This window comes from Hippoglossus hippoglossus, chromosome 13 (genome assembly GCF_009819705.1).
Source record: "Hippoglossus hippoglossus isolate fHipHip1 chromosome 13, fHipHip1.pri, whole genome shotgun sequence".
NCBI lineage: Eukaryota > Metazoa > Chordata > Actinopteri > Pleuronectiformes > Pleuronectidae > Hippoglossus > Hippoglossus hippoglossus.
Window position 1 is genome coordinate 8426488 of NC_047163.1, and position 267577 is coordinate 8694064.

At 40.7% G+C, this 267577-nt stretch overlaps 7 protein-coding genes and 2 long non-coding RNA genes across 25 annotated transcripts; 4 read left to right on the forward strand and 5 right to left on the reverse strand.

The window, feature by feature from the left end:
- Window positions 1-2731: 2731 nt before the first annotated feature.
- Window positions 2732-104135, forward strand: lrfn1 (leucine rich repeat and fibronectin type III domain containing 1). Of its 2 annotated transcripts, XM_034604702.1 has the most exons (5): window positions 2732-4039; window positions 54634-54685; window positions 79141-79257; window positions 98731-100126; window positions 102801-104135. In XM_034604702.1, exons 4-5 carry the CDS (start codon window positions 98751-98753, stop codon window positions 103699-103701), a joined length of 2277 nt encoding a protein of 758 aa, XP_034460593.1. In that variant the 5' UTR covers window positions 2732-4039; window positions 54634-54685; window positions 79141-79257; window positions 98731-98750; the 3' UTR covers window positions 103702-104135. The 2 variants fall into 2 exon arrangements, with proteins under 2 accessions (XP_034460593.1, XP_034460594.1); XM_034604703.1 differs by lacking the exon at window positions 54634-54685.
- Window positions 104136-108115: 3980 nt separating this feature from the next.
- Window positions 108116-111957, reverse strand: nkapd1 (NKAP domain containing 1). Of its 2 annotated transcripts, XM_034604917.1 has the most exons (7): window positions 111494-111957; window positions 111424-111457; window positions 111239-111337; window positions 109901-109989; window positions 109590-109745; window positions 109445-109498; window positions 108126-109085 (listed from the first exon to the last, which is right to left on the reverse strand). In XM_034604917.1, exons 3-7 carry the CDS (start codon window positions 111305-111307, stop codon window positions 108632-108634), a joined length of 822 nt encoding a protein of 273 aa, XP_034460808.1. In that variant the 5' UTR covers window positions 111308-111337; window positions 111424-111457; window positions 111494-111957; the 3' UTR covers window positions 108126-108631. The 2 variants fall into 2 exon arrangements, with proteins under 2 accessions (XP_034460807.1, XP_034460808.1); XM_034604916.1 differs by having other exon boundaries at window positions 108116-109085; window positions 111424-111956.
- A 5164-nt stretch (window positions 111958-117121) lies between these two features.
- On the forward strand, window positions 117122-127899 carry dixdc1a (DIX domain containing 1a). Of its 2 annotated transcripts, XM_034604621.1 has the most exons (16): window positions 117122-117262; window positions 117536-117720; window positions 121440-121597; window positions 121703-121848; window positions 123573-123662; window positions 123940-123993; window positions 124093-124143; window positions 124397-124501; window positions 124625-124678; window positions 124772-124864; window positions 125595-125672; window positions 126202-126363; window positions 126471-126537; window positions 126711-126819; window positions 126985-127093; window positions 127341-127899. In XM_034604621.1, exons 2-16 carry the CDS (start codon window positions 117698-117700, stop codon window positions 127422-127424), a joined length of 1383 nt encoding a protein of 460 aa, XP_034460512.1. In that variant the 5' UTR covers window positions 117122-117262; window positions 117536-117697; the 3' UTR covers window positions 127425-127899. The 2 variants fall into 2 exon arrangements, with proteins under 2 accessions (XP_034460512.1, XP_034460513.1); XM_034604622.1 differs by having other exon boundaries at window positions 117126-117720; window positions 124775-124864.
- On the reverse strand, window positions 127893-130535 carry pih1d2 (PIH1 domain containing 2). The gene is made up of 5 exons (XM_034604624.1): window positions 130329-130535; window positions 129329-129455; window positions 128985-129218; window positions 128589-128863; window positions 127893-128442 (listed from the first exon to the last, which is right to left on the reverse strand). Exons 1-5 carry the CDS (start codon window positions 130509-130511, stop codon window positions 128308-128310), a joined length of 954 nt encoding a protein of 317 aa, XP_034460515.1. The 5' UTR covers window positions 130512-130535; the 3' UTR covers window positions 127893-128307.
- Window positions 130536-132077: 1542 nt separating this feature from the next.
- Window positions 132078-170864, forward strand: LOC117773461. The gene is made up of 3 exons (XR_004615920.1): window positions 132078-132140; window positions 133497-133641; window positions 170678-170864. It is a non-coding gene; the product is annotated as an uncharacterized LOC117773461 (long non-coding RNA).
- tmprss5 (transmembrane serine protease 5) lies at window positions 132562-140042 on the reverse strand. Of its 3 annotated transcripts, none has more exons than XR_004615919.1 (13): window positions 139567-140039; window positions 138581-138719; window positions 138110-138190; window positions 137177-137290; window positions 136649-136784; window positions 136309-136422; window positions 136159-136202; window positions 135831-135993; window positions 135503-135687; window positions 134004-134102; window positions 133761-133910; window positions 133481-133633; window positions 132562-132625 (listed from the first exon to the last, which is right to left on the reverse strand). XR_004615919.1 is itself a non-coding variant. In XM_034605454.1 (13 exons), the coding sequence occupies exons 1-13, from the start codon at window positions 139567-139569 to the stop codon at window positions 132617-132619; spliced, it is 1377 nt and encodes a 458-aa protein (XP_034461345.1). In that variant the 5' UTR covers window positions 139570-140042; the 3' UTR covers window positions 132562-132616. The 3 variants fall into 3 exon arrangements, 2 of the variants coding, with proteins under 2 accessions (XP_034461345.1, XP_034461344.1); XM_034605454.1 differs by having other exon boundaries at window positions 133768-133910; window positions 135503-135681; window positions 139567-140042; XM_034605453.1 differs by having other exon boundaries at window positions 133768-133910; window positions 139567-140037.
- Window positions 147988-167952, reverse strand: zbtb16b (zinc finger and BTB domain containing 16b). The gene is made up of 7 exons (XM_034605451.1): window positions 167797-167952; window positions 165373-166627; window positions 162699-162796; window positions 160341-160427; window positions 152784-152954; window positions 151513-151680; window positions 147988-150497 (listed from the first exon to the last, which is right to left on the reverse strand). The coding sequence occupies exons 2-7, from the start codon at window positions 166530-166532 to the stop codon at window positions 150268-150270; spliced, it is 1914 nt and encodes a 637-aa protein (XP_034461342.1). The 5' UTR covers window positions 166533-166627; window positions 167797-167952; the 3' UTR covers window positions 147988-150267.
- Window positions 170865-171375: 511 nt separating the features above from the next.
- ncam1b (neural cell adhesion molecule 1b) lies at window positions 171376-242473 on the reverse strand. 12 transcript variants are annotated; one of them, XM_034605437.1, is made up of 23 exons: window positions 242155-242472; window positions 209400-209474; window positions 207942-208151; window positions 207047-207190; window positions 205505-205642; window positions 205024-205141; window positions 202822-202982; window positions 200682-200824; window positions 199518-199541; window positions 192852-192881; window positions 189573-189723; window positions 189176-189363; window positions 188730-188826; window positions 186413-186583; window positions 185298-185426; window positions 183871-183903; window positions 182729-182731; window positions 181625-181749; window positions 180935-181115; window positions 178593-178791; window positions 177428-177544; window positions 175543-176652; window positions 171376-173514 (listed from the first exon to the last, which is right to left on the reverse strand). In XM_034605437.1, the coding sequence occupies exons 1-23, from the start codon at window positions 242204-242206 to the stop codon at window positions 173394-173396; spliced, it is 3720 nt and encodes a 1239-aa protein (XP_034461328.1). In that variant the 5' UTR covers window positions 242207-242472; the 3' UTR covers window positions 171376-173393. The 12 variants fall into 12 exon arrangements, with proteins under 12 accessions (XP_034461328.1, XP_034461329.1, XP_034461330.1 ...); XM_034605438.1 differs by lacking the exon at window positions 199518-199541; XM_034605439.1 differs by lacking the exon at window positions 183871-183903.
- Window positions 181047-184659, forward strand: LOC117773462. The gene is made up of 2 exons (XR_004615921.1): window positions 181047-181138; window positions 183864-184659. It is a non-coding gene; the product is annotated as an uncharacterized LOC117773462 (long non-coding RNA).
- Window positions 242474-267577: the final 25104 nt, after the last annotated feature.

Genomic DNA, 267577 nt, shown 5'->3' on the forward strand with positions numbered 1-267577 from the left:
TCTAGTGTTCTCTGTCAGTAGAGCTATATTTTAACTAGTCTATTTCCCCTGCAGGTGATGTGAAAACTTAAAGTAATAAAATATGAAGCTATTCTTCTGATCCTGACAAAAAAAAACTCATATATATACTGCTAGCATTATATTATAGAAATAACTCTATTCACTCTTATTAACTATTGATGGTTTATCTCACCAACACTGTCAGTAACTGTCAAAACTTGACCATAGCAACCACCAGCCTCCTTGTTTCCTCACCTCAGACTGCATCCTTCAACTCTGAAGGGATTTACTATTACAAATATATATTGTTGAGGTATTGGCGGGGCCCATTTGGACTGCAGGGGCTGCAGGGGAATACTTTACGACCCAGTATTGCTTTTATAGTTAATTTAATTTCGGGGATTTGTTAAAGCTGAACCAAAACACATTGTGCTATTCGATGCAGTTGCTGAGAAGGAGCGATGCTTCTCATTCCAAATCACAAATGCTGTTATTTTGGATTTTGATTAAGGGAATTGTTTGGATTATTTTGAGCCGTCCATTTTGTTGAAGTGCACAAAATGCATTTTAATTTAAAGTCTGAAAATGTACAAATATTGATGCAAACTTAAATTTTTGCATTCCCCCCCCCCCCCTCTTTTTATTATGTATTGTTTTTTTTAACAGGGGTTAGGGCCTCATATTAACTTTTAACACAGGGCCCCATAAACTTAAGCCCTCTGCTCTCAGGGCTCAACCAGGGAGTCACTGTCCTTAATAGAAATTGATCCGAGCAATTTATAAAACCAGTCACAAGGGCTGTGTTATTTCAGAAATGTCATTTCTAGGTGGACATGTACAGTCACTGTGTACATGTCCCCCTAAATTGAGCCGCCTCTGTGTGTGATATGTTCCAGGTCATTAAGCAGCACCTCTGAGGGTATTAGTGCTGGGTGTGGATCTGAGTGCTGAGACCCCCCCACCCCGCTCTCTCTGCTTGTGTTTTGCAATGGGCCATAGGCAAGAGTGAGATTCTTTATTAGAGTGGCTGGGTCAGACTGACCTAATATGCTGTTATGCTTTCAAAGACTAGTGTGCACTGTGCAGTAATTTCATCACTTTTGCCAGTGAAGACAGTTAAGATTGACAATATCCCTCAATATCACACTAATCAATCTCTTTTACAGCACATTACTATGAGAGGGAGCTTCGCCCCATGGAGTGCAGTCAGATATAAATAGCAGATTGGCTTCTTTCACAGCCCTTTTTCAATTCCCATCAGTATTCGCTGCATGCATCCTATGCGCTCACCCATCTCATGAACACACATGCTCATTCACATCGGGCCCAGTGCGATCACATAATGAAACTTAAGCTCTACACACCAGGTTCTGTGGCACAATGACATTTTGGAGGATCGGCATCAATTCGAAAAAGCACAAAACTAGTTTTCAGGCAGCATTTGAACAACCTAAACTCAGCCGGTTTCAACCCATTTGGAGATAACTGTGCAGTGAGTATTTGCTGAGTAACAGTGAAGTGGTAAGGTTTTGGTGGAACTGCTGCTCCTCGAAAGAGAAGAGAGAGTCTTTGTGAGTGGCCCCCGAAAGGAGTTTGTGTCACGTTTCCCTGGTCCATTTAAAATGCCCTGGCCGTGCTCCGCCTATTATGATGTGCCCTTTAATTACAACAGGCTGCTGCTCTTGTAGTGAGAGTTAAACATCAGATAATTGTGCCACCTGTCATGTTGTAGCTGTGAAACTAAAGGATTATATGAAAACCTGCAGCTACGGAAGTTAGATATCAGGAAACAATGCAGAAGAAAAAGAAATAGTCATATCAACTTTTGCCATTTCTATAATAATTTCCTGAAACAGACATTAAGGTAATGAGCAGCATCCTTGTTAGTTATGGTACTTGTATCTCCTAACATTTCCACATTATTATCGTCTTACACTTGGGAACTGTTTTGTGTGATATTTTTATTGTATCTTAAAATCTCTTTATTAGACAAGGAACCTGATTAATTCAGCTCACAGCAGACCTATTCCATTTAAATCAATTGCACTTTAAAGGTGAAACTTTCTGCACGTCTCAGGTCTGTAATACATCCATTTCATATGCAACGCGGTTGCAAGTGTGTGCAATGTGTGTGATGCTGCTGCAGTGAAATCAATTGGATTTGACAGGATTTGTCAAGTCCACCAGAATTCCTCCTCTCGTCACATGCGCCTGTGGCCTCCGTGCAGGCGGGCAGACAATACAGTTGGGGATGAATATGCAGAAAAAAACCCACAGACATTCAAAACACGTTATCCTCTTCTTAGAGGCATATTGCGTATGTGCACATTATGATGAAGGATGGGCTGTCTGCGGCTTTTCTTCTGCAACTGTGAGAGGATTACCCTTTCATTTTTTTTCATTTTTTCTTTATCTTTCTGGTGGGTTGATATTCATGTTCATTTTTCTGTGTATATATACGCTGGATCCCTGTTTTGACTGATCTGGATCAAGATGAGTGCTTGTCCCAAAGTCACAGACATGTGGGTGGTCAGGTTGTTGTGATGGCCATTCAAGACTGAGCCGGGCAAGGAAATAGGAGTAGAGCAAAGCAGTGGACAGCTCTGATCCCCATGTAGAGGGGTGAATGGGATTTCTTGTCAGTGCAGCAATGACCCACAACCCCCTCCATCCCCTCACCCTCCCTCCACACCCTTGCAGTGCCTTGTTGTGCTGGACTGAGCCACCAGCCCATCCGGAGTATCACAAACACCCCATAGCGCCTCCTCTCTGCACGAGCCCACTGATCATGTTCAACCTTTTCTCTCCTTCTTCTTCTCCTCCTCCTCCTCCTCCTCATCCAAACCCTCGATGTGCCTTGTCGCCCTAAATGTGTTTTAAATGCAGCCTAAGTGACATCACATTGCTGCAGTGCTGCAGTCCATGAAAGGTGTCAGTCGTCTTCTCTGATAACCAAGAATTTGTCCACTGGCCACTTGGCTCTGCTCTGCTCTGCTCCAGACATCATGGCGTGACTGCGTGTATTCATTTGCTCTTATTACGCAGGTGGACGCCCGCATGAGGAAGCAGATAGAGGCGCAGCTTGGGGGGGGGGGGAAGCTCTGCCTGTTCTCCGGGACTGAGCAACAACACCATCGCCCTGCCGCCACATCCCACCACCGCGTCGCTTCGCTGGAGGAGCGGACAGTCAGGAGTCATGTACGAGAACTGAACTGCTGGGAGGATCGCGCACGGTGCCGGAGGAGAACGCGTGTGATCGGGTGCATGGGTGGGATTCCTTCATTGCGCCTCGGACAGGGGAAGTTATCACAACAAATGGCCTCAGCAAAGGCAAACAGCTGCCGGTGAACCAGGCGTGTTGGGGATCGAAACCCGGCGTGGACGCACAGTTTTCGACCTTCGTGGGGTTTTTTTTTTTACCCTGACGGACTGGAAGCCTTGATTTCACCGTGAAGCGGCTTTTTTTTTTGGTATCCTCCAGGAGCGCAAATCATCCTGGAGCTTTCCCTCCTCTCTCCATCAATTCACAACACGCGTGAGGTTTTTTTTATGATCGGATATGTAATCCAGCGTTACAAACCCTGTAGTCTACGCAGGGGACTTGAAACGACCACGTACTGACGCTTTAACCCATTTTTTCCTTCTTAGCCCGGCTCCGGTCGCGAGCGTCACACTCTCTCGGATTTGGGGGATTTCAGCTTCACACGTTCTGCCTCCGAAAGCCTCAATCGGATCGTACACTGGGATTTAAAGGTGGGGTTTGATTCCACACGCAGGTAACTGGAGGAAGACACCCCGCGGTCCCTGCTCGGTGACACTTCGGCAGCAGATTGTCCCCTCGTCGCGTCCTTTTTGGATTTTTTTCTCCTGCACAGCCGCCACGGTTTTTTCTTTTTTTACGCGTGAATTTGGGAATAAATGAACTCTCGTCAGCACCTGAGATTCGCCGTGTTTACCCGGGGAGACGAGTGCGTGGACGGTGGGAATCATGTGCAATAGGATCAACCCTCCAGAATCTGCGGTAACGGTCCCACTTTTGGTAAGTCACTTATAGACTTGGTGAGAAACGTGCAATGGACTTTGGCACCTTTTGGATGAAATGTACGTCCCGCTGAACAGTCTCTGATGTACCGCATTGATTGGGCAAACTAGTAAATGTAGCATAGAATAATAGGCCCTATGTCTATCTATCTATCTATCTATCTATCTATCTATCCATCCATCTATCCATCTATCCATCTATCTGGTTCTGTGGGACGTTTGCAAAATCTTATTTCCCTGCTCCACTTTAAATGCAGCCATTCACAGCAGTCTCCTGGTAATGCTGATGTGATGTTGGGTCTGATGTGCTCAGGTTACTTGAGAGAGAGAGAGAGATCCAGCCCACACGTGGTGGAGCAGATATTGATAGTATTAGTGCTGCTCCACAGTCTGTTATAGGGCAGAGTCCAGCGGGCCCCCAGAAATAGCCCTGTCATACCGTGTGGCCGTGCTGTGGCTCCTGTAACTGTAAGAGGAAGATGGTTAAGATTGGAGTTGAATTCCCAGAGACTGGAGCCGCATGTGGAAATGGCCCGGGCGTGTCTGCATCAGCACGACGCATGCAGAGCCCGAGACTTTTCATAAATTAGCAGCAGCACTGAAATCCTCCCATCCTCCCATCTTGGGCCAAGTGCACTGACTGGTGAGAGAGTGGACACTTTCACTGTGATTATGAGGGGGGGGACTTGCTAATGTCCTGTGACTTGAAATGAATACAGCTAGGTGATTGTTTTTAGTTTGGTAGTGAGGCCTGGTCCCAGCAGGATGCAAGTGTGTGTAGAGTTATAGAGGGATGCACACCTTTTGTTTATTATAATCAGCCGAGCACGTTTAGAGATGACAAAGAGATCCAGAAGCACTGATGCTGCATGATAATGATCTCATGGGTGCTGTGAGTAAATGCTGGTGATTATGTTTGCAGCTGGGATTTTTAGCCCCCTCATCATTTTCCAGTTACCCAAATAAGCTCAGCCTCCTCAAGTCCAACTCAGCATTTGTAGGAAGTTTGTGGCACTCCAGCTTTTTCTAATTTGGTGCTTAGTGCCAAAAAGGTCAGTGTCTGGTCTGTGGACACGCTGTTCATCACTTTAGAGGACACAGGCAACAAAACATGGGAGAAGCGAGTGTCCAGGATGGCTGCGTTGGACACGGCGAGGTTGTAAATCTATTAAATTGAGGTGGGGTTAGATGTCAATATACTTACACTAAAGTCAAGTGAACATCCCTCATACAGCTCCGCTTTATCCACATAATGCCATCCAAGACATCCCCTGGGGAAGATGTCGGCACTGGCCAGCTGTGTTGCCACATCAGGGCGTGCAATGACTGCTGCTGCAGCTTGCATTGCCTTTGGGAAACACTGACTAGCAGATGCATCTTTTGTATGCACCGTTATTTACCCCGACTGAGCCTTAGGACTCTATGTATGTTACTACATGGCAGAGCACCACCTCTTCACAGCTGTCGACTGAAATTACACAGCGAGATGAAATATGAAAGTTGTCACAGGGTCTTGGCTTTGTTCCATATTCTGACAGATGCCTCTAATGTCTAAGAGCAATAAAACACACTGTAAACATCAGAACAGGCCTTTATGGTAAATCACAAAAACAAAGGAGCAGCCAACTCTGGGACTCGGCTCACTGTTATTGTTAAGTGTTTAAGTAAAGGTTGAGCCCAGTGTTTTTGACTGACTGTATGAATAGAACAAATTGAAATTGTTTTAAGCCGTGCATCACAGGTTTTAATGCAGGGGACTTGAAATGACTCCTAAAAACAGGGGTTAATGAGGTTTCTTCTTAGGAGGGTTGATACCCTTGAGCCTTATTGGATTTGTAATTTGAATTAGCAGTGCATGCAGAAGGGTGCCTACGTATTTTAGATGTCTTTCTCTACTAGCTTTGTGTGCTACAGTAAGTGGTGGCGTTCACGTCTTGGGCTTGTCAATGAGTTGCAGACTGTTACAACAGAGGCTCGGAGCGCTTGCTGTCATGCGTTGGCCTAATGCAATCAGGCAGGACGGTCATTATCATGCATTATTGCCAACACTTCTATGTTTAGCAGTGCAAGTGCAGGCGGGGAAGCACTGCAGAACAAATTCATATCTCAGCAGGTAATGCAGAGAAATAACATGACAGGGTGAATGAAAGGGACAATGTGTGTAGAGGTTTCCCCCCCCCCCCCTTCTTCCTAGGTTGCCATATATGGGCCGTGGGGTGAGATTAATGGGGTCTCTCTGCCCCTGCCATTCTGTTGCATTGTATTACAGCAGCCGCTCATGTTGCTGGGGCCATGTGTTAGCATTATGAAATTGGTACCAGTAGAGGGTTATCAGCCACTGCAGGAATGAGAGAATTACAGCAAGCACAAGCTATTGATCCGTGTTTGGAAGAATGAAAGACTAAGGAGAATATGTGGACCTGTTTTTGTTCTTTGTACAAGACATAAGAAAGTAGCCATTTACAGTGAGTCATGCTCGCCGCTTGAAATTTGCAAAATACATTTGCTGAAAAGATAGAACGTTTACCAGGCTACTCTAAGATATTATTATAAATGTCAAAATGTCAAAAGTGATATTCATGGAGTTTTTTCCTATCTTTATTCTTCGAGAGCATTATTTAATCATTTCACGTTCAGATTCTGTAACGTTTTCCCACAAAAGCCTGTGCTCGCTCTCAAATAGCTTCTGCTGAAGCGCAGATTTTATCTGCTTAGGCTCAAAACTGTCTACACACAGATTTACTCTTGCTGCACAAATGTCCTGTACTTGAATTTGAGTCCTTTTCCTCGCGCTCAGGCTGCCTCTGTGCGCACACGAAAATAGTTTCGCGAGCGGATTTTTGTGAAATGACCCTGTCCAAAATTCCCCAACCACTAGAATGTCAGGTATGATGTTGACTAATGACATTGCCAGTGCATTATTGTGGGCGTGTTCGCTTTACTTCTCCCAAGAGGAGAAAAAACTGCACCGAGGCGGGGGCTATTTAAGAGAGAGGGCAGGGTTGAGCAAAAGAATCTGAAAAATCTGAACGTGAAACAAAGAACTTATGCTCTTAAAAAATAAAGACACCACTTTTGAATAATGTTGAAACTCTATAGCTATTGACTCCATGGACATACATTAATATGGATGAACAGTATCACAGTACCAGACCCCAGAAGGTTTGTCTCTATATGAAGGAATGTGCAATTTTACTTTTAAAATCCAAGCCGCGCTTGTACTCAGGCATTATCTGGAAATAAACAACAAAGGATATTATGATGCAAACCATGACAGACTTAAAATAAGGGTTTTCAGTAAATAAAATAAAAAATCTTTATATCCTTGTTAAAATTTTTTGAAGTCTGGACTCAGAAAAGCACAATTAAAGAGTAGAAAAATAAGTAGCACTACCAATTAAGTTGTTATCAGTCGACAGAAGGAGATGGATGTTCCTCCCAAGGCAAGTCAAGTTGTTTAGTGCTCAACTTGAAGAAATGCCATAATTACCACTAGCCCAAAAGATCAGAAGAGTAGCCAGCAGAGCGCTGAAGCAATTAAACCAGCGCTACCCTTGGAATTTCTTTCTTAAGAGTAGCGAGCTACAAAGTGACAGGAAAAAGGCAGCGCTGCAACAAAAGTACCGAACACAGGTGGAACAGGTAAATAACACACAGGACTCAAGAGGCATAAAACACTTTCCACTTTTCAACTTTGCTGCATCATGAATTTCACAAGGAGCAAAGCGTTACAGCACTAAAATATTATACTAAACGGTTACTGCAGGGATATTTCACAAGTCGTAAACCCAGCTGCTGGTCACATATGTGAGATATTTGATAGCATATGTATAGATTAGCCTGTTTTCCTTCTTCAGTGCAGAATCAATTATTTGACAGGGGTTGAGGATTCAGAAAATGTGTTTTTGTCGATCATATTGTCTCACATGAAGAGGGTCTGAATGCATGGATTAGCTCCGATTGTTTGCATGAGAGAAAAACCATGAGGTAAAAGAAATCCAAAGACATTCGTGTGAGGAGGATTTTAAATGTTGTTTTGCCTGTCTGAAGGTGAATGTGACTTTATTAGCCCTGTGGCAGACTTGTGGCCTGTCTAGACTGTACCTTGCATCTCCCTCAATGCATGCTGGGAGAGGCTGCCATTCCCCGTGACTGTGCACAGTTTTGAAAATGGACGAGTGATCTGCATTATTTGCTCGAAGTGACTTGCTCTGTTGCCAATGCCACAACAAATACGTTAACAGTCAATCAAACGCTCCGGCTAACATTTGTTCGCAGGGCTCCAGTCAATATGTTGGGATGAAACAAACTGTCCTCGCCTGCAGTACAACAAAGCAGCAGGAATCGAACTCCAATAGAATTTAAAATTGCCTAAACTAGAGTAGATGGACTTTATAATTGTTTGCACTTGGTTGTGTTTTTGCATGTCTGGAGAGCATTTTAACCTTTGGAAAAGATGGTTCCTTTTTATCCCGGAGGCTTTTAGCCCCTCACATCTGAGCAGTACGTCTGAATAAGGGAAACTGTCATTTACTGTCGCAGAGCGTGAACGTGTGCCTGTGGCGTGCCTGTTCGCCATGGCTAAGGTGCTGTTTGTTTCTGACAATGACTGATAAAACAGGTGAGCTCAAAGAACTACTAGTGCTTAAGGACTGACCTTCTCAGCGCTACACGACGAGTGTCTCATGTAAAATGGAGCAATATGGTGTGACCAGAATGTTCAATGGGAGCGGGCGTAGGGGGCAGTGCAGAGTTATTTTCAGAGACTAGCTGTCTGAAGCAGGTGTAGAGATTCACATAAAGATCTATAGAGGGTCAGGGAGCTAATTCTTTCAGGGATACTGTGCAGGATGTGGTATGATATTGAACACCCAGCTGAGCCCGGGGATGAGCAGCAGCAGTTACAATCCAAACGTTCCATATTCTGCCTATTCAGAGCAGCTAGTGTCCTCACACAAATATTAAATGGGGAAAACATGTCACCTGCTGCAGAGCATATGGTATTTAAACTGCAGAGGAGCATCACATTTTATACCCTGGAGGCCTACTGTACTGCACGGCCCCAGACACTCCCCCATTCCCTCTGTTGACTCGGATAAGAAAATTATTGGTGGCATCTGTCTTCCACAAGAACCACTGTTGTGCTGTCATCCTGCCACTATGGCGGCATTAAACAGTTGATCCTGACACGGTGTGTCAGAGCCTTTATATGGTCATTTAAATAAAGCGACATGATACTATTATGTAAAGGGGAGGCGATGTGGTACAGTGCAACGGCAAAATTGCCGCTGACGTCTTACACCGCTGCTTCTTGCCTTCTCCTGTTTACCTGAAGGTGACATTGATTTAGATCATGCTTTCAGTAGCCGCATCTGGTCATATTGATCAATATCTTCTACCAGAGCAGCATTTCCCTTTTGCTCTCTTGAGAAAGCCAATTAAGTGAGCTACAGTACAGGCTCTCATACAGAACTTGAAATGCACACAAACACTATCTTCCCCACAGTCCCATTAAATAATGCATAAGAACAATATATTATTGTGCAGCGCTTATTATTACCATAGCTCTTACCAGTTCTATTTCTCGTCTGAACTCGGTAGCATCGGACAAAACATGGAGCATTTAATGCCCTGTTTGTTCTTGACTGAGACATTAGGAGGAAGATAATGCCTCGGTGAATTATGCCTCCTGAATATGCCACTGTGATGAGAGATCATTCTGTCCTTACATATTGATTTGTTTGTCAGAGAGTCGTACGGCGTGCTCCTCATCAGACTGCACCAGTCTCATTGGAGAGGTGCAACTCCTCCGCCTATTAAAGTCTGAGCTCACAGAGGCATTCACTTTTCTAGTCAAGCAAACCGTTAAGAGCCTCAGCCTTCACATTCTGTTGTCTATGTTTGGATGAATGTCTGGCTTTAATAGACGCATGCATTACATTGCACCACAGAGATAAAACAAGGAGCCTGTGAATAACATCTTATCACTGCCTTTGTTTGTATGTTGTTTTATTTTGAAAGTGTCTGTGCATGTTGTTCCAGGACAGCTTCAGGGACTGGATATATTTTCACATCATGCTGTTTGATGCTGTGCAACCACAATAGGCTATTGTTTTTTACATTTAGATGAATCATAGACGATCATTACAATAGTTTTGTTGTGCCTAAATTTTTTATTTTTTTGTATTTTAAAACTTAATCAAAGGGAATGTTGAATTCTGAGAGATCTCTGCTTGGCATCTTGATTTATTGACTCGACAAACAATAGTGAGGAGAACAACTCTTCTGTCCTTGATAAAATCTCTCCAAAGTCTGAGAGGAGACATTTTACATTACATTACATTACATTTCATTTAGCTGACGCTTTTATCCAAAGCGACTTACAATAAGTGCATTCAACCATGAGGGTACAAACCCAGAACAACAAGAATCAAGAAAGTACAGAGAGAGACATCACCGGTCTCACTACTAAAAACGCAGAGCAGCTGGATATCTGTACATTTGGCTCAGATCCATGAATTCAGATCTACTCTGTTGCAGGCTTTGTTGAATGTGTCATTTGATATTTATCTAAAAGAGTCACAAACTGATAATTTACTGCTTTGGGCTATTTTAAAGCAACAGCCACCTATAGAATGTTTAATCTCGGTGTGTGTGTGTGATGTGTTATATTTGTGTAAAGCTGCAAATGAGCCATTTAAATCCTTTGAGACCACTAAAGGCTTTAAAGCTGTGAAATACTGACCAAATTATTCTCAGAATAGATTTAAGGTGTAGTATTAGAAGAAATGTAGCTCAGGTAATTGCTGATTAACAGTATTGATGGATTTAGCATGTTCAAGTTATCGCCACTGCAGATAAAATGTGTTTTACAAACCTAATCTGATTGTATGTTTGATTATCCTCTTAAACACTGCATGCTAAACTGTGAATAATTGCAAAACAGGCAAATTAAGTGACAACCACATGAAATGCTTATGCAGTGGGGCCCATTTCTTTGGCTTGAACTCCTTTAAGTAAGCAGAACACATTGATCAGCACATTATTGCACATACATGAGCAGAAGGTCACTAAAGCCGGGTGGATTTCATGCTGACGAAGAGGTTGGACTGTGGCTCAGAAAATCTATTCCCCACATCAACATCTATCAGATATTTAAATCCTTGTTTCCAAACGTGTTCACTCGAGTTTCAGCTATTAATTACACGAGTTGTTGCTGATGCACTGTTTCTAACTGTGAATTCATTTTAGTAATACCTCAGTTTGGTGCACTATGTATGGGAGTAGGGTTTGGCGCAGGTGGTGGAGCAGGTTGGTGGTTCGATCCCCAGCTCCCCCGCCAGGAAGGGCATCCAGTGTAAAAAAATAAAATAAAAATAAACAAGAAAAGCCAAATCAAAAACGCAGATGGTGATCGGCTGTGGCAACCCCTCGCGGGAGCTGCAGGAAGACGACAACAACAACTTCATTTTAGAGATATGTAAAGTCTTGTTTCTTTTGGTTGGTTTTTGTGCCACTGGAATGTGCCCAGCGACTCCCAGGATGACTTGCTGCTCAGTAGACTGTATAAATCCTGCAGAACCTGAAATGTTCATGTGTTGCATGTATTCAGTGCTTGACCATGCAGAGTGTTGCATAGATTAGCATAATATAATTTACATGATTATAGCTATAGCCTTTTTTCAGGGCTAGTCAGCACACATTGTCAGTCCTTTCACGGACATCCACCCATCTATCTACATTCTGTTGCCAGTTGCCTGTAATGTTGGACTCTTTTGGGACTTTTGTTTTCTGTCCTTTTTATTTTGGCATAATATTTCAATTCATAGAGCCTAATGGGGCCTCCTAATCCACCGAAATCTGTGTGTGAATGTCTATGTATCCATTTTGTCCAGCGGCCAATTCGTCTGTCCTTGGTGTCACCGTCTCTGAGAGCTCCCCTGGTTATTTGGCAAATACAAACATATTACCAGCGCCTGCTTCAGCCAGTCATGGGACGAACCAAGGAGAGAGTCCACATAAAAACAACTAAGAGACTAATGAATGGCAGTACATTGGGTGTGTAATTGTGTTTGACACTACACTGAGTTGTGATTAAAACTAACGCCATTTTCCAGATACTGAACAGCAACATTGTTGAAAACGGGGAGAAAACACACGCACACACTGTGGCCTAAAGACGATTTCTGTCAAAACCTTTTTGAGGATGCTTCTGTCCTTTTATTGGAGCACTGACAATATCCCCAAAATCTTTATTTCTTTTGGAACCGAGCCTCATGTGAAGTGGATCAAGTGCACACTCTGCTCTGCTCTGCCAAGTCACAATGCTGCTTCAGCCAAATATAGCCTATAAAAGGCTATAATTGTACATTCTCTGTACCTTACCTGTGCTTAAAGCTTGTGAAATACCTACAGTGGTTACTGTTGGGATACAGAGCGGCGGAAAATGCAGTTTTACCATTTAGTGCAGAGAAATGGCCACGCTAACAATGTCACCAGCATTTTTTAAGAATAAAGACTGTATCCTATATTGCAGTTGGTGAAGTGTGACCGCATATCGTGTCCTACATAAATGGAAATCTGTACAAGGGAACGAGCTAAAGCTTGTTAGTCCTGCACACTAGTTTGCTCTCTATAGGACACCGGCGTTCAGCTGGGGCGGTCAGGTCGCTGCCAAATGTCTGCAGTTGATGCGATGCTGTTGAAATAATTATGAATAATGAAGCATGTATAAGCTCCTCTGACAAATGGCACAAATGTAAATGGTAATGTGGTGGTTGGGATTTTAAAGAAAGAATTAGGAATCTATATCTTATGTCCAATTAACCCAGTAGTAAAGGACATTTGAGAGGGTTTTTGTTCTTAGCTACTCAATTTCTAAACTGACGTGCTTACATAAGACAAACCAGTCAGAGGGTGGGGGGGGGGGGGGGGTTTGAAATGCCATGTTCTCGATGAAATCTCTTGTGATCTGGGGAATCATCCGGAAGGGCCCGTATTGAGGGTTGCTGCCTGACGTGCATGAGATGTGAATTGGCAAAACAAAATCAGACCTCACGATTTGAAAGAAAAAGCGTCAGTGGCGTAACAGTGTCGGCCTTCAGCGTACCTGTCTGTCAGGACGCATTGAGACATGCCAACCAAACTCTGCGTCACGGAGAACAGTCCCCAGCAGAAGGTCAGATGTGGATCTCGTTCATACGGGCGGCGCTGTGATGTTAAACAATACAAAAGCATTAACGTTTGATACCATCATCTCATACCGTCATATTATCAATACACCCTGTGGCAAACTACCAAATATTATCTTCCAACAGGCGGTGGCTCCGTGCTTTTGGTTTTTTAGAGCCATGTAATGCATCCAGTTATTGACGAGGCACTTTGACAGGCTTCAGCAAGACCGGTTCATTAGATCGGTCTGACAAACTACTTTCGCCATCGAGATGCTTGATAGATGATGACTGGATGCGTTCGTTGTGGGCTGGGTGTCTATTGACTCAAAGGGCCTCATTAATGGTGGCCAGGATTAGTGATGTAGGACATTCATAAAGCGTGTCGGCCTCCTCCTGCAGGTTTGGATGGATGGTTGAAGGCACCAGGTTTATTCTGCAGAGATGGGAGAAAAAAAGTATGTTTACAGATTTGCTGTTCTGTAGAGATATTAGTACTTAACCCCCGCTTTTCCATTCTGCATGAGTGTGTACTTCACCACAATTCAAAGGGGAATATTGAACCTTTTTTCCGCACCACATTTATCTGATAGCTGTTGGTACGAGCCTTTTAAAATGGACAATCTTAAACCAATGCTCCAAAGGGTTTATTCTCCAGAGTGAGTGTTTTGCATGATGATACTTAATGGCTTATTTGAGGTGTACTGAGGTAAATTCATTATCACTGGGAGGTTTTTCTTTTCATGGAATATCTTTACACTTTCACATCGCCTCTGTTACTAAGCAAAGGATCTGAACACTTCCGGTGCCATCGGGTTTCACTTAGTTTCATACTTGACACTGAAGTCAAACTGCAACTGTCACTTTTGTTTTATGTCTTTTTATTGCTCGTTCTTTTAGAATGCGAAAAAGATATTACATTTAGAGACGCTCATGTTTTTTTCCCATTATCGATACATTTTTCTCATTATTTTTCACTGATTTGTTCAGTTCAGATCTTTATTATCCCACCAGGGGATTTATGTTTTCCAGCAAGATGAAACTGTGAAAGCAGAAAGCACAAACACAGTAAACACACAAGATGACAAGCAAAGATTAATCAGTGAATGAGATGGAATAATATTCAGTTTACATTGATATATGGCAGAGAGAGAGAAAACACAGAATCCTCTAATTTGCCAAGATGAAACCAGGGAATATTTACAGTTCTTCATTATTCTTGCTTGAAAGAACGACTTATAAGATGAATCACTTATTAGGAGTTTCAGCGTGTTTTTTCATATTAATCAACTTTAAGATTAATCGACTAATCATTTTAACCCTAATTTGCTTTAATGTCACACAAGAGAAGAAAGCAGCAAATCCTCACAACTGAGACGCTGCAAAAGAGAATGTTTGGTATTTTTGCATGAAAAAAAACCAACCTACACAATGAATAATTTATCAGAAGAGTTCATTTTCTGTGTTAGACAAATAATTCTCATTCTACGCAATAATATCACCTCTAGTATTTAAACAGTATTGGAAATTGGATGTATTTTCATATAGTGTCATTGTATCGCACATATCACAGTCATAGATTCACATTTATCTTGAGTCCTGAGTCGTATTGCCCCGTTTTTTCACAAAATTAGTTAACGATGGAAGAAACATGTCGCTTAAAAGATTATTGAGCTTCGTCTCCAGTGTTTGGAGCTGCAGGAAAATCTTTTTCATGTACACAAATCTCCACGAAAGTGTCTGAGATCCTGCTGCAGAGATGACGTGACGTTAATTTAGGGCACATATCACATATGTCACTTTCTGTAATTATTAATCCTCCTAACCAAAGGCAGCTTAGATCTGTCAGCTTGAGCTCAGCAGGTAAGAATGAATCCCAATTATTGATCATTAATTGACTAAAGTAGGCCTCTACAAATGACACAAATACATTATCTAATTGGAAAAGTGCTGCGTGTTAATTCGACAAACGGGGAAATCTACAACTTTAAACAGTTGCCCTTTCCCTGATGCCTCATACGTTGTTTTGCCAGATGATTGGGAGCTGCTTTGTGAATGCATGTCTCGGAGGAAATAAAGCTCCAGTTCAGGATGACAAGGAGATAACGTCTGAGAAATCCAGAACGAGCGCATGTCACCAGCGCAGTAATGGCAGATGGATGCCGCTTTGATCCATGGTTGGGGAGGAGAAGTCGATTGAGTGACTGCGATAAGGCGTTCAGCAGTTAAGCACTTCCATTGTATCCTGACGTGACTGTATTAAGACGCCACTGACATTTTAATAACGCTATTATTTAAAGAGGGGATTGAAATTGAATTACAACATATGTATAATACGACTTCAACAATCTTGACAGTATTTTTTAAAAGTGGTTTGAAGTTTTGAATCACATGTTAACATGTGTCCTATTCAATCGTGCAATTAGAGAATTCCACGTGAACGTCTTTACAGTTGCAAACGTCTTTGAATTTTGACATGTCAGTAAATTTTAGATTAGAGAGCCGAGCATGCAGGACTCTTGGCAGCTGGCTGTCACTTGAGCAGCTTTGGGGGAAGAGACTTCATCGTATTAGACAGTGAAATGCGTTGTGCATTTTACGCTCTTCAGTGATGTCCCCAGTGATCGTTACACGTCGCCAGAGGAAAATTCCATTTTAAATCACACATTTAAAGAAATGATTGGGATTAGAATGCTAATGTTGACGTGCGTCTCTCTTAAAGCTTTATATAAAACACACGGAGACCAGATTCACTGGTAATGCATAGTAAGGTTGTATACTACTAAATACTTTTTCAATTAAGGTAACATTTATTGGAATAGGATTAATGCATTGCCATGGCAGCGAACATCCCTCAAAGCTGTGTTTGTGGCATCCCGATGGCTCAGCTGGATGAAGTGTGTGCCATGTAATTGTGATGTGCTGTGTTTGAATCCAGCAGGGACACTCTGTTACAAATCACTCTTTTCTCTTTGTCCTGTCTCCTCTCTCTTCTGTATTCAACCATAAAAATAACCTTTTAGAATGGATCGCAAAGGAAACTCTCACCTGGGAAAAAAAAAACGGAAGGAAAGATATTTGAGCCGGATGCTCAGAATGATTCTCTTCATCTTATCCTATGACAGACGGTCATGAATGTTTGTTTGGGAATATGTTGATGGACGCTGATTTAAAAAAGTCACTCCGCGCCCTTTCAAAGCAGTTTATGTGCTGGTGAGCGGTGAAACTTTAAATCAACCGTCCTTTTCAATTAGATACGCAATAAAGAGACTTGAAGGTCTAAAGCAAGCCTCATCCTAAACAGATGCACCTCCATGTTTGACTTGAGGGGTAGTGTTTCTCTCAGCATGGCTGCGGTCTAATCGGTAGTGTAACATATGGCTGATGAGCCTACAGCTCTATCATTCTGGTCCAAGCACACTTAATAGACTCCAAATGATTTGGCTCCTGGTGAAATAGTTTTTGTGTGATAGAGAGGGGCCTATAACAATGAAGTTCATCTGATGCAAGCGTGAACACAACTGTGCAGTAGCTGTCATAAGATGTTAATACGATGCCCTCATGTTCATACATTATTTGGTTGCTTTGACATTGAAGAAAAACCTCATTATAAATACAGTTCTCCAGGTTCTTTTGCGTGGAGTCGCACGTTCTCATGTTTCTCTGTGTATTTCTGCTTCCTCCCACAGTGGAAAGACATGCAGACTGGGGTCAGGTCCATCGGGGACTGACTTTTCCATTGGTGTGGAATGTGAGATTGAGTAGTTTTTGTGTCTGTATGTCGGCCCTGTGATTTACGCTCGTCCAATGTCAGCTGGAATTGGTTGTTTCAACCTTTTAACATGACATTTAAAGCAAGTGTCTTTAGTTTTTAGCAAAGGTTAAATTAGGGTTAGGTTGCAATGCTGTTTTTTTTGCAATTTATATTATGAACATAATCTGCCAAAGTATATAGTTTCACCAGATACACATATACCTAAATTTGTCTTATTTCTACGTGTCTTCTTTTTGTCTTTTAACAATTGGATAAAAAAATCTGCCTTTATCCGAGGACAGATGTGTCTTTTAGTTAAATGACCTTGGTGAAGTGCTATAAGAAAAATCAAAGGGTCACTAAAGTTGAAGGGATTTAATGTCCGGGGATCGTAAATATCTGAATGTCATTATACGGCATTATGAGTCATCCTGTGGAATTCATGAATGTCTCTACATGAATGTTTCATGGCAACACATCCAGTAGTTTCACCTGAACGTCAACCTAAGTGGTCGACCTTAACATTTGTGTTTGAAGAAAATGTGTTTCCCTCTGCATTCATCACTATTTAAACAAGTTCTTGCAGTTTTACCTTCAGCTAGTTTGACTCTGGCTTTTCACATAATGTCCTGTTCTTTCATATTTTGCATATAAAATTGGCCTTTGATTTCACTGTAGCATTACAACTCCTCGAATCAGCCGGTACCTTGTTGCTACTAGTTTCTATTCACCAGTTTCCCAGTGCCCACTTCATTGTAATGCAAGTAGGTGCAAGCAATTAAGTTCATTATGGTTGCTCGACTATTATTCAAATGTTCAGAGTAATATGTTTGACTTGGAGTTTGTTGGAACTCCCTCTTAATCATGTTGGATCAGATTACTGTGGATTCTTACAATGACAATTATGTTTACTTTCCGCAGTGATGCTCAGGTGATCCAATTGTGTCTCTCATAAATTAGTTTTTAGGTAATACACTGATAACCAGAAAGAAGTTATACATCTGTGTGATGGCTTATGAAGTTCCCGCAGCAACCAATTTGCATGCAAGGGGTGGATCAATGTCCACATGCAAAGATAAAGCAGGATTTATAATGCAAATGTGATTAAGTATCTGCTAATGGTATGTAATTAATAATACTTGTGTCATTCTGGGATCTGAGATGCAGCTGTAAATGTATTTTTTTGTTTTGATCGACAATTTTAATTTCTTGGCATATAAACATGAAACACTAATGGGAAAATATTAGGAAAGATGATTGTGACATCTTTCCACGTGAAAAATGCTCGAATGTACAGTGTTCAGATGTATAATTTATCAGCGGGTGACTAACTTTCAGAAGTGACATTTACAGCGGACTTCTATTTTAACAGCAGTCAGGAAATGGAGATTTAGTTTTGAATCTAGACAAACGACAGATTTTTTTTCTCTCTTAATCTGATTTGTAAAATGTTCCCATCTCTGGTGACAGCAAGCGACATCACAGAAAAGCGCCATGAAAGAGACTTTGGACTTTGAAGTAGCTGAATTTAAATGACAAAGTCACATGGGAAAACCATATCAAGATGAATAACAATTAACCGTATGAGTCAGCTTTTAATTCTTTGGGGGACAAAAGCTCGCCTTGAATTTGAAAACATTAGAGAAATCGTAGCCACAATGGTCTCACTGTTTTCATTTGAATTATTAAGATAGCTGCACAACAGATTTAGCTCAACAGGCCAAGGCAGAACCAAAGGATTGTGGGTCACAAAAACCTGATATGAGGATATCTCTCAGAATATGCTCAGAACAGAGCAGTGTTTAGTTTTATAGTGTGTAAAACAAGCATTGGAGTTTTTTAAATAGGTAATTAAGGAGTTTCCATACATTGCAGTGCAGAATTCAGGATGTTAGGTGCTCAGCCGTGGCTGTGTTCCCTGAGACGGAGGCTGTCCATGAATAATTAGCTCAGTTTTGGGCTTACTCGTTAAGAAGCTTAGAAGTGCTATGAGCTAAAGTATAAGCCGGCTTAGTGAGGTAAGTCTTGTACACCAACTATTGACCACATGTTCCAGCATCTCTCAATAGGTGGGTTGCTGGAGCCCGATTCCCCCCCCATCGGATTTCTGTGCTCAACCTGGGGTCATAGAGACGTAAAGGTGCTACAGCACATTAAGGGCTGAGCTGTCACCGATGCTACCACAGAGATCCCACATCCTGTAAGTGCTTGAAATGGTTATGATAGGAGCAGTGTTTGGGATTGACACTGACTCAGTCCGCCATGTGCAGGTTTCACCGGCAGAATCTCTAAATGAAGTATTTTTGTTTGCTCTTTCCTTCATTTGGACTGTACCACTTACGAGTGAGTAATTCGGCAGCGACCCTTTATGCCAGCCTGTCTAAGCTGTGATGGCAGTGTCAGCGGGATAAGAAATGTATAATGGCCTTGTAGTCCCAGTTGCCTTTTTAAGACACCCAGATTTTCCAAGCCATTACCCTTTGAGAGATGAGCACCAGTAAAGAGTGAAATGTCCTGTTTGAGCAGCACTTCGCACCAGCATTGACTAACACCGAAGGGGACCTTGTTTTTGTCAGTAAATCAACATGGCCTGTGAGTCTTGTGTCTGCACGCGAGGTGGAATCATTGGCAGGTCGTATCGTTCAGGTTTCCCTTTGTCCTCTGAACACTCGGCTTCGTTTATACGCACTGGATACCAGGACCTGCAAAGAGCTGCAGTATAAACAAATTTTCTCTCCATAAAAGCAACATCTGCAATATTATGACACACTTTAAATGTCTAGCGTGATTACAAAGCTAATTTGACCACTACTACAGACTAAACAGGGCCAGAATAGTAAACATTTCTATTTCCGGGAGGTAGAGAATTAAGACTTTACCACCATTAGAGCAAATGGTGCATATCACTTCAGTGTGGGGCATATAGCAACCGAGTAAGTGCCAATAAATGTATCCTTTCTTCAGGCGAGAATTTCTTCATCCACCATTTCCCCTTGACATCTTTTATTTCTCAGAATTACAATAAAGCTCCATCTGTCCATCCACTTTAAGATACAGCACAAACAACTTTTGAGTCTATTCTCAAAGACAGGTGGATGAGATGTGAGGAATATGAAAAGTGGAGGGTGGTCTCGTGCACTTCACACACCTCAAAAGAGCAATTAAAGAGGATCTCTGGATCTGGAAGACAATGTACTGTACCATTCATATGCATTTAAGTGTGTACTGACATTTAAACATCTCCATCTACACAAAAACATACTCGAGTGTCGTCTTTGGCCCTGATACAGTATCATCTCTGCTAGATTTTAAGTGAGTGTTTAATATTTTCCTAAATTATGAATGTTAAACTTGTTTGTTTTCTGTTTTAACTTTAAGAGTCATGCAAATGGCCCCTGGCAAATGACTCTGTAGCCGGATAAAGTATTTGTTCTACATGTGGTGCACTCTGTATACAGTATTTACATGTTAACTAACATTGATCTGCAGACTTCTCTCAGATCTGGCTAGAATAAAAAAATCTCATGTTTTTATGATAACTGTCTTGACCAACTACCGTCAGCAGATTTCCTTCTGCATGTATCTGAATTTGTAGCAGAGCCGTGTAATATTAGTTTGAAAGAGAGAACTGGATTTTGGGCTGAACTTAACTTAGCTGTTTCTTCGTATTATGAGAGGATAACAAATGTGAGAAATCCTTTGACACTCTTGGAGTCCAGTGTTGTTATTCCACTGTATTCCTGTGAAAACATCCTTTATAACACCCTAAACAATTCTGACTTTTTTACTCTTTTATACAATGAATTGTAGCCCATATTTTCTTACATGGATTTCGTGCATATTCTTTAGGTGAAGAGTTGTTTGCAGGACCGGCTTTGATATTTTCCTGGTTTCCTGTATCCTTTCGCTGCACAACCACAAGAGAGAACCAATTTAAAGTGGCAAAATATAGCTCTTAATTGCCTCGGTTGATTTAAAGACTATTTTTGAGATGTGGAGATGGAAAGAGGCACATTTTCAAACCCAGTGTTGCAGTTCGCTGCTCTACAGCTCGCTCCTGCTATTGGCATACAGTCACACTGCATCCATTATTAATCGCATGGTCTTCAAGGGCGACGTCTGTGCAAATTAGCATGCAGAGAGCACGGAGATCACTTACCAGCAGTGACTTTAAAATTAAGTGTTGAAAAAATAAAATTCTGGCCCTTCCTTTAATATGCGGAGGCTGCATCTTTCTGCTGCACAAAACGGCCATGGGCACCTAACTGGGAATTTCAAGCTTCACAGTGTTTGCTGTGAAATTCTCTGTGCGTGACAGATGAAGATGTTGCTATATTATTACCATTTTTACCTCCATCTTCTAAACTTGGTCTATGAGGGCTCTGCAAATGAAAAGAAGGGAGTCACTGAATCTCTCGCTTAACCCATTTACAACATACGAGCAGTTGTGTTATGATCATTGGTAACAAAGCAAATCTCCTGACATTATTTCCGTTTGCATTCAGACGACAGTGATGTCAGTGGGAGTATTTTAGATAAGTCGAGTTTGGAATTAGCCTTTGAACATATCTCATGATCCTCGTCAGCGGAAGGATTTTGCGTAGTTATTATTGATTTGTAGATATTTAGATTTCCTTTTATTAATTTATTCACTCATTTAATCCGCCATAATCAAAGTCCTTTAAGTGTCTGCATGGGGGAAATAGAAAATTCATGCAGTTTCTGCGGTTAAACTCCATCTGCTGATGAAGATAAAGTTGGACCAGCTGTTAGTCATTTCAAACTTAGCCTTGTTATAATGTAAGATATTTTATGCATCACTGAATTAATACAAGTTTCAACGTTTAAAGTGGTTCTTTCGTCTCACTAAATATTAAACCTGTAAATGCTGCATAGCTGACCAAACAAACTGGCTTATTGAAATATTTGAAAGAGGTTTGACCTGACCTGAATCAAAGTACTTTTTAATTTAAAAAGGAACATTTTATTTACATTTCACTAAAGACACAGTATACCTCAGTTTCCATATTGTTCCGTCAATAATGTTAAACCAAAAGTCTGTTTCTCATCCATTTTGAAACGCAACAAAGCTGGTAATGGCTCATTTTTCCAGATGTATATCGAATAAAGTTATTTACAATGATTTGCAGATACGTGTGATATATTGAGGGCTCTCCTAAAATAGTTTTTTGAATTGGGTTACAGCTTTTGCTGTCCCTGTGAATTCAGTTTTCAGTAGTACTTTTTTTGAATAGACATTACTCATGACTTAATGCTTCACTAACTAAGACTAACTATGCGAGCGTGGCTGTTCATAAACCCACATTCACTCATATTCTGTCTAGAAAGAAGAGAATGTCTACAATAAAGAAAGAAAAAATTACTTTGTAGAGGTTCACAGATGAAGTTTCAGCCAAAATCCCTTATGGAAATACAGAAAGCTATTATGGTTGGTTATTAAATTATCGTGTGGATGATTCAAGACTTACTAAAGGTCTTCTTTCATGTCGGGAACTGGTTGAAAGGCAAGGCACTGTCAGTGCACACTTAGAGCCTGACATTCAGCTAATGAATCGTCATGGCGTGATATATTCATCCCCCTGCTGTTTTCTGAGAACAGGCTGGATTTGGATACAGAGGGATTTGTCACTTTGCTCGCGACTCTACACACTTTGAGCGTATCAGTGGGTGAGCAGCCCCCCTGAGTAGGGACCGGTCACGCAACTGCTCGGAGGCATCGGCCTCAATACTTTGCCACTTCTCCATCAACAGCAGCGTGACATGGCCTCGCCTCTGTCTCGGAAAACGAGGAGTCAATTGGCCGGTGGCCGGAAAAGGTATTTGGGGAGTTCAAGGAACGAAAGTAAAGCTCTGAAGTTCCCTTTCGAGTGGAACTTCGCCTTTCTGAAAACCTAATGTGGCACTTAAAGTTAGCAATGGATCCTAAAGGAATTGCACAAGAACAACAGCATCTAATGGTGAGAGCATCCTTTCCTCCGTGTGGAATTACTCTGCCAAACCTTTACTGTGCATCCGGAAGAATGAGAGGGGACTCTGGAGGCACTCTGCCCTCTCACCTGTAAATGCAGTGCACTCTGCCGACTCCGGTGGTCTAAAGTCTTTTTTAAGCCCTCAGAGTGCACACTCCTTCTTTGTGTGTTGTGACACATTCATACAAGTTACAGAGAGGAAAAGTCAAGAAGCCTAGCTCATTACACATCACCACAGTCTGGAGTTAAGATAAAAAACTACCTCATGTGTGTGTGTTATGGGCCTTGAAGACTAATAAAGGAGAATCCACGATGCAGAGAGAGAAATCCCCAGTGCCAGCTCACTCAGGTTCACCGTCAACCACTGACTGAGATGTCTTTGAACTCAAGATTCCGAATTGATTTTCTTTAAGTTGCTTTAATGGGCTGAGGCTGCCACCCTATTACCACCACCTCAACTCCTCTATGACTTTTTCCCAACACGCTCTCATTAAATTCGAATGCGAGACGGGCATGCTTCAGTCCAGGTGGAATCATCACCGCTCCCCTCAGTTGCACTGTTGTGACACCTTTCCCCCCCCCCACTGCCTGCTGACGTTGGTTCACATGCTCGCAGCTTCTCACATTCAGTCGCGGAGCCACAAACACAGTCACCTATTATGTACGATGTGTCACTCACACCAGAGCCGGGCATGTTAGTGAGCTGATTTGGGGGATGAGATGATTGGCTCTTCAGGTCACTTGATCCCTAGAGGCAGTTAGTATCATTAGGCCCTCGAGTGCAAGACACCTAACCTGGCCAGTTAATCACCCATGCTAATGAAGTCTGCTGTGAGTCCATATGCTGAACTTCAGAGGCCAGCGATGAGCAGCCTTCATCACCGCCACATTACTGTGTGTTATGTGTGTTGCCAGTTCAGGTAAATATTGTGTTAGGTGACACGCTGCATATCTGACAAAGGTCATGGCTTCAAAGTAACAACAGCTGCTGAAGTATTGACATTATGGCATTCTATTCTTTAATACCCCATGTTTTAGGGTATCTATCTACAAATGAAGCTTAAATATCCCATATATTCCATCTTGCACTGATACATTTAGAGAAAAATGCAAACTTGAATACACCAGTGCGATAACGACTTCCTAAAATAGCAGAAACTATCTTTGAGAAAAATGTATTAGAAGCATATTTAGATTATTTTGTTGGGGTCCATGTCCAATCCACTAACATTGAGGAGGAGGGGTTTATGATGTATACTGCAGACATACTGAGACTTACAGACTTTTACTTTCAAGTATAGGCCAAGCTTCAAAACCACAGGATCCTACACTTCCTATAATGTAACCATTCATCCACCCATTATCTACACCACTTATTCATAATGTTACCACTTACGTTTTTTTTCAGACCCCCCCCAGGTCGACCAACATCTTTGGAGCTATTCAAAAAGTCTCCAAGCTCAAGATGAATGGCTCAGGCAACAGTATTTTCAGATTAAAATTAGTGGAGCGCTACTTTAAATTATTTTTAGATACACAACCTTTTTTTCCTGCAGAAACAGGGATTTCTTTTTTTACAGATGGTTGATTCCAAAATAATGAAGATTTTCCCTCATGTGAAGCTGATGAATCCTTAACTTTCTATTGGATTTTCTGCAAAGTCATTTCAAAGGCACATCTGTAAAGTAGAAAATCTACATTGTTTGCCTTGTCCATTTGAGCCTACCCACCAAGTCTCATTTAAATTCCTGCTAACTTTCCAATGGAGTCGTCCAATTACCTTTAATCATCTCTCCAGGCCTGCCATTACAGGGGTTATATCAGCCCTAATTGATTCTCCTGCTTGTTTGCTCTCTTACTCTGTGATCGGGGGAGAAACTGAATCAACACTTGAAATAAGAAGCTACATATAACGGCATATTGTCAAGTAATAACATCTAACTGCAAATGTCATCCCATAATACAAAATATGCTTGACAAAATATTTTTGCATTTGGATGAGGATTGTCACACTGTTGTGTATATATATGTTTTTTTTCTTTTTTTGTGATACCTGCTCAAGAAACACCCACACACACATTTACACAGTTCATACGGATGATGTACCTTCTGGTACTGAAGTGTTGTTTAATAAAAGAAAAACTGTTGTTTCAATAAACTTAAATTAAAAAATCTATTTCTTCACTCTGCAGTAAGGCACAACACATTCATAGCAAGTGGCAGGTGTTGTTTTTTCTTAAATTGGTTTATTATAATTCACTCATTGTGTTCATTCATTGCGAAGGTAAACAATGAACATGTATACGTTTTAAAAAATTCACATTGCTCCTGCAAACACACCTTTCAGCCATAACACTTCTATAACCTGTGTGCTCTTCCTTTTAGCTGTGCTCTCAAAGACCACTTAGAAAGACCGCAGTTGTCTCGTGCCACACTGCTCACACTCAATAGATTTCCAGCTCTGTAACATGATGCCGCCCGGCCCTAACTGCAGAGGCCTGCCTCAGCCCCATCCAGCAGCGTGGGCTTTTATGCCACTGCCATTCAAATTACCATTAAACACAAAAACAGTTGTGTGCAACCCTGCGCTTACCCAATGTCTCATTATGGGATACTGCTGCTCGATGCACAAAACATACGTCCAGAAAATGTGTCTAATTTGCCAACACATTTGTTTAATCATTTGCTTGTTTGGTGCTGAATGCCTGATTGGCTATTGCAATAATAGAGGAGTAGACCATTTAAAAGGTTTTAAAAGTGAATGGACTATAAGTGCAATGACCTGCTGTGCTGTATAGCACAACAGCCATTTCCCCCTTTTTTTCAGCTGAAGCATAAGAAGACAGTTAGAGAACCATAGGTTAAAATCCACACACTGTCTGTAAACGTGGGTGAATCTGGAGCCTCTCCCTCTCGCCCTCTGCAGCAACTAAAGGTGGTGGTGAGGAAAACATAGCAGCAGGGAGGCACGGTGCAAAGAGAGACCACCGACTCAGAATATGTATCAGCTATAAGGGGGCTTTTGTAATGCTGCCCTTTGTTCTGGCCTCCTACACAGGGGAGCAGGAGAGGAGGAGAGGAAACCATATCTCCATGGAGATTTGTAGAGATGAAGTCATCCACATGAGATATGATCTGGCTGATTGATTAATCATTTAAGTCATCTCTCAAGCAGCGATCCAACACAACCTATAAGTTTGTGCCGTTGAGGAATATACCGTCTTTACGAAACTGCAATTATTTCAGTCTTCTGACATTTTATAACCCAAATAAACAAGAAAACATGCAGATTATACATTAATAAAATAATTGTTAGTTGCAGACTTAAAAATATAATATGTAACAATTCCTAATAAAAATGTGTAAATACCCTCTAGAAAGAGAAATCCCAAATTTTTATTCAAGGTAACGGGACATTTCATTTTGGTCTTTTAATTGCGTTATATCAGCTTGTGGATTTGAACGTCTCTGCTCCATGTCGTCCATGGTAATCAACGTATGATGAAGGAAAATCACATTGCTGGCCGGTCGTTTTTTTCCTTCCACTGTTTGTTGTTGTGACTCGTAATGGATGAGTGCTTATTTATTACCGTTTGCTGCGTAACGTGAATAAAACGATCACATTACCTCATCCGTGAACATAATTTGTGCCTGAGTTGCGTCAGGAAGATGGTGGTGAAGACAACTCCCATGATCCCACACTGCTTCATGACATCATTAAACTAGGTCTAGTGGCCAAAATTACATATTGTACATTTAAATCTATGACACTATTCTAATTAGTCACTAGAGTATTGGTTAGAATTATGGCTGCAACTAATGGTCATTTTAACATCTCCCTTTCAAGAAACTGTATGTAAGGGCTGTGTAAACTAACAGGCAAACACTACAGTCACACCACACCACAGTGTTTCACACCAACCATGAGAATAACACGATATTCCAGCTGTTAAGAAGAAGCAACATGTACAAATATCTTGTTAATATGAAATAAAAGACAAAATCTATTTAAGATGCAGAAAAAGAAGCAATCTATTTATCAGTGAAATATCAAACAATATTGTTAAATGCACGTCAAATCTTTCCACAGCTCAAGGTGACATCATCATTCAGTTTAAACTCCTAAAACATTCAAATTAAATGTTTGACACAAAATGATTTAGTTGTCGATTTACTATCAGTTGATTGACAGTAGGCAGCACTGCAGGGGTCAAAAACAGTAAAAGAGGCATTGAACTTGTAATCAATGGATTAATATGCTGCATATCTTTCCTGACCGTTGACTGTGTGAAACATAAGCATATTAGTATTGTGTGTTTGCAGCGTGGCATTAGACCAGATAGATCTATAGACCACATCCTGCACTGCAAGAACAGATGTTAAAAGGTATTGGAACCTCTTGAAACCCACTTTTGCTGCAGTATGTATATAAAACAGAGGGCGTACAAACTTTCTATAATATAAAATGTTGCCATTGAGCCCAGAAGCAACCATGTTGGGCTCGTTAAAGGATTTATCATTGGAAATATATTCAGCTGTCGCCCCATTTGTCTTCTGCTTGCCTTATTGGAATTTTGTTTTCCTTTATATGTGCTGACTGCAAATGTTCTTTTTATGTAGAACCTGTTACTGATATCATTTTTCTGTAAACGCGGTATATAGTCCAACCACGAACCACAAAATTGAATTGCGGCAGCAGTAATTCCTTTAAAGCGCGAGGACTTTAGAGATCAGTTGTGACTTGTTGGCTTGATAGATGTGGGAGCCTGCACGTGTTTATGGGGCCCGCCGCCCAAATGTAGCCTCCGTTGTACATATGATATTGTCACATAAATCATCTAGGCTGTTCCTCTACAAAGCTCACACTCTAGGCCTTGTGTTGTGTCTTATCTCTAGGTCATCAGGTGCTCAGTGCCACCATAATGTTATTCACTGCAAATAATATGAAATCATACATGTGTGGTGTTCTTCCCTGTAAGGACACTTGTGGGAACCATCGAGTGGTGATAAAAGGCTGGTGAAGATGCAGAGGCTTTATCATGTTCACTAGAATAAAGCCTGGCTGCAATATAATGGGCTGCTCCTGACCTATTTGGACACTGTAATGATGTCCCTGTGGAACTGAGCACACAGGGTAAAATTACTTAACCTGGTGCAATGGCTGGACATTTTACAGTTGATAAGTTTATAATCAAGAATTAATCCCTCGGATTTTTGACTTGTGGCCCCCGATACCAGCTCCTCCTAAAGATGTCATAGATTCTTAGGCAGCCGGATGCTTCTTATTGAATTTAATGTAATCTCTGTCTGAATTTTTATAGCGAGACGAATAGTGATGTCTAAAACCGATGCTGTTTGATGCAGTGCAGCACCTCACATTATATAACTTTTTAATAAAAGCATTGCCACACTATTCCTGAAAAAAAAAAAGAGAAAGAAACTGTGTCACATCAGCCTTTATCTTGGGAAAGGTCTCAGCAGAAGTAGAACTTCATATATTTCCAATGCGATCAGTTGCTGTCTGGTCCAGTTTAGCTATGGCCGGCCTTGCAGCGGTACTTTATGCTGGTGTCACTGTAAATTCACTCTCCCTCGAGAGCCTTTGGCATCGTCACTCGCATGCAGGCATATACCTCACCATCCTTTTCACACCCCTGCCTCTGTCCCCTTTGTCTCCTTCCAAAAAGCACCTGGTCCCTGCCTATGCCTCATTCATGGTCTAACTCTTTGTTTCAGCCTGTTATATCACCTGTACGCTGAAAAATTTGACTGGGAAGACACTAAACACCAACCTCCCAGTGTTTTTCTGGGTCAAGTGCAAAATGAGATACAGTAGGACTAGTCAGGGATGCACCAGTGCTGGTTTCTATGGTAACTGCAGGGCTGTATTTAGTGCAGTTGTTTCACTGCGCCTGGCTCTCTGTTTTCAACCAGGCGAGGAGGAAAGAGTGAGGACTGTTCCCAAGGGGGCTGAGCAGAAAGTGGGGCAACATCTCCAATCACCGTCAAACAAAATCTCTCAGCTTGAGAAGGGATCATGTCATGAATTCCCCACCTTGTTTTAGGAAGAGAGGAGGCACAGTGAAGGCACATTCAGTCACAGATGTAACAGACATCACTCATCTGTTGACACAAACTCAAACTTCTGATCTTTCAAGGTTGCATCTTTCTATTGTGTGTCGTGCGGAACAAATAGCTGAAAGCATGGATTTTGTGAGCATATGCGGCAGAAATGAAACACTACTGCTGCTGTAGTTAATACAATTACTAAGTAAAAAGTAATATCAGTTTATTTACAGAGTTTTGAGTCAGTAAATGTCCGAATTTTAAGCTGCAAGGTATTAATATCTACCTAATTTATTATGGCACAAGGAGAATCAAGTAATATTAGATTTGAAATGATTGTCCAATATTTACCTTAGCAGTTATTTGTGTCGTGTATTGTGAAATAGCAGTTGCAGTAGCTGAATTGCTCTTATATATTTCTGATGTAAATCAAAGTAAGTGAAAAACTGATTTATAAACATTAATCCATCATTAAAATATTTCATCCCTACATTAACTACAATGACTTGGCCTAACGGTGTTCAAATTGCTGTAGGATTTGAATGGGTTAAGGTTATGAATCAACATAAACTATTCATGTGTTGCAATAATAATAATGACTATGGTTACAACTAAATGTATCTGTTTTGTTAGGTGTGTGCAAAGCACAGATAATGAGAGTGAAATAAACATATTTAGTAAAGATGCAGCACTCTTACATAATTTCCCCCCCAAAAAGCAGACCTTTGTTTACTTACTAATTAATTAAATCTTGCTTTATATGAATGGTGCTTATAAGCACATGGGTGAAAACATTTACCGTAACCATGTTTTTCTCATTGAAAAATATGTTATTGAAGATCTGGACAGAAGACATGCGATTATTGTACTTTTTCTCAAAACAATGCAACAGGGACACTGTTCAAATATCTAAAAGTCCCAAAAATTGAAATAGAGACTCACGTATGCAGGCAATCAGGTTGCTTACTTTCAAAAATTATTTAATCCTACATAAATGAATGATGCAAAGAACATCTGGCCAGATGTGTCGTGTTTTCCAAGCTCAAACCTCCGGCATACGCAGTGCATTTTCCCTTTAATATTGCAGAGACCTGCTGCTCGTGACTTGGAACAAAATTAATATGTGTCGAAACACAAAGGCACATCTCGGTGCCAGGTGACTTCAAGATATGAGAAAACAAACGGGGGAAAGTTCAAAGCCGGAGCACTCTGGGATGTAGTACTGAAATGAGGCTGGATTGAAGGTTTGACTGGGGAAGGTCTACAGCTGTTTGAAGTTTGACAGTATGTCACTGCCTACACTTTGCTTCTAGCAACTCATTCCAGGTTCAAGAGGATCACTCCAGACCTGCACCTGCCACACACACACGCACATGGGTGTTCACTATTTGAGCACATAATGATTAATTACTCACCAGGAAATGAGTCACAGCAATGGATTCAGTCAGAGCATTTTTTCTTTGATATTTCATAGATGACATGGTTTAGCTTCGACCCGAATACCTCGAGATACAATTTTGTATTATTTACCATTTTCTTTGTAACTTTAGAGCCTTTTTGGGTGTTTTATTGCACATTACATGCAGCAGTAAAGCACTGCAGTTGACATATTGACATTTATAATGTTCATAATTTGAGCAGCAAACGAGTTATGTAAATGAATAGATGATTGACAGGCTCTGTCCCATAAAAGCAAAGAATCAAACATGATCACAAAATGTAAAGTGTTCTATGAATAATGCAAATTGAAGGTGGAATGAGCCAAAAAACACCTATAATGTTCATATTTACGGAGCAAAGTGTGACTCAACCATTCACAGTGTGCGTTTGTCTCGCCAAAGATAATTTCCGCTGCCTTGCAGAGCTGTGTTAAAAACAGGGCTGTGAGCGCAGCATGTGTTGCACATAAAGAACTATGTATATATATTTATATAAATGCCCCTCTTGACTTTTTGTTCCTTATTTTGTGTTTTCAGTTGATTTTCCAACTGGAACCAATTGGTATGTTTCCGTCTGAAAACAACATCAAGTAGCAGTTTTACATTTATAAAAAGGAAAATGTTTCCTGCTGGTCTGATGATGTTAGTTTCTGCGCGCCATCCATTGACTCATGGCTATATGCCACACCTGAATTTTCAATGATTCTCAAGTCCACTGTGTATAATATTACTGCATTTATCATTATTTGCCAGAAGTCGTTCTGTCACACAAATGGCATTGTCAATGACATTGTTTCCCGTGCTCTGCTCTCTTCATTTGCTGCAGTACGCTAATATTCCTAAAAGCTACCACTGAGATCAGCTTCAGATTTCCTGCATGTGCTTCACAATACATTTGTTTGAAAGCAGTGGGCGTCACGATTCGTGGTAAGAGCTCAGGCAGGGAGGACCCATGCACTGACACAGGCTGGTGCAGTGAAGGAAATTAAAGAGATTGAATAATGAAGACCAGCCTCAGACACTGATAGTGGGGGCAGATAGACAGGTTACAAACAGGCTGGTTGTGAGAAGGGACAGTGTTGGCAGGGACGGTGGCCTCAGGCTTGAGGCCTTGGATGACCAATGCAGGCACAGGCTCAGGAACATGCTTGACGTCAGCTGGGATTCAGACATAGATGAGATATCGGCTGAGTCAAGGTTCAACTCGGGGTGCTGGGCAGTGGAGGCTCTAATGAGAAGCAAAGGTGACCAACAGCTTCAGGGCACATACTGCCTTCTAGATACTTCAACATATACCTCTTGGAAAAACAAGACCAGTACCCAGGAAGGGTGACTGCTAAAGGTCTCCAGGTGCAGAATGGTGGCTGGCAGGCCCAGGACTAGCTGAGTCTTAAACTCCAGCCATCTGTGGCGTAGGGCAGGGTGTAGCCCACTGGTAGTCAACCAGCAGTCCAGTACAACCAGTGCGCCTCATGTGGTTTGTAGTGATGCATTTTGTTTTGCTTTAATTTTTACCTTAGCTAAGAAGGTTATGTTTTCATTGTGTGTTTATTGGACTTTGGTGGAACGATGGGGTTTGGGCTAAGGAAGAAGTCATTAGTTATTGGTCCTGGTCTGGACAAAGGGGCTGATCCAGGATTTTTTTTTTTTGCTTTCTTGAAAATTGAAAGATACATTTTTTGACATTTCTCCCCATTTGCCAGAGAATAATAAATGCATGTTGATGAGTAAAATAGTCACATTAAGGAGCCTGATATCGGAGTGTGTGTAATTTGGTGCAGATCCAAGTAAATCTAGTGGATTTAAACGTGGTTTCATCGGGGGACTGGTGTCATATGCGCTCTACTGAGTGCTATCTTAGCAAACCTCCACTAAACCTCTGCTACTGCTGCTCACAGCGGCACAACGTTGTTTGCAAGATGTATATCTGCAGATTATACCAATAATCCTGCGTGAGGAAATGTGTGTCTGTTACACAGTAAAATATAATAATTTTACTGAAGACGAAGTGAGGATCCTCAGCAGGTGTTTGCAGTGGCTCTATTTACATGCAGCCCATCAGCCTGTTTATTCATTTATTATGATCCATGCTTTGCAGAGTGGAGGCATGATCGACATTAATTACTGAATTAAATAGAAAAAAGTCCTACTGTTGCACAGTTAACATTCTCCCCATATGATTTACTAGCGAATGGCTTATTACTATAATTGAATTAATTTCACTTCGAACATACTCTGAAAATTATACTGAACTACAGTATGTGTGAGTGAAACACATTCTGCACAGTGTTGGTGTTTATCCACAAAACAAGAACACATTTTTTTTTGTATGAAAGACAAAACAGTTTCTGACTTACCAATTACAGCCGAAGGACAAAGTGTGAAAAACGATAAACAAACGTTGAAGAATCTCTGCCAATAATCGTGCTTTTTGAATAAGTCAACCGAGGGCAGGAATGCATTCAGAAAGTCTTTAGTCATTTACTTTGAGTGCATCACAGCCAAATTTTACACCAAGCTTTCCAATCAGATCACGAACACAGGCATTAACGGAGACAGCTGCACTGTAGCAAAACAAATGATTGTGATTCTCGTGTTAAATACCAGCGTGTAGCTCTGAGGTTGGTCATTTAACAGACTTCTACAAATTCAGCATTCATACGGGATTAATATTGTATAACAGACAACAGTATCCAGGATTAAAAATGCACCCTGTCATCCAAGATTCTGTCACAGCCGCCTTTTTCAACTGAGGCAATTTGTTGTCCCTGGATGTGCGTGACAGACTGCTCTCTCTCACTCTTCAGCATTCTGGAGAGATTGATCAATATACACCAGTCACCACAGTCTGCCTTCTGTGTTACTATTTTTATCTTCATAATTTCTATTCCATTATATATCAACTCTTTTTTTGCGTGGTATATATTACATGCACATATACCTTTTGTAAATTAATACTTGTTATAGAATAAGCTCGATAATCACATCTGAATAGTTAAATTTGCTATGTTAAGATCCAACGTATGCATCAGAAGTAATTATCTGTTATAATATGATAACCCTGATTGGCCATTTTTCTGCATGGCCAGTATTTTTCATTTGCATTACTGAGAGTAAATTTAGCAAATGACTCGTGGACAGTAGCCAATCAAGTTTGTCATGAACAGTTTAACTTTACTTCTTAGAGAATGATTTCTGCAGGTTTATACACGTGTGTCTATAGACGACCGATGATATTCCTGGAGATAATGTCTCCTGTATGATTTATAATGAGTGAATCTGCCGCGGAGTAATCCACTTTTGAGGCGCTCGGAGCTGAGTAGAGAGCCGTATGATGGCGAATAAAATTACCTACAGACCAGAGAGCTGCCATTAATCAGACCCTTGGACTCCGAATGCCTGCTGCTACGTTCTCCTCAGACCCTGTTGTGGGATATTTATGTTGATTGTCTGTACAGTCGCTCTTACCCCCCGTCCTTTTCCATCCTCTTGCTTCTTGTCATTAATTAAAAGCAGTAATCATTTTCAACTCAGAGCCCCCCCCCTAAAAAAAAAATGCAGGCTAATTTTCCCAGCGGGCTTTTTTCTGCATGTCGTCTTGTGTCTCGGAAACTCTCTCTCTCTGTCGGTGACATGGGCCAATGTGCCTCAGCTTACTGTAGTCTTATTTCAGCTTGACACTTGACGGCATGACCACGTCTTTAGGATTAAAAAAAGGGTCTGTTTAGTGATGGTTTCAGGGCTAATTGGCTTGTTGTGTTCCTTATGTGAGCTGCATTCAACACACATAGTCATCACTGGTAAGCTTTAGGGAAACTGTGACTTACTACGCTGAGATGAGCACTATCTAACTGTGACAGTGTGTGGTGTTGGGCAAGCGACGGCCCAGTGTCATTTGCAAACTAGCCACAAGAGACTGTTTCAGCAGCTACTCCTTATGTATGTAGATTATATACAGTTTGAAACTGTTTAGTTATGGAGGAAATTTTAAAAAATGAATTCCAGGAGCTATGCAACAGAGAGCAAGACACTGTACGTAGGCAACCGGCAAAACACAGAGGAGTAATCCTAGGAATAAAAGTGTTCTGCAAACATAGCACCGTGTTCCCGCTGTCGAAGACGCAGGCTGCTTTCATAAGACGACTGAAAGAGCCGCCTGTCAGAGGAGTGCTCCATTAGTGCTACACCAAAGCTGCTCTTTTCTCAGACACACAAGGTGTATCATTAATGGAGTCTGCCATTGTTTGCATATTTAGCAGCTCCTGCGGAAGCTGCGGCTGAGGGTGATCGTTTCATTCTCGTCTTTTTTTAATGCTGCTGCTGGGGTGCGGCGGTGAATCTTGATTCCATGACAGACAGATGCCAACTTTCATCTCTTTTTAAAAAAAATTTCCTTCATTTTACAAGCAGAATATCCAAGGTGCCCGAACCATCTTTTGATCAACCCGATGCGTTAATATTAAGATTGACATTTTCTTAAAAGTCCCATATTAAATATAAACGTATACTCTGAAAGTGCTCAATACATGGAGGAATGCATATAGACCATATTCAAGAAACCATGCCATAATGTAAACGGTCAGGACTTCCGCAACTCTGTGATGTCATTACACAACCGTCACCGCCATCAGCTATGAGGCCAAACTGGACCCACCTTCCAACTTTACAGGATTTGGGTTCTTGGAAAAAAAAATCTGTCAAAAATTTATATCTATCAATGAATCTTAACATTTTCTGTGGTGTCTTCAACCTTCATTTCAGCCTTTTTATCTTTTTAACACTATTCTTCTACCAATCGTTGGATAACCTTTATCTTGTCATTTGAAGTTTCCTGTTTCATAAATCATGTTGTTTTATGAGTTACCCTTGGAAAACCAGATATTATTATGGCTGTTTGTGTGGATCGCAAACTTGCTTACTCACAGTTGGAGAATGAAATCCACGGCCTGGAGCAGGAGCTCCAAAAAAAAGGATAAGCTGCTTGACAGCTCTGTCCTCGTAGCTGCCGCTCAGGCAAAGCATATTTCCGCCATAATTTCCCCATATATGGTGCCATCCCGCCGCCAGCAGTAGACTGTTCTCCATGCGCTTGCATCTACATCCGCATGAGTATGGTAGTCTGCTCCTTCTCATGGTAATCCCTCTCGCCAGACGTGCCCGCTAGTCTCAGATTCTGCCGCCGTGCACGCTCCACTGGCACTTCACCGGTCCACCTGGAGGGTCTAGCAGCAGAGGAGAGTGAGCTGGAGGCAGCGACAGTGAGCTCCTTCACTCAACCACAGGACCTGGACACCGCATTATCTTAGACTGTCACAGGAACCAGGCCCAAGGCTCCGGTGTACAGCTCCAAGTCAAATTTAGTCTGAAGTTGATCGTCTGTTTGGCTCATTTCATTCTCCAATCATTATCTGTTGTCAGCAGCCTCTCTTCAGTACTTATGGATATCTAAACTACGAATAAAACACCAGAAAAGTGGAAAATATGGGATCTTTCAAGTTAATGAGGCTTCTCCTACAGTTACAAGGAAAGTGACGTGATCTGGTTTTCTTAAGTGCTTTAGTTGATTTTAATTAGCATATGGATGTGTTGTATTTTAAGCTACACTTCACACAGGAGCTGCGCAGAGTCAGTAAGGCATTCTTCATGTGAAATGTTATTGTTCGTTGGGATGTGTGCCCTCGGGCCGAGCATTAAAATAATCAAACGAAACACACAATATAGTCGAAGCCGGCCATTCTCCTGCAGTGTGGATGTCGTTGTGTTAAAAGATGTTTATGGTCTAGTGAAACCGCTCAGATTTCAAGGAAAATGGTTAAGATTTATTAGGTATCGAGTCCATTCAAACTACAAAGCCATTTATCAGGCAGGGAAAGTGCTACAGCAGCAGCGGCAGCAGCTCAGCTGTGGAGTAAATAAAGTAAACTTAGCCTGTTGTTCAGGTCACCTCACAGGTCGGACAAAGGGGTTTCCACAGCTTTGCATCACTCGCACATTTTGTATTGTATTGTATTTATTTTCTCATTTGAATCAGAACTTTTCCCGTCAATACACAGAATAGGCTTTCTCATTTCAGGATGGATTTTTTTCAACGTGACACTCAGAGATAGTAAGACGTCACTCAAGTCATGTCCTCAACAGGCTGCTAAGATCGTGGTTTTTGGGGTATTTCGTAGAGTACAGTACAAGTGTGAAATAGGGAGAGTCGTATCTGAACCCTCAATCACTGCCCCCGTATGCTATGATTATTTTAATGTGAACTTGAAAGTGCCCTAGACTTACTTTATGTCTGGGTTTTTCCCTGAGTAGCCTGAAGTGAGCCGCAAGTGTCAGCAGATTTAAATTATGCAAACATTGGATGAAGCATTCACTTTGAGTCTTAAAAAGACCAGTGTTATGCATAATAGAAACCTGTAATATTCTGAAAGTCAAACACTGGCGTCTTATTTATTACACCAATATATTTGTCAATGGTAACAAAATATATAATTGATTTATGTGGTAAAGCACTCGGTCCTTCCTCCAAAACATTTGCACATAGTTTGTAACAGTCACTCACTTTATTTGAATAGTATTGCTCTTCATTTTCATTGGTAGTGCTGCCGAGGGCTCGATTTGATTGTTAACGATCTGACAGAAGTTTCTCAGTTACTCCGAGTTGGCAACAAGTCCGACCTCTTTGAATTAATTTACTTAGGACAGAACACTATGTTGTTACAATTAAATTAAAACAAATTCTCAACAAAATATGTACTGAGAATGTCACAATGCAAACAAAAAATCATTGTGGCATTAAAATGCTGTGGGTGTTTAGTATTCAGTGTGGTTACTATTGATTCCAAAGTTTCACAGTGAGAAAAAACAACTAAATGTCAAATGAGATGTATCTAAACTCTGCTGCAGCATAATGCACCTCTGTATTTTATGCATGTTGAGAGATGTTATATTTTCATTGACATATGGTGACACATATCCCTCACATGAAATGGTTTATATTAATTAAAGCAATTAGAACTTGTTATTTTACTCCTCAGCTGAGATTCAATATCTGGTGCTGCATCACCATTTGATATTATACAAAACCATAAATCAGTCATAAGCATTACATCACATGTCTCATGTTATAGTAGGACCGGAGTCTTTATTTCAACTGTGATTCCATATATACTGATATAGGACACACGTCAATAACTAAGTGATTTGAGAATACAATACTAATGTGATTAAATCCAACCTGTGTGCTTTAAAAGCTTTCTGGTGTTATTGTTGCACAACTAAATAACATAATACTCCTTTTTAAATTTATTATAACTTTTTTTCCTAGCACTTTTCAAAACAAAGTTACAAAGTGCTGTACATAAAACAGATCAAAACAATGAAAGACATAGGAGAAGAAATGACATGAATAAAATCAATGGGGCCAATTTTGGAATATAGATCAAATGAATAAAACACACTGACAAAAGTGAGATGAATCATCACAACCACCATAAAATAAATAAAACCAAATAAAAGTGTCAGAATCAAGAACTAAAACGAGGTTTGTACAAATGTGTTTTAAGGAGTGAAAATGGGTGAAAGATTCAGAGTGTCAGTTCTCCTCGGGCAAGGCGTTCCAAAATCCTGGGGCTCTGACAGAAAAAGCACAGTCACCTTTTGTTTTTAGCCTCAACTTGGGTATGGATAACAGAGATTTGCCCGAGGATCTCAGGTAGCGTGTTTGGTTACAGGGGTAGATCAGCTCGGAGATAAAGTGGGGTGCCAAACCGGACAGGGCCTTTAAAAGTGTTTAATAGTATTTTAAAATCAATTCTAAAAGACACGGGTAGCCTATGTAAAGAAGATAATATCGGTGCGATATGGTCCAATTTTTTGGAAACTGTTAAAAGCCGAGCTGCAGCATTTTGCACGAGTTGTAGGGAATGGAGAGACTTCTGGGAAAGACAAGTGTACAGGGAGTTGCAGTCGTCAAGACGACATGAGATAAAAGGCATAAACAACTTCCTCCAGATCAATAAAAGACACAAAGGATTTCCTTTTTGTAAGGTTCCATAGCTGATGAAAACAGGATTGAACAAACTTTTTTACATGCAGGTTCAATTTAAGGTCCAAGTCAAATATGACGCCAATATTTCTTGCAGAGGACTTTAAGTTAAATTGGAAGCCAGTGGCCCAGGGAGGTTGTCTTTGATCTGAGCCTTAACATTGCAGAAAGTTGAAAGACACTAGTTATTGCTTTTTTTGTTTTGTTTTCAGGAAGTACCCACTATTGTTTTTTACAGTGAGCAAGCGGCTTTATATGTTAGAAAACCATTTATGTCACTGTGGGATTTTTAATCCACTCCTGAACGCAGTATATTGGTGTTGACTGTCGATTGTAATATTGTAGGATCACCTGTTGTCCCTGTGAACTGCCATGTTCAGGTCAGGCAGCTAAAGGCCTGTTCAAAGCCTGCACAACAACACTACAGCAGCAAATGACTAATGGAGCCTTTAATGGACCAGACTGCTGTTTCTGCACGTTTAAGCCCATTTGTTATAAATCAGAATATGACAAAACTCTGCCTCTGTGGTACATTGATGTGCTTGTAGGAAGACAAAGCCGTCTGAGACGTGAGAGTCGTCTGCCAAACATCTTTTAAATGCAACAAGTTTTCCTTCCATCATCATCTCTAAACACCCATTCCTGCCTTTTTGTTTTTACCCTTATAGTTACATCTCCTGTTAGCTTGTAAATGAATGTTGTCTCAAGTGATCGAGTTTTGGATGTGGTACCAGTGTGAAAGCAAGGTGTTGAGAACATACAGTAAGTGTCTATATATAGATATACAGAGGCATATTTACAGAGCACAATGTGGAGCTCTCAAAGATTCAACAATTCTTTTTGTAGTTATATAGTGTGGTGATACAAAGGTTTACCCTCAGTATTCTGATGGACGGTGTGCCAAATATCAAAGTATCGAGCATTGAAGTGTTCTTGTACTTGGCTAAGAGTGCTTGGTGTGTCTGGAGGAGTAAATCAATGCAGAGAGGCTCTTGCTCTTTCTCTCCATTGACCGTGAAAGAGGTGAGACCACTGACCTGAACTAAGTCACTCACAAACAAAATGCAAAGATGAAACTTAAGTTTTTTATTTCACACATGATAACTTTTGTGTTTTTTGCCCAAACCTCTTCAGGGACGGGAGTTCCTACAAGACTGTGTTTCATAGCTCACGAGCTTGGAACATCAATACAGCAACAGCTTGTGGCTGAGTTTTAATTATGGATAGCTGCAAGAATTGTTTATGAGAAGAGTGATGGAAAATGGAAATGGACTTTTCAAAAAATGTATATACCTTTCCTACAACTTAGCAGATGTCTGTTCAGAATATAGGCCCGTTCCTGCTCGCTAATTAGCCTCACCGGTCATGGATGGTGATCGTTAGCACAAGAATACTAGAACTCATTCAAAACAACCTCCATCTGTTTAGAGTTAGCCATTCCTCGTGAATACTGTACGTAAAATAAAAAAGGTGCAGTCGTTTGGCTGCCTGCTCTTCAAGTTGACAAGGAGTGCTAGCTTTGACACTGATGTGCTTGTTTCTCATTTGTGCAGAGGATCGCAAAGTGAGGATTCACAAGTGTTTTACTCCATTTTGACTTGCATCTGAGAGTAGACACTATTTTGGCTCCAAATAGAAACAAGAGCTAATTTATTCAGAAATGAAGACATGCAATATACCCTGTCAACATTTTAAAGAGGCCAGTATTATGGCCCAGAGTAAGTATTAAAATGCTTGTGTATCTTCAGCCTTTCTGAACCGTGGACAAGGCCCAGTGGGGTTAGGTGGTAACCTCCTCCTGTCTGGATTATCAGTCCCTGACAGCACACTGCTCTCTGATGGCTGCTGCCGTCACAGGAGCATGCATCACACACTTGTCAAAGCGCCTCTCCTCCACCCACCCCCTTTCCGCTGAAAGTCAACACCATCGTCTCACCACACGTATACTTACGTGCTCACACACTCTCTCTCTCGCAAGGCGAGCGGGCACACGAGAACATGCGCACACATACAGTACACATATACAGACACCGTTCCCATTATGGTGACAAATCCTGCCTGAGCTAGCTCCCATCTGTGAGTCATGGTGTGGCGTGTTGTACGAGTCAAACTCCCCCGTCATCTGCCTTTCACAGATGAATGTGCGGGGTATCAAAAGGCCTTGTCTGGTGGCCATGGCTGCAGGATGGTTCAGATTCCAAACTCCCGTGGTCACAAATGGAGGACAGATACAAATTTCCCAAGCTTTGAGGTATAAAGGGGCAACTTTCCAACATTGGGGTCAGCTTAATCATCACGGCTTGACTCGGTTTAATCCATTAAACCATGAGATCACCCCTACATAGCTTGAGTTGGCTGAATCTCTGCACTGATCCCATTTCCTCTGTATACATATCCATTCTTTCACGCTGGCTCCTATTTGACCCCATAATGGGATTAACTCCAATGACACCAATCTGGAATCTAGCTTTAAACTCTGCAGGGTGAGTCTTATTTCGCTGGTTATTCCCACGCGGGATAAAACATGCTTTGGATTACATAATTAGATTTCTCTCTCCCACCTAAATATAAATGATGACACACATTAATGATAAGTAGCTCAGTGTTTGTACTTCCTGTTTTATGCAGGCCTGGTTAAGACGCTTCCAGTAACATAGCACATAACCTAAACATCATGTTAATCAACATGTCTTTTAGAGTAATTAGAGGGCACATTCATTAATAATGAATCCTGTCAAATGGCCTCGGTGCCTGAACGACTTCGGTCCTGCGGCAAATAATGCCTTGTCAATGCTATTACTTTTAGCAATAAAGATAAAATAGGTTTACTCCACGCCTTCTCTTTAAACATAATACATTCTCCGTTGTAATAGTTGTGCCCACCAATAACTTTTGAAACACAGCTATTAAGAAAGCTTATTATCGAGCTCTTTCCCCCCTTCCATAATAAAATTAACATGGAACTATTGACCTTGGCAGAACAAGAACCCTTTCACTCCTCTCTGCCTCGTTCTCATGGTGTAACAAGACATTAGAAAGCAGTTTCATTTCTTTGTCTCTCGTCATTCCCAGAGCCATTAACAATCAACAATTTCCTTTTTTTTTTCTCAACACCCTCATCTCTGGTTTTTTTATTGCAGCACAATACAAGGCCCTCTGGATTGTGTTTCTGCAACTGAAATGTGGAGGAAATATGGCATATGGTTGTTGGTGATTACTTGTGGGGATGCATTGAACTGTTATCCACCACATTTGACCTCATTTATCTGAATCTCCTGGAGGGTTTTTCATGAGGCTGAAAGCGTTTTTTTTCTTAGAAGGAGCTCTGATCTGTAATTTGCTTTGTCATTGTGGATTAAATTGATCCACACACAGCACTTAATGTGCACATGGATTAAAAAATTCTGCATCACTGCTTGATATTTCTTAGCACACATTTTTCTAGTAACAATCTAATGCTCAATTGGACTTGATTTCACTGATGTTTTACAGCCATTCTGCGTCGTCCATCTAATTTTAGTCACCATTCCCTTATGCTTGCATGATATTTGCATTAAAATATAGAAATTGTGCAAGACCTGTATATACAGGACTGTATGGGACAATGCAGCTAAATTGAGAGATAATCCACTGCAAGGTTTCACAAGTCTTATCTTACATTGCAACAGTAGCAAAGCAAAGATATTGCATAGGAGCTTCACAAAGGGCACAGTGAGTGGTACTGTGTATCTTAATGCTACACATGCAGCTATTGAAAATAGAAACTCAAACTCAACTGCTCTGGAAAAGGGTTTAAAGTAAAGCTCTTTGTGAAGTTATATATTTGAAATGCAGGTAGAGCTCGGTGGTTGAGCCCAGAGAACACAGGAATGGTTTCAATCATTGCCCAGCATCAGTCTTTTATCACAGAACTGTATGGAATATATTAAGAAGCTCAGTGGTGCAGCATTAATGTTCGCAGCCATTCATTCACATTTAAAAGGATCATTGTGAATCTACTGATGTCAAAGAAAGCTTTTAATACCCCTTTAAGTGTTTAATGTCCTTTTAGACCGAGCTTATTTTTAGCATCCTTTTGTTTGAATGTAAAGCTGCAAATGTTTGAGGACCAGCATTTGTTGCAGACTTTTATTTGTCTTCACAATAATTTGAACTCTTTGATAGATATTTAGAAAGATAACTGTAGTGAAGATGAGCAAAAATTCACTAAAATGGCCAATAGCTGTAAGGAGAACTACAGAAAAGGATATTTCTTTGTTGCTTTGCCTCTGTGTGTGATCACTTTCATATACAAGCACACAGCTCTGTAAACATTTCTTTATATACTGAAAGAATATTGACAATCGCAGCTTTAAGTGTTAAGAATAAATGGAATCTTTTTCAGTGTCGGTATTCTCCACGACTTTTATTACATCCAACAAGGAGATTATCTGTTCACCCCCCTGTCCCTTGGTGGTATAGTTTCAGCAGGATTACACGAAAACTACTGGACATATATCCACCAAACCTGGGTGAAGGATTGGACATGAGCCGAGTAAAAGCCCCTAAAATGTTGGAGTAGATGTGGATCATTTTCACTTTCATTTCATTGCGAGATAAGGTTGTTTTTTGCCATTTTCTCAAATTTACCAGAAAATAATGTATAGATTGTGATGGGAAAAAAAACTGGCCTATAAGGTGACTGGTATCTATGTGTGTTTGTGTGTAATTTGGTGCGGAGCTGACTATATATATCTATCTATATATATCTATATATTTTATATTTTATCAATGCACAGTATTCGCTTTGAGCTAAATACTATTGAATTTTTCTTTTCTTTCATCTGTGCAGACGAGGTGACTTTAGGGCATAAAAAGTTGTTGATATTTCTTTCCAATTTCTTAGCAAACAATGTGTTTGACTGCAGTGTGAGCTCCCTGCCTCTCACTCTCCCTCCTCAGAGTCTGCTGGATGTATCCAGAGAATTTTTCCAGTAATATAATTTACTCATGCAGACGCATGCCCGTATTTCTTCAGTCGTCTTTCATCTTTATCAGACACAGATTTCCTTGAATTGGATCCAGCTTTACATTTTATGGAGGACAACACAAACATGCGACATGAATATGAAAGGGTTCAGTATCACAAAGCAGAGTCAACATAACTAGGTGGCAGGAGGTGCGTTAATGCATATATCATTTGGAAACAGGGGAAACAAGATTACTGTCAAATAAGAAATCAGTGATTGTCTTTCATGAAACCCTGCGATTTTCGTGGCCTTTCTATCAATTCATTTTTCAATTTATCATAATGGAAATTTCTGCTGTTTTTTTTTTTTGCCCTGAAGACCAAGAGAGGCCAGGGCTGGAAATGTATTGAAGCCAGAAAACAAATTAGATGGTAGAACACATCCATACTGTGAAGAGGGGGAGGTTTAGGTTGCTTTCTTTGGATAGCAGCAACAAACGAAAGCCTACATGTGCCTTGTGTGTGCGTCACATTCACTTACATATGACATATCAGTGATGCCTCTCTATCCCAATCGCTTAGAGTCTGATTCACGCTCATGACACATCTATACAGTGACATGTGGAAAAAGTCCAGGGTGAGGCACAAAAACGGATTGGGCGTCCATGGCGGCTAATTCTGATTCAAGGAATAGAGGGAGCTGTGTTAAGGATGTTAGGCATTAAAGAGTTGTCTTTTTCATGGGATTATCTGCGAAGGAGGAAGTCAGTATTCAGACGGAGCTGACTGGCAAGGCAAGATCAGCCCTCATCCAAGTAGAACACTTCTTCAGGCATGCTGAACATGCAGACTTAAGTCACATAATCCCTTTCAATATCAGCGGGGATGTCAATACTCTGACATGAATGGATAGGATAGCACGGTTTTGCAGGCTTACTGTTGTTCCCGATCACACTGTTGTGCAGTGGTAGCTGGCAGGTTGCTATTATTAGCCACTGCAGTGATATAAATGTTACTGTGGATCCGCTGACGCTGTGATGACAAAACATATTTGAAGCATTGGTGAAATGCTGTCCGTCCAATAAAATATCATCAGGAGTATTCCAGGTTTATTCGTTGCACCCCAACACAGCGGCAGTAACGGGGCCTGCAGATATTGAAGTAAATAATTGAGCACACAAAGCAAACACTGACGCACATCTCAGGGGATAAACAAACAATGGCACACTCTGCACGTTCGGTGCCCGAGTTCAAATGAGGCTGTGGCTGTGTATCACAACAGGGCTTTGCTGGTGTTTTGTGGAAGCACAGTTCTGTCAGCGTGACTAAGCAAGGCTGTCCAACGCAAGCTAACCATGACTGTTTGAGAGCGTCAAACAATGGCCTTTCAAAACAAAGTGGATCCAGGCGAATTGTTGACGTTACACGTTCAGATGTTGAAAATGGCTTCATCTCTGCGCCTGTGTCGTCCTGCCAAACATCTGAAATCCTATTGTTAACACATTGGAAATGGCCGTCAGGGCTGAACACAACATATTTCTGGTTGTTCTTATTATAACTTATCAATATATATGCCGCTGCCGCCTGCTGTTTCTTCATTGAACTCATTAAAGTTTCATTGTATCTCATCTGATCTCATCTCATCTTATAGATTTAGGGACAAGTAAATAGATTTCAGTGTTTGGTCACATCTAGAACCTGAGAACAGGGACATCATGTACCTATGTGTATTCGTTCATTTTGGATATTTGTATGTGTATCCAAAGCCAGGAAAAACATCCTCATTGTTCTCTGTATCATTAAAATCTTAAAATTTCTGTCCTTCTGCCTTTTCTTCGATTTTTTTTTTTGACAGCCGCTCATCAGATCGACTTCAAACCGAACCAGCTGCGACGCGTTTTGAATGATCAATCGAGCGTGAACAATGCTCACCACAGACAGACATTTTGATCAGGCATAAAACACAGTTTAAAATAGCAAACAGAAAAGAGATTGTAATTACAATCTGAATTGAACTTCAGATTTGAATAAAGTTTTGTATGATTTTTCGGATAGTTTGGAAAATGGAAGCTTGACATCATCTTTAACTTCATTAGATAGCTGGTTATAAGCTGTGGGCTCTTAGTGACACATTTGGGTTTAACCAGCAGACTTGAAAGGAAATCTTTTCACTTTCCATTTCCAACCATGACAGTGCAGTCTCTCATCAGACTTCCCCACTCCTTTTTTTTTTGTGAATGGGCACATCTAAAATAAAAAAGGTTGTTTGATCAGTAAAATGACAGCCTGTATGTAGCAAGATATATATATATTTTTTTATCGTGTCTCCCGTTCTTCATGTTTTGAAACCTTGACTGCAGCAAAGCTCCATTTCCAAGCAGGTGCAAATGCAGGTTGCAAAATGCTAATTCAAATATTTTGGCAGCAATCAAATATCAATGCGCCAAGGAAGGTGAAGAGACAATAGTTTCCCCAAACAGCTGTTTTGACTTGTTGGTGCCAAGCAGACAGAATGATACAACAATCTTTTGAGAAGGTGCTGAGGTTTTGTTTATGCAGATCATCGTGTGCAGCAGGTTTGTTATTCATTTTAGCAGAAAAGTGTGGAGGCATTTCCTCAGACCATCCCTAAGTTTAAGGTGCCAGAGGAATATTTCATGGGTTTAGTTGGTCAGGGCACAAACATGCAATCGGCTCCAAAGTCATCTAAAGTGTATGTTATTAAATGATCGTGGTAGATTCTTACTAATAATACTATGCACAACTTCAGCTGTTTAGTCGCTGTTATTTAAATCAGTGTTTGTCCCTTACTTACCTTCGCCAAGGTTTTGCACTCCTGTTCATTTGTATGTTGGTTGTTTGTACGTTTTTTTTTATATAAGCAAAATTATGAAAAAACTGTTGGATGGATTTCCACAAAGCTTAGTGGAAGGATTGCGTTCTGGTTCAAGCAAAATGGAACATTACATTTTGTTCACTTTCTTTATTGTAGCGAGATCGGGTGTTCTTCAACATTTTGGTTGATTTCATTGATCTTGATGTATAATTCAGTCATGTTTAGAGGACTGATATAATGAGTGTGTGCAATATGGTGCAGATCTAGTGGATTTCAATGCGGTTTCATTAGGAGACTGTTTGGCATTGGTCGGAGGTAGATGCAGTCAATGAATTGAATTTCTGACATGCTTCCCCAATACCTACATGAATGCGTTCGCCAACTCCTGGTTGGTAAATTAACATATATGTTAAGTTCCCTGAGCTTCTTGTATGTAGCTGAATGAAGGCGGAGGTAAATGAATACATATACATAATGTACACATTGAACAAATTATGTCTCAGGAAACACAAGTTTAATTTAAACTCTATGGCCTTTTCAGAATATTTGCACTGCAGTATAATCGTGTTTTGGGTAATGCATTGTGTTTGTGCTCTGGGCCTTTGGCACCTCCTGCACAGGACTTGTTCCAAGACTGGATTCTCCTTGTTCCCCTTTAGGAGACAATCTGACTTTATCTGCCATTACAGAAGCTTATCCCAGCCCAGCCAGCTGATCATTGTGTTTACTGCTCCTTCTCCTTCCATTTCTGTGAAACTGACTGCAAACAAATGCGTAAAATGTAAACTAGTGGGGTGGGATTATGCACTCTTGGCAACCAGATGCTCAATCTGATTGCATGGGATTTGTTTACACCTTTTGTTTGCAATAATGCAGAAAACCGAACCCAGTTTCACAATAATAAAACCCCATGTGTGTCAGTCTCAGTGCAAGTATCAGTTCTACTAATGCAAGAACTGGAAGTCTTATCAATGGGATCCATATAAAAAAGAAAAACACGATTTAGATCGAACTAATCTAAACATTTATGTTATTGAAAAGGAAAAGCATAGGTTTTAGAACCTAGCAGAGAACAGCAAAAATAAATGTGAAAATGTGGTAAATTAATTCAGTGGTAGTTTCAAACATTAACCTCATAAATCATGACAAATGGCTCTTTTCCCACATGATGGTACATTAGTTATTTTTTATAATAAAAGTGTCAGAGTTTTGGGAGAATTATTTGGTAATATAAAACCAAATGTCATGGTCTCGCCCACCTCTAGTCGACACAGAAAAGAGTGTATGCAGCAGAAATTTGAAATGTTGCTGACATGGGATTTTCTTCTCTCTGAGACCTTATCAGTAATGTTCAGTCCTATCAATATGACCATTAAAGCCATCGTAGCCATTAATACAGTCAGTCACTTGTTTATGACTGCATTAATAATAAAAAACTCTGTTTTCGTTCAGAGATGAGTATCTCTGCACAGACTGAAATATCGTGTCACAACCGTAGACTGTATATATAGATGAACAACATGGCCGCTCCCCAAATGGGAAGCCAAAGGGTGCTGGCTGCAGTATAGGAAATAAACCCCACCTCCTCCCTGTTAGTGTAAAGGACATGAACCAAACACTGATATGTAAGTGTTGTTTTTTTAATTAGTGGTACCCTTTGATAACCTTTATATCTATCCTCCAATCGCGTGCTGTGCATACTCCAAATAACGTCTTCAGTGCAAGATGGCAACGTTCATATCCAATGTGCATATTTGTGGATAATGGAAGGAAGTGGAAATGCATCGACCGTCTTATATACACTCTAAAGTCCCTGGGATGGTGCGAACACTGTGCTTTGCTCTGTGAAAGTAGGAAGCAAGAATTGCTACATTAAAACGAGCCTTTGCCTCTCACGCACTCGCTCCCATGCCTACTGATTATTTATGTTGTGCTGGTGAATGTGCTGAGCATGGGTAGGTGTATAAATAGTGGTACGGACATCATCAGAGTCTTGGGTCACAAGAGGGATAGGGGAGGGGAAAGAGCTTACTACTAGAGCATCGGATCATGAGCATCAGAGACGATCCTCCCTGACTCATCAAGACCGGAGCCACGCTCTGATCCCTCGCATGCTCCCATTCTGCTTGTTGGAGGCTCATGGGTAACCCTGATGACCTCTGTGACCACTGGTGCACTACTTTGTTTTTTGCTTATTGCATAATTATTCATATGAGATGACAAGTGCATTATTCTATCACATTGTTTCCCTTGGTTCACTGACTTATGGGGGACATGTTTTCGGAGGATACAGATATGCAATAGAAACCCTTTTTTTATTATTAAAAATAGCTGCATAACCAGACCATTTATTGGAGCGTATATGATGTGATGTTATTCTCTCAGGCAACTTGTACAATTGCTCAGTGTCACCACGGTCAGTGTCTGCACCACGACAATGTTTCTTTGCTCACATATGAGTCACAGCATCCAAGTAATTGTAAATATCAGCAAAACATCCGCGCAACATTTTTCCCTCATCTTTTTTTACACCTCCGCTACAGCCATTATCTCTGTGTGCTCACGTGTTCCAGCGCTCCGCAGTGCAGCCCACAATACAGGCCTCTGCGATGCCTTGGGTTGTTGCCTTTGTCTGGAGCTCTCTCATCTCTGGAGGTCACATTTGCCGCCCTGGAGGTACTCAGGAGGTAATGGTCAGTGTGCCAACTGTGTGGGCATGCTAAGAGAGCCATATGCTGTCTGTTAAATCTCTCAGCGGAGGCAGCAGAGTAACAGGGCTGCTTGGTATCTCATGAAAATCACAACATGCTGAACATGCACGACGGAGGCGAGCGCTGCAGCGTATTAGAGCAGGTATTTCTCACATCCGTTCCTTTTCTTACCTTGTCACTCCTCGTTTCGTATTCCGCACTGATCTCTTCAAGAGCCGGGGATTAAACAGGTGGAATAACCAGGCTTTTCTCAGAGTCCATAGGATGGCCTCTGCTCACCATTCACTATTCATCCAACTGGTTAGGTTAATCATGGCCAAACGTCAAATACATGTTTCTTTATTTGATTTGTATTGGGGCTTTGTAATAGCAGTGTGGGTCTCGGCCTCCAAATATTTATTTTAGCCTTGTGGCAAGTCGAGCAGAGAAATAGAGAAGTGGATGTGCTGTGTGCGCAGCATTTTCACACATGGTTCAGACGCTGCTTTAGAGAGCGTTTTCACTCTTCATTAAAAATTCTAGAGGGTGTTTTTCGACTGCGAGGCGATAATGTTTCTATGGACATAGCTGGCCTTGACTCACACACACCAGGTTCTGCAAAACACAGGCAGTAGCATGTTTCCGTTTGAAAGCTGTTGGATCTGAAAGGAAATAAAAAAAACACTCTGCAAAATGTGTCGGGGAAAAAAAATGTCAAAAGGAACGTCCATTTTGTCACTGTGCGGAGGCATAATCCGAGCCTTCAGTTATCCAAACGCCTGCCTCACCCTGTGTGAAGACGCTCTGAGACACTGAACAAATAGCTGCTTGTCCTTGATGACGGCCACAGATGTTTAAATAGAGAGGAAAAGCCAAACCACCACCCTGACAGCTGCAGTTTAGTGTGTAATGAATCACAGATCATAAATCATTAAAATATTAAGCTTTAATCTTTAGTCAAATTAAATGGTTTATTGCTTATATATACAGTATATACAGCTAAAACTATACATTGAGTATAGTATTTTAATTATCCCAGTCATTTTCCAAACATAAACGGCAAGTACTTTCTGCTGCCTGCTTCTCTTGTTCTTTATATACTTTAACATTAATTTTCTTTCACAGTGACTCATATTAACAGTGCACAGCAGTACGTAACATAGCTGCTGAGGGCGGACATAGCTGCAGTATAGTACACAGTTGAATGTATTATTTAGTTAGTTATGTGTAATTATAATCATTAGGTCCACTTGACCTGTGTGAGAGAACAAGGATTTAAAATCCGCTCACACAAGGCTCCACAGTGAGACCATAGTAATCATTCAATTGCACACTTATATTCGAATCACTAATCATATCGGCTGTTCCTTCCGTACTGAGATGATTTTTGAAATGTAAGTGACCAGAATTTAGTCGAAAAACTGTTCCAGATAAAAGATAATTTCCGTCGCTGCCAACAAAAGCCTGTTATAGTTCTGTTCTCTTCTTAACTGTGCAACCTCAGAGCTGGACAAACCAGACGATCATGAGGAGGGACGGCACGGTGTTGCAGTGGTTAGCACTGTCGTGTCACCGCAACAAGGGTCTTGGTTCACACGCATGTTCGGCTGTGGCCTTTCTGAGTGTTTGCTCTCCCGGGTCTGTGTGGGTTTACCTTCCAAGACGTTCAGATTGGGGTTAGGCTAATTGGAGACTGAATGCGAGTGTGAATGGCTGTTTGTCTCTATGTCGGCTCGACCTGTCCACTGTGTACCCTGCCTCTTGCCCATTGTCAGCTGGCTCCATCACCCCCCCCCCCCCCCCCCCCGCAACCCTCAAAGGATAAGCATCTTAGATAATGGATGGATGGGTGTATGTAAGGATGGACGGATGGATGTCCAGGGGGACTTGAGTGTGTAGCAGTGCCACAGCGTACGGATCAAAGCATTTACTTCTCCGCCACCGTGCCGTCACAGATCAGAGAAGCTTGGGTCCATTTATTTTTGTAAGTCTGAAGGAAGTGATATAAGCTCTGTGTAAGTTTTTCACTTGTGTAACTTTGAGTCTTACGGACTTGAATGTCACTGAAGCGTCTCCCCCCCCCCCCCCCAATATTCCTTCGCTCTCTGCAGAGGTGAGTGAAACCCATAAGTCTTGTTCCCGTTGGGACTCAGTGTGAATGCTGAGGTTAGAGGAGGAGTAAATCATCAACATACACAGACCTGACACAGAACCTCTGTCTGGAACACTACAAATGTTTGTCAATTTATTGTGAAATTTAGAGGAAATTAATCTGTATAATAATTATTGTTTGATTATAATTTGTGAAATGTGTGTGTAGTCTGACAGCGGATTGTTCCCTGCTTCTTAAATGTGAGAATCAGAATTGTTTGTCTCATATGATAGCACATTAAATGTATTTGGATTTGTAATGGATGGTTTGATAAATCAAGTAGTTTAAATATGTAATATTGGGCCCTGGGAATTTATAATCAGCATGTATCACCATTTTCTTTCAAATAAATGCTTTTTTGACTAAATAAGGATGATGAAAATAGTCATATGGAGATGCAGCCATATGTATATATTATATCAAAGCTGCGAGTTACACATTTCAGTAATGCTGTTGCATTAGCAGAAGTGAAGATATTCCTGGAGGCAGTGTGTGAGCCTGATGACATCCGATCTTTGAAAGATGTTTAGACACTGGTTATGTTTTCGAGCTTTTACCCTCTGCTCTGCGAGTCACGTGTCCCACTACCGGTGTTTTTCATCAGGAAAACAACAACAGTAAGTAACAATGAAATGTAGAGGAAAAAAAATCTCTCTCACAAAGCTAATCACCGTGTCGCTCGGTCGAAATCCATGTGCGTGCAGTGTATGCGTCTAATGTATCTGTGTGGGAGTTTGATGAGTAAATGGAGGGGCAGTTAGCATACAGTCACAACATGTAGGTCTGCAGCTAAAGTGGCATGAAAGGCTTGTGTGTGTCTGTGTGCACATTGTGTATTAATCAATTCCTCTGTTGGATCCTTCAGGGGACATGAATATAGGATGGACGCTTCAGTAAAGTGAAGCATGCGTGAAATTGTACTTCTCACATCACTGTCTTAGGTTTGTCAGAGATCTGGTCATTGGATGTTACATAATGTATTAAACACTGTACAAACTGCACATCCTGTCACAGAATCCTTAATAAGACCTTGAAGATTTTTGCTCAACATTTTAACCTGCCTGTTAACGGAGTTCTTAGTAGATGGGAGGTGAGGTCCAAACACGAGAAGGGGCGCGTCTCTGCTGGATGTAATGGACAGCTACTCACTGTTGAAGGTTACGTTAATGTCAGGGTCTTTTGTCGAGGCCTCGCTTGGTTACACATTGGTAGAAGTCGCAGGTGGGTTTGGTAAATACGCCTTGCTTCGACAAACATCTTGTGTTGCTGTGGCTGGGGCCGATAAAGAGGACGGCTGAGATTCTAATCAAGATTGACGCTTCGACTCAGAGAATCCGAACCTCCTCTTTGCTTTTTTGCTATTTTAGGATAATAATTTGAATTTTTTTTTTTTTCTTCATCTACAAAAGTTTCAATTAATTGTGATTGCTCAGTGTATGTCTTTAGCTGTGCACTGGGGAGGCGGAGAAGAAATTGTGACTCCCTTGAACCGTTTTAGTCCTTTTACATCACAGCAGCAATTTAAACTACAATGGCACTCAGTGGAGCGCATATCACTGCCAGGGCCCAACAGTCCCCTTAAAGTCAATCAAGCTGCACCAAATTGCACTCATAGATATCAGTCCTCTAAATATGCCTAATTTTTTTCATTAAGATACATAAGTTATTCCCTGGGAAATCAGTGAAAATGTCAAAAACTTTTTTTTTTTTTTTTTAAATCGCAATTCTAAAGTAAGAGATAAAAAAAAATCACTGGATCCGTGTCAAAATGTAATGAGCTCTTTCTTGGCCAATGTCCAATCCTTCCGCCAAGTTTTGTAGAAACCCCGTTGAGTTGATTTTGCATAATCCTGCTGACAAACAAATAACGGAAAGGACAGAACAGAACCTCCTTGGTAAAGATAAGGAATTCCAGTATTTATTTCTTTGTGTGTGTGTCTTCTGAAAGCTGTTAAAACTAGTTTCTTTGTGTCACCACAGTCCTGCAGAGTTTAGTTCTGTGCGTGTGGGATTGTTGTCATGAAGCCCAGGTGTGCATGAAAACACCTGAAGCGCTTGAAAATGCTTATATTGTACAGAATTTATTCGCGCTCAGCAGGTGAAATCACCAGGGTATAAAGAAAGTCTGTAGATGCTGTTAAGTGCAGTTTGTTTATCTGTAGTCAGTCAATAGAATACAGTTTGTAGATGTTTCCTTTTTTTGCCAGAAAAGTGTTTCAAAGGCTCTGCAGTACTTAATTTTTAAGAGTTTGGAGGACGTTGTGTTTCCTTTGTCATTCTAAAACGTGTAATGAAGGAATTACAGTGTGTTGATCTGCTCTAACATGAGCTGCAGTTGAAAGCACTGCTCAATAACCAGCAAGCCTATACAGTAGCAACCACACAAACGAAGCACATACCTAACTAGCTTATATAAATTTATTGGGTTACATGTTGACCCTAAAAAAAATAAGCCTCAGTTGTGACCGGTCTATCTGCTGTGCTGAATTTCTCCATTGCAGAGAATCTGGTCCTTCATGCTTTCAGATTTTATGCTAACTTTAGCTCTGTCCTCTATATTGGATTTAAGGGAAGTTTACAGTCCTGCATTGCCTTCCAAAGCATGAAATCAAAGTTTTTGCAGCCCTGTCTGCCACAAGGATCCTAGTCTCAGCCAATATGATGGTTGCGGAGAGCCACTGGAGCACGGTCACCTCTCATGAACTGTACTATACTATATTATATACTATTGACATTGTTTTATACATTTAGATTTGATCCATCCATGGATTGTTCAGGGATTCATGGCATCCCAATATATCACCATACGTGGTATATGTCAAAGTTAAATTGAAGTTCCCTGTAAAGCTCATTATAGTGTTTATATTGAGACACTTCACTGTGGAACTTGTGGCTAGAGAGCCAAGTATCGTGCAGTTTTCCCAGTAACCATTCTTGCTGTTTTTATTTGTTGCTGTTGTTATTTCCTGGTAATCCTCTATGAGATTTGTTTTCGGGGAGAAAACACGACTGCTTATGTTGGGTCAACACAATAGACAGGCTGCTTATAAATTTCTTATCATGGGTTCCAGTGTGTTTGTGCTTTTCTGTTTCGGCTGCTCGCTGCTCAGGGAGTCTATCTATCCATCTACCCATCCATCTTTTATTGGCGATACAGTAATAAGTATATAATGCAAGGTTAATCATAACAGTGGCTATGGACGAATTATTATTTATGCGTATAAGTCAGACAATAATCTACAAAGACGGAAGCAGGTGAAGTGATATTTTTGCCTGAATTTCTCCTTCTTTAAGTTTCACCTGGCTGAGAGGCTCTGGGCATAAAGTAACCGTTCCCCCCACGATAGACATATCAAATCATTTGTATTGAGTCTGAGATGGAGTCAAAGATTGATCTATAAATTGAACCTTTTTATGATTCTGACACTATTACAACTGGTGCTGTGTGGCCCCCAATGTTATTTGTGCTTGCACATTAAGGTGTGATCGTTTGTTTCTCTCTGCAGACTGCTCTGAAGTGAACCTCGTGCGGAGCATCCAAAACAACACAGTATTCTGGTGAGTTCCCAAGCTGAAATTAAAACCCTCTTCATATTTACATAATATACTGCCACTCATTATCCACCCAGACTGTGAGCACGAGCAGAACGTGATGAGGGTAGAGGGGGGAGGGTTTGGTAACAATAAACTAGGAGGATGTGTCCATCCTGTGAGTCGATCGATCACTCAGTTTTTACCCCACAGGGTGAGAATATCCGACTCACCGGGCCTGCATATCCTCCCCACGTTATACACAAAGGCAAACCCACATTATTTCCCTTTTCTCATGCATACATTAAATATAATGCAGGCAGAGGAATATAGAAAAGTCTCCTCCTCTTCTTCACCTCGTTCTGAAGGTGTCACATGCAGATTTAACCACATGTTCACACAGACAGACAGACAGAGAGAGAGAGAGAGAGAGAGAGAGAGAGAGAGAGAGAGAGAGAGAGAGAGACTTCAGAGTGACACCGTTCGCTGTCCTCTCGCAGGGGCAGGGTTGGGCTGGTGCCACGGCTGTTTGCCTCATAGCTTGCGCAATGGGAGTCGGCTCCATTATCAGAGCTGCTGCTTCGCCACCCTGCAGCAAACCCAGCATCCTCTGCTCCTGCAGATTTAATTTCTTATCTCAATAGGGAAAACAGCCCCTCTGATGAACAGCAGAAATCACCTAGGGCTGCTGTGAACACGGATTGAGACTACATACGATAGATGGTCTGATTAACTCATGAACGTGCACAGCACTTTTATACCTCATAGGAATTTGTGGCTGGTCGTGGACATTCAAAGGGATTTGTTTTGTACCGTAAACATTGATTCAGAAAAATGCAGCTCCCACCATTATACAGCAATCAAACAATTATTTGTACCATAAGCACATTTCAAACAATTTGCTGCCTCTGTTATTCTTGTCTTCATTTTACCATTTGCAGATAAATGAAGGCATCATGTAGACTGTTGTACCATCACATGACAAACCCAGCATGAACCGGTGCCACACGTGTGCCGCTTTTGTCGCATTATCACCTCACAGAGAAGCAGCTGGTTATAAAAATGATGTAAGCTTTGTACATACATTTTTTTTTCTTTCTTATAATTCTCTCCCATTTGCTTTATTTTTGATAACCAGCAAAATGTCTCCTTTGCTCCATTTGGTAAGAAGTCAAAATCCATAATGGAACTGAATGATTTGACTTGTTGTGGCTTTTCCAGCCTCTTACTAACAGCTTCATCAATGTCTCCAAAAGCCACTACAGTGGTAATTGTGTGTCAGCTTTCCCAGGCACTAAAACAAGAGTTATTATGTGAACACAAAGAAGTTACGTAACACGATATACCCTGGCTAAATTAGTTTCCTTGTGCTTTACTCTAATCACCTTGTAGAGCTGTACATACTGGCTCTAGTGCTATCTTATCTGTGGTGTAACACATCGAGAATAACTTATTACAACCATGAATATTTCAAGATCTTTTCTTGTAAGAGTTTAAGCGGCGGCGGAGGAAGATGCTTTAAGCAGAGGAATACGGCAATATAAAGTACAAGTAAAATGCGTGCATTCAAAATTGCACAACTATGAGAATACGTGTACTGTATGTACTTACTTGTATTGTTATATTATTTAATTATGCTTCTGTGAAAAAATGATTAAGTAATAGTCATAAGCTAAATATTAAATACTGTCCACTGGTGGTTTTAGCTTTTGCTGAAAATAACTAATCCCCACATTAAAACATTAAAAAAATATCCTTTTGAACATTCCTTACAAACAGGCACATGTACTGTTGTAGTAGAACATTATGTGTGCTTGTGCACAGACGCCATTTCAAAGGGTTTATGACGGACATGAAGAAACGGCAGATGTGGCAGCCAAACGTTGCCGATATTGAAACGGATGGTTTTCAGGTGGCTGGAGTTTACACAATGTGGCAGCGTGAGAAGACATTGATTTTTCCTGCTTCAAACTATTAGTCCTGCAAGATGCTTCTGTGCACAAGGCGATATGTCTGGCTGCAGTATTGCAAGAGGAGGCAGGAATCGGCCGTATGAGATAATTTATCAATTTGGGTAGAAATAGAAAGTTAATAATCCATAGTATGAGCAACAAAACATCTAAAGATTGTGTACGTGCATTAGTTATTATTTTTTTCCACTGAGAGATACAAGGAAAGAGAGAAAAAGCTTCTTATGTTTTAAAGAAGCCAGCAGGATACTATTAGTGAAGATGAGGCTGTGTTGAATAGCTGATTGTTAAGATTCTTTGAAGCAGATTAATTTAGGTGTTTTCGATTAAGCCTTCAGAACCTCAGGCACAGAGAATATTTTTGGTGGGTGAAGTTAAATCAAACACAAGTCGATGACGTGAACATGAGATCATTAATCTTATTCGTTATATACAAGAAGGGGACACTGGTCTTTTTCTTGCTGGGAAATTGAGTGCAGGTAATAAGTTTGACAGCTTTGACATTTTAGTACCAGGTCCGGGTGACAGTATTCTTTCATGAGTGTGTCCTGGAAGAGCAGCTTCACATAGAGAGCCTGTACAGAAGGGAGGGTAGACTGGTTAAAGTGTTTGTTGTTTTCATCGTTTGTCTGTCTAAGTGGGAAGGTGTTGAATTTATATGGAGTTGTTTTAGGTCTGTAAAAACTGTGTAGAAAGCTCAATAGGAGCTGAGCAACAAGGAAACTACTATAGACAGGAAGCGTGTGAGAACAGGGGATGAAGAAGATTTCAATTTAACGCTTCCTCTGTATTCGGAGAGAAAAGTGAAAGGGAAGAAAGGAAGTGATTTGCACATTCAGATGCGCCGACGCTCGTGTTGACAAGTATTTTCATTAGATGTCTTCCTGCTCCAACTAAACAGATGTAAAATGAGCGTATTTGTTATTTCTTTTGTGCAGAATCAAAGATGTCAATGCAGATCAGGCAAAACAAATCCCGTCTATCTGTGTGACCCTCTCATCACAGATAGACCTCAGAATGAACACGGTAAACAAACAAAAAAAACTAAAATGCATTTGATGATGGTCGTGTAAGATTGCAGCAGGTAAATAAATAGTTATGTAATTTAATTAGCGCTGCTACTTTGCGATGCTGCTGAAATGCTTATTTAACAGTTCTCCTTCCCTGAAGTTGGACAAAGGCTTCATTTGCATTACCTCAGGTTGTGAAAATACTCAGTGTTTTCTATATAGAATGAAATCATTACCATAATGCTTAATACAAGTTAACGAGCCCTAAGGAAGGTATTTAATAAATGATTAATCATAATGAGCAATGCAGAGGATATGTGTGAAAGTATTTCACTTCAACATTTAATACTTTTTATTCAACTCGCTAAGATTTCAGTCCTTCAGTGTTTTTCATTTAACTTTCATGTCCTGAAGTAAATATTTTCCTCATGTTATCTTACGGCAGGAAGAAGTCCAATCAATTGACATGAGTCTAATATCTCACAAAAATTGGAAACACTCACAGATTAGCCAATTTTCCTGCCGGCGCACCAAAATATAGATTTTTGACTCATTCCGAAACAAGACTCTCTTCATCCAAAATAGCTGTGTTGATGTTTTTTGTCTGCATCTGTTGCTTTTCTCAGGGCGCTATAATTAAACAGGAGGAGGCCGCAACACTTCTTTATTCTGTGTCAGTTTGAGGAATGGCTGCCGCGCGACGCACTGTGTCAAAGCAGAGCGAGTCGAACAACAGCTAGATTTCACACAGCGGAATCCCATTTTTTCGGAGAGTGTGTATGTGAGGATGCTTGAATTAATTCCCATTGTGGCAGCGTGCACGTCTGAGAATGCACAAAAAATACAGTTTGTGGAAAATTTGCTCAACAGCATCACACTGTGATTTCCATTCATCTAAGATGCATCAAACCTGAAAATCAAAACTTATTAAGGCACATTACAGCTGAAAAACCCTTTTGAAATGCTCAGATCCCTCCTCACAGTAACAGCTTAATCCCTGACACCCACAATTACAGATAAACGCATTACAAACTAGGAGTTAATAGTCAATGTTGTGAAACATTTAACAGAATTAAAGCACCTTGAACTTAATTCAATTGTTTCCCAACATTTTCGGAGCTGCACTCCATCACAAGATAAGTAATCATTTTGAATTATGGAATAAACTGACATATTTTTTATTTACTCTCTACGTGTCACCGCCCAGGTTTACACCCACAGTACATCCCCTTAATCTGACAACATCCTCGGGATGACTCTCATATATCATCATTACAGGCTCAGGCACTTTGTCAGAGTTTGCAGTCCAGTGAAAAGGTACAAAGGGGGCAGAAAATAGATCTATTTGATGAACAAGAGATTATGATGGAGAGGTGAGCAAACATTTCTCCTCATTCGCTGCCCACATGTGCAGAGCAGCAAGACTTACCGTCTCACACACAGCAGCAAATTGCTGCCTGATCCCAAAGACAAGCTGCAAATGGGACATAATCCTCATGGATCTTTGTTAAAAACTACACTGAAATGTGAATCAAGCCTCCATTTAGAATACAAGCCTGAGACCCGTGTTTCCAGAAATAATCACATGAATATAATGGAAATGAATCAGCATATGCCATTTACATATATTCATTATTTATAGTTTCATCATATGTACTTTAGAGGCTGTTCACGTACACGTACATTCCAAAGAGAGGCTTTCTTTCACGGTCCTGTGTGTCTGAATTATCAGAGCATCAGCAGCCTCTTTCAGCTTGACTGCCATTGTTGTAATAAGATATGTGAAAGTCTGACATAAAAATGTCCACTGTGCTCTGTGACTCGAGAGCTCACCCTGGATGGTTCTGCTTCAGCTGCATCTGTTTCACAGGTTGTGGTTGTTGTTGTTGTTGTTGTTGTTTTTTCCAAAGTTAGAATCGTTACTGATGACTCTCAAGTGCAATAACACACAGTAGATCACAGACAATGGTTTTATTATAATATACCTGAACTGATTGAAAAACCAGAGAGTGCATAGCTCTGCCAAGGTTATCTCATCATGTTAAACTCTCATTTGGGTTCCTGTCTTCAATTTGGGTTATTACTTGAAAAGGTTTACATCCTCTAATGTTCACAAAACTAATCAACTTCTTCATACTGTCTATTGCTGCAACTCAAAATAATAATTAGTTTTAGCCCTACAGTTGAAACAATGCAGATAGACACAGTGTAAAGTTTTTTATTCATTTATTTTTCATCAATGCAAAGCGTCTATATATGTGTACATACATATTTCATAAATAACCCTTTTATGTGTATGTATCTGTATGTAAGTAGGACAGTAAGAAGCTGTTTGAAATGTCCCAAGGCGACCTGCAGCTTAATTGTTTTCTACTATAAATATTCCATACGTTTGAGTTTAGCTGCTGAGGAAATATGATCATGTACCTAAATTTATCAAAAGGAAAAACTTAATTTTCTTAGTTTAATCCAATTAGAGTCTGTGTAACTCTAGGCACAGATGTACAGATATAAATTACTGGGGTTACTTTTGATTATTTGTTAGATATGGATTTATTATTTACAGAATGTATAAATTTCATGACTATGAAACATTGGAATTGACCTTTATCCTGGACGGACATCGTAAATACGATGATGATAACCTCAGTGTGAGAAGGATGTCTGTGCTCAGTGTAGTGGCTTATCTTTTGTAAGAAGATTTAAGACTGTCAGGTTGTAAGTGGGTGACAGTTAAACAAAGTGCAAAAACAAGGACATACTGTTTATATCCTTGATGTTTTCACTTACATCCATATTCTCATTAGCCTCATATCAAATTCGAACAATCCATTATCACACGACTGCTCCGGTAAACATAGTAATTACATAGAAATTACATGGAAACAGATATTTCAGCGTTGTATAAATTCCTTGTCTCATTGCTGAGTGTAACAGCGGCTGAGAAACATGAACCTTAGCAAACTACGTCTCCGACCTGCAGAGTCTATAGTGATTTTTCAGTATCTGTGGAAGATTATTGTTTGTACATGTGAAGAAAGGAGGAGGCAGGATGCTGCGTTTTCACAGTAACCTGCACTTGGCATGTTGTTGTTTTTTTTCCTGTGGCTCACAAGAACTTGCTTTAATTAACATGAGTTTGATGTAAATATGTCAGGTTCAGTGAAAAGGCTAATTATCCTCTCTATAGTCGCTGATCACGTGGCTGTTGCACACAAACGAGCCGATAAAACACGATCAAGGACACAGATAGAACCTATTAAATCCATCAGAGACCCACACGAGCACATGCACCAATCAGACTGTCACAACAAGCGATGATATTACTCACCACACAGGACTGTAGTATTTTGTGAATGACGCGACCGACACAGTAATGGCAGAAAAAGGCACTTTAAGGTTCCCTGTGCTGTTTTTATCTGGGCTGTTAATAGCTACTCTGTCTCTGTTTTGTTCAGTTTGTCCAACAAGGCCAACTTAAATAGTCATTTGAGCCTGCAGCCATTGACTCACACAGAAATGCAATATGTTGTCATACACAGAGGAAGGTGTGGCAGCAGCAGCAGGGGAAAAAAACTAACTGTACGAGGCATTTACATTTTGCTTTCCTTTACTTATACGGGCTATTTTTTGTACTGTGTTATCTTTTTTTCCCCCAGTGTGTTGGCCTTCCTGCAGAAGAGATAATAAATGTGTTCTGCCGTGCTGGTGGAGTTTCAGTAAGAAAAGGCGAACAGCCTCTCAGTATGAAGTCTTACACGAGTGCCATGTTTTAACGGTTCACGCTGTGAGTTTCTCTGGAGAATTGTGTCAGTGAGACCTGGCATCTCCGGAGACAGACGTAGTGGGACGTCCCGGGCTGCAGGAAGATGAGAGTCATCAGATTAAGAGTGCACTAAAATGCAGCTTTTCCTGCTGTCTCATTCCAACACCCACAACTGCTGTTTTTTTTATTTATTTATTATTTATATCTAAGCAGCTCAGGAGGCAGTCAGCTACATCAATAAGGGCTACATGTCAGCAGTTTGATACATCAGATAAGATAAATCTAATACAGATGAAAACGCGGGGAGCACAGGAACGACGACGTGAGACAGAGCAAAACTGAAGTTCACAACTGACATCATGTTCCCTTTGTTCGAAATAAATCTCCCCTGATTGTGCAGCACAACAAGAGGGGCTATAAATTATTCAGGTGCTCCCCAATGGCTGCGCGTTTACAGCCGCTCACGAGCTTCTGACTGGACGTATTCTCCTGCCATATTCCTCAGTGATCTGCCCGTTTTTTAAAATGGCAGCAAAATGCATGTGACCTCCGAGTAGGACTTTGCCTTCACTCTAATGCTTAATTTATTCATTACCCTGCCGCCTCTATTGGGTACGTGCTGCAAACACCCCCCTCAGCCGTAAATACTGTAGGATATCAAAATGAATGTGAAGGGGAGGAAACACAGAGGATTATTACGGCTATATGTAAATAACAAGGTGAAATATGGCTCCGTCCTCATCGCAGTGCAAGAGCAGCAAGGAAATGGGCGAGAGAGGAATGAGAGAACGCAGTAGTCAGATAATAACACCATTTGCTGTATCGCAGCCCATGAAGGACATTTCTCTCTCCCGACACCCCGACTTGTCATCTTTCCTTTGCTGCTGTTCCTTCACTCAGGCTGATGTGGGGTTTGCTGTAGCATGTGGCGGAGAGGGGAGATGGTTGAGTGACCGCTCTGTGGAGCGTCGCTGCTTATATCTCCACATCAAGCTGTCGATACTGTTCAAGGGCTCAGTCAAGTTTTTGCAAATATATGTTCATGACATTGGAGAGTGGCACACAACGGTAAATTCTTGCAGGGTATCAGTCTGTCTCTGGAGATCGTGCCGTTTGTTTTCGGTTTCCAACAGGCAGTCAGTGTTGTTTCATGTTTCTCATGATCATTCCATATCTTAAACTAGAATAGTTCCGTCAAGGCCCCACTGTCCCCTAATGGAACCATATTTAAATTCACAAGATTCTTATTTTTACATTACATTACATATCATTTAGCTGTAAGTCGCTTTTATCCAAAGTGAATTACAATAAGTGCATTGAACGATGAGGGCACAAACCCAGAACAACAAGAATCAATTTGGATCTGCACCAACTTGCACACACTCATAAACATCAGTCGCCTAAAATGCCTGATTTTTTTCCGTCAAGATCCATAAATTATCCTCTGAGAAATCAACGAAAATGTTGAAAAACATTCATCTGATCTCGCAATGTTAAACAAAAGGGAAAATAAATCCTGAATCCTGCCCCCTGATCCAGATCTGCACCGAAATTGAAAAGGTTATTTCTTGAAACCAAACCACTTCCTTCCTCCAAGGTTTGTGGTAATGCCTCCAGATGTGTTTGCGTAATCCTGTTAACTAACAACCACAGATGAAAACTTAATCATGTAATGACAAAGTTATTGATGACAAACGTCCCCTCAACTTAATGAAATGCTAATTCTAACCCAAACCCTTATTTTCCCCCTAAACCCAACCCATCTTTTTTTGTGCCTAAACCAAATGTAAACCAGAGCCAGTGTTGTCACATCATAAAAACAGATTTATTTTTTCGACAGAGATTTGTGACAGATTCGGAAGATTAATGTTGATGCCCGCTGATCGAGGCGTTGCATCAGAGAAACACTTCTTTATGTTTGTCTCTCGAGGGCACGGACAAGTGACACACTTTGTCATTTAATTTGAACGACTTGTTTCGAATTGCCTTCGGACGCACAAGAGATTCGCAGGAGACGATGCAGCCTGTTCTCCGGCTTAATGTCAGTGATAAGTGATTTCTGATTACACTGTGTTATAGCTGTATAAGTTACTGCCGATTCAAACAGAATATCTTACTGCTGCCGCACGGCCTGGCTTTTGTTGTGAAGAAGCCAAAGGAAACACACACATTAGCTCTAAGATTCTTCATTAAAAAAATGCATCTAGATAAGAACAGTCATTTTCATAATTATTGACAGCGGACAATTTAAAAAAAAACATATTTTAGAGTCATGGAACGAGAAGATAACAAACCCTGCTGTGATCTGCTGTTGTCTGGAGGAAAAAACTACCATCGACATCTGCAGCAAGAAATTAGATCAGGTTTCTGTTGATGGAGAACGTCTGATTATTCTCTGACTTCTTCATTAACATGGAGCGAGATTGTTTCGGCTGCAACTTCAGATAAAACTGAACTTCTTCAGCTCGCAAATCTTTAAAAATGTTGCACAGTGAAATGTCGTAAATCTCTTTAAGATGCTGTTCGTCCTCGGTGACACAAAAAAAAGTCTTTTTAAACACAAAACTTTCCTCATTTAAATTCGCCCATTTTTTATCAGCATCGCAATATCACAGCGAGACACAGACTCGGGAATATGATCTCTAATGAAACAAAAATGAGATCCCCCCTCCTACTATAAACATAATGTGCCGCAGTATAAGTCATTTAGTCGTTCACATATTCTGCACTTGACAGTTATGTGCACACCATTCAAAGGCAGACGAGAGAATAGTTTTTTTAACGTCGATTGTCGATTTGATCATTCCCCGAGTGTGAGGTCATCGAGGGACTTAAAGACATAAATTGAGGTCAAGTCCGCTCAGTTTGAACAGAGACGCTGCCCAAACACATTTATCAATAACTCCTTTAATCGCTTTCTCACTTTGATTCTGGTTAAGTCTCTCTCTTGAATCCCTAATGAGAAATTGACCCTTACTTTATTTTTTTCACACGGACCTTTTGTATGAGAAGATTTGAGCAGGACAATCGGAACATCTCATCTCCAAGTTGACAGTGAAACATGTTTTGAAATGGCGCTGAAATTGAAATGACCTTATCTGTTTAATATTAATCAACATTGTCTTTCCTAACTAAGTGTTTGTCAACAAAACTTGTCAGCACGTTATGATTGGAGTTTGTCTCAGTCATTGATCATTAGTCACAGACCATTTCCCGTTTCAGGACGTGCATGTCATGGCGAAGCGAGCGGCTGCTGCTTACAGAGCAGAACCAGTTTTCAGCATCAGGGTGGCACTGTGATTAAATTCCCAGCCTGCGCTCGTTCCCTTGTGTCCTCTCCTTTTTGCCAAATAAATTGGAGTGAGCTGACCTTTAATCAGATATGCACAGCAAACTTGAGTGTTTAAGCTCGGAGAACCAGACATGTTAACTTCAATTAATCAAGTGAATGCCATTACAGCAGGTTACGTGTACGTGACGGTTCACTGCACCGTCTACATATTTTACTCATCATCACTCCGAGGCATTACTTTCCGACGGTTTCCGAGCGGACGGGGCTGATCACTGGCCCCTGCGCCGCTGTCACGCTCTGCTCTGCAACACTCGTGTGTACGTGTGGACTTCTCTGCTACTCTGCCGTCATGTGTTATCTTCAGTTAGGGTTTTGCATACAACAACAGTATGGTTGGCCAATATTGATTTACAAGACTCCACAAATGCAAAAAGCCAGAATCATATTGCTGCATATATATTTTCAAACAGTACATCTCAAAATCCAAAAATACAGAACCCTGTCCTTCTTTTGAAGGCTTTGAAACAAATGTACTTCAATTTTTGATGGTCTGTGCACCAGTGCATTTCAGGATTCGGTCGAGCATTTCACGGAAACATAACTCCCCGAACTCCACGAACTGATAATAATTTGAACAGTACTAAAGGAAATAGGAAATTCCACTTCACCTGGATCACAGGGCTCAGACAATGTTTTTTATTCCTGAATATTTTTCTACCAACCTCAAAGAGTAGAAGAGGAGCCAGCCCTCAACTGTACAACTTTCTGTTGCCTCCATAAGCAAGATGTAACAAACGATTCAGGCTCAATCCTCTGTTTGAATCTTATAAGTTTTTTCTTGAAACTTGAAAAAGCTGTAAGTTTTTAAAGATGAGTGATTGAGGCTTCATTAGCGTATTAAATCATTGTGAGACAAAAGCAAATATACAAAGTTGTGAAAATGTTTCTACAAATGTTCTCCATCTGCTGTAATCTGCAAGAAGGGGATACCCATACAATTCTATAAATCAATACTAAAAGGTGTCGTCTGGCAGCTAACAAACAGAAAATGTATCCGCAACAGTTTTGTTAGTCAATAAATCATTTTAGAAATTTAAGAAAAGATGCCAAATATCATCTTGGTTCATTTACAATAAGATGATTTTCGACATTATTGTTTTAATGTTGTTTGATAATCGGGCAAAACAAGACATTATTAGATGTCATCGTGGTTTATGTGAGATTGCGATGTGATACTTTTTTTTTTCTGACATCATATATACTTGAACAATTCTGAATTAGTGCAGACGGCTTGATTTAAAAATGAAAATAGTTTTCAGCCCTCTATTGAACACAGTGACAAGTGATGTTATAACGAGGTTTTGTGGCAGGAATTACGGAAGCTAAACCGTAATTCCAATGGGGCATAATTAAAAAAATACAAAAAGAAAACATGATCAGTGCAAGTCAATAAAGTCCCCAGACAAGGTCAATAAAAGTAATTAGGCAAACAGTAAATAAGCAGGAATTATTGTATATAATGTCAAGTAAGACGGCCAAGATAATGTAGAAGCTTTTTTTTTTTTTAGGAGCTGATATTTTTACCCACCAAAGCTCCTCACAGTCTTGAGGGGAAAAGTTAAAAATATGTATCATCAGTGGAAAAACTAAGGAAGCTCTACTGTAACATCACTTAATTGGGGCAACTGTGATCCTGGCTCTCAGTTGGCTCGACTGCAGATGTGTATCTGGTGTTATGAGATGTGGTGATGAAAATGAGATGTAATAAAAGCACGAAGAACTTCTTTTTTAACGGTTGGACGAGACCATATTTTCTCGGTACTTATAGCAGACGGAACAGCTCCTTACATCATGAGACACTTATGAACAGACATAACAGGAATAACCAGAAAGGCTGCAGATGTTTTGGTTTTTTTTTTATAGTCAGATTAATAGAGCTGAGTAGATGGAAGTCAGCGATCATAGATTCATTATCATTAGCTCGCAGCTTAGTGATGTATCTCAGTTTGGAGATGTGACTCTATTTCTGGAAGCAAATCATTGAGGTGAACCTCCTGCTGTAATTGAACAGAGGATTCACGTGTACTCGTTTCCTTACAGATGAGATATGAACCTCTTTTTATTTTTAACGTTCTATCAGTGCATTGTAAAGGTTTCAACTCGTGGGTGCTCACCGGGGAAATAGATATCTTGTTTTGCAAATAATTTCTCATGCATGCAGAGTAAAGTGTACCTGAGAGTGTAGATAGAGGAGGTGTTCAGGGGGTGGAGGGAATTCACTTGTTGCTGAATGGTTTGATCTGTTTGTTGCAAATGTTATTGAGCAATTTGTATCGGCCTACATCGTGTATCGACAGAACATTTCCTCTGAATAATTCAATTACAGCAAGACCCTTATTGCCGACGTGTTTTTCACATTGATTTAAAGGCTCTTTTGTAATGAGCATTTAATCAAGAAAGAAGCTAAAATCAATCCACGGAAAACTAAATCCATGAAATACAGTGGAGAGGAAGCACCGCCTCTAACGGCAGGAAATTATCCATCAGTAAGTTATGGTCTGAGACATCTGAAGCGCAGTAACTGTGACATAAGCCCTTTTTTCGTGGAGCTCAAGCACGATGGCCTGGTCTGTGGTGTCAACTGCCTCACGGAGATCAAAAAGAAACAGAGCAATCACAAGCACAGGCGGCGACGACGGGAGCTCAAGGGAAAAAACAACTTTGGGCCTTGGAATGTCTCAAAACCTCATTTAACCTCCTCTACACATTTTTATTCAAAGCACGCAGCAGTTTGGAGAAACTGCCTTTCTCAGAACATTGGCGAAATAAACATTTGAAGTATGTAAAAAGAAGACTGCTGTATTGTAATCAATAACAAACTGCACATCTTGAGATTGAGAAGAAGATTTACTTCAGGTTATTAAATACTGATTGGCTGCCGTACGCCAGGGGGAAGAGCTCCATATTGACTTACATTTAAGATGGACATATTTCCTGATTGCACTCTGAAATCTCTGAAGGCCTGACAGTGAACGATTGACATGTTCGTACTTTACGCTCTGGATATTATTCATGGGAATTGCAGAGTATGTTTGGAGATGTCCATTTTAACATTTCATAAAGTCCCAGCATCTCACTTGAGGTGACTTGTTCCACCCCACACGGCTCCATATCCATTATAGATGGGCGGCTCAGCCCGGGCCAGCAGTATACATATGTTTACAGATGTGAAATGCAACATGTCACTGAGAGGCCTTCAAAAATACCCATCTGAATTGGATGGATCCCGAACACTTTGTTTGTAACATTATTCTCAGGAATATATCAATAATACATAGAGATGCATGTATAGAGTCAAAAACAGGACCAGGAATCGTATACTGTTTGTTAAAGAGGTTGGTGGAAAATCGTTCAATTAACTTCTTAACAAAAAACACACTTTTTCCAAATCATTGTACTAACTGTAATTACTTATTGTAATTAGTTTATATGTGAAAAACTTTGCAATTGATGAGAATTCACATTTCAAATTAAATGGATGAACAACGAAGGGTGGATGGAGGGAAGAGATGATACGGCTGTCAGGTATTTGAAAGAAAACCGAAAATGCCTAATTCCCTATATTTGCTGAGGAGGATGAATAAAACTTGTTTTTCTGAAGACAGCTCCGCCTGAGTGTGAGATAGTGTTGTTGTAAGAGGTGAAACAGAATTTAAGATGACCGTGGAGTACATGAAAGTTGTCCCCCACTTAAACCCTGTTTAAAGCGAAAGTTGCCTTTGATTGTGGGGTTCAAGACCCTGCCGGGCTCCGAGGTGTTGCTGGTTTTTCACTTTTGGGCACACGGCTTCAAATGTGATTAATAGTTTATGTTTTGAGGCTGGTGGTTCTCAGTATTTGCTTTAAGGAGCTGGGGAGGATTTTTACACTTCCAAGATATTCAGTGAGACTTTGTAGACTAAAGGTCTTTGTCATTCATTGAAAAGTTTGAGCTCATGCATTTATGAGGAACCAACGAGTCAGGCAGGAGTTTATTTACCTACATTTAATATGAACACATTTAAAAAACAGCAGGTGAATGTAATGGAGTTCTTTCTGTCCTCTTATGAACTGAAAAATTGAGGTTCAGGCAAGCACTGATGAAAAAACATAACCCTGTCTCTTAATACTATGAAACTGTTTGTGGTCAGGGTGGATGGTGGGGTCGACTCTGTGAGGATTTAAGAGCCTGTGGTGCTTTATTTGGCATCAAATGCTCTTATTTTGTATAAAGATTGTGTTTCTAGTTAAAGTTACTACTGCAAGTGCCTAAAAAAGAAGATGAATAGTGCTGGAGTTGCTACATGAAGAAACATAAAGGGGGGAGGTTTGTATGAAAAAAATAGGCACATCAGAAGACACCAGATTAAACCAGATTAAAGATGACATGACGATAGTTTCTCAGATTAATTTACAAAATTACTTAAGAGTTTGCAGCCATGCTAGTGGTTCTGTGAGGCTATGCATAGCAGTGCTTTGAGCTCAAGGCTAACCCCAGCAGGCTAACGATAACAATGATGATGTTAACGTGCTAATGATAAGCAGGTGATGTGTCGGTGTCGTAGTCGAGTTTACAGTGTGTTAATCTATGTTAATTGACTTTAAATACAAACTACACCTGAGGCGGATGGGAATGAGATTACTTCGGCAGGTGTTTCGACTCTGACAGAATGAATACCTCTCTTCACCCACCCCTTCCAAACATGAAAGAGAAGGACCTGCTCCTGATATTAATATAAAGTATTTTAATATAAAGGGCCCATTCTAGGGTAAAGAAAACAGCAATTTGTATAATTTAGATGAAACACACTTGCGAAAACATCACTAGTATTATTTTATATTCAATTTCTGCCAATAAATCCCTTTCACCTAAATCTTACACACTGGACCTTTAATGTCATTTCAGGATACAGGAAACAAACAGGAGGAAGATCTCAACTCATAAGTAATGACAACGCTCCAATGTCACTGTTGCACAGTCTGAATCTCTTTCCCTTTTCAGTGCAATGATAAAGTAAAACACCCGGGTTGTGTTAGTAAGAGGGAAGCTTTTGTTATTTTCTGATCGAGTCGAAATCATGTTGGTTTTGAAGCCTCTCAAATCCCAGAGTTCTCTCCATCGAGTGAATTTCTCCTTCACCTCCTTAACCTCCTCCGACAACAGGGCTCTCTCCACAGTAACTCTGTTTGTTCCATCGTCTGCCACTTCCACTACCTGGGGAAACGAAATCTCTTCTCTTCTCTTCCTGTTTTAGTTTAGCACTCTAAATTGAGGTTTCGTTTCCCCAGGAGATTTCGTACCCGGTGGCATCAAGGTTTATAGCGAACTAATCCAAACGCAGATGGTGTCATTTGTAGTGTCAACTGTCAACGGGAATTCAATTCTGCAACTTAAACATTTACCTCTTGATAATAAGAAGTTGTCTTTTGCCACTTTAAGGTGTCGACGACGACAGCAAACATCACCGAATGAAAAATGGAGGCAAAAAAAAGCACATCTCAACTTCTGTAGCTAATGTGTTTCACAGTGTTCTTGTAGTGCTGCTATGTTAATTTAATTTCTGTTACAAGAAAGCGACTAAGGAAAAATAAACTAAATACATTTTTGGGGATTCTGCACCAGCGAGAGCGAACCGAGGAAATCAGATCTCCTCCCTGTAATCTTCTTTTGACATATTGCAAACGATATTATCAACGCTCTCCCTTCCTGTTTGGTCTCTTCATCCCGACTTGCCTTGACAGACAAATCCTGCCACGGTTGGCAATAAATTCAAGAACGAAACACGAATTACAAAAAGCGCGAGTATTTACCAGCCTGGAGAGAATTGGGATGTTTTCATGAGGGGAAGGAAATGAAGAGTTCTTGTTTTTTAACCTGTTTTGTTGATGACTGCTGCACCGCCACCTCCACAACCTGTCAAAGTGACAGCTCTGGCAGCGCTCGGGCCCAACGCTGACATTATTTGGAGATGGTAAATAAGGAAGAAATATCTGGCGACTAAGAATGATTCATAGTTAGTCCCAGCTCCTGTTTCCAGACGAGTTGTCACATTCATTTAGCAAATTACGCTCGTGCTCGGGGCTCCGTAAAATGGTTTGGCCCTCCCACTTTATTGGAGGAGAGGGCATAGTAAAAATAATAAAAGCTTTTTTCTCTCCCCAGCTTTAAAATCTGTTGACTGAGAATCCCCCAGAATCATTGATCTCTATGAAGGGATTATGCAGCAAAGGTGCCAATACTTTTATTGCACATTTTTCTGGGGTATATAATTAATTGTAAAAAATTTCAACCAGCTCAAGGCAGCTCCATTACTCTCTCATAACCCCTGCTTAGAGGCTTGTATGTAACAGGATATGCTAATACTTGTCGTACTAAGCCCTTGTAATCTTCATGCTTGAATTTGTGAACAGAGGACCAAGTCTTTTCCATATACTGTAAATAGTGATGGCGTCATATAGCTGTGTGTGTGTGTCGGGGGGGGGGGGGTAAAGTCATTTTGAATTCCCCAGAGTTTTTAAATGTTCCAAGAAAGAGCAAGAAAGTGTGATGGTGCAGCACAGATGTGCAAGATGAATGCGACTGAATTATTAGGGATTAAGGTAAGATTCATATGCATACCCCCCCCCCCCCCCTGTATATTACGTTTTCCTCGCGACTGCAGTCCATATGCTTATGTGTTTGTCAGTGAACCATGAAATCACTTGGTTTTCATGAAGTCGATTTGCATTTTCAGGTTAAAGCTCAGTGGGGCAGTGGAGGCAGCTGTAAAACCTCCATTCGGTGCATCAAACCAGTCTTTTCTTATTATAGCGGCACAAAATCATTAAAATGTCATTATTAATGATGTGATGCAACGTGCTAATGGCATTAGACATGCAGACGGCAACACCACCTCACACTGTTTTTTAACAACTACAGGGTGATCTAAATTTGGAGCGTTCTTCGTCGTGAGCTGTTTTGTATTCTCTGTTTGCAACATTTAATGAAGTTGGATATATTCACCCAAGCAGGTCACGAACACAGCACAGCGAAAATAATAGAAGAAAACTTTAGATTAATTATTGTTTTAGGTTTTTAATAATAGCTGCTTGAGTGGTGGGAGCCCTTGTGTGCCATTCATATTAATCTTGTCATGTCAGCTCACAGCCACATGAAGATTCTGCTACTATTCATTCATCTAAACCCTGGTAATAAATCCTCCTGACCTGACATGAACATGTCAAACCCCCCCCCGAAGATTTCCATAAACTGCACCGTGCAGACTGGTGCCAGTGCCAAAACCCGTGCACATCGCATGAAGATGTACAGACCTGCCTGTGGAAGGATTATGTGTGTAATTGGCGGAACCACATTGCAAAACAGTCCTTTGGGAATTAGGGGAATGTAAAAATCTAATCCCAGTGAGCAATTTGTTCTCCTGGGAAAATATAGCTTGAGTTTGATCCAACAACACTGAGACTCACAGGAGATACTGGCACATGAGCTTGTCTTTAAAAGAGTATTTCACACTCCACAATAATGCTTCATACTACTTTTTACACATTAGAGGTATTTCCTCTTTAACATTTGGCAAACATAGCCAATGAAAATGATATGATGTGTTTAAAAACCATAACAAATGCAAGTAAGTGAGCTTTTTGTTGGTGTTGTTGTGTTTAACAACTATTTAAATGGTTAAAAATAAAGTTAGTGTTTTTTGAGTTAGTGTAGAATTTGTACCTTAAAGGAGCAAAAAAGGCATATTACACTTTATAACCTGAATGAAAAACTTCACGTTAACATTTATATCGACTCGCTGCAATCTGTGGTTAAATGATTCATAACTCACCAGTTGCTTTGGATTAATATCATATTAGGATGTTTGATGTGTAGTAAAGCTATGACCTACTATGAAGTTTTACAAGCTTTTGGCTGATCATATCTCTAAATCATGTCCACTACTTCCCCCAAAGTATTTGAGTGTAACTGGAGCCAAAAACGATCTTAGAGACATTTCACAGAGCAGTTTGCACAAAACCACTGAGATCTTTCTACTTTTACCCAAATCACACTGCTTTATATCTCGTGTTATGTCCTTTTTTATAACTTTGATGGCAGAGTTTTTTCTCCATTATGTCCCACGGATTCTTTCAGAACTGAAAACATTAATCAATTAGACGATTAGTCAATTCAAACACTTATCCTGGCAGCATGGCTGTGGCGATGGCAGTATTAGTCTGTTGGCTCCGTAATTTTGAACCAGACTGAAATGTGTAACCAAACTATTGGTTGGATTGACATGAATATTTGTGCAATCTTTTTTTGTCAATCCAGACAACGAAGCCTCACGATTTTTGATGATCTCTGATTATTCTTTGAGCCACACAAACAAAAACTATTGTGTAGATTGCCATGATATTTGGTGCACGTGTTCATGATCCTTCTGAATTTGAGTGATCATTACCTCTAGCACCATCTTCAAGTGAAGATGTCACTTTGTATAATACTTTGCTTTATGACCAAGTAACATGCTGTTATTCTATGCATTATTTGAACTCCTGTAATGTTAGACATAAAGATAAGGACATTCTAATTCTGTAATTCCTGCGAAGAATAAATATATGTTTAATAAATGACAATTCAATGTATCATAGCTATAGTCATGTATGTTGTATGTAGTACAAATACTTATTTAATGGGACACATGTCTATAAATAGTAGATAATGTATCAACGTATTATCTTTATTTAAAATAAAATATTTCCAGTCAATAACCTCAAGTGTAACCTGTGCTGGTATTTGACTAATGTTAGTGCTGTTGTTAGAAAGGACTGATCAGGACATAAATAATTAATCGGGTGAATAATTGATTAGGAAGTGGTACAAAAATAGCAGAATCAATGATTATTATTTTATTTAATCAGGCAGCCTCTCAAAGATTAAAATCTCTTTTCTAAAATAGATCTGAGAACAAGAGACAATCGCAAAAACACAATCAACGAAACAAAGGGAGCACAATTACACAACGCAAGGAACTAAGAGGAGAGGAATGAAGAAAAAAAACATACTTTCATAATCAAAAAACATCAGTTAATACAGCTTTAAAACCTCCAGGGAAAGTGGAAGACTCTAGTTCGAGTGCAGTTCGCAGTTCATTCCATTTTAATGGTGCATAGCCTGAAACCAGCTCTGCCAACATTAGTGCGTGCATGAGGGATATGTAAGGTTAAGTAGTTACTGGATCATTTTCTGTAGATATGAGATTTAAATGAGAGCAGCGATATGAGGAAGTCTGGAAGCTTCAACGGGAGAGATGGTGATTTCATCCTGACTGTAGGGAGATCCAACCCACTGTGTGATACAGAGAGCAGTGATGAGTTATGGGTTTTAAGTTGAATATTCTTGAAGATTCTTAAGCAATATGGATACCATTAACATTTTTTAATGCCACCTCACTTGAGGAGGTGGAAAAAGCCTATTTTGTATTTTGTATTTGTTACATGTTAATTGGTTATTAGAGGAAGAGCAAAGTTATAAATAATTTCCATAAATAATGGAAAGGGAACATTGGAGTGGAATAGTCTTTATTTGCTCATTATATTGAATGTTATTGTAAAATTGGACCGTTTTATAATTTCAAAGGTGGAGCAGTGGAGTGACATGCTTCTTTTTCACTGACATTTAAACACAGTATTTCATATATACTGATTATGGACTCGGTAGGAGCGTGTGTTGTCTGTGCGCATGTTTTACCCTTCGCTGCTTCTATCTTGTGATGTTATGAGTAATGTTTTAATAGTTGCATTATTACCAAGCTAAGTCGGTTTTAAGGACCTTGGGGAGAGAAGCTGCCTCAAGGCTGTAGCTGATGGGGATCCTGATAAAGTGAAATGATAAAAAATGCTGAACTAAATTTCCTCACCTCTCCATGACAACGGAGTAAACTCTATTCACATGTGAAGGCCACATGAAGCGGCTGCAAGTGCACCTTCAGTCAGGTTATTTTGTCAGATAAAATTTGCCAAGGTTTAGAATGAACCTTGAAGTTCATCATGTTTTTTTATGATTGTAGATCATCGAACGCTGCCTGTGAATGATTAGTATGTGTGTAAACAGTTAATGGGATATTAACAGGATTTGTTTTTATGTGTAATCATAAATCACCATTAAGTAGGGCTACAGCTGTGTTATCATCCGTTCATACATAGATTAATAAAGGAGAAGTTATAAATGTTGACAGAAGATATAATAATGATAACATAATGGATTATATTACAATGGGATCATTTGTAGTACAAACAGCTTATTAAGTGTTTATATACTACTTTTAAATGCTAGATTAGGGACGGGATTAAAGTTAAGTGTGACTATTTGTATTATATCTTTGTAAATTGAATATCTTTGTATACTGGTATATTGTTGGTCATTGTGAATACATATCTTTGGGCATTTTCCTCTATTTTCTGACATTTTACAGACTGAAATATTGATGTATAAATTAAGATAATTGGCAGATGAGTCACAAGCTGCAGAATTAGCTGTCAGTGAACTGCACTTTAAATCTCTAATCACAATGTAAAAAGAAAAACTTCTCCATCTGGATTCGAGGATCTGCCAACGTAGGCAAAAAACTAACTCTATGTCCAGACCTTAAATCTAACCCATGCTGGTGTTATTGGATGAAGAATATCCCGTGTGCGCCTCAGTGCATTACAGATGACCTGAACATGTGATCCTGATCCATCGCTCTTGTCTGCTGGACCCAGCCTTAATTAACGCTGAGAGAGAGGTTTTTTGTGATCCTGACCTGCTTCTTTAGTTCCTTCCCTCGGTAACCTTGCCCTCTATAGCAGCAGCACATTCTTGAGTATTGATCGGCTGAGGGACACAGACGTAAGCACACACACACACACACACACACACACACACACACACACACACACACACACACACACACACACACACACACACACACACACACACACACACACACACACACACACACACACACACACACACCCTGCATCTGTTCTTGACCTCTAAAGCCGAAGGTTTGTAGAAGTTAATAAAAAGCTAATTATTCAATCAAACTGCTCCTACGAGCAGTTTTCTTTGAGACAGTTTTATCTCATTTCAAGTACAGCGCTCGGTTCAGTCGGAGTCAGGCCGGTGGGATGGCAGCGTTCATTAGAGTCTGATGGTGTTTCAGATTAGCAGAAATGGCCCAAGACAGAAACAGCTGCTCGTCCTTGATAATCATCTCACTTCTGTGGGTTTGTCCCCAGTCGAGTCTGAGAATTTCTGCAAAAAACAGGAATATATCAGAGGAATTTAAACACACTGGGTCTGCGCATACAGTGTCTTCAATATGTTGGCAGTCTGGGGCCTTTGCTGTTCATGCACACCTAGTTAGATTTAATTAGGCTTTGACTGTGGCAACACAGTTTCTGAAAGTCCGTGAATGCGTGAAATACTATGATTGATATCTGGCCATATAGTGTTTGTGATCCTGTGTGTAAATAAAGTCATTAATCAAAGTGCTGACGTGATGAGGAAATTACAGTAAAGCCAGGGAAATGGGGGGAAAAGCTCTGGTGTTCAGTTTCACGGATCTGCTGAGGATGAGTTTGACCTCACAGTTATGACAAGTATCAGGCTACTCTACACCTCTGAACAGCATCGACGTTTCCTCAACGAGTGGCTCTGTCAGTCCACTGCTGAGTCATGATGACATTGAGAATGTCCTTTTAATAAGGGTGTTACAGCTGCGGCCGCTTTATTACTCGTCTTCAACTCAGGCACTGCAGTCGCTATAGATACGGAAAAGAGGAACTCGTTAAAGAAAAAATGAAATTCTGACCCAAACCTTTACTGCAGTCGGGTCATTTGAAAATAATGAAAGTGTGTATTAAATACACCAAACCCTCTTCACACGGCTGTGGTTGAATTAATTTCCCACACTGCTGTCGTCTTTACACCCTAAGGCTCCTTGCTTACCTGCCAGTAAGCTCAGGAAATCCCATCACTTCTGTCGATATCTGGGAAATGGTGCACAAAGAAAGGCGACTTTCTTTCAATATGAATGCATTCACTCAAATCTATAATTGATTGGCGCTCTGAGGCATGCTTTTGTCTCCCTAGATGGTCAGCAGGATCAGATGTAATGAGATGCCTGAAGGTTTTTGCAGAGATTTCCTGAACTGCTTTTACAGAGCTACTGCATGCAAAGAAAAATATCCTCCCTCTCCTTATGCCAGCAGGGAGACAAATCTGACAACCTTTTCTTAATGTGTAATTTGTATTTTAAATGCGAAGAGAAAAAGTACAAATTATATTACAATTTTCAAAAATCACTCTATTCCGCTTATCCTGTTACTTGCTGTAGGCAGAGGAAATCTTCATTCTCATAAAAGCATATATATTCACTCAGCAATCTCATTTATTTATATATATATATATATATATATATATATGAAGATGATGCTTTCACTGCAGATGCATTCGACTATTTGTGTTCAAAGTCTGTTTGTAGGTCCATGAAATATATATCGAGCGTCGTTCATTTCAAGAAAATGTGTTCATTATAAAGGTGAAAATCGAGGTTAAGGTTGTTTTGTCATGAAAGAGCTTAAAAAGGAAAAGTTTTTCATCATTCCCGCACCTGTCTGGCCTAATGTTTCTTTATGCCGCACATACCAAGACGTCTCTGTGTGAATTGACAGACAGAATATAACTTTGGTGAGTTAAAAAAGAGAATTCTCAGCCGCCCCCGTTGTCATACCGGAGTATTCCAAGTAACAAAGCCGGCAGCAGTGGAGGCTGTCTGTCTCCCTAACAACTGTCTTTGTCTTGCTCAGATAGGAAGGAATCACAGTGATAGATAATGACTTGACGGAGAATGTCCTTCGGCCAAGGTTGCCTGGCACTGAGGATTTTAGTTTCTGTCTTTTCACTTCATATAAGGACCAGGAGGGGAAAGCAAAACGGAGAAATGGAGAGGTAGAGTCTTGTGGCTGGGAGAAGAAAATGGAGCAGGATAGTAAGAGTGTTTGATAGAGTGAACAGGAGCCATGTTGGAGATTAAGTGAGACCGGCTTGTCCTGGGCTGACACCCGACGTATCACACAAGGCCAGGTGACGATCCGATGCGTGGAAATGAAGATAAGAATGAAAAATCCGTTGTTGGACCAGTCGGGTCGCGTAAAGGGCTTTTTGTTTGAAACAAATTCAAACGTCGTGCACCTCCCTCCCAGTGGCTGCTCACTATCACATCACAGTCCCACCGCTCACTGTCACTCCGACTGCCGCACACACACACGAGTGGAGGCCGTGGAATGATCAACCCTGGAATTTGTGACACTTACAATCTTACTTTGTTTCTCTCCCTCATTTCTTAAACTCTGACATGACAGCAACCGACTCAGCCCGGGATGATTGAGATGACGTATGAAAAAAGCAAAAGCTTGCATCATAAATACTTCATTGGCTGGATGAAAAGCTGAAGGTGACAAGCCTGAAGTCCCTCTCTGAATACAAATTGATGTACAGTCGAGCTGGAGGAGGAACCTGAGTGGAGAATTCAGTTTTTTAATGCATGAAGGCTCTCTGCAGACAAATGCGAGTGATATGGTAATCTCTCTCTCTCTCTCTCTCTCTCTCTCTCTCTCTCTCTCTCTCTCGGATTGTGTGCTGCTGCACTGCAGGCAGAGCTGAGACATGTCAATGAGCTTGTTTTGGATTTTCGGGGACAAGTCAGATACTGAGGGTCTGTGACCTTGGCAGTCACCTCTGTCCGGGGGGGGGGGGGGGACGTTTGCAGTCAAAATAGTCAAGTGATCCTCATCTTCATCTGTCTTCATCAGTTGGTGCAAAAAAACGCATGTTAAAGTGTGCTGTAATTATTTGGCTGCATTAATCACCTTATTTTCTCCCACACAAACTCCCATCGCGAGCAGAAGTTCTTTGTTTTGCACGGATAAATTCCAAAGCTGTGTCAAAACATGATTAATTTTTCATTATGCTCCCCTTTACACTTTGTTCTTCTTCTTTAGCTACAATGATGCAGTGAAATATTAATGACAGGACACACATTCATAGTCATGGTATCTCCAGCGCTGTTTTTCTGGGGCCTCTCCTGCTGCTTATGCTTCTTTCCTGTTGTTTCATAATCAGATCAGCGTACATATCTCACCCAAAGCTGCCAAGTGGAAATGAGATTATGAATGTATGACTGCTTCTCCATCGGCTGAGGAATGTTGCCGGCATCCTCCTAGAATCCTGACTAGAAGCAGATGATAAACATCCAGAAATGTGTTTGAAGCAGCCACACTCCTGGCAGCTTTTTCAGCGCAGTATGCTAACTTGCCTCCGCTGTAACAGGGTCCCAGGCCTTATGAAAGAGCTAAACATGTTTTTATCCTTACAGGTGCTGTATTTCCTGTGACACCCACGGGAGTCACCTGCCTCAGCATTGAACCTCTCGCCGCCAGCTGAACAGTATGCTGATGTGAAACCAGCAATGGAGACCAGGGCTTGATATCCGGTGAGTGTGTTGTATTTTCCCAGGCGCTGCACAGTGAGCGTGAGCGGCTGCAGCTCCGCCTTCAGCTGGGGCGACTCTAACTGTGCTGAAAATGTTGCGTTAGCAGTGGTGCATCAGCAGATTGAAGACGCAGTACCGTGCAGATCACCGGTGGGAATTCATTACAGAAAAGACAATGAAACTACAGGTGCAGAACAGAACTGGGTCAAATTCTTTTTCAATTTCTTCTTTTCAGCAGCGTTTGTTTTTCGCACACAGTTTAAACAGCCATATGGGTGGAGTTTGTTTAATCCTAATCAGTTTTGTTGGCCAGGTATGTTCAGACATCGAGGGAAGTTGGCACAGGTTGTGAGTGGCTGCTTTCACACACTTCTGTCAACAAACGTATAGAAAGGTGGAAAAATACATGCATCTACACAAAGCATAAATCAAAACAGAGATAAGCAAACGTTAACATATGGCTGTCGAACACGTTGAACACACACAGGCAGCTTCTGTCGGAAATAATAGAGATAAATACAGAAACAACAATGCACAACAGCATATAATGTCTGCAGGGTTATAGAGTGTGTGGGAGTATGTCTCTTTATTCAAACAGTATGTTGATTTTCGACAGAACATTGAGCCTGCTTTGACAATTAGAGATTATCAGAACAAATTGTACATTAAACAGTCTTATAGTCTATATAGATCTTTTAGAATTACAGAGTCTGGTCCTGGGACTGTTTTAGATTCTGATAAAACATTTACGCTCACACCATAGACTGTATATAAAGATGGACGACACCTCCTCCCACTATTCAGAAATCAAGCTAAAATATTCTGGATGAAAACGCTGTCATCTTGCACATTTGGACCCTGAGTAGGCGCAGTCGCGATCAAGGGATGGAGCCGTGCTATCGAGGTCCCGTTGATATACACGCTTGATCAATCGTGAGTCAGCCTCAGCTGTCAATCATGAAGTTTCACCCTGTTTTTATAGCATCAAATAACTAATTAAAACCAACTTGAACATGTATAAGTGTGATTTAAAAACTACCTCAAATGACAGAAACAGAAAAATGTCTTCAACGTGTTCAACACGTCTTAGTTTGCTTCATGTCTAAAAAGTGGCAGGGTTTATGTTCCATACTGCAGCCAGCCACCAGGTAGCGATCAATATTCTGGCTTCACTTTTGGGGAGCTGCCGTCTCGTGCAGCAGACAGAGGCAGGAAGTGACGTATTAACTCCACTGCCGAGATAATGTGATTTTCTTTACAGCACACAGACACCTTTGTCAGCTCATATCACCACAAACCCTCTTGACATTTTCGGCGGTGACCTCTACGTGTGTGACACCACTTTTTCCCCCGTGAGATATTTCTTTTCTTTTTGTTGTTTTCTTTTTCATTTTTACGTCTGTCACGCATTACAAGCGTCATTAACCTGAAAGCAGCTATAGTGCACAGCCTCCGTCTGGGTAACAAACTGCTGCTCTGCCTCTCTGCCACTCACTGAACACAGTAGAAGCACAGAGAGGTGTGCCTCTCGCCCGCAGGGCAGTAGAGAGAGCAGCTAAGGGTTTGTCCACAAAGTCACCAGATTTGTCTTTAGGTGCTTTTAGAGAATAGGAGTCACTAAAGGAGTCTGACCATGAAAACTGTTTGTTCAGATTCATTGTGAAAGAGAGATGGCTAATGGGGACAATCCCAAAACTATCCTGGTAGTCCAGTCATGCAGTACTCAGCCAACCAATGACGATGAATTAAACTCAACTCAACCCAGTGGATCACTCTGGGATGTATAATTAACTATATGTAGATGAAATGGCCCTGCAGACTACATCAAACCTCCACCAGTGACTTAAGGGAACATATATCTGTCTAGACTGAAAGGGAAGACTCAGGGCAAAATAAGGCCACAATGCTCTCTCCTCCACCACTCGTTACTGCACGTTAAAGTTATTGCTTTGAGCCTGTCGACATTTTCATCATCTCTTCTACTTTGTCATCATTACAGTGAGAAGATACTGTTGAGAGATTTCAGCAAGTAAAATGCCTAATGACGCACTTCTGTGCTTTGAGGGCTCACAGCGCTCTGTAGTACCTACCAGTGTAGAGCTGGGTCCGAGGTGTAATTTCACTGGCTCACTTTCCTGAAATTGGGAGGTGCACAAGTCCTGATCTTCTCGGTTCTCGTCCTGTTTGGTGATTCGTATTTAACTGTCGGATATGTTGGCCTCTCTATGATTAATTACTCTCTTTCCTAGACCACTTAACAAATTTTGCCAAGTGTTTCCGATGATGTGACCCATGTGTGATACAAAAAGCTTCTCTCTACCGACTGCGTCTCTAACTAACCTGAAAGGAGCCATAAACTCTCCCCAAAACGCTGCAGCAATACATAAACACAGTTTCATGTTTCAATTGTACATCATATAGCACAAAACTATTAATTAAAAACCCAGTACACGAGAGGACAGAGTTAATGATCTGTGCTCTGTCTTCAGAGAGCAGTCAGCCGAGAATAATTGTGTGCATCTGAAGTGCAGTAGGTACCTGTATCCCCCAAACATCTGTCTTGTGTGCTCAGAGTAGGTTTGAATCCCAGAAAATGTCACCGCTCCGCATCTAAGCACTATATCGGATTCAGCATGCCGCCTGTAAGTGTACATTGCTGAGGGCGTAGTTTTCGGGAAAGGGCTGGATAATTCCCCTGGGCAGGGTTCAGTAAGGAAGGGTGTGGGAGGTGGGGTTATTTTGCCCACCTCTGACCCTCTGTGGTCCGACCCCTGTGGTTTCTGCAGCCAGGGGGGAATCACCCAGTTCTGAGAACAAAGAAATATGATGGCTCCCACTTGTCCTCTGCTGGTTCAAAGGGAATGGCAGGGCAATGCTAATTAGCCAGCTTGCGCTACTGCGTGGAACGTAACTGCTGTTCCCTTCTGTGCCCCCCCCCCCCCCCCTCATCGTGCGTCTAACAAGCAGCATCTACACCAGTCATGGACCCTGCATAACTCTGCATATCTTCTGCACTGTGAGTCACCCCGTTCCATTTCTGTCCTAAAAAAGACAAATAATTCCCATAGTTAAATGAATCCGTTCTAAGAGAACTGAATTCACCAATCTCATCAAATAGGAGCAATTTGAGTTGGGAAAGTACGGCAATTTTGGCCCATATGTATTCATCCTGCAGCCTTGCCCAGCTGTTCTTTTGAGTGTAGTTTAATCCTGGTTGTCAAGTTTGAGGGCGATAAGAGGCGTAACAACAGGATTCCCCACTAGTTCATCTGGGGATCGCACAAAATTATGGTACTACAAGTGAAAAAATGGCCGTCAGTAAGTACGCAGTGAATACATGCTTCTAATCAGGGATCGAGGGGAGAGTGAGGAGGAGGTCAAGCTATTACCCTCGCATATTCCGAATTCCAGTGGCGGCGCTGTGCTCGTATGCCTCCCCTCCGCTGTCTCGTGTTCTGCTCCTCTTGTCAAAGTGATTGTAAGGAGTCTTGCAGTCAGTGTTTCCTGGAATACCAAGTGTTGGAGGCAGTGACGGGTGGCGTGGAGCAGCGGCTCAGGGCTTTCTTGAGGTTCACATCACATGTTGCCCTGTTCAGATCTCCGTGCCCGATTCTGTCGCTCTAATCAGCCACACAAATAACACGCCACATCATCTGCACGTCTGTGACTAACAGTTGTTGGGGTTTTTTTTGTGAATTTGAAATGGCGTAACTGAAGCTATTTCAAATAATAGTGGTAAAATCAAAAACACACCTGCGTGCACAAGTCAGATACAATAGATGCGTTGCTTCAGGGGAGTCGTGCTCTGCGTCTGGCTGCCTTCTCTCTCTCTCTCTCTCTCTCTCTCTCTCTCTCTCTCTCTCTCTCTCTCTCTCTCTCTCTCTCTTTCTTTCTTTCCCTCAGTCAGATCTCTTTTTGTTAGTGCAGATGCTCTCAGCGTTGGCAAGACATTGAAGACTGAGTCACTTAAACAGCCACATCTTGACACACAGCTGACTCACACTCAGTTATTTTCCTCATAAATCATATTCTTTTGTGCTGTTTGTTGTCGTTGTGTGTACGCGAGGAGGGAGGGTGATGTTTGAACTTCTCTGAGCCACATATGTTTCACTGGGAGCCGCCTGATTTGCAGCATCGCATGATTAAAAATGCACAGGTATGCCTAATGACACATGGAGGTGGAGCCTTGTTTCATAAGCATCCTCATTAGTTACAAGGAACAAAACTGAGTTTAAGAATCCATTTACATTAATGGGCAAGGGTTGCACTGTTTGTGAGCGTAAATAAAGCTTCTCTCCCACAGCAGCAAAACAGAGAACCTCTGATCTGTGTTGTCATGCATTTGTAGAGCCTGGAGCTCACTCATTCAAAAATAAAAGGTGCATTACATTTCCGTGTAACTTTTACCGCAGTGCTGAGAGGCTCTTAACCTAAAAAGGGATCCGTAACCACAGACAAGTCTTTTTTTTCTGCTCATACATTTCTTCTCTATAAATTTATCATTTCATTCACTTTCGCAGAAGTCAGCAGGGCATTGGAAATTACAGAGCAGGACAAACGTGTCTGTCTCGTTTGTGGCAAACAGAGACAGAAGACAGTGAACCGAAGAGACGGAGGATAAAAGTTCATCAACACAGACGGATGCATGCTCAACTAATTCAGCACTGAAATTAAATCGTTCTCCCTGAGGCGACACCAAACCCACAGTATATTTACACTAGGCTTACACTAATTATACATTGTTATGTATACTGTATGAATATTGTATGGCTGTTGTATGTTTGGACTCATGAGTATCATTTGAGAAGCAATGCTGGACTCACTGGAGTTTCATTAATGAATAATATATGGTGCTTTTTCAAGAGAATCAAAGCTTTTCTCTCAATGTGGTAAATACAATTCCCATTGAATTATGATATGATCTTTAATGCAAATAAAAAAGGGCGTTTATTTAAAGTGATATTTTTAAATATATACCATAGCTCAGGGGTAAGGGCTTTACCTCCTGCTGTGCAGGGAAACATGCAGAAGCGCACCTACTGTGCTTCCCTTCCCTCTACTTCATCTCACTACATGTGAACGTCTGAGCATCCTTCCTCAAGTCTCATGATATAAAGTGGCCATCTGTGCATTGGTCTTAACAAGGCCGTGACAGGAGCCCCCTTCCCTTCATATCATTTACCAAACACAGAGCATGGGAGGAGGCTGCATGATAGTGGTAGACGAGGAGCTGGTTATGAGCCACAGCTCATCCATTGTCTAGCGTGCTGGAGAAAGAGTGGGAGCCCCTAAAGAGGCCTGGCAGAGTCCCTGCTTCCATCTGCCCGCATGCCTCACCATGGAGCCCAGCTCGCACCACTTGAGATTATACTCACGTCCAAGCTGTTACTGTAATTTGCACTGGCTCATAGTCAGAGAAGAGTGAGGAGTAGGAGGAGCTGCACATGAGGCTGGGATGTAATAAGTGGTCCTGGCAACACAATGAGCTTGCCTGGGTCTAATGGACAAGCGACATGGGCAGAGCTATATTAAAGTGCAATAATGTCAGTGAGCCGGTTCCCCAGCTGTCCAAGATTATGGTCTGTGTTAGTGTCTGGACTATATTATAGAAAGGTAGTGTTTGAATCGTGTGTGCTTTATAGCTGCATTATTCTCAGGCCTTTCACCATAACTGTCAGTTACAATACATGAAATAAAATCAAATATTTGCCGTTCCAAAAAACCATACTATTTGTTTGGTATTACACTCATTAGCCAGGGATCTATTCATTTCTTTGAATCCATTTCATGAATGACTGCTCACCTGGAGGAAACCTATGCAAACACTGAGAAAATAAACAAAGTCTACAGAAATGGGCCGGGGCTGAGGATGAAACCAAAAGACATAAACGCATGAGCTCCAGCGCTGCCCTCTCTTTTTCAGATCAAACATCAAACCTGGGAACTGATTCTAAAATCTCTAAGAATGTATTGATATGCAAAGCAGCAGTTTTATTTACAAACAATTTTCTGCACTGAACAGACGTCTGCAGTGAATATGGCCGCCGCCGCCGCAGCAGCCGCTTTGGGAGAAGCTGAAAATGTGGAAACTGCTTGATCTGGGATTCTGAGTTAAATTCGCATTTTACACATTGAAATGGAAAAAACAAACAAAAAAAGCTTTTTCAACTCAATCCCACAGAATTTTCTCTGGTGTCATTTTTCAGGCATTATTTTTTTTCCCTGACTTGATTGCATTTGGCCAGTAATTTGGTTCAGCGCCGAATTCATCAAATTTACTAATTAACTATGTCCGGAAACTAAATAAGCACAATGGACCCATGGTCTTCTTCTTCCTTCTGTCCATTAACACTGGCCGGTATGATTCTTCATAGTTTAAATCGATTTGCCAAGTTTGACAGACATCAAACAACTTAACACTGACTTTCCATAGTTAAGTAAAGGTTTTACGGTTTATTCATAGGATAGAATTCAGTTGTATTAACTTTGTGCACAGCGCAGCTCCGAAAATTACAGATAATAAGTATATGACTGATAAGACAGAGCTAAATGTGTCTTTCTCAAATAACAGGCCTGACAGGTTTGTGATTAGAGACTCGCAAAGTGCGGCATGAGCTTATCTGCAGTCGTTCTAAACATTTCATTGATATAATTACTAATTATACAGATATGTCATGGTTTAAAGCCATTGACCTCATTTCTCTAAACAACTGTGACTGGAGGTAGAAATGGCAAATAAAGATCTAATTCACCAGGGGAATCATTCATATCAGTGCTTTTTAAACACGACTTCTATTTAAACACAGTAGGTTAAACGTGTCCACTTTGAGATATAAAATAGAGGCCTGGGTCTTTCATTTTTATTTTCCTAACATGATGAGATATTTAATGATGAATTGTTATCATGGTTATACAGACCTATTTGTTTGATTAAGCCGCAAACTTTACAAAAAGGTTGAGTAAACTTTGAAGTCCCCCTCCAGTGAGTGTTTTATGGTCACATGTCCCCCTTGTATCTTTAATGATGAATTCTATATTTAATGTGAAATAAGCTGTCAGAGCCATGGTTGAGTATTTCCACGTTAACACTGCAGTAAACAAATGGCGCTGTGAACAGATTAGGGCAGCCGGGGTTTGTGATGTCACAAACCCACGACACCAATCCGAAGGCTCCTCAGCTGCAGGCGAGCTGTGAGGGTGTGGAGACGGGGAACAGGGGCGTGGCTATAGTAGCATACTCATGTGCTCTCAGTGATTTTAAAATCTCTATGCTTTGATTTATGTAATGTATTAAATGTAGTTATTATCACACAGCTTTAACTTGAATTGCAGACTATAGTCCAAGTGGGCCGCAGACCCTCCAGGGGCCACAACCCCAACAGACCATGTGTGTGGTAGTTACTTCGATTATTATCTTTTGACTTTTTGATACTTTGATAATTTGATAATTAGTGGGATAAAAACCTCAAAAGTGCAGTAAAAACTGGAACGTAAAGCGGCTCCTAACATATCACAAGGCCCTACTGCAGATGGTACTGTGCTTTCATGTGGGATTTAATCAAATCATCCTAAACTATCGGAACCACAGAAAACTCTGAGGCTGGTCAGTCTTCTGTTTTCTTCCATCTCACAGGCAGGGTCCTGTGGGATGGACGTTTTCTGGGAGCTGGTGAAAGGCGGCCTCAGGCAGCAGCTGATGTCTTAGGCAGAAGAGTTTAATGTAGACTTGATGCATCAAGGAGACCAGAAGGTGAAAGAATATATCAACGTTAACAGAGTGACATGTCTGAAGATGTCTCACACAGCACTCCAATTTAACTCCCCACCCTGCATCACCCTTTACAACAACACGTCAATGAAAGGTTGGAATTGCTGTCACTCTTCTATTGCCGCTCTCAGACATCACCTACGGGGTAAAATCTGGAGAATTGGCTCCTGACTTTACCCGCGGTTTGCCTTTCACACATGCACAACACAGCGGGAGGTTCTCAGCACAGACGAGTTCACAACAGCTTCAAATCCTCTGCATTATTCAGGTGAGAGGTGGCGCAGCTGGGTGCAGCAGACAGAGGCAGGAAGTGACGGATTTACTCCGCTGCCGAGAAAACGTGATGATGTTTACAGCACCCCGACACCGTCATCGGCTCTTACCACCACAAACTCTCTTGACATCTCAGACGTGGTCTTCTACGTGTATGACGCCACTTATTTCCCCCTGAGTAATTTGTTTCCTTTCTGTTTTCTTCATCTTGCGTTTGTCCCGAATAAGAAGTGTCATCATTAAATGAGACATGCTTTGTCCTCCTAATGGTGCTGCACAGATGTGATGTGTGAGGATGGTCAAAAATTCCTTCACAGCCTGTAGGGGCCCGCAGTGGGTTGTCCTCGCACTCCAGTTAAGGATTATATTTAAAAAATGACAACATGACACCACATCACCCACTACTAAAGTAAAACAAGATCCAGATGATACAGACAACATTTGGTTTGTTTTGTTTTTTCAGTCGCCACAGAAAACAAATAAAGGAACTTGGTAAAAACCGCGACTGTAGATAAATCCACACCTTAATGTGTATTTGCTGCTCCACTGCCACTGGGAATGCATTTCCATTGCGAGGTGCTTTTTTTTTGACCCAGAGACCAGATTAGTGCGGCTCAGACAACCTGTAGTGCATATATGAATATAATACCTGACAAAAGTTCTGCCTAAACCGTCTTTTTGCAGGCTTTCCTGCGAAGTGTGTCAAATTGAAGTCGTGTGGGTCCATTATTCCAGTGAATCGCACACAGTCGTCGCTGCCTCATCCCGCGGTTGTTACACTCTCTTGTAAGCATCACAGCCTTGAGTGAATTTGGACCGGTGTCTTCTATATCAATTAGAGCTGTACAAAGTTTTCATTATTTCTACGGCAGATTTATTTATGTGGAGACCGTAAAGGTGATAAATCTCAATTGATTTTGTTAATTAAATGATACTTTAGTCACAAAGGAGAAGGTGCACATTGGATATGTACTTTGTATTTGACTTACAAAATGATGAATGGGGTCATGTATACATTCAGTAGGTTATATGCTATGTTTAACAACACTTAAAGGGCCAGTGTTGTCTCTCAGGTAGTGAAATTATACCACCCAACCCTTTCAAGATCCCAAACTTGATTGTCCAATAATTCAGGCATCAGTGGGAATTTGTCTTTTACTGGTGAATGGCACACAACACAGACAGTAAGACATAATACATAACCTGGAACAACATTTCAGGAAAATACAAAATACCGCATAGTATTTAAAATAAAGTAAAAAGTCTGATCATCTCTTTAACTTTCTGAAACCGACGACACCCACGTCACTCTCTCTCTTCTACCTTTATCTCTCTGGACACAACCATTTCCTACTTTTCATGCGAACAATCAAATGCAACACAATAAATGTCTTATAGCAGCGACTGTCTGGAAATGTAGGCCACGTCTCCCTCCTCTCTATGACAACAGGCTCTTCACTCCGCCTTCAAGTGCAGCCGTTCATAACAACTATAAACGGGTTTGACATCACATGGTATGAACTAGTTGTGCTTGAGTACAAAATAACCTTTAAGGAGTATATACTGTAGCCATGCTTGGAACAGCATAGCTTTAAGCTTAAATGCTAATGTCACCCAATCAGTAAAATAACAAAATCCCATTCTCAATTCATCCTGTAAAACTCTGAGATTTATGTTGCTGAATGGGAGAAGAAATATTGACCTGCTGGTAGCTCTAGATTTAATGTCAGGGAATCACCAGAGACATTAAGATTCATGCTCTGGATGGATTCCCATGAAGTTGCACAGACAATTCAGTAAAACCCCAAAATGTCAACTTGACGGTGGCACCAGAGGAGGAGAAGCAGGACTAAAGTCATTACCATGCATCCCCTGGGGATCCTGAATGCCTGCAGAACATTCCAGGCCAATCCCTCCAAGTAGCTGTTGAGATATTTAAGGGTTTAGAGAGTGCGTTTATATTTGTTTTTAGAAAATCTAAATTTGCCTTGTTTTGTTATAGTTGATTTAAATGAATTAATAGTTTGTAATTTGATTATATTAGTTTAAAGTCTCCATTGTTTGTCTCAGATATGGTTCCTTTCCATAAGCCGGTCAGTAATCCATCTCCAGTGGTTTTAAGTTCAGCCATTTGATACATATGCTCTCCACAGTGGATCTGCTCTTCACAAGAGTCCGCTGTGGCAGTGCGGCACATAACAGGAATACATAATACCTTCCAAGGGTACATCCAGAGTGGGATCAATGCTGTATTGGAGCCCAGGGAGGGGGATTTGAAACGTGAAAGTGTGGATTCTTTAGCATAACTGTAACACAAAGTGGCACCACAAGGCACAGATTCAGGAATCTATTCAGCTCGTCCTCACGGAGCAAGGACGGCCAGGAGCTGCAATGCCAAGGAAACAGAGGACAAGAATAAAATAAAAGAAGTCAGTGGATAAAATGATATGCCTATGGAGGACAAACAAGCATGAGGGAATAACAGAAGTGTCACCACATGGGAACACATAGACAAGACAGTCGTGCAGCCACAGTGTTTATAATGACCAGTTCCTGTCACTGACCCTTGCTGGATTTCAAAAATATCTAAGACTAGGAATAGAAATCATTGAGAATCACTGAGTCATTGAGAATCACTGTCCGACCTAATACTGTTTGCTCAAGCACCTCCTGCTTTTATCGCAGCTTGTTTAGCCGTGTGTGTGTGTGTGTGTGTGTGTGTGTGTGTGTGTGTGTGTGTGTGTGTGTGTGTGTGTGTGTGTGTGTGTGTGTGTGTGTGTGTGTGTGTGTGTGTGTGTGTGTGTGTGTGTGTGTGTGTGTTCTTCTTTTTTTGACGAATATGCCAACTGTACTTCAGCAGTCTCTTGGAAGGTGTCAGAGAAACAGCTACACGGAGAAAAGAGTAACAGCCCCACCGTGTATTGTCGAGGTATTTGTTGATGTCAGGACATGCTGCCTTCTAGAAGAACTAATTTAGGCTGAGCCCTGAGTTATCTCTATTGTCACTTATAAGCACACATATGTTGGTATATTGTACCACATTAGCAGGCTATAATAGTAGAAAGTGTATTTTAATTACCTCTGGCTATGAGGTTATGTTTCCAGCCCTGAGGTCGGATCCAGGACATTTTGTTCACTTTCTTTAACATCGCATTTTTCTCCATTTTAAAAAGGGGAATGTCATTTATGAGTGCTGTAACTTTGGTGCACATTCAAATAAAAGATCTGGATCGAGTGAATTTAAATGTGGTTTCATTAGGGAACTGGCCTTGGCGGAGGTATGCGTTCTTCTAAGTGCCCTTCTAGTTTTATACCATTGTGTACTTCCTCTACTCCACCACATTTCAAGGTGAAATATTTTCCTTCAACTTTTCTACATTTATTTGGCATCTGCAGTTAAAGTTTATTATGCAAATGGAAATATTTAAGGTTAAGAAAGAGCATATAAAATACTATGCATGTTTTTACAGTATATAAATGCCTGTTACTACATCCATAATAATCTAATAGTGTAATATATAGTACAGTTATACTGACAGAGCCCATTTTGAAGGCATTGCAGGTACTTTTACTTTTAAACTTTTATATTACATTTTGAATGTATCATTTGTCTCATTTATTATTTGTTTTTAATTCAGTCACTGTTGCCTGTTGTGTATTTATCTTGCTATTAGATATTATTGCCTATTTGTTGCTTCAGTTACCGTTAACAAATTACTTCAGTTGTTTGGTTTTTGAACTGGTTCATATTGTCTATGCTGAATAAGCTAGTGAACACCTTCATTTCCTATCTCTCTATCTATCCAGCACCTTTTGCCAAAAGATTGAACTGATTGTTGCTCATTTATTTTCTTCTCTATTGTGGTGAAACTAGTGGGTTTTTGGTATTTTGCCCTGACAAAGAAATCATTCGATCAATAAAAAGTCAGAAAATTGTGAAGCATTTTCATAAAAAGTGGATAAAACCGAGCCTCTCTTAATTTCTTGTTTTGTGTAAAACCCCAAAATGCTGGAGCAGCAATGATAAGATATAAAAAATATGTGGTAAAGTAACACTGACGGAGCCCATTTTGACTTTTGTAGAATTGTATAATTCATTTTATTTTTTTTATTCAGTCACTATTGCCTGTTATTATTAGTTGTTTGCCGGCTTGCAATTAGATGTTATTGCCTCTTGGTTGCTCGTAACAACTGGTGTTAGAACTGGTTCGTATCGTCTGTGCTGAATAAGTAAGTGAATGCCCTAAACTCCCCTTCTTCTATAATTTATCTAACACTAATTTCACTGTAGTAAAATTTTGAATCCGTGACGGAGTATTCTAAAATGTGGTTTTGGCTAATTTAATAGTCAAAGATACTTTAATACCTGATGTCATTAAAGATGAAGCAGCTGCAGAGTCCTCCATCCAGAGTGAACATCAAACCGGCCCAGAATCCTCTCTGAATGTGAAGCTCTGCAAAAGCCTGTCACTGCACATCTGAAACAGACAAGTGGCCGTTGTAAATCAGAGGCCGGTGCGTTCGGCTCTTTATTCTATTAATCATGACGGCTAACAGATGCTGGCAGAGGGTGTTTTTTTTATTTATTTTTTGGCACAGTTACGGAGGCAATTTGTGGATAAAATGGATTGACTGGAACAACAGCATATCAAATAATTCCATTATGCATCATATGGCCCTTGTGATGGAGTCTGTTACACCGAATACGTCAGTGAAGGGATGTGCAGTAATCAGGAGTCTGTGCAGGAATGTGAGACTTTAAAAGAAACAATCACTTCACATGGAAAGGCGCTGCTGTGTCATTCATGTGAATCACAATCATTTCCACTGTAATTATGTGTGCGTTCTGACGGGAGCTTTACATTACATTATTATATTTATATTAGTGAAGATTGTCTGGTGTGGACAATATCTTTAAAATATGATGTAGATAATGTATCTATTATCTATGATTAACTATTAATCTATTATTTAATATTTCAGGATTTTCTTGGTCATCTATGATAGTAAATTTGATTTATGTTCTGGGACATTATAATCAGGTAATAGTTGATAATTATTATTAATATGATTATTTTTCACTATATTTAGTCATTTTATAAACGGAGCAATTAATTAATAATAAAAAGTAAATGGCAGATTAACTAGAGCCCTACAATCAGGTAGATTTGTACACAAGTACTTAACTGGTGCATATTAACTACAGGTATTTTTGTGTGAATAATTGTAACTTTTAGCAGATAATATCCAAGGGTGTACTTATGGAAAAGCAGAAAAAGACATTTGCAGATCCTGCATAATTATCATTAGTTTTAATTACAGCAGCTATTTAGGCTTGATTGTATCTGTAAGATGAGTTATTTAAAAAGGGAGCTGGTAAAGAATAAATGTTCAATCGACAAGTGACGTGCACGACTGTACTAACACAGTGCCAGTGTAATCCTAACGCTCTCAGTCTTGTTTAGACTCTTACAATTAAAGTTTATGGAGCTGCAATAGTTTGTGCTTCTCATTTCTTCTTCATTGAAAGTTTTAAATGGGATGTAATTGAGAAGACAGTCTTTGCATGCAGACATAATTATAATATGCAAATGCTCCCCCTGTTTACGACGATACCCCCCACCCCTCTTGATGATATGCAACCAGAGATCCCCCAGGGCTGCGGATCCTCCGTATAGGCGTCCGCTGGTGGAGACTGAGCTGACTCCGATGAACTGTGCCTGTCAATAATTATGCCTGCATTTTGACAAGAGTCACACAAGGGCAGCTCGCAGTTCATCTCCGGCACCGTCTAATTGGCATTTTACGGCTTCCTTGACAATGTCATGTCCAGAAAATATTCCTACAGCACACCTGCCCTGGGCAGATGTTTTTGTTTATATTGTTTGTATTTTGCTACAAACTATTTTCAATGTCACATTCAAAATATGCATGAGCCTCAACTCCTGTAATTGTGATCATGGGCTCCCACTAAGCATTATTTTCATTATTTTCCCAAAATCGCTAGATTTCTTCAAAATATTATTAAACAGTAGAACATTTTCATTATTTCCCAGAATTTAATTTAACTGTGTAAAACAAAGAAAACCAGAAAACACATTTAGCTGCTGAAACTGTCATGTTTCTCTTTTTGTCTGTCATTTCAATTTCGATTTCTAGCAGTAGACCTTTGTTATTCCCACCCTCCCATTCCTGTCATTGCGTTTCACCAAAAAATACAGAAATAATTAACTGAGTAAGAAACCGCTTTGCAAATTTTCTGATTTGAGAAGGTGAAACTAGTGAATTTGAGGCATTTTCGCAATAAAAAGTCAGAACATTGTGAATAATGTTCAGGGCAAGTGCATAAAATCTGAGTGACATTTTCACGTCTAAAATATTTCAAGGATAGTTTGTCAAAGGGTTGCACGGCTCACGGCTGCGAAGCTGGAATTATAAAGTATCAGTGAATCTATCAGGTTGATACATTTTCTACTGATTGACTCATAGTTTCACCTCTAGTATAATCTCACACAAGGCCAGTGGTGGCTCTAATCAGAAAAAAAGCACAGACTCTTCTGAGTCACGCTGTCCTTGTAACAAGAAGCTATTGTCACCACATTATTGTCCAAACATTACATCAAGTGAAGCCATTTTTCATTCGGAGTGAATAAGCTGCAGGTAATGGCTCATTCCTCTACAGTTTAATGATGCTAGTTAAGACACATACACATTATTCTGAGAGAGGACAATAATTAAGGAGACATTGTTTGAGCTGTGTATTGATTTATTTATAAATTTTTGGTGAAACTCTGATGTGTTGCTCTCCTCGTTTGACATCTCTGTGATTTATGAGATATCCTGAGTTGTCTTCAGTTGTTCACTTTGTAAAAAACATTACTTCTCTCCGGTTATTTAATCATGAGAATATCCTGGAGAATCCACGGGTGCCCTAATTAAAAATGTCCAAGGTTGTTAATGCCGCACTTGCACCGCAGTATCTGGGTGTAACTGAGCAGGTGAGGGGGGAAAAGCAAAACGTTTTTTCATTTAGCTGTTAAAAGGAAAATGTACCTTCTCTGAAGTTGTGGAGATGCGTTATCGTCCCCACAGCTGCTCGCCCTGTTTAATATGTAAACTGGATCCTGTGTGTTGGGAGTGCCGCGGCAGAAAGGTGTTGCACATTCAGATCGGGGATGAGCGTCTATCAGTTTTCATTTGAATCACGCTGCATTATTCAGGGCTCTCTCTAAGTTCGTGTTTAAGTGAGCATCTGATTGTTTAAGGATTTGCACAAGCACCTGCTGCCGTGTACTATTTGAACAGAGCCTTATTGTGAGCGTGTGAACCAATAAGAACATCACCGTTATGTGTAAGAACACAGGTATAAAAACACAGTCCGTCTCAGCCAAGACACGTGAAGGGCAAATTTATTCTCCTTTTTCTTTGTTTGTTTGTATGTTGCTGAGATGTAGAGCTTCCTGTGTTTGTGTGTGGGCGGCTGGGTAATGTTCCCAAGTGTACTGCACATGCCTTGTACTGCAGAATTACGCTTCCATGTAAATATGGAGAGTACATTCTCTTATGTCCTCTAAAAGATAATATATATACTGTTAGGCTGGCACAGTATGTGTCATGGGTATCACTGTATATCTTGGGTGTATGCAAATGTGTGATTTTGCTGTAACTATTTTTCTTTCTAAATACAACACAATGTAAATAGAAGCTTTTCTTAATTAGAAATGCAGGTGTCTATATAATCCCTCTTTGGTTGGCCTTTGTGCTCCTGCATCACTGGGCGCAAAAACAAACCTTGACTCCGGTTCCCCTTGTGCTCCCTCTCCTGTTGTCTACGTATCGATTTGGCAGCCGGCACTAATACTAAGCAATAAAACCGAAATAGAAATGTGAGGTGGAGCTGCCCTTTTCTTTTTAATTTACTTGCCCATTCAGACATCCGTTCACGTCCCTCCTTGCCTCCTCAGCAGCCCATTAAGGTTGACGCTCCGCTTTGAAGGCAGCTCGACATCATCTTAATGAAATTCAAAGGCCCATATTCTACACCAGAGTTGCCGTGGCAACAAAGTTCCCCCCTTCACTCCCTGAGATGCTGAAAGATCAATAAAGTTTTCTCGATGGTGTGGCCTGGACATGCTCTGGCACAGATGGCCCTCTTGAGAAACCATGAACTGTGTGGCGTAGTCACTTTGTGAATACTAATAAAACAACCCAGCAAGGTCACTATTGTGTTGTAATTTAACAAGGTCGGGTAAAGAAATTAGATCAAATCTGAACCAAAGATCTTGGCACTGTTAAAATTCACCTATTCTCCTGTATAGTAGATCCAAAGGAACCTATTTTTGAGGAAGCATGACCTGCAGTGCAACACACTGTGCTCAGCCTTAACTTTGACTTAAGTTACTTTAAAACAAAATACCCTACAAAGAATTATCTTTCTATTTTGTAGCTAAAATCCAAAAGACATTTTTGGCTAAAAGATTTTTGGAAATGATGAACTGACGATGAAACAAGTTGCTTATAAACCTTGTTTTCATGGAATAATCAGTAAATAATTGAAGATATTAAAATAATGAACTGTTTTATTTGGTTATTGTATCAATCTATTGTCTTGTCCAGATTCAAGGCCATCATAGCTGCTGGTTTACTCTTTATCCATTTCTACTTTGGCCACAATGATTGTGAAACAGGTATTAAAGGTTCAGTATGTAGAATTTAGTGACATCTAGTGGTGAAGTTGCATGTTGCAGCTGAACCCCTCACCTCACCTCACCCTCCTCTTCCAAACATGAAAGAGAACCTGTGGTAGCCTTCAGTTGCCATAAAAACTCAAAAGGTCTAAGTTTTTCCAGTTTGGACTACTGTAAAAAACATGGCGGCCTCCGTAGAGAGGACCCCCCCCCCCCCCATTTTTATATAAAGGGTTTATTCTAGGGCAATTAATATATACAATTTGTACAATCGGGTGATCATACACTTGTGAAGACATCATGAGGATTATTTTATATTCCATTTCTGCCAATAGATTCCTTTCACCTAAATCTATACACACTGGATCTTTAAGTTACATTCAGAGTGGAATAATAAAGAGAATCTTAACTTTAACTCGTTGAACACTGCAGAAACCCTGTTGTAATTTTTACTTTCTTAATAAAGGAAATTTGGAGGATTAAGCACGCTGTGCTGCCAACATTAAAGGAGTGTTGTTAAATAAATAAATTAACTCTCTCTGGGGGTTTGGAAATTTCCTCACTCGGTGTACCACCTAGTGTGTGGCTTTGTACGAGTAAATGGTTTAACCTCACTATAAATGACTGAACACAGACAATAACTATGTGTGCGTGTTGTATCTTTATCTTGTTTGTATGTTCTTTGTTGAATAAATTGCACGGCACAAGTCCTTTATTTATTTTTTCTGATTTCAAACAGTTAAGGTGGTTCTGCCTCAGAAACGGAGGTTAAAGCCGAGCCTGCCGAGTCACAACAAAGAGGGAGGGGAATGAAAACACAAACCCAGCAAAGGTTGAAATTTGCGAATGGTCGTGGGAAATGTAGAATAAAGTGGAAGTAATTCTGTCACTGTCGATTAAATCTCTGACAAACTATCCCACTGGTTTGAACTCGTGTTTCAAGCTGTTCTACTTCCTTCAGAAAATGACATCATACAATCCCAAGATTTTTAATGAGCGCCCTGATTGGACAGCAGCATCTATCGCTAACGAGGGGCCCTGTGGTCTGTCAGACAGTGGCCTGTGTGTGTGTGTGTGTGTGTGTGTGTGTGTGTGTGTGTGTGTGTGTGTGTGTGTGTGTGTGTGTGTGTGTGTGTGTGTGTGTGTGTGTGTGTGTGTGTGTGTGTGAGAGAGAGAGAGAGAACGAGTGAAAAAGAGGAAATAAACCACTGAGAATTTCCTTTGCTGGCTGGCGAATGCAACACGGGTTGTAAAACGACAGCAGTGCACCGACCATTTCTCACTTCTCTCACTATCTTGAACATGCATAACAACAGCATCAGGCCAAGTGTATTAGGTTTAAGAAGTGTGAAAACAGTCTCTGTGCACAGCGTACAAATATACGTTCAAGTCTGAGGAGGGAGGAGGAGAGCTTGGTTTACACTTTTCTATGAAATTGGACACGTGACATTGGAAATATTCTGTAAATTAAATAGAGTTTCATTAAGGGGATATTGGTACTCTGAGCATTAGATGCTTTTCCATTGGGCACCATGGGGGACGGAGTCGGTGTCATTAAGGATGTCAGCACCCCCCCAGTGTGGTGGAACATAGATTGAAAGGCTCATATTAGTCATGACAAATTGGACGGTGCATCCGAATTGCTGAAAAACAGACGACTATTATCTATTTGTGTTTGAAATCCACGGCCAGCTTTTCTCGAGTGCATTTGAAATCATTTCGGGTGACCTCTGGAAAAACAGACATTGCTGTTGATTGAAACATTGGATCTGGTGGGTATGAGAACTGTCGCCCTGTGGGATTGGATGAGGTGATAGGCTGCAGCTCTACCCGTATGCCCTTGTCTAAACCTAGAGAAGAGAAGTCAGCTGTCATCTCTTTAATTTGTCAGCGTTAACAGGTACTCTCATCAACAGTGAAGCTCAAGGCGTTACCAATGAAGATGAATGCCAAGGAGAGCATCAGCACATCACTGCTGCTGCTCCACTGGGGTCTTTGATGGTTATTACAGCCAAGGATCACTTTTTACTCCTGTCACCACAGGCGTGTTCTCCTCTAGACTGAAATCAATACGTCTAAAGGGGAATCAGAGCATCAGAACATCCTCCAAACCCCAGAATCATCCAATAATGCCTCCATCGGATGGGCTGGCAAAAACAAGCCCCATCTCCGGTGTTTTCACCTTTACTTTTTATTGCTGTGATTTACATGACAGGTTTCTGTCTAATTTTGCAGTACGTCTCAGAAGCATCGGGTGAACAGAGAGAATGAAAAGGTCATAAAAATCCTTGACCGCTGCTGACAAGTGCCCTTTTCTTAATCCTCTGCCCTGATGTGGGAACTCAGAGCAGGGAAAACACACAGGTCTTGTAATGTGATGGAAATGCACACGCGTCGCATGGAAACCTAATATGGGAAAACTGTCGTGTTATCATTCACGAAATTATATGGTTCAGTAGTGATGCAGCCTGGTGGCACAAAAAAATGTTCTGTTATTTCCATTAAAAGGCTACAGAGACATGAGCTCCTGACGGTGTTGGCGCAGCCTTTCATCATCCCAGGTGCCATTATTTCAGAAAAGCTCCATTTCATTTTGTGATTGATACCTTGCTGGCAGCCTCAGCAATCTTGGTCAGACTCGTGGTTTTTGCAGCAGGCTCTCATAAAGGCCATGATGCTATTTATTAATTCAAAGCTCTCCGGTTTTTTTTTGACTCAGTGTCTCTCTGTCTGTCTCACGCACAGGACCTGGACACCGATCAACGATGGAGCGGCTGCTTCTGTGCGTGCTGCTGTGTGCAGCTCTGTCGAAGGGTTACAGCTGCCCCGGCCGCTGCATCTGCCAGCACCTCTCCCCTACTCTGACTCTGCTCTGTGCTAAGACCGGCCTGCTGTTTGTGCCCCCCACCATCGACCGCAAGACCGTCGAGCTGCGGCTCACGGACAACTTCATCACCGTCATCCGCAGGAAAGACTTCTTCAACATGACTAGTTTGGTCCACCTCACCCTGTCGCGCAACACCATCAGCCAGATCACCCCCCACGCCTTTCTGGGCCTGCGATCCCTGCGGGCGCTCCACATGGATGGGAACCGCCTCAGTGCGATAAAGAGCGACCACTTCAAGGGCCTCATCAACCTGAGGCACCTCATCCTCGGAAACAACCAGATCCACCAAGTGGCCCCCACTGCCTTCGACGAGTTTGTTGCGACCGTAGAGGACTTGGATCTTTCCAACAACAACCTGCGCACCCTTCCCTGGGAAGCCATAGCCAGAATGACCAACATTAACACGCTCACACTGGACCACAACCTGATTGATCACATTGGAGCGGGGACTTTTACCCTGCTCACCAAGCTGGTCCGCCTGGACATGACCTCAAACAGGCTGCAGAAGCTGCCACCAGACAGCTTGTTCCAGCACGCGCAGGTACTGTCCGACGCCAAGAGCACCAGCTCGTCCGCCCTGGCTGTGAGCTTCGGTGGGAACCCTCTCCACTGTAACTGTGAGCTGCTGTGGCTCCGCAGGCTGACGAGAGAGGACGATCTGGAGACCTGCGCCTCACCGGATCACCTCATGGACAAATACTTCTGGTCCATCCAAGAGGAGGAGTTTATCTGTGAGCCCCCGCTGATCACCAAACATCTCAGCACCAAGCCCTATGTGATGGAGGGGCAGGGTGTGACGCTGAAATGTAAAGCCGTGGGTGATCCAGACCCAGATATTCACTGGCGGTCACCGGACGGCAAGCTGGTGCATAATAATTCCCGTACCATCCTGTATGATAATGGCACCCTTGATATTCTCATCACTACGCTGAAGGACAGTGGAGCATTTAATTGTGTGGCGTCCAATGCTGCGGGCATCGCCACAGCTGCTGTTGAGATCAACATGATCCCCTTACCCTTGTTTGTGAACAACACGGGCCACATGCGCGAGGACCCCGGCCTCTCAGACATCACCACCTCCTCCAAATCTGGCAACGACACCAAGGGCTACGACAAGCAGGACAGGAGGGTGATGGTCGCCGAGCTGACCTCCTCCTCCGCTGTAATCCGCTGGCCTTCTGAGCGCCACATCCCCGGCATCAGGATGTACCAGATTCAGTACAACAGCTCGGCAGATGATACTTTGGTGTACAGGTAAGCCATGGAGGAGTGGGTGGGTGGAGGGAGGGAGAGGAGGGTGGAGGGAGGGAGAGGGTGGGTGGAGGGTGGAGGGAGGGAGAGGAGGGTGGTAAAATAGGGACACGAGGAAAGGTGAGACATCTGGAGCTACCATCTGCTGAGTGACACGAGGCTCCATTAAGACAGACTGACGGATCCCAAAGATGCAAAATGATTAAGTATGTCCAAAAATAAGTAGAACCCCCCCACAGTGTACAGTAAAGAATATTTTTCCATATATTGAAATACAACGGAATTTATTGATGTATACACAGAATATACAGTTTAATCAAGATATTTACAGATAGTAGTAAACAAGTTTCACTCAGCTATTTAAGTGTATTGTGTGAATAAATACTGGACCCAAACATTAGGACTAAAGGGTCGTGTCAGCATCATTAAAACATGATATGACAATAAACAATAACACCAGGACAACTATTTCACTGCGTGTTTCTATTTATATCATTAGCAAGTGTCTGCATTAATTGGTTTCAACACAGAGTGTGATTAGATGTGGTTGTCTAATGATGGGCCTGGCTCCAGTGGTAGTATTCAGATCACTGACTAACAGCAAGTAAAAGGAGCAGGACCAAGCTATAATAAAAACTTGTGATAAGTACCTGCATTTACACTTTTTTTTTACTTTAATAAAAGTACTATTAGCATTATAATGAGTCCATTAGCTCAGCGGTTTTCAAACTAGCGGTCGTTCTCTTTTTAAAGGGTCACAAGATAAATGTGATGGGTGGTGAGAAGATAATTGGGAGAGGAAGGAAGAGCAAATACAGTTTTACTACTCTAATCTGGGTATTATTTAAAAAATTATAATATTGGGCAACTTTTATCTCTTTGTGCATTAAAATATAAATGAAAATGTAACCATATTTGATGCTGATAACAACCTAAAGATACTGTATCTGAAATGTGATGAGGGACAACACAACATTGCAAATATAGCTGAAAATAGCACTGGTTTGATTTGTAACTGCATTATCATGTGTTTTTCATGTAACATAACTAGAAACCACAGCTATCAGAGCTCGTGGATTATTGCCTCCGCCAAGGCTTCTGTTTGTTATTTAGCAGCATCACTCAGAAACGATTTCCATGTCATTTTTGTGGACGAGTGGTGCATGACCCATGGAAGGACGATCGGATCCGACATAGGGCGTTAGCCTTGGTGGAGGTGTGCGCTCTCTGAAGTGCCCTTCTAGTTTCCCTCTGAAATGTAGTGAATCACAAGTTTCAGAAAACAGGAAAACAAAACTGTGCTTTACTACAGTGCTTGAATAAATGTACTTAAACAGTTTCCATCATGGTTTTAATATCAGCAACTAAATGTTATTAAAATGTCAAATTTAGAAGTTCTTGGTTTGCAGCATGGCTCCTGACAGTGTTAGATAAGCACTGGATCATTCGTACTCTGTATTTACGTGTAAATGTTTTAAAGTTGGAGTCAAGGTGGGGCTATTTTCTGCTACTTATGGGTAGTATATATATGTATATATATATTAGATGCTTTTCACATGTTTTGCTTAAGATCTTAATCTGAAAAGCAGCTGGTTATATGTAGCTGTGAATTGAATGCTGTGGATTAGTGAGTAGAGTATAAAATGAAAAATGTACTGACTGTACCGATGGTTGGTTGCAACAAGGACAAGGTATATATAAATAAGTTTGTTATAGTAAGTTGCAATATACCATATTAGTTGAGATGCCATGTGAAATATACAACCTGCGTCCATTGAGAAAATGAAAGACTGAATCACGCTTAGTTACAATGAAAAGCTGAGTCATACTTTATAATTAGCACCCTGTTTTTAAAACGACTTTTGGCAAAATTTATTAGATTATGTCTTAAATATAATAATTAATTAAGTGTGTTTCTTAAGCAGTATGTGACGCACTTAAAGCGAATCTAGTGTTTGAGGATTTATGTATTTGTGAAGCGAGTTAATTATAGTGGTCGACTCACTTCCTTTTTTTTATGTTTTATTAGATATAATGAGTTGCTCTCCTGTATAATTTTCTCATCCAGTTTAGGCACGGAGCTGAGTGTTGTTTTGTCTTTAGGTGGTACATTATTACCTACAAATGATAACCATCAAAGTCTCCCTTTAGGGAAAAGGAACAAGCTTCTAATTATATTAACGCCAGTGTTGACCTGAAGACAATGCCTCTCTCCTTCCTATTTAGAGTCGCGTAATCTCGCGCTTGCCGACAAAATGTGACCTTAGGTATTCACACATCCAGTCTGCCTTCACGTCATGCATCACTTGTCCTGCAGCTGCCAGCTGCTGTGGCATATTCTTTAGACACTTCTGCCTTGTTTATCACCTTGACGTTTACCTTTCACTGTCATTTTATACACAAGCCCAATAGAGCCACTTCTCGTCGCTATTTTATAATGTAACATACTCCCTCATAAGTCAGCTTTAATGGAGCGTGTTGCTTTTTATGCTTGTCTCCCGGAATGAGTGATATTTAATGCCAGGGCTGCAATGGCCCTGTTGTCTTTCTGTTGTGTGGAACGGACACCTTTGTGTGATTTAATACACCTTATGCAAATCAGGCTATGTGGGCGTTGTAATAGCGATGATTAATCCTCTGTGTCTTCACCACCGCTCTATGTTTCTTTCCTCTGCAGAATGATCCCATCCACCAACAAGAACTTCTTAATCAACGATCTGGCCGCCGGACGGGAGTATGACCTTTGTGTGCTGGCGGTTTATGACGACGGCATCACATCATTAACAGCCACACGTGTGGTTGGCTGCGTGCAGTTCCACACAGCCAGTGAGGTCAGCCAGTGCCGCTTCATGCACAGCCAGTTCCTCGGAGGCACCATGATCATCATTATCGGTGGTATAATTGTTGCTTCAGTGCTGGTGTTCATCATCATCCTGATGATCCGTTACAAGGCCTACAGCAGCCCGGAGGACAGCAAGACCAAGGTCAGCTCCAGCATGCACTCCCAGACCAATGGCAGCCAGCAGCGGCTCCAGCGCTCCGTCTCCAAGCAGCCGTCTGATGAGGGCCAGCGTGAGGCCCAGGTGCACAAAGAGTGCATGGCGCTGGTGCTGAGGGTGGACAATGAGAAGAAGGAGGATCCAGCCGCCACTACTGCCATCCTGGAGGTGGAGCTGCCTCCACTGACTGTAGACAAGCTGAAGAGAAGAACCAGCCTGGACGCACAGCGCTCTGGTCCCCCGTCTGAGGACACGCAGACAGACAGTAGCCTGACAGGCTCCACCATGTCCCTGTGTCTCATTGGTCCCAGCGCTGGCACCAAGGAGGCTCCCAGGCTCAAGGACAAGAAAAGTGCCCTGGCTAACATGGGTTTGCTTCCCAACGAGCTGGCACGAACTAGGCATAGGTTCTCTTTTGACGGTGGGGATTACTCCATATTTCAGAGTCATAGTTACCCACGCAGAGCGAGGACGAGGTGGCACAAGTCCACCAACCAGCTCGACATGGAGTCGTCTCCGCTCGCCAACCGGAGAGTTACATTCAGCAGCACTGAGTGGATGCTCGAGAGCACAGTCTGAGGAAACCAGTGTAGCTGAAGCGCGGCTCGGCCACACACGTGTAAAAACACAAATATAAACCTACATGCCATATGATGCACTCTTTTCCTGCACACAGCGAACGATAAACACAAGCACATTTACTTACACGTGAAAACTTTCTGTGAGTTGCTGGAGAAGAACAGTCTCCCCTCATCCTACCTCCCCATCATACTCCCAGAGAGGTTTGTCGGCCATGTCCTTTCTTTATGCAGCAGTGCCTTATTCTAAAAGATGTACGAATGGAGGACGCTGCTCACTGTAGTCATAAACCTTTCCTCTCTTATCATTGCCTCCCACCGTGATAATGTGGGCGCGTTACTTTGGATTTATAATTTTCTCCTTTTTCTGTGACATGCCAAGGGGGTGTGGCGTTTGGATGTATGTAACTGTTTAATTGTTTAAAAACAGAAAAAGTAAAAAAAACTCATCATAACTGTAAAGTGAACAGCCAGGTATCCTGTTATGTCAATCATGTTTTGGGTTCTTTCAAAAGACAAACAAAAAAAAAAACTTTTGCACAGAAGACACGAGATACAAGGACAAGTATCAACCACCAGTCTATACAATAATAATAATAATAATAATGAAAAAAGAAGAAGAGAATTTTACACATGCCAGTTTCTAACGTTAGCGCAGAGAGGACGGACCTGGAAAGCTGCCATGGATTCCTCTCCGGCTGTGGGACTATATGATGTTTAATAGGTATTGTTCCAGATGTGACTGTATATTAATCGGTACTGTATCTGGCTGGTCTAGATAAAAAGACAACAAACAAAAAAGACATATATAAGTATATTAAAAACATTGGTGTATGTGTACTAACTATGTAAGTAAGTAAGTCATATGTCACATGACTTTTTACAAAGCATTTGGGTGTTGGCTGCAAGTTTTTACATTAAAAACCTGTGTCATCACACCTCGCCCTATTTAGTATGTCAAAGTTTGGACCATTTATCCCCTCGCGAAGGGTATTAAATTTTTTGTGTGGGTTAACTGTATAAGTGGTGTTTCCTTCTTGTGCTTCAGGGCCAGCGGTATTTGTGTCCACTGCAGGAAGGGACGCACCGGTTGAGACGATAAATATTTGATTTGCCCGGTTACTATTTATAAGGCCTCGGTGAAAGCCGCACCATGGCCGCGGAGCAGAGCTGGGGCGAGCGACCAGGGACATGATAACTGGAGGATGAGATGCTGAATTCAAATGCAGCCAGCTGTTCTTTACAAGGGTGTATCATCGGGTGCTTACCACTAGGGGGACACAACAGACAGCATTATGCCTCATAAGAGGAGTTTTCATGACAAATCCATTTTTAAACACTTAATATGTCCTATTATCTGCGTACAACTGTAGTATAGTGTGTTATAAACCATTTTAATTGTATTTACACTGCATATAAATGCCAAACGTGGGAGAGGATTGATAAGCGTGACAGTGGGAGCAGATACAATCAGGTTGGAGGAGGGATATTTGTTTGCTGCTCTAGAAGCCGCCCTCTCCTCCTGATTACAGCTACTTAGAACAGGCTGAGATCAAAGACAGCGGCGTGGACTTCACAGAGATAAGTCACACTGGCGCTTTTTCAATCCTCTCGACTGCGATTTGCATCCTCAGTGGCAGAGAGGATTGAGTCGAAGAACGGGGTCATCGCTTTTTTTCTTTTTTCAACCATCTCCCGTTCACCAGGTTCCAGCCCAAATCTGTTCTACTTTTTTTCCAGCAGGGAGAAGACTTCACTTTAGGGTGTAAACTCTCGGCTGTGTCCCTTCATCCATCTCCTCATTAAATGCTGATGCTTTCTGCTCTGGAAATGCGCTGCTGACCATTTCTCACAGCGGGAGAGGTACTTCTGCCTGCTCCTATCCGTAACCATTATTCAACACAAAATCTGCTTAGGTAGGAGGAGGCTGAGACATCACCCAGGCTACGGAATTGGCCCAGACAGCCGAACTAGTGAACACTGGGGATGGAGCAAAGTGTGTTGTATCAGCAGTTCTGAGTAACTGCAAAAAAAAATGTGCCTTGACTAGGTGTATGTTGGGGTTATTTTCAACTAAAGATCCAATTATATGTTTAACTTGCAGTTATACCGTGTGTGTTTGAAAACTTCAACGTGAACCTGGTTTTAATATGTATAAAATTTAAAGTCTGATTCACAATATCATCAATTTCTCTCATTCCTCAGTGTGCTGACCCGGCAAGTTTTCTTCTACGGTTTATTTATGTTATACTTCACATATAAAATACTACTTAATTTCTGGAATCTGTTTTCTCATCGGCAAATATCAAATCGAGACATTATACAGTTTCTGTGGAGAGAGCTGAAACTGAAGAACAAAATTAGATTTGTTATGATTCGGAAGTTCCAATTTGATAAATTGTAGAAGCAGATTATTTCCTAACACTGCTGTTATTCTCTCTGTTTGAGGAGCCTGGTGTAACAGATATTAGCAAAACATGAAGTCGCACATACATATCCATACATACATTGTTTGCACATATTAGTCTCCTAGTTCTCCTAAGTCTGCAGCCATGCTATAATGGTTTAATGAGGCCGTAACATACATGTGCAGAATGATAATGTGAATATGCTCAAACTGGCCAATGCTGTTACTGATGTTGAGCAGAAGATATTTACTAGGTAATGTTTATAAGTTTATTTCATCAGCACTAAACACAAAGGACCAAAGTTATCAAAAGGGGGAGGGAGAATGAATGTTAATGGAAATCCATTCTCTACGAATGTCTGAACATATTTTTTTGTTTCTATCCACATTAGCAGCACCACAGTGATGCCATTAGTGTAGCATAATGATGAACTGATAGACTGACATCCAAACACCCAGAGCCACAAATCCTATTTATAAGTTTTTTTCTTAATAGTTATTTTCTGAATAAGTTGTCCTAACTAGAGACGCAGCCATAAAACATGGATTTTCTCTTTTGCCGAATGCTGTTTAATCTTGAGAATCTGTTTTTAAAAACTTCCATCAACACTGATTAGACAAGTTGTTTTTCCTCTTCCAGGATTCGGGCAGTTGGAGCCGAGCTCAACTCGGCCCACACAGCTGCTTAGAAAGAAAACCTTCAGTCTATTGACACAGACTTAGCAAAGTGCTTCAGGCTTTTCCAGTACACACACACACACACACACTTTCAATACAGTTTACCAGCACTTACTCAGCATCAGATTATCTAACAAAAAAGAAAACCCAGATGGGACAGGGCTACTGCTTATTACACGATTTACCAAGTGCGACGGGATGAAACCAGAAACCAGCGACGCAGACGATGAGGTTCATTTGTTCAGGGCTGTTTATGGAAATATAGGAATCTTTTTCTCAGGCATTAAATTTCTAGTTTAGCCGTCATAGAGCGCTTCCACATATATTTGTTGACCATGCGTGGCAGCTTGTTAAACTACTCTGTCGTCATTGATCCAGAGCGGCTTCCGTTTAATTCTTCACAAACAACCTGGCTAATTAACAAGTCACAGCACATCAAATCAGATTTTTTTTTTTTCTAATGCTATCTCAGATTGTGAATTATTAACTCTGTTATCTGGACTTACACTTCCATCTCATTACATTACACAGAACTAAACCGGCCGGTGGAAACAGGTTCCCAGAGTTACTCTATAATATGTTCAGGAATCCAATGATAATTTCCTTCCTGTGACACGTGGTAACACATCAAATAATTTGTGTGAAAGGGTTTTTGTCAACTAATCCAATGAAAACATTAATCCAAAGTTAACATTGTGTTGATTTATCTCTTACTTCTGTCAACTTATCTTTGCACAATTTACCCCACGCTGCACAAGTCTCTAAAGCAGGGTAACAAATACATGGATTTATTTATTTTAAAGAAGTCAATTTCCTTCCGCCACTCTGCTGCAGTGTAGAAAAACATTATTCATTCAGGAGGAAATTGTGCATTAGTCTGGGACTATTTTCAGCTCCGTGTATTAAATGAACACACATTTGGTGTTCGAATGAGAACTAGTGGCAGCAGAGCGGTGGATGTGGGATCAGCTCAAAATAAACGACAGCGTCTATGTTTAGTATAATGACGGTACATGACAGCCAGGGCAACACTGTGATTCATTGGTGTGGTTTTACTTTAAATGGAATAACAGAAGTTTGAACCTTATGTTTCGCTCTGGAAAAGAAAGTCCTGCCCTAAGGTTATTCATGTTTGTCCTCTGTATGTGGCTGCACCTTCACAGCAAGTGGAAGTTGTTTGATCAATTTATTAAACTAAGATTCGGCTAAAAAGATATTCAGATTTTACTAATAAATCAAGTCGATCAAAACCAATCATTTTTGTACAGTCCCTAATCTATATGATGTTTGTGTGTTGCACAGTTTTAAAATAACAAAACAATTTAAAAAAAGCATATTTGATGTTTATTTTTCACCAGGATAATGCACTTGATAAAAGTATTAAAATTTAAGAAAAAAAAAAGAATAAAACAAAATACACATTCTATCATTGGCGAGAAACGTTGCACGAATGTACTTCTTTCACTTTTTATATAAAAAAACGACGGTCATTTCAGGACAGAGGCTCTTCACGTGAGACAGACTGAGCGGAGACATGGTGATAAATCAATGAGCCTGCAGCCAGCAGCATTCTTCATCAGGCAGGTGGTGGAAACCCCACCATCTCTCCTCACGCTGCCTGTGCTGTCGTAATGTGCTTCAAGCCACTGCAGCGGTGATGAGATATCGCTACAGCGAACACCCTGGGAGAGGGCTGACAGCACAGGTTGGTTGAAGTCTAACAAAGTACAATACAGAGCGGCCCTGCAGAGAAAAGCCCTCTGTGCAGTTAAGACGAGCAGAAGAATCCGCAGTCGTTTTCCTGCTCATTACTACCTGAGCTGTGTCTGTCCACGTTCTGTGAATCTCAGTCAGCCGAACTATCATCTGAGCTCCCGTCACCTGCTGCTTTCCAGTTTTTCCTTTTCTTTTTTAAATTCAGACCCGACTCGGAGTCTTTGTGGAAGTCCTGTTTTCGCTTCTTGCGACTGTGGGTCCGTCTCTTTCGTTCTCCATCATCACTGCCCCCTGAGCCGCTGTCATCGTCTCTCCCTCTGGTTTTCGCACTTTTCTTGTCTTTGTGTCGACTCTTGGTCCTCTTCCTCCCCTGCTTGTCTTTGTTGCTGCTGCTGTCGCCGCTGCTGTCGCCGCTGCTGTCGCCGCTGCTCGAACACTTGGCTTTCTTTCGACTCGCGTCCTCGTCTTTTTTCTTCTTTTTCTTTTTCGACTTTCGAGAGGATTTCTTGGAGTGTCTCGATAAGCTTCCTTCTGTGTCAGACTTGGACTTTTTCCTTTTGTGGCTTCCAGGCTTCTTTGTAGATCTGATCAGATAAAAAAAAAAAATTGAATTGAAAGAAAAATAATCGTAGGCAAGAATAGAATTTGCATGCAGTCATTCCCATGTTTATGACCCCAACGTACATTAAACCAGTTTCATGATACAAACTATGGTCGTTAAATGATGTGATTGGTGCATATTTGTTTGTCAGATGTGGACATTACTTACAAATTGGACTAGTTGCATTATGGGAAATGTCGGATCTACTCACATTTTTTTTTTATTTATCTTTTGTGACACCCAACGCTAGCTCCCTGGACCACACCTTTAAAATCAAAGTTTCATTGTGTAGCTCAGTTATAATCTTTGACTTTTTGGGTGCGATGCAGCATTCTTTCTTACCTGTCCCTTTTAAACTCCTCAGGATAAAGCTCCTTGAAGCCACTGTGTCCCCATCTGTGTTGTGATACAAATGAATTAGCTGCAGAAAGTTGTGCAGAATGACTTCAACAGCATTGAAAAAAGAGCATGAGATCATATACTGTACCTGTCAGGATCTTTGGCCTCAAACTCGTACAGTTTGCGCGTCCAGTATCGAGCCTCTCTGTCGTCGTGTTCCGAGACTCGCTCTCTGCTGCGCCTCAGGTCCCCGGTTTGATCTGCCCCTCGTTGATCTGCCCCTCGGTCACAGTGCATTTGGCCCCTAAAAATACAACCGCTGTTAGTAAATAAACAAGCCATCACACGGTAACAGCTCCCTGGAGTGAGAGCTACGTTATGAAAGACGCTCCCAAATGAGCTTTGGTGTCACTTGTGTGCAGGTGGCTCAAATTAAACTGGGACATTCACAGCTCCTACCTCACACACACGGTGTCCGATGATTGTTTGGGGTCGGTTCTTTGGACCTCCCAGTTTCGCATTTTCCACATCTCCGTTTCCTCTTGGATCTGCCGTGGGATGATGTCAGGGAGTACATTAAAAGCTGCCCACACACATACATACACACACACACTCTGACACACTGACTGCTTTATTTGAACTCACCAAAGGGAAAAGTATTTAAAGGATTCCAATATTTACACAGGTTGTGAATAGAGATGATCTGATACCAGGATCAGAAATGCCTCTAAAACTGTATGAGGTGAGTACACAAATCTATCTACTGCTCGGATACCAAGACTTTAAAATGTATAAGTTTCACCCAGATAAAACTGAAATCACTTCTTCATCACTCAGTAGTTGAGTTGTACTGCAGATTGCAAGCGCTGCTTTTACAGCAGCGAAGAAAATGTAATTTCTAATAGTTTGGTGTTAGCCGGAGCTTAAATGTCAGCAATACTACGGTTTTCGAGGGCTGACACACACCAACATGTGTTGTGCATTCCCAGATTTAATTAATCATGTTCTTCTTCAGTAGTGGCTGTCAAACTAGATAATAAAATCAGTTCCTCGACACTCATTCTCTATGTATTTCACAGGGTTTAACCTGAGCCAGGCCGTACAACAATGACAGCAGTCATCACTTCCATAGAGGGTTGGTAGCATAGAGCTGTTAAATACCTTATACAAGTTCCTTCTTGAATACACTGGTATCCAGTCAGTACTTGCTTTAGGCTAATATGTGAAGTCCAGGTATCGTGAAGGAAAAAATGGTATCAGAACACTTCTAAAAGTGAACATTCAACTTGTAAGTAGGGAAAATACATCTGCAAGTTAGTTTGTGTTCATGCTCAAAGCTGCCAAACATCAGTATCACCGGCTGGACAGAGAACCAGATAGCTTTGAGTGTCGGGGGGTTTAAATCTGAAGAGAACACCTTTACGCTTTGGGAGATTGTCAAGCACCCTTCACTCAATTGTCTGACATTTTCTGCAAAAGGAAAATGAATCAACAGGGTGATTTTGTTTCCCTCCACACAGCCAACACTCAGCTACCACTTTATTGTGTTGCCTGCTCTACCCTCATGCATCAGCACAAACTACATGACCACAGAGTTGAATCAACACCTCTCCATACAACTTTCAAGGGGACAGGATTCACAGCTAGCTTCGTTTGAGTTAGATGTACCTAATAAACTGAAAATAAGCAGGACCCCTGATGATCAGACCCCTGGAAACGGATGTTGCCACCAGCTGAGTGTCTCCCTCTCAGTTCCCGTTGTTACCACTTGTCTCACACATGTTGGATGTATCTCACCTTGTTGTGAGCGTCCGTGTGACGGATCACGTTCCTCAGCAGCGTCTTCCCCAGCGGCTGATAGGACATGGTGTCTCCGGGCAGGACCCTCGCGTGAGTCTGGACGAACACAACCCGGAAATGTAAACAAAGAGGGCAGAAACACCAGCTTCTACTCACACGGTGGCCGGAAAACGAGCACTCACCTGTTAGCCTAGCTAGCTAGCCAGCCACCACTGCAGGGTATTCAGCTTGAAGGACGAAGTAGAATTAAACTGTGTACTTCTGACAGTGTCTCCCCGCGACACGACACCAGTACTACCAGTACACGTCCACCATCGGTCCGTGAGTGTGTACACTGTGTTCCAGGACGTGTAGTTTTCAAGAGGAAACACACACACTCAGCTCAGAGAGTTTCCGGTGTCGTGCCTCAAAGTGATCGTCTGCCAGCACCTCATCTCCGTCCACGGGAGCGCGCGGGCCGCCTGTGAAAGTTGTGTCTCCTCCACGTTAATGTTCGTCCACAGCCGCTGTTATCAAACTGTTACGAGCTGCTGATACACACAAGTTGGTCTCCGCGGGGACAACAAACGTGTTTGTGAAATATTTTTAAACACAACTGACGCGCAATTCGGTTTGTTTGAAGATCAATCAATTAGTAAACATTGTATCAATGTGACCGTCCGAGATCAAAGACATCAGAGAGGTAGATGTACTATGAAAAGAAGTGAATGTCTTCTTCTTCTTTGATTGGTTTATTGGCGGGTGGCAACCAACAGCAAAGCTCACTACCGCCACCTACTGTGTGTTTCAGATTTCTGTTTCAGGCACCTTGTTGCCAACTACCAATAACCCGAACAAAGAAGGAGAAGAAGAAGAAGAAGCATCCATAACCTGCTCCAATAAAAAAGAATGCGGTCGTAACGATGATGGAAAAAAACAAAAGATGATTTCTTTATTTTAACCCATCCATAAATCTTTTTAGTCACGGTCTAGTTTCCAAATATTGCCAAAACATGAATAATAAACATAACAAATATATATAAAAATCAGAGGCGATCACAACACAGTCATGTCTGACTTTGCAATTAACTTCTACGGTCTCAATTGTGATCATTCGGTTAAACATTGAATGTTTCACGAACACATACCTTCGTTATCACTGCAGAAATAAACGTATGTGTATTAGAGCGTTATAACCCTCAATCTAACAATGTACAAAAACAGTTAACTAATCTTCATCTAAATGTAGAAAAGAATTTTCAATGATATGCCTTTTGGAGATCAGTTCATATCCTACTCACTTTACTATTCACAGTAACAGACTAAAAACAATTTTTGCAACTTGATCTACACTAAAACCAATAAACCACATTCAACGGATTCACAAGCTTGTGAGGAAACTGAACATCTAGTGTTCGTATTAACGTCATCTAGGGTGAACATTTATTTCAGATTATGATAAACAATTAAATACACTGGTGAGATAACAGTGAACAGCTTTAAGCAGCACTCTGTATCTCCACTCAGCTGTATTTGTGCCGGAATAAGGTTCAAACAAAAGCTCTTTAAGTTTATGTCACCTTTAAAAATCGAACAAAATAAGTATGAAGTTATATATTTAGTGTTCATATCAGCATTTGTGTGTGTAGAGATACCGCTGTTTTAACTTAAATAAATGTTTATATTGATAAATAATCTATATATATATATATATCTATATATATATATCGATATAAATATATAAATTATTAGTGCATATATATATAATCCACTTTGATGTTGGTTGCCACCCACCAATAAACCGAAAGAAGAAGAAGACTAGTCCCCTCCTCCTCCTCTTCCTTCAAGTTAGGGAAGTTGACTTTAACAGACTGCGCGCGCTCCCGCGGACGGCGGTCAGTTTCCGGTCGACGTAATGACGCACATCCTACGTCATAGGTCGCCGGTAAAATCTGGGCTGTGATTGGTTGTGTGAGCCCAGTTTGAACGTTCGTGGCTCGAGTTTTCATTGTTGTTCATTGTTTCACATGAGCTCAGTAAAGTAAAAGTAAAGATGGTGCTGATGGTCCCACTGAGGTCACAGATATATTTAATAATCACCCACCAAATAGTTTTGTTATTTGTAAAGACAATAACACACATCTATTTTCACTAGATTTTAGTGTTTCTGATATTTTATATTAATTTTAATATTTACAAAGCACGTTTTCTTTCAATAACTACCATGTCATGTGACCCGCTGACTCCAAACCAACGATGACGTGTATTATTACCTGAGATAAACACCTATATTTACTAGATTTTATTGATTTTGGTATTTTATATGAAAATTTATATTTTTTCAATTATACTTTTTCAACACCTTCTATGTCATTAATCATTAAACAAAAGAGTCTCTTGGATTTTGTTCAGCCTTATTGGAATCTGCAGAACTGACGATTTCACTTAGTTTTCAGACTGAGCCTGAATGGAGACTTGAGGACATCTCCAATGAAACCAAATGGTCTCATCATCTGCATGTGTCACTTACACAAGTTGTATGTAAATGTAAATACACAGTTTAAACAGCAAATACTTGACTCACTGACATGATTGGGGTCTTGTGATGGATCTGGGTTAGCTGTTCCTCCTTTTACAAATACATGAATAAACATACCAATGAAAATAATGTGAGATGATTAAAAGTATGTCTTACAGATTTGTGGGTATGGAACTTTTTAAATAGGCACGTTTGAGTATGGAAGCAGAGATGTGCACTGTATACGTCTGTCTTCAAATATGTCTTAATGTCACTGTTTTTAAAAACGACATTATTCATCAGATTTAGTTTGTTTCCTCTCCAGTTCATTCTCAATATGCTCAGCCCTGTCAAGGACCGAGTACCGACCGCTGTGGACAGTTTTTGACACAAATTACTGCTGACTGATGAAAGTATTTCCTTTTAAGAAAAACGATATCTTTTTATAGTTATATTCTCTCAAAATAGATCATTGGTTCAAACCAAACAAGGTCCTTTCAGTCTTTATTGATCCCGACAGGTAAAAACAGATATAAAAGAATTTGTTCCACAGTAGTTTAATGTACTCAATTTCCTCAATCTTGTCCTTCAGTACAGTTTTAAGACCCTTTTACTTTATTTATTTCCATGTTTTGTGACTTCATACTTCTACTGTCTTGTAGCTGTTACTCTGTTACATTTATCTGTCGGCTACAGTTATTTGTTACATTGTAGATTAAAGTCTTACAGATAAAAACGAACATATGGTTAAAGTTTAGATAAAACCAATAATGACACTTGTACTGCTACATTTTCTTAAGTAATAGGATCTAAATATTACTCCCAGCTTTTCCATCGAATATAATTTTGAGGTCGTATTTTTCAAACTTATTCGTTTGTTGCCTGTTATTTGTCCATAAACACGTTAACATTTCAGTAAAGAAACAAATTTGTATTATTCTTTTCTCAATAACTATTAAACTAAAATTCCTTTTCATGTGAACATTTTCTGTGATAAAGAAGGATGTGCATTTGGCAGAGGTGAGCTCTGAGTGCCTGACAATTTTCAGATAATTAAAAATATTTTCAAAGGCAGATATTTGGTGCACAGATATTTTAGACTGCAGCTGCCTACTGACATAGAATGACTTGTAATTATTTCCCACCCTATCCACTGTCATTACCCAAACAATAAACGTAAATCGCCTCAGAGTTCCTTTACAAATTGTATCTGACAACAAAGACTTAATGGGACTCCCAGGGACAAAGGCTTATCAGTGTGTGGCGCTTCGTACGTATCTGTCTGAAGGTCAGGGAAATAAAAAGAGACGAGTGCCTCTTGTTTCATTGCAGGCACAATAATAATTTACAATCAGGACCCACAGTGACCATACCAACAATCTGTTCTATTTCAGCAGCTCATTTGATTTACAAATTGTCCGACTGCGTGCCGTCCCTGTGGCAAAGCGGCTTTCTTCCCGCCTCCCCAGTGGTGGAATGACTTTCCCACCACTCTTTGAACAGCAAAGTCACTCCTTATATATCATCCACACATGAATTAAATATTCTCTCTGTTAAAATAAACATCTTGGTACCCCTATTCCCTCGGTCAAATCCCGGCGTGCCATATCGTCATTGTCTCCCTGCTTTGTACCTGAGGTCGTCCTTGTCTTTTTAATTGTGAAAAAAATATAGCACTGCAAAGAATAGACATTAGAGCGCAAAGAAAAGGTAAAAAACGTTATGAAGAAGTTTCTGAAAAGGTTTTTTAAGAAGTTACTGAACTTGCCAAACTGATATAAACGCTTCTTCCCAGTATTCATGCCCCAAATTATTCTTTGGAAACTACACCTGGACTAAATTGAGTGTTGAGCGTTGGATGGTCCCACTTCAGGTGTATGAGTCTAATCCATGCCCAACAACATACTGCAGGGCGGGGGGGGGGGGGTGCAGGAGCCACTTTTATTCACTTACCTGGACAGAAATGTTTGTTTGGCTGTATATGAAAGAAAAAGCATATATAGACAATTTTTCCTGTTTTACAGACTCCCGCCAAAATATTTTATAACTTCAGGATGTTGAGCATGTGCTAAATATTAAATTTAATTACTTTGCAGACTGAGATTACGTATTCAAGATATAATTAACAAAATATATTATCCTGTGTTGGTATAGATTAAGCTACAATAAGCACTATAATACATAGTGCTGCCTCTACCTGCTACAATGCTTTGAGGTGTAATTTTGTCCAGTTCTATGATATATAGATATATATAGAGTATATTATTTTCAGAGGGGCTGAACTGCAATTACTTTGGAGACCGATTTCACATTCTTGCTGATAACACCAGCAACGGCAGCGTAATGACAGGATGCTCAGTCAGAACACTGTTCAAGAGTCTACTTAACTCGTGTCAAAGAAATCTGCTGCCTGCTGCGCACGTTGTGAAGCTTTTTCACATTATGCTTTTACCTGCTGGCTCCAGTGGTGCTTTTCCAAAATATATTAGGTTTTTTAAGGCTGTAAAAATGAGGCTCACTGCACACAATACATGGTAAATGTAGCACTTTTCCAGTCTTGATGAGCACTCAAAGCACTTTACTGTGCAGGTGTTTTTTGCCATTCACCCATTCTACATGAAAGATGTAAAAAGAGCTGAATTTTAGACCAGTATGTACAAATACAGTCTTAATAATAATGGAAATACATAAAGCCACCGGTTTAGGCAAGATACTTTATGGCATATGATACATGTACACATTTTTTCGATTGAAGATTCAAAAAAGAATTATGCCTCAAATGATGACTTTATGTATTTCAATTACTTATTAAATTGCCTCCTAACTTTATTGCATAGGTTCAATGTAAATGTTGACATTTAATGAAGGGTTTTCCATCAGGTTGAGTTAGCGTGAATAAATCAAATCACTTGAGAGTGATTTGATTTGTGTGATTTGATTTGTGTGTTTAATGTATATATTTACACTTTAACCTTATTTGATTGAAAAGCCCTCAAGTTATTTGATTCATTTCCACTAACTCCACATGATAGAGAACACTTCATTAAATGTGACCCTTTACATTGACCTCATGTAATAACCAGGAGATTTAATATGTAATTGAAACACATGGAGTCAGTGGTTTAGGCGTCTGAATGTTTTGAGTATAAATACCTTCTTTCTGTTGGTTTATTTTTAGATTCTGACTCTAAACCTGTGAATTTAGTATACAAACAAATATCTAATGTTTCTATTTTCCATGCATGTGCTGGTTCTTTGTTTTAGCTGCAGTGAAATACAGTAGAGAGATCAAAGGGAAAGCAAGGAGGGAGGAGGAGGAGGAGAGATCCCTCCTCCTCCTTGTGAAAGGAGAGAGCAGCGAGGGAAGGAGGGAGGAGGAATGAGGGAGAAGGGGGAGGGTAAACACACCCAGGCAGACAGAGCCATGTCTGACATCCTCGCTCAGTGAAAGAAGGACTGATACAAAGCCTGGGCGACCGAGCAGAGGAGAGATAGAGGGAAGGAGGCAGGGAGGGAGGGCAGAGGTAATACATGCACAAAACAAGAAAAGGGCTGAGAGAGATGCACAAGAGCTGCATCAGTTCTCGTGCAGCAGGAACAAAAAACATTGTGTTCGTGAATGGGAGCTGGTGGCGAGAGCAGTGAGGAAGCAGCAGCCAGACTCCAGCCTCTCCTCTGTGCCTGCAGCCTCATGGGGAAGGCGCAGGGCTTCTCTTTGGGATCTGGAGGTTTTTGTGTTTTCAGGGAGATGCTGCAGGAGCGGATTTGAACGTGCTGTTGTTTGTGATTGAACACAGTGTGCGACGTGGAGGCTCCTGTGGCTGCAGCTGCTGCTCTCAGGGCTGCTCCCCTCCCTGCTGCCTCCATGCTCCTGACAGGGAAGCAGGGCAGCAGCATCATCACCATCAGCACCCAGATGCGGCGCCGCTGTATGGGAGGTTAATCCTGCACACACCAGCATGGGAGCCAAACAGATGAAATGGTAAGAGAGGATATTTTTAAATAAATTGTTGTTTGAACACTACAGGCTGCTGTTGTGTGTCTGTGATGAACGAGAGCATCAGTGCAGAGAGATTTGAGGCCTGAAGTCAACACACTACACATTTTATTTATCATCTTCATCAGCATCATGTGTCTGAGTGTTAGTGTTAGAAATAAATATCACCATAACAACCGACTGATCCTCATACTGCAGGTTATTGTTCAGTGTTTACAGTGAGGTAGGTGTGGGTGTGTCCCTCTGTGTGTGTGTGAGCTGAGCTGCCATTGCTTTAGCAACCTCAATCTAACTTTCATCACCGGCTCTTCCATTTCATAATTCAGAGGGTGGGTTATGAATTTTACATTATTTTAGAATAATAAATACAAGATGTGTGGGGTTCTTTTTCCTTATTTTTTTTAGAAAAATAAGGATGAATTTTTGGATTGTGAAGATATTCTCAAAAAAAGCCTGCATGTTTTTCAAGATCTGAGTCACAATGAATGTGTCCTTGAAAATTTACTGCTAAATTTAAGTATTTCTACTGCATATTTATTTTTCATGCTGATCACTGGTGATGGATAAATTTGCCAACAATTCAAAAGTACATAAAAAGTACTACATTTTAAAATCCTACTAAAGTAAAAAAAATACAGAAGTATTATCAGCTAAATGTATTTGAAGTACTTAAAGTAAACATAACTGTAAAAGTATACTCATACTTGACGAATTTATTATTAGTGGTAACATGACTCGATTATTTATACTCATTTACAATTTCTGCTGATTGAGGTGAAGCTGGATTTAACTGTTACATTTGTTGTGCAGTATTTTTAGTTCACTGGTTTTCAAACTGGGGATTAGGCCCCTCCAAAGTAATAACATAAATCTGAAGGGATTTAAGATGGTTCAAGTGGCGTGAAAGAAGGAAAAGTAAAGTTACGCTTCTTAAATTTGTTAACATTATAAGACGTTTTAAAGAAATTCAATTTTGGGTCATTCTACCTCTTTGGGGCACAAACAGTTATTCAAATAAAACCAACTGGGAAGTGCATTGGGGAGATTTTTCTTTGGTGAAGCTGCTAACAACTTGTAAACATCTGAAATGTCCCAACAAGACTCAAACCAAAAAGCTGGTGAAGCACTGATTTAACTTTCAGCAATAAATTGTATCTTAGATAAGCACTTGTTTTGTAATGTAAAGTCTTTATATGAAAATGTACCTATAAACAATACATGTGTATAAATGTAGTGAAGTTAAAAGTACAAAACTTTTCCTCTGAAATTAAATATAAATGTGATGTAGCAAAACACAGAAATACTTTAAGTACCTCAAAATCAGACTTAAGTACAGGGCTGGGGTAAATGTATTTAGTAACTTTCTGCTGCTGCTGATCAGATGATGTTAATCTGATGCACTGAAGCTCATCTCTCGCAAATCCCAGTGTTTAATCTGTGACTTAGCCCATATGTTCCAAATATATATATATAGACCTTTGTGTTCTGTTGGTGCCGCCAATCAACAAAGAGCATCTAAGATAAATGTGTTAGAATTTGAACTGGACCCTGAGACATGACAGAGGGTTTCTGAATGACATGATTAGTGGGAGGCCGCCTCTTTGTGAAGAACACTGAAGGATAATCACAGCAGCGTCTGATAAGACCTTTTTTTTTTAGTGTGACCTGTTGCAAGGACTTTTTCTGAGAAGGATCAAACTACCAGACGTTTCTCTGTGTGGTGATTGCAGCCTGAAAATGTCACATGATTAAACTAAAAAAAAAGTCCAAATTACAGGCCACCAAATTATATATACTTTGCTTTAACCAAGCAGCAGCCTGAAGGCAATTTCCCCTTTCATTAGGTTCACCATGAGTCCAGACTAAAATATCTCAACAGCTTTTCATAAGGGACAATGCATGCGATTTGCAGTTTTATTTACAAAAGGAGAGAGCAGTGAGGGAAACGGCTTCATCTCGTTTTTAAGGGGATTTGCAGACATGAAAAACATAACTAATACTAACAAATACACAAATAGCAGTAATGATGGTACAATAAAGATAAACAAAGCAACACAAAGCAATAGGGTAAATGATAAAAACTTGACCAAAACCACACAAACACACACACAAGGCCTCTCCTGTGATTCCAAACCAGAGGCTCTACATCTCAGTCACAAGTGTCACTAACGTGGAATGAAATAAACGATCGCTACCAAACAAAGTACCATTCTGTCAAAGTACTGATTTGACCTATAAATCAAACAAGAAGATCAATACAATGAAATGCTGAAAGAAGCAGAGTTGAGCTAAACAAGCAGAAACGTGAAAGTAACAGATGTGAGCGAGTTTGGTGAGTTATTCCAGTTCTATGGTGTTTTTAACTGAAAATCACAGATTCCAGTTTCATTAGGAATTAATGTAAAACAAAGAAAGAGTGTTGAGTATTAAACTATAACTAAAAGTTGATTTACCATATAAAGGATAGTTAAAGTAAAAGTATTTGAAAACAATCATAAATGTTTAAAGTTATCAGACATGACGCAATCATGTGTAAGACAAATCTACAAATGTTCCATGTAAAGTACATTTAAAGGATGAAGATGTGCTTCAGTGGTTATATAATACCACTATAATAAACTGATTGTATTGTGAGACTATGATACAATCTATAGCTTATGTGGTAAAAACTAATTCAGAATCAATCCAATGTCGAGATATGAAATATATTAACTTCCATTAGTGGATATGAAATATGTGTTAGAAACAGAAGTTAGATTCACATTTTAATGAATATATATCACAGTTTATTTCATACAGAGTCAGTGTGAACATACAAGTGACAGATTATAGTTTTACTGTCTGTGGGGATATTAGCTTTTGCTGAGTAATGCTGTTGCGATCCCAATCTTGCATCCTGGCACATGTCTGGGAGGAACATGTCCAACCAGGCAAATCCCTCGGGACATTCATGGGTTTCTAAACGCACTTTTTATTCCACAGTTAAATCCACAGTTTGTTTTTTCACTTCTTAGTTTTAGCCTCAGGAGGAGGGCCATGCATTTTGGTGCTTTTCTCTCTCTCTCTCTCTCCCTCTCTTTGCTCGCACGCAGTTTAGATCGGTTTCCACAGATGCCGGCTTGTTTTCCCACGCAGACACAGAGGGAGAAAGACGCGATGGCCTGTTAAAGCACCATGCATAATGCCATAGGTCACAGGTCACAGTAGCTGTATACTATTTCCACAAACAGATCGGAGTGAAGACGACAGTCGGCCTGAACCTCGGGCTACGAGCGATGCTCTCAGAAAACACACAAAACACAGTGTATTCATACAAGCTGCGGGAAATCCAGCCTTTCAGGATCCACACAAACATTATGTTTTGAAATTATGGCTGAAGGGGGGGTGTAAACTATGTGAAGAATTTCCTGTTGGAAAAATGACAGTGTTGCAAATTCCTGCCCTCGCTGACTATTTTGTGAACAGGTTTCGGTTCTGGTCTGTCCTGTGTTTTCGTTCTTTATTATCTGTTAGTCTGTGATGTGCTTTAAAAACAGATACGGTTTAAAATATTAAGCCCTGATAGGATTCATTCAATCATTTTTGGTGCTCTATATGGGAAGTTGTATATCTCCATTTTTATGCAGCTCGGCTTATTCATTGCTGTTCATTTGGCAGGAGATTCAAACACACTCACTCCTGCCTGTGCCCACCATCTGTTTCAGTCTCAGCTCGGCCAGCCCTGCTCACTCCCCCAAAGAGGAGTATGTTATCACCCAGTTCAGTGACATCCTTAAAGAGGAGGCCGTCCACGATCAGGCCGAGGACCATGGGGACTCTCGAGAAGACAAATCTGAGCTGACAGAGAAGAAATCTGTCGCAGGTCGGTTGGATGCACGTCAGCTCTTGTGCAGTGAATCCAAACATCAGATACGAAAAAAAAGCTCCTTCCTCGCCTCATCTCCTTATGTTCCTCTCATCCTCACAGAGGAGGTGTCTCTCTGTGGACTGTGTCCCTCCCTCGGGCACAATGTGCAGGAGGAGGAGAAGTCCTGGGAGGAGCAGCTGGACGCCCACCAGGAGCATCTGGAGAAGGAGATGCAGGAGGCCAGGAGGATGGTGTTCCGCCTCCAGGTAAGTTCCTGGTGACAGAACACTTAAAAAACGAAACCACATCGCTCAACACACAAACACAGAAGGCACAAAGACTACAGGAACATCTGAGGACGGCAGCAGCTTAAATTTAGCATCAGTGAATTTACAGCCTGCGTCCACACTTCAAATCCTCTGCCCACGTCTGCAGGGTTTTGCACAGATTCACAAAGATAAAATAACTATGCAAAAAATAAAAAATATATATAATCAAAGATTTAATTTAAAAAATGACAGTTACTCTGATTAGCAGGGTAGCAGGATTCGTCATTAACGCCTAATTCCCTCTATATTCTATTTCTATCATATATTGTTATGTGTTGGTGGAAATATTTGTAGATGAATGATGATGCTACTTTAAAGACAGTTCAAGAAGACTTCCTGAGTCATGAGTGTTTTGCCACTGCCCCGCCCCTTTAAGAGACAAGTGAAAAGCCTAAAAACGGATAACAGCCGATTAGGGTTGGGTTAGCAACTTCCAAACATTTTGACTCTAAAATGTTATTTTCCAAATCAGGACAAACATGAACTTGGTCTGAAATCCGTCTCTGTGTCAGTGACACTGTCTCATGAGATCTGTCCACAAAGATGTCTCTGTCTCTCTGCTTTCACTGCTGTGCTGCTGACGTCACTTTCCAATGGATAAACAGAAATTTAAAGGGACTTATACACGGAACCGTAAAACTTAAGATCTGAAAGCTTGTGGTTCTTTGCTTGATAATATCTTTCAATTCGTATTACTACTATATAACTATTCTTGGAGGGGAAAGAGAAAAACTCACATGATCCTTTTTTATTGGTAAATAAGCTCGATTTTCATGACCTTCGTGATACGTCTGTACGTGTCCAGAGACACAGGTTTTGAAACAAGTCAATGCACTGTACAATATTTAAGAAAAGATGTGTGAGGTGACCTGTACAAAAATAACTCTGTTTAAACCACATGTCCAAACATTCAACATGTCAACATGTCTTTATCTGTTTCATTCTGAGTTTGTAGCCTGGTTCCAAACCTCTGAATCTCCACATCTCAGATTGTCTCAGTAATTCAAATGAATAAAGTGAAACCAAATGGCTATTGAGATATTTTAATCTGGTGACCTGATAAATTAAATCAAACTCTGGGCAAATGAAATACAATAGAGAGAATAACGCTGCGATCAGATAAATGAGCAAATAAACACCCTCCAGTAAATGTCACTGAAAAATGTCCATTATTAATTAACAGACTTAGAAAGATCTCTTTGATAAGTTTGGTAATTCTGACTGTTTATCAGGGGGATGGTTTGATTTCTGTGTGAGCGTGTGTGTGTGTGTGTGTGTGTGTGTGTGTGTGTGTGTGTGTGTGTGTGTGTGTGTGTGTGTGTGTGTGTGTGTGTGTGTGTGTGTGTGTGTGTGCGCATGCGTGCGTGCGTGCGTGCGTGCATGTGTGTGTAATGGAGGTGAGAGGATGAAGTCTGTGTATACTTCTGTTAGCTTTTCAATTTGATTTCAATCTGATTCAGTCGACTGAATTCGCTGGCTTGATTAGCTGAAATGAAAAACTTGTTGCACAGCCGAGTACAAAAGAACGGCTGTATTTACAAATACAAATACACAAACGTATATCGGGCTCCTCTGCCATGAAAATTTAATTACGACTGCTTGCATGTCTGTACTCTGTGTCTATACACAGTTTATATGTGCTTGTGTGTTTTTGTCCTCAGGCGCTGCTGCTCCACGGCTCCCTCCCTGAGGAGGACCAGGATGGATCCGTGAGCTTCGGAGAGAACCGGGCGAACGCTGAACAGCAGCTGGTACGGTGCCCTCTCTCTGCTAACTCGAGAAAAAACAACACTTGCTCGCCATTCTGTGTGAAGTGTCAGTGTCAGCCCGTCTGTTGTCATGAGCACGGCAGGCGTCACTCCTCCTGAGAGGACTGAAACCTTTGTCTGATTTGCGTTCCTCTCAAGAGGAGCACGGATGAATCTCTCTAATCTGCTGGCGCGCTGTCGTGCAGGCCCGACGTCTCCTCATGCATTCTGACATTTTTCCATCCTCTAATTATGTTCCTCGTACTCTCTCCCTCTGAAGGTTCTAATCCGCAGTCGTCTGGACCAAAGCATGGAGGAGGCCCTTGATCTCAAGGTACAGTAAGTAGATGTGATCAGGTTTATAACAGAAGAGCTGCCCTGTGAGCAAAGAGTCCCTCTCTCTAATGTCTCTGTGCATTTGTGTGGCTTTTAGAGGGAGCTCCTGAGACACAAACAGGAGGTGCGACACGTTCAGGCCATCAAGGTAAAGCTCTCACTCTAATATTGTCCTTTGTGTGCAATCTAAAATAGATTAAAGGATATAACTCTGACTCGTCCACCTTCCTAAATTGATGATTCTGCAGTTTCTATCTTGCACAACATCCCTTTTTGATTTCAGTACAAAGATGATAAAGTTGGGAGATGGGTGTGTTCTGTCCATATTGCAGGTGGATGCAGTGCATCTGTATTCAGGTCTTCACCGGACGTTTCTTTGATCTCCTTCTCTCTCTCATTAGGATGCTCTGCAGCAGCGGCTGGCAGTGCAGGAGGACGCCGTCCTGCAGCTAAAGCAGGAACTGCTGAGATCCAACATGGCCAAAGATCAGCTGGAAGGGGAAAATGTGAGACAAGTGATGATTTCCGTTTGACACAATATAATATATGCCCTGCTTGACCTATGGATGCAGGTTTATGTGACAGAGCGGGAGAGCGCTCGTATATCACACTGATGTATCTGTTTGCAGGTAGAGCTCAAACACAAGCTGAGCGAACAGAACAAATTGCTCAGTGAATACGAGGTATCGTCTTTTATTATTTACACTTCAGTGCATTCCTGAGATGTAGACACGCATACAAAGATTCACGCCGTCCGTCTTTCGTGTCATAATTAGCAGCAGCTCGGGAGGAAGGAGAGAATACTGCAGCAGCAGCAACAAAAACTGGAGGACGCTCAACATAAAGCACATGAAGTCAGCCTCGCACGGGTATGGAGCACGACACGTTTCAAGTATTTACTATTCATAGAGCGCTTCTCAAAACTTAAGTCAGCAAATTGAAATCAGGGAATTGCAAAATCAAACGTGAAATTGAATTAGCTAACAAAATGTATTATCCATTAACTGGATCAGGATAAAACAAGAAAAGATTAAAGACAATTTAACAATAATTAAGTTCGTTCTTTAATAAAACTACGATTCATTAAGAGATTTATCTTTTTATAATGTGACCACTCACTTGTGAAAACCCACCTTTAGTAGCCCTGTTTTATTTTAGGATCCCCATATCACTGCAACAGCTGCTTTCAGTTTTGTAGCAGGTGAGCGTGCAGAGCATGTTGTGTGGTAAAAGGTTGCAGTAAGCTCGTTTTGCATACCTACTTGACAATAACACTTGTGTTTGTGTTAAAAAATATGAAGATATTTCCTAACTTAGCTGTTCACTGTAGTTTTTATAAATACAGATTGTAGTAGGTTTGTCTGGGACTACTTTCAGCTGTGGATTAATACACATTTGGAGCCCTAGGGAGTATTTTTGGCAGCAGTAGGGCCTGTGTGCGTTAAAGTCAAAATAAACTACAGTACATGTATTAATCATAATGAAGAGAAACACTGTAAAACAGAAAACAGGGTTTAAAACCCACCACCTCTATTTTTTATGAATCTTCTCCACATTATTTATTTAACATTTATTTATGCCGTGTCATCTGTTTTACAGTCATACAGGAGTGAAAGTGGTGGTTACAGTAACTCAGTGGCTTCAACATCTCCTCCATCATTCCAACACATTAAACCGGTTTGTATCCTTCTTTATTTCAACCCTTTTTATCATAAAATGTTCAGTTTAATATTTTAATTTGATCTTATTGTATAGCAGATAAGCTGAATTAATTAAAAGTTAGCTTTGATAAAAATAAAGGTGGAGCATAGTGAGCACAGATTATAAGATTCTAAGAATAGAGAAGATGTATGTTGTGAAAATGTTGACTTGAAATTATGAAATTCTATATTGTAATAATGCTGCACGAGGTCAAAATAACAATATGCTAAGTTAGATTTATTATAAGTCAGATTTGTCTTTTTTGCCATACAAAGTCAAAATGATGAAATACTAAATTAATACTGAAATAAGTCAATTTAACTACGTATTAAACTTGAATGAATGAGTCTAAAATCAGATTTATTATCTCATGAGTTTAACGATGAGTTTTAATTGAATTTATTTGTATACATCTCTTTGTGTATTGACATTGATATCTTCCTTTGTATCGAAAGAAAACTACATTTATAGAAAGTGTATGACTATCAGGAGTCTGTGTCCGCAGGGAGAAGAGCTGCAGCTGGTCAGGGAGGCACTCCGGAGTTTGAGGGACAGTTTTTCCGGCCACGATCCCCAACATCACACCCTGGACACTCTGGAGCAGGGCATGTCCAGCCTCATGGAACGATTACACACTTTTGACACGCAGCGCAGACAGGACCGAGGGGTAAACACAGACACACACACACACAGCAACACATGTCACCTGATGGATGGTGAGTCAACAACGATGAAATCTGTCAGTGTGACGTGATTTACTGGTTCTTCTTCTAGGAGGAATTCAAATCACCAGGACGCAGAGCCAACCCGACAGACCGAGAGTCCTGGCCGATGACCTCGAGTGAGACAAACAAATTCCTCGTGTTTGTTTAGGATTTGTCATCGTCCCAACATCTCCACAACAACTGCTAAATCTGTGTACAGAGAAGGGCCTCTTTGGCAGTGGGGCTGGAGCCATTTTCAGGATCTGATTGTGAAAAACAATATTTTGGTGTGTTTTGTAATTATTTCCAGAGATGGCGCACTCACACAGCAGCCCGGGGTTGGATTCCACCGTTTCAACTAAAGTGCTCTACTTCACCGATCGCTCGCTCACTCCGTTTCTGATCAACATCCCAAAAAGGTGAAATAGACACTTTATGTCGGGTTTATTTGACAGTGTTATTGTTTGATCCCTCACTAGAAATGCTTCAGTGGCTGTGCTGGTTAAATGCTTATCCTTAGAACGGCCTAATGCCTCTGTGGGTGGTTGTGTGTACAGACCATGACTGACAGCTTGTTTTCACAGGCTGGGCGAGGTGACACTGCGAGATTTCAAGGCCGCTGTGGACAGACAGGGCAGTTTCAGATACCACTTCAAGGCCCTTGACCCGGAGTTTGGCACAGTGAAAGAGGAGGTAGGTGTAGGAGCACTTCATTTCACATTAGCTTCTACACGCGAATCTAAAATATCAGGTTAAGACTAAGAAATGCTAATAATAGCCGTGTCTGTTCTGTACTTCAAAACACGGCGAGGTGACTTATTTTCATCCCAGAGAATTTGGTAACACTGAGCAGCTATTTTCAGTTCCCCATGTGGACCTTTGTGCCGTTCAGTGGATGAGTCTCTCTTGGATGTGTAAATGCTTGATGTCGGCTCTTCAGGTTTTCCAGGACGGAGCGGTCGTGCCTGGCTGGGAGGGGAAGATCGTGGCGTGGGTGGAGGAGGACCACGGGGAGCGGAGGTAGAGCCCAAAAACAAGAGAGCACCACAGCAAACCTCAGTTGTTCCCACTGGACCAGAAAAATAAATACTCGTGATGCCATAAGAAACAATAACACAATTAACTGGGACCAAAAGATCAAATACAATTTCAGTGTAAAACGATGTTTTAAAAATGAATGTTTCATATGAAGAATTTGACTTGAATTTCACATTTGGATACTTTTGTTTATTTTATTTTTTAAAGAATGCGTATCAGACACTGTTTTGCAGCTCATACATTAATACGGGGAACTAAAAGTTAACGGTCAGTAAACTTGAATCTCTGAATTATTAAAAAAAAAAGGGTGATTTACAATAAATAACATGGGATGAGCTAAAAAAAAAGAAGCTGTTATCAGTGCTGACTGACATTTTTCACACGTTCCAGATTGCCAAATAGTGATGTTGTTATTCCCCATCCATTGTGATGTTTTAATAAAGGCAAATTACTGCATGGATCATTTTGTTGTCAGTTATTCCCCCGGCGTGACGCACTGACACCGTACACCAGCTCCTAACCACTACACACCACGACTTGTACACCCACACATTAATAAACAAAACCCACAGACTGTCATTCAAGTCAATTAATGCGTTTCGGGTTGAGAATTAAATTTGCTGCTGCAGATCAACCCACACAGTGAAATACAGTATTTGTTACAGAAAAACATTAAAGATTTTTATGGAAGAACCCGTTTACAGAGCAGCTGTTGTTTTCGCTTTGCAAAGAAGGAATTTCGTTTCTTTTGTCAAATCATTTTGTATTTATTGTCAGTGTCAGAATTTACTCCTAAAGCTTCACAGTTTCCTCAGCCGATTCCAAGCAGGAATCCTCTTCTACGCTTCTTTCTCAATCAAAACAAATGGTCACAGAACATCCACCTTCACTGCAAGCTGTCGTTTCTTCTTGTTAAAGACGGCAGACGCAGTGTCTTCATTCACAGCTACTGGAAAGTCCAGAAGCAAATAGCAAACATCCTCCACTTCCAATAACACGTCTTCCTGCAGAAGAAAATACATTCAGCACTTCACAACAGCAGGAACAGGCCAGTTATGTTTTTTTAATGACATCCAACTACGCTCTGACCCACACTAGATTCTAAAGGGGTTCATTATAACTTTGTACAGGGGAGTGTGTAACCGCTAACCTTGGAAATTCTCAGCTGGCAGTCTGACATGGAGTGAACCTTTGGCAGCTCTACTGTCAGCTCCACGCTGCGAGGAACTCCCGCTTTATCAGTTTTCACCTCAAGTCGGTGCCTTGGCTTCTGAGGCTGCACAAATGTGCTGGAGATGACCTGGATGAGATCCTTCTTTTTGTTCTCCGCGGGTCTGCAGATAATTTGGGCAGCCGGCTCGTCATCTTGTTGCTCCGAGCGCAGAGAGGCGATCTGCTGCAGGAGGGAAGCTGGGGTTTGACTGGCTGTAAAAAACAAGAGTGCTCAGGATTATTATAAACAGTGCTGCAGGGTAAAAGATGATTCCCCTGCAGCAGTAAAGAGGCAGTTACAACATAAATGAGGGTGTGAAAGTTATTGCTCTACCTGTGTCGGGTTGGCTGGAGGTGTTGGTGAGCCACTGCTGAAATCCAAGGCGGCGGTTCAGGTCATCTGGACTACTTTGTGGGCTACATGTGATGACAGTGTACTGCTGAGATAACCTCAACCCATGCTGCTGCTGGGCAAAAGTCAGGGCCAGCGTATACAAATCTGATTTGTCCTTCTTATCTGTTTCCAGCACTGCAGGGTTTAAGGCCACATCCAACACAGTGTACAAGCCTGAGGAGGAAAAACATCCAATTCATCAGCAACAGTAGTTTTCTTATTTATATCATGAAACACATGATCCAATTCTTTAGCTTGTGCTGCAGCACAGCTGCGTCGTTCACCTGGACTTTCACTTGTGCCTGTTTCCAGTTTTCCTGAACATAAAGGTAATGGCTTGCTGGGATCCTGAGGCGCCGGCACACGTTTCCAGCTGCATATGTTGAGATACAATAACCCCTTGTTCGGCTCCTGTGGAGGACAAAGATTTGCTGTCTGTAAGAAACCTGATCTCTAACCTATAACAGGATACAGGTATGACAGCCTCACTGTGTGTGGTGAAAGTCAAATGTTTTGTATTTAAAGGGTAGGCAGTTGAGCTGGAAGGAATAATTAAGTGGACAGATGGAAAATTAAATGGAAACAACTTTAATAATCTAAAATTTCACTCAAATGTTAAAGTAAAAAAAGGGTAAACAAATAACAGGGTCTAGTCTCTGGTTTTCTTTGCCTCGAAGAGTGAATACAGGCGTTGAGAGTGTGTGATGATTCACCCTTTTCCCTTTTCACTGACCAAAAAATAGATTAAATCAACCGTAGATTAATAAGAGTCTTTAGATGCAGACTTAGTAAATAGAAACAAAGATACTCGATTGACCTTTGTCACTTTGGACACCTTCACTTAATTACACAATTAAAACACATTCTGGTGCCTATAGCAATAGTCACATTTTCAGGGATCAACCCTGGGACATGATGTGTTTAGGGTCTTTGATGACACACTCAGTGAGGGGGGGTCAGCCCATGACTTGTGTCCAAGTGGCCTGCATATCCACTGATCTCCCCTCTGGATCCATAATATCAATAATAATTGACTTTGTGCCTCATCTTACTTGGCGTTTAAAATGTACAAAAATAAATAAAACCGGAACTTCCTCACGAGGCCACAGAACCTGGTGGGTCCCGGTTTGAGTTTAACACCTGTTCACACCGGGCCCTGATTAACGGGACACACCTGAGCTCCCCCCGCTCTGACGTCACGTGTCCGTCGTGAGGAACAAATGTTTCATACGAACTTTTTAAAACATCTTTCAAGTAAATCTAACAAGTTTCCAGTCAACTCACCAGTATGTCAGCGCACAGACACGAGTCGAGCTCCGGCGGGGAACTGAACCCGGCTCCCTCCTCCAGCTGAGTGTGGATGAGCTTGCGATAAGCTGCGGGGTCACTGGTGGAAAGCTCGTCCAACATGGACCACAGCTGGGTGACGTGCTGCAGGACATCCTCTTTGCAACCGGCCGAGGACATTTTTACAGTAAGGGACAAACTCAAATCGTGGCAGCGGTTGCTCCTAGAGACACTTCCGGTGTCAACAGAAACTGCCACTGATATGTGAAGACCGCTGCCTTTGATGCCACACTGCTTCAGCAGCTGCCTTTGTTGTCAGCTGCCTTTGTTGTAACACAAAAAGAGAGACTCACAAAATTTGACTTTCCAATTGCTTATAAACCATTTACAGTTGTATTTACTATCATAAGTTAACTTTGGCCAAAGTGTTTTTCTTATGACGGGATCTCATTGGCATTCTTCAGGGACTCTTATTTAAATACACTAACATCCATAAAAACATTTAAGATATACTTATTGTTACTCCTTCAACTTCAAAATATTTTTTATGAGTTATGAACTTCTATGGTGTAAAAGCATCAGTACATATACTAGACAAATGACAAACGAAGCTGTACACAACAAACAGCTACTGACCTACTACTTTTTTAATTTTCTCTAAAGTATTTATATGAATTCAGTTAACCCCATGGACAGCAATATTGATACTGGCTGGCTTATCCTGTTAAAATAAAGTGAAATGTACTGATACTGAAGCAAACTGTTATTTAGTATACTTTCCTGGCTAACCAGTAATTTCAAGTACATCTCCATCAAGGTTACCGAGTACAACCTGAAAAATAGAAAGAATGTTGCTTTTGATGACAGACATTCAAAATGTGTAAATAATCGCCTTTTATTTTTTTATGTTTGAGTAATTTGTGAAAATGCAGATCATAATAACTAACTTAAAGCATTGAAGTAAAGCATTGTCTATTGTAACGACATATTGTGTCAGTGATGATAAATGTTAATAACGGAACCTTAAAAAGGGCAACAGAGCTGCAATAACAGACACAAACAGCAGGTTTTACATGTGTAAAAGATAGCAAAGGTATTGTAGTATGGACTGGGTTAAAGTGACTTTAATATTAAAAAATCTTTGAAGTTCACAATGCACGAACATTAATTGGCTAATGATACATTAATAACAGCTTCTCACCATCATCATTTCAGACAGAGGAGTAAAGTCAAAGCAAATTTAAGTTTTTTTATATAACTCATTGAAAAGAAAGCAGGGTCCCAGTTATAGTCATTAAGCATCATGTTCCACTGACATCCCTGCCAAGTCCTACCACATTGGTGTGTTACCAGATTGTTGTACGTCGTTTTAACAACAGCTCAACTCCTGGATAAAGGTCATTACACAGAAAGACACACCATTCCCATTGGCATCAGACACTGGTTACATCACCTTGGCAGCCTTGACATGATTTGCCCTGAGACTGTTCTGTGGATCTGAAAAGTACAACTGACTCAGTATTTGTTATATAAAACATTATAGGCTAACACACCTTGAAATTGTCTCTATACGCGAGACCACCCGTGCCCCGGATCAATAACAAGTAAGTAAATGTTCACAAACGAGTTCAAATCTCCCTGAATAAGTCACAAACAGCGGCAGATGCATCCAACCAGCTGTGGCATCTGACAGCTGCCTCAAATCGCGGCAACTGCCTTTCCAACTCAGTGGCAGTATCTGTTGCCACCGGAAGTGCCTCTACGAGCTGCCGCTGCCACGATTTGAGTTGGCTGTCTCCATTTTTAAAGGTAGATGTTAAATCTCCAAACACTGTGGAGGTAGCACACGCTAACGCTAATTAGCCGCTAGCTAGCGCCCAGATATGAAAACAAACAGATAAATAAACATAAGTGGCTGGAAGTTAAATATTATAGAGCATTAGCAAACATGTAACAAGCTACAACTAGCTACCACTTGGCTAATGTTGTGTGTTGCTATGGAGACGAGATGGTGTATACAGGAAGTGTTCTGGGGATGTCACCTAGCGGTCAAAGGGAGAACTGCAGCTCAAAACATATCAAAGACACGACACAGTTGAGTAATAGGCTTAATTTATATATAGTACATGAAAAATACAACGTAAAAATGCATGTTGATGTGTCCACTCTGTCTCTGCGTGTACATCATGTCACAGACACTTAAAGTATAAATGTGAACTGTAATTTTTTTCCCAGTGTGTCAAACAGTAATATCAGCAGCAGCCTTTGTGCACCAGGAGCTCTCCTCAGTAATCCTGCGAAGACAAACAGTCATTATTAGCAGTCAGTGTTAAAATAAACAGTAATTATATTCCATTGTGAAGTTTCAAACATTCAATCTCAACTGCTGAGGATAGAAACATCAGGATGACGGCTGTGTGTGAAATTACAGAGCTCTCTGCTGTTTCTGCAGTGGTGTAATGTCTTCTTTTATTTGTGTAAAAATGAGGATTTGAAAATACTCCATAAGATCAACCCTGTATTCCAAAAGGGCTTTAAAGCACTGAAACGAAAACAGTATCAGCAAAATGTAGCATCAAAATTAAATTAGATTGGTTATTGGATTATCTCTATTGCTGAGGCATCACATACTGTGTAAGCAGCATTTCAATGTCAGTGTCAAGCTTCCTTACACACTTGAGTCCTCTAGTGTGCAGCCTCATAGATTTACATTGTTTTGATACTTGATCAATCATAATTTCCCTTTTTTTTCATGAAAATATGCCAAACTTTTGATGATTTCCTGCTTTTGTTTCTCTTATATAGTAAATTGTAGTGTTGGTGTGACAAAACTAATATTTTCAAGACATCACCTTAGTGTTCTGGGAATAAGTAAACATGAAAATAACTAAGGAATAATCAATAAAAATGTATCGATAACAGAAATAGTTGTAAGTGGCCTCGTTAAATTTGAGAATGCATCATATTTTATGGTTCGTTTTATGTTTTGTATGCATTTGATGTACATTGTATAACTGTAATGTAAGATATAATTCCCTGTAATGTTGTGGACTAAAAGTATCAAGTAGCCTCAAATTCCACTCAGATACACTAACAGTACTATTCAAATATTTGATTTCGACAACAGAAATTCTTAAAATTCTCTTTACCTCAATCATGTTGTAGATCCATCCCAAGAATTCTGCCACTTTGGTGTAAACTCCTGGATGGTTGGGCTCAGCACATCCTGTCCCCCAGCTGACGACCCCTACCAGCCTCCACACATTTTCATGCTGGCAAACCAGGGGGCCCCCGCTGTCCCCCTAGTGAGGTAAACACACACTGTTCATTATAGACGGACCTAGTTTTCAGCATGTCGACCATTCCATTGTCAGCCAATCAGAAAAGAGGATGAATCTTCATTTCTGCAGGGTCGTGTTCAAAACATACATCTGACCTGACATGCATCCACTTTTCCCTCTGTGTATCCGGCACAAAGCATCCGTGACGTGATCTCTCCATTGTACATGCAGGAGCTGTTACACTTCTTTGTGCTAATTACGGGAACTGGCGCCTCTTTTAGGGTGTCGGGTGAGTGAACTGAGAGGGAAAAGACATATTTAAGGCTCCTCTGTCAATACAGTTAGACGAGCAGTTGTAAATTTGACTTGGAGCGCTGCAGCAGCATCTCACCTCCGTCAGGCTGTGTGTATCCCCATCCGGATATCCAGCACTGCGTACCTCCTGGAAGATCATAGTCGTACTGAGGCAAGCAGACCGGCCTGATTGTATCTTGTTAAAAGAGGGAAATTAATATGTTCAGCCTTTTTTTTTATAGAAATTCCTCCAACAGAATAACTTGTTATTTTAGTCACGTTCTTTCTCCAAGGCCGTTGTTTCAGGCTGTTTCAGAGATACACACATGCTGCTTGTTTCTCCTGCTGTGTATTCGTCTTGCGTTGGGCTCCCACAAGTTTACCTTGTTCTCTGAATACAGTCAGGTTCACAAGTCAGTTTTAAGTAGGGCCCTTAAGTCCCCCTTCACTCAGAAATGTGTTTGCTTATGGCTGCGTCCCCTGGAAGTTTGAGCTTCACTGTGCAGGGTGATGTATGTGCAGAGTTTGACACTAGAACACTGTTTTTCACATTCATCCGCTGAGAGGGGAATTTTTCTCAGAGCTCACCGGAAATCTCAGTTTAAGACGTGTACAAACAAGAATGATTCATGACGTGGAAGCTGATCGCGGTCCAGTGTGATAGACTGGATAGACACAACTTTCAGTTGTGTGATGTGGAAACAGGAAACCTTCACTGTGCATACACTCAGAGACTGTAAACAGGAGACATCACCTAGCAGTTCAATTTTGGAAATTAAAATTATTTGAGCACATTTAAAGATACTGGATTTCACTATGAGGGAGAAATAGATGTGATTTTAAGATAATGTTTTTTACGAGATAATTTGATATGGAAATATCTTATTAGACCAAAATTATTACTCGAGCAGGATAGTTACTTAAACATGTCTGCAGGGAATTTTTTAACTTTGTTGAGATTGAATGCCTACATTTGAATTAATATAAAGATTTAGTTCTATTAGATGGTGTAGAGAGGGATTTGTGATGTGAAATCCTTTATCCTTTTGATTCATAATTAATATAATCGTGTCATTAATGTCACAGAGGATAATAAACCCTACACCTGCGGCAATGATTAGGAATTACCTCCGCCAAGGAGATTATGTTTTCACCTGTGCTTGTCTGTCAGTTTTCCGGATTACACAAAAACTACTGGACGCCTGATTACCACAAAACTTGGTGGAAGGATATGGGTTAGGAAATAAACCATTAAAATCTCGGTGCAGATCCAACTTATTTCACAGGGAATAATGAATGGTTCTTGATGGTCACACGGATATTTATAAGTGTGTGCAATTTGGTGCAGCTTGATTGAATTTGAGGGAACTTGATGGAGTTATATACAGCATGCGCTTTTACTAAGTTTATTATACAGAAAACAGTCATTTTAACAGAATTAAAAAAGTTATTGGTGAAATGTTTAAGCATATGACAGTAAAATTGTAAACAGAGACCATAGTATTGAGATTGTTTCTAGTACTCGTCTGTTTTGCAGTGCTGTGATCTCAAGTCATTTGTTGTGTGCAAATCTTGTGAGGAGGTTCTCGCACTGACCTGAGAAATTCAGCGGCGTCCGCAGTTTCATCAGGGCTATGTCACTGTCGTGGCTCCTGTGGTTGTAGTTCTTGTTGTAGATGATCTTCTCCACGGCGTACCCTGTGTGCTGAGCCATTTTAGCCGAGCTGCGCGTGACAATGCCGGCATAGACCACCCAGCTGGAGACCTGAGGCAGCCTGTAGCTGCCATTTGACAACAGAGAAGCGGAGGCAGATACTGATAAGAGAGAACTGTCACGTGTCCAGTGGGATGTTAATGACGGATTGTTCCCGCTCACAGATGCTGCACCTCTGACCTTTAGTGCTCATAAAGCCTGAAGTCTTACTTGTGCACACAATGGGCAGCTGTGACTACCCATTGACTGGTGATGATGGAGCCTCCGCAGGTGTGACGGTTGCTGTTGTAGAGGCTGACCTGCCACGGCCACCTGCCCAGCGTTGCCTCGACTCCCCCAATTATCCTGGGCAACTTTGCTCGTGTCCCGCACTCTGAACGGAGATCCATTTATCAAAAAGCAAAAGTGAGATTGGTCAGAAAGTGCAGCAGCAAGTGGCATCAATCACTTTCTCTGCCACTGATATAAGACTTGTAAGAACTAGAGGGCTTTGTGTTATCTGCAAAGTCAAACAAAAAGTTAAGTTTAATTCGCTCACCAAAACATTGCAAAGCGATAACCTTCCCTGTGACACAGCTCCCCCTAAATGAAAATAAATTGGGTAACTAATGAAGCATAATTAATGTGTTAGTAGCCACAGTTTTCTCTGCATCATTATGAGGAGATGTCCTCAGACAAATTGCTTTACCTGAATTGCCACATATTCTCCAGGCTGCTCTTGTGCTCCGAGGTAATTTGTATAAAGCCATCCGTGTAGTTTGGCCCGATATCTGTTAGATTCACTCCTTTATGCTTGGTCAGTCTGGTAACAGAACAGAAAGGCAAAATGGGTGGAACTGAATATTAAGATAATTCAGACTCACAAGATGTGAAGCAAGATTGCAAATGAGGAATTAGCAGATCATAAATAAGCTGAGCCTTCAGCCTTGACAAAGCAGGCTAATATTAAACTAAAAGATAGCGGGTGAGTGGGAGCTCAGGTCTCAGTCGGTGCTGAGGTGGTGTGTGATTCTGTCAGGAGCGCAAACCTCAGATAACCCAGCTGTCTGCAGACCAGCGTTCCCAGCGAAGAGTTCCACCTCTCGTAACACACGGGCAGCCAGGTGGGCAGCTTCCCCAGCTGGATCTCCAGGAGGGAGTTCTCCGGGCTGATTCTGTAAAACACTGAACCTGATTGATTGAAAATCCCTCCAGAGACAAGCTCTCAGTCAACAGTAATGAACGAGCCGCTTCTATGAGTGGGAAATGGTTGAGAGAAAAACATGACCATCTATGCTAATGTAGTCAACACAAGCACATCATTATGTGTGATGTTTTAGTGTCAGTCAATGGGCATCTCTCAAGAGTGAACAAAAGGCAACAAGAAGCAGCTAATGAATGTTAATTTTGTTACTGTTCAACTAAAAATCACTTCGGAGGTGAACCGTGATGCAGATGGATGACTCGCATAACAATAAGCTCAGCAACCACACAACCCTGCGCTGTTTGCTTATTCATAAAACAATAAACTAAATACCTGACACCAACAAACACCAAACAGAGGGAGGAACACAGACCTTTCCTGGGGTCGGAGATGGAAATGTCCTCTGTCATGTTGCAGAATGGCGTCTCCTTTGTGTCCCCGAGTCCCACTGCACTTTGGGAGGAGGAAGGCCTCAGCAGGAGTTTGACTTTTTGTAGAAAAGATATAGTAAGTCAGTTGTTTAATGTACAGCAGAAACCTTTTCATTGTTTCTGAAGTTTAGTAGCTTATATGCAGGAAAAGTTGAATCAAGGGCAACATATCTCGTTTGACAATCTCCGGACATTTTGATCAGTATTGGTACAAGAAGTCAAGTTACTTTACTCTGATATGTAAAACAAAGGATTGCTCCTGAATGATTCAAAGGACATGGTTCATAAACAGGTTTGCTATGGTAAAAACAGGAATAATTCATAGTTTTAACATATACAAATTCTATCAGATCAGTATATCAGCCAATATTGCAGGTTTTGACAAATAAGACATTTTAGTACAGAAATGCCAACAGTATGATTGGAATCATTTAAATTTAGGCTGCCATGAGGTTAAAAATCCAAATTTGGCCAAATATTGAGCTAATTAGTCAAAAGATATTTCTTAAAAGGATCAATTAACTCAACATTTGATGGTTCTAATGTCTCAAATAGTGCTTTTCATTGTCTTACATTAAGATATTATGAATTTCTGGACTGTTTTCAGTTTTTTACTATGTTCCATAGACCAAAGGAATGATTGATCAGCCGAGGGAATAATTGGCAGATAATTCAGTGATGAAAATAATTAGCTGTGGCTCTCCATCAAATTTATAAAACTTTCAAATCATCATCGAAGGAATCCAGTATCAGTCAAGCTCTTCTTTGAAGTGGAGCTTGAGTCGCTGTGATTGGGACGTTTTACACATTAATGCCCGGTTACTGGTTACTGAAAAGCTCGTTTCAACGATTCTCGCTCAGAGAGAGTGACTCACCTAGAAACCAGACACCTACAGCTAAACCTCCCAGGATCCCAACTGCACACAGCGCTGCCAGCAGCCTCACCAGCCTGTGAGCTGAAGCGACAGTTAAGACCCCAGTTAACCACCTTTGATCCCAGATATGAGCTGAGAGGAATGATTAAATGTCAGCTGTTAAAACATAATGCACCGAGAGATGGAAATTAATAAACCATGTTCTGTACATGCACAACACTTAAGGGCTGAAATGTAAATCTACACAGTGATTTAAATTATATTTATAAGAAAATGCTTCTCTACCAGACTTCCTCTAACTACACTGCGGATTCAGTCTGTTTTATTTATTCAGGCTTATTCTTCACATTTAGGTGCTTTGACAGCTCTGATGTGTGTGTTATTTATTTATTTGTATTGCTCTAATGAAGCAGTATTGCTGCTGCAGTCGGAGGTTTGATGCACGTTAAGTTGTGCACCGCCGGCTCTTACCGTGAGTCGTAGAATGAATCCCTTTTAACCAGCCCTGCACTCTTTTGGTCCCTGCGACTCCTGCGGTTTTCTCCGAGTGAAAAGGATGACTGACAGCCGCCGGGTTCTCGATCACTGATAATGTGTCTCCATCAAGACTCTATAAGAATGACAGCAGGCACGTCATACCTCATTTACAGCTTGTCCCCAGTTTGATAAAGTTTCGGGAAGTTTTCTTCTTGCAACAAATACGACCTAGAGACCATCTGCTCCTCAACAACTTTGCACCTGTCAGGCTCTGTCAGGTTTAATTAGGAGCGCCGTAATCCTGGATATGAGCTGCCACTGACCAGTCCAGATGGATGGAGCTATAGCTGTGTACAGGTGTGTGTGTGTGTGTGTGAAGCTGAAGCATTGACATTCATGCTTGTCTTAAAATCTGGTTAAAACACATGTCCTGTTGTCTTCAGAAAGGTTGTATCGTTAGAGTGTGTGTGTATTTTTTGTTGGACTCACTCTCCCTGGAGCATCTGCTTCCATAAACATACTGAAAGTATTACAGTAATTATAATGAAGTGCTCCATACTACAGATGTGACAGCGGACTTTGCATTATAGAATTACAGCCAAAAATCTAAATAAACACCAAAGCATCTGCTCTCTTTCTTTTGCCGCAGCACTTGAGTGTAGTGAGACATGTAATTTTGGCTTCTGGAATTAGTGTGTGTTGTATGTGGCGCAGGAGCAGTTTAGAGATTCGCTGCAGGTGCACGGCACAGGTCATAAGATTCACATGAATGGTAAAAAATACTTAAACATAAGGAAGGTTGACGGATACAAGTGTGATGCAGGTCTGAAGTGAGTACTACATGTGTAAACAGCAGCTGTTGGCACAAATTGGGAGTGTGCAAGTGACGCTAACAACGTGAGAAAGGTGGTGTTGTCAGTACGGCTTCCATTAGACAGATGGAGCAAGGTGAAGTGAATATATTTTGTCCCTTTTCTTACCATTTTTTCCCCGCATACAGTCCTGAGGAAAAGGCAGCGGTGTCCGTGCTCATCTGTAGGCCTGCGCCGGAGGTAGAGAGGTCTGTCCCGCTCGCAGTGGACGCACCATTTGCCATTTAACAGAATGCAACTCTGGATTTTCCCTTCACAAAGAGACAATGAGGTCAGCAGTGGTGCAGAGAATGAGGCTGTTGTTTGTCCAGGGGGGTTATGGGGCCTGTGGAAGCTGAACCGGGTCTTTGTAGGGGGGGAGAATCTCCAGAGATACCTCCAAGCTGACTATTGATAGGACACCAGGCGGGTTGCTAGGTAACACTCTTTACCTCTGCCAAAAGATTGTCCATTTTCACCCGAGACGTGTTATTACCTGCGACAGTTTGTAGCTTCTGAGAAAAGGTCATTATTGCGGATTGTTGAAAAGTCTCACATCACGTCAATCCCCATCATCTGGAATCCAAAGCCGTTGTCTCTCAACACTCAAGACCTAAATGAAGTCTGTTCTGTCCGCCGGCTCACAGATGACTTTCTCCTCTCTTCACTCTTCTAACCGGCTCACAGTCTCACTGTTATTTGACAATATTGTTTCTCTGTCTCTTCTTTTTTTCCCAACTCAGTTAGAGCAGGTGGCTTCGAAATGAAATCATCTAAAAATAGTAAAAAATAATTAACAACTGAGCTGAGGATGACGTGCGATTTGAGCACGGTGAGAAAGGAGCTCAGTAAAAGATCAAAACCCCGTCTTCACTTGATTTCCTGAAAGAGAGATTAATTTTTTTTAATTTCGAAAAGATATTGCTAATTAGATCCTAGTAGCAACAGGAACATTTGATACAAAGGTCGTTGATGACTTTCCCACATGCAAGCTGTCGGAGTAGCGAGAGTCCAGGTGAAGGGAACAACTGCCAGCAAGAAAATTCCTCCCTCGTCTCACTCTCGGGGCTGAATCGGAGAAATGGCCCAGATCTATTTGGCTCATCTAACAGGTGCCACGGAATTATTTGGAAATCAAACACAGAGTAATGAGCATTGCAGCACTGGTGTAAATCGTGTGTGATGGATCAACACCTGAGATTCATATCACCAGGGTTGTGAGGTTAATAATGTTTGATAATTTACTGCAGCAGAGGTAAACAGAGGAGCACGGAGGACAGAGCCGCTGTCAGTTCACAGGGTTTTTAATGGCTCCCTCTTCTGGTGAAATTCTTCTCCGACAGCCGATTAAACGGTGATTTACAGAGCTGCCATTAACTGGACTCACTGTGTTAGGCTTCATTTGAGGAAGATGAATAAAGTAATTTTAATTCAACAATATTTCCCTTTACCCGATCAGTGTTTTATCTTACATGCATCTTTTTTTTTTATAGTCCCGAATTATCAAATTGACAACTTGACTTTGTATCTTAAGTCGGTTTTACCAGGATTTTATGCTGTTTTCTTTTGTGCTTCATGATTTAACAGGCCAACCAACAAAAAGACAAACATTTCATTTGGATCCTCACTTCTGAATGAAAATGCATAAAATCCACTTAAGCATTTTACACTCAGCTGCTATTTATTACTGTAGTTTAGCCAAAACTAATGTAGTTTAATACAACAACCCTGCAGTAAATCCTACCTTTTTATGAAGGTATTAATGTTCAGTCTTTGTTACAGAGAAGTGTTGGATTCAGGTATTTTCAGAGCTGTGTGCCATTGTGCTGTGCAAGTGTGTTGTCATATTTGTGCTGAAATGATTAGTTGAAAATTAAGTTGATCAATCACAGTTTTGAAAGATGTAATTTATCTAATAAACTTTCTAAATGTCTGTCGCCAGCTTCTCAAATGAGATGATATGCACATGTTCTTTCACTGTTACTTAAAAGCCTTAATATACTAATATATCTACAGTAGAAACCGTCATTCAGACAAAACAAGCAATTTGAAATTGTCGTCTAGGGCTTTTGAGAAATTATTACTGTAGATTAAACATTTTTATATATTTCCTCATTATTTTATATGGTCATGATGTCCTGACATTTTGTGAATATATATATATATATAATTAGCCGATAAATTGAAACTAAAAATAATCTATAGTATCTTTCGAGTCAGACTTTATTTTCTTCTTAGTCTCTACATATAAGTGGGGCGGACAAAAATTTATATGTATTTGTATAACAGAACATTACCACACTGTAAACTGCCTCCTCTGAAATGGTCATGCATTAAAATCAATGCCTCGCTGAAGATCGGCTCTATGGAAGCACTGTTGTGCAAGATAGCGCCGGAAGAAATGGACAAAAATCACTAGATATTGATAATTATCACAATAAATGTCAAGTTTAAAAACATATTTTTGCTCCAGAGTGAAGGTTGTGGTTTTAAACTCTCCTGTGACCTCAACAGAGAGAACACACTTGAATAACAGCAAAACATCTTATGAATCTGAGGAAGAAGATATGAAATGTTCCCACACAGTCGAGGCTCCACAAACATTTGAATCACCTCCCAGGTAACGTTTCGGGTACCGGCCCCTTCTTTATTTGAATAAATGAAGAAAGATCTTTGAAACATTACAACCAATATGTGTTAGACCTTCCTCACCAAGCTCGCTCAATGCATGTTATACATTTGTTATATTGATTAAAATGATATTGTGAATGTGTGATAGGCTGTCTAACATATCAGTTATTATTATGAGAAACAACCGCAAAATCTATCCTGGCCACTAAACTTATATCAATATCATTAAAGTAAATATATTCAATGAGTAACTGCCACATTTTGGCTTATATTCATGTTTTTGATTTGAAATTGAGATTCATGAGTCAATCCCTCTTTGCGAGCGCAGCGGGGGGGCATCGGGTTGTCCCAGACTTCCTGGTGCGGACTACTTTCATTCATTTATTCATGTAGCCCAGTCTGAGGCTCCACTGTGACGAGGCTGGCTGCAGCTCAGTTTGGAGCTGTATCTGTCGGCTCTGAGGGGGAAACGTTGTCCCTGTTTGGTGTCGGGAGATTTGATCCGCTCCACTCTTATCTGGGCCATTAGTACATGTGCCTCTCTGTCCAAACCCTGAACAACACAAAAGAGGGAAGCTTCTTTTTAACGTTTGGCCAGCATTTGTCTCCACAGCTCTTTGTCGGAGTCCCACCCTGCACCAAGGCATTTAAAAGCAGATTTATTGATATTTTAGGTCGTTATCAGAGTTGTGTTATTGAAGCTGTCGGCCGTGACCTCTCTGCAGAGGTGGCCATTAAAGTTTGGAGAGCCCACAGATGTAGGCAGAGCAAACACACAATGAAATGCAGAGGTGGAGGATTTTTATCTCGTATACTCCCACAGCGCGGTCAGATGAGTTCAAGGACCTGAACACCACCTGTCATGTTTCATATGTGTTCCTCTAAGCTGGTTTTAAACTGAATCTTAAGGAATTGATTGATTGATTGACATTTTGGTAGTTAGAACATCATTTTACTTTTGGTTATTGCAGGCAAAGGCTGAGTGAGAAGGACAAAAATTGTATAAAGATAGTCAGTCGATATCGATTAAAAAGTAATGTGGGTCACTTGTGGTTTTAAACTCTTTTTTAAAGACAGAGAATGACAAACCAATATATTTAACTAAGATCAATGTAGTGTTACATTTCATCACTGTGCTGCGCAACACATGTGCAAGCTACATATTGGACATTGGTTAAATTGCTGTTGAGGAAATTATATTGCACTGATTATTGCTATTGTTTTATTTCCCAGACGTGTATCAAGCTACCCATTTCCCCTTGTTCCCAGTCTTTATGCTGAGCTAAGCTAACTGTCTCCTGACACATACAGGATGGTCTTTTTTCTAAATCTCTGCAGGAAAGCAAATAACATAATAATTATGCTGAATATCAAACCATTAATTCAACACTGTTAAATAAAGCCTGTGCACATACTTGTTAAGGTTTTGTAGCTTTTCTTTAAAATGGCTTGAATTCGTACGAACTCATACTTCTACTCATTGTCCTTGTAGCTCAACATTTTTTACTAAGAATTCATTATTATTGGTTTCCTGTGCAGTCATCCTGTTGTCGCTGCTTATTTGGGTTTGTGACTAGTAATAGTAAGAAGCAGCCAATTTTAAAATCTATTTTGGTCCAGTACAGAAATATCTCTAAACATCCTGGTTGGAAATCTTTTTTAAACAAAGCTGGAGGCTAGGTCTTTAATACAGTATAAATACAATTTACAGGTACTATATTTAAATATCTAATATTGTAAGATCTGTTGCTTAAAGGTTTGTTTGCGATTGCACTTGTGAGCCGTTCACCAGCAAACCAACCATCCTCACAGATCCACTGTCACACATGAGGGGGGCTTGTTGTGTTGCACAGTAAAAAATGGAATTTGTTCCACTTTGGAGATACGACAGGTTTTATGAAAAAGTTTTCTGGCTCAGCTTCGGGGGGTAATAATTTAGCTGTTTGAGGTGTGTCATTACGTCTTCCAGCCAGCATTTATGAGATGTTGATAACAGATTTTTCAATGTGAGGAGAATCTGTTATCGAGCCAGCAGTGTGGAAAAAAGCCTCAACAACTGTTTGGTTGGCTCGCCCCAAATGGAGCAGTCAAAGGGTCAGAATCAATAACTGTGCCACATATGTCTGAGAGGGCAATAAAAAAAAAAAAAAGTCCAATACACAAGACTGTGGGTGAGATTATTATTTTAAACTCTTGTGTTTTGTAAAGTTTATGGTCTGATTGGACCTTTAACTTTCTAAAAGCATGAAGGAGGTTGTTGTTCGAGTGTTTTCAGTGTCGTGACCCAATCGTCTGCTCAAGAAGTTAAACAAACCCTCTAAAGCTCCAGGTCGTGATTCAGCACAGAGCCCACTGATCTGTATCTACACACACACACACACAGACTGCCAGGTTCTCTCCGTGTGATTCAATAATTGTGTTGTTCTGCTGGCTGCCAGTGAGCTCTGCCTTCCATGGAGCAGTAAATCCTCTGAGCTCCAGACACTCACAACATCTGATCTGCATGTCAGCTGTGGTAGCATACTGCCCTCTTCTGGTCTACTTGAATATGTCAGTTTAGGTTTTTGTGACAGCTCAGAGTGAATTCTGGATTAATTTTGGTGTAAATATACAGAAGTGTCAGGTTCATACAAAAGTTTGGAAAATAAAATGTGTGGTGATTTATTGCTGGTACAGATTTCAGTATTTTGAATGAACTCTTTTGAGGGACGTGGGGTCACACTTGATAAAAAGAGGGGATGAATTATCTGAGAAAAGCAGTTACTTTGCTGGACAGTGTGTTTCTTTTGTAGTTTCTGACAACTATTTTAATGTGATGTGTTGTTGTGCAGCATATTGTAATTACAGGACAATGGATTTGTGACGGGCCTGAACGCGAGAGCGGCCTTGTCACAGTCTCTAACTGGTATGCAGTTGTGTCTGTATTGGAAGTGGCAGGATGAATAAATAACTGTCATGTATGTGTTTGTGTCTTGTCTTGTACAGGCTAATGATAGTGAGGGTGGGTAAGAGCAGAGCTGCTGCCCACCAGATGGTGGGTAATGTGGTTTGCTTTAGCTGCCCACCACGCTCGCTCTAATTAAACAGAGGAGATTACATTAACGCCGGCTCCCTCTCAATCTGCTCCTCCACTGAGTGTGGCGTTGGACTGAAGGCAGAGGTTAGACTGGAGGTGGAGGGGTTACAGAGGTGGGTTGGTTTTTTGCAGGCTAAACATCACATATGAGCTTCAAAGCTATTTAAATGTTTTTTTTAATTTTTTTATAATATCTTATTTGGTTGGATTATGTCCGCTGTTGACTCTGAATGTCCTTGAGCAAGGCACTCAACCTCCATAAGCTCTAGTTATTACTTCAGTGGTCAACACACGACAGTGGCTCGATTATGATGCCCCCTAAAATTATTTCAAACAGTCATAATAAATTGAGCAATGAACAATAAATCTAATTATACACAGGATGTAATTGGACAATAAAAGAGATTATATCATTTAGAATTTACAAATGAATTAATCAAAATCAAATGGTTACTAAACAACTAAATGGACGTGTGATGTTAATTAATTTGACAATGCGTTTTAGCACAAGGGAAAGAGTTTTTTTTAAAGGAAATCAAACAGGGTTTTCTCTCCTGAAATTGCAGTTTGATAGAATTTATTTATCCCCATTTGCCAACTCTCTTCTCATTTATGAACCTCTGAGTTCTTGTGGCGTTAAAACTTTTTTATATGCTGTTATCTTGAAAGTTCTCTCATTGGCAATCGCCTGGAAACGCCATCCCCCACCACCTACTGCTTATTTCAGTGATTCCCATCCATTTATGTTTATGACTTTAACTTGAAATCTACTTCTGTAAAGTGTTAGCTCTTAAAGCACAGATTGATTTTCTTCCCCTGCTTGATTTAAGTAGTTTTTAGAGACACAAATGATTTAATATTTCACCAGAAAAGCAGTTTGAGTAACTTTAAGTTAAGAAAATCAGATTTTTGTTTTCCTGTTTATCACCGCCAGATGACCCTTGGGCTTCCTAAACCCTGAGGCTGAAAACCGCAGTTTCATGTTCTGCTGGTGTAAATACGAGAGCGTTCAAGGCCGGTGGGGTGACCTGAGATTCTACAGAATCTCCTTCTGGGCATCAGCAGAGTTAAAGATTTGTTGTCTAACAGCATTCACACATACATTTACAATGTTTACGCTGTTGGACATAAGTTTAGTGGGAAGACGTGAGCGGAGTCGCATATTGTACCTGGAATGAAGCTTAAATTATTCCCTGTGGTGAGGTGGAGTGAGCTGAATTTGAAGCATTAGAAAACAAGAGTGCGTAATTATTGTAAAGACAAACTGTAAACACTGCAGGCTGGAATTTAGCTAAGGGGGTTGAAGTCTTACAGCTAGAAAGCAAAATAGACAATTAAACATTCACAACATACTCAGCGATTTCTTTATGGGCAAATTAAGAGGTTAGAAAAGAGGCACATTAACCTGCTAAATCCAAAAGGTATTGGCTGAACTTAAAAAACTAAATATCAAAAAAATATATGTACAGTAAATGCTGGCAGAACTTGAAATGAAGAGGTCTCACTTTCACTGTGCAGGGAGCAGAGGCAGACCTGAGATACCGTTTCTTAGCTCCTTTCACATCTGGAATTAAACACAGGCCAGCTGTGGCTCTGGCAGAGTGCCATCAGGGGTCACCCCTGAGCCTGGAGTGACTCCAGCTGTTTGCAAGAAGCCCAGATGACACAGAAACTCTATAAACAGCTTGAGATTGTGAATGTTTGTGGCAGGAGCCAATAAACCGTTAAGAGGGATCAGTGGCATTGGCTTTGTCCAGATGATGGGCAGAGCTGCTGCAGAGCTGTAAAAGTGAAATGTTGAGGTTGAATTCGGGGCCTCAGAGGCTGTGGAGAGAGGAGCTACAACGTGCAGCACTGATTCCCAAAGGGATACAAGAGCCCTGGGGACATTTGTGAAGTTTCTGTGCTGCATGTTGAAACATTGATGCTTAATTCATTTGAAAAATCTCGTTAGCCTGCCAGCAGGGAAGCCTGAGCAGTCATCTAAAGGTAATGAATTAACGGCTGATAAATAAAAGTAATGTGTAAAAATGGTTGAAATAAATTGAAAAGATAATGGGTTAATTGTTAGAATAATTGACTAAAGGTGATACAATTTGATAATAATGTATAAATGGTTTAAACCATTGACTGTAATATAAAGAAAGACGACATGATGGCTCATCATGATGCAGTCATAAACCATGCCTCCTCCATGTTAGTCGATCGGACATGGACCAAACTAAAGAGTCAATGTACAAGTCAAATACATTTTTCTCAATTCTCTATTTCTTATTAATATTATGGCCAACAATTATATCAATCGATACCGATGATCACCATGATAAATGTCACTTTAATATTTCTTTTCAGGTTAAACAAAGTTTTACTCCTGAGTGAAGGTTGTGGTTTAAACACTTAATGGACCGAGAATGACAACACATTTTATAAGTTTGACGTTGAGCAAGTATGTGTTGTATCTCCTCACTGTGCTTACACAAAGCATAGGCATTGACTTTTGTTGATGAAAATAACATTGCCATAATTAATGATATCGTTTTTCTGGGCAGTCTCTGGCTTCAAATGACATCATTGTCACAAGATGGCAGTGTTCGTATATATTCCGGCTTTGTTTGTAAATAGTGGGAGGAAGTGTCATCTGTCCTTTAAACATTGAGTAGAGTAAAGTTGCATAAAAAAAAACGAACAGTGTCCACTTTATTGTAATCAATTGCGTTAAGTAGCTTATAGTTGAAAAGGGGTTAAGATGAACGCATTTGGAAAGTGATGTGTGTGGATGAAGGGGTGAGTTATAAGAGGCTGTGGGGGTCATCAGATGAAACACAAGGCAAATGAGACAGGATGCATAAAATAGTAAATTGTTTTATTTTATTTTTTTTATACCATGCCACTGAACACTGACGCATACAGAGTTTGTGCCTGAATCCACACTGAGAAAACACTTTCACACACTGTGTTACAAAGCTGTAATGGAGAGGGATTTTACTGCACACATGGCAAGAAGAACAACCCTGATTGGATACCAGGTCGAGCTTTGATCTGGCCCTGAGGTAGACAGACATTGACATAATCTAAACAATGCTAATCACATCCTTCTAGGACACATCAAATAAAAGGACATCTGCATTATCACAACATAGAAAGATCAAAGAAAAAACCATTTTCAAACAAAAGTGCTCTATTTCTTTTGGTCCACCGAAGAAATCCATTTATAGTGCATGTTCATGTAGAGTAGATACAGTGAATGTGTGTTCTCATGGCACTGAGTGTTGGTGGCTACTTAAGAAGGCATCGGTAATGCCCACATGACGCCAAGATTTGCTTTACACACTGTTTTCATCCAAAGATCTCAGTCCATTGTCACTTTGAAGGAAACGATTTGAGACAAGCGTGTACGTTTACATCAAAATTGCTTGGAACTTGCATCAGAGTATCGGCCACTATCGCACTATGTTGCTTCCAGTTGCAATGTTCAGACAAAGTGGATCTACATGGCAGTCTATCTTTAGTTAAGTAACAATAAACAAACACCCAGAAACAACTACCAACAGCACAGACCCATGTACTCAAGCACATTGATGCTCTACTTATAAAAGAGGCACAAGGGAGGGATCTTAATCAAATCAGAGACTTATAAAACACACACTTTAAGATGTTTTCTCAAATCATACCAAATGTAAACAAATAGCAAATTACTGTAATACAAAAATACAACATGTTTAATTCTATAAGGCCTGTGCTAGGCTCACATAAGGGGATAACATACCATGACAGTTTGTACATTACAGCTACACTACGACTGACAATAACCTGCTCATAGTGATTCAATGTCAGAATTTTCTTTTCATGTTTTGTAAAAAAAAACTACTTCTTTTAATCTTTTCTTCAAGAAAATTCAGAATCTGTGGTTTTATAAGACATCTATATATCATTACCGATTAAAAAACTACACATAAAAGCCGCGTTGAGGCTCTTCGCATTTTTTACACATTGTTTGACCATTTAAAATATGATTTTATTTGTTAGAAAAATTAAAACTTAAGAGTGGGTGAATAATTTGCAGTAGGTTTAAAACAAACGGTGAAAAGTGAGGAGAGGTAGAGCTCGCTCTACTAGAAGTCATCCCAAGAGACGCCGACTGCGTGATGAAAACCAGCACATATTTGGTAACAAATAAACAACATATAAATAGCAAAACCTATTACATTGCAAGAGAAACTCGTACTGTGAGCCAGTTACCTCGGAACAATAACACCCACTGCAAGAAAGACAAGGCAATTAAAGAGATCAAGCTTATGAGGTCAAAACGTGGCAGCCATTCAAGTAAAACATGCAAACAAAATAAACAACTCCAAAATAAAATCCAACAGCAGAAAAAAAGACAAAAAAACAACAGAGTAGTCACAGGAAATTAGGAGGGAAAGTGTCGCTAAGTTCAGCCAATCAAGCCTTCGTGGAATTATTTTCAACATCTACTGCACAATCATAGAAGATGACTCGTGTTTGCTTGATGGTTCAGCAATCAATCCAAAAGCTCCTGCTACAGACGAGTCAGCTGTCACAGCCATTGTGGCATTGATTTTAACCACAGTGGATCCATTAGAGATAGTTGTTTATTATATGTGAGAGAGAGAGAGAAATGTGTGTGTCTGTATCAGTGAAGTCTTCTGGAAACTGTCAATTCTCAAACGACTCCTTTTCTACTTTTTTGGGGGGGAAAGAGACCAACGATTTCCTCCTTCTGAAAATATAATAATTTGGGTTTTTTATTCTCTGTAAATGTAAACTGAGTCTCTTTGGACTAACTTTTGTGATTATCAGTTGACATTTTTCAGTTTCCTCACTTCTCGGTAACAATAATCAAATTGCTGAGGAAACAGATGATTATTGGGAGCCCTAGTGTTTAGACCAATTTGTATTCATGAATCCATGTCAGGTAAAAAAAACTTTATCTCCCACTGTGCCAAGTTCTCACAATGCATTTTTTTAAACCCATAAAGACACATTTAATCTGTCAGCTTTAAAAATCAGCAACATTGACGTTTTTAAGGTTTACGCCCAACTGTGTGTGTGCCTGTGTGTGTGAGTGTGTGTCACACTGTGCGTGGGGGTCCAAGTCCTGCTCAGACATAACAGACATACAGGTAAGTCTTTTCTATCCTCCAGTCTGCCGGCACGTCCTCGGGTTTGTGGCCCTTTATGTGCTTCTGCATGGCGGCCAGGCTCGGGCAGAAGTCCTGGCAGATGGTGCACTGGTACGGAGACGCGCCATTGTGTGTGCGCAGGTGCTTGATCATAGCAGAGTAGTCTCTGGACCGCTGGTGACACAGCTTACACTCGAATGGCTTCTCACCTGAGAAATTCAGCAATAAATCATTAACCTTACACATAGAGCCAGAGGCCTGTCAGGTGAAACACTATTCACCTCTATTTCAGTCCACTTGTATACTGGGGTGTGTGTTTGTATTTGTGTTAGCTGATTAGACCTATATCAGTTGCCTTTACTTTGACATTAGATATTAATCAGTCAGTGTCATCCACCGCAAACTCAGTTTGTCTTCGACCTAAGGTCATTAAAGTAAATAAGTAAAATAATCTGAAGGTAAATTGACCTACTGGCACATTAAAATGATATTATTTAATTGTTTAATAGCAGTTCCCTGTAACAGTCACTTCCCTATCCAATCAAAAAGCTTTAAATGCTGCTAATCCATTAGAATTTGCTATATTTAGCCTCAGGGTCAGTAACATGTTTAATGTACTATTTTTTTAACTCTAAAAGTAAACATCTTTGGACATTTTAGCTTTACAAATATATTTTATCTTTTGTCAAGAAAATAACTCCAAGTCAATTTATTCCTTTTGAAACTGGACATATATTTATTTTGTAAAAAGACTCAATCGTTTTCCTAAATAATTGTAATTCTTACTCAAACAGGTTCAGTTGTAGGGACAGTTTTCATCTGCATATTAAAACACATTGAGTTGACAGCAGCAGGACAGTGTCTGTGGTATTGAGTCAAAATAAACTACATTGGCTGTGTTCATATTAATGATGAAACATGTAACCCAGTGCAACAGTGCAGCTCTTTGATGTGTTTTTGTATTACAATGAGGTCTGGGGCTCAGAGGACTGACATATCAGGCTTTGGCTGTAAATACAATATTTGTTATTAGGATCAATTGATTATTTGTCTTTTCACAGGATTAATCTGTTAATTGATTGAGTGTGATTAGGAATATTCTATGTTTTTCACGTCCTTCTAATTTAAATTATTAAACTACTAAGAAAATCAACCCTGATAGCAGCACCAGTACAGCGCAGACCCTGCTCTCCTATATATTTGCGTGTGTTTCGGAACTCGTACCTGTATGTACACGGTAGTGTGTCTCTAGCTGGTGTTTGAGGCTGAACCTCTTCCCGCAGCCGTTGCACTCGTAAGGCTTCTCTCCTGTGTGGATGCGTTTATGGCCCCTCAGCGTGCCGTCGTCTCTGAAACAGCTCCCGCAGAATTCACACTCAAACGGGTGATCGCCTGAAAACACAGTTGTGTCACAACAGCAGCCGCGACACCAGCTCAGCCCATTATCGTGACAAGCATTAAAGGCTGACACTATCGTGGCACGACATGGTATGGCGCATATGTAGCTGCATAGGTCAAATAGTCACACGGCCCTTTGTGCACATGCATATCAAGCAGGGAAATAAAGTGCTTTCAGACGTTGCTAATGTTATGACACGGGGACACTCCTCTTGGCTGTCTGCTAATAGCTAATAAAAGCCCCCCGGGCTTGGGCTGCTCTGTTCTCTATACTGTAGTTAATCTATTTCTCTCCTAGGCTGAGGGTTTGACTCATCTCCAATGACCTATGTGCCTCATTATCTCAGTGTCCACAGCAACAGCCAAGTCAGAGGATACATTGCTCTCCTCATTACAGGCCGAATCTCCCCAATCCCCCACCCCACTATGGAGCAGATGACATTTACAAAATGTTACTTCCAAGCAGAATGGCATACAAACAAGATACGCTGCCATGGCCAAAACTCCCTTCACTTCTGTCTCTTCACATCAATTATGTATTTCTCCTGTCTAGACATCAAGCCATCCTGACAGCTGGGAGTGTTATTTAAGGTAAAAGAAGAAAGGGGGACATCTTTTCAGTAAATATCTCTCTGTCTCCTGCGGCACTAAGACTCACCCTCGGTAGAACACACAGACGAGTCATTTCCATTTGCTTTTCCTTCAATATTTATTTGGGTTTCCTCTATCATTTTGGGTGAACCACACTAGAACTGACAGCCGTGAATTGCAGAAGCCCAAAGGCTGTCTAAGAACCCAAAATATAAACAGGATGAAATTGCCCAAAATATGCACCGGCCATAACGGTACAGTGCTGTCATCAGAGAGGTGAGTCATCTTATAGAGAAGGAAAAAGGAGGGTGGGAGAGGATGCATGCAAATTGAGTAAAACCTCAAAGCCAACAACCTAAGGAAATCAACCCAAATACAAAAATAAATACCTCCGTCTTTCTCTTTCTCTCTCGACGTGTGCATGCGTTTCACACCGAATGTTTATGTTTTGTGACAGGAGATAGCGCTGCAGACGGCGATTGTGGTGCAAATAATCCGTGTCTTACCCGTGTGCGATCGCAAGTGTCTTTTGAGGGTGGTGTGGCTGGGGAAGGGGCGCTCACAGTGGCTACAGATGTAGCTGTGCATGCCTGCATGGACCTCCATGTGCTGCTGCAGGGCCTTCTGGGTCTGGAAGCGCTTTGCACACAGCAGACAGAACACTGCCATGTCAGTCCCTGGAGAACGCACAAGACACAGACGCACAGTTATTTCAGTACCATACACAGACAGGGCCTTAAGTGGGGAAACTGGGTCACTTCAACTTTGTGTGAGTCCTCTGAGGGAAAAGCTTCTTTCAAAGAGCGAGTGCCTCTACCTAAACCAACTCTCCTAAAAGCCCAGAGGCACTTTCAACTGTGAGTCTTTATGCATTCTATTTTAAACCATGAAAGTCATTGTTTTCTTTAAGAATTTCCCACACAATGCACAGCATGCCAATCACACAATCAATGGCTCCTTCCTGGTGTGTTAGATGTGTAATTATTCTCTTCATTCCCCATCAGGAGTCAGCTCCAGTCTGTGAAGTCCTCTGTCTCTGTGCTCAAAGAGCGGCTGATAGTAGCTCCACCCTAAATGATGCCTACACCATGTGCTCTGTGCAGAATGTTAAGTAGTGATATCAAGCCATTAAAGGCAGGACTGCAGGAAAAAACACAATCCAGTTTAATCCTGTGTGTGACCTGGCATCTCTTTGGGGCTGCTTTCCTGTTGCACAGAGTGTGGAGAGGAATACAGATAGGGAGTCGCTGGTGGGGTAGTTTAAGTCAAAATGGCTGTGTGAAGAAGATCCATTGGCTGTCATACAGTCAACACTTGATCTACAGGCTGTGAATGCCAGAATGGATTTGAGTGCCTGCATACACAGCCTCTAGATCAAGTGTTGACGGTGTGTGTGTGTGTGTTTGTGTGTTTGCCCGAATTGCAAATGCATACGGGAGGTAAGACTGGTTAATCAGCTGCATTTTGGACATAATGCGCATGTCCCGGAGAGCGAGGCTTTAATGTGAGATTATGAGGTCCTTATTTCTCTGTCTGCTCAGGTTGCAGATCATTTACAATGCTAGCAGGTCCCATTGCTCCTGACTCGGATTCAATCAGACATCTCCAGCGGAGGATCATTAGTAAACAGAGGACTGTGCCAGCACTTCATTGGAATTCAAGTGGGGTTGCTGTGTCGCATTTAAAATGCAGTCTGATGAGGTCCACTAAATCAAATCATTTGTTACTGTTATTGAAGTGCCTTGAGGCAACTGGCAATTAAATTGGAATTAACGCAGGGAAAGGGATACAGCACACTCATACTAAGAGGGAAGACACTTGGTTTAGGTTCAATCAAGTTAACAGACAAGCCTGTTCAAAGTAGCAAGAAAAAGAAACAAATCAAGCAAATTCACATTTCAGGACAAAATCAGAAACATTCATTGTGTGTTTACTAATCCACGTATCGCTATTCGCTCAAACAAAGGCGCTGTTTTAGACTTAACGTTTCACAGATAAGTACATTCTGGCATAGATGCACAAAGCCTCCTCTTAGAAAATTATAGTGCTTCTTTTTCAATCTAGTTTTGAAACTTTCCCCCCCAAAATGGCTCTAATGGAACTGATCATTCGTAATCATTGACAGAAAGAGGACAGGATGAAAGACATTCCCCGATCTTAACAATCCGTCAGGGAGGTGATCCGCTGGAGTGAACTGCACCTGTTCCGCGGCTTTATCCTGTGGACTTTTGCACAAAGGTTACACAATAAGGTTCAGGCCCTCATTGACCAAGCCCATTAGTCATAGGCTACTCTCGCAACTCCCACAATCCCTGTCTTTATGCTGTCGCCTAATGACCACGGCCTTTTCTCACCCACGTATCACAATATTTTAGTTGAAAACAAAAGACAACTCCATTCTCAACGCCTCTGCACCCTCCCCGCTCCCCTCATCCGCTGACCATACAGGAAATCCTTTCACTGTCTAACTAGCTTCACTTTCTGCCTGAGTCATACCTAACTAAAGCCAGTTCATTCTGCATAGTGCAACACTGCAGTCTGGATAATGATCTATCTAAAAATGGCTAAAGACATTAAAGAGGAACAAAAAAGCAGTCTGTGCATGACCTGTGATGTTCATCCTTGATTCACTTTAACTAGATCCTCTGGTAATATTAGCTGCGGCCAGCAGGGGGAGTGCTTTCTGTTCCAATGTGTCCAGGTTAGTTTAGCTGCAGGCGAAGCAGAGCAGAGCCCTCAACCAGCTGAATAACACATTATCCACCTTGTTGTTACTTCAAAGCTCCTTTAATTATCCTCTCTCCTCTCTCTTTATTAACGATCATATATTGTAAATGGCTGTTTCTGTGCAGCCAGCATACTTTGTTCTGGCTGCTGTAAAACTTTAACAATCCCGTTTGTTTGAGGAGGTAAACCGTTACTCCCTGACACACTCGCAGACGCTCACAGATGTATATCCTGATCCCTCTGTCACCAACAATACCGAAACTTGAGAAAAGAAATCTGACAAATATTCTGTCACAAGAATCTCACTCTTGATCTCAGGTTGACACGCGGCGACGACAGCTTCGCAGTCGTTTTAGATTTCTTCCTTCGCAACTGACGCCGAAAATAAAAATAACAAATAATATCTTGAAGTGTAAACAACAACCTTCGGAGGCGAGGAAGTGTTTATGTGTTAGTGGTGGCATTTCGCCTCGCTGTGCTCTGTTAACTTTTCAAACGAAAAGGATTTGCAGTTGTGGAGTTTTCCAGTAAGCTTTGGTAATAAGTGCAGAGGAGCTTCTTTATGAGAGAATAAGCCCTAAAGTTGGTTGTCATTGCCCCCTGCTTTCTCACCCTCAACCAGACAATGGGCCTGGGATTTTAGTTTTAAGGCACAGGATGACCCCCTGACCCTTGGCCCTCAATGGGGTAAATACCATGTAATCAATGGTATTCGTCAAAGGCTTGAGAGTTGACTGAGCATTGTGTTTAGTGGGAGGGAGCCTTAACAGTGGGAATAATGATTTACTTTCAAGCAATTCTGCTATGAGGCAGAAAACATAAACATTTACTGCTGATTGTCCAGTGCACAATTAGGTTTGTAGTTCAGGACAGTTTGATGTTTTTATGCTATTTCGGCATATCTGCACAAGAGGATGTGTATGCTCATGTGATTTAACATGGTCTGCCTTCATGCATCTGCCACTTATTCACTCCAACTGAGGTGGGAGCCGGCCAGGCTCTCACGCTGCCTAAGAAACAAAACCATGTGTCTAGGCAACCAGATAGGATCATGGTCCTTGTTGGGGTGAAGTGTTCAAGCTAATCCCTTCATTCACAAATAAGCGCAGCCTGTTTCTTTTCAAGCCGCAAACAAAAGTTTTCCCACCCTGAGAATCTGGGAGTAAACCCCACTGCAAATTGAACAAGAGATTGTATTCAGTGACACCCGCAAATCTGTATAATTTCCTCTGTGTTAATCTTAACTTGGGTGTCCGCTGGCCACCAGCTACACTGATTGATTTGTGAACAATTCTCCTTTAAATATACTTATCTCTAAAGAATCCCAAACATTTAGTATTTACGATTATTATGCAAATGTGTGCCTTAATTTTATCAACACCTTCAGAATCTGATCTGTTGAGGTACTTATTTCAGTAAATAGTGTGGGGGGGGGGGGGGGATCCCCTGCTGCTATAAAAAGAACAAGGAATTTCACAGATTTACCAAATTACTATATCACATTATGGACGATCGTGTCGATCTGGTTGAATATGCAATTTGCAGACACTACAGACGATTTCCTAAGGCCGTGCACAGTGCATATACAGTGTGCTCACTGTCTGCTGGCTCACTGATATCACACTGTTAAACATACACAGTCATGCAGGCTACATTATGTGCTAGACCTTACATGACCCTGTGCGTTCACGCTACTGTGTTCACGCTACTGTGTTCACGCAGACAGCTCCTCATAGATGCGGCAGCTCGGGAAGCACATACACAAATACTACAGTACCTTAAACAACCCCGGGCTCTCATCAGCAGACTGCTAATCTACCCGAGTGAAAAACAACCGACTCAATAATTAATGCAACAAGAGATACGTTGCTCGTGTTTAACCACCACTCCATGGACCCGCTCATTGAGGTCACGCACTGTTTCATTCGCCCTCGATTCCTAGAATGTTTACTATGTTTTCTCTACCTACTGTATCTCTCTTTGCATGAAAGGACAGGGCATCCCAGGGCTTTGTGTATCATGTCAGTCGGTGCAAATAAACACTGGGCACACGGAGCACAGTTCATTTTAGTTAAAGGTTCGTATGAATTACAGCTGGGTATTACCGCAAGGGTGCAATATGATGACGGGCACTCAATTAGGCAAGCTAAAAGGTCTGCGTTAAGAGGGCTGTATTATAAAGCATGTATCTGAATGGACTACAGGACTGTTTAATTAGGGCTCGGACAGAAGGTAATAATATTCACTTGATGAGGCAGCTCGTAATGGGTGGAAACGGTGCAGCTGCTGGGAGTACACAAAGGCAGCTTCTTCAAGGCAAAGGCCACAGGAGCCTTGTAAGCAAGGTGGCAAAATGGTCAGCCAGTGCGGGTTGAAGGATATATAGCTCATTTCTGTGCTTGCTGTAGATAAGCTACAGTCCTGGGTTTTCCAGCATTTGAAAGCTCGTTGCCCCAGAGCCTTAACTTGCTCTGATGAAACAAACCCCTTTGTTGTGAGAGCAATTCAGAGACAGATCCATTCTTTTATTTTGGGCTCTGACAAGTAGGTCAGAGGAGACTATGACAGTGCTGTGGTGAGGAGTAAACTGCAGCACATGATGTTGTTTTCCTCTCAGTCCTGGCATCCAACACCAGCAGCAATCCTCCTGCCCTCAGGAAGTCCTCACATACCCCCTCCTACCCCCCGTCCCCCTCCCGTCTCACGGTCCACCCCCACCTCTCACTTTGATCTCTCTGACTTCAGCTACCCACGGCCATTCACCTCTGACATATCAAAACGGCTAAATACACTTTCACTGTAAACTACTCTTGCAGCCACTGTTGCCAAATTGCTTCAGAGTATCAGAGTAAGGTCTCCCAGAAGTGGTATTATTTCCCCTCTAGAGGAGGTGGACAGCAGTGCTGCAGCTGCTGAGGTCTGACAAGTGTTAATCGGCTAAGAGGAAACTCATTTGGCTCACTGGTTATGCCACATGGCAAATTAAAGCCACGGCTGCACCACTGGCACTAAGCAGAAAACTGGAAGATCACGTGTGTGTGTGTTTGGGAGAAATAAAAATCCAGGTGATGCTTATTAAATTGGAGTTGGAGCAATGTCATGATCCCCCCCAACACACACCACGTCAACACAGCTGATTAAATTACCTGTTGCTCATGTCATCGGCCGTGAGAGTCAGTAAAAAGGGTCACGCGTCACAGCAGGCCGAGCTGAGATCATGACAAAATGAGGGAGTAATGCCCTCCTGGACCCTGCTCCGGATTCAGTGCCAAGCTGAAACCGAGCTCTGGGTGTTTACAAGTTGGGCAGATAAGGGTAGAAACTTCTGGGCATCGCTAACACCCCTCCATGTCCATTTCCATTAAGTATTCATACTGTGTGTGCCACCTGGAGTTACAGTTACATGCCAGTGCTCCTGAGAGGGTTATCACCTTTCTCTGACAGTCGCAGAAAAGGTGTGGATTCAGACACTGTCGGGCATATGCAGCGCCTGACAACAATACCACTGTTTTTCACAGTTAGAGGTTTGTGTCAACACGCGGTGCAAAGTCTGTCGCTACAAGCTAATGGGATAATACTCACCGCAGGAGGCATGCTTACAGTATGAAAGGCTTTATAGGTTGTCAATAACGGTTTTATCAATGATTGTAGTCATCAGTGCTTTTAGATCCAGTATTAAACTGTTGCGCTGTAGAGCGTTCCAGGCTGTGGCTCCATTTTTAAACTCGCTGATCATGTCAGTTGATATTTTATTTAACATTTATTCAGTGGAACAAACTGGGTCATTGGGTTTTTGTCCACTTTGAGATAAGATTGCAACTAACCCATTGTTTTTGTTATTGATTTAATAGGCCTATTATTTTCTCGATTTATTATTTGGTCTGTAAAATGTCAAAAAACACTGAGACATCAAAACTTCACAGAGCCCGTGTTGGTTTGTTCCTCCAGCAGTCCAAAGATTTAGTCTCTTAATCTGTTACGACCAAAACTAAAAACAAAGAATCCAGCCAATGTTGGGATTACACCATCTGAAAGTAGAACACTATGCTCAGTTAAAATTACCGAATTATAATTAATTTTCTATTTACTAATCAATAAAATCGACTAATTCTTTAAGTTACATCAACAGGATTTAAGCTCCAAATACAATATATTTATTAAGTCCTGAGTTTTTTTAAGTCCGGTTTCTGAAGCTTTCTTTCAGAAGGTGTCAGACAATTCATGGGTTGTTCCGTCCTTAATTTATCGTAGAGCTGAAAATACATGTGCACCATGTTAGCAAAGAAAACATTCCAACAAAATCCTGCTTATTTTTATTGGTTTTAATGGATTATTACTGATGATGCATAATTGATGAATGTTGTGTTAAGTTAAAGGATTTCAGCTTTTTACAAATGCTTTAAGTATCTTAAGGTCCTAAATTTAAGTTGTTTGACTTAATTATTTATAAACCATTAATAAAGTCATTACTGACAACTTATAAACCATTTTATATATTAGCAGAAATTATTTAGCAATACTTAAAGTAATAACATATGGTAATACTCTTATTACCATTAAGAATATACATATTTGGCTGGATTTTGATTTTAGGACTTCATTGGTAATACACCTTTCTCCCTTTTCTATTATTAAATATATATAACTTTATATCTTTTTTCTAACAATCTAACACTTTCTAACTTCAGTTTTAGAAAGAGCAGCTCTCCTCAGTTTCTTTGTTTGCAGAATTGATTTTAGAAGATGAAAATGATTTCAGCTCCTCCGGCAGGTTGTTCCAAACTGTAAGAGCCCAGTCTGCAAAGCACCAGTCACCATCATCCAGGTTTTTGCAGCCGCTCAGCCAGAAAAACACAACTTTAAGAAAAAAAACATTTTGACTCATCTTAGTGCCAACTGTTAATGGCAGGTGCTCACTGGAGCAGAAAGATTTAGTTCATTTGAGGAAAACTGGAAGGGACAAAAGGCGCTCATCTTGTTGAGTGTGCCGGTGCAAGGTAAATAACTCAGCAGCAGGTGAGGATAGCATGTCTGTGAAACGGTAACACTGGTGCTGTAATGCTTTGGCTGTGCCCAAGTGGAATGCAGAGGGTCTTGGATGCCAAGAGATATTAGTGGGTGATATGTGAGAGTGCCTCCCACCTCCCTGTTGATAAATTATGGAGCATCATGACAGGAACAGTTTAACCCAGCGAGCATGACAAGCAAATTTAGACCCACGATCACAAGCGAAGGCTTATTCACCAGCTCCGTGCATGCTGTCCAGGTTAAACATGATTCGTGTATGTGTGTGTGTGTGGCGGAAGTGTTAGTGCATGCACACGTTGTACCTGTACCTGTGTGTGTTTGCCTGTGGGCTTCCAGAGCATCCTCTGAGGAGAAGGTGGCTCCACACTGATCACACACCAGCGCCTCTGCAGGAGCTGTGAATCAAACATATGAGATGCGTATCAGACATCAACACAAACACATGCGTTTGTAATTGTAGAGTAAAGTCAGTTCATTTAGCACAGAAAGATATCACTGGAGAAAGCAACAAGAGGGGAACAAAGGCGCCTCATTTCAGAAGTCAGCGGAGAGGCTTGCTTGTCACACACTTGTGCTTTTCAGGTGTTAACACAAGGAAGCGAACGTGCAGAGTACAATGGAAGAGAGGGAAGCGCCGTAAAAACACAACTCAGGACAAACAAAAGCACCAGACAGGGTGCAACGGCCCTTCTTCTCGACAAAAAAGAGCCGAGCTGAAGAGTTTTATTTACCGTGCCCTGTTATCAGTCTGTGAACAGTGAGCAGACTGTCTGCCTGAGAGGCCACAGAAGGACTGGGTGTTCTCTGTACAGCAGACGCTTCCCGCCTGCGGCACATCCCTTTTATCAAAAAAAACACTTCAGAGTCAACACCCCAAATCCCATTGCATGCACTGTAACTACAGTTCCCAGTTCACCTTTGGAATGCCCTTGTCTATTCTGATGAAGACATAGAAGAGACGAGGATGCATAGAGCTCGCAGAGACATTCAATCCCGGTCCAACACTCACCTCACACCTGCACACACATGCACACAGACACACACACAAACACACACACACACACACAGCTGTTTGGATGTGGGTTGGCTCTCACAGAGATGTAAATCGGTTGCAGATCCATACTGGCCCTGGGCTCATTCACTGATCTATTTTCTGCTCAGCTGGCTTTAAATGAAGTTAAAATGACTCATTAAAACACCCACAAGCTTTGGGAACTCTGAGCGCTCCAGCCTAAATGTGGTCCTCTTTCAACTCTTATGATGCCTCAACACACAGACACTGTGCCACTGTTCCCAGTGCTGCACACAATCACAAAAAAGACCCAATTTGTTCATTTCTAAAAACAACAGCTTCTGAAAACAAACTGTTACTCTTTTTTTTTGTGTTCAGTTGCACAAAAATAAAACTTGGTTGGGAGCAACACTGTAAGTACCACTGAGGCGGTGTTGTAGATCCTGATGTTGTATGACGCTGTCCAGTGTGGTGTGTTGTACTGTGTGAGATTGTGTGATAAGGGAAGAAGAGAACATAGTGCATTGTCTTGTGCAGTCAAAGGCACGGAGTGTGCTCTCATCCATAAACCATCAAACTGTCTCCAGACGCGGCTGCAATCGTCCTCCATCAAAACACTTTGTCTGGCATACCAAAATAAGAGCCAGCATCGAGCTGAATACCAAATCAGCCCATTAGAGCGGTGGAGCACTCGCTCCTTAGCAACCAGCGGGATCTAAGGCTGCTATACCGAAATACACAGTGACAAAGAAATGAGATCCATATCTCTTTTTTTCGTGTGTTGTATTATGGGTTGACACGTCGGGATGGGGAGAGTTTACGCAAAAATTCAAATTGGGTTAAAGGTGCTGCTGTTGTGGATGTCACAGCGAATTGAAAATCAAAGTGCGTTGTCGGGGTCTGTGAGTAATGCGAGACAATATGTGTGTTTAGGGTTGTGCGGAGGGTATAGACGGGGAACAAAAAGGGACGACTCAGGTGAAGTTTAAAGAGGCAGATTCTCTAAAATCTGTCAGCAGTATGTCATTCCCGAACAAGGGACCTCGCCTTGTCTATACACATATTCTAGTTGAGGTTTCTGTTTTAGTTTCATTTTTAGTCCCTGATCCACCCCCCCCCCCCCCCCCCCCCCCCCCCCCCCCCCCCCCTACCCCTCCACCCCTCCACCCCCACCACTCCTCTGCTCCTCTTTCTCTATTTTGGATAAAGTAGCTGGGAGAGCAGTCAGGTCTGATTAAGTCTGCATTTGGGTACAGTGTGTTCCTGGACACACATCTGCGAGCGAGCCATCACACACGCTTCGGAACACTGGCAGAACACCCAGGCCTGCCGGCAGCTGATGATGTCATCACTCAGAAGGGGCAGAGCTGGCGAGCTGCCAGAGTCTCCGAAAAAACACAGAAACGATTCAAACGGAGAGAGAGACTAGAGAGAAAGACGGGGAGGAGAGGAGAGGAGAGGAGAGGGGAGGGAGCGGTACACAGACCTAAGCATGGAGAAGAAGAAGGCATGATCCAAGTATTCGGAGCAGCACTAACTGGTGAGAGGAGGGAGGGGCTCTAGCATGAACAGGTGCATTTGAAAGGCCGCACTATCAAGAGGCTTCATGAGCAACGAACACTGTGAGATGAGTATATAAGAGTTAGTAAAGTACCTGCGTGAGACAGCATGTGCATTCTTAGCCGCATGCTGTCCTGGAAATGTTTGCCACAGTATTCGCAGCCGTGGCCCTTCTCGTCGTTATGCAGCCTCCTGTGGAAAGACAAACACTAATGTGAGCATGTTAACAGAGACGAGAACAGAGCGGAGAACGCACTCGTGATGATAAAAAGTATGAAAAAGTATCTAGTTTCTGCGCCTTTTTCTGTAAGGTCTCCCAAACCCAGAAGCATCATTGTCCTCGTAACAAGAGGAGCATGTTTTAATTCCGGCAAGAATCCCTCGCTGAATGCAGCATCATTAGTGTAAGAGGCCCTTGGAGTTGTGAATCACAACGCATGAATGCTAAAAGAACACAGACAATAGGATATCTGGCTAATTTCAGAGTGCAGACATACGCGTGCCTCCACCCGCCAGCACTGCAAGACACTGGGCATGCACAGAAACACACACACACACACACACACACACACACACACCAAAGGCATGCACGCGCACTCACAGCCCCAAATAACATGCACGCACACACACTTCTCCTGCAACTGCAATGAATAGGAGAAAAGAAGATGATTCGCTGAAGCTCTGCCGGCAGCATAACCTATCATATCATATCACACACATCCAAGCATGCAAGGCATCTGTACTGTTATCCTTATATCACCCCGCCAACAGTGGCGCAAATGGACAAAAGAGAGTGCACGGACACACACACACAATTAGTACAGAGATGTCATTTTGCACACATGAAATCAACATTTACATATTGATTTCGGCCACATTCCGTCAGTTTTTTTTACTCTACGTTTGAAGATTTGACCGTTTTTTAATGATGCTAATTTACTTGAGCATTTATGGGATTCAAAAATAAAAAGCTTTTATTTTGGCGTGTTAACCATGTGACCGTGATGTATACATTTCCTTTTTTCTCTACACTGGTAACTGTTATAATGATAAAAGGCAGGAATACGGAGTCAGTGTCCTTGGTGCCTCGGGGTCAAGACGCTGACCATGTAATCACAACATTCCCAGTTTGAGCCCAGATGGAGACATTTGTTGAATTTCATTCTTCATCCCTCTTCTCTCCTCATTTCCTGTCTCCTCTCTGGTATAAAAGAAGACACTCGCAAAATATTTAATAAGATACAAATTCCATAAAAAAGAATTTGTATTATTTAAATTCTTAAAGAGGATAAAAAAATTTAAAAAATAATAAGCTAATTTAACCTTGGAAAATAAAATAGTTTTTGCTTTGTAATTTCAGCCATATTGTAGGCATCACCTTTTAAAATACAATTTATATTTCAAATTTAAAACATTTATTTCTCTACTTTTGTATTAAAAAACAATAGTGTTAAACCGTTGTGGTTTTGCAGACTGAAGCGGTTTCAGGAGATGCTATTTTAACAACACTACAAATGTCAATCTGCAGACCAGGTGTATGCTCAGTGACCTGGTTACAGACCAGCAGCAACTTCATTACAACCTCAAGCAGCGCCACCAATGCAACTCTGTCAACCCGCGGACATCCGCCTGTCTCCATGAGTAACGCGCATCACTAAATATCCCACAGGATGCTCTGTTTCACTGGGCGGTTTCAACACTGCTCTAAAGTGGCACGAGGCTGAAATGTCAGCCACAGGCGCGGACGTAGAGAGGCTGCGATCCTAATCATGGGTTTGCTGCATATTAGGACTTTGGGCTCGGATCATCTTGTTTGTGATGATTAGTGATGAGTCAAGCACTGCGAAGCACGCACAGTTATCAACATCTGCATTCGAGTTCATCAGAGATGGATGCAAGTTTTGTGTGTGTGTGTGTGTGTGTGTGTGTGTGTGTGTGTGTGTGTGTGTGTGTGTGTGTGTGTGTGTGTGTACAAGAACAACTTATAAACTGACGAGCACATAAATAATGAACAGAAAAATAAGGGGAAAACAACAGCGAGTCAAGAGGCACGAGTTATCCATCATCGAGCTGAAGCGTCCAGCCGGGTCCCTGCTGAGAGGCTCCTCTCTGCTGATGCAAAGGAGTGCATATCAAACAGCCTGGGAGACGGCGAGGCGCACGTCTGCACAAATAATCAAACCGAATTTCAGAAATCCGGCTTTGTAAATAAGAGCTTTATAAGACACCAAGGCCTCTTTATATCAAATCCCTCACCACAGAGACCCGATTGAAAACTTCCTGACACGTCTCACGGTGAAGACATGAGAGCAGGTGTCCCTGAGAATACATTAGCATATTTATTGTTGCTCCTTCAAGCTTTTAACTCGCGTAGTATTTTAACAAAACAAAAATCCAGAAGAACAAGACAGATGAATTCAGCTGACATGTGTCCGATGCTTTTGTTAACACCACAATCTCCTGCTTTAGTTTACATTCATCGTAGCACACGAGCACCTTCAGATTCCCCCACGTCTTTTATTAGACACAACATGTTTGTCAGTTAAATTATGTGGAGCAGTGCGTGTAGCAATGTTGTGCGTTTTTATTTCCCCCCAGAAAAATGTCACTGACTAAAAACTATGACCTTTTTCCTTTGGCTTTCGTGAGTGATAATTAGGTTTTGGAGCCTAATGTGAAACTATAAGATACTAAAATAGATGCAAAATGAGCTGCGATGCCGCTGTGAAGTGTAAAGAATGTGGTGTTGATTGTGTCACGTGTGTTACCTGTGCTGCTCCATGGCCTGTCTGCTGTGCAGCTGAAGACCACACTCGCCACAACACTGCTGGCCTTGGGCCTGGCCACTTTGCCTCATCCCAGCTGCAAACTGGCCCAGCCGGCTGAGGAGCTCTCTGTGCAGCAAGCCCTGGTGCAGCAGGCCGCTGTAGGCCCTCGGATCCAGCGGCACGCCCAGGGACGGGGCCACTGACACGGACACCATCCCCTCCCCAGTGTGGTGGGAGGGCACAGAGTATATGGAGGGCAGATGTTTCTCTGTGATCCCGGGGAAACAGTCAAGAGAGTTCCCCCCCACTTGAGCTCCGTCTTCGGGGCCCGTGTGCAGCTCTCGAGCGCTGGTGATCACGCTGCCTCTCAGTGGCGTCCCCGGACCCTCGTCTTTGGGCTGGTCTGACAGGCAGCTTCCTTCCCCGGCGCTGGAGGACCTGCCCTCACAGCTGTTGGCTTCATCCACCTGCATGTTCTCTGATTTAATATTTCTAGCAGGATCCAGGGTCGAGGCCTGGGACAACTCGTGCTGCTGAGGCTGCTGGGAACCCTCCATGTCGACATCCAGCTTGGGGCTGGATTCAGGAGCTCCCTCAGGGTCCGGACCAGGAGAGCTCCTCTCCGTCATGTGGTACAGTGCCAGGTTGTGCAGAGCAGTTGGGCTGGTGCGTGTGGGTCCGTCCTGTATGGAATGCTTCTTGGACATCAACATGTGCCTCCAGTGCCGGGCCCGGCTGTGGTCACTGTGGTCTCCGGAGCTGTGATTCCTCGCCGCCGCCTCCTCGCTCTCCTCCGCCTGGATGGTCTCCAGCACTTTCAGACACTGCTCCTCCAGGTACTCGATCTCCAGGATCTCGGCAGCGTAGAGCAGGTCGTCCAGGTCCTCGGCCGTGGCCTGGAGGGACGCGGTGTAGGCGTACTCCAGGATCTGCTGGAAGGTCTTGGGGGACAGGAAGTCCAGGGCGTACCGCAGGCTGCTGCGGTGGAAGAGAATCTCAAACATTTTGCTGGTGCAGGCCAGAACGGTGCGGTGCGCCGGGAACTCCTGGCCGTCCACCGTGATGATGACATCACACAAGGTGCCGGTCAGACGCATCTGATTGGCCCGCTGCAGGAGCGTGCTGGGGTGAGTGGGATTGTGGAGCTGGAGCACACCCATGATTTTCTGACCCGTTTCCACTCGGACCTCGGCCGAGCCCACGCATGAGGTGTGGCTGTGCCGCCTGGTTCACTGGTCTTCAGCTGGTTGTAGGTCTGTGGTGTGGAGGGGGGGGGGGGGGTCATTAGCACCTGTCTTACCGATGATGCAAAACACAGTTAAATATACTCACTTTCCTCCATGCACAATCAATAGAAATATTTATCTTTAATAATATGAGTTACAAAACAACCAGCTATATAAATATATTCTATGAAATATAAACGCACGTCTGATCATTTCACAGGTTTTAATTCATTCCTCCAACATGTTTATTTATTCTAATTAAGAACCAGAGGCAGACAACAGGTCGATGAGCGCAAAACAACCGTTTCCCTGTGCAGGTGATTAGTCTGGGGGTCTCATTGAGAGGCGGTCACGTCGCTGTAATAACGTCTGCATACTGAGAGGTGACGGTTCAATCCATCAGACTCACTCACACACACACACACACACACACACACTCTCTCTCTCAGACTCGCACGCACACACTCTCACACTCAGACACTCTCAGACATCATGCCCTCAACAGGTAGACCTGTCATTAACAAACGCCTTGAAGGGCTGATTAGTTCATTTAGGCTGCGCACGTCCATGATTAGACGCGTAAGAGACAATTAAGACACTCAGTTAAAAATCCCTAAATAACTTATCAAACTATGTGATCGATGGAGCGCAGCCCCGTCGCCTCCCTGCTCCTCGGTGTGTGTCAGTGTTTAAAAAGCTGAATGAGGTGATTTGCGTGTGAGGTGTGTGTCTGTGTGCGTGTGTGTGTGTGTGCGTGTGTGAGGTGTTTAGTGTTGCGCTCAGCTGCTCCTCCAGTGATGCTCGCAGGCTGCATCCTCAAGTCCCCGCAACAGCAGAGCGCATCAGGTGCACGCACGCACCTTTTTTTATTATAGAGACACACGGCGACGAATTAACGCGTGTGCACGTGTGTGTCCGTGTGCGTGTGTGTGTGTGAGTCCTGAAATAAAAGCGACATTTCTTCCAAACAGCGCAGTGACGTGATCCCGTCCGAGCTCAGTCAAGTTTGTAAAATCCGAAACGAGGCTGCGGACAAACTTCCTCTACGTGCACATGTCCGCTGTCACATCCAGCCGCGGAGCTCACGCGCACAAAGTGTCTGATGATGAACGACGAGTTGCACAGACGCAGAAGTTGACGAGAGAAAACACACACACACGCGCGCCCGCGATGGAAGTGGAGCCGCCACAGTTCTTACCTCAGCGCGTCTCTACCGTCCTCCGCCGATCATCCACACAACGTGATGCGGACACATTTCACAGTCCCCGCTCCAAACTCTCTGCTGCTGCGGGAGAGCGAATCACCAGCGAGCCGCCGCCGTCACCGCTCCGTAGGACACCCCACACATCCGGGAGGGACCTGCCACAATAAAACACCGCCTCCTAACCACGTGTTGACGCACAGAGAGCGGTTCTGATTTACTGTTGAGAAACTGGGGGAGAAGGGAAAAACTGATAAAGAGGAGGTGTCCAGTTTATTTATAATGGTAGTAACAGGCCTAGTGGTAATAATAGAACAACTTGGATTTATTTATTTGACCTTTAAATGTCCTAAAGGTTGATTTATAGAGTCCAAAGAGAGTGGTAAATATAATACAAAATATGATGCAACCAAACCTTTTATTCCTTTAGTTTGCTTGCACTATCAAATTAAAATGAAGAATGATTTTAAACATCTTGAGAATGTGTTAGTCAAAATATATTCATTTCACACAATGATATGATGTAGCATTAATGAAGCTATAGTGTTGGAAATAAAAAAAAGCTTAACTATTGTGTTAGATTTGTTTGTTGTCCCTGTTCTTTACCTACGTAGATCAAACCAGCAACACTAGAGTGGATGTGTTCTTGTTTATATTTAAAAGGTGCATATTTCTCAATAATCACTACATTTCCAGAATTTCCAGTAATTATAAAAAAATTTAAAAGTGCTTCTTTAGTACAGGTTGTCTGCTTCAATATTAAATATAATCAATATTATCATTATTGCATATTTCTAAATGTGTTATGTTGCTTATATTGATTTTAATACAAAGTAATAGGCCCTACTTGTTTGATAAAAGACTTTAGAAGGTCCTCTAAGTATCTATCTCAAAAATACAGGGAGAGAAAACGTGTCCGAACAAACTTTTGTCTTTAAGTCAACCTCAGAGCTGTGTGAGTCTCTTTAGTGAGCAGTCACCTCTGAACAGGACGGGGGAGGGGAGTGTAACAAGGAGCCTGTCTTCATTCATTCAGTCTGTTTTCTTTTGGGACTTTTCAACACACGAGTGCAAATCTGGTGACCTGGTGTTTTAAGATGCTGACTGTGGTACTTTGTTAGCTGATCAATACATATTCTGGGTTTCTTTTTTCTTAACATGTTATTTCTGCCTGGAGTCAAATCCTGGTAAATACAGAAACAATCCGGATTTCCCTCCTTTACTGTTCATTTAAAATAAGTAAAATGTTCAATAAATGTACTTAAAATGTAAATCCTGGAATAAGTCGACAAATACCCACAATGTAAATGGAGAAGGTGAAGAATTGTAAGTGCAATTACTCACTTTTGGGGTACTAATACTTAATATACCCACATTGTTATTGTACTTTACTCTTTCACCCCTCTACATCTATTAAACAGTTACATTGCAGAGCACTAAACAAAGTATGATAAGCTGAAGAAATACATGTTATTGTGCACAGATACTATTGATTATGTTGTAAAATAATTGAAATTACTTCCACTTATATCAGCTGCAACATTCCAATGCCCCTTTTATCCCTAATAATAATATCATAATGTGTTGTTGACTTCTTTGTGTCTGTGTTTGCCAACTTACAGTTGTAGAAATTACATAATTTGTTAAGTGAAAATAAGTAAATTCAGCTCCTGCAACTTATTAGGAACAGAAATATTAAATAGTTTGGAAATCCAACTAATTCAGTGTTTAGTAACTTCCTCCTTTGTTAAGCTTAGAGGTGAATAGATCATTGTGGAGCAACCGGTGGACAAAGAAACAGAGAAGAGAGTAGATTCCATTAAATATCAGCAAATTCTGGATTCTAGTGTCCTGCAGTTGGTCCAGTCAGAAAGTGGAAATGAAGGAGAGCGGCATCAACAACAGGACAAAGATCCATACCTCAAAATCCAACATGAATTATTTCATTAAACACAAACTGAAGTTATTTTATAGAGACATCCTTCAGTCCTCTAACATGAACCCCATTGGGGGAAGAAGACCCTCAAAGTTGATCATAAACATGGTGTGTGTGAAAAACTGCCTAAAAATACCCCACAGCTTGAAATGATGTGGAAGAAAGAGCAAGAGAGTTTTGATAGAAGGATGGTTATGATGCGACTTTTACTTTTTGCTATTTTTAAGTTAAGGAAATTAAATATTAAAAACATTGCAGAACTCTCATTTACACATGTTACACTGATATTCCATGCTGGACTTTAAGCTGTAATGGAGACATTTTTAAAGATTCAGTATGTAGAATTTAGTGGTGAATACCCCTCACCTCCCCCTCCCCCTCCACTTCCAAACATGAAGGAGAACATGTAGCAGCCTTCAGTTGTCGTAAAAACTCAAAAGCTGTTTAGTTTGTCCAGTTTGAACTGCTGTAAAAAAACATGGCGGCCTCCATAGAGAGGACCCGCTCCTGATGTAAATATAAAGTATTTAAATATAAAGGGCCCATTCTAGGGTAAAGAAAACAACAATTTGTATAATTTAGATCATTACACACTAGTGAAAACACCACAAGGATTATTTTATATTCAATGTCTGCCCATTGATCCCTTTCACCTAAATCTTACACACTAGACCTTTAAATTTAGGTACTGCTAATTTGACTAAAGTGAATGATGTGAACACTCCTCTTATTGTACAAGTGTAAACTCAACTCCCCGAAGTATATAGAGGAATGACTACATTCATAATACCCCCATTTTAGTATTGTATTTAGTATTTCTATATATTTCCCCCCTTGTGCTGCTGTGTCATTTGTGACTTTCCTCTCTGGAGGATCAGTGATGGTTCCTCTCGTCTTGTTTTCACCATCACCTCACGTGTGCTCATGTCTTTTACTTTGAAGGGCCCCTCCGGTCGGTTCCTGTGTGGCCCCGGCTGCCTGCCGCTGCTCTGACCGGCTCAGGAGGCGTCATGGCCCCGAATGATCCTCGTCTCTCCATCCAGCGGCAGACGGAGACGCGTCACAGGTGCGAACCCCTGACAGGCTCAGGACCGAAGTAATAACACATGAAACAATCCAGGTGCTGCTGAACCGGACACCAGGGGGAGAGAGGAGGGGGGGGACAGGCGCTCAGTCTGCGGGCAGCAGCCAGACTGTGGCCCGGTCAACACTCCTGTTGTTGACACCGGTTCTCAGGTCCGTGTCTCACTCGGAGGGACCGAGGGGGAGAACATGCCACAGCTGAAAATACCCCCCCCCCCCCAGCTCATCAGTATTTCTGACATGGGCCTGGAAGTATTAACTTAACTCCCGCACATTATGTAACACGTGTTTATCCGAGCCCCGTCTTCTCCGGGCCAGGAGCCCCGGGGACCGAGCAGCCAAGACACAACCTGTTCGCGCTGTGACCTTTCTGTCAACAGTCCTGTGTCCATGACATGGCGAAAACAAAAAAAAATCAAGAGTGGTACACAGGTGTATAGCGCCATCTCCAGTCCACTACATATCACTGCACGCTCTCAGTCTAAGAGGAGACACTTGTTTAATAAAAAGAGAAATAACAAATCTTTATATAAATAAATTGGACCACGACAGGTTTAGATTTGGAAACCGTTTTTCTTTTTATTCTGTAAACGGGGTTGTTCACTCAGACTGTACACAACAGGTCGTCTCTGAGTTGGACCCAATAAAACCAAAAGGAGCGTCCAGAGACCAGGGAAGCAAGGTGGGAACAGCAGAGGAGTCCAAGGTGGGTTTTATTTAGTCATTTTGTTCTGATACATCTCAAATCTGCTTCTTTTAACATTACATCTATTATTAACAAAAAAAAAAGTTTGATCTTCTGTTTGGTGGAGGGGGGGGCACCCTGCTTCCTGTCAGTGGATCCAGAACATGTCAAGCAGTCGCTCTTCGTGAGTGAGTTTGTTTTTTTATTTTTATTTTTTTATTTTTTGCTGTTTGTTGTCGTACAAAAAGACAATAACTAAAAAAAAAAAAAAAAAAAAAGAAGAGAGAAATTCAAAGACCACATTACAAGAACACTTGAATAACAACTGGGGAGTGAAATAAAAAAACGGTGTATTTATGCCAGAACAAGCCCCACAGGGTAACACTCATTAAATCAAGATGAGAACTATTTGCCCCAAACAAACACGAGCACGTCTATCTGCCTTGTAGTTATATGTTATAAAGTACTGACTGAATTCATGCCAAGGCTCAAAAACACCTCCCTTCACTATAGCTGGCAATATATAGAAGTGCTGTGACCAGAGACGGACAGTTTAATACACTACACGTGTTATAATGACCACATTAGTCCATTTATCGTACTTTTTCTTCTAATAATACAATATACCAAATCAAAAGAAAAAGGCTAAATCTCTCACGACGAAGCTATACAGGTTATCATAGAAACTGATGACGAGACGCTCTACTGACACACAGGCACAGTGCACAAGCTTGCAGGCAGGAATGGAAAAAAAAGAAATCTCTGTCGTTTTTAAATAGTACAAAAGTGCTTTTGAGTCCTTGTTTAATTTTTTTTTTCGCTTCAAAAGCACGAGTCGACGCACGAAGCCGGAGCTTTGTTGTGTTCTAACGTGAGGAGGAGGAAGTGATCGCTGTCGAAGTCGTTTCCCCCCCGAAAACAAATAACGTGGCTTATATTTAGCTCGAGATCACAAGACATTCGCTCGGTTCAGGGCTCCTCAACCCTCGACTGAGAACCAGCACTTTTCGGTTTGTTTTTCTCTGAATGTTTGCGTTCGCTGAGCTGCCTCATTTAATCAAATGCATTTTATTAATGAATATTTGGAAGCAACGCTGTGGGAAGGCAGTGACAGACTGAATAAATTTGATCGTAAAATGGGCCAAACCGTCAACGTGTTGTGGGATTATTTTCCCCCTGCAGCCGGCTCTGGGTTAATCTTGCATTTTTATCACCGTAGCTAATATGGTTTTAATCCAAACGTTGAACTCGGGCCTATGTTTGATTGATGCCAGTGTTTCTGAGATGAAACATCCTGTATCACACAGAGTGAAACAATAAACCTTGTAAACAAAACAACTTTTACAACCACTTGCAGGTCAGACATGCAGAACAAGCAATTCATGAGACTAGCCCTCAAATTAAAAGTCAAACAAAAATAAAATGCAACAGTTTTACTTTTGAGCAGTAGAACATTAAAATAAGAAAAATAATTTCTATATATAAGTCTTTTTTTTAAGTTTTTTTTTACATTTCTCAATAATAATCAGATGCTTGTGTGTAATGACGATTTAAACTGTAAGCACAATAGAAAGTAGAGTCTAATTTCATATATTTACCAGGCAATCGTTAAAATAAGAGATTGTTCATCCTTCAATCCGGACTGGTTAAATAGAATAAGAATAAAAAAATAAAATAAATCTCTTATGAACTAAAGATGAGCTCCTCCGGTGTCGTAAACATTTCAGAAATAAAAGCACAGTCAAAGTGCACTCTAACCGATCGACATGTGTGTTTTTGAATATGTAGTTAAGGGCACTGGAAATCAAAACTCCTGCAGTGTTTCTTGCTCGTCGCCGCTGCTGCCGCACAAAATGTTTTGGAATCAGGCTGGGGTGTTCCCCCGGCCCATCATGCTTTGCTCTCGGTGGTTTTTGTCTGCATGACACTGTTGTGTTCTGCAGCGATCTCTGTCAGGGCGTTTGAAAATCCTGCCTCCTCCAGCTTGACTTTCTCGTCGGAAAAAAGCTTCCTGCAAATGGTTGGGGGGGGGGAAGAGGAGAGATCAAAATTAGAAATCTGATCGTCTCCGGCAAGAAAAAACCAAATCCCAGCAAACAAACACAAGTTGAACCATTTACTCTCAATGACATCTTCACCCAATATGTAAGAAGACCCCGCGTTTAGACGTCTTCTTACATATTTCTTCACCACCTTTGACAACAGTTAGATAAAATTAAACAGATAATGACAAACTCACATAATCCATTTCTAGACTTACACAGTCCGTACGGATGAGTTTAGTTCTACCTCAGAGAGACTGTGATCAGACAGAATGTGTTTGTGTAGACGCTGCCTGCAGCTCAGAGCAGGAACAACCACGCCAGGCCTCCGTTGTCTTTAGCACAGCGACTGAGGATTTACTCAGAGGCGTCCAGTTACTGCCTGAGACTAAATGTTATTGTCATTAAAATGAGGTCCACATCAGACATGGACTCTGTGACATCGCTGGTCTCCAGGTGTTTGATTTATACTTTATTCAGATATGAGAGGACTGTTTAAAAGAGCCTCATTGCCTCTGGTGTATAAGAGTTTAAAACTGGATGAAGTTTTCAGTCAGTGACATTTACAACTTATCTTTCTGTTAAAGACTTAATGACACTTTGAACACTCGCCTCACTCTTCTGCCTGTTTTATAAAATTGACTCATTTAAATTCTATTTGTTCACATAATGTCAGTTTTTCTGGATATATACAGAATGTCATCCATGATGATGGCATGGATGAGAAACTGCACGTCTGGTTATTGTTGTTACCTTCAAGGAGGTGTTGTTTTGTTAGCAGGATCGAGCAAAAACCACTCAACCGACTTTATTACAATTTGGTGAGATGATGTTAGACGGGCCAAGATAGAAGCCATTTAATTTTGGGCTGGATCTGGATCTGGGGCGGATCCAGGAATGTTTTTCTCTGTCGTTATCACAGAAAAGAATCAGGCATTTTTACTGTGTACAATTTGAAGAAGCTTAATGGGATTGAAGGGGAGTGTTTGGCAGATGTATGAGCCTTTCTATTTCTAGGAGGCAGCTCTATGGAGCAGAGGACTGAGATATGTCAGGTTTTGAATACACAGAAAAACTGGTTGATAATATGAAAAGTACAGAATATCACCGGCTTTAGTGTTTCAGTGATACATTAGTTTTAAACAACTGGACTGGTTTACTTTGTCCCTGCTTGTCAGGGGCCTCGGCTGTTTCCTTACTGCTGATTAGGTGCAGTGTTTTCTGTTCTCACTCAGGTTAACCACTCCTCCATCATACGCACTTCCAGGGGATTCCTCCTGGAGCGCCGCCCTGCACTGTCCACTGGCGTTAGAATCCAGTGTTCCCTGGCTCTAGCTCAAGAAACCCTGACCGACTCAGGGGAGTAGAGACTGGGTGTAGGAAGAGGTCGAGCTTTTTACTTATTTTATGATTTGGCGTCACCCATTGTTCCTCACCTTGTTCAATGCTGGTTAGTATTGCTTATGTGGTTCTTTACTTGCACTAATAAAATAAAAGGCTACTTTGCCAGTTAACATCAGCGCTGTGTTGCTTCCCTTACACCTGGATGCACACTTGGTTGTAACACTGCTGCAGCCTCTACGTTAATCTGACATTACCCTGAACACGTGTGTCCTGTTTGAAGATTTACAGAAATCAAGCGTGGAAAACTATCTTACGATAAAGGTCTAACACTAATTTCTACTAATTAAAAAATGAGATCGTTCTCTAAAATCGTCATCACACGTTTGTAATGCGCAGCATGTCTGAAAGAGGCTCATCTGTACTTGTGGTGAATGTTGCAGAACGTCGAGACCCCACAATGAAGAACTGTCACACACGAGCATAAAGAAAGAAAACCATCATATCACTCCTCTATCCCAATGTCATTACCACAGTTTACCATTACAATATTTCATATTGTGTGGTCAATGGCAAGATGCGGTGGTGAATGAATGGGCATACAAATTACACACACACTCACACACACACAGATAAACCTCTAGAGGGAGCCGTACTCATCGTTGACAGGAGCAGTCTTGGCCAGAGTCTCTGATGCGTCCAGAACTGGGCCAGAGGGGGGGAGGTCTGCGCCGTCTCCATTGGGCAGAGAGGGGGCAGAGGGCGGGCTCTCTAAGCTAATAAGGTCTGCGGGGGGGAGGAAGCGTCTCTCTGTCCCATTTGTCAGCTCTAAGTCTAAATCTGCACTAAATCTGGGCCCCACGTCGGGGGTTAGAAAGTCGTACATGTCTGATGGCGCTGTGTGGAGATCATTGGAGACCAGCCCCTGGGGACGAGGGGGGGCAGGAGTAGGAATGGTAGTAACGGGAAGAGGAGAGGGGACTTCTGCAACTAGAGGAGCAGATTCTTCAGCATTAAGAGCAGTGTGGGTCACTGAGGGAGAGCTGGTAGCAGCATCTTTGGCAGTGGGTGTGTTGCTGTCAACAGTTTGGTCGGAGGGGTTGTTGGTGTCGGAGGCAGTAAGGCTACGCCCACTGGAATCTGGGGCAGTGGCGTTTGAATCGGTGTCTGGTTTTGGAGGGGCAGTGTTTGCTCGAGCGGAGGCAGTTTGCGCTGGTATCTCGAAGGCTAAGGCTACAGGGTCTTGTTTCGTCAGGGGCTTGGCAACCGGTGGGCTCGGAGCCTTTTTCTTGGTGTCGGGAGCGGGAGAGGATGCCGGGGAGGACGTGGCGAGTGGAGATACAGGGGGGCTACCTTTAGCATTCAGTGCGGCAAGTTTGGGAGAGTGTCTACGTTTCGGTGGTATTGGTGTCCCAGATTTTTGAGGTTTAGGTGTTTCAGGGGTACAAGGAGGGGTGGTTATTTTCTCCTGTTCTTCCGGGGCGTAACTTCCTCTTTGTTCTACTAACGGGGCCATTTTAGCCTCAATGGCAGCCGTGAAGAGTATAGGGGCCAGCGGGGTCACATTTGACTCTGGAGTCGGGGCCGGGGCCCTGATGGGGGTGGGTGAGGGGTCGTTGGCCGGGGTAGACAGGCTAAAAGTGAGGGTAGTGGACTCGCTAGAGGGGCTGTCCTGAGCAGGGTCAATTGTTGCAGTGGCTGTGTCAGAGTTGGTGGCTACGGACGAGAGGGTTTCCAGTGCCAGAGCAGCAGTGAAAGCCGCCAGCCTGAGAGAGCAGGGAGAGAACAGAGACACACAGACTAGACACCAGGGTGACTGTGACAGAGGAAGGGTGGCTCAGACAAGAGCATGCAGAGGGATTAGTTGGCTTTAGAAAAAGAAAATCACACAAAGACAAAAAGAACTGAAAAAAACCCAGCAAGTATTTAAGCCTAGTGAGGAAAAGAAAGAAAAGAAAAAGAAGGCGTCATGCTGTGAGTGGACATTAAAGGATACATCCCATACACACACCAACACGGAGTACACCGACTGGGACGACTAATTTAGTAAAAAGGCACCAGTCCTGCACTCCTGCTGAACTACAGCACCACGCAGAACCACCTCGGAGGGTTAAACAGTACCAGTGATAATCTCATACTGTGTAATCTCATTTTTTCCAGACTGCTGATATGACAGATGGCTGCTGAGGTTGTCAAATGGCTTCATGAGGTGACCACACTAAAGAGGACTAAAGCCTCTCTGTGTCTTTAACTGGTATTGCTTCAACCTTGGTAATAATGAGACAGAAAATCTCCAGCGGCTGGAGAGAGGAACACAAAGTGCAGTACTTCCCTCTGAGTGGGAATAAAAAACAGAAAAGCAACAGCGGTAGTTCAGTGGACTCCACTCAAGAATGACCTCCAGGTTTCAGAGAATTTCAAGGGACAAATGTCGTCCTGTTGAACAACGTGATTATTCTTTGAAGTGGAGTGCAATGTACGACAGCTAAAAGAGACTTGAGCAGTAAAAAGGCGGTGTGCTGTGAGTCAGCTCCTACTTACTCTGGCTCTGTGAGAGGTGTCATTTCATTGGGTTCTGTGGGTCCTGCTGCGTTGTGATTGGCTGTGTACTCGTCCTCTGTTCTGACTTCCACTATTGGCTCTTTGGACTCATCTTTCCTGTAAAACAGTGAATGTACAATATGATATTGTCTCTTAGCACAACCTGAAGACCAGATTATTGTGGTGAATACTGTCGATGAAAGAAATGCAGCTAAGAGGCTGAGCAGACTGTTATGACTGAGTCACAATGTGTATATGTGTGATTTATGGTGTTGTTCTCCCTCCCTGCCTCAGGGTGGTGCTGTTCACTCTGTTCTGTGTTTTGCCTGTGTCTGTGTTTTCACAATGAATGTGATGGACAAATTTAATTAATTTCGAAATCACTTTTTTTCAATCAAGGAAGATTTCCTATCTACTGCTACTGTTGTATATTGTCTGAAGGAGGTAAAAAACGGAGTTAGGTGAGATCTTGTGCAGATTTCTCTCTAAATGAAGTCACTGTATATTTTGCATTAATACCTGGCAGAGATCTAACACTGCTGGGTAGAAATCCACAGGATTTGTGTAACTCAGATGGCTCAAGCCTCTTACGTTTCAGATGAACTTTGGAATATCTTTTTTGAATAGAAAATATGCGATAAGCTATATTAGGAAAGAATGAACAAAGTCAGGCTTGAGTGTTTAAAGGAACACATACTGTTTTAATACAGACTAGAAAAGTCCTTTAACAGTTCAACGCTCCTATGTTCATCAACTTGCCTCTAACTCTGTCTGTGGACTGTTTGGAGGTGGACAGGGATTCTAGGTGCGTGAGTGTGTTCAAGCTTTTTGCTGAAAGGAGTTCCTGCTGCAGCTGGAAACGAATTGATCATCCACAACAAGTTAACAAAGTTGTGGGCTGTTAAAACACAACCATCACCAGAGAGATGTGAAAGATCTTTGTAGAGCTCGAGGGAAACGCAGAGTCAGGTGATAATTGTCAGTGTTTGTCAAGTGATACAAATATTGATAAGAGCAACTTTAAACAATATCTATTTCACCAGATTGAGAAAATAAAATGTACATATGAAGATCTACAGTATATCTGGGCCGAGATGTTACTCTGACTGAGGGTCAGTGTTGAAACGACTGAACCCCTTGTACTCTAATTGTCTCTAATACTCACACGAACGCTGCCTTGCCCTCCTCCAGGTTGTGTCCTTTGGTCCCGGTGCCAGATTTGCCGCAGAGGCACATGATGAGGCCACATTTGTTGACAAAGTAGCAGGTGACGTCCACCGCCAGCAGCAGCAGCAGAAACACCACAACAAGGATCCCTGCCCAGATCATGATGCCCATGGAGAGCGCTGCCTCCTCACCCATATCTGCCAGACGGAGGAGACGTGAGGGAGGGAGAGCACAGAGCTGCAGCGTGACAATTTTGTACAAACAGCCAGGAACAACTCAATGATGTGCTGCTCTGCTACTGTAACCACAAATGCTCCCAGAAAACAGAAACCACTCACCTGCTGTGAGCACTGATACAATCTAGTTGTCTCTGTGTGTATTAGGTTGCAGTGTGTGTGTCTTCACTCGTGTTTCATTATTTATATATCTTTGTTGTAAATATGAAGCATGTTGAGGAATGTATATGCAATCGGGTTAGTGAGGCTGTCCTTAAAGAAAACATTTCAAAAATAAATATTCAACACATTTATTTGGTATTAGAAAGAAGAGCAAACCAACGCTTACACTGAGTTGCTAGTTACAGACACATGCAGGACAAAATAAACGTACAAAAAGCTGTAATGCATCATCACGGTTTGTGTAAAGTCATGTTTAATTCTAGCAGAAGACTGACTCTCTAAAATATCTTCTGTTTACAGATAAATTCAACTCTGACAGCAACAATTTACAGGTAAACAAGGTCTGCTAATGAATCCACAGCTGAGTAAAGCACCCTCCAGTTATAAAGGTGTAAAAACTGGTATTTTTCAAATATTTGCTACATGCGTGTGAAACATCTGGATTGTTGTCTTAGTAATCAGCACAAAAATAAGTTCCCTTGTGATAATTCTGTGCACAGCTTATCTGTGGCGTCATTACAAATAGTTTAGGTTAGCTGTCTCTGTTCAAAAAAATGTAAACGTTAATCTTTAAACATTTACAGAACATATGCAAAGTTTTGTGATTAATTTAGGAATATAATACAGTGTTTATGTAAACGTACAGGTCCAGCACTCAGCCTTTGCTCTGTTCTAAGTGCTATTGTTACAATAACTTCATTTCAATTCCACTATTATTCATCACTGTAAACTGGCACTCGTCTCTGTTGTCTAGGGCTGATGACGGGCTAATGCTGAGCAGAGTGAGTCTGTGGGAGGCGCAGGTTTCCCACTGCCTTTGGTTAAGCACGTCTGTCTGGTCTGTTCTCAAGCTACACAGGACCAAGTCTGTCGTTGACAAAGTCTGTTTTAAGGAGTGAACGCATCCAGAGAGACAGCCAGGCCAGAGGAAAGGCGAGCTCTCCTTTACTCTGTGAACTCCCCCGCAAAAACTAAGAGAGCAGAAGTACAGAGATGAGGGACAAGATGAGTGATACCAAAGAGCATGTCACAGATGAGCAGCCCTGAGTGGCTGAAGGGGTTGAAGACAGCACAAACCCCCCGAAAACACCAAAATGCACACAGGTCGAGACGAAAATGTTCACGTGATCCACCACAGCAATGTCCAGGGCCAGGCAAGAGAGCAGGACCATTGAGAGAGAGAGAGAAAGGGAAAGAATAAAGGACGAGTACAGGGGGAGGGAATGAAAGAGAACAGAGGAACAAAAAGAGAAGGGTGGGGAAAACAGAGGAAGAGAGAAAGTGAAAATGTGTCAGGTCTGAAAACCAACCAAAAAAATAAATAAAAGTTATATCAAGGGGAGAAAAAGAAACAGCCACAGACCAAAGCGAAAGCACAGCAGGGGGGGGGGGCTACATGTTGACTCGATGGTGCCTCAGAGGTGAGTGAGTGGAAAATGCTTTGGATTGGAAAATGAATTAGAAAAGAAGTGAGAGGAAAACGTAATGGTGTGCCGTGATGTTTCAGGAAAGCACTCGGCAGCGTCTAGCATCTAAAGCGAATCTAACAGGCTGGCATTTTTCGACGGTTGGTTAAAAAGGAACAAACTGCTACTGCTACCTCGAGGTTCGAGTTAATCTGAGGTTATCACGGGTCAATTCAAAGGATGCGTCTGTAAAGGGACAAACTACCCAGTCTATCTGCTAGCGCAAACTCAAGCTCATTTAGCGAGAGCTGTCAAAACTTTAAAGTGAGAAATTTGAGCCAGAAAATCTGATTTGGCCATCAGCTGTCCAGGAAATCATTTTTTTCCCCCCTTGTAGATTTATTCAGTTGTCATTCACCTTTCAGAGATAGAGTTAAAAATAGAACTTGGTGCTCGGGCTTGGAGCTTTGAGTTTGGCTCCTCAGTTTTCTGGCTGTTTAGTTCCAGTTTAGTGTGGGTGACTTGAGGGAGGGTACCTGGGATGGCTTCTGGCTGCGTGGACGTCCTGAAGGACATGCTCGCTGGCTGGGACTTGCCCTTCTGATTCTCTGCCACCACATACACATTGTACTCTGTGTCCCACTCCAGGCTGCTGAGAACCACGTACTCGCTGCCGCTGGGTAGTCGGATCTCTGGTTTCCACTCTGACGCTTGTATCTGAGGACACAGACAGATATTTAGTAAGTACATTTATGTCTGAAAAATGTAAAACATTTCTTGAACCATCAAGAAAATGCTTTGCTTGAAAACTGATTTTGTCAGATTCATTTTCTGTTGATAAAATAATCAATTAAACAATTTGTTTCCGCTCTAAGTGCATTAACATGAAGGCTTGAACATGAAATAATTAGACGACAAGTTAAACAATTAAAGTTTTCAAACATTAGGAAGCGTCACAGTAAAATGAATGCTAATAAATGAGTGCTTGATCAATCGTAAATAAAAGTTAGGAAAATTTACTTAACATACTCAAAATAATTTATCAGAAAACTCAAAGATATTTAGTTTACTATCATAAACTAGCAAAATGTCATATTTAACAGTATTTGAGAGATTTGGGGCATTTTAGCTAATAATCATTTAAACGATTGATATGATTAAAAGTGTTGTTTCCTTAAATTATATATAGACTCACTGTCAGCTATCCTAACCAAAATCATACTCACTGGTTTGTAGCGGATGAGATAATGTAAGATGGGTGAGCCGCCGTCGTCTTGCTTGATCCAGCTGACCCTGAGCGAGTTACCTTTAGGTTGAACAGCCCCCTCAAGCTTAGGAGGGTTGGGATTCCCTACAACACATGAGCAGCACAGAGGTCACTGAGATGCTGGTGTAGAGATCTAGACGTCTTGTTTGCTAAGAAGCAGCAAAATGCAGTTATGTCAGTCCACCTTTATTTATTACAGAATGAAAAAGTGACAGGAAACGTTAGAAGTTTGAAGAAAGTTTGAAACTGGCTTCTCTTCTTGTCCTTCTTTAATCACTCACATCAAGATGGTTTGTCTGAACTCAGACCATCTGCCAAATGACTCACAGTCACATGTTTATCTGACTCAGTCCGAGTTGCTGAGTAACATTCAACTGGCACAAAATGTACCGATGTTCCACCAAACATGAGTGAGCAGCTGAGCACAGACACTCAGAACGAGGGCCTCTGATCTTATTCCACTCAGCTTTAGAGACTCACGGTGACTGAGCTTTTACTGTACTGACTCCCAGGTTCTGGAAAACCTGATTAACTCACCAGTCCCAGTTAGTGGATATAGCCTGGAGTGATGGTATTGACACTACGATTAAATATGATAAACAACATGGAAGATGTACAGTGTATGGTAGGAGCACTGAGCAGGAGACCAGGAGCTGTTGGGAACCAGGACACTGCAGTAAGGAGCCATATTTTGAGGGAAGATAGGACGACACAGATTATGATTCTCGTGTGATTAAAGCAAAAATGTATATTACAAACTTGATTTATAGTAAGGCGACCAAAAGGAGGAGAGGTAACATCCCTCAGGTAGCGTGCTATTAGTACCATCCAAGTGACGCTGATATTAAACACTCCTGACTGTTATGTATTACTGCGACGACAGCTCTGGCTCCCGCTCATTTATCCTGCTGAGGCAAATGTCTAAATGACTTGATTAATATGACTGAGGTAGACACGTATTAACATGATTGAGTAGAAGCAATTAATGTGTTGTTTAATTTGCAGGGTATTCTCCGGTTACAGTTAGGAATCTTCTCTCAAAAAATCTGCAATGTCAGGTTACCTTCTGGAGCGGGGGGGGGGGGGGGGATCATCAGCACCATGCAAGGCAAACAACAGTCACATGAAATGCACATGTGAGCGGTCGAAAGAAGAAGACAAACATAGAAGACAACAGATGACAGAACTTAGATACAGGTAGAGGACAAATAACACAACAACTGAGCAGAGAAACTCATCTGGTTGGGTTTTCAATGTGAAAAGTGTAATTGACTTCGAACAGCTTTATCCTCTTATCTTTATCGACTCTGTAATTTGCAAGGCAGCAGTTTATTAAATGCTGATCTAATCCTGATGTAAACATTCCCAAACTACGGCTCGTAAACTGCATATCTGCCAATAATTCATGATACTGACTTTAAAGGAGACATATTCTGCTTTTTCAGTGTTTCTTTCCTCTAATGTCCTTTTATAGATTTTTTTGTTGTGTATGTACAAGTTAAAAAGCCCAAAGTCTGCAGTACAGAGAGCTCCCCTCCCCCACAGAGAGCACTGCTCCTGAAAGTCCTGAAACGCCTCCTCATTAGTCCGGCTCATACTTCCCCATCATTGTGATGTCACATAACCTCACATGACATCACGATGCATAACGCACGCCTCAATGCTAGTCTGACATGCCAGACATGCATGCCCCTGAACAATCAGAGCAGACTGGGCTTTATCGGGGGGGGGGGGGGGGGGTGTTAAAGAGGGAGGGGCTAAAACCAAGTGTTTCAGACAGAGGCTGAAAAGAGGAGCTGCAGCAATGGACATTTTGAGGAAAGAGATGAGTTTTCTGAACATCAGAGCGTGTAACCTTTTCAAGTATTAACCCAAATGAATATTATGAACCTGAATGTGAGCATGATGTGTCTCCTTCAATCGAGATGATCTCATAGGTTGCAGATCAAAAATTACACCAATATTCATATTTGTATTACTCAGCTGTCAACTCGTGTGATGTGGGTGAAATACAATCTAAAGACAGAGGAGTCGAGGATGATCAGGCCAAACAAGGTCACAGTTTCTAGGAGGATATTGTTCTATGCTTAGAAATGATTATAAATGCAGCTAACCAGTCAGGGTGCCGGGGATATCCTGTACTGAAAAGAAACAGCTACAGCAGTAAAAAAACTAATCGTCTATTTTTCTCACTACAGAACAAACCTGTGTCTTCAGTGAAAAAACGAAAAGTGCCGTCTAGGGACATAAAAGAGAAGATATCAGGCAATTAGAATCAGCCGTCTACATAAACATCTACCTGGATCTCTGTAATAACACTTCACTGAAGAGTTTACCAAGACTGGCTCCTGGCAGACACACAGGGGAGGAAACAAAGCATGTTTTTTAATGACTGCCACATTTATGTTGGAAATGAGGCACAGTAGCCTGTTTTAAGACACCGCTTCAAAGGTGGTAGAAAGTGAAGCATCTTTTTTCTTAAATTATGTTTCCTGGAAATATTCCAGCTAATTTATTCTGGGTACTCTAATTAGTCTTTAACACAGACATCAAACACTTTGTTCAGTGTAAGAAATTACTATTCTAAAACCAAAAAACATAAAAGATTTACTTTTTGTCTTCGTCCTGGACTTTTAGTCCTTAAACAAGCAATTTTAATTGAATAGACACTGACTTTTGCTCTTTGTCATGGGTTTAAATTGTATGTGAGCAATGTGCATGAAGAGATAGACAAACAACAGAGACACAGAGGTGGGACATGTGGATACAAAGCACAGTTGAACTGGGTAAGATAATGTTCTGCAAACACATGAATCCAAAGGTTTATTTGTCTTATTTATTACTGATGAACTGAATTTTAAAACATCTAACACATGAAAGATTTAAATCAAACCGAGAGCTGAACAAAAAGAGATGAATCACTTTTGTAAGTGTGATCTGATGGATACATCTGACAGATTATGGTAAATTAATGAAAAAGGGGGTGATTAAAATGTTTTAAAAATGGAAACATGTGGAGATGGGCAGCACACGGACAGAATCAAAAGATGTTAAAATAAAAATGGAATCAATTATAAGTCACGAGGCACATTCACTGGGATTCCAACAGGAGGCAGCAAATTCTCCTATAAAGACACGTAACCAACCAACAGAGGGCGCTACAAGCTAAATAATGAGTTGAAGACTCACCACAAGGCTGCTATTCAGAGAACTATGCAATAAGTCACATTCATATTGAAATTCATGATTTGCAAACACATAACGAGCCTAATAACGTGCTGTAAAACTGTGGATTTCTAAATATTGTGTGATTAGATCCAAGTGTTAATTTAATCAAGATGCTGTTAAACCACTTGAACATGATGATATATATGTTTCATGAGTTCTGGGATTTCAAGGGCACTTCATGAAAAACAGCCAAACAGAGCAGGACAGACTTCAAACTGAAAAGTCTCTTTTCTTTTGTGACACCCACAGTGTCAGTGCTGACCTGTGTGTTGCTGAGAAACTCTCTTCTTCAATGAGTTTCTAGATCAGCAATGGGACAGACGAGCAGCTCTCCTTCCAGGACAGAGAGGAGGGAGCTCAGGTAATTGTGTTAGTGGAGACAGAGGTTAAAGAAAGTCACTTACGGACAGGCTCCGTCTTGAAGAACTCTGCCGGGCTGCTTTCACCTTCACCCTTTCCGTTGATGGCAGACAACTTCATTTCGTAGTTGCCCTCTGGTTTCAGGTCGGTGATGGTCACCTCACTGATGGCGCCTGTTGCAACATATCAGAGGCAGAGCGATCCATGCTGAGAACACCTTGATCATTTTCATCAGCAGTAAAACAAACACATCCACTGTTCCTACAAAATATGCATAATTACATCACAATTAAACAGGGATTAGCTCAACTCCTCAACCCTAATACTATTCCATATATAAAAATATATTTAAAAAAGGGGTAAATCTATTTAGAGATGATTTTGATTGCAAAATCATAAAAATCTAGTAAAACAGTGATTCTGCAAACAGCTCAGACTTTTAGGACCAGTGTGAATGTAAAGTACAACAGATATTAAGTGATATCAGAATTACTTTCCCATTATTAAAGATAAGGTGAAATACCATGTTATCTCTCAACTACAGGCAGAGACAGACCGTATCTATCGTTTTTTTTGTAATTTCATTAACAAATGTTAATATCTGTATCATTGATAAAGAACTTTAACACAGAGACAAGACTAAATATGCAGACTGTCAAAACATTTTTCTTAGAAAACTGATTTTGAAGGTCAATGGAAGTCGCGTTAAATGGACGTTAACATAATTAAGACATAACCATAATGTATTTTAAATATTTTAACTTATTCAAGACTATTATGAATGAATAAATTCTCCTACAAAGGCAGCTGCACAACACACAAGTTACACAGTTTCCTCTCACCTGGCAAAATCCACCCTTATACCAGTAATCTGCTGCAGTGCAAGTGCACCTGGCTTTTAAAGCAAATGGGAGATGGCACGCAGATGGTTTTATTGCATGTCAAACCCTAAACCCACCCATGATTGATTAAGAGACGAAGTACAACCCATTTGAACCATGTAACTCGCGCAGAGACCAATTTTTCACCATTAAACTGGAAAAGGTGGATTTGGACACGCTCTAAATGCACCCGGGCGATGTGCTTGGATTGTTAAAATACACCTCTTCATCTTTTCCCAAAAAGCAAAACCCATTTTTGTTACATCTCACGTTCTCACCATCTTCAACCACGTAGACCTCCTGAGCCCAGCTGCCCCTGCCCTGCGTCCTCCACTCCGCTTTGTACTTCAGGACAGGGACGCCTCCAGTGGAATCGGGCTCCGCAAACTGGATCTGTGCTGAGGTGGAGAAGGGTCTCACCTCGCTGATGAACGGAGCCGACGGCACCTCTGGTAAAGAAGGAGGAAATGCTGTGTGATTACAACAAAACCTGTAAGATTGCAGCGCACCAACACTGTCAGACTCCATTGTTCCATTACACTTTGAGAGTGAGCTCACAACTCCTAATGGCTCCAAATTACATACGAAATTGGCTCCATCTTCTTTGTAAGGAATCTATGACTTTTGACAGTGAAGAGACGTTTCTCTTGCACTGAAAAGCTGCACACTCGTGTCATCATTTTAGAAAAAAATAAAGGTAGAGAAAAACATTCAAATTCAAACTGATTCAAGGGACAGCTGATCCGACGTCAGTCTGAAACGATGCACAAAGAAAATCAGTGAAAATTAGCAGCTTTTTGAAAGAAAATAGAATCAAATTACAAACAGCTGGTGCTGGAGGAAAAAAAATGAATTCGAAATCAGGCGGAAAATGAGACTTGTGATTATTAATCATCACTTAATTTTAGATTTGTGTAAAAAATATGTGATTCGTGTTGAACAGGATTATCTGACTATTTAGTTATTAGAAAAAACACACATTTATCAAGTTTATTGAACTGAACAACCTTAAGTTGGTTCAACCACTACAGCAAAATACAACTATATCCATATATAAGTGCTGGTGGCTGAACTCACACACTCTGGTTAGAGCACAGTTGTGTACTGAATGAAAAGGTTGACTGTAATTACCTCAGTTATCCGTATCCTGCTCTAAGTGCAGCATGTGGTGTTTTCAATTCATTCACTTGACCCTGTGGGTTAAGAGTTGCATTGACTCCCTGCTCTCTGCTCCATTTGTCTAATGTGCTGGTTAGAATACAGTCTATGGCATCAGCTGGTGGTGATCTGGTGTTTAAGTGAGATGCCGTAACTTTGATTAACTGTTTTCCATGAGTAAGAGGAGACGGCATCAATGTTGATCCACACAGGAGATTCAATTACACAGAGCATTTTTTATTTTTTTTTAAATGATTCATTTCTTAAAAAGGCTGCTCTTCAAATCTCATTTCTCGCACGCTAGTCTTTTCTGGTGATTCTGCAGCAGCATCATAACAGTTACACTGGACCTAGTTGTGCAGTAAAAGGCTGGAGGAGATCTGGTCAAATTTAGTGAAGAGAAAAGAACATTACAGCAGAAAAACAGGTTGGCATCTGAACAGATAGAAAAAAGGGAATGTGTCCTGCAGATAGAAAATCACTGGGGAGAAGAACACAAACCTGAGGAGACACCTTGAGATGCAACACACAGAAACCGAGGTAACCTGTCGTAAAGATGTTAAATAAACGTTTCTTTACTTTTAAGCCATATTTAGCTAAAAGCAGAGGTTTAATTTAATCTAATCTTATATGAACTTCTCACTATAACATTGACACTGCTACATTGCATTCAGATGTCTCACTTTAACTCAAGAGTCCAGTCAGCTTTGTTTGTTTTGGTGTACTAAACAACCGTACTGACACATTTCAGGTCTTGGCTTGTTTTAATGGGTCTCTGACTGTTTACTGCAACCTCTCTATTATTAGAATTCACAGTTAAAAATGTAGAGGGATGTTTTGGAATAAAGTCTGTTAGGTGACTACCTTTGTGTGAAAAGAGGTTTTATTCAACTGAACTTGTATTCCCTGAATTAAAAGGTGAGGCCGGCTGAATATGACTAAAACTGTCATGGGCTTTTCTTTTCTTTTTTTTTTTATCTCAGGACTAAGATTAAATCTAAAAATAGCTGACAGAGTTAATACTAGTGCACAAGAAAATACTGTATAATGATTCTGAGCCCTGTATGAACTAAAAGGCTTAGATCTGGTGTGTTTTTAAACAGCCACAGAGAAGTAACGTTAAATTATGTGATATTGGTTTGATTGGCTTTTTATCTAAATGTATCAACCATAGAAACAAACTGGTCCGTGTAATCTCACACTGTGCTGGGTGTTTTGATCATGGGTGAAAAATCTGCTCTTTAAGCTTTGGCCAGAAAAACAAGAAATTGATTTATCCCAAATAACCAGGATTTAAAAAAATTTTTGACAATGCACATCCTGCAGACAAATTGTTCCTATTAGCAATCCCTTTACATCACAGTAAATATACTTCAACATTTGACCATGACCTGAAAAACAAGGCACAAACTTGTAAAATGCAGTAACATCACTGACCGGCCTGAATGAGCAGGAACTCCTTGGACTCTGTGCCCATCTCATTAGAGGCGGAGCAGTTATAGCTCCCAAAGTCATTTTCAGACTCTGGGGTTATCTGGAGGAGGAAAATGGAGAAAAAAGAAGCAAATAAATGAAGGGCAGTGGACCAAAACAGATGAACCGAACCTGTGTGTCGATCGCTCTGAAGGTGACCTTTTTATTTGTCCATTAGCGTAGCCTATTTTTGTTGCTGTGAGCTTCCCCAGCGCTGAATTATTCATCTGATTTTTTAACACAATGGAGCCGAAAGAAAACCCTTCACTTCAAGCCTATGTTCATTAAATCTTGATGACACAAGGGTTGTGTGTGTGTGTGGGGGGGGTACGCAATGAAGGACCCTACGAGTATGTGTGTAGATTTATTTTCACAAAGAGTAAATCATGGCCGGACATATGGATTTGTACCTGCAGGAAGCTGACTGATGGAGTCCTGAAGATCTTAATGTTGGTGGTGTTCGAGTTGGGCAGCTGCAGTCGGTCTCTCAGCCAAACAATAGACGCATCACTGGGATGAGCTTTGACCTCACAGCTGATATTCACTGCATTCCCCTCCCAGGTATACACTGCCACTTCACCATGTATTTTAGGGGCATCTAGGAAACAAAGAAAATACACTTGATACCAACTTTCTGACAAAACTGTTTTTTTATTTTGGGGTTTTAACAGTACCTGGAAATAGTGCTACGTGAATAAAAGAGAATTTAAGAGCTTTATATGATCAGCAAATGGTTATTTTGTAGATGTAACATCTTATTTTCTTATTTTCTTAGACACTTCTATTGAGGATGAAGGAAATACTTACAGCGGACCTCCAGGTATGCCGACTGACCATCCTCTCCAATGGCACTGGTTGCTGTGCAGAGGTACGAGCCGGCATCCGTATACTTCACGTACTTCAGAGTGAGGGAGGACACACGAGCGTCACTCCTCACCACCACATTCCCATCCAGACTCTAAATGAGAAAAGAAATGGGTTTTGTTTAGGAAAACAAACCATTCGCATCAGTTATTTCCAACAGCCATATTGCACATTTACATCAACGGAGCCCATTTGAGCAGAGAGATGTGCGACCTGAGAAATAAGCGGGACTTTAATGAGCAGAACAGACATTACATTAATGAAATGGGCACATTCTGCTCTGTAAAGACGTGGAAACATAAGGACACAGTTGACAGTACAGGGGAGCTTATCAATAATTCATGACAGGAGGCACTAGAAACCATTGAGAGCTTTTCACACGAGGGCTTACCAACTTGTGAAATATGTTGATGCATGCCACTAGACGGAGCATTAGCCTCACACACTAACACTTCTATAGTGTCAGACACTTATGACCTAGTGTCATTGCACACATTTTTTGTAAAATAACATTCTAAGTGGATTCCTTGTGGTGTGTATTTTTTGTTTTTCTATTAGCTTGCATCTCTCTGAACCCACATTGAGCATGTGTCCCACTTTCAGTGTTGAAGGACACATGCCAGGTTAGATAGCGTTTGAAACCTGGTGAATAACAACTGACAGCTGGCTAATGAGATGAGTAAATGACCTTCCTGCTCTCAAGATACCTGGTTTCATTAACTTGATAGGCACAGCTACAACATCCAACCATTAAGTAGCTTCCCAGCCAAGGTCGACAGCTCTGTGTTGTTGTGACTGTTGTTGTCGTGTGACACTAAACTGTGGAGGTATCAAGTTCCAGATAGTATTATCCTAGTGCTGGAAATGTTTCTTTTAAAGATTAAATCTAGTCGATTGAAATGTTTTCTTATACAGACTGTAAACATTCGTTTCCCCTCATAAAAGACTTGTGTGAACTTCAACCCAACTGTTTGTTTATGCTGCCAATGACACAGACAATCTCAACTGTCATTTAGATAAAAACAGTACATCAAGGTCTCAGTAATTCTTCAACAGATTAAATTTAATTTATGGATTTGGGACATGCAAGTGTTTCAATACAGTAAGCTTTTGTGTTTTTGTGAATGGTTCCTTGAACACGATGCCGCAGAGCTGAATATCTCAGTCTCCCTTTTGGTTGCATTCATGGCTTTGATCCAAGCTACAGGAGAAACAATGGCACGGATGCTTTTACACATATTGAATTAGGGCCCGGTCTGGGCGGCCATGTTAGAGAAACCCTCGTTGGTTTGTATTCAAATTCAATAGACAAAGCATGTCTGGGCCATTCATTATGCATAGCGGGTAGCAGGACCAGGGAGACACTTACATAACACACTAACCTTTTATTCTGACCCCTGTGCAGAAAATGTTCCCTCTCAACTCCTGACTCCTGCATCTGTGCAACATGCCACACTGTGCGACCACTGTGTCATTGTTAGTCACCTCAACATTGATTCTTTTTTATTTTGTGCTCGTACGTTCTGAGAGAAATCAAAGTGTCACCAGTTTCTCAGGGGCTGCAGCCACGTACTCCTTATATGAGGCCTGTAATGAATATCATTATCCACCAGAGGAAAATGATGTGTTTTCTGCAATTTAATATTGGGAGTCATTAATGTTTCATAACTATAGTTTTCAGAGTTAATGCATAATGCACCGCGGTGGCTTTCTTTATGAAACCTTTTCTTGGTCATAATTTTTGGTTTTACTACCTATAACGAATAGGTGTAAAACCACTTTCCACGTCTATTTGAAAACCTGGAATAAAACACCAGGAGGACAGGGGAAGAACGAAAAAAAGACTTTCAGGCATAAGCTCCTCCAATAAATCAAACCACAGTGACGCCTGAGCTTTCAAACAGCTTCATCAGCAGAGGAGACAGAGACACAGCTGGAACAGGAGCACGTACAGAGGGAACATACCTCCCCTTCTGTAGCTCGTCACAAGACCTCATGCTCCTGAAGATTATTACTATACCCAATCCATTAATGTTGACCAGAACACTCACAACCAAAGCTACAAATGGGCTGCATGTGTGCTGTCGAGATGTAATTTGTGAAACAGCTTAATAAAATACAGTTCGTAAAAATAAAAAGGACAGCATAATGCATTTTTAAACTATCAGTGTTCCAGGATTAGGGAAAATTGGTGCTTGCTTTGGATTATCTTTATCCTTCTTAAAAAACGAGAAACTTAAGTAACTAGGATGCACTGGTTTGAGCTTTTTGGAGCTTCGTATTCTTGAATGAAAGAAAATATAGCATTCTCAATATTTTTACAGAAATGAGCAGAAGGAAAAGACCAATTTAGATTAAGTGCTATGCTTCCTGCAATTTGAAAGTAAAATAGAAAGGCTATTTGTGGAACCAAATGGTCCAAAAATACATATTCATATCATGTGGTACAAATGTATAAATAACAATAAAACGTTGATGGCATACTTTGTGAGAGCACAAATTTCTGTTTATCTGAAAGCCAGAAAAGGAATCTGTAACAGCTCTGTCCTCTAGTACAGTGCAATTGCCACAAACATTAGGCAAGAAGTGGTTTTTCTCACCAATTTTCTCACATATGTAAAACACATTTTGTGTGAGTGAAGAAAATGGGAGAAAGGTTTATGTGTTTATGTCTTTTGCCAATTTTTTACTTTCTTTCAGGAAAAGTGCCTGGCTCTGATAATCTGGGCTGCTGCACAAAGGCATCTTTCATTTTCTTTTATATACATATTCAGTCGTCTTTGGTCCAACAATCGATCAAAAATATGATCAAGAATTGGCAGTCTGGACATGTAGGGGGGGGGGAAATGGAGATCTGGAAAGTGTTTCAACTAAAAAACAGATTTCAGAGTCGTGTTTTGAATCTATAGAATATTTTTTTAAAAATTCTGATTGTCCTTTAATGACTTGTGTTCTCACAGGCTTGGTTAAATATCTGTGGAAAAAACCCGACACCGTCTGAAATGCGCTTCTGCATTTTAAGTTTATATAGAAAACAAACAAGTAAAACAAACAGACAGATTTGCTCTGGCCTGTTTGGCTTCTGCATTGCTCCCAGGGTTTATTCTCTCCCTGACCCTTCTTTGATCAAGAAATTTGATCTGCATCCATCCAGAATTGAATTAGACTCCCCTGACATGAAAGATGGATGGGTGTAGGGAAAAAGTCATGCATTTAGAATACCTTGTGATGCTCAGGCCGAGTCCATGATGCCTGCGGAGGACAGAGACAGAACAACAAACACAAGGCAAAAGCAATTCTTAGAAAGTAATCCTTATCCAGGTAAAGCTGGGATGCTGCACATTGCATGCAAGTATTAAGTGTCCAAAGTTTATTTCCTGTGCTTTCACAGAACCTGAGCTGAATGTCTGATTTCGCTAAAGGTCCACAGATATAATAACAGCTATGCTTTGGATTTGCCTTCTGGAGAAACCTATTATGTGACAAAAGTTTTGAAGATAATTTTATGGTGTGTGTTTTTTTATTAGTACTACAGACTCGAACAAACGCTGCTTTCTAAAAGCCTAAAAGGCATTTACGATAGCGCAAATGCTGACAGATAAGAAGGTTATTGGTTTATCAGAGGAGGCGACTCCATTACACGGCAACAACAGAGATATGTTGGCCTGTTTTGTAAAAGTCGTGCAGCAATTATCGACTCACAATCTATTCGTGAGGCTTGAAGCAATAACGAGAAGATAAGTACCAAACTGCCAATAGCAGATAATTTACTCTCAGACTGTTGTCTTTATTTGGGCATATAAAAAATGTCACTGAAACAACACTTGCCAGGTTTCTAGATATGAAATGTTTTTCAATGGAGCAGCTCTTCTTGAAATTAATCTTTGCGTCCAGGTGATATACTGTATGTTGTAGAGTAATTTAACAAGTCACATATCCTGCTTTGAATGTTAAGCATAGACTGAATGTAAAGATAGATGACATGTCTCCACTTGTCCCCAGAAAAGAAGCCGATCGGGGGGAATGAGCCGCGGTGTTGTGATCCGCCAACACACATGCTCGACCAATCGTGAGTCAGTCTCAGCTGTCAATCGTGGTGTTTCACCCCGTTTTGTATAACTAAATAAAACCACACTTAAACATACTTGAACATACATCAGTGTGATAGGAACTACCTAAAATGACAGTGACCATTTCTTGAGAACATTTTCTCTGGTCCATGTCCCATCCACTAACATGGAAGAGGCAGGGTTTATGACCTATACTGCAGCTGGCCACCAGGGAGCGATTGGAGAGGGGTCATGGTGTCCATCTTTATGTACAGTGTATGATATTAACACTATTTGTGCTACAGCTTTATTTTTAGTTATTGAGACTGACTCAGGACATAAAATCACATACAGTCTCTCTCACTCTACTGAATAAAGACAAATAGTCTGCTGAATATAGCATCACTTGATATCATGACAGATCAAATCAAACCGCTGAATTACAGATATTTGCACTGTACTAGACAACATGCTATGTCAAGTTAAATCACAGTGACACTGAAGAGCCCAACTCCACAAGACAAAAAGCTATTTGGAAAGCATGCTCTATAGATTTTATGATGCTGACGAGAAAATGTTAAGCATGACAATGAGATGTGATGGCCCACATAGCGAAAAAGTACTGAGGCGTAACAAGCAAAATGATAAACAGCTATTTCATCAGGTGCAACAGCAAGAAAATGTCAAGAAAGCAATCTGCTGGAATAATTGAAGGGCAAAACATCAAGCCCCAGTATTATCCTCTCATAATCAATACTGGGGGCTTATAAATAACACAAAACCCATGGTGTGTTTGAATTCAAGTGGTTAATATCACTGACAAACGATCACTGACAAACGATCACCGATGCGGGAGGTGAGAAAAAAACTTGGTAACCTCTTCATATCGAAGTATGAGTCGAATTTCACTATGTCCTCAGGAGCACTGTTAGTCCTCTACTGTCACAGCAAAACACACTGCTGTGCACCGTGCATCATTACAAACAGCAGTTGGCTGCATATCACCACCGTGCTGAGAAAGAGTGGTAGCCCAATTAAAACAGGCAGCCTAATGGTGTGTAACATCGCCACCCTCATCCACACACTCGTCTGCAGCGAGCGAGCTGACAACCGTCGCCGTCCGATCGATGACAGGTGTTTGTTTAAGACAAAAGGACATCGAACAGCAGCAGATGCGAGCGAGCAAGAGAAGACACCGCGACATAATCAGCTCCTCGAGCGAACGTGCACAGCAATATGGTGACGGTTCCCTTGGGATCTTTCCCAGCCCATTGTTATTTCCTTACAGAGAGAATTATCCTTGCTCTTTGTTCTGACATGAAATGTGATGTCAGCGTGAGGAGGGCAGAGAGAAGAGACATACTAACACGAGTACCCTACACACATAAATGTACTGAACCCGGGCTGTTTTATTCACTGGGTGACGCCTGACTGAAACTGATGAGTTCGCATATCGTGAGCGTCCCATGTCATTAACTGCTGAGCCAAGTAAATTCTGCCAGTGCACCAGTGAAAACTGACAAGCATGTAGGAGAAAAAAAAATCACTGACATCACTCCTACTACTGAGCCAGCAGGTGTGCCGTTATAAATGAGGAGCCTTTTGTGTTTGGAGAAAACAAAGCTCCTCTCTGCACTGACGAGCAATGTTTAAAGCTTCCTCTGTTCCAGATGCTCTTATACACGTCCGCCACACAATGGTATACACATTTTTTCTTTAAGGATCTCATACCAAGCGAAACAATCATGACGTTTGTTTAATTTCCGATTCAAAGTCTGGTTGTTTCAGCAAGTCTTAAGAGCTTTTAACTAAAAGAGTTTTACAGTTTCATTTGATTATAACTTCATTCTATGGTTCAAAATATTTCTGGATACTTGCAGCTTAAAACCTTCCAGCATCAAGCAGAATATTTAATGTGTATTCAAATAAGCAGAACGTCAATTATGTAGATAATGTACAAAATATGGAAAAAAGCTTAATTTCCATTTTCATTCATTAAACCAACACATTTATCTATAGCCACTCACAGTGGAGACATTTTAAAGAACGAGACGACCAAATACCACATGAGAAGTTGATTAGTTTTAAAAAATTTCACCTGTTTTGGTGCAAATGAAAGTGACATCAGGTGCAATGGAGGCAAAAGCAAGAAAACCCCCAAAAGGGAATGGATTTACTGTACATGTGGTGGCCACAGACAATAGCTCTCTCCTTCCTGACTAATTATTCTCTAGTATTGTGTTCTGCTGGTGTCCTTGTCACTACTGGTAGCATGAGGTGGGACCTGCAGCCCAATCAGCTTACACAGGTAGGCCAGCCCGTCCAGGATGTCTCAAGAAGGTTTGCTGTGCCTCCAAGCACAGTCCCAAGAGCATGGCATTCGCCAGAGAACACCAGGATTGGCAGATCTGCCACTGGTGCCCCGTCCTCTTCACAGATGAGAGGAGGTTCACACTGAGCACATGTGGTGAATGTTATGCTGCTGGTAACATTATCCAGCAGGACCGGTTTGGCGGTGGGTCAGTGATGGTCTGGGGAGGCATATCCTTGGAGGGTCGCACAGACCTCCATGTCATAGCCAATGGTACCCTGACTGCTGTTGGGTACCAGGAGGAAATCTTCAGAGCGACAGTGGGCCCTGGGTTCCTCCTGCTGCAGGACAATGCCCGGCCTCATGTGGACGGAGTGTGTAGGCAGTTCTTGGATGACGGAGACATTGATGCCATTGACTGGCTGTCACGTTCCCCTGACCTAAATCCGATTTAGCAACTACGGGATGTAATGTCTCGGTGTATCCGACGCCGCCAGGTCCCACCACAGACTGTGCAGGAGCTCACTGATGCCCTGATCCAGATCCCCAAGGACACCATCCACAGACTCATCAGGAGCCTGCCCAGACGTTGTCAGGTGTGCATACAGGCACGTGGAGGCCATACACACAATCAATCCAATTTTATTTGTCTAGGCCATATTCACAAATCACAATTTGTCTCATAGGGTTTAACAAGTCGTAACACTGCTGAGTCACATTTTGAGCTGCTGTGATGGAATTCACGAACGTTGGATCAGCCTATGATTATATTTTTTAAACTTTGATCTTCGGTGTGGTTTTGAATCCAGGCCTCAATGGGTTGATGATGTTGTTCTCAACAAATTATACAATGTACATTGGTAAAGATTTTCAACTTTAATAATTAGTTATTCACGATCTAATGTGCGATTTAAGTGTTTTTTTGAGCAGTGACATACTTTCATTGGGATATAAACAAAACAAACTATTCTCATAATAGTTGCAATTTGAACTCTATGCAGGTATAAAACCACAAGTGTACAATATCTCTTTTAACTTGCTCTTTTTATCCTTTTTATTCTTTATGTATAGACCCACTGCGGCTCTTTTGTATGATACAGTAATCTCCTTTAATCCTCACATTGTGCATCTCTTAACTCACGGTTGTCGAACAATTATTTTGTCTGCCAACCCTGAAGATTTTATTCACAATCTTCAGAATGAAAGAGTTTCTTCTTGTGTTAACCTTTAAAACCCCAAAGCACAATGAAAATGGAAAGAGAGTCAAACAAAGCGAGACCAAGATTTGAATAGATAAATAGCTGAATATCACCAGTAGTAGTCAACAGGGTTTGGAAGATCTTTATGCTCACATATTATACAGTTATTCACTATCATGACGCCTCCGTCTGCTACAGCATCAATAATATAGTTCTCATGTGAAAAGTGAATATATATAAAACCATGACCATCTCTATTACTTTTACTTCTAATTTTAATAGTCGTCCTACTAAGGGTCTACTTGAGATGTTGAAAGTTGAAAGTGTAAATGCTTAAAAATACCTTGTGGAGCTTTTGCCCACTCGCATTATGAAACAATGTCTTTGCATGGTGCTCCACATTGTGTTGTGGATCGTTTTTTAAGGTCCTCCCTTGCTAGATTCTAGTTTTAAAGATTTTAACGAAGGAGGACAACCATAACAACAAATATGCAAAAACTGTTGAACAAATATTCACTGTCTCTTGCTGGGTTATGCATGAATAAGGTAAAATATGTACTGAATGTATATGAATTAATTAATTAATAATAACCAGAGCTGTACAGATGAGAAAAATGAGTGTCTGACTGACTAAGGAGCCAAAGAACTGAAAACACATTTAAATAAACTGCTAATTAATTCTGGCTATTCGTCATCACCACACATCTAAAAAGGCACAGTTCAGATCTGTACTGGTTTCATGACCAATACAAAAAACTCATATTCATATATTAATGAGAACACGTTGCCCTTTCCGTCCTTTTAAGTTTCTACGAACAAATTAACAGCTGCAGTTTTTTTTGGTTCAATTAAACATGTCCACCCCAAATGAATGTTGTCTCACTTGTCACACCCATTCCAGATGAAATACAGCTGTTGTGATGATTACAGAAAGCATGGCAGACAGACTTCAAACGGACAAACTGAACAAGACAATTAAACAATTAGCAGCCATTTCCTCATGCAACCATTAGAGCCCCCACCATGGAAATCATTTCCCCTGCTGATAACCCGAACTCTAAAAGAAAACTGTATCTACTCTTACTCCACAGTGATTAAGTGAGGCTGCTAATCATTTCTTTGAAGAGATAATGCATCGTACTGCAGACTAGAGCGCAAAGCACACTGCCACCACAGCACAGATGGGCGTCATGACGTGTCATGTGACACGCCATGGTTCCACACGTCAGTGACCACACAGTGAAGAGAACTGGTCGGTGATGCAAACTGTTGCTGCCTGTTTGTTATTTATAAGAAAAATATGATTTATTTCTTCAGCCCTCAAATGCCGTCAGTCCTTAAAACTTCAGTAAAATTATCCATTATGACATGTAATGGTGAAATTGTAGGATGTAGAGCTGTGTTCACACACGGCTCTGCTCTGATAAGTTTCTCCTCGTTCACTTTGACAGCTTCAAGACCACAAACAAAGCCGACCTGTCCCGGAGACAAGAGGAGGTTGAGGTACAGCAGCTTTGCCAGGTGCTTCTCCTCTACACTGGATAACAGGTCTGAGGTGTGAACTGCTGCTGTGTACGGAGTCATGACGTGCTTCATGTGGTGGTAGCGTTATTTGCGCTTGTGAGGCTCCACTCAAAATCTAATTTTGAATATCAAACATTCAGCCCTGTAAGTTTGACAGGTGATAGAATGTGTAAAAGGTTCATATTGCTGTGCCTCACAGAGCACAGTGCCTGTGTTCTGCTCGAATCCATGTCAGTTTATCCACTTCTCCACCGACCACCTCTGTGATCATTATGTGTCTAACACTCACATTTCATATATCTTGTCTGCAGGGGTTGAGTGTGAGATACTCAAAAGATTTCAGGTGGATCACTACTAGCCTCAATTTTCAGGTGATACCGACATAAATGTTAGACGATCTAAAGTAGTATGGAGATGACAGACACACTGAGCTGGGCTTGAGTCCCGACACCCTCATGCTGTGATGGAAAGTTTGAAATGATCAGGCGACAGCGACACAGAAATGGTGTTTCTCCATTATGTTATTAACCAAATATTCATCTGATCTCATGAGATACATAGCTCTACACACTTTGTGTCACAAGATCAGTGAAGTTTTCAGGCTCTGTTTGGGAAGCATGCAATAGTCGAATCAATTTCATGAACTCTGATAAGATCATTCCTTGGGGTTTTCAAGAAACAGCTGGGAATTTTTCAATAAAAAGGGATTACTTTATTTCAGTGGGGGGGGGGGGGGATTGTCAAATATGGAGGCATACTTTGCAACACTACTCCAGTACATTTCTGTGCCACGCAGATTTCATACCTGATAGATCCTGTTTAGATGTGCCTGTAGGAAGAAAATGTAGCGCATGTAATGGACTGGCACCAGAATTCCTCCATGAGCTACAGTTTATCTCTGAAGCATTTTCCCTCTTATTACCTGTCAACTGTAGCAAGACTCCAAGGCCTTGAAGGAACAGGCCATGTGGGCAGTAGATGTTCAAGAATACCAATCACGTATTGACTGATTTTGAGGGTTTGCTCATGGAATATTGTCGAGGATATTACCAAGAGAACATACAGGGGAATCAAGGATGTAATGGAAAATAAAAAAGCCAGCTCTAACCCAATGCTTTGCCAAAACAAATATATGAGGTGGTAGCAGGACATCTGATTAAAATTATAAAATTTTAATATAAAAACTTTTCAATCACTGGTATGAGCAGAATAATGGCAATAGTGATTGAAAAATGCGTGACTAACACTTGAGCATTCAAGTGCTCATTCGAGCAAATACAATAAGAAGCAGACGAAGATTAATTATTATGCTTTCAATTACATGCTTATTTTGGGAATGTTATAATTGGGTTTCTGATGCAGATTTTCTTGACATTCGGAAAAAAAACTCAAGTCAAATTACAGGAAATCCATTGGGCCGTCTCGAAGGAGCTGGTAATTTAGGGAAAATAAACAGCAGTACATAAACCTTGCTGTGGGTGTTTCATAATGAAACTGCAGGGGTTCCCTACCTGCACATGATCAATATACCTCTAGAATTCAGGTTAAAGGTGTTCAATTCTTCTCCCTGACACACGCTGGGTTGTGTTCCTCTCAGGTGGTTACCAGTCACCGTGTCCCAATTCCACATGACAGACTAAAGTCTCATAGAGTTAACTATAGGAAAATTTAAATTTAATTCAATGCAAAGAAACTGGTTCAGAAGTGCAGATTCAGAGATACAGCACTAATTTTCAATTTGGAGGTATTACAAAGAGCAAGTAATATTAATCCACTTACAAAGTGGTTAGAATTCATGTAAAGTGTGCAACTGGGACACAGACAGTATCTGTCTACTTTATCCTAGTTGTGTTTCATTTACTTTAAAAGGAAAGGTGGTGGCAGGTAATCAGCCCTTAAGGACCAGAACTGAGTACCCAGGATTTAGTCATTTAGCGACTGCTGTCATCCACTGTATATATTATTTCACCTGTTCTCCTTCGGTGAAGGCGCGCTCGCCATAGCTCCAGTTGATGGTGGGAGTTGGATCACCTGAAGCCTCACAAGTCAAAGTTACCTGCTCCTCCATCTCTGACGTGCTCTGGTTCACGATGAATGTGATCCTGGGTTTGACTGTAAAACACACACACACAGTCATTGCAGCCACACATGCATATCAAGAGCAGGCAAGTGGTTTGACAGCACAGATACAATTGCAACTCCGTGGATTTGGAATTAGTTTGAAAGAGAGGATGAGGATCAGTAGCTTGACAGGTTATGGGGATTTTCTTGGCAGCAAAACTGTATTTAAGCTTCCCTAGTCCCAGCAGTTGTAAAATTCCTGTTATAATTTATTTTGCCTATCTCAAAGGAGCCGTTCGTCCTTTTTGTTTACATTTAGGCAAACTGTCTCTGTTACAGATCACCTGAGCTAACCTGAAAGCACAGCAGGGGGCCCCAACTGTGACATGAGTAGAGCAAGGCAAATTGAAGTGCCTCTTCTGCAGCTTAAGGATGTGCATTACCCTCACATCTATTCCATGCCCCCCCATGTCGGATGAAATGCATGGATTAGGCTATGGGTTAGCTCCACGCAGGTCACTTCAATATAGTGAAGACAATTTTCAGCACAAGAAAACAACTGCAGCCTTGAATTAAAATGCTGTTATCTCAGCCAATAATTGTTAAATAAACAAAGGACAGTCTGTCTTGTCTTTTTGTGATTTCTGAATCAACGATTTGAACATGCAGCGGTTATTGGAGCTTTCACAGCATACTGCAACATCGACATGTACGTCAGTTACCAACTGCACAAAGTCATAACCAGACTATATATTAATGGAATATTCTTTAGCAACTCATATAAACATCATAATCGAAACAATATCTTACTTAGGATAAAGTCAATAATGGGAATATTGCCGTCCATGTAAACATAGTCAATAACAGTATCCACAGTAATGTGTGTCAGCAAGTGAAGTATTCTGTATTTTGCAGGTGCAGAGTGTCTCTAAAGGTTTCTGCTGCTGGCTACATATCTACCTATTCTGTTCATGCTGGAGACAAAGAGAAAAGATAAATAACTCCTGTGTAAACCTGCAGCTATATCTCCGACACTCACGTACGTTTCTACAAAGGTATTGAAGCAGATCATATATTCTGACTTCAGAGGTATTGAGCTCTCAGGCAGTTTGCTTTACTAATTTCAGTGTTGCCCTATTTAAATGCTCTGAAAGTCGATATTCTCAATTAGATTCGAACATCACACAAACACAGAAAACCTAGACCCGTTTAGGCTATTTCACATGAGAGATCTCTTTATTTCAGTTTCCATCTGTGATCTTCTCACTGGTTTGAAATGAGCAAGGATTAAAACACACTCACACTATCTGAATGAAACTCAGATTTTAAATTTATAGTTAAATTAAATGGGGCTTTACAGCCTTGTGTGCACTGTGCAGTTGTACTGGAAGAATATGAATCTCCAGTCAGACTTGGTATTGACAGGTACCATTAAAGAACTCTTTCAAATTCAGAATATGGGAGCACAGCGTTTTCCACTTTGATGTAAGAAAACCAGAGCTTTGTGAGTGCAAGAAAATCCTCCCAGTAATGAGGGACATGTTGCTAAAGAGCTAAACAATGTGCTTTGAACGCTGTCTTCAGTAAATTCATGGAGATTGTTCATCCATTGAGATCCAAAGAACCAGGCTTTGGTAATTTCGTTTGTTTAGAAAAATGAAGTTCACAAGCTATTTCAATGTAAAATTAACTCTCATGTCTACATGAACCAATACTGTGATTTTAACTGAAATTACAGTCGTCTCTCTATGTTACAAAAAAAAGGCAGCAACAACCAAGAGGGAAAATACTAAGAAAAAGAAGAAAAATACAGAATTCAAAGAGTTCAGCTGAGTTCATTCTCCAAATCCTTAAACACCATCCTTACATGAAACGTTCACAACCCACACTGAATCAACACCTCATCTTGTATCCCCTAGAAAACAAGACACAAAACCATACAATAGTTCTTCACCCACCTACATACTCTTATATTTCATTCCCACACACTCGGAGCATTTCATATTAACACTTTAATTCATGTGTGTATATAAAATGTGTCTCCTTACCAAACACTCTGAGACTGAGCTCCTGCTCACTTTCCCCAGCCTTGTTCTTGGCAATGCATGTGTAGTCTCCTTCATCCAGCTTGGTAACATCCATTATTGTAATTTCAGAGCCATCTTCATTAAAGCTGTACTTCTCTCCTGCGTCGAGAACCACATCACCCCTGTGGGAAAAACAAGTGTGGAACATTAGACCTATTTAACCAATATGCTTCACAATGTTTCAAACATTATTTCATATGTACCATGTTAACAGGTCACTGCTCTTCAAAAAAATGTGTTTTCTTAAACCTGACCTACAGAGCTTTAGAAAATATGCAAGTCGTTTCTCGATGACAATTTGAAAAAGGTCAAGTGAAGAAGTGCCGTGATAAAAAAGGTGAAAGCGGAATATGTTTTCAGAAAATTTGGTAGATAATGTACCTTTGTAAGCCTTTTGACATTTGTTTTTTTAAAGTGTCAGATACATTTATAATTTGTTTACCAAGGATCCAAAACAGATAATGTTCTTGGACCTCTGACTGTGATCATTTGTTTCAGGCGGTTTTAATTGCGGGTTCCGTCCGACTGCAGATAACTACAGGATAATGTTAATTCTAACAATAAAAACCAAGAGCATCAGATGCTTGGACTCTTTGCACTTTGTGACCCTCAGGTTCTAAACTGTCTACAGAGCCGCCTGCTGTCCTGGAAACAAGACAAACAGGAACAGTAGAACAAAGCAGGAGCCTATCAATGGCTGTATTCAGACACAGAGTACAATGTGGCTCTTGATGACACTCTGGTCTTCAGGTTTCACTGTTTATATTCACCTTTTATATCCCGTGGTCAAGTATCCTATTGCAATGAATAAACCAGTTAGCAGAATATCTCTAATAACCCTAGAGGGTCATATAAACTCTGGTCTTCAGTTTGATGCAGGTAAACTGGTGCATATGACCAATACTGTTACTGATGTGGATGTGGGAATGTGTGGCTGTTTCACAGACTGTATTTTTATTAACTATTGCAAACAAACAAAGGCTTTAGTGTCTATTTGTCAAGTAAAGCCTATAAAAATGTTCTTATCTGGTCACTGCTGTATAAAGAAAGTATAATAGACTGCTGTGAATTTCTTGGATAATTAAAATTTCTTCTGCAAGAGAAAATGACTGAATTGGCCAATAACTAAGAAGTATCAATGGGCAAATCTGAGGATGTAGGAGCAAGGATTGTATATGTTTAAGATGATATTAACTATTATACGGTAATGTGTCTATATGGTGCATTAGGCCAATTCCTCATTGGTCTGTTGCAGCTTAAAACCTCCGCTGACACTAAAGGTCAACAACCAAATGTTTATCACAACCATTGCTGCCTGCGTCAAAACATTATTTTTAACTGAAAACACAGCTTGGTTTAGTGACTGGTCCGTCTGTTGGTTATTTCACCCTTATGGTCTAGACTAAAATATCTTGACTTTGGTGATCTGCTGACATTTGCTCCAGTGCCAACAGAAGCTGACCGTCTTGGTTAACTATTTGACAGACCTGAGAACAGCCTTATACACCTGCTAGTATTGTTCGATAAACAATCACTGACAAGTTGAAGTGTGATGTAAAGAAATTGATCACACCAGAAAAAATACTTTTCTCCACTTGTAAAAATATATCAAATAATATAATTGTAGCAAAAATGGGTTTCTACCCGATGACTATATAGCACACATATGAACTTCACTTTGTCCTGTAAAAAGCACGAAATTGCTGAGATGGTTACTTATATAATTATATATATGTATTTTATGTTTTTATTTATGTAACTGTGACGTGTAGATATAGCCTAGACACTGACACTGGAGTGAAATGTGTCAGTCTTATGTAGTGTTGCTGGAATGACGTCAATTCAACGATCAACTGATCTTTTCCTCATCTATTTTAGCCGGGAAACCGTGTGCGTCACATGTGAGAAATTGGTGAGACACAGAAACTCCAGATGAAGTGCTGCAGCAGTGAGGTGTAGACTGTGTAGCTGCTCAAACCTGTTAACAACATGGGGGACAAAATGAAAACAGGCATTCAGCGAGCGTCACACACCCATGATGCAGTCAGTGTGTCTGACATAAACAGGGCTATTTTTTATTGGGACGCTCTTTTAGCATGTGATAAGTGCTCCTGCAACTGTAACTGCAAGTATTTGTATCTCAGGTTGTTAGCAGAGTTTTACCTTGTCCATGTCACCATGGGTTCAGGAAAGCCATCGGCAGCACAAGTCAACATGGCAGGCTGCCCGACATCTGCTGTGGCATTCACCTCTGACTGCCATACCCTGATGGTCGGGAGCACTAAGTCAGAGAGAGAGAGAGAGAAAATAAACTGGTAGATAGACGCAGAACATACATATCTGCAGATAGATACATAGACAAACAGCAGGAGGGAAACAGAAACAGAAGCAGCGACACATTTCAGAGCACTTATTTTAGGCACTCTTATGTGCCGGGCTCAGAAGTTGCAGGAAACCGACTTCATTAGCATGAAACATCTTTGATACACGGTTGCTCTGGGCAACTGTTTCCACATTGATGTTGAGCCTGGCCGCCTCTAAGGATCGGCAGCTTATTTAAGCATTATGGGACACCTGCCGGACAAAAGCACGCACACAGGAACAAAAAGGAAGAGGTAATAGTGAGGGGTAAAAGGCCGCTAACCGTTCACCACGACCTTGATGACCCGCAGATCAATCTCGCCGCGGGCCATGAGGCGACCCTCACAGGTGTATGAGCCCTCATCCGTCTTCTTTATGCCACGGATCTGAAGGTGATTGTTGCTCAGCACCTTAAAGCGAACTGAAAGGAAGAAGAGAGTGAATTCACTGTTAGATATTTGAAGAATCAGGGAAAAGTCAATAACTTGACGTATTTGAGGATGAACAGCTGCTGCTATGTTACCAGGAGGTTACAGAGTGATATAAAGAAACACAGTAAATAAAGTAAACTCTTGTCCGACTTTAGTATATTTGTCCGACAACACTTGTGTGGAGGTGAGGGGGCTGGGAGAGCACCCTCACCTCCACAACTTGTTTTTGTTAGTCACTTTGTATTGCATTTTTATCATTACAAAACATAATGTTGAATGTATGCATTTTCCTTGAGCAACATTAGTGAGAGGTACACATCAATCAGCTACAAGATTAAAACTGGTAACTGGTTTGAATGTTGTGGCATCTCTGTGTAAACCCTTGACCTGTTTCAAGTAAGTTGATATGAACCATCAGTCAAGTGATTTTATAGGTTCAATAATTTCCAATGGCTTCACGGCTTCATTAAAAGGAAATACATAAAGAAACTGCAATTAAACCAGGTACCAGTTTTAATGTCATGGCAAACCAGTGTATGATTTATTTTTGCTGGTCTGAGGTTGATATAATGAATTGCAACAGATAACAGACTATTTTGGGCACATTACATTTTATATAACTATTTAAAAAAAAGAAATATGTGCAAAGCCCACAAGAACCCCCTTCAGTTTTCAGATGAAATGTGAACTGAATAAATTTAATCATGTAGTTACTAAAAATACGATTACAACTTATAAACATGCTTGTGTTATTATTTTCCAGTGAGTAATACCATACACATAATGATATTGTTCAGTGTGAAGGGTGAAGAACACAGAGTCAATTGTATTTTTTCAAATTCAAAATCAAATTATTTTTTTCCTCTGGAAGCACAAACCCCGGAGAATAATGGCTGCAGAAGCCGATGTGAACCATATCCAGTCACTGACACTGTTGAATTTACATATCCAGTATCACTTGTGGTTGTTTTTTGATCATCTAGTCTTCTATTATGAAGAAGCCTGTGTCTATTACAGTTACAACAATTATATTTTCTTTACATGTTGTTTATGTTGGTTTGATTAAGAGTTTTCTTCAATTCTTTGCTGACAATACAAAACTGCCATTATGTTTATTCGGCCACATTACATTGTTATTTACCAAATTGTATGACTACCTTGATACTTCCCTGATTTAAAAACTCAAATTTTAACTTTTTAAAAAGAAATAGAACTAGCATCACAAAGCTTTTATTCTAATATGATAGATATGAAGAGATTTTATGAAAACTAATTATATAACAATACTTCAATGTGAGAGGAGTTGGTTAGAGTTAGTTTTTCTAACTACGTTTAAACATATTCAAGAACACATCTCAACAGACTGACATATGATCCATTCAGAGACATCTTACCATCTTTCTCCATCTGTATTCTTGATCCTTTATATCTCCAGATGACAGTGGGAGGAGGGGAACTGACCACGTCACAAACGATGTCGGCATTGTCTCTTTCAGTAAACTCTTGGGGTGAGGGAACATTCGTGAAGGTGATTTTTTCTGTAACAAAACATGCAAAACACATATTTTACACATTGATTTTAGGTGTCATCAAAAAGTGCACTTTTTACGACTGTTCTGAATAGATTTGTATTCACATACTGTGTCACACAATAAAACTGTGGGTGAGAATTAATTTTTTAAATATTACTTGCTGCAGCTATTTTCTTTGCTATAGTTGGAATGTGTATAACTGGTCTGACTATGGTAATAACTTGCTTAATGTGACTGTGTGTGATTTTGTGAGTTGACAACAATAAGGTGCTTCGCCAAAAAAATGCCCAAAAAATATAATTCAATGATTTTCTAAACACTTACTGAGACAAACGCTCATTGTTAAGAAAAAGCTGAAGAATAGAACTTCTGTCTCATTTTGAAATAGACACCATATATTGATTCTATGCATTGTCTAAAAACATTCAAACACTGAAATAACACGACAGGTCTGTTTGGGAAATTACGGGATTTTGCCGCTGATGGATATTTTCTGATGTTTGGCATTCATGGAAAATAAAAGCCATTACTCACAAGAACTGCACAACAGACAGGATCATTAAGCAGCCCTCTAATGGTCTTCCGACCGTTTATTGAACTGATGAAAAATCTAACCTCACTTGAAAAGAAAAAGAGTAATGTGTTGCCCCTGAGCAGTCAATAAAATACTATGAGTTCAATAAACAAGATTTTTGTTCCCTATGTGCTTGTACCGCTCAATAATTTGCAGGGTGTGTAAGGTGGGAGAAAAACTTACGAAAGATTTTCACTTTAACGGTCGACTCCCCTTGCTGGTCTCCATTGGTAGCGACACACTTGTATGTCCCCGCATTCTCAGTCCCAGCTTTATACAGTGTGAGGGTGGAGGATGACTCATCGTTACGGGTTACCGTTATGTCGGGTCTGTTCGGTTCTATCCTGTCGCCGCTCGGTCCAAACCAGTCTATGTGCTTGGCAACACCGACAGCTGAGGGCACAGTGAGGAGCAGCACATAAGAAAACAAGCATTTGTAAAGGTGCACATTAAACATCAGTGAAGTCAACCAGTGTCCACAGACTCAACACTGTGGCTTTGGATATTCTTCTGCATGAACAGACGGCTCTGGTTCATACATTTTAAATGACACTATAAACCAATGGGGACAGCAATAGGAAAGAGAACATTAAGGGAGCTGCATGGATACGTGATAAACATCCCAGACCTTTAAATCACCGCTAAAGGTTTTTAAATAATGTGTTGTGAAGTGATGCAGTTTTGCAAAAGAATGCACGTTTGGGGAGTACTTGTACTAGTTCTCTGTATTATTATAGTATTAGTCCGTGCACTGATGCCATTTACTTATTTAAATTATTCAAATTATCTCAAGCGTTTTATACATTTCTAATCTCCTCTAAGAAATACCCTGGCACCCTGTCTCTTTGATTGATTGATTTCTACACTGCACTTTCATATCCTTTGTTGCATTTGGGGCTCCTAACAACCTATTACTGCAATTAACAGCACTTTAACTGTATACTATTATTTTCTGTCTATTTGTCTTTTATCCAAATGTATTTATTCATCAATCTAATTATCTATTTTTATAGATTTTGTTCTGAGTTGAATTGTTTGTTGGGTCTGAATATCATGTCTCTGCCTATATGAGAGGCACTTTGATTTACCTCTGATTCGTGTTTGAAACATGCTCTATAAATAAATCTGCCTTGCCTTTAAGTGCCAGTTATATTGGCTCTTCTTTAACAATCCATGCACATGGTTTAAAGTCCATGGTATCAGCGCGTTAAGAGCATGTTTACTTTAAGGTCACTGCACCAGGCGCTTGGATCAAAAGGGTTGTACTCAGTCTTTTAATTAATAATGGGTGTCTTCTGGGTAAAACAACCAGAGTGGATTCTCACATTCCCTTAAAAAGTCACTTGCACCTTGGTGGTTTGGTAATTAAAGGATGGCAGGTATAAGACAGAACTATATATATATATACACACACACGTGTTTGTGTGCCCGTGTGCATTTCTTCTTTGAAGCCCTATCAAAGTGAAATATTTAAACCTGAGACACCATTTTATTTCACATTCTAAATGTGTTATTATTTCATACGTGGTGTTTGAAATTTGAAATACAGTTGTAATAGTTGGATGTTGGGTTTGTATTGACTAACCTGCTGATCTTTAAGCAGTTAAAAGGACAATAGTCGGGACGGTTTGATATACTTACCCTCACACATGAAGAATTTGGACTCCCCCAGGCTAATCTCACCGTGACTTGGTGTGATCTGCACTTCCAGTGACACTACAAGAGAAAAAACATACAACACAAAATCAGAAAGATGCTAAACATAATAAATGACCCATCCAACCATGAAGGAAATTCTTAAAAACTTACAAATTATAAATAAATAAAATATATAAATATAAAAAAATAACCTAATTCTGGTTTACAGTAGCTACTATATTCTCAGCCTGTAGGTGACATCCATATCTTTAAACATGCATCAATATTTTCATTGTCCGAAAAAGGAAATAAAATCTGCAGAAAACAATGGTCGTGTACATCAAGAAACTGACTTTGCCAGCTATGACTTGCACAGCCCAATTACCAAAGACATGGACATTCCCTTTTCCCCTTTTGCCTGCAGTCTTCTTGTCCTTTCAAGACTAATGACATCAAGCATCACTGAAATTATTCAGTTAACATTCAAAGTGCACAGCATTGGTTCTTACCGATGCTGTGCTGCCAATTCACTTTGAGGGACTTTATATTTAAGATGCTTTAAAAGACTTGGGAAACCATGCTGTGTCTAGCAAGATAAATGTACTGCGGCTCTCAGTGACAGCCTTCACTTCATCAAAAACCAAATGAAAAAACAGATTTTTGTTATTTGAAACAGACAGAAGAATGGTCTGAAACTCTTCTGCGCTTAATTAGAACAAAGCTTCACTTGTTTCCTGCAGAATCTCCCAGAGGAGTGTTCAGAGTTCCTGTGGTTGTCTAGGGAGTGTGATTAAATGGGGCCCAAAATCCTGCTGTATATAATACATGAGTAAGAATGTGTGAACGTGTATAGACCACTGGAGATCAGGGCGGGTGTGGGCACATAGAGTTAATTGACATGAGGAAAGAAAACGTCAAATGTTTTCTTTAATGCCAACACATGAGGCGAAAAGGCAGTAATTGATTTACTTTTGTCGCATTTCAAAAACATTTCTAATCCCTTAATTGATGTTCTGACCTTTGATGTTTGTTTACTTTACAATGGTTGGTTAATTCTAGTGCATTGGAGCTATAAAATGTATGAGCCCTGTAGCTGTTAACACATCAACACGTCATTATTTGAATCCGATTGTTAATTAAAGCTTCCGTCTAATTCTTACTTTTAGATTTACTTAAAACCCTAAATATCCTCTTTAAACGTATTGAAAATTACTGGGCTTAAATACTGAAGCTCTAACACATAAAACTAAATGTTTTAGAGAGAGAGCAGGAATGACTAACTTGTTACAAACAACTAGAATTTCCGCTCTGCGGTTGTATGCCTCCACCAACCAGTGCAGTTTCTACATACTTTTTGTTCCAGATTCATATAAAGGTCACTGTAACCTTTGACAAATGAAAAATAATCACTTTGTCTTGGAGTCAAGTGACAACTGATCAAAAGTTGAGGAAATTCCCTTTTGAGATAAAAGGCCAAAAACATGTTTTTTGAAGCCGCCTTGACCTTTGACAACTGAAATCTAATAAATTTATCAGTGAGTCCAAGTGAATCGTGCCAGATGTAATGAAATTCCCTATGGGCCGTCCTAATATGTCTCATTCAAAGTAACATGAGGTCACTGTGACCTTGACCTTTGACCCCCAGGCACCAAAATCGAATCATTTCATCTATCTATTTATAGTATATGTTTGGCGTATGATTTCTTTTTGATTTGCCCACTTGGTCACTATGGGAACAAAGAAAAAACAAAAAACACAGAGTGCAAGTGGTTGCATCATGCAGGCAACTACTCAGAGTAAAATGTACATTAAGTGGCTTTAGTGTAGGATTTACGGTACTTATTGTGAATCAATCAAATAATCAATTACCGATTGATTTAAAAAAAACTAATAGTGGAATAAAAATATCCAAGGCACACAGTCAATAAAGCACAGGGAAACCAGTAGATAATAGTGATAATACTTTCGTTGCACTCAAAAAAAATCCATTATTCATACTTAGATTCCAGTTTTATCAAAAGGTAGAAATCCAACACTTTATTTTATATCTACCACGTATAGTTTGCTACAGACTAAAATCCATCATATCTCATCAGAGCCAGTGTTAGGGTGAAGCACACTGTGGTGTTTCACTGTCTCTGCTGTCAAATTATCCCCATTCTAACTAAAACAATGTTATGCTAATTTTATGGATAACCCTTTTGTTCTAATTGTGCCGTGGAAATAAGTACGGTTGGTATTCATTTAGGCAAACAAACAGGCAACTCATTTGCAGTGGAGGCATGATGATGATTATTTAAGTCGGGGGAAGTGTATTTGTACAGCCCATTATCACATCCAATGTCGGGACGCACTTTACACAAACACTGATTCACAATCCAGGAAAAAGCACCATTATTAAACAAAACAAACAAAAACAATGGCTGAAACCAGAACATAATACGGAGAAAGAAAATACAGGAACTCAAAAAAAGAAAATCTATATGTTCAGCACTTGTGTCATAAACCTATTATAAAAAGTCCAATTAAGTAAAAACCTGAATGAAGGTCAAATTAAATGAGCTTCATTATATACATCCATGAATCGTTAGAGATTCCTGTGCAGTCAAAACTGAACGAAGATCAGAAGTTCAGGATTTAGTGTATACTCTGTAATATATCAGTGTAATGCAGAGGCTGCAGAATCATGCTGGAATATACAAAATGCTTACAAAAGCATTTCATTTGAGGAGGAAATTGAGAGCAAAAATTATTCATGTGTTTTATAAAGCCATGGATATATTGCACACACAGATGCCAGTTTATATGTTGCATCTAAGTATAACGAATACAGTTTTGGGCTGGGCGATATGGAAAAGAATCACGATCATTCTTTCATATTAGTCGATATTGATATATATAAATCAAATCACTATTTCTGTCATTTCTGCTTCAGATGGTAAAAAGATTGGTGGTAGGAGCTGTCTTTGTGGGAACATGCTTTCCACAATTTGCAGTGCACGCTATTCTGCTCCTTGTCGGACTTTAAATAGCCATAATATCTCCACACTACCGAATTGCTCTGACCCTTCTTTTCAACAATGTCCTCGTCTCTGGAGCCTTGGGCTGTGTCCGTGGGATGTCTTCTTCGGTGACGCTGTCGCTCAAGTTTTCGTTAACATTTGATGTCGTCATTTTCTCTTTTATCTCGCTCCCTCTCCTGATATACTGTTGTGCACGGCTGCGGTAGCCCAAACATTAGCATGTGTGCTGCTGCCGGCTGCTACTCCTACGCTTTCCGCTGTGTGTGTCAACCTGACCTGACATGGCTGTATCTCTATTCCAGCCACATGATTGGTTCTGCACAGCGCTATTCTCATTATCATTGGCTGTTCATGTTTTCTGTCAAAGATGGAATGAGCTCTATCAACATTGTATGGACCATCTCTTATATTTCAATCGAGGAAATGTTATTTCGCGATAATTATCTTCATTGTTTATCGCCCAGCCCTAGTTACAGCCCTGCAAAAACCTTGCCCTCTTAAAGGCCAGATTGTTTAGCGTTTTCTTACCATCTGAAAATGTCAGATAGGGTAAATCAAATACAACAAGAACCACTTACAAGACAATTCATATACATAAAGCTGAATCAACAGACTAAAACAGTTTAAACCAAAACTGTACATTATAACCTCCATGAATATATGGGTTATTTTTTTAATTGACTAATGACTCAATCTACAGTATAATCCTAACATTTACAGCTAAATAATGGAGAAACAGGAACATTTACAACATGAAAGAAAATTCTATCAAGTGTTTGAATATCCGAAACTTTCATCTAACTAGATCAAAATTAGCATTGACTAAATGTCATAAAACAGAAAGACAGCTTGTAAACGCTGTCAGTAAACTTCCCAACACTGCTTTTCCTAAATTAAAACCAACAATGCAAAACGGTTCTCATATCTTCCAAGCTGACACTCGATGATGAAGGTGCCAAAGGGAATTTCCATCACATGATCTCTCATCCTCTTCCCTGCCTCTCGCTAAATCATTTCTCCATGTTCAGTAGAACATTAAAAATACAAGAACACCCACAGTTTTACACATTAAATTATTTTCTAGCCCACGCATTAATTGTTTCTCTCAGATCAAAAGCAGAGTGGCAGCTCCTCTTTCTCTTTTCACAAAGTAAGGTACAAGAGGACAGGGTAATTGCTCTCCGACAAACACCTCACTTTTTCATATATTACAGAGTCTAACAAGCGACAGCAAACTCAAGTCCAGTTTCACGGAAAAACTCTTCCAAAGCAGGGAGGGGGTGGCCAAATTACAGGAAGGAACTGTGTGTCTTAGAAATCTAATAAGAACATGAATCCCTTGAAACCAAGGCATTTTAAAACCTAGTAGGGCAGAGCCTGCATGGGGTCTCCACATAATAGAAGTTAAAGGAGCAAGCAGTGGAGAAAAAAAGAGGATTACATTGTGTTGAGAATTACATACGCTGTACGCTTCTTTTAGTCTTAATTCATTAGGCAGACTTTCGTCACGGGAAAAAGGCATTTTCGCCTGAAGCACAAATTTTTAAACATTGTTACCAATTAATGTAACAATATCATAATTCCTTCATTTGGAACTGCATTTTTTTGCCATGCTTAGGGAGTAGCTCGAAGGACAGCAGTGTTGGTCTCTTGGTCCACCGTGTTGGTCCAGACAAAAACTTAACTACAGGGTAGACTATTCTAATTTTGAAGACATTCATGTTTGATGATCTTCTTCTCAGCCAATGTGAGCTCCAGCTCAATTGGCTCCAGCCCCCCTGCAACCCTTAAATGATAAGCTGTATAGATAATAGATGGAGGGATTGATGTTGATCTTCTGATTTATCCTCGAGTAGGGCTGTTTTTATCAGCCTCCCCTGCTCCTAGAAAGAGCTCAGGATATAGGGTAGCTTACATATCCTACGTGCTGAGCTCTCTCTACTCCCCCGATGATCCGACTATGGAGAGGATCCCCCAACACATGACAATTTCAATCAAGAGGGATCCTATCAGTCAACACAAAACAAGGAGCTCATACATAACAGAGGGACTTCTTTTATCACATGTACAACATTGTATGGGTCTGAAAATTCTGAAATGACCAGAAAATCATACTTTGCTAATTATGGTCCTGACAACAGCCTCAAACACCTACAACCTCTGTTATCACCTATGTAAGAATCACGTGAAACATTACAGAGAGTCAACAGATATGAGCCACAACAGCAGTCGTGCACAAAACAAGCCCCATACTCAGATTTCGCAGGAAGCTTTTGCTCGCAGTGCACCATATGGCAAAAAATCACTAAACTGGAAGGAGGTAACAGCTGCCATTGCAGTGTACATTTGCAAAGACATGGCTGAGACATGGTACAAATAATGAAATGTCTTGACTTATGAGGCCATTCCAATCCTTTAATGCCTCAATGTGGTTCATTTTTGTGGTGTTTAGTGAAATGCCTAGAGAACCATTTCCATGAAATTCTGTGCACTTTCTCCAAAACATTGGTTTATGATAACCCATCACCTTCAGCTGCACTAAACACCTGCTAACATCCGATGAGCAACAGCATGTTACCATTTTCATTGTTGAGAATGTCTGCATGTTCATGTTAACATTTTGCACATGTTGTGCTAATTATAGCCTCATATGCTGCAAGCATGGCTGCAGAATCTTGGTTGTAATTGATTTTGCCATATGCCAATCAATATCAAGGGTGTGTCATTATCTCTATTGAGCCAGAGGTGTTTCATAATGCACTGCTTTCTGCCTGTCTTTTAGATACTAATGTGTTCACAAAATCAATACTATCAATTCCCACATATATGGTTTCTAAAAAGGAGAATGCAGAATGGCATACATTTCAAATATATTAAAATTGTGTTAGTGAATTCCAAAAATCAATTTGTACAAGGAAAAAAATATATATTTCAAAATTTTTAAACAAAATATACTGATTTATAAAAAATATATGACCATTTAAATTCAAAGTAGAATAATATTGGTTTTTTAACCATATTAAAAACCCAGCCACTAAACTGCTTATTTCTCTGAACTGATAATCACCACTAAAACCTACAGTAACATTACTCTACACTCTTACTTAAATTTTACCAGAGTTCCATGGAAGAAAATTGACAGTATAGTTTTGTATTAATACTGGAACACAGACTTAAAGATGAGTAGAAGGGAAGACAGCCCCAAGTTTTCAGAAGGTGCTATGTGCCACTAATTGGATAACCTAACCGTAGGCTTATAAATCTTGCATACAAGCAGTTTTACTGAGTTATATGCTCAAATTTGTGTTAGGTTTTTAAGGCCCACAATACCAGACTGGTTAAAAGACCTACAGAGAATAACAATTCAAGTAGTTAAGAGTGACCTAGTTCCGGGAAAACACGCAATCTCCCTGCAGTTAAACTTGACATTCCAAATTAAAATACGTCTTCAGACGGGTGCTCTTCATCTAAACACTTTGCTTTAACAGAAACTGGACTCAGATGAAAAAGCCCAATTCTCTTCCCATCAAAATCAGCATCTGTTGACCATCTATTAGACTTTAAATGAAAGCGGGAACCTGATAAAGTGAAAAGGCATCTTGCAATAATTACAGAGCCATTGACAACAGACCAAGTAGAGTTTTCCTTTATTAGGATAATGTCAGGGAGATCGACTCCAAACATTCAAAGACGAGTTACAGCTCTACGTCTGAGAGGCTATAGATTTCATTCAACATCAGTATTTAATAGGGATAAATAAATCTAAAAGCCAAGACATTAACAATTTTGGATGGAGAACATGGTTGGAACCCTCAAGATCTGCTGCCAAAAAATAAATGAAGAATGCTAGCCTTATTTACAATCACACCATGTGTGCAGGCTGAAATAAACCTGGCAGATGACACCAGCATGAGCAGAGAATTGTGGCCTGCCTAAATTCGACCACAAGACCAAGAGAAATACCAAGAAAAGACCAGCAATAAATGGAGTGTTTGTCTGTTTTCCTGTTTCCAAATGTAAGGGAAAGGCACAACGCGAATTTGAATGCAGCACGAGAACTGTGGCTCTGACATTAGCAGTTCATTTGTGATGTAAGATTTACTGTTGCTGAGGGCAATGTCATATTTGGATGCAGGCTGATCATGACTATAGGAGACAGCTTACAGTGTCAATAATTCATGTCTCTGTAGGTCATCCACAATAGCTTAGTGTTTTATATCTTATATGAATCTCATTAAATGTATAGCAACATGGAGAATATTGAATCCTTCTCACTTCTAACTCCAGTCGTCTTTGAGGTTCTATTTAAGGGTCATGTTAAGGATTTCTTGAGCACAGCCATGGGCCATTGAGCTACTTATAACCAGTAACATGCAGATTCGCTTGAACATGTGTGGGTGTTTGTTTCTCTGTAATGATTGTGGTAAGGGGCTATTTCATGAATGAAAATGATGTACATTGATGTCCTTGAGCTTCAGTAATCAGCGGTTGCAGATGAAGAGCTTTAAATAGTCTCACGTAGTCTAAAGCCATCCTTGCTAGCTCGGCTTTTACCTTATGTTTAAGTTCCCCATGGGAATACTCTTTCCACGGTTATGTTCAAAGTAACTGATAAAATTTGAAGAGTAAGGACACCATATAGATGAGAATTAATGCAGAGCCTGGCCTCTTTCCTCTAGCCTCTGTAGTTATCTTAGAACAACACCTCGGGTGCTGCAGCCTGTGCTACTGGATGTTGTAGTAAGCCTTAACCCCAGCCGTGACTTGCTTCACTTGCCGTGTGGGATTAAGCTCATTATCTATTCTGCCAGCGTAATACACGCACACACTCGCGCGCGCACGCACTCACACACACACAAACACGCACACACACACACACACTTAAACTTTAAGCCTGCCAACTGACAGTCACAGTTAAACCCTATCCTAACTATGTGTAATCTAAAATAAACAACAGAATCTGATCTGTCCTTCAAATTGAAGGTTTCTATTTAGTCAGGCTGGGCTGTGTATCAATACTAAAATAGTGTTTAAATTACAGATGCCAATAGTAATGTCACAGCAGTATATTACAACACAGTGGGTTCTGTGATATGATATATCCCAAATAACTATCTGTCTACATGTAACCAAAGAGAGCATCTTATAAGGCAAAATTATATAATTAAATGAGGGAATCAAATCTATATTGTTGGTATATTGAGCCTCACACTGTTTTATAGGCTGTTGAGGTTATAAGGTGTGTATCAGAATAATTGAAGACCTTTTTAAAAGCCTTTCACTGGTGGTGTCTGAACTGTCGGCAAGAAAATCATTTTAGAGGTCAAATGTCTGCAGGAATGAAGTGCCTCTGCCTCAGTAATGGTGCCAGTACGTTTATAATGTATTGCAAGGGAGACAGAATCACAATATATCACAATGATGATGATTTGTCCCACACCTACTGGCAAAGAAAAGCAGCCAAAAACTCACCCACACTGGCTGATTTATAGCATTATTTCATTATTACAAACAAAAAACATGGGGGCAGCCTAAAAGCCGAATGGTTGAGGTGCGCGCCACATGAACATACATGTCCTCACGCAGCAGGTCTCCGGTTTGACTCTTGGCTTATACTTTACAAACACAAAACTCATGACACATATCTGTCACTGGAGCAAGGTCACAACAATTTAGTTTCTTTAAGGACCAGTCTGTAGGATTTAGGTGGATCTAAATTGATTATAATATTCACGTTTAAAGCAACCACAGTTACCAAAGTGCATTATGAAAATAAAATTGAAAACTACATATAAAAACAGAGAGTACATAGAAAATACAAAAGCAAGTGAATAATCTGCTAAACCCTAAGGAATGGATTCTCTTCCACTAAGTCCACCATGTTGTATTGAAATTAAAATAAACCACTTACAACTAGTGGGTCATTCTGGGATTATAATAAAATGTGTATTAGGCATACTGCCACTAATTATTATTGGCATTATCAATTAAGCTTTTTCAATTAATGAATTAGTTGTTGGGTCTTTTACAAAACGTGAAAAATGATTCAGGGTGATGTCTTCAAATTGTTTTCTGTATACGACCAATAGACCTTTTCTTTTAACACCCAACATCAGTGGTATACTGGGATCCCATGTCATCTCTTAAAGAAGGTGATGGTTCATCTTATAGAAGACCAACCATCCCCTTTGCCCTGCTTAAACGTTTACGGGCCCAGGTCAGTGATTAAGTCAGACCCTTAATTTAGTTTAGTGTAATGTAAGAATGAAAAAATAGCCAAACCTCACACCAAAGAACCATCAACATTGACAAACAATTAATCAGTTATCAATTATTAATCAGCCTTCAAGGAACAGGGGGTGTCCCTGTCTGCTCGTCTCTGTCAAGAGCAGCTCTTCTTCTCATTGAACAGATTCATGGCTTCCTTGTATATTGGAGCCTTAGTGCAGTCCCTCAGTAGAAAGACAGTTTGGGTAAAAGCATTAATGTATTTATATTTCTATTCCAATAGAATGTATGCAACGTGTCAGGTGTATTCTGCAGCAGGCAGCATGAACATCCAGTGTTTTAGAACACAAACCTCACACATTGTGATTCTCAGTGGAAAAAAACAAGCATATGTATTAAAAAGCATTTAATCTAGAATGAACACAAACTGAAATTACTGTTTAAGTAACAATGCAAACCCAGAGTGAGAGTAATCACTTCTTACTAGTTTTAAGGAACAAGTGAGTATTTGCTTGCTGCTCATGTCTCTCAACCACAGTTACACTCACTTCTACTAGTTGCCATGGAAACGTGTTTCCCTGCTCCCATCTCCCCACATTTTGACATCACTGCTCTATCTCCCTCCCTCTCTCCTTCTCTCTCCCTCCCTCTTGTATATGCCTGTCTGATTAGATCTAGCAGTGCAGCCTCAGAGGAGCGACTATTTACATTGATGAGGTTTTCAAAAGTTTTTTTGAAAGGTTTTTACAGTGCACAGCTTCAAACGATTGCTTGCAGTGGCTAAAGCATTAGTTGTATTGATGCTCCAAAATCTTTGAGCACATTCTATAAATATGTGAAAGCTGTTTAACCCTCCTGTGCAATGCTGTTCCATGAAGTCACACAATGTTTATAGAGCAAGTTTAACAATTTATGCTAGGCTCCATTATTGTAGCTCCACACCGTGACATCAGTATCAGCCAAGCTTAGGACACATGGGGCATTTCATTTATGCATTATTTTTTAACCTAGAAGTTGATAGGTCTGTATAACATATAGAGCAGATTACAGTAGATCTGTGCATTAGCTTAAAGCTAAATGGTTTTGTGGTAACCCAAAATAAACCATCAGTACTGATAAACTGCCTTATTCTCTCAAAATTATTGTAGAAATGAATATTTCTTAAAGATCTCCTTTCTGTGGCATTTACAACATTCAAGGAGACTTACAATTTTATTCATATGGACTTGAATCCTTTTAGTTATAAAAGATTGATCAATTAATTCATTTGAAAATTAATATAACACCATCAACAGAGAACAGGATTTACTTCATGCTAGTAGAATATTGCATGTGTAAAATATCACTTGCAATACTGACGTAATGGTCATACTTATGAGTTACATAATAGGGCACATTAGAATAAAAGGCCGAGGCAGCAGAAGCTGAGCTGCCACAGTGGTGATGATTCACACTCTTGTTGTTGAAGAGAGGCCATATAAAAAGTGTTTGTGATATTGAAGTATAATATAAATATCATTCTGACATTATTTTGTAATAACGATTGTTGTAGTGCCATGTACTTGAGTTTGATAAGAAGATAAGAAGAGATTTCACATAAAATACAGGAAACAAATGTATCAAAACATTCTGTTAGCCGAATGGTTAGAGTGCATGCCACATGACCGCAGCATCCAGTGTGATTCAGGCTCTGGACTTCTGCTGCAGGTTATTCTGTCTCCCCTTATTTCCTCTGTATCTTTACAGTTGACTGTAAAATAAAGCCTAACATTCGTAAAAAAATCTGTAATCCTCAACCATGCCGTCTGCAACATTAAAGCTGCTATATTTAAGTTTTCTCTGCCAGTAAACATGGTTTCTTGTCGGGACCAAGTGGCACCAGTCACTTGCCAAGAGATTCAGCCGTTGATGAAGAGGTTATAATACGCCCCTCTGAGCAGCGCTACCTATCTGAAGGTGATGAAGCGGGCCAGCCAGGTCAGGGATAGCTGGTCAGCAAGCTCACTTCAGTAGAAGCAAATAAGTTATAGAAACAGGAGTAGGTCAAGAGTTAATGAAGGTGCTGCTTTTTAATGCTGGAGACAGCTCTTGGCACGTTAAGGAATAATGTTTGATATTGAACTTGCAACGATTCTGCAAGATTGCTATGTAAACAGCTACTATTGGCCATTTAGCAACAGCAAACGCTTATATTTAGACCTGTAAGATGTCCACGGGAAAAATTGCTATAAAGTAGCAATTTAACATCTACAAACTCTGAGTAGAAACATGGTGTAACCAAATATGTTTTGTGTCCAGGACAGATATTGTCTCAAAAACAAAGGCATGAAAACTAGAGCTGAAATGAGTAGTTCATCAATTAGTTGAGCAAAAGAAGAATTGGCCTACAACTACAGTGATAATCAACTTCTCTTTTTCTCGGTCTTACATGGGAATAAACTATTAAGATATCATTATCAAGTTATTGACAGAACAAGCATTCTGAATACTTATATATACTGTTGGGAAACTGAATTTTCATACGGTTGCAAATAATGAATATATATATTATTGATTACTCTGTTCAATTGTTCTCTTGACTAATCAATTGTTTTCACCACAAATAGTGTAACAATGGAGAAGATATTTACACCCACTGATGCAATGAGTACAAGGTATGTGTCCATCCACACATACACCTACCTACACCCTTCACCGTCTTGTTTTGTCAGATGAACAGTCCAAAAATCCAAAAGGGTCTTCATGTTACTGTGATTTATATCTGATCAAATTGAAGAAGCGAAAACCAACCGATGTTTGGCTAAATTTATTATTGGATCATGAAATTATTGCAGTTTAGAAATGTTAAGACATTTGATCTATTAATCAGCAATTCAAATAATTAGCCTTCAATCCAGACAGTGCAGAGGTTATTTTCTGCAGAATAGTGATCACCTGATCTTGGGAGATTGGTCACATCCTGAGACTAATTATGGTTATTGTCCCCGAGGGTGAGGAGCTTCAACATGCATCACTTGAGTCTGATGCAAAACAACAACAACATTGGATTCACAAGCTAAATCGAGATTAAGAGAGATATTGCTCCAATCTTTGCAGCTGCACATGGCTGCATCGTTCTCCCAGACCTGGCACTTTCAAATGCATTTTGCAGACTACTGAAAATAACAAATAATGAATCCAGAATACACAGACCATTTTGCCCTGACATTGCAATGGTTTCTATAAGATCTTTTAAATAGCATCATGACTCAAAGTGAATCCAAAATAGGAGTTAAAATGAACTCTCTCTAATGGGTATATGCCTGTCTAAGCTACATTACTCTTCCTCTCTTAGTGGACGATAAGCTGCGACTCAATGAGCTACGCTGCACTCCACTTTAGCACAACAGAATCCACCGTCATTCAGGCAATTTAGTGTGAGTGCTCTTCAGCATCTGCCTCAGCTGTGCACCACACAACAAAAGCCCAGGGAGGCGGAGAGGTGAGCGTCTGTGGCCCATCGTGCCATGCTGTGTACTCCTGTAATGAGTCAGTATTTAGATGGGTGGAAACAAGTCCAGAAGAAGATGCAGAAATTGTGCTTGGAGGAACAACTCAAATAGAGGGGAGGGAAAGCCTCTGGAAAAAGAACAGGACAGAGATTAATTGTCGTTCATTAAATAATTCTGACAATTATGTTAACACAATCCAGATACAGCAATCCATGACAAACATGTTTTGTTTGAGAGACAGGTGGGTAATGCTGAAAATAATAATTACGACAAAAAACTCCCAGTTTGATTTTCATCCAGCTTTGGGCTCCAGTAGAGCTATGCAACTTGTGCGAAGACTGAGAGAGAACAGTCTGTCACCATGTCTCAAACAGACATGCATAATCAGTGAGATGGAAAGATTCTTGGAGACTGAATTCTAGGGGACTGAGCAAAGAGTTTTTTATTTTCGACTTGAATCCTGTGTGGCAACTACATACAAGAATGGGGAGTCTGTGTGGCATGAACAATGCCTGAAATGTTAACATCTCTGTGAACACAATGAATCACCACAGTCTGTCACAAAATAACACTCATTCTTCCACATTAATCATTACAGTGCTTCTCCGGTGGCTTCCCTGTTACTGCTAGTCACGACGCACGCTCATGAAAAAACCCACAATGCAACTGCCCTGCTCACTACCAGAGAGAAAGCCATTAAGGTTTAGCAGAATATAATACACATATGCTGTGTAAACTGGGCAGAATTTCATGCATCTCTAATTATTACTGTAACAACAAAGAGCCAAAAAGTGGGAGACTGGGAGGGCGGGAGGGCAGGAGGGAGGGAGCCACAATGACCACTCAGCGACAAGCTGCCTGAGACTACACAGAACCCCGAAGCCTGGCACATGCACACAGCTCTCTCTGTGTGTCCATTCAGAAGGCAGACAAGCTGGGACGAGCCGGATAAGCCTGCCTGTGACTCCAGCAGGAAGAGGATCAATAGGAGGGAATGCACCATTTCAGATACAGCCAGACAGAGCCAGGGGCAGGGCAGAGAGGCAGGGCAGCACTTGAGTACTCATTATGTTGTGTAGGATGACACAGTGTGTGCAGCTACTTCTGGAGTCATCTATGAATGGCGGAAGACGATGCAGATCTATTGGAGATTAGGGCAGACCACACAGTAATTGGATAAAAGCACTAATTAATCAAATAAAACGCACTATGAGGGTGTCGCCATAAAGGTTACAGAGCTAAGGAAGATAATTGTGTGAACACGTTGATAACAGGCAGAAAAATGGTCGATAGAGGCCCAATTTTGACCATAGAAATCTTTTTTCCCCTCGCTTGCTGGCATAAACACAGTTGGCTGCAGTTGAGCGTTTGGACATCACCCACCAGCAATCAATCAAATACTGATGTCCCACCTCCCATACTAACAGAGTCGGAAATTAACACCTGCCAAGAATCAAATGCCATTAAGTAAACAAGGGTCGCCCACCATAGCAGCCAAGATTATGATGCCTCAGCTGGTCTTTGCCTGCTCTCCGATTTTGTCCCTGCTGACCACCGTACACTTCCTCTAACACGGATCCAATCAAATCAAAGCAAAACAGTGGCTGGGCATCAAACAGGCCTCAGATTAACAGCCTTTTATGCTGGCTCAATTGAAAAACTGCTCAACTCTATTTCCCTATTGACTGGATGGTTATCCAAACTAACACTGGTCTAAACATAACCACAAACAAAGAGCCAGGATTTTACATTTGACAAAAAAAGACATGTCGGCTCAGTATCTGTCAGGAGCTTACTCAGATACTTGACGTCAGACTTCACTTGGGGCAGCCTCTCTCATGTGGTGAAGGTGTGTGAAGATGGGAAGTGTTAGCTCCAGATGCTGTCACCTCCATCAGACAAAGTTTGCAGATTGCCTCATTAATGTTATCAGGCTCCATTCATTCAGGTTAATTCTGACATATTTATGAAATAGGCGTTTCTACTTTGACACCCAATCCTCCGCCTTCTCGGTCAACTCTCCTCTCGTCACATGATCAAATTCAGCTTATCTGTGATGTGACTCTGCTCTGCTGCTGAAGGGAGCAGCAACTTGTTAAATTAAATTAAATTAAATTAAATTAAAGTGGAGTTTTCATTTGGTGAACGTGGGCGCTACTGAACCACGAAAATGAACCTCACAGGTTTTATGTAAAAAATTAAATAAGATGGTGGGCAAGTTATGTAATCAGCATGTGCTCGGACACATGTAACACCGACTAACAAACAGATTGTAAAATAATGAAATAATAAGAGAGCAGCACAAAGATAAACTGAAGAAAGTGACTTCCTTTGCACGATCAGTCAAACTCTATCTAATGATGGTGAACATTTAATGAAAATGATTTTAGTATTGATATCAAAGACAAATAAAACATAGTATGCATATGAGGCTTTTCTCTCAATGTTTATTTTAGTTTTGTAGATGTTGACTTTTTAGGAATTTATTTGGTTTTGCTCTTTATATGACATTTTCATTTATATTCATTTTCTATATATTTCCTTTCCCATTACCATGTTAATATTTTAGTTTATCATACATTTTCTTTTCCGCTTCTTTATGTTGCAGTTAGTGAAGCATACGACAACTCTAGCAGTGTGTTGACAGCCTAAATTTCCAAACATAAAAAAGATAATAACCCAGTGTTTTCTTATGTCTGTGTAGCGAGCTTCCCAGCAAAAAATAATTCAACCTCACAGTGACATTCTAAATGTGCTTTTTGCTGTATACACGGAGAGAATCTATATGCATAGGATATCTTGCCATCTAACTAACCAGACATCTGCCACCGAAATGCCATCAGTTTAAATCATCTTTCTGATGAGTACGTGCCGAGCATCGCCCTGCGAGAAAATCAGTCCCTCGCTAACCACATCAGGATAAAACCCCTTTGATCCTAACACAAGAGTCAACTATGCTCCACTAAGGAGCTCATTTGTTTTATCCTATTTAAAATTAGTTATACTTTAGAAGTCACCCATGGGAAAATTTGTCCTATGAGTGCGACCTATCTTATCTATTTAGGGGGATTGGGCAACCATAATGCAGTGCCTGGGGACAAGCTGCAGATCTGAGGCCAGAACCCTGTTAAGGCGCAATAGCTGGAAAGGCTGGGTATCGTTCAAAATCTTTGATGTTTCCTTAAAGATAATTGTTTCAGTATCAATTATGTATTTTATTTCAACAAGAAAATTACATTACACATCATGGTACAAACATTTAGGTTTATTTTCCAACTCCTTGGCCTTTTTACACATAGCGTAGAGTTTTACCTCGACAGGGTGTTCATGTTATGTTACTTAATACGGCCAATCACTAGCAGTATTTGATCTTGGTACAAACATGTTGGGTACGTATTGGCAAACTGAAACTGACACTGATGAGATTTACTCCTTTATGCCTTAACAACAAGGCTTTTTGCAATATGGGATCACATCTATAAAGCATTTAAGTCGATACCATAAAAGTATTAAAGATTGGTGCTCAGGCCTAAAAGCAGGAGTATATATTAATGTCTTTCATGTCTTTGGAAACCCAGAGAAAATCCATACAGACCCTGGCAGAAGCATGAAAACTCTTCACTTTGTACTAAGAGGCAACAATACTGGTCATAAGGGTATGCTTGGTACTCCACCAACACAACTGCGTTATTCAAGGCCATCCCTGATGCACCTCATTAATCCGTGCCACATCTAATTGTGCTAAGCCATTACAGCCAACCATTTGCATTCTTAACAGTGCCATGCTCTTCCAAAAACGTTCCAACTGCAAAGTAATTAAGGACGCTTACGACAAGAAGGATGAGGATGGTTACCACCACACCAGTTAGCTTTTTTTGCAAAAACAGTGCAGGCTCAGTCAGACCTGTGAAGGTTATCAATAATACTTACAGACACTTTTCAGAAGACCAGACTCCTTTAAAGATTGACTAATTCATGTGGTGTATGGTATACAACACTGTGGTTATATTTCATCACGTCCCCTTTTTCACCAGATGCTAAATGACAAGACAGTAAGATAAGCCTATCACATAATGCACTAAGTAAAAAGGCAGAAAAAAGAACTGGACAAATATATGTGTGTAAATTTGCTAGATTACAGACAAACACATTAGGATCCGCACACCTAGTTAGTTATTAGCTATCACAATTACCCATATTCTTTGAAAAACAGAAAGAGAAACCACAGCATGCAAAGGAAGCCCTGACAGGTGGGTTGCCAGTGTGTTGAAAGCATCCCATGTGCTGTCCGTGTGGCTTGGGGAGGATAAGGTTTAAGCGGAAGGGCATGTAAGGTCACGGTCAGTTAACCTTAATAGGTATTCTGTCTCGTGTCATCTTTCAGTCAGCCACAAGACAAATGTTGTGAGTCAATCATTTAGCACTTAAAGCGGGACAGCAATAATATCTGACTCGACAAGCAATGACTCATAGACAACCTGTTACTACACCTGCTCAGGAAATCTGTTCATGTTTACCGTTAGAATTAACTGTCAAGTGTTCATTCCTACACGAATCCAATCCACAGTCAAGACATATCTTGTATTGATATTCACTGCACCTAATAATTACACAATACCACATACTGTTACTGCTCTGAAAGAAAGAACAACAAAAGAGACATATTGTCTCTTGGAATAGCACTCGATTGGCTTCATTAAAGGCAATAATTTTGAAGCTGGATCATGCATTTCCCTCACGTTCATGACAGAGCAGTCAGTGCAAGGAAAGCCCAAGGTTGTGTTTTGCATTCTCTGACACCGACTGACTAGGCGTGGTCTGTCTTCACAACGGCTCCACTGAGGGCGACAGATGGCACAGAGACACCTTATGACACAACATGAGCTTACACACACACCCACACCCACACCCCCCCACACACACACACACACACACACACACACACACACACACCTTGTTGGCCAATCAGAGACTGGACTGTAAAAATAGACACCGGGACAGGGCTAGCCCCCAGAGAGTTGACTACTCTATTTCTCAGGGCTAAACTCTCCAGAGACATCTGCAGAGGGGGAAGACTATCGCCATTAATCTAGGCACTTAAAACCAGGGTTGTGATGAATTAGGGTAGGGTAATGCCTTTTTTTCTGAATTTATGCCTGCTCGTTATACGTGCAATACATGCCAGTTTCAGCTAAGTGCCCTGGACTGATTTCATTACCAGTGGACATACATGGATTTTAGTGTCATGTACACCTTCACTGGTTTTTATGCTATTATACTTTGAAAGCGGAAAATAAGGTTTAACACAGAGTAAGGCCTACAGGATGATATCCATTTGCACTAAAATCACCACATTGGCCAGGATCTGTTATTAATAGATATTAATGGATCACATTTGCTTAACATTCAGACAACAACCATTCAAGCTGATTACTACAGATCCTTTCAAATTCATTAAATTCTGTCCACGGTAGAGCCGAAGCTGTATACTCTGCACGTTTGAGCTGCAGTTCATTGAATGTTCTGTTACAAATCCTATGAGCTGCGCTACTGGAATAAATTTGCCAGGAGCAAAAAAAAAAAACTGCGAAACCCAGACGTCATAAATTCAAGTGATCTGAGAAGTTCTGTTTAAGTAATTTTTATTCAAGTCAAGTCGTCCTTTATTTTACTGGAGAATTGAACTCAGTACTCAGTGTAGGGCAGCAACAATCAATCAATTACTCATTAAACATACAATTAATAAGCAACCATTTTGATATGAGAGTAATTTCCAAGCAAAAATTGTAGTTTCTTACCAAATTATTTCCCAGATGATCCGTGGTTTCCTTCTTCATATTAGATATAAATGTATTTATGAGTTGACGCTGGACATTACATTACATAGACTGAATGCAATAGGAGTATTAAGAAATAGTAAAAAAGTGATTTTGATAACTGTTTATTAGCAAAGAGAGGTGACTTTTTTAAAATCGAGAATGTAGAACCAACGCATTTCCAGTTTCAACCTGTAATTTTTGACTGAGGGAGTAACGTCAAGTAAAAGACAAGGCCTGAAAATCAGTCTGTATTAAAATGTCTAAAGTAACAAATTCTACTTGCTACAAGTTGAGTGTCCTTTAGGAGGTCAAATATGCAAGGTGTCTGTGAAAACACATCTTGTCCTAGCTGATTGTCTCACACAGAAATTCTATTACTACAACTCAGTAAAAGCAAAGCCAGTGGCATTTTGTTCATGCTAACTAATCTGTGGATAGTATAAATATTAGTCTACTAATGCCAACAGTCACACACTATAGTTCAGTGCATATAAACAACTTCACTAACTTGAAAATCTAGGCACAATTAATCAGTGCAAGCAAACGAGGCATCGATTTCACCTCTTTACTTTTGTGACTTGCTTCGAGAAGCATCTCTTCTCTGCTCATTTATTAGGACACTAGCAAACTAACCACGATTTCCTCTGCTCACAGCACAGCGCTGCTCAGCCGCGGTTCAGCCACATTCAGTCTCACCAATTTGTTCTGTGTTCCGCGCACTATTCTTGGCAGAATAAACTGTGAAAATGATCTTTCACCACAGTTTTAATGCTCAGTTGAATAGAGAGAGAGACTACTGCCTATCACCTGAAGTTCTTTACGTGAACTTTTAATATAATTACAGCCCTTGTGAGGTGCAAAACACTTTGTTAGAGATTTGTTATGTGATCGAGGCAGGTGTAAAACAGAATTTTGGTTCATTATTAAATGGCTGCCACAGTCTGTACCTGTCGATGGTGGTGTTGGAAACAGCTTATTTACAGTGGCTTCAAAAATATTCTGTTCCCTGCACTTTTTCTGTTGTAGATGTGAGATAGTAGAGAGAAAAGTGAAAATGTTATTAATGATGAGACATTTTTGTATGATAATTAAGTTAAAAAACTGAAATCTCTCCTTTACAAAAGTTACAAAATTTAAAGTATTAATTCAATTACATCACACTCATTGCAGCTTTGAGTCCTCTGTCTCTACCAGCTTTGCCCACCTGGATTTGGAAAGGATTTCACATTCTTTCTTGCAGATCCTCTTATGCTCTGTCAGATTGGATGTGAAGTGTGTCTGAATGGCTTCAGGTGAATCCATAGATGTTCTATTGGGTTAAAGCCTGTACTTTGGCTGGGCCACTCAAGAACAGTCAAAGAGTTGGCCAGGAGCCACCATGTTTTTGTTACTGTATGATTTGAGTCATTGTTGTGATGAAAGGTGAAACATGAGGATTTCTTCAAGGTATTTGTGTTTGGCTCTATTCACCCTTCCTCCAGTTGCTACCAGTCTCCCTGTCCCTGCTGCCGAGAAGCACCCTCATAGTTTGATGCAGACGCCCCCACATTGCTTCATCATATAGGGATGGTATCAGGTGATGGGAAGAAAGTGGTGTTTGCCAGAGATAATTCATGGAAATCTATCACCCAATTCAAAATTACATTATTTTGTTTTGACATGCAGTGTGGATTATGGGACCTTATGCACACACAGCTGTGCACCTTTCAAAACTACATGAAACCAATTAAATTAATCCAAGGTGGACTCCTGTCAAGTTATAGATGCATCTCAGGGATAATTAAAGCAATTTGGACCAAAACCCACAACAGCAAATACTATATACATACTTTTCAACACTAAGTGTGCAAAGGTGAAGGGGTCTGCCTAATTTCTGAAGCCAATGTCTCTGTAGCCATTGGTCATTGGTTTGAAAGTGCCGCTGGTTTAGTGAGACAATGAGATGGGAAAGACATGTGCAAAAACTGTTAAAAGCAGTAAAGGTTTCCGATCACAAACTTGAACATTCCACCTAATTAATCCACCAAGAAGGAGGCACGATATGTAACCATAACAGTAAAAAACACACATTTCAATAATTGCCCATGTAACCAGATTAACAAGGCAGGAAAAACTAGAACAAATGAGTCGTGAGTCTTGTGGGAAAAAATGGTTCCTGGCACTATCACACTCCAGCTCAAACGGATTCCTCCTTCCCTTTATATCATGATACATGAAACCCTGCGTAGACACACTTGCCCATCAGCCACAGTAAAGCTGCTTTCAGACATGCACTGAACTCAGCAGATCCTCCGCATTTTCTACGGAGGAGGTGCATGTGTGAATGCAAAAGTCAGAGTGAGAGGTTCCAGATTATGTACGGACTTTCTGTGCCTGGCCTCCTAGTATAAAGTCTGTAGAAAGTCAGGAGAATTCGATGTGAGAACACAGCTGGGGCTCACACAAGTAAGTGGGGTGTTGATGACGCTAACATGCGACAAAAATGAAAAAATAAATATATATATATATATCTCCTGGTGAAAAAGCAGTGAAACACACATAGAAGACACAGACGAAGATCTCAAGAGAGTTTGTGGTGATAAGACCCGACACCGGTGTCTGTGTTGTCAAGAAAATCCCGTGATCTACACATCAGAATTAATCCGTCACTTCCTGTCTCTGCCTGCTGTACCTGGCTGCTCCACCTCTCTCCTGAATAATGCGGAGGATGTGACGCTGTTTTGAACTCATTTGTGCAGAAAACCCTGCGCTGCGTTGTGCATGTGTGAAAAGCAAACTGCGGATACTCTGCATCCAATCCTCCGGACTTTACCCGCAGGTCCTGTCTGGAAATGGCTTAAGACAGATGAATGCTATAGATGCCAAAACAGCTAATGTCAAACATCCTTAAAGCTCCAGAAAGGTGGCTTGTATCCGCTCCTGTAACACCAACCCTGACCCTGTTCAATCAAAATGTGTCTTAACTGTGTGTTGCTGTAGCCACTCAGGCAGAAAAAGCAGCCATGTGCTGTCATAAGGTAGAAAACAGCTCTTCACTTGCATATACTCTCTCCTCAGTAATGGTGGCTGTTGTGAAGGGATTTCCAGGGGGAGTAGTTACGCAAGTCACCAGTATGCCATTGAGAATACAGTGGATGATTACTGTACATGCAGCACAGTCACTGATTTCTTAAGATGTATTGTATGCAAGTGATGCTTTACACAATGTGTGGTTCTTAAAAACCTCTCAATGCTCCAAAATGTCTTTGGCAAAAGAAAGACGAAAAACAAGCTGTGAGTTGTGAGCCTATAGGGTAATGGGTCAGTAAATTATAAAACCTGCTTTAAATTGCACCCTTCTTATAATGAGTGAATACTAACAGAACAGTTAAGCTAATAATCTTTAGAGAGCAGAGGTTCTCCTTAATTTTTCTCATTTTCAAACATTTAAAGGTTGCATAGATACCCCATCTCTATGTTGGCCTTGTTACTATGAGTGCTGATGTGAGATAGTTTAATTAGCTTCAGAGGGCCTGTCATCTGCCTTTGCGCTCTATGGCATCCATGGAAAAGATGCACACTGGGGTTCATGACACATCCGGCTTCTGCTGGCAAAGACAGCAAGATGGCTTTCAGGCAGTGGAAGTTACTGAGTCATACTGCGAGGAGATCCTTCAAGGAGGCGCATGAGAGACATGGTGAAAAGGACCAAGGCAGACAAGCAGACAAGCTGGCAAACAAACAGTGCACACAAAAAAGAGTGGCACAGTAGAATGGTTTGTTTGGATATTTGATTTTCCTTTGGGTTGAACGAGTGCTATACTGAGCTTACACCATTATGTATTCACACCGTGTGATGAAGTCACATTTGTAACCCTGCACGTCTTTTCTTGTCCCTGATCCTCTTTCATGTTTTCACTCTCCGCTGCACACTACCCTCACTGGGAACAGGCTTCATTAAGATTTTAGTGATCAATAATTAGACATGGTATTGTTATCAGTATCAATATTGCCTCTAAATTAAATTGAAATCCAAAACAGACTGTTTGTTTTGTTCATTAAATCTTATACCTATATCCATTACATATGAGATTTAACACGTCAATTGTCACAGATATTTTATTCTCCAATTCATCCGCTGCTGTTTACGTTCACTCTTTTGTGATTAATTGAGATTGAGTAAAGAAAAACAATAAATGATGACTGCTTTTACCTGCAGTGAGCTGTTTAGTTCGTGTAGCCTGTGTTTATTGCAGTTCTATAATTAATGAATACGAGTATCACTATTTTTCACTTTACCCACATACTTATCAAATAGTTAATACCACTCAAAAAGCTGCTAAGAGTTAATGTCATGTAGTGTGAACGATGTAGTGTCATTTCATTGTTCACAGTAATTAGAACACATGTCAAATACTTGGTGTGAGGAAATCCCGATTAGAAAGTAGCTTCCACTTTCTGATATAGTACAAACACATGATCATTCATCAGTAATCTGTTCAGTCAGCACAACTACGTACATAGCTATTTGAAAGTATGTAATAAATGATAATAAGTGTTTATCTTTATAAGATTGTTTTAATTTTTCATCTAAACGTTGAATGTCCTATTTCCTATGCAGCAGCATCCTTGTCAGTTTCAGTGTTTGCAGGTTGACGACTGTTGTGCATCACTGGCATGGCATAATGCATGGATGTTTAGACTACCTTATTATTTAACTTCCATTAGACAGGCACCCAAAACAACCTAAATGTTCATATTAATCATAAACATTATTCAGGAGTCTTTTTACTGGGCATCATTGGTGCACGCACAGATAGTTTAAAGGGATGTTTTACTGCCTGCATTTAGATTAACAGTTGACTGACGTCAGTTACTGAAGCCAGATTTGAACAAGACGGCTGAGCTGGAGTGGAAATAAGGTAGGCTGAGTATGCAGAGCGACAGCCTAAGGGATCTGTCACTCAAAACTAAGACACTGTAATAAATCATTATATCACAGAGAGACACAGATAACCTACATGTTTGGGTCAACACCCAGAGCTTGTAACCAGAGGAGCTGTTCAGACGGGTTTTCTTTGTATCACACTTTAGTGAAGCCACAATTACAACATGCCATTGTCAACAAATACTGTGTCTTGATATCCTCCTTTTGAGCATCATAAGGCTACAAGTCAAACCTTTTCAGAGTCCAATGCAAACACTGACTGTTTAAGCCAAGGATTCAAACAGAGCTGGACACAGAATAACTTGCACCAGATCCCTTAATATTTCTGCATTCACACAGAGTCACAGTGAAAGTAAACTAACATTATGTTGTCAGTTCGTGTGCATATCTGATCACAGCAAAATGGGGTCCTGGAGATTTGACGGGAACTCCCCCTGTGGCAGTTCTGAGTTCTTTGGCAAGTGTTTTTTTTCACAGCCATTAAATCACAACCACACAAGATGCAGTCAAAACAACTTAACAGCTGTGTAGTCAAATGAAAATGCCGGCAACTGCTATGAACAGCAAGTTGCAATGAATAGCTACTGTACCACAAAGGTAAATCTGATGATCAACAACAGGCTGCCAACAGTATTTCAGCCTCTTGGATTCAGATTTCAAAAGGGACAAAACAGTGCAATTACAGAGTAGCCGGAAAACATCCCAGAAATGGTGGTCGTGGTGTACCAGTCCAAGGTCACAGTTACCAAGCCCAACAATATCAAAACAGCCTTCAGCGTTTCAGAACAAATCTCATTCAACCCCACCATCCTGCCACCGAGCAGTTAACTGTGGTACCCAAGTGACCTCTGACTCAGAGATGGACTCTAAACGAAAACTCAAAACTTCCTGCTGCACCTCCTGTCCTGAGTGTGTTTGCGTGTGTGCGTGTGTGTGTGTGTGTGTGCAGGGTAAAGGCTGTTTCATGCTTCTGCATTGAAGCTATGCCCTAGGTATGTAAAATGCGGACCAATTGCGTAATTACATTTTTGGGGAGGTGCACGTCAGGGTAAGACGTAGGCTCTGCGTAGGGTACAAGTCATAAGCATAAGCTACGGCTTCAACGCAGAAGCATGAATTGGGCTTAAGTGTTTGGTTTAATGTTTACAATTCAGCACTCTCAGTTAAAACACCTTAATATTAAACGTTCAAGCCTCTTACAACTCGTTCTACAATCAGACTTCACACAGCCAGTGGTTATATCTGATTGGTTTTGGTGTCAGTATATGAAAAAGGATGGTAGGTGTTGTCGGTGTGTGGTAGTGTGAATCTCTCTGTGTGTTACTCCCTCCTGGTGAAGCAGGTTGTCGTGACTCTGTGTATGAGGAAATATGTGGCCCAGTACTTTGCATTTAGCAGCTACATACACCTCAGTGTGAAGGGAAGTGACTGTCCTAATGAGAAAAAGGGAAAATATGTGTTAAAAAAGGGTTGTCACCGTGCCATCTGTTACAAGGGCATTAACAACAGTAATATTACTCTATGTACTGCAGAGTGCAAGCAGTGCAAAGGCAAATGTCAGTGAACGATGGTGTAATGCCCTTTCCATTACTTATTCATTATTCATTTAGAAAAATGACCACAGGTGGATGTTAAAATCTCAGATTGAATTGTGTCCAAATTACCACCATGATATAATTTTCACATCTGAAAGAAAATCAAACAAACAATTGACTGTGTGGCATGCTAACCATAGCAATAAGGATCTATTAAAAAGGCCCCTGAAAATATTTCTGATTTAATATAATATTCATCTTGACAGAATGAAAAGAGGTGACATATTGCCATGTAGGTTTCTTTCTATCTTTGGACATGTCTATTACACACATTTAGATTGCTCCGCTTGAATGAGGTTAATTCCCATCCCCAGTGATATCGCTTTCTAAATTTTCTTTTTCCTCCTAGTCCTCTAAAATCCTAATAAAATATGATCAACGGGAGAATAATGTGACACTTAACTGATCCCTGTGGCTGTAGGCTAATGCATTTATATAAAAAAGGTGATTATTGCATATTATCTTTTCATGGGTAGGCACATTTTCTGTGAATAAAGAGCCTTTGAATAAGAGTTAGTGGTTTTCTGGGCACGATTATATATAAAATCTTTCCACTGTGATACATTAGATCTAACCAAATTTTTTCACATGTAAAATTGTTAGATGGGTCAAAATACACGACTGAAGTACTTCTCAAGGCTCCCCATGTATAACCTCATCTGTGGTAATCACTGACATCATTTCCTGCATACTGAATAGATCAGAAACAGTTATGGCTGATACTGCTCCCCTCGAGATAGTGTCTCCTTACTGTGATCTAATTAGAGGTTGAAAATAACGTCTTTCTTTCCTAAATGAGCATCACTTTTTTCTTCATTATAATATTAATTCATGCCATGACCTTGTGTGATACAGAGGTATCTCCAAGTTGCCAGGCAATGACTAAGCCATAGAGCAGTATAACATTAGAGATGGTGACACACTATGGTGACTACATAGAAAAGAAGCCTGAGGCATGGCAATTCCGCATTTTCCCTGCTTCTTGCATGGTAATGCATCATACAGTGTTTCAATAATGAATGCACCATGATGTGCATGGATGCACGAGAGGACACACACACACGCACACACACACACACACACACACACACACACACACACACACACACACACACACACAGACTGCCTCTCTTCATACTACATAAAAGAAGTTGAAAGCTAATCCTAGCCAACAGCATATTTCTTTATAACGGTAAGATGAGACATGCATTTTCTTAAATCAGACATACAGCAAGTTTGCTCTCAGGAGTTTGAGCTGAGAACACTCATCTCAAACTCATGTAAATTGGGACATGGTTCCCTTTGGCATGGATAGTGACATGATTTTAAGCTCATCTCCTCTCTCAGGGGCCACAAGGGCCACAGATAAGGATGTGATGACTTGGTTTGGTTCGGATGAGTTCTGCTTTTCCCTGCTCCTCTCAGTGCCAAATAAGACATGGAGAGGCACAGAAAGGGAGCCAGAATGTGCTTTCTGTTCATAAAAGCCTGAACAAATTAGGAAATGACTCTTTATTTCTAAGTCAGTAGCCTAGTGAGAAAAGGTGGTACGTTTTGCCAAGTGCACCCAGCGATTACACAGCCAAAGGTGACTGGTTATGGAAGATCAGAATGGAAAAGAAACAGCCACATTTAAATGGCTCAAAGTTGCTTTGGCCATTGTTAAAACAGAGCTTGCATCCTGTACAAGAACATCAATACCAACATCTTTTAACCAAAGATAAAACTCAGCTGTTTGCAAAAAAATATCACATTTTCTGCTTTGAGTCATTAAAACATACATTTAGTGTGTAAAGTAGTCTCGCCTATTCCCTGCAGATGACTGAACACCCTGTCAGATATTCATTCTGTCCCTCAGAGCAAAACCTTCTAAGTGGAGAGAGGCCATATGCCTAAAGGTTTGACAGTCTAGGGTTACATGTCCACAGGGATATGTTAACAGTGCTGGCCCCTGCCTTTGTTTTTTGTTTTAACTTAATGGATGACAAGGACACACTGTTTTCATTTCCTGATAGCTCAGAGATCTTAGCATTGTTTTCATTTTGAGAGAAGCAGACATAATATGAAAATCTTAAGATTGTGATGTTTAGGTTAAAAAAAAAAAACAGTATGTCCTATGAGTGGTGTGTTTAAACTGTTTTGCACTCTTAAGTTAAAACTGATTAATATTAATCCCTGATATAAACAAACAACTCAAATCTCATGGGAATAAAATTTGGGATGCTCCCACCGCAGAAATTAATCACTGAAAAACAAAAAACGAATAAGCCCAGAGCCTGTTCCTCTTCTGTGAGCAAACCCTTAGGAAAGTATGTTTATGTTCCTCCCACAGTGCTTCATGGGGTCATGTGCACGTGTAATGTCATCTTCTCAGCCTCCTTCGGCAATGCATCTCCTCTAAACTCTCTCAGACCTGGATCTGTCTGATCCACTCCAATCACTGAAGCGTCGAGTACTACTGGATGGCACAAAACCACAGCCCGTCCTGCCTCTGCTTCCTAATACTGGAATAAAACCATTGCATCTGTGAGATTTCAAAAATATATATATATAGTGCAAATGATAACATTGCTTTGAAAAAGAGTCTACAGTTCAATTTACAGGATTCAGATATTGCACAGACTGTTTTACAGTGATAAAGAAAAATCTCCTGCACAGATGTTAGAGCCTCAGTTGTGCTCACTTGAATATACAAGTTTATTACAACATGGATCTGTATATAGTGATGATTCTTGGTACAACGTGCATGCAAACAGCAAAAACTCTTAAGAGAATAGAAACATTTCAGTATTATACCAAGTGGGAGAGAACAGATAACAGTCAAGGTCACTATGAGTCATGTCAAGATGCCCATTATCCTTAATGAGTGGAGACTCTCAAGGTTCACCTTATCACAACACCAGAGACAGGATGGCAACTCCCAACACAAAACATCTCATTTTGGTCGGGCATAGTTAATGTCATACACAATGTTAAAAGAGAACAAAAGATGTATTATTCATGAATTCCCAGACGCACAGTTAAAGAAAACATATGAATATGAAAGTCTAAATTGACAAAAGATCCAACACATACATGGCTGACAGTTGCTTCCCTAGATATTGTCTCTAAATCCAGTTTTTTCCATGATCTTTTCCATTATGAAACAAACTCCGGTTCAATACACACCCTTTAAAGCTTAACAGTAGATTGTCGGGAGACACTCTGTTCTCTGCAGATTAGTTATTTGATAAAACAAAACAAAAACAACAGAAGATTGACTCTATAACAGCACTGCATCAGGTCAGTGGTTATCTCTGGCTTGCGTTGATACTGGCTCCTACTCGCCAATATCTTTCCCCTCCCCCTCCTCCTTAAAGATGTTTTTCGCCCTGAGCTTTGCCTAACAGGTCAGCAAGCATGTGGATGAATTTTCTAGGTCGTTACCATCATGGTAACTGCTGTACTTGGCTTCAGTGTCGCTCCAGACTGTAAATTAAGATGAAAGACACGTCTTCAATTCCTTCTGTTCTACAAAACTGAAGCCAAAATATCTCAGATACGGGTGCCGCCATCTTGGGCTTTTTTGACTTTTTAGTTTGCCAATGTCCCATCCACTAACATGGAGAGGGCAGCATTTATGGCTGTAACCAGCCATCAGAGGGGGATCCAGACTTAGCTCTCCTTTTAGGGAGCTGTTATGTCCTCTATCTTTATTTTACAGTCTATGGTCAAAGCTTTTTTTATCACAATGCATTTCATCCGTGACTAGAAAACAAGTGCTAGTCTCATCCAATTATGAAAGGAGAAGCATGCACAAGCCCAGTCTTAGGGGAAGATACATGCATATGTTGCATCTCGTCTTATTAGGTTAACAAATACATGTTCATAATAAATAAATGCTGAAATACATTTTGCATAACTCCTCCAATAGAGCACACTGTAGCAGCCCTGTGTCATTGTAATCCACAGTCACAAAAGGTTAATTACTGACAGAAAATAAACTGACATTCAATCAAGCCATTTATAAGGGAAAAATGCTCAGCTTTTCAAATGTAAAATTTGAATTGACATGCTGAAAAAAATAATTTAAAAACTATTTATCTTTAAAAAATAACAACAGTGGCAGCTTTAAATGTATCCATTTTAACTGCAGCCTCTCTGAAAGGTATGGCCATGTTTATCCTTCCTTGACATTATGGGTTTTATTTGGACAGGGACAAACTACAAAGGTCTTTACTCTCAATCAAGCTATGTTTGACTGTGTCATTCAGCAGACTAAGAAAGCAACATTTTTGAAGACTTGTCTTTTTGGGGAGAGAGAAATCTACTGTTGGACTTGCAGCTATCGTTTTTAGCAATGACGATCTATACCCATTAAAACTGAGTCAGATATAAAGGTCTGGAGACATCTGTCAGTTGTTCTGTTTGCTTTGTAAATGGAGCAGCATGGAGCTACGTCATCAGTTCCACATGATCTGACTGATGATGTAACACAGACTAAGAGACACAATCCTACTGTAAACTACAGCAACATTTTCCTGTTGAAAAGAGCTATATGGTGGAATGTAGGCTTGCACCTCATCAGTCCCACATGTTGGGGATATTCCGAACTTATCTCTTATCTTGCCCAGCTTTCCTTTCCCTCTCTCACACTGATTTCCAGGGGCTATATTTCATTTTCTGTCAGAAATTCAGTCTTAGGGCAACATGATAGCCAAATGATTAAAGCGTATACCACACAGGCAAACATGCCCAAAGCAATGGGTCCTTGACTCGACTCCAGGCAAACCGAACCACTTATTACATGTCCCCTCCTCTCTCGCTATATTTCCTGTCTCTCTCCACTATTACTATAAAACACGAAAATGTCAAAGGGCCAAAAATAAAATACCATATAGTTTTGAAATTATTCCATATTTCACGCACGGGCTTGAAGATGTCTGAATAATAGATAGGTCAAGAGGATTTTAAGGCCCCTTAAGGATCCAGTCTGAAAGGATGTTAAAACTTTCAAACCAAATGTTACCAATCGTTTTTGCACTTGACACCGCAGACGCTCAATGGAACATAATGGACCTGAGAGAGCCTGTGAATAAAAAGTGTATTGACCCCACACCACTGGGGGGCAGTAATTGGCCTCTAAGCTGGTTTGTCAACTGACAAAAAAAAACACAAAATAAGAAGCAGCAACGATTGAAGTGGCACCATAATCCGCAAGCAACTTACAGTATTTTTATTGCTAACAATCAAATTTCGCCGGCTATGAATTCACTATATATCATACTTCCTTTTCTCATTAAGGCAATGAGTCAGCTAGTCTGTTTTTTATTACAAACAAGGCAGTAAGGTAATAAGAAACTAAGGTGCAGAAATGCCAAAGATGCGTCAAAAGCCATATTGAAATAGTGTCAGAATTACACAGTTCATCTGCCAAGTATATTTTGTCCTGTTCAGAGGAATTTCATTTACAATTCAGGATTTTAATGATGGCTTAACTATAAAATCATTTAATAAATCTTTTACCATCTTTCATTTGGAATATCGCTGTTCTTAAAACGCTAGTATGAATTTCTTATATCTTCAGATATTCTGACATGATCAGTAACTCTGCAAAAATCTAAAACCTTATTCTCTCTCAAACAGAATAAAGAATTTTTAGAGGAATTTATTCCCTTATCTCATTATCATTTATTCTCTATCATTGTTGAGCTCATCTAGTACTAAAATTAAATCAGGAGGTGTTTCCAGTTATTCAGAAGTACTCTATTAAATTTCATGTGCTGTATTACAAGGGTGTGTTTAAGTAAGCAGTGCACAAGTGTCAAACACTTGAAGATATGCTTACATTCAATCATGGAATTAAAGAGATTTTTTAAATTTACATTTGCACATAAAAACCTCCAATGAACCCAGGAGAAATTGAATTACCATTACAGTGCAGCTAGGGCTCCACTCCCACTGCGTTTTCCTCCCCTGCCTGAGGAGCACCCCTGTAAATATCGGATTGTACATAAAGGATTAAAAGGCGATGCCACGAAAACCCTGAGTGTAGCAGAGAGCGCGACTCCAACCATAAGCGCCTCAAATGACTGATTCTAATCAAAGAATGGGCAATGCGAAGCAGTGAAACACCGATTAATCGGCCAACATCTGGCATTTTGAGTTAATCGGCATTGATGTCTGCACCAGTAAACATAAATTGTCTACAGACATTTGAATAACAGGTTTTTATGTTCATCTTTTAATCATATATTTTTAATTCTGAAATAAGTAGAGGATCAGATCTTAATTTTCCCATGTTTTTCTGTGTTCAAGAGAGAGATATATTTAGATTATATAAATGTAAATTCAAGTCAAACAATTTTCTGTGTCATTGTTATTATAAATATGTTATTGTATTGGATGAAAAAAATGAAAATTACAAAACCAACATTATATCAGAATCATTTATCGTCCATCTCTTTCCTGCTCAATATCCTCATCTACCATCGGCTGACAATGACTGCAAAGGATATTTAAAAATGTAATTTGACACAAAAATCCCTCAATTAGACTTACATAACGACACATTTGACCAACTTAGAGGATCTCATTTCAAAGCCTTTATCGTGGCATCGGATTACATAACAGATGATTCAGAGTAGAAGTTGTGCTTGTTATGCATCAGTGAGCCAGCGAGACCAAATAATCCAACACTGTCCCGGAGACACCCTCCCTTCATGCACTTTACTTTCAAAGAGACCCCTCCTCAGTGCCACCATCACCGACCGTGCAGGTGCATTGAAAAAAACAACACGCTTGTTATTTTGCACAATGTACCTTTAACTGAGACCGTGGCTCAACCCAGGAGGCTGTTTGTGTGCATGGATGTGTGTGTGTAAGTGTGTGTGTTCCTGTACTTATGTATTTGTGAGGACCAACTTAAGCATAGACCCTGCAGAGTGAGGACATTTTGACCGGTCCTCACTTTTCACAATGGGCTGTTTGAGTGTTAAGACTTGGTTTTAGGGTTAGGGTTAGAATTAGGGGTTAGGATTAGGGGTTAGGATTAGTCATTCAGTTTGGATGGTTAAGGTTGGGGTAAGGGGCTGGGGAATGTATTATGTCAACCAGTGTCCTCACTAAGATAGAAGTACAAATGTGAGTGTGTTAATGTGTGTGTGTGTGTAATGTGTGTGTGTGCGTGTGTTTTCCTACAAACAGAGGAGGGAGCCCAGCATCACACCCCGTCAACAACAAACACGTCTCATCCCGAACACGATTATAAGCGGGGACATTTTCTTGATAATCACCACGCCATATTTCCATTCACGTCCACACTGATGCAATTTTTTTTGAAGCGGTTCTCCTCGAGCACCATGATTTATTCAGTGCACAATAACGCTAAGTCAGCGTGCGGGGCTGGTCACGCAAAGAGCCCACGGAGCCAGAAGATGGTTCCAGAGAAATAACGATAAAGACTAAAACCCCGGCTCCCCGATGGAGGCGGACGAGCCGCGGTCGCAGTACAGTTGCACCTGCTCAAGGAGAAGCCGAGTGGTGCCTGGCTGCGGGCGGAGGGAGAGGGAGGACCCGGAGAGGAGAGGATCTGCCTGCGGTCCTGGTTCACTCATTGGAACCCGGGTAAAAACACAGAAAGAAAGAAAAGCTGGGAACACAGAGTGAAACATGGGGGGTGGGTGGGGTCTCTTACCTGTGCTGCCCCAGAGAAGCAAGGCTAAAAAAACATCCCGTGGCTGGACCATCGCAACTCCCGAGTTAACGTGCTCGTAAAACGGCGAAGCACAACGTCTAAATCTCCGCTCGGGTCCCTCGGGTGTCCTGCCTCCCTCTTTTATTGGCGACGGCTCATCCTAAGAGGCGGGTGTGTGTGTGAGGGCCGGCCGGTGGTGGCGGGGAGTCGGTGGTGACAGGCGGCGGTCAGAGGGAGATTAGCGGCGGTGATGAGCGCCAGTGCACCGTTCAAAGTCTGACTGACAAGCAGGGCCTGCTCACAATCGTGGATTCATCCGCATGGGCGGAATAAGAGGGACCGCCCGTTAAATAGTGCGCGCGGGGGGGTCCTCAAGTGAAACCAGTGTGTTGGGGAAACCCCTCCACACAATCACAATAATAAAATCATACACTTCGTATTTTGGATGTTATTAAACGGATAGCTCACCGGAAAATGAGAATCTACCCTTTATCTACTAACCACTATGCCGATTGAAGCGTTTGAGTCCACAAAACACTTTTGGAATTTCAGTGGTAAACAGCGTTGCAGCCAAATCCAATACTACTTAAGTAACTGGTGACCACGTCTTTAAACAGCAAAATAGCATATAAAACATAAAAATTTGAATTGAAACGGCGTCATTTACACCATGTTTTCAGCCTGAATGTCTGCAGTTATCCTTCTGGCTGGAGCCACGTTCACGCTAGCGCAAACCGCACAAGCTCGCACCTCTATGCTCTCGACCAAGGGGCACGTGACGACATCAGTCATACTCAGCAGTAACTGCAGCTAAGCAGCGATGCTACCGGGAGTAGTGATGCTACCGGAACTAGCGATGCTACCCCCACACACCCATTTGGAAAGCTTGTTGTGCAGGTTTGGGTTTTTTTTCTGTTGTTTTTTACGTTTGAAGAATCGGTCACCATTTACTTTAATTGTATTGTATTTGGCTGCAGCGCTGTTTACTCAAACACGTCACCCACCCCTCCATCAGCTGAGTGGTGAGTAGATAATGAGTGAATTTTCATTTTTCTGTGAACTATCCCTTTAATCAGGTGTATCATAATTGTACTAAAGCAGTAATAACAGATGATGAACACTTCACCAGTCGACAGTGTCAGGAACAATCCAACAACAATACACCTGTACAGTAGTCATCCTCCACAAACCCAAATTATTTATCATCTATTATACTGTTACTCAATTCAGGTTTACATGTACACATTTCTGACAATATAAATCTAAGCGGACTGTATATACTGTACATTATACAAATGCACCACCGTCATAAGATCCACGTACCTCGGGTATATAACTGCATCCTGTACATAATGATCCATACTTGATCCAGCAGCTCTGCACTCTGCACCATATGATTCACCTACCCCATACAAGTAACCTGTATGTTATCGATCCACATTTGTTTGAGCATCTTTGCACTCTGCACCACTGTCCTCTGGTCACAATTAGCACATCAATGTTTCTTGTCCAGCCTTGCACATTTTTGTTTCCCGTTGCATTGCTTTCCTGTTTAGTTTATCTCTATTTCACATCGTAGTCAGGCTTATTTTTTATGCTAGTTTCTTTTAGTCTGCTGTTAATTGTATGTCTATTTGTGTAAGTACACTGAGCGCAACTACACTGGAGTCAAATTCCTACTATGTGTACTCATACATGGCAAATAAACCGGATTTGTCCAGTTTGTGTCTTTTGCGGCCATTTTACGAAAAACCTGTTGTTGTGCATCTCGTTGTAATTGCTTCGTATTCCTTTGTACCAGTTTTCTTTCTCTTGTTATCATTTTGTGTCTGTGCTCCATATTAATCTATTTAAGGTCATTTGTGTCCTTCTAGTAGCTTTTCGTGTCAGTTTGTGTGTTTTACGCTCATATTACATCAAATTGTGGTCGTTCATGTTGTTTTGCATCACCTTGTAGTCACTTTGAATTCCATTGTACCAGTTTCCTTTCTCCTTGTAGTCATTGTGTATCTATTTGTGGTCATTTTGTGTCACAGCAGTTTTTTATCTACTTTGTGACCAATTTACATCAACTTGTGGTCGTCCTCTGTCTCTTTGTATTTGCTTTGCATTCCTTTGTACCAATTATGCATTGTATAGGGTTCTTTGTCATCATTTTGTGTTGCTCTGTGGCCATTCGTGTCCCATTGTGGTCATTTTGTGTCTCTCTGCAGATACTCTGCATCTAATTGATGTCAATTTATTGACTTTCTCACATAAGATCTTAACAGTTTTCTTCAAACATAAGGCTCCCTGACCCTTGGGGCCCCTGCGTCCTGTAGGCCTGTTCAGTAATGCAGCCACACCTTCAAGCTCACAAAAGATTGTTCATTTAAAGACATTATTTTATTCAATAAGATGTCCAACAGACAGTCAGCAGCTATTTTGATAACTGATTTATCATGACAGTAATATTCAGATTTATAATTTTTGCATTATATACTCTTAAATTATGGTAAACTTTATGAATGTTCCTTAATTTGATCCAACAAAACAAGCACTTTGATAACATTATGGAACTAATCAGCAGAGTAATCAATGCTTCAAATAAATGCTAGCATAGGAAACTATACATAAAAGCTCCCATGATCATTTATCTTTTCAGAAAAGTACTGTGAACCAAGGAGGAAAGTCATAAAAATGTATCTTTTTCATATGTATATGTTCATTTAACTGATCAGTTGTGTTTTCTCAAAGATGAATCTTCAAATATAATGATTCACAGGCAGTTTCAAAGCCTTGAATTAAAACAAAAGCCCCAACATTTCCAAAAGCAACTGTAATATAAGGCAGTAGAACTTGTAATGCATAACAAAATACTACTGAGAACTACAGTCAAACATTTGAAATGTAACATGCAAGAACAACAAAAAACCACAGTCACCGCCTCTACATACTTCTGTAAAGGACTGCTGTGAGTCAAATACTCCCCTGACACCCCTCAACCCACCAGTGACCAAAAGAGCCTTACGCAACACACTTAACTTAAAAGGGAACTCTATGGTACCTGAGAGAACAGCGATGCAAGAGAAAGGGGGCTGTTGTTTGCTTGCACAGCAGGGAGGGATCGTTGCACTTGGCACCATGAGGGAGCAGCTCCCTTTGATTTGCCCTGTTGGCCAGCAGTGAGACGCAATGAGCCAAAATCTAATAAAATCAAATCTATCTGTGGGCTGGCTGAAAATGCACGGTGGTCAAATGTTTCACATTTTCTAAAAACCCATCCCCCCTACAGCGATATCCCCCCACACATACCAAGGGTGGCCCCAAAAATGTCCACAGACACTCCCTTTTTCAGCTCCCTGTTTCAAACGACAATCGACCAAAAAATATCCAGACGGAGCAGAGAGGAGAAGGGCAGCGGAGGTGAAGTGGGCTGGCTCCAGAGAGCTGTGGGGGGAGAGGGACCGAGGTTTGATTGGCGTTTGTGCCTCAGCATCACAGATAGGAAAAGTATGACTCAGCTGATGAGTCACATAAATGCCCTCTGAACATAACGTAGTGTTTTATTCAGTGTGCGTTTGAGTTGGATGAAGCTGATGTAGCTAGATTTTATTTTTAGGTTGGTGTTCACCAATGTCTTAAATTTCCCAAAACATTTCAAGAGGTTTCTATTCAAAGGAAGAAAATGAGGATTTATGCCCAAGTCATTACTTTAAGAAATCTCACAGCTGCAGTCGGCCAAATTCCTTGGTGTTAATGAATAAAATCTTGACTGGCGACACAATTAGTCGGCAGAAAACTGACAAAATCACATCATGCGAGAAATCTGTGCAGCAGTTTATCTCAGTCTTATCTTCTGTGTGACAGCGTAGCTTGAACTTCCACACGCGCTAATCATCTTCATAAAAGAAAATTGTACTCAAATATCACCCAGAGAGCCATTAAATCCATTTGCGTCAAACTAGATATGTCAATCTGTGAAAACACACATATAACATGCTCTTTCATTGACTCAAATCCCTTTTATAACTTTGCCAGAGTCTATTTGGCTTTATTTCTCGTGTTCAAACACATATGGCAGTAGATGTACTAGTAGTACATGTGCCTGCTGATCATTTGTTGTATCCTTCTCAATATGGTACAGAGAAGCACAGTAGTGAGCAGGGAAACACTCATTTTACAAACACGTACAAGTCTCTCCAAAGTAAAACATGACCTTTCATTACACAGGGCTGTCTGAAGGTATTTTGTATTGGTCCATCTCTCTGCCTTCCTCTTTTAGAGTATCTCTCCCTTTCTGTTCTCCATCCGCTTATCCTCTTTCACCCATTTCAGCCGTGGCCACACATGTATACTCCCCTGAGTTTATGCCTACATGCACATACATGTGCGGTCCTTCACGTCTACTTTTACAGTGGTGATTTCTTTCTATCCATCCATCGCTCTATCTATCCGTCCACTGGAGAGGATACACGTGAACATCCTCCGCTGTAGGAGGTTTTAAAATAGCTTATCTCTTACCTCCTCCACTACTGCACCAGAAGGAAACACACAGTAGTGCTGTGAACATTGGTTTCTGGGTCACGGGAGGAAAGAAGAGGTCATTTGTGCATGAGGGGAGGGGTATGCACATGTGACCAACAAGAAAACCCAGACCCTCTGCCTCTTAATGACTGTGGTGTGCATTATATAATAAATCAGGAAAAATAAAATCAAACGTTGACACATCACTGCGGTGTTTCTGTGGATCAGTGGGTTGGGAGAAATGCAGAATCGTGGTCAGACAGAATGTTGTATGAGTTTTATTTGTCCATAGCTGGATCGTATGTACAGCAAATTCCTGTATAATTCAATCTGTAAACAGGGTGCGCTATGAAATTATACGTAGCCCACCACAGCCAGAGAGTCACAGGTAGAAGGCAGACGTGCCAAAGCCAATGGCAACTCTAATTCAGCGTTCTGCAGTCAGGATGAATGACACGGTGAAAAGCCTCGGAGCACATCCCTGTCCTTCAATTATCACCTTTAGTGCAGGGAGACTGAGCTTCCTATAATCTCAGGACTGAGGGGTGTGTGTCAGTTTGCTTGAGTGGGAGATGGTGTTGTCAAACAGTGGATTCATTGTCCTGAGAGTCTGTCCTGCGGGGCACACAGGGCTCCTTTGTGGACTGCAGATATTAATCTGCGTAGGCAGAGATCTGGAGGAGTCAGACTAAGCTCACATACAACCACACACATCAGTGCACACAGACACACAGATGGACTCAGCCATATGCATATTCATTACGTAACAGAAAAAAGAGAGAGAGGATGCAGTGTCCAGTCCGGTGCTGCTTCCCCCATCATAAAGATTTCATTCTTCAGAGATGATCTACACAACACATTTAAACTGTCGTCACCGCTGTGGGCCCAAGGTGTCATTGTTAGATGTCATTGTAATGTTCCAACCAACATCCATCATCAAGCACAAAGAGGGCTCAGTTCCACTTGTAGTCCAGTGTCTGGGTGCCAGACCAAGACAACGCCTCACCTCTGTCGCAGCAGCAGAACACAGGGAAATATTCTGTGACCAAATAATCACAGTCGTTAAAGTCAAAGAACTCAATTGAAATATAAAGTAAAGTATATGATGAAGTTAATTTACATTTTGAACGTGGGTTCCAAAACAGACAGTTTAAATTATTTTCTTAAATAAATTTAAATACTTTTCTTGGATATGGTAAATGTCCTTTTGGTAAAGTCAAACAGCAAAGTATGCCAAACATATTTTTAGGCCTAACGTACATGACTTAACTGCAAAGAATGACAATATAATACAATTAAAAACAAAGACCCCACAAGTTAGGGTTGAATCAACATCTAACAATCTTAAATCCATTCACTCTAGTTCATATAAGTGTTATGGTTGGTTCCTCCATCTCCTGTATATCTGCAAACCAGATATTATTTTGAACGATATAAAACCCAATATCGGGCAGAGGCAACGCACAAGAATGAAAAAACAAAACCAACCGTGAAGATTTTACAGTAGATTCATCTTTGAAATCTGCTGCCACCTAGCGATATTAAAACATCACAGCATGGAAGAGGAGCCTTAGATAAGATGGCATCACGTCCTGAAATAGCACCTCAAGTGTGATGTGGTCTTCCTGCCATGTGGGGGCAGCATATCTCTACAGCTAAGTGGCCCACCCAACATCTTGCTGTGTAATTCATGCATGGATAGAGTACAAACACAATTAGGAACTAATGAGAACTAATGGTGATCACTTCTCTACTGTAAATGTGGTGTAATTTGGAAAATGGTGGATAATGGATTTTCATCATGTGCCCACGGTGTCTGGCCTCGAACCCAAACGGTCTGACTCTGACCCAACACTCCAGCTGGATGGGAGTTCTAACACAACCCCACTGCAGTGGATCTGAATGAATTGAGTGCAGTTGTGTTTGATTGATGGTTTTCTCTTCCTAATGTTGTTTTCAGGCAAATTCTGCTGCTGCTTGGTTGTTGTTGTTTTTAAAAAAATACAAAATTTCCCTTCCAGAGCTCAGCAGTGTGCGTCTGTTTTTCTGTTTTTATTTTTGTGATATTTCCAGACCATTTCTCACACATCATTTTGTCACTGAGCATACACATCCAAGCACTGGTACATGGAGGTGTTTACATTCATATATCAATGTTAATCTGGACGATGACAAATAAAAGCAGCTGTCAAATCCTACTGTGGAGGCAGTTGTTCTGGTTTTATATGTTTTTGCAGCAGGATTTCAAAGCTGCATTTCTATTAAAAAACACAGATTATCACTGATGACCATCACATACTGTTAAATTACGAAATGTTTTCTAAATGTAATTCAAATTGCTGAAAACGAAAACCTCTGGAATTGTTCTGTGTTTCTGTTGGATGTAACCGTTCAATAAATGAACTCTATTTTTAGCACCTTAGAAAGATTTAGATATGCTCTGAAAACAGATGTCACTGTCAGCACACACACACACACACGCGCGCCCACGCACACGCACATACACGATATGCCTCAGACAAATTATTGTAATAGATCCATGTCCAAACATAATTAATATAAATAAATCGTATAAATCCATCACATCACAAGCAAACAGCCCCCTCCCCAAATGCCCTTGTCATCATTTATAAATTGTACTAATGACTTAATGAGAGTAACCAGCTGATTTGAAGACTTTCACTGCGGACTATCCTCAAACATCCTGCAAACTGAGCTTAGCATGCAGCAGCTTCAGTGATACGCAGTGACAGTTCGCATCAGATCCTCGGTCTTTCAAGAAGCCTGTCACTTTGGATTTCACTCAAGATGTCTGACGAGCCTCTAACACACTCAAACCCCATCTCAAACCCCGGGCTATGCAGAGCGCTGCTCTTAAGAAGCTGTCTGCAATGTGAAAAAACTCCACAGAACTCAAAAGATGAGAGATGTGTGAAATGAGTGATTGATGAAAAGGATCATCTTTTACATGCACCGAATGGGATCAACACAATGAATACACAAAGTAGAGTATATGCGGTGATTACACCACAACAGGTTACAATAAATAACCTACTGGGATAAAACAGACACCCAATCTGACTTGAACTAAACTAGGTCATTGCTTTCCTTCTGTGTGCTATGTAATTAACTATTTTCCCTGAATATGTCGGTGGCTACTTTGGGACTTTTAGTGTTATTGGGTTCCCAGTAGGGAGCCCACGTATAAGAGCTTGGCTCAATGTGTTTGTCCATTCAGTCTTACTTTAACAGGTTTTTCAGTGTTCAGTGTGAATGTGAATAATGTTTCGGCCTCTACGAGCCTCTCGAGTCCGGCGGGGCTGTTATCCTGCGAGCCAACCTGGAAGTTAACTCTGCCACGGTTCGTTGGCTGCACAACCCACTCTAACTTCAGTGGGGTTTTGAATGTGGATTTAGATTGATGCCGAAAATAAGGTGTGAGTGTAAAACACAGGCAGTCATCAGTGGAAATAGAAGTGAGCTCTGTTTCGACACACAGCAGAGCTATAGCACTATGCTGAGATGTCTTTAAACCAGAAAACAACAGAATCAAAACTAGAATAATATCTTAATTTATATATGACTTCTCAAAACAAAGTGACAAAGTGCTTCACAAAAGTAAAAATGCATAAAATAACATAAGAAACACATCCAGAAAAGAGTAAATAAAAGAATTAAAACATTAGAAGTGTGACAGAAATTTAAGCATGACCACCCATTACAATCATAAAAACTCGAATAAGGTAAAATCAGGGATTGCTGCATGATAAAAACATGTGTTGAGCTTTGGTTTGAGGGAATCTTTCCGACTCAGCCTCTGGTATTTCCTCGGGCAGGTTGTCCTAGAGCCTCGGATCTCTTGAGGTCACGCAATCGAGCTCATTCGTCCGCCAAAGCTGAACAGTCCACTTACGAGAACACAGTTAAATTCACAAGATCCTGACTTTTATTTGGATCTGCACAAAATTACACACATAAACATCACTCCCCCATACATGCATGGTTGAGGGGAGTGATGTTTATGTATGGTTTCATCAGAATTTATTTATTATTCTCTCACAAATCGACCAGAATGACGCAAAGCTTCCCAATCTCCTCCAAAAATCCTGTATTCGCCCCCTGATCCCGATCTGCCCCTACATTTAATGTCTTCTTTCCTGACCAATACCACATCCACAAAGAATCAAATGCAGGTGAAAACATAACCTCCTTAGCGAAGGTAAAATGTATGTTTAAAAAATCCGGATTTATCAGCCATAACATGTTGTGAGGATTCTGTAAAAACACCTCAATGCTTTATTTAGAGGTTTAATTTTACCTTGTAAGATTGAACACTGACTTGTCTTCAAGGAATAGTTTGACATTTTTGAGGATTACGTTTGCTCACTTTCTGGAGGACAGTCAGATAAGCGGACTGATACCGCTCTCATGTCCGCACTGAAATATGAAGCAACAGCCAGCAGCCAGTCAGCTGAGCCTGGAAAACACAACAAGCCTGACTCAGTCTAAAAGTGACAAAATCTGCCTGCAAGCGCCAAAACCTGAAGTGCAAAATACAATTACATTTAAAAGAAAAAACAAATTCGAGGGGGTTATGTGCTGGACTATTTCTTGGCTATGAGCAGTTGTCAGGCGACCCGCACAGATTCCAGGAAATCACTGCTCCGAGCCAAGAATTAAGCTAAGCTACGCTCATCGGCTGCTGGACGTAGCCTCACATTCAACAGACAGATACGACTAGTTGTATCATTCCTCTCATCCAACTGTCCACAAGGAATAGAACAAGTGCATTTCCCATGAATATTGAAAATTAGCTCGAAAGATTTATCTTATTTAAGACATTTTAATCAAACTCTATTCATTTCCCAGTTATTTTTAATGAGGGATCTTATAATTTAAGCCTCATAGTTGGACAGGAGGGAAATAAATTGTGTCTTTAGTGATTTGGAGACTTTGTTGTAGCTCAGGGTGTAGTGGTGACTCTGGCATTACCATAATTTCCAACAATATTTTTTGAGCTTCAAACAGAATAAGATGAACTTTGAAGGGTAGATGTTCAATTTTCCAACCCTTTCACTTCTATTGATTGTGTGTGAAAGATAAGGACAAAGACTTTTTGCCTGTTGCTCATTTCCTTAGACGCCACTTATAATTCACAGCCTTTTCCATCACCGCTCGTCTTTTCTCTTCATCGTAAAGTAACATGAGCAAATTTGCTCCTACAACTTAATCCAAGTTCAGAAATTGTATACGTTTTTGTTCAACATCCAAAACTTTAACATGGTGCATTTTAACAAATTATATGAAGATGATTTGACTTGGAAATCCCATCAATTTCAACCTTTCCCAGACACATTTGAAATCGTGCATCAAGCATTTGCTATCTTTAAAGTGGTTCCATACATTTTTCACCCCATTCTTCATTACACTCCCTATTATGTAGTCGGAGGGAGATGGACCCAGCTTAAGTCTTTACAGTTTTAGTTATTTTGCACTTTGAAGTGATCATATTGCAAAAGAAAATATTATAAGTAATTATTTATTCATGATTTCTTCCGAATATTATTTTCTGTCAGGGATTTTTTTTTTTTTACTTCACTCTAATATAAAATGGGAGATGGTTGACCTGAGAGGTCTGAAGGCTTTAAATGTTTTATGTTTTGTGTTCGGCGTTGCCATCGTGTCTCTGGTGCTGTGAGACAGTGAACCTCGAGAGTCTGTATCTCCTGAGGGTAATGACTTACAGTGACGTGTCTGTTCCCTCCTATTTGCTATTAGAGTCAGTATAAGTAACAAATTGCCAGACATATTCCATAATTCATTTTTGCCCTTGATTTCCTGAGTGTTTCTGTGTCTGTTCTGGGTTTTAGTCTGGGTTTTGTGTTTGTGTGTTATCTGTCCCTGCTTGTATTTCCTAAATTTCCCTCTGGATCAATCTATATATCTTTCTATCTAGGGCTGGGTGACATAGCCAAAAGTTATGTCAAAGTAAGAACTTTCAAGATAGAGAGATCAGTCGATATGGATGATTATCACCTTAAATGTCTCAGTATTATTTATTTTCAACTTTAAAGACTGAATTTACTTCTCCTGAGTGAAAGTTGTGGTTTTAAACTCGTCTTTATGAACAGAGAATGCCAAACACCTGATAAACACCAAAACATTTTACAAATCTGAGGTAGATGTGATATATCTCCTCACTGTGGTTAGACAATGTATAAGCAGTATATCAATAAATATAAAACTTTTGTTTGTATTGGTTATGATAACAATTATATTGTGATAATTATTGATATTGTTTTATTGAAAGAAACATTAACACAATACACATAAGAAAACCTAACTTGTTAACACCCGATCATGTAGAAACACAATCCTTCTATTGTATTTCCAGTATAAGAGGAACATGGATCACAATGTTTTTTTTCTGTGTTTGTCATTAGCATCTTGGACATAAAGATTTAGCCCCTTTGTTGTTTCCGTTGTGTGTTGATTGGAGTCAAGACAAACAGCGTATAACGATGGCCGCCTCCTGGATTGGTCTTCTGTCGTACCTGTCTGTGTTTCCAATTAAGAGAGCAAAAACCCCCTCACATCATTGTTTTGCCCATTTTTGAAACAGAACAAGCAGGACTGCGATCGCCGAGTGCTAATTAATTACACTGTCTAATGGCTCGGCTGTCCATCTGTATCCACCTGGCCCATTAACTTTCAATTCACAGACTGGATTTTTCACAACCTTTGTACAATTAAAAAAACGTCAGGACATGCACTTCTCAGCTCATTCCGCTGACAATTCTCACAATTGATTGCCTTCATTAAGTTATTAAATTGCCTTTAAAAAAAAAAAAATTCTAAAAAAATGAAATGACCCATTTGATAGCTCGTCGATACAGCGCCCTTTTACCAAGCTAATTTGATGCTGCTGCGGTTTGAAATTAGCGAGTCCATTCAGTTCAGCTCTTGTCCCTAATTTCGGTCTGAGCTCTGACAGTGTTCGTATGAATGTCTCTTCTGCCTAATTCAATTCATCACCAGAGCAAAAAGCAGAACTATCACACTGGATGCTTTCTGCCGGATAGTTACATTAGAGCCGTGCTTCATACACAAAAGCACAGTGACAGGGGATATGTAAAGTGAAAAACAGTCTGACTGAAATCTAAATTTAGCTGTGGTTTCATGCTTATCATCATTTACAATTCATTCATTTAATACTACTTTCTTACAGTTTCACAGTAGAGCAGCCCATCATGCAAGTTCACCTTGTGCGAATGTCTTCAAATTTGATTCAAGGATTCACTTTGACTCGAAGATGAACTGTTTTGGTCAATAAAGGTCGGCATTGAGGATTGGAGAGGATTGGCAGTGGAGTGGTTAGCACTGTCGCCTCACAGGTTTGAATCCTGGTTTCGGCCTGGGTCTATTTCTGTGTCCCTGTGTTTGCATGTTTTTTCTGCAGGTGCTACGGCTTCCTCCCACAGTCCAAAGACATGGGGTTAGGTTGATTGGAGACTCTAAGTAAACCCTAGGTGTGAATGTGAGTGTGAATGATGGTTTGTCTCTGTATTCTGGCCCTGTGATACACTGGCGACCTGTCCAGGGTGTATCCTGCCTCTTGCCCTATGTCAACAGGGATTGGCTGGGATAGATAATGGATGGATGGTCCTCAGGTCAAGGTATGTGTCCTCACATCTGTACCAATCTTCATGTAATATATCAGGAACAACTGGAGGGAATTTCATTATGTCTGACACAAATACCCACTTGGACTCAAAGATGAACTGGATTTTGCTCAAAGTTCAGAAGATCAAGGCCACTCGGACCTAACTAAACACTTTTTTCCATAACACAAAAATTCAGAGTAATCATTGGAGAATACTTGTATTACATTTTTTTTTTTTACTAAATTCCTTCAAAGTCTAATATAAATATACTTCATATAATACATGAGTCAAGACAGACATGGATGTGAACTGAAACTTGATGCAATTGCAAGGCAGTAGTTCTTGTTTCCCAAAGATTAATTATTGTAGCTGTTCTGACAACACTAACCTCCAGGGGTCGCTGGAGGGCAGAGCTTGGTGTTCACAGACACACTCGTTTGTTCCAGGTCAAGGCTAGCAGTTATCAAACAGAACAAAAAGTGCACAATATTGCAATAAGATTAAGGATAGCGTCATTATGCAGCCACGATTAAGATTAGCGGCAGCGTTTCGACAAAAAAAGTTGCATCTGCCTTAAAGACCCCGCCAATGAAAATCAAGTTTTTAAGATGTACGAGATAAATCATGAGTAAAATAAGCTACCACCAACATAGCTGAGCATTTCCACCTTAACTCTATCTATCTATCTATCTATCTATCTATCTATCTATCTATGTCTGGATTACTCCTGTAACAAGCAGAGGTATGTGTGTTTGATTGGACAGCTTTTGGGTGGGTGGAGATAGAGACAAGGATTCAATATATCTGCAAATAACCAAATAAAGCAATTTACAGTTACATACGATTGTTCGGCCATGAAGGTCAAAACTAAATTCCTTGAAATGCAAATTTGAGGGAACACAGAAGAGTTTCAGTCAGAGGTTTAATCAACTTTCATTGTTGCACCACCCGGCAATTACGCTCAGTGACACAAATCAAACACCCCCGCGAACAGGTGCCCAACAGGTGCATTCTGGGTATGGCTACATGCTAACATGCACACAGTTGATCTTCTTCTGACAGGTGTGTAACTTCCTGTTCAGTCCATGTTATGTCCATGTTGTGTTTGTAGAGTTTATAAAGTCCATGTTGTGTTTGTAGATTTTATACAGTCCATGTTGTGTAGAATGTATACACTCCATGTTGTGTCTGTAGATTTTATAAAGTCCATTTAATGTATCTGTACATCGTAGTTGAAGTGAATCTGTTTGAAAAACTTTAAGGATGAGTAGAGAGAGAAATCGAGCCTGGAGCAGATTGTGGAGGACAGACAGATCACTCACTGTTTGTTGTATAGATTGTATATAAATAACCTGATTTGCTGTCTAACTCTGGTTGTAACTCACTTTAAATAGAAGAACATCTACAACAACCACACTGTGTTTCTTCATAATGTGTGTGTGTGTGTGTGTGTGTGTGTGTGTGTGTGTGTGTGTGTGTGTGTGTGTGTGTGTGTGTGTGTGTGTGTGTGTGTGTGTGTGTGTTTGCAGACTCTCACTTCTGCTTTATTTTTTATATTCTTTTCTGGACTGGACCGTCTACACCTTTATAAACTCGGCTACCACTTTATTAGGTACACCCATAACTGTTGCAGCCTGATTCTCTTGTCCTATAATATAAACTCGACCTCAATGGAGGTTATGATGTGCAGTTTTAAAGGGGGTTTTAGAGGCTGCAATTTGTTGCGCTGTTTACAGGTCTTTCTATTATTTTGCCCATCCTATAAATATCAGTGGCAGTAGGATAAATATCAGAAACACCTCTCAGTATATACCATTAATATCCTCTTTTACTAAATATGCACAGAAACACCCAGCGTCCAGATCCTGTATTAAGCTGAAGGAAAATATTGAAAGTACAGAGAAGAGACTTTTAACACATATCTAGAGAGCGATCATTTTGTTAAGCGAAACAAAAAGATTAAATCTCCGCCAAACCCTTCTTATGTGAGATCACAGAAATGCAAAGCTTTGTTTTTAGGTTCATTTAGAGTTCTAATAATCTCCATCGTTTACTGTATCCGTGGCCTGTGTGTTTTCTGCTGAAGCTGTTAGAAAGAAAGTGTCATGTTTGTTTCTGCTGGAGAGTGGAACCAAGGAATTTCCAACAAACCTCTCATTTCACTGTGTTTTCACACGGTGGCCGCAGCTACGCAGATACTTGACATCACTGGGGTAGAAACTGAATAGATAGTTTGCTCATCCGCTTTGTCTAATGCAAACAAGGAGAGTGACACATTGGCTGGCATCTTTGTTGTGATTCAGAGTTGCACTTAGAGGAATTTGCATGCACATTTTTTCTAGCAGTTGGTACATACTGATTTTTGGAACCTGCAAATGTCTTTAAATACAGTTCCTACAATGATGTGGGGGGGTATTAAAAAGGATTTAGTGATTTTGTTTGTACGGGTTCCAAGATTCAAGAGACTTCACTGTGATATTTAAAGTAAAATTGCATTGCACTGTCCCATCATATTCTTGTTTTGCTAGTCACTCCACTTACACACAGAAATGAGGATGTATATTTAACCCAGCACATATTTGTAGCAAGTGAAATGTGACAGCTGTTAAATTTGCAAAGCAGCCGCTAAAGAATGACGATGCAATTGGCTTCAACAAGATAGAAATCTAGAGCATTGTGAGGCACACATTGAAAGAAAGTTGGCAGAAGACATGGGAGGAGAGAGGGGAAAGAACTGGTTTTAATGAGTTCAAAGCCGGGGAAGTCAGGTGAACAGGAAGGAGCCGAAGAGATCAAGACTACTTGGATTATTCGAAACAGGTGAACATAACACAGGCAGATGTTACCACTGTGGGTAAGAGACAATAGAGCATCTGAGCTGTCAGAAATATGAGATGGAAGAAGGCGTCTGATTCAAAAGCTCAAAGATAAAAGTACACTTTGATCAAGGGGATAAAAAAAAAATAGAACTCTCGAAATAAGAGTTATCAAAATCTAATTTGGGAATTTGAGGGAAACAGGAATTTGTAAATATTGTAAATCCTCGACATTTTGAGTCACACTCCAGACCAGTTGGTGGCAGTAAAACATCAATTAATTTTTTCTCCACCCCATGAAGAGAGATGGTCTGTTTGCCAATGACAGAGCCCATCGGCTATCGTCTGATCACAAATTAGCCTCTGATGACAACGGACAATAATTTGGGGCTTCTGGTGTAGACAACGGATATTTGGACATAGACTCAGTTTTCTGTTTGCTGTACTTTGTTTACAGTTCAACTAGTTTCTTTTATCGTACACGTCGAACATCTCTCCACATAAAGTTTTGTTTTAGGTCCAGACAACATTTTGGCTAATATCTATTAAGAGCTGTCTCCGTATGAACACAGACAGATTAAAGAATCTACCCGTTGTAGTTCGGTCAACGGACTGCTTTTACCTGCGCACAACAAAAGCCTGGTCAAACGTGACAAGTCAAACTAGAAACAGAAACCAAAAGGCTTCCAGCCCCCAAATCTTGACAGATTCTGCATATTCACACACATAATCTTAAAGACATTACCAATTTGATATGACTTGATCCCCGTCTTAGCCTATTTTTGACAATGTTGAATGCCAAACAGCTGTTAGAAGTTTCTGTGCAGATGAGTAAACATGAATTACGTTAATACCGAAGATAGGTATTTTCAGACAAGTTATAACAAGAGGGTTTTTTATCTATTACGTCTAAGCAGATTTACGAGTGTTTAGTTGCGACGGACAGTGGAAGTTTTGATGTCCTTGGACAAAGTGAGTCATTTCTCATTACACGTATAGTAGCCGTCATATCTTGATGTGCCTGAGTTATGACTCTGAGGAGGACAATGCCATCTGGCACTAAAGGTTTTAAAGTATTCTACAGTCACTGCCTCCACGAGCTGTGTATCACAGCCACTTTACCTTTAGCTAAGTGGAGTGAAACTTTATTAGCATATACCAAACATCACGAAGCGTCGTATTTTCTGCTCCTGGAGTTGAGGTGCTATGAGTCATCTTTAATATTTATGGTTGAGAATAAAAGGCCGACCCCAAGTAGAACATAAACACACACTTCAACCTTTAATTGTCTTTGTTATGCTTGTGCATAAGTTGTTATCAGGAACTCGGACCCAGACGCGATGACTGGCAGCGCTATGCAAGCACAGACTTCTTGTTCATAAATTTAATGATTAATACAGATTGTGTTGTAATCTGAGAAAGCGTCCTGGCATGAAGGATGAGGATTATATATTTTTCATCTGGGAAACTAATTGAAAAGGCCCATGATGGTGCCGTTATCACTCATGTCCCCAACTGAGTTTGGTCCAGGGTGAGACATGAGTGACAGAGAAAAAGGGATACTTAATGAACAGCATACGAGTGTTGAATCAGGCAGGTTGTGCTTTGTAGACTGGGACATCTTTTAATAAAGATATCTGGTATTAATCAGTATTCAGGCATTCAGATTCAAGTGATAATACCTGCAGTCTTTTGCACTCACCTTTTGTGATGGTTGAATGAGTTGGCAAAGTCGTCCCTTTTTTGTAATACATCAAATATTTCCATTTTAGATACATGTGCAGCACAAGGAAATGTTTCTGTTTAATTCAAGATATGCTGTACATTCATGTCAGAGAAACATTTGCACGAGTTATTCGTGCACATATGGAATCAATTATTATTTTTAAGCATGAATCTACTTTATTATAAATGTCTAATGTGATGCAGTTGGACTGTTTATAAATTGTGATCATTTTGTCGTAGATGGAGATGACCTGTCACCTTCAATCGCTGCAGTTATTGGACGAACCAATTCTTCCCCTGCACAAACCAGGGTAAGGGTTTTGCCTCTGCACCACTTCTGCACCCATCACATGTAAACTGGATTTTCTTGGAGCCAAAACAAAGAACAAATTCCACGCTCATGTTTGTCAGGTTGATATGAACCAGCAGCCAGTTGGCTTGTTTTAGTATGAAGACTGGAAACATGGGGGAATTGATACATTGGCTTTATCCAAAATTAATCAATACAAAAACTGAACTGTAAATTACATATACAGAATAAACAGATATAATGTGTTAATTAAAGTGCTTGAGACATGTTTGTGGACAGATTTTTTAAAACTTTGGCCCGAGCCAAGTTAGCTGTTTCCACACTTCGAGCTATAGACTAAGCTAACAAGCTCTTAGCCGTAGCTTTAGATTTGCTGTCCAGTCATGGTAGTGTGGCCTCTTGTCCTTCAGGGCAAGAAAGTGAAAATCTAAATGTCAAATCACTCTTTTTAAAATGCAGCGGTACAGAATCTACTTGTGACCCCTTATCCCAGGTTATTGCCCCTTGGACAGTGTGAGCATACGGTAAGTTTGTTTCAGTCTCCAAAATGTTTTATCTTTCTTTGATTTGATTTGATTCATTTTGGTTGTGTTGTTCTTGTTCTTTATCAGTGTCATTTGAGGGAATTGAGCCTCAAGGCTTGAGGTGAATATTCAGTAGTTTAGAGAGAAGGAAAAAGAAAAGTCTGAAGAAATAAACATAATTTTGTTAAATAAGTTAAATACTTATTCTCGTTCTTATTCCTGTAATTGTCTCATTACCCCTTAGATTTGCCTTGTGATCCACACTTCAGGTTGGGAATAGATGAGGGCGATTATCCAAGAACAATCATCACAAACTTGTTAACTCAATCATAAGCTGCACTCTGAATTTCAATCTTTTCTCCTGAAATATCAAACCTGAACCAGCCTATGGACTCATCTGTTTGCCCCGTTTCAAACACATGAAAGTTCCTGGCAGATCAAACCGTGCATCATTGTCTTGAAACCACGTCACATCTTAAAACTGCACCACATCCTTACCTAGAATAGAATGTGACTGCCTCACTCACCTCTTTCCCTCATTTGCTGCTTTTATCATCTTATTTTAAGTGCTCTATCTGTCAATGAAAACTGTTTCTGGACCTTGTGAGATCCAGACGAGTGGGGTTGTGCCGACTTGAGTGAAACACTCTGCATGTTCCCTCAGATGCTTCTCTTTTGAGGGGGTTTAACAGATGTGTCATATTAACTCTGTAAGTGCTGATCGTTACTCGGCAAAGTTTACAGATCATTTGTCAGTTTTGCAAAGTGAACGCTGGGATTTGGGATTTTTCGGTGAAGCTGATTTTTTACAGTCACTCAGGGCTGCAATCTCTGCAAAGATCACCTACATCTGGGACTTTTACACAGCAATATTTACAGGCAGATTCAGAGGCAATTGACATATCAATCATCCATGAGGCAACACAGATGAATAGACGTTTCAGCCGAGAATAAAATGGTTGTGTTGGTTCCATCACGATGACCTGTTATCTCACACAGAGGGAACATAAAGCAGAATGCATCCCCAGCTGAACATTCATTGATGCCGTGTGAGCTACACTGATGGGTTTTATTAAGTTCCACTGAAAAGGGAAGAGCATATAATTCAATTCTCTTTTTCTCACTTAGAGAAGATTAGAACAGGTGAGCTCATTTTCTATTGTCAGAGGCATAAACACAATTCTTGGATAATAATATCTAAACAAAGATTGTTGTTGTATTTTCAATCTGAGTATATAAGAAAGATGCCTTGTGCTGTAGATGTGATTTAAAGACAATAACATTTTAAAAACAGGTGTGACTTTTAAGTTAAGATTTGTGTTTTAAGCTATGCCCTCAGCATGGAGCTATATGGATGGGGGTTTGTTTTTTCTCTTTGCTCCAGCAGATTTCCACGGTGCCTAGAGAGAGGAATCATGATGACTTTGGTGATCCCCTGACTTTTCCTCTCGCGCCAACCTGAAGTGGATTTCTGTGGAATTTGGTTCAGACACTCAAGTAATAATTGTCTGCATGGTTGTCACGGTAACACGGTAATTAGAATGGCTCTCAGTAGAATGCATACGTCCACCAAGAGACAACCGTCCCCTTAAATTCAATCAAGTCGCACCACGTTACACACTCATAGATATCAGTTTCATATGTCTGATTTTTTTTATCATCAATATCCATAACTTATTCGCTTAATCCCTTAAATAGATGATTTTGAATTCATTCATTTAAATTCATAAAATAATATATTGTGCTCAAACTAATTGGAATACCTCAATCCCAGAAACATGTTGTAAATTGTAGAACATCATTTCACCCCATAATTGATCAGAACTGATAGAATGCTTTTGGAAACTGGCGAGAATTTAAAGTTACTGTCTGTACTTATCAACAACTTCCATGATTGTTGGGCACCAGGATGAATCAGTAGTTTCCATACAGAAGAAATCTTCATACAGTACGTACTGGGACACGACCAGTCATGAACTTGACATTGTGAGCTTTTCCAAAGCAGCAGAGTAGATGAGTGTATCTCAACTATGATACTATTTATGCATGAACAAGCCTCACTTGGAATAATAGTACCAGGCCCCATCATACATCAGCAAAATAGATCCTTAGAAGACACTGTTTACACAGCAAAAGTATAGTTCATGTCCAGCAGCAGCAGCAGCAGCCACTACTTTATCTTGCCTTTTTAAAGCCTGCCACTGGGCAGGCAGCTGGAAGACATGAAACCAAAGGTCAGGTTGGGGATGAGTAAGACAGTATCCGGAGGCCATTAAGAGGCTGAGGGGGGAGGTAGAAAAGGTGCTGAGGCCAGCGGGGCTCCTCGTGTCAAAGCAGATGACCTCCACTCATGTTTACTCAAGAGTGTATTATCCTCAAGGACAAGTAGTAAACAGTAAAATATATTAGATTCCAATGGTTAATGGAAGGCTTAGGGTGAATGGTTTTAAAGCAGATTTCCACATGACTAAGACCCCTCTTGAACTTACAGTAAATTGTGCTACAAGGATTTTATAGAATTTTAGAGGGAAAGTAAAATATGAATTTACCAGTTTTAGGACTATTTTCGTAATATTCATCCACACAGATGAACGTTGTATGGTGAGGCTAAACTAAAACAAATCAAAAAGAAGAGGAGCGTTTGCCAATAAGTTGGATCTTTATTAGAGTTTTCCGTTCTTTCTTTTTTCCTCTGAAGTACAACTCCAAATATATTTCATTTTGTGATAAAGTTAAATATGTGGACTTGCACCATATGTCATTATGAAGCTGTTTCAAATACATTTAGGTAAAAGAGTGTTAATATTCCGCAGGTTGATCCAGCTGATTTCAGATGGATTGCATCATAATGAGGTGACTTCAGAAAATGTGTTTTATGTATCTCATTGTGTTTGAGCCATATCCATCAAACTGAGCTTTGAAATATGCTAATATTCATGTCTTCGTGATAGCATCATGGTGTCTGGATACCAGGGGTGAGGACCCGACTATAGTGAGGTTTGGTATTACTGAAAATATGTGAAATTCCTTAATGTGTAATTAGTGTGTGCTCAAACACTGGAGCATTATATATGATGGTATTGTGATCGGCCTCACCAGTATTTACTTCACAGACATGACATACATTATGAGGCCAAAATACCAGGACAGTTCCTGTTGCTAATGAAGTCTTTAGATAATTAGGGTCACAGTGTAAACACAAGCCACCATTCACCCCCCCCCCCCGGTTGTGATTTTGAATAATTCAGTGTGTGAGTCAGTGAATGAAACAAACTGCGTCTCTTCATCAGTGTGTTTCATTTCAAACGTGGCCTCTTTCTCTTTGCACTGATTTCCTGTCTGGTTCGTTGCTGTGTGACTGATGAGGAGAAGGTGGAATTTTTTACATTCTTCATCATGAGTTCACTCACATGCATGTGGCAGCCACCTGCAGTAAACAGTATGAAACGGCAGCAGCACCACTGCTGCAACAAGACTACAGTCAGGCCGAGTGTCTCACTTTGGGATGTTTCCTGGTGTGGCTCCTTGTTGCGTGCAGTGTGTCCCTCGCCGCTTTGCAGTGCGCTACAGGCCTAATGACACACAGGACTGCCGCGGCTCTGCCTGTGGAGAGACGACTGTAGTGCTGGGACTATTCTTTTTGTGCAAGTCTCTCTGTTTGGAGCTTTACTGCAAGATCAGCACTTGGCTTGATTGTGGCAGCGGCTCTTCCTCTCGCCACTCGCTCTTTGTTTGGCTGTATGTTTAAACCTTTTCAAGTGTGTGTAATTGTGAGAGCGGCTATACAACGTCTAGAAATGCTCTTTTTTTTTTTTTTAAATAGCCCACTTCTCATGGTCCATGTCACACATTGTCCTCTTGCATTTTAGCTCATGATGTTATTACATGTTCATAATGAACTGGACAGGATTCATTCAAAGGCATTGATAAATGACATTGTGAAACCCCGACTATAATTAGGGTATAAGTCTAAGTCTTAGAAGGGGAATAGAAACACACCAGCTGGTTATTAAAATCTTTGTAATATGAATATTATGTTAAATATGCCTTTGGTTGTATGCTGATATTTCTTCTGAGATAGTCAGGCATTGGACAATGAGTGGCTTTATAAATTACAAAAACGTTAATTTCCCTCAATTCAGTTGAAACTTGACCTGTACGCAAGAGAAAAGTAAAATAAGACCAAACTAAGTTTGGCTAAAACACTGTTTTTCACACCTGAAGAAATCCTGTCTGTTTTTATAAAGACCCTCACAACACAGTTTCCATTCATTAAAAAAGGGAAACCTTTTAAACGCAGGGGAGGAAAAGTAATCTGTGATGCTAAGACTGTTACCCAATGAACTGTGACTTGTACACAAAGGAACTGGTATTAAAAAGTGAACCTTGCATGGGAAGTATTACTGAAACTAGATTGTATAGTGTTATTTATTGTTAGATTATTGAACAGATTTGGATGGTTAACCAGTAAAAAGTGAGCTGAAGCTAATTTACAGCCCTGTTTAGGTTTTATAAGTTCACTTTGTGTTGTACATGACTGAAAACACACTCACAAATACGGATGTCATTTAACTGACTGTCTGTTTTCAAAGAGGATACAAAATGATCACATAAAAAAAAAATAGAAGATGTATAATAATTTAAGGAAAATATAAAATATGAAAAAAGCTTTTATTGTTATTCTGTCTCCTTTCTTCAAAGGTCTGTTCAGCATAACAGAGGCAGCAGCAAGATATTGTTGTGTAGTATTATCATAACAATGAAAATTTACATACAAATTAGTGCACTATAAAGTCCACTTAACAGTTTACAGGCCACTAACTATCTAATTAAACCACCCAATTAAAGCTAAAATAACTCATGCTCCCGAAAGGCCAACTCAGAAAAATGTAAAAAGAGGTGTCCGGTAAACGTTGATACAAAGATTAGTATTAAAGGCTCAGTGTGTAAGATTTAGGTGAAAGGGATCTATTGGCAGAAATTGAATATAAAATAATCCTAGTGATGTTTTTACTAGTGTGTTTCATCTAAATTGTACAAATTGTTGATTTCTTTACCCTAGAATGGACCCTTTATATTTAAGTAGTTTATATTTACACTGGGATCAGGTCCTCTCTAGGGAGGTCGCCATGTTTTTAAGAGTTGTACAAACTGGACAAACTTAACACCTTTTGAGTTTTTATGACAACTGAAGGCTCCCACAGGTTCTCTCTCATGTGAGGTGAGGGGTATTCAGCTGCAACATCAAACTTCACCACTAGATGTCACTAAATTCTACATACTGAACCTTTAAGACTTCAGTTAAAGCTTTATTTATAATTTGGGGTAAAATACAAATTGCTGCAATATAAGTCACAGAAATTTTAATTTACAAGCCAGTTATCTACAGTTAAAAGCCTCTGGTTGTTTTTATCTATAAAGCTTTTCAGCAATATTTTACAACTATTTTTTCAATGGACTCATCAGAAGGTTTGACTCTGTTTAGAGTTTTAAACCTTTTCTGTAAAACATGTTAGAACATATTTATTATCCCATGTTTCCCGAAACATTTGCAAACATAAAGAAGTGACTGGATATTTTAAAGCCATTTTATTGTCTCTTTGATTTCAGTAATTGAAAAATGAAAACATTTTGATGTGTGAAAGAATATTCTTGGGGGCTAATTTGTGTATCCAATAGGATTACAGATGATTGGTACATGCACTGTCAAGGTTAAAGCATTTCATTGGATTTTCTGAGGTTTGATTTTTGCTCTCAGTGGGTCTTTGAAGTGTGTTTTGCAATGTAATCAGTGGAAATGAACGACACAGACCTGGGGAAAACATTTACTTACTTTGTGTTGAATAGTGTCAAATGGCGTATAATAAACATGGTTTCACAGTATTGTTGAGATGTAAGAGTCATAACGGGATGAACTGGTGCTCACACAAATGGATCAAGAGTCTGTGAATCGAGGTCAGGCTTTTGTTCCCGAGCAGCTCCTCCGGGAACTTAACTCTGGGTGACTGTTTCTACCCTTGAACCTACATGTACTATAGGTCTTTACTGTGGCTGCCATTGGAACAACAGATTGGGGTTCAAATCCAGGTCAGGCCAAAGATAGTTCAGTAGTTGATGCATCTGAGCTGCATCCACTGAGCTGAGGAGGAAAACTGTGGCCTGACTAAACACAGAGTGGATATGTTACAGATTCATAAGTGTGAGTGACCATCAGCCTCCTCCTATACATGACTGACATCAAGCGACACATGTACAAATGAGACATTCACTGATCCACCTCACTAGGACTGACAGTGAGGACATTGGATTGTCATTCAGACTGGATAAATGTGGGAAGAGAGGATGTGTGATCCGAACTGAAGGGGTAGAGTTACCAGAAGGCAGAATAACAGATATGCAGAGCATGTACAAATATCTGGATATATCCCACAGGCCAATGGGAGCCATGCTACCAACCAGACATAATGGCAGTAGTGGTAGATGTGGCAATTCCAGCTGACAGTGAAGGAGCGGAAGAAGATTGAAAAGCACCAGGGGCTTAAACAGAAACTGAAACAGATTCTGAAAGTCACCGCCAAAGTTGTCCCAGTGGTATATCAGCTTGTTTAGAGTGACAGCGCGTGTGAATGATATTGCAAATGGACGGAATTATCTGCCTCATTAATTTTCTCCATTTAAACAGAGATCAATATCCAAATGAAAACAATGTAACAAAGACGTGAACCTTGGTTCAGACTTTCAGGTGTAAAAAAACGCCCATAGTTTGCTAAAGGTAATATTTCTGGATTAATGGTTTAAATAGTTTGCTAGAAGTTATGAAAATGAACTGTAAGGGATTTTTGGTTGATATGTTTCTTCAAAGAGGTGGTAATAATGTAAATTTGACCAAAACAAGCTGAACATTTACAATTCATGTTGAAACAATATACAATTAACATATATAACAATAAAAGCCCAGTTTTAAATGAATGAACCTAACAGGTGTCACTGAATGTGCTCTTGACTTCACGAGTGTTGTGCTTTCAGTGAGGAAAGTTCACCTAAAAATATACATGTTCGATTGAATAGACCACTTGAAGCAGATAAGAAGGTAAAGTAGGTCAACACATTCTTTCAAACCCCTAAAAGGGTTGAAGTGGCCAGAAATGCAAAGTGCAGGTCGCCATAGGTATAACTGCTTGTTAAGTGTAACAGGGCGTGTGATATAATATCCATACCCACGTCCAAACCTTTAGTTCGCAAATAAACAACAGTCACATTTTTATTCATCAATTGGGGTAAAGGGACTATATTATCATTTTGGTTTTCACACAATTATTGCTTCTCTGCCGATCAGTCTTGCTAGCTGCCGTTAGCGTACACCGGCAAAAATCAAACTTTGTTTCGCGTCATATTTAATCAATTCCATCACATGTCACAACTTAAGCCTCAAACTGGAAGAGTGTCTCTCCAGAAGAGCGTAGTCCTGGGAACGGCTAAGATACTCGGGAGAATTCCTCAAACCCCCATTATCATCTCTCTCAACCCCACGTGCGTGTGATGTGTTTTTCTTCCTCAAGCTTTGGTTAAATCATTAATTTGGATTTTGGGAGTTTATGGGATGTTTTTGCCTGATTAATGTGAAAATGTGTTTTTGCTCCACATGTGATTTATCGCTCGTTCAAATCTGTGGTAACATTCTCAATCTGACTGAATCTGGTAAAATGCTTGTATCTGATTTAGTGCTTTAGAAAACCATGCAGTCTGCAGTTTTTATACACCAGGTTGAAATTCCTTGGTTTAGCTGCTTCCGTGGTGAAGCATGTTTTTATGTGGCCATTGTTGGCTAAAACCAGTTCTCTGTGTGTATTAATATGACGTCATTACTGGTATTATATC

Bases quoted from the DNA above. Each gene is read 5' to 3' on its own strand.
- zbtb16b (XM_034605451.1), bottom strand. From the start codon at position 166,532: ATGGGTGTGCTCCAGCTCCACAATCCCACTCACCCCAGCACGCTCCTG. The intron at 162,797-165,372 runs GTAACACACGTG...GTCTTTCCACAG, and splicing joins CAGGCCATGGAGCAGCACAG to GAGGCTGCATAACGACGAGA. The intron at 151,681-152,783 runs GTAAGACACGGA...CTGTGTTTTCAG, and splicing joins ACACTTGCGATCGCACACGG to GCGATCACCCGTTTGAGTGT.
- ncam1b (XM_034605437.1), bottom strand. From the start codon at position 242,206: ATGGTCCAGCCACGGGATGTTTTTTTAGCCTTGCTTCTCTGGGGCAGC. The intron at 200,825-202,821 runs GTAAGGAGACAC...TGTGTTTTACAG, and splicing joins GCTCAGTCTCAGAGTGTTTG to TCAAACCCAGGATCACATTC. The intron at 192,882-199,517 runs GTATGAAATCTG...TGTCCTCCGCAG, and splicing joins ATCTAAACAGGATCTATCAG to GCATCATGGACTCGGCCTGA.
- lrfn1 (XM_034604702.1), top strand. From the start codon at position 98,751: ATGGAGCGGCTGCTTCTGTGCGTGCTGCTGTGTGCAGCTCTGTCGAAG. The intron at 100,127-102,800 runs GTAAGCCATGGA...TTTCCTCTGCAG, and splicing joins GATGATACTTTGGTGTACAG to AATGATCCCATCCACCAACA.
- dixdc1a (XM_034604621.1), top strand. From the start codon at position 117,698: ATGGGAGCCAAACAGATGAAATG. The intron at 126,820-126,984 runs GTGAAATAGACA...TTGTTTTCACAG, and splicing joins CTGATCAACATCCCAAAAAG to GCTGGGCGAGGTGACACTGC. The intron at 127,094-127,340 runs GTAGGTGTAGGA...TCGGCTCTTCAG, and splicing joins TTGGCACAGTGAAAGAGGAG to GTTTTCCAGGACGGAGCGGT.
- nkapd1 (XM_034604916.1), bottom strand. From the start codon at position 111,307: ATGTCCTATCAGCCGCTGGGGAAGACGCTGCTGAGGAACGTGATCCGT. The intron at 109,499-109,589 runs GTACAGTATATG...ATCACAACACAG, and splicing joins GAGGCCAAAGATCCTGACAG to ATGGGGACACAGTGGCTTCA. The intron at 109,086-109,444 runs GTAAGAAAGAAT...TTATCTGATCAG, and splicing joins GAGGAGTTTAAAAGGGACAG to ATCTACAAAGAAGCCTGGAA.
- tmprss5 (XM_034605453.1), bottom strand. The intron at 136,423-136,648 runs GTTTGCGCTCCT...TTCTGTTACCAG, and splicing joins AGACAGCTGGGTTATCTGAG to ACTGACCAAGCATAAAGGAG. The intron at 135,994-136,158 runs GTGAGCGAATTA...ATCTCCGTTCAG, and splicing joins TATCGCTTTGCAATGTTTTG to AGTGCGGGACACGAGCAAAG.
- pih1d2 (XM_034604624.1), bottom strand. From the start codon at position 130,511: ATGTCCTCGGCCGGTTGCAAAGAGGATGTCCTGCAGCACGTCACCCAG. The intron at 129,219-129,328 runs GTGAACGACGCA...TTTCCTCCTCAG, and splicing joins AGGCACAAGTGAAAGTCCAG to GCTTGTACACTGTGTTGGAT. The intron at 128,443-128,588 runs GTTAGCGGTTAC...TTTCTTCTGCAG, and splicing joins GCCAGCTGAGAATTTCCAAG to GAAGACGTGTTATTGGAAGT.